The 273,746-nt window shown below is 33.4% G+C and overlaps 28 protein-coding genes, 6 non-coding genes and 2 pseudogenes across 38 annotated transcripts; 16 read left to right on the top strand and 20 right to left on the bottom strand.

Moving 5' to 3' along the window:
• Window positions 1–10,070: 10,070 nt before the first annotated feature.
• On the bottom strand, window positions 10,071–12,641 carry LOC114715164 (uncharacterized; annotated as a pseudogene).
• Window positions 12,642–18,506: 5,865 nt separating this feature from the next.
• On the bottom strand, window positions 18,507–19,931 carry LOC114715214 (F-box/kelch-repeat protein At3g17530-like). Its single transcript, XM_028900008.1, has 2 exons — window positions 19,873–19,931; window positions 18,507–19,767 (listed from the first exon to the last, which is right to left on the bottom strand). Exons 1-2 carry the CDS (start codon window positions 19,929–19,931, stop codon window positions 18,507–18,509), a joined length of 1,320 nt encoding a protein of 439 aa, XP_028755841.1.
• Window positions 19,932–22,337: 2,406 nt separating this feature from the next.
• On the bottom strand, window positions 22,338–23,549 carry LOC114715213 (putative F-box protein At1g33530). The gene has a single exon (XM_028900007.1). It carries the CDS (start codon window positions 23,547–23,549, stop codon window positions 22,338–22,340), a length of 1,212 nt encoding a protein of 403 aa, XP_028755840.1.
• An 8,280-nt stretch (window positions 23,550–31,829) lies between these two features.
• Window positions 31,830–33,269, bottom strand: LOC114715228 (F-box/kelch-repeat protein At3g06240-like). The gene is made up of 2 exons (XM_028900030.1): window positions 33,050–33,269; window positions 31,830–32,948 (listed from the first exon to the last, which is right to left on the bottom strand). Exon 2 carries the CDS (start codon window positions 32,901–32,903, stop codon window positions 31,992–31,994), a length of 912 nt encoding a protein of 303 aa, XP_028755863.1. The 5' UTR covers window positions 32,904–32,948; window positions 33,050–33,269; the 3' UTR covers window positions 31,830–31,991.
• A 2,502-nt stretch (window positions 33,270–35,771) lies between these two features.
• Window positions 35,772–37,397, bottom strand: LOC114715218 (F-box/kelch-repeat protein At3g06240-like). Its single transcript, XM_028900018.1, has one exon. The coding sequence runs from the start codon at window positions 37,366–37,368 to the stop codon at window positions 36,169–36,171; it is 1,200 nt and encodes a 399-aa protein (XP_028755851.1). The 5' UTR covers window positions 37,369–37,397; the 3' UTR covers window positions 35,772–36,168.
• A 4,526-nt stretch (window positions 37,398–41,923) lies between these two features.
• On the bottom strand, window positions 41,924–43,249 carry LOC114715230 (F-box/kelch-repeat protein At3g06240-like). The gene has a single exon (XM_028900032.1). It carries the CDS (start codon window positions 43,189–43,191, stop codon window positions 42,073–42,075), a length of 1,119 nt encoding a protein of 372 aa, XP_028755865.1. The 5' UTR covers window positions 43,192–43,249; the 3' UTR covers window positions 41,924–42,072.
• A 4,606-nt stretch (window positions 43,250–47,855) lies between these two features.
• On the bottom strand, window positions 47,856–49,034 carry LOC114715212 (F-box/kelch-repeat protein At3g06240-like). The gene has a single exon (XM_028900006.1). The coding sequence runs from the start codon at window positions 49,032–49,034 to the stop codon at window positions 47,856–47,858; it is 1,179 nt and encodes a 392-aa protein (XP_028755839.1).
• A 5,592-nt stretch (window positions 49,035–54,626) lies between these two features.
• LOC114715211 (F-box/LRR-repeat/kelch-repeat protein At2g27520-like) lies at window positions 54,627–55,817 on the bottom strand. The gene has a single exon (XM_028900005.1). It carries the CDS (start codon window positions 55,815–55,817, stop codon window positions 54,627–54,629), a length of 1,191 nt encoding a protein of 396 aa, XP_028755838.1.
• Window positions 55,818–57,791: 1,974 nt separating this feature from the next.
• LOC114715210 (F-box/kelch-repeat protein At3g23880-like) lies at window positions 57,792–59,156 on the bottom strand. The gene has a single exon (XM_028900003.1). The coding sequence runs from the start codon at window positions 59,154–59,156 to the stop codon at window positions 57,993–57,995; it is 1,164 nt and encodes a 387-aa protein (XP_028755836.1). The 3' UTR covers window positions 57,792–57,992.
• A 3,054-nt stretch (window positions 59,157–62,210) lies between these two features.
• Window positions 62,211–63,620, bottom strand: LOC114715166 (F-box/kelch-repeat protein At3g23880-like). Its single transcript, XM_028899957.1, has one exon. It carries the CDS (start codon window positions 63,550–63,552, stop codon window positions 62,356–62,358), a length of 1,197 nt encoding a protein of 398 aa, XP_028755790.1. The 5' UTR covers window positions 63,553–63,620; the 3' UTR covers window positions 62,211–62,355.
• Window positions 63,621–69,352: 5,732 nt separating this feature from the next.
• Window positions 69,353–70,737, bottom strand: LOC114715173 (putative F-box protein At3g16210). Its single transcript, XM_028899970.1, has 2 exons — window positions 69,555–70,737; window positions 69,353–69,476 (listed from the first exon to the last, which is right to left on the bottom strand). Exon 1 carries the CDS (start codon window positions 70,732–70,734, stop codon window positions 69,604–69,606), a length of 1,131 nt encoding a protein of 376 aa, XP_028755803.1. The 5' UTR covers window positions 70,735–70,737; the 3' UTR covers window positions 69,353–69,476; window positions 69,555–69,603.
• Window positions 70,738–78,575: 7,838 nt separating this feature from the next.
• On the bottom strand, window positions 78,576–79,894 carry LOC114715174 (F-box/kelch-repeat protein At3g23880-like). The gene is made up of 2 exons (XM_028899971.1): window positions 78,705–79,894; window positions 78,576–78,678 (listed from the first exon to the last, which is right to left on the bottom strand). Exon 1 carries the CDS (start codon window positions 79,869–79,871, stop codon window positions 78,753–78,755), a length of 1,119 nt encoding a protein of 372 aa, XP_028755804.1. The 5' UTR covers window positions 79,872–79,894; the 3' UTR covers window positions 78,576–78,678; window positions 78,705–78,752.
• A 6,946-nt stretch (window positions 79,895–86,840) lies between these two features.
• LOC114715172 (putative F-box protein At1g32420) lies at window positions 86,841–88,244 on the bottom strand. The gene has a single exon (XM_028899968.1). The coding sequence runs from the start codon at window positions 88,161–88,163 to the stop codon at window positions 86,994–86,996; it is 1,170 nt and encodes a 389-aa protein (XP_028755801.1). The 5' UTR covers window positions 88,164–88,244; the 3' UTR covers window positions 86,841–86,993.
• A 12,400-nt stretch (window positions 88,245–100,644) lies between these two features.
• Window positions 100,645–102,216, top strand: LOC114715171 (probable receptor-like protein kinase At5g20050). Of its 2 annotated transcripts, XM_028899967.1 has the most exons (2): window positions 100,645–100,743; window positions 100,924–102,216. In XM_028899967.1, exons 1-2 carry the CDS (start codon window positions 100,685–100,687, stop codon window positions 102,050–102,052), a joined length of 1,188 nt encoding a protein of 395 aa, XP_028755800.1. In that variant the 5' UTR covers window positions 100,645–100,684; the 3' UTR covers window positions 102,053–102,216. The 2 variants fall into 2 exon arrangements, with proteins under 2 accessions (XP_028755800.1, XP_028755799.1); XM_028899966.1 differs by having other exon boundaries at window positions 100,645–102,216.
• Window positions 102,217–103,920: 1,704 nt separating this feature from the next.
• On the bottom strand, window positions 103,921–113,705 carry LOC114715169 (GBF-interacting protein 1-like). 3 transcript variants are annotated; one of them, XM_028899963.1, is made up of 11 exons: window positions 113,295–113,705; window positions 112,418–112,461; window positions 111,855–111,978; window positions 111,581–111,704; window positions 110,057–110,646; window positions 109,309–109,591; window positions 108,953–109,235; window positions 108,233–108,391; window positions 105,165–105,626; window positions 104,321–104,677; window positions 103,921–104,178 (listed from the first exon to the last, which is right to left on the bottom strand). In XM_028899963.1, the coding sequence occupies exons 1-10, from the start codon at window positions 113,488–113,490 to the stop codon at window positions 104,357–104,359; spliced, it is 2,586 nt and encodes an 861-aa protein (XP_028755796.1). In that variant the 5' UTR covers window positions 113,491–113,705; the 3' UTR covers window positions 103,921–104,178; window positions 104,321–104,356. The 3 variants fall into 3 exon arrangements, with proteins under 3 accessions (XP_028755796.1, XP_028755795.1, XP_028755797.1); XM_028899962.1 differs by having other exon boundaries at window positions 103,921–104,677; XM_028899964.1 differs by having other exon boundaries at window positions 103,921–104,677; window positions 109,309–109,588.
• A 4,318-nt stretch (window positions 113,706–118,023) lies between these two features.
• LOC114715209 (putative pentatricopeptide repeat-containing protein At1g19290) lies at window positions 118,024–123,628 on the bottom strand. The gene is given in 3 exon segments (XM_028900002.1): window positions 118,024–118,824; window positions 120,985–121,057; window positions 121,060–123,628. Coding segments are annotated over 3 exon segments (2,676 nt in total). The 3' UTR covers window positions 118,024–118,790.
• Window positions 123,629–127,210: 3,582 nt separating this feature from the next.
• Window positions 127,211–130,144, top strand: LOC114715229 (integumentary mucin A.1-like). The gene is made up of 4 exons (XM_028900031.1): window positions 127,211–127,298; window positions 128,196–128,834; window positions 129,248–129,287; window positions 129,385–130,144. The coding sequence occupies exons 1-4, from the start codon at window positions 127,220–127,222 to the stop codon at window positions 129,599–129,601; spliced, it is 975 nt and encodes a 324-aa protein (XP_028755864.1). The 5' UTR covers window positions 127,211–127,219; the 3' UTR covers window positions 129,602–130,144.
• Window positions 130,145–131,332: 1,188 nt separating this feature from the next.
• Window positions 131,333–136,749, bottom strand: LOC114715227 (phytochrome E). The gene is made up of 4 exons (XM_028900029.1): window positions 134,321–136,749; window positions 132,854–133,661; window positions 132,340–132,633; window positions 131,333–131,579 (listed from the first exon to the last, which is right to left on the bottom strand). Exons 1-4 carry the CDS (start codon window positions 136,374–136,376, stop codon window positions 131,333–131,335), a joined length of 3,405 nt encoding a protein of 1,134 aa, XP_028755862.1. The 5' UTR covers window positions 136,377–136,749.
• A 6,959-nt stretch (window positions 136,750–143,708) lies between these two features.
• On the top strand, window positions 143,709–146,711 carry LOC114715208 (uncharacterized). The gene is made up of 3 exons (XM_028900001.1): window positions 143,709–143,727; window positions 145,748–146,569; window positions 146,677–146,711. The coding sequence occupies exons 1-3, from the start codon at window positions 143,709–143,711 to the stop codon at window positions 146,709–146,711; spliced, it is 876 nt and encodes a 291-aa protein (XP_028755834.1).
• A 4,472-nt stretch (window positions 146,712–151,183) lies between these two features.
• Window positions 151,184–163,278, bottom strand: LOC114715205 (uncharacterized; annotated as a pseudogene).
• An 839-nt stretch (window positions 163,279–164,117) lies between these two features.
• LOC114715170 (uncharacterized) lies at window positions 164,118–169,735 on the top strand. Its single transcript, XM_028899965.1, has 10 exons — window positions 164,118–164,399; window positions 165,391–165,527; window positions 165,628–165,762; window positions 165,976–166,086; window positions 166,232–166,516; window positions 166,925–167,124; window positions 167,574–167,865; window positions 168,081–168,191; window positions 168,398–168,589; window positions 169,261–169,735. Exons 1-10 carry the CDS (start codon window positions 164,198–164,200, stop codon window positions 169,606–169,608), a joined length of 2,013 nt encoding a protein of 670 aa, XP_028755798.1. The 5' UTR covers window positions 164,118–164,197; the 3' UTR covers window positions 169,609–169,735.
• Window positions 169,736–171,107: 1,372 nt separating this feature from the next.
• Window positions 171,108–173,784, top strand: LOC114715232 (60S ribosomal protein L32-1). The gene is made up of 4 exons (XM_028900034.1): window positions 171,108–171,220; window positions 171,371–171,476; window positions 172,930–173,111; window positions 173,195–173,784. The coding sequence occupies exons 2-4, from the start codon at window positions 171,387–171,389 to the stop codon at window positions 173,322–173,324; spliced, it is 402 nt and encodes a 133-aa protein (XP_028755867.1). The 5' UTR covers window positions 171,108–171,220; window positions 171,371–171,386; the 3' UTR covers window positions 173,325–173,784.
• Window positions 171,636–171,717, top strand: LOC114715235 (small nucleolar RNA U31b). The gene has a single exon (XR_003737535.1). It is a non-coding gene; the product is annotated as a small nucleolar RNA U31b (small nucleolar RNA).
• Window positions 171,909–171,984, top strand: LOC114715236 (small nucleolar RNA U31b). Its single transcript, XR_003737536.1, has one exon. It is a non-coding gene; the product is annotated as a small nucleolar RNA U31b (small nucleolar RNA).
• Window positions 172,137–172,212, top strand: LOC114715237 (small nucleolar RNA U31b). Its single transcript, XR_003737537.1, has one exon. It is a non-coding gene; the product is annotated as a small nucleolar RNA U31b (small nucleolar RNA).
• Window positions 172,333–172,410, top strand: LOC114715238 (small nucleolar RNA Z195/SNORD33/SNORD32 family). Its single transcript, XR_003737538.1, has one exon. It is a non-coding gene; the product is annotated as a small nucleolar RNA Z195/SNORD33/SNORD32 family (small nucleolar RNA).
• Window positions 172,509–172,596, top strand: LOC114715239 (small nucleolar RNA Z196/R39/R59 family). The gene has a single exon (XR_003737539.1). It is a non-coding gene; the product is annotated as a small nucleolar RNA Z196/R39/R59 family (small nucleolar RNA).
• Window positions 172,649–172,800, top strand: LOC114715234 (small nucleolar RNA F1/F2/snoR5a). The gene has a single exon (XR_003737534.1). It is a non-coding gene; the product is annotated as a small nucleolar RNA F1/F2/snoR5a (small nucleolar RNA).
• Window positions 173,785–175,301: 1,517 nt separating the features above from the next.
• LOC114715167 (nuclear FMR1 interacting protein 2-like) lies at window positions 175,302–180,227 on the bottom strand. Its single transcript, XM_028899958.1, has 4 exons — window positions 179,810–180,227; window positions 177,964–179,237; window positions 177,750–177,848; window positions 175,302–175,673 (listed from the first exon to the last, which is right to left on the bottom strand). Exons 1-3 carry the CDS (start codon window positions 179,895–179,897, stop codon window positions 177,756–177,758), a joined length of 1,455 nt encoding a protein of 484 aa, XP_028755791.1. The 5' UTR covers window positions 179,898–180,227; the 3' UTR covers window positions 175,302–175,673; window positions 177,750–177,755.
• A 6,282-nt stretch (window positions 180,228–186,509) lies between these two features.
• Window positions 186,510–193,311, top strand: LOC114715168 (SH3 domain-containing protein 3). Of its 2 annotated transcripts, XM_028899959.1 has the most exons (10): window positions 186,511–186,743; window positions 187,864–187,986; window positions 188,581–188,650; window positions 188,844–188,989; window positions 190,572–190,673; window positions 190,929–191,126; window positions 191,956–192,018; window positions 192,160–192,246; window positions 192,428–192,502; window positions 192,762–193,311. In XM_028899959.1, exons 1-10 carry the CDS (start codon window positions 186,684–186,686, stop codon window positions 192,879–192,881), a joined length of 1,044 nt encoding a protein of 347 aa, XP_028755792.1. In that variant the 5' UTR covers window positions 186,511–186,683; the 3' UTR covers window positions 192,882–193,311. The 2 variants fall into 2 exon arrangements, with proteins under 2 accessions (XP_028755794.1, XP_028755792.1); XM_028899961.1 differs by lacking the exon at window positions 188,581–188,650 and having other exon boundaries at window positions 186,510–186,743; window positions 188,840–188,989.
• A 918-nt stretch (window positions 193,312–194,229) lies between these two features.
• LOC114715163 (pentatricopeptide repeat-containing protein At4g37170) lies at window positions 194,230–197,407 on the top strand. Its single transcript, XM_028899956.1, has one exon. The coding sequence runs from the start codon at window positions 194,650–194,652 to the stop codon at window positions 196,693–196,695; it is 2,046 nt and encodes a 681-aa protein (XP_028755789.1). The 5' UTR covers window positions 194,230–194,649; the 3' UTR covers window positions 196,696–197,407.
• Window positions 197,408–207,411: 10,004 nt separating this feature from the next.
• Window positions 207,412–218,612, top strand: LOC114715204 (putative disease resistance RPP13-like protein 1). The gene is made up of 5 exons (XM_028900000.1): window positions 207,412–210,966; window positions 216,206–216,277; window positions 216,596–216,668; window positions 216,765–216,928; window positions 218,115–218,612. Exons 1-5 carry the CDS (start codon window positions 207,412–207,414, stop codon window positions 218,610–218,612), a joined length of 4,362 nt encoding a protein of 1,453 aa, XP_028755833.1.
• Window positions 218,613–222,367: 3,755 nt separating this feature from the next.
• LOC114715203 (uncharacterized) lies at window positions 222,368–225,043 on the top strand. Its single transcript, XM_028899999.1, has 3 exons — window positions 222,368–222,430; window positions 222,905–223,276; window positions 223,366–225,043. Exons 2-3 carry the CDS (start codon window positions 222,918–222,920, stop codon window positions 225,041–225,043), a joined length of 2,037 nt encoding a protein of 678 aa, XP_028755832.1. The 5' UTR covers window positions 222,368–222,430; window positions 222,905–222,917.
• Window positions 225,044–226,546: 1,503 nt separating this feature from the next.
• LOC114715202 (uncharacterized) lies at window positions 226,547–227,300 on the bottom strand. Its single transcript, XM_028899998.1, has 3 exons — window positions 227,040–227,300; window positions 226,850–226,953; window positions 226,547–226,763 (listed from the first exon to the last, which is right to left on the bottom strand). Exons 1-3 carry the CDS (start codon window positions 227,298–227,300, stop codon window positions 226,547–226,549), a joined length of 582 nt encoding a protein of 193 aa, XP_028755831.1.
• A 529-nt stretch (window positions 227,301–227,829) lies between these two features.
• LOC114715201 (uncharacterized) lies at window positions 227,830–229,916 on the bottom strand. The gene is made up of 4 exons (XM_028899997.1): window positions 229,140–229,916; window positions 228,848–229,051; window positions 228,273–228,684; window positions 227,830–228,137 (listed from the first exon to the last, which is right to left on the bottom strand). Exons 1-4 carry the CDS (start codon window positions 229,914–229,916, stop codon window positions 227,830–227,832), a joined length of 1,701 nt encoding a protein of 566 aa, XP_028755830.1.
• Window positions 229,917–249,806: 19,890 nt separating this feature from the next.
• LOC114715200 (putative disease resistance RPP13-like protein 1) lies at window positions 249,807–253,055 on the top strand. Its single transcript, XM_028899996.1, has 4 exons — window positions 249,807–250,121; window positions 251,203–251,308; window positions 251,561–251,915; window positions 252,929–253,055. The coding sequence occupies exons 1-4, from the start codon at window positions 249,807–249,809 to the stop codon at window positions 253,053–253,055; spliced, it is 903 nt and encodes a 300-aa protein (XP_028755829.1).
• Window positions 253,056–273,746: the final 20,691 nt, after the last annotated feature.

Below are 273,746 nucleotides of genomic sequence, written 5' to 3'. Positions count from 1 at the left end.
AAAAAAGACATTGGAATTGTGAAAACGCAGATATGAACCATTGATAACTTCATTGAGTTTTGACAATTTCATGACATATTATTATTGTCAAAAGCTATAGTGAAGTTGTCAATGGCCCTTATTTGCGTTTTTACAATTTCAAGATTTTTTTTTTTGGCAAGTTTTCCCTTTTTTAAATTACACTGTCAATAATTTGTAAAAATTGAAAATTCTGTGCGTCACATAGATCACCGTCATTAATAAGCACCATTTTTTTCAAAACCGTTTTCAAATGTCAACTCCGAGAACTTGTAGAGCATCGAAACAAAGTTGATAAAATTCCAATAATCGTGTCCACATCATCATTTTTTTCTTGAATAATTTAAAATTAAAAAGCAAGCAAGCAGGCTATTTTTCATATATATATATATATATATATATATATGTCATTTTATTTTGTAGGATATACGCATTTTGAACTATCTAATCTCTAATGATGATTAGAATCTTTAAAAATAATTTTTTAATCATAATTTATGATTTACAAGATAAATATATAAAAACATTTTATCTTAGTTTATACGAACGTGCTTAAACATGACATTTCATTTTGTAGGTTATATCAGTACAACACAATATAATGAATGAATATTTACCACATAAATATGATGAAGCTAATAAATCAAAAATATACCCTACAAAATCATGAGTCTAACTTTTGAACAATGTGTGTTAGTAGCATTTTCAAGGGATCTTCATTATGAATTCATGGTCTTAAAAAAAATATGGGAACTTTGAAATACTACATCCGATCTTTAATAAAAGAGTTCATTTAAATTTTATTTTAGTGTTAATATAAAATCTCAATTCACTTTGTTTCGTTTTCATATTAGAATCTATTTTTCTCAAGATAATCCTTATAATAATAGTATATGCCCAATATATTTGATAGTAAAGATGTTTTAAAAGATAATATCTATTCATTATAAATAACTAATTTAATAATTTTTTTTTAATCTATTCAAATTAGTTAATTAATTTTTATATTAACGACCAGTCAAGCTAGCTATATGACTCTCTGTTTTTAGTTGTTGACTGATGAGAAAAAGACATCTCGTAGCGGGGAAAATCGATGGCTTTTCAAGAGGCGGGGCGCGAGCCGAGTTCATTTTCCTTTGCGTGAACAGCTAAACGTTGTTTTTTTTTTTTTTTTTTATAAAAAAAACCATAATCATGTTTTTGGGGCCAATATCTTTTATCTTGAGTACGTGTCGATGAAGTTTTAAATATTCTTTATCTGGTTAGATAACTTGAATACATAATCTTTGTCATTATATTATAAAGATATTTAGATTCAACTTTTTATATTACGATTTCCATAAAAAATTTTATTATTATTATAATACAAGTTCACTATGATAAAATGATCACTTTGCAATCACGTGATCTTTAAATATTACATATCAGTGTTATCAAAAAAATACGGTAACTATAATATAAAGATATATCAATCATGATTTGCTATCAATATTCTCTTTAGCCAAATCAGATTTTAATTCTTATTTTATAATAGAGTTATGCAACTCTTTTATCTTTTACTACTATCTATATATATAAAGGAGATTACGGCTAAAATCTGAATTATGGATTTCATTCCTATCTGAGCCAAGGAAATTAAATTCTGTAATCAATTTTTAAAATAAAATATACTCTAATCACCTTTTTTTCTTAATTACATAAACTTTGCCTCTAGTTTGAAAACATACATTTTAATCCAAACTAGTAATACATTGTTAATTAAAGAATATTCTAAAAATATTCTTAAAGTATATTTCTTAATTAAAAATCATAATAGAATAAATACTGCTTACTAATTTATCTTTAACTTTATATAAGTTTTATTTTGATCGCTTACCTTTAAAAAGTAAACTTTTAGTCATCTAACCCTAGAGTCGTTAACAAAAAATGATGATATCAAACTTTTGAATATTAATAACATATACTAAATACTATAATATTAAGTTTAATTTTTAAAACAACTATGATTGTTTAAAAAAAATATCATTTCAAACTAATAATTTTAGGGTTAAAAGATTAAAAGTATACTTTTTAAGTTAAGTGATCAAACTGAAACTTTACATAAAGTTAAAGGACTAAATGTATAATTTATCCTGTATTAAAACTATTTACTTATACTGATATGACCGATTAAACGATTATTTTCAATGCACTTAAACAATTAGGATAGTTGGAAGAATTTTAAAATTTCAAACCACTCAATTATATTGTTTCTCTTAATAAGCATGCACAAGGTGAAAATAACTTATATTTAAAACGAAGAAAGCATTTGATTTTCCTTTGTCTTAGTAATTTAGAAAGTTTTGTTGTGTTGCGATTAATTAATGTCAAATGCTCTTCTTCCCGATTACGTTGTTAAGTTATGTTCTAATAAATTTCAAATTACAATTACAATTCTATCTATGTATGGCTGATGGAACTTAACCAATTAATACTTGTCGCAAATAGGCAAAAAAAGAAAAATCATCTGGGAAAAAGTAAAATAGAGTTTTGAATTTCAGATAATCAATAGGTCAAATATAGCCAGAAACATCTCGTATTAAAAATCTACCCTTCATCACATTCTATGTAATAAAATCTAAAATGACAAGGATTATTTTCCACCAAAATAGTCAAATAAAAGAAAATTTGCATTATAATAAAATTAACCTTTAGAATAAAGGTTCTTCAAGGTGAATGTTGCCAATTGGTACGAGACTTTCCACGTGATTGAAAACATCATCATAGAATCCAGGATCATAGAAATCCTACCCTCATTCTACTAATGATCTCAGTAAAAGATTGACAAACCCTTTGTTTATCATTCTCCATTTCGCTGGCCACTTCCATTCGTAGGTAGGGCTTTTCATCAGAAAAGAGACAAAGTTTATTCCTCCAATGGTCATAGGAATCATTGTCGTGCCTGAGCAAATATCGCTAGGAAATTTTCCAGTCCAACTCCATCTTCCTGTTGATGAACTTATACCGTCCTCTTCCTCTAATACCCACAATCGATCCAAGAATGTAAATGACCATTGTAGGGACACGAATTATAGCAAGTTTATTATTATGCACAGATAGATCGCAATAATGTCCACGACAAAATACTTGAGGAGGCCATGGTATCGCTGTAAACACTTCCGTCGCTATGTCAAATGAAAGAAATGAAATAACTTGTTCCTTGCCCCCCACTTTTCCTCCTCGTAGAGTTCGCCAAAACATACGTCCATTGACAGTGACCCAATCACCATTGGACGTACACACCCTTTAAGTTCTCAGTTCCTATTTCCTTCCACGAATCTGTGCTTAAGGAATAGACTTCATCGGGCTACCATAATGGATGGTAACATGTATTTGCACTATCTTATAATCATTAACAATTGGGCTAAACCCAAATCCAATGCAATCCCACTCAGTAGTTTCATAAGTTCTGGTTCTAGGGATTTGTTTAACCTCTCCAGTGGCAGGATTCCACAACAAAATGGATTTTGCGGAAATTGCGTGAGGCAGATCTATCGTAGTACTGATTGATTTCAGCACAAACCAAACCATTACAGGAACCGACGATCTTAACGTTCAACTTGGAATCGAGTAGTGAAGGTGGGATTTGAAGTTCACGAACATGCATCTCAGAATCCATCAAACGTAGCTGCAAAGGTCTTGAAGTTCCATTCTGTCTGCAAGGAAGAACTGAAGGAGGGTATGGATGAGGATATCTCCAAAGAAGAAGTGAAGGGTATTGATGAGTAGAGCGACGGAGGTGATCATCGACGAAAGATGGACGCTTGATGAGATTTTCCATTTTTTGGAGACGCATTGAAATCTGATTAGGGATTTCACCGGAAGTCGTATGAGAATTCCTCTGATGATTTCTTCGGGAAAATATGGCGTCTCGCCATCCATTAACCTCTGCTTCGTGGTGGTCGGAAATCTATCAAAAAAAAGTAAAAGGAATTAGAGGATGAAAATCAAAGCTATATAACTACGTATGTGTGTGCGTGTGTGCGCTTTCAGTTGTCGGCTGAGAAGAAGAAACCTCGCAGATGAAAGATCGATGGGGTCTTTGGGGCGAGCCAAGTTTATATGAATTTCCATTCCGTAAAAAGTGGAAACTGTTACGAAAATGAGAAATATGAGCAAGATTTGGAATGAAAGATATGAGTAAGATAAGAAGAAATTGAGATACAATATCATTCTCTTATTTTCTTGTCTACTTCTCTTCTCCAATCTACGTTAATTTTATAACAGAAACTAATTTTTAATGATAAATAAGTGTTTTTGGGGCCTATATCTTAATTTTAATGAAGTTTTAAATGCTCTCCCTCTAGATAAATATTTAATACATAGTGTTTGCCATTATCACTGAGATTTAATTTTTTAGTTAATTTGTACTATTGCAATCTATATTCTAATATTATTGGCCAAAAAATAATCTATCGTCTAATTATTTATAGGTTCAGTAATCAGTATCTCTTGATTTTTTTTTTCCTGCCATCGGAGTATCTCTTGAAATTGAAGTATTGTAATCATGTGATCTTTTAAATATTATATATCTTATCAAAAAAATTACATCTATAAAAAATTAATATATATTAACGATTTCCTATCGTTATTACCTTTAATGAAATTAGATTTTTATTCTAATTTTATAAGGTAGAAAGTAGAAACTATATAAAAGGGGGCAGATTACGGCTATAATTATATGCTTTTGAGTTTTGAGTTTCGAGTTTCATTCCTATGATTCTGAGTTTGGAAATTAATTTTATCAACTACTATTTATCAGCGGTAAAAAGCTCCAAGCTTTACCATTTTATATTGATTGACCATATTTAATTGATGTTATTTAACCAATCATACGTTAATGATATGATGATATTGATAATTTATGCTGGGGATTTTATAAGGTGACATGGCAACTAATTAATTAATTTTCAAACCTGCTTTTTATTTCATTTATCAATAATAATTATTATCTCAACTACAGCAGCTCATTATCCGTTGCGGGTCAAAAAAAAAAAAAAAAGCAGCTTGTTGTCCATTAACTTACCTAACAATCCAAAACAATTGTATAATTAATTTATCGTATTGAAAGTTCGAATATTTATGGATATGAAGAGTGTGTGAGTTTTATCTCTTAAGGGCTATATTTAGGTGAAGTTACTATATCAATTATATATGTTTAATTCTCTAATCACATATAGTTAGTCATGTATTTTATTTTTTTAATTATTAGCATTTAATATCATTTAATTATAAACCCCATATAGAAAGATATAAAATATATAATCATATGTGATTAGAGAACTTAACATAATAAATATACTTAAGGAAAAAATTGCAATAACACCCCATCTAAGAGAATTGAATACAAAAAAAGTCCTTTGAAATTTTAAAGTCACAAGAGACCTCATTGCAAGATATTTCATTTATTTAATTATCAAATTGCTCTTTTTTTTAAAGTATGTATTAACAACTGAAAGTATAGTAACTAACAAACTTAAGGTGTAATAATTAATAACTATCATAACAAATATTAACAACTTATGTATTACATTTTTGTGATGAGTTTGAGAAAATATGTTATAAATACCTGCTGCAATAGTTGTTAATCCTTATACAAGACTACTCTTTCAATTATCAATATATACTTAAAAAAGATAATTTGTTAATTAAATAAATAAAATTTATTACAATTAGGTCCCTTAGGATTTCATAATAATTTGATAATTTCAAAAAATCTTTTTGTATTTAATTCTTTTGGGTAAGACCTTATTGCAATATTTCCTATAATTAACTTCACCTAAATATTTTCCTTACCTATATTAATATGACCAATTTAAACAATTTGTATCGTTGGGAAAAATTTAAAATTTCCAACTACTCAATTGTTTCTCTTAATAAGCACGCATAAGGTAAAATAACTTATATTTAAAATGAAGAAAGCATTTGATTTTCCTTTATCTTAGTGTATTTTGAAAATTTTGATTGTCTTGTAGTTAATTAATGCCAGATATTCTTCTGTCTGGATTTCGTTGTTTTTTATGTTCTAATAAGCCACAGCTAATAAATCTAGTAGTGTAATTTTGATGGTTAAAAATATGGATCTCTAGAAGAAAGATAATAGAGTACAAATCTGGAATCACTCAACAACTTTTTAACAATAAGAGTTAATAAATTTCAAATTACAACTCTATCTACGTGTCGATGTCGAAGTAGTAAACCATTAATACTTGTCGAAAATAGCCAAAAAAAATCATGTGGAAAAAAAATTACATTTTTGAATTTGCAGAATGCAATCTGATATAATCAATAGGTCAAATATAGCCAGAAACAACTCGTACTAAAAATCTACCCTTCATATCATTCTATATAACACATCTAAATGGCATCAAAATTTATATCACTAATCCAAACTGGCAAGGATATGGATTATTTTCCACCAAAATGTTTAAATGAAAAGCAAATTTGCAATGTAATAAAATTCAGCTTTAAATCATCAAGGCTCTTCAAAGTGAATGTTGCCAACTGGTACAAGACTTTCTACATGATTGAGAGCCCAACTACCATAGCATTGAGGGATCTCAAATATCTTGCCCTCATTAGTAATGATGCTTAAGGAAAATCGATTCTCCATTTCGCCGCCGCTTTCATTTGTAAGGCTAGGCTCCCTAATACAAAAGAAGACAAATTTGTTCCCCCACATGGTCCGAGGAACGTCAACTTGGCTGGACATGGATTGCTAGTATATATTTTAGTCCAAATCCATCTTTCTGTCGATGAACTTGTGCCCTTCTCCTCTAACACCCACAAGTGGATCAAAGAATATAAATACTTTGGAGGGCGACCGACTCTAGGCACATAAATTATAGCAAGCTTGTTATCATCATAAGCAGACAAAGTGAATTCAAAGCCTCCTGAAACATCTAATTGAGGAGGTCCTGGTATCACTGTAAAAACTTCCAAAGCTATGTCAAATGAAAGTATCAAACAAGTACGATATACGCCATCCTCTTTATCCTCTGGAGTTGCAGCATCCCAAAAGATACGTCCATTGACAGTGACCCAATTACAAATAATATCAGAAGGACTTACACCCTTTAAGCTCTCAGATTCTATTTCCTTCCACGAACCTATGCTTAATGAATACACTTCAATCACCATATCCCCATCATACCCATCATATATTTGCACTATTTTATAATCGTTAACAATCGTACTGAACCCAAATCCGACGTAAACCGACTCATAAGGATGTTTAGAGAGCTTCTGGTTGTAGGGATTTTTCTAACATCCCCAGTAGCAGGATTCCACAACAAAAAGGATGCGGAGGAGGCAGATTTATCATCCCCATCGATTTCAGCACAACCACCAAGCCATTACAGGAACCAACGATACTAAATGTCAATAAGGAACGGAGTGGTAAAGGTGGGTTTTGAACTTCACGAACGTGCATCTCAGAATCCATCAACGTAACTGCAAAGGTTTAAAACGTCCATTACTTTTCCTAAGAAGAAGTGAAGGGTTTTGATGAGTCGAGTAATGGAGGTGTTCGTCGATGAAAGACGGCGACTTGATGAGATTTTTCCAGCGTTCGGAGACACATTGAAATCTGATTAGGGATTTCACCGGAAGTCGTTTCAGAATTTGTCTGATGATTTCTTCGTGAAGATATGGCGCCGCCGTGTCGCCACCCGCTATCCTCTGCTTCATGGTGTTCGACTTGGAAATCTACCAGAGGCTGAAAATCAGAAAGCTATATAACTATATATATGCTTTGAGTTGCCATCGGCTGAGAATGAAGAAGAAATCTCGCGGAGGAAAGATCGATGGGAAATGGAAACGTATTTTCAACGATAAATCACTGTTTTAATCTTTATCTTAATGAAGTTTTAAAACGTTCTGCATCTAGATGAATATTTAAATGCATAGTGTTTGCCATTATATATAAAGATAATAGGATTTAACTTTTTAGTTAATTTCTAATTGCTAATCTATATTCCATAACTGCTGGCCAAAAATCTATCTTGTATAATTCTATTATTATTATATAGATTCAGTATCTCTTGAAATTGAAGTATTGTGATCATGTGATCTTTTAAATATGATATATATTTTATCAAAAAGTTACATTACATCTATGCAAATTAATATAATATTATTAAACGGTTTCCTATCATTATTATCTCCAATCAAATTAGATTTTAATTCTAATTTTATAAGGTAGAAACTATATAAAAGGAAAGATTACGGCTCTAATTATATACTTTTGAGTTTTGAGTTTCATTCCTATGATTCTGAGTTTAAAAATTAATTTTATCAACTACTTTTTGTGAACGGTAAAATATTTTCAAGCTTTACCCTATATTGATTGGCCATATATCTATATAAATATATATAATATATATTAATTGATATTATTTTGCCAATCATATATTGATGACATTGATAATTTATACTGAGGATTTTAAAGTGGCATGGCAGTAGCTAATTAATTAATTTCCAAACCTGCCCTTTTTTAACTTTTATCAATAATAATTGTTATCTCAATTACGCTTGTTTGTTATCCCTTAATAACTTACATAACAATCCAAAACAATTGTATAAATCAATTCATCATGTTATGCTATTTTCGGGCGACTATTTTTGGTTTGGTGCAAGTTTATTGTCTTGAATGAAATAACGAAAAAAAAAACAATTTTTACACCCTCACCGTCCTTAAAGTCTTAAAAGCTCACTGTTTCACAAGGATTCAAGATAGAAATTATCAATAGACTTATATTCAGATATTCTTTCAGTCCTTAATATGAGACTTATTTAGCTAATTTGATTAAATTAAGAAAGTTAGGTAAATTAGTTAATTACAAAAAAATGACATGTTTTTCCTAAAATACCATAATCATCTTCCTTAATATCCTCTTTCATTTTTCTACTAGATTATATTTGAAGGAGTATCCCTAGGGATAATTTAGGAAAAATTGATAAATATGATAAATAAGTCTTATATATAGGACTAAAATTAACTCAACAATTAGGTCTATATTAAGGATCGGAGGTACTAACAATATGTTAAATTTATTTATTTCATTTGAGTTGAGATTGTAAAACATAAAATTTGCTATAAGAAAATTTGTTCTCCAACCTCTACGTATCTGTTCCATTTTCATTCATCCATCAACATAATTCCTAATGATGTCCGTGTAGTAAAAAAAAAAAAAAAGGGAAAAAGACAAAAACTTTTAGCTATGTTTGCCAAGCAGCTCGAATTAATTTAGTTATATGATTTATAGTTTCATTATATTAATACCTCTATTCTTTAGCATAAAAGCAAGTGAAATGATTTCTTTTTGTTTTGAAAAAGCTGAAGTTAATTCATACTAAAACACTACAATGGCTCCCATTTCATCCTTAAGAAAAGTCATAATAGCCTCATGTTCAGTTTTAAAGATATATAAAAAGTACAAGCTGAATCCTGACTAAATAAATTTGACTTGCACTAGACTTTCAAAGTTTTTGTAAGAATCAAGTAACTTTGCACCATTTGATACTTCTATGTGTCATGGACATCTTGTGCTTCATTACATTTGACACGTAATACACTCAAACTGAGCTGTCCAAAGCATTGCCCAAAAAATTAAGAATAAAAAACTACACTGTCCAAGCTATTATATAACCAACTATTGCTGACGTAGCCTCCAGTGCCTTATTTGTAGTCATATCAGTCATTCTCTACGAAATCAAACTTTTACTAATTGATGAAATGGATGTGCGACGATGGCAATTCCAACAATTTTCACCTCCATTCAAATAACACTCCTATCACCATTACCATTTCAACAACATATTTCAAACAACTAATGCCAATTTGCATTTACAGACAAATATGCTCTTTGATCCTATTTCCTCACATGTTTTTAAAGACAAATAGATCAATTATTATTCACAATGCATTCTTCTTACCTAGTCAACTAATCAGAAACATTAGTAAGTGTTAAAATGATCAAGCAGCAAGTAGCAAATCCTCCAGAAAGGTATCTCTAAACCAGCAAAAGTCAACATACCTGTCTTGATAACCTTCTGATTTCTTGATTAAGAATTACACTAAAGAGATTCAGGTCTTCATGGTTTCTCCTAGGAAAATAAAAAAGTGTCAATTTTAGTATAAAGCTCATTCAAAGTGACATAATGACTTAAATTCATGACCTAAAGTATATTTGGGAACCTGTTCACGAACTTCAATTCAATCTCATCTGCTGCACCAATATAGATTTACGGAATAGCCTGGATGACTAAAGAAAAAGTCAAACCAAGGTAACAAAACTTGAAAGTCTATAATGAAATTAATAGCAATCATACACCTGAACTACAACTCAAGCAATGGAAGCATGAGACCAATTTCACAAATCTGAATACTGCTTTTCTAAAGGGCAGCCTAAGATACAGTCCACCAACACAATCCATGCATCAGATGAAAGAAGTTGAATAAACTTCAAGTGCAGAGAAAAACATGGCTTGCTACAAACCTATCAACCATACTTTTTGGTAGCACTTATCTTTAAGACATCAAACACATATGAGGAAAGGTGAAGGATTTAAGTTCCAGAAACTAGTTCAAGCATTTTGTTCTCTGTCATAAGCTTGTAACTGTCTTCACATACAGACCAAATTTCCCCCTTGACATTTAGATTTATTCTGTACATGTTGAGACCATCTTACGTAACTCTCCCCCTATATTGCCCTTCTCTTTAGACAAAGAAAATTATTTTTCTTCTCCTTACATCTATGTTGAAATTTCATTCATTCATTGAGTTTATGTGTATGGGGGAAAACGTAGTTTTACGCTGGTTATCAAGAAAACAAAACCCACTCTCTCTCTCTCTACACCCACACACACACACGCACACGCACACATCAATGTGAAGAAATAAGAATAGCACTAATAAGGACGGTATGGTTGGTGAAGGGTCAACTTGTTTTCAAAGAGAAATTTCACTTAAGCACTCTATGTAACAAGTATACAACTGCTGAAGGAAAATAATGACGCTTAAAGAAACTAAAAGAAGTACATGTTTATATATATAAAAGAAATGTCCACACCTATCATCCCATCGAGAAAGGCGGCATGCAAGCTGTGCTATAACTTCATGGACTGTTCTGGGCACGTTGTACCCTCCTGCAGAAAGAAGCTCCTAATCAAAGCAAAGCATTGAAGCTATGAAATCAAAAATATTACTACCCATTAAAAGAATATGCCAAGCAAGAACAACCTGAACTTCTGTGATTCCCAGAACATTTACACTCGGAACTGATCCTTTTACATGCATTACGGTTACTAGGAAGTTTTGAGCTTGCCAAGACCTAAGTACAATGGGGATGTCATCTTCATCAACAAGAGGGTCACCAACCGATTGTCCCAAGAGCTCAAATAACAGCCCCCCAGCAACTCTGACAGGGACCTACTTAAATTAAAATTATATTAATATCAAGGGAAAAAGGTATAAAATTTATTGTAATGCCGTGTTACAAATATTATTACTAATATGAAATCCAAAAGGATCCCTTCTACTCCTCCGGTGTTAAATGTAAGACACACTACAAAATGGGTCTTATATTTAGAACCAGAGGAGTACCATCTATAATATCATAATTGATGAACACCCATAATCACCACTATAGATCATTTGTTGAGGTTTATTTAGGCATTAATTGTCATTGTAACATAAACTTTGATTAAAAATAAAACTATAGAAAATTTTCAATCCCTCACAAAGTCCCCAGACACAATTACTAACTTTGAACTGTGTTGCAGATGTTCTGTATCAGCTCATAATTACTTAGGCTATTACTAATGTGCATCTAAATGATCAGTGTAAACTAGATTAAGTGATAGAATAGATTGCAAGATGATTTACATGTAAGACTAGTAATCACGTATAGGATAAGTAATTAAAAGGCAATATACCTCATACAAGAGATGTTTCATCCGATCACTTATCAGCCGACTTTCATCTCTCAAAGCCAAACTAATGGCAGGATGTAACCATTGAGCATTGCTGAGCCAAGCTTCAATGTTTGGGTGACCTGCAGAAACATGGCACCACCATATAGGCCCAGCAGGACGCTCCCAATAGGGAGCTGCCAGATCAGCCACAGTGCGATCATCTTCCTCATCAGCAAACTCAAAGTGTTGAGAGGACCAGACTGTATCAACCTGAACTTTCTGGACGAGTTCGGAAATCCTTGCCCATCCAATTGGCACCCAATGACTACCATCATATTTTTCTGTGACATCGGATTGACTAAACTGAAGGACCTTGCTGTCCTTTTCATCATCTATGGCATGTAACCTACTGCCCCTCAAGTCATTTGCAGATGACAAATCTGATAACTTGTTTCCATATAACCTCGGGGAAGAGGAATCTATCAGATCATTTAAAGGATCAAGCATTTTTGAATATTCACCTTCCATTTGTAATCTATCTGAGGTCCTTGATGAGTGCTTTGACTTAATTGATCTTCGCCGACCTCGAACAAATTCAAATGCACAAATAAGACCATCAGTCCAAAGGTCATCTCCAGGATTGGGATCTCTACTGTGATTGGTTCTACAGTTTCCTGGATTCGTACGTTTCCCCTGGGAATTTGAGTCGTTCACTGTGTCACTCATTTTATCTTCACCTTTGGACATATAGAAAACCAACCACACTTATCAAGGCAGATTTTGGAGTACAATCTTCACAGGACCTGTCACTCTTTAATCAATGAATGGTTTCAATAGTGATAATCACAGTGATTAATATTTGACCGCCAACAGAAAGCTTTCCAGGATTATCAACAAATAATGCTGCAAGTCAAACAGAAACATGTGTTAATATTCTACTTCAGATAGCTCATATATTAAACAAATGAGAATCAGGAGAAAGGGTGAAAGAAAACTAAACTAAAATGACCAATGCTTCCCACACCTATGACAAGCACATAAAACTAATTCAATTAATTGCAGTAAGAGGTTTCACATAAAAGTTCTAAGAACGTGTCTTAACTTTTAACCACATGAACTTCTTTGTGATTACGTATCTGCGGAGACGAGAGACAAACAAGGGTATACATAATAAGCATATTTTTTAAAGACCTACTCTCTCGCGCGCGAGCATTCGGATCACCACTTTAACATGTTCTTACAATACTTGACAACCGTCCCGTGTCCAAATTAATGAGAAGAATAAAAACAGAATAGGGAAAATATAACTTCATGCGCCTCGATAATTCAATCAATAAGTAGTCGAGTAAATAACGAACACAGATACCATCCAGACACCATGAACTAAGGAAAATCAAGTAAATTCCATAAACATAGAAACATATCAGCATAATTGGCAGCGAGAATAAGATGCAAGAAGAGGACATAAACACAAGCATTCTCAGTCTTACAAGTCGAAACTATGGCTCCGATCTTGTGAGCGGAGGAATATCATGTTGATGATAATAATTACCAAGGAGACAGTCCAGAAAGGTGTATGAGAAAAGAAAAAGGAATTAACCCGAAGAATGTGAAGAGTAAAGATTAAAGAATGAGATACTTCAAAATGCTGAAAGGGGCTCTCCGGAAAAAGAAGAGAGAGAATAATATGCAGTGGGGGGTACACAGTGTCGGAGCAGACAGGGAAAAAAGGCTGGGGGCGATGTGGATTGCTTTATTCAGTTATTCGCGGCAAAAGAAACACTCTTGCGTATTTGTCATGCCAAATTTGGATTCTTTATTTCTCTTTTTCTCTCCTCTCCCTCCCCCCTGTCACTCTACCAACCCTTGTGAAAATGTAATCTCTCTGACTGCTCATCAATATTGTCAATGTTTACCGGCAAAAAAATATGTATTATAAATAATTTTAAACTAGAAAAATTGCAATAATGTCTCACTTAAAAAAATTAAATATAAAAAGATCTCCTAAATATCAAATTATTCTGAAGTCTTAAAGAACCTCATTACAAAGAATTTATTTATTTAATTATCAAATTACTTTTTTTTAATATATATTGATAACTGAAAAAACAATAGTTAACAACTTAATATGTAAGGATTAACAACTATCACGATAGATATTAACACCTCATGTTTTTTTTTGTAATGTATTGAGAAAATGTGTTGTTAATACCTGACGTGATAATTGTTAATTGTTACACTTTAAATTGTTAATAATTACACTTTCAGTTATCAATGTATGTGCTTGAAGAGAAATAAGGACAATTTAGTAATTAAACAAATAAATTCTCTTACAATAAGGTTTCTTAAAACTTCATAATAATTTGATGATTTTAAGATTTTTTTTATATTTAATTATCTTGGATAAGACTTTATTACAATTTTTTCTTTTAAATTTTGTATCATACTCAAAAAAAAATGTGGGCTTGAATTAGAAACACCATGAAGAAGTAGCAGCCCCAAAAAGGAGACAAAATTTGCCAGAAAAGGTAAGATACGATGCTAAAAAACGTATTTGGATTTTTTTTTTTAATTCACTTACTTCTTTCTTTCTTTTTTCAGAAAATTAATATACAAGTCCATGTAGTTTTACCTGACTTCTAATGAGGTATTTGGGTGTTCTCTTCTGCATCCTTCACCTGATTAAAATATGTGGAAATCAGTTGAAACTACAAGAATATAATAAAAAATTGTAGGAACTTTATTAAAACTCAGGTAAAACTACATGTAGACATGCTATAAAAAAAACTACATAAACCTCATTAAAAATCAAGTGAAGCTAGAGAGACTTGTTAATTTTTTTATTTTCTATTTTTGTTATTAATTGCGATGAAGAGATTGACTTTAACTGGAGTTACAGGAAAAGACTTTAAAGTGAAAAGGTTTCTACTTCTTGAATAGAAGTAAACAGAATATACACCCTACAATTTTGATAAGAGGTAAGTAATTTTGATTTCTTGTTCCCAAAGTTTCGAGCTTCACTTTCATCATAAGAAAACTTTTTCTCCGACCTTTACATAGATGTTCAATTTTCATTCATCCATCAACATAATTATTCCTGCTCCATTGCAGGATATGAGAATCCAAACCATTTATTTTTGTTATTATTGCGTTGTACTAATCCTAAAGATGTTTGCATGAGTTTCAATTATATATACTCCAATTCTTAATACTAACCCCGGTCCTTAATATAAGAACTCGTTTGATTTTTATTTTGATTCTAAATGTAAAACTCCAATTCACTTTGTCCCTCATATTTATCTATTTTTTTAAAGTAGTACTTGTAATAATGATAGTTCTAGTTAATACACATGATTAGCAAAAATATTTTACGAAAGACAATACCTATTTATTACAAATAACTAATTTAACTAGTTTTTTAAATCTATTTAAATTAGTTAACTAGTTCTTATATTAAGGATATGAGATAGTATAACAATTAGACATGAATGATTTCGTTTGGTTATATACTCATTTTTTTTTCCAACAAATACTCAATCCATTTTGGCGTTCAAAATATAAAATTTTTTCATAACTTTTCCTAAAAAATAAAAATTGCATGTATTAGAGGAATTTTTCATCAAGAAAGTAATTTTTATGAAAATAATTAAAAAGGTTTTTAAGAAAAATCAACACAAATCTTTAATGAATAACTAATTTAATTAATTTTTGTAGTCACTGCGAATCAATTATCCAACTTATACATTTAATATCGTAGTGCTTTACATCAAGTGAACTGTTTTCTTATAAATTGGGCGTTTTCTAAAAGAGAAATTGCAAAAAAAGACATTGGAATTGTGAAAACGCAGATATGAACCATTGATAACTTCATTGAGTTTTGATAATTTCATGACATATTATTATTATCAAAAGCTATAGTGAAGTTGTCAATGGCCCTTATTTGCGTTTTTACAATTTCAAGATTTTTTTTTTGCAAGTTTCCCTTTTTTAAATTACACTGTCAATAATTGTAAAAATTGAAAATTCTGTGCGTCACATAGATCACCGTCATTAATAAGCACCATTTTTTCAAAAACCGTTTTCAAATTGCAACTCCGAGAACTTGTAGAGCATCGAACAAAGTTGATAAAAATTCCATAATCGTGTCCACATCATCATTTTTTTCTTGAATAATTTAAAAATTAAAGCAAGCAAGCAGGCTATTTTTCATATATATTATATATATATATATATGTCATTTTATTTTGTAGGATATACGCATTTTGAACTATCTAATCTCTAATGATGATTAGAATCTTTAAAAATAATTTTTTAATCATAATTTATGATTTACAAGATAAATATATAAAAACATTTTATCTTAGTTTATACGAACGTGCTTATAACATGACATTTCATTTTGTAGGTTATATCAGTACACACAATATAATGAATGAATATTTACCACATAAATATGATGAAGCTAATAAATCAAAAATATACCCTACAAAATCATGAGTCTAACTTTTGAACAATGTGTGTTGGTAGCATTTTCAAGGGATCTTCATTATGAATTCATGGTCTTAAAAAAAAGATATGGGAACTTTGAAATACTACATCCGATCTTTAATAAAAGAGTTCATTTAAATTTTATTTTAGTTTTAAATATAAAATCTCAATTCACTTTGTTTCGTTTTCATATTTATCTATTTTTTCTCAAGATAATCCTTATAATAATAGTATATGCCAATATATTTGATTAGTAAAGATGTTTTAAAAGATAATATCTATTCATTATAAATAACTAATTTAATTAATTTTTTTAATCTATTCAAATTAGTTAATTAATTTTTATATTAACGACCAGTCAAGCTAGCTATATGACTCTCTGTTTTTAGTTGTTGACTGATGAGAAAAAGACATCTCGTAGCGGGGAAAATCGATGGGCTTTTCAAGAGGCGGGCGCGAGCCGAGTTCATATTTCCTTTGCGTGAACAGCTAAAACGTTGTTTTTTTTTTTTTTTTTTTTATAAAAAAAACCATAATCAGTGTTTTTGGGGCCAATATCTTTTATCTTGAGTACGTGTCGATGAAGTTTTAAATATTCTTTATCTGGTTAGATACTTGAATACATAATCTTTGTCATTAATATTATAAAGATATTTAGATTCAACTTTTTATATTACGATTTCCATAGTAAAATTATTATTATTATTATAATACAAGTTCACTATGATAAAATGATCACTTTGCAATCACGTGATCTTTTAAATATTACATATCAGTGTTATCAAAAAAATACGGTAACTATAAATATAAAGATATATCAATCATGATTTGCTATCAATATTCTCTTTAGCCAAATCAGATTTTAATTCTTATTTTATAATAGAGTTATGCAACTCTTTTATCTTTTACTACTATCTATATAAAAGGAGATTACGGCTAAAATTCTGAATTATGGATTTCATTCCTATTCTGAGCCAAGGAAATTAAATTCTGTAATCAATTTTAAAATAAAATATACTCTAATCACCTTTTTTTCTTAATTACATAAACTTTGCCTCTATTTTGAAAACATACATTTTAATCCAAACTAGTAATACATTGTTAATTAAAGAATATTCTAAAAATATTCTTAAAGTATATTTCTTAATTAAAAATCATAATAGAATAAATACTGCTTACTAATTTATCTTTAACTTTATATAAGGTTTTATTTTGATCGCTTACCTTTAAAAAGTAAACTTTTAGTCATCTAACCCTAGAGTCGTTAACAAAAAATGATGATATCAAACTTTTGAATATTAATAACATAATACTAAATACTATAATATTAAGTTTAATTTTTAAAACAACTATGATTGTTTAAAAAAAATTATCATTTAAAACTAATAATTTTAGGGTTAAAAGATTAAAAGTATACTTTTTAAGTTAAGTGATCAAACTGAAACTTTACATAAAGTTAAAGGACTAAATGTATAATTTATCCTGTATTAAAACTATTTACTTATACTGATATGACCGATTAAACGATTATTTTCAATGCACTTAAACAATTAGGATAGTTGGAAGAATTTTAAAATTTCAAACCACTCAATTATATTGTTTCTCTTAATAAGCATGCACAAGGTGAAAATAACTTATATTTAAAACGAAGAAAGCATTTGATTTTCCTTTGTCTTAGTAAGTTTAGAAAGTTTTGGTTGTGTTGCGATTAATTAATGTCAAATGCTCTTCTTTCCCGATTACGTTGTTAAGTTATGTTCTAATAAATTTCAAATTACAATTACAATTCTATCTATGTATGGCTGATGGAACTTAACCAATTAATACTTGTCGCAAATAGGCAAAAAAAGAAAAATCATCTGGGAAAAAGTAAAATAGAGTTTTGAATTTTCAGATAATCAATAGGTCAAATATAGCCAGAAACATCTCGTATTAAAAATCTACCCTTCATCACATTCTATGTAATAAATCTAAAATGACAAGGATTATTTTCCACCAAAATAGTCAAATAAAAAGAAAATTTGCATTATAATAAAATTAACCTTTAGAATAAAGGTTCTTCAAGGTGAATGTTGCCAATTGGTACGAGACTTTCCACGTGATTGAAAACATCATCATAGAATCCAGGGATCATAGAAATCCTACCCTCATTAATACTAATGATCTCAGTAAAAGATTGACAAACCCTTTGTTTATCATTCTCCATTTCGCTGCCACTTCCATTCGTAGGTATGGGCTTTTCATCAGAAAAGAAGACAAAGTTATTCCTCCAAATGGTCATAGGAATCATTGTCGTGCCTGAGCAAATATCGCTAGGAAATTTTCCAGTCCAACTCCATCTTCCTGTTGATGAACTTATACCGTCCTCTTCCTCTAATACCCACAAATCGATCCAAGAATGTAAATGACCAATTGTAGGGACACGAATTATAGCAAGTTTATTATTATGCACAGATAGATCGCAATAATGTCCACGACAAAATACTTGAGGAGGCCATGGTATCGCTGTAAACACTTCCGTCGCTATGTCAAATGAAAGAATGAAATAACCTTGTTCCTTGCCCCCCACTTTTCCTCGTAGAGTTCGCCAAAACATACGTCCATTGACAGTGACCCAATCACCATTGGGACGTACACCCTTTAAGTTCTCAGTTCCTATTTCCTTCCACGAATCTGTGCTTAAGGAATAGACTTCAATCGGGCTACCATAATGGATGGTAACATGTATTTGCACTATCTTATAATCATTAACAATTGGGCTAAACCCAAATCCAATGCAATCCCACTCAGTAGTTTCATAAGTTCTGGTTCTAGGGATTTGTTTAACCTCTCCAGTGGCAGGATTCCACAACAAAATGGATTTGCGGAAATTGCGTGAGGCAGATCTATCGTAGTACTGATTGATTTCAGCACAAACCAAACCATTACAGGAACCGACGATCTTAACGTTCAACTTGGAATCGAGTAGTGAAGGTGGGATTTGAAGTTCACGAACATGCATCTCAGAATCCATCAAACGTAGCTGCAAAGGTCTTGAAGTTCCATTCTGTCTGCAAGGAAGAACTGAAGGAGGGTATGGATGAGGATATCTCCAAAGAAGAAGTGAAGGGTATTGATGAGTAGAGCGACGGAGGTGATCATCGACGAAAGATGGACGCTTGATGAGATTTTTCCATTTTTTGGAGACGCATTGAAATCTGATTAGGGATTTCACCGGAAGTCGTATGAGAATTCCTCTGATGATTTCTTCGGGAAAATATGGCGTCTCGCCATCCATTAACCTCTGCTTCGTGGTGGTCGGAAATCTATCAAAAGAAAGTAAAAGGAATTAGAGGATGAAAATCAAAGCTATATAACTACGTATGTGTGTGCGTGTGTGCGCTTTCAGTTGTCGGCTGAGAAGAAGAAACCTCGCAGATGAAAGATCGATGGGGTCTTTGGGGCGAGCCAAGTTTATATGAATTTCCATTCCGTAAAAAGTGGAAACTGTTACGAAAATGAGAAATATGAGCAAGATTTGGAATGAAAGATATGAGTAAGATAAGAGAGAAATTGAGATACAATATCATTCTCTTATTTTCTTGTCTACTTCTCTTCTCCAATCTACGTTAATTTTATAACAGAAACTAATTTTTAATGATAAATAAGTGTTTTTGGGGCCTATATCTTAATTTTAATGAAGTTTTAAATGCTCTCCCTCTAGATAAATATTTAAATACATAGTGTTTGCCATTATCACTGAGATTTAATTTTTTAGTTAATTTGTACTAATTGCAAATCTATATTCTAATATTATTGGCCAAAAAATAATCTATCGTCTAATTATTATATAGGTTCAGTAATCAGTATCTCTTGATTTTTTTTTCCTGCCATCGGAGTATCTCTTGAAATTGAAGTATTGTAATCATGTGATCTTTTAAATATTATATATCTTATCAAAAAAATTACATCTATAAAAAATTAATATAATATTAACGATTTCCTATCGTTATTACCTTTAATGAAATTAGATTTTTATTCTAATTTTATAAGGTAGAAAGTAGAAACTATATAAAAGGGCAGATTACGGCTATAATTATATGCTTTTGAGTTTTGAGTTTCGAGTTTCATTCCTATGATTCTGAGTTTGGAAATTAATTTTATCAACTACTATTTATCAGCGGTAAAAAGCTCCAAGCTTTACCATTTTATATTGATTGACCATATATTAATTGATGTTATTTAACCAATCATACGTTAATGATATGATGATATTGATAATTTATGCTGGGGATTTTATAAGGTGACATGGCAACTAATTAATTAATTTTCAAACCTGCTTTTTATTTCATTTTATCAATAATAATTATTATCTCAACTACAGCAGCTCATTATCCGTTGCGGGTCAAAAAAAAAAAAAAAAGCAGCTTGTTGTCCATTAACTTACCTAACAATCCAAAACAATTGGATAAATTAATTTATCGTATTGAAAGTTCGAATATTTATGGATATGAAGAGTGTGTGAGTTTTATCTCTTAAGGGCTATATTTAGGTGAAGTTACTTATATCAATTATATATGTTTAATTCTCTAATCACATATAGTTAGTCATGTATTTTATTTTTTTAATTATTAGCATTTAATATCATTTAATTATAAACCCATATAGAAAGATATAAAATATATAATCATATGTGATTAGAGAACTTAACATAATAAATATACTTAAGGAAAAATTGCAATAACACCCCATCTAAGAGAATTGAATACAAAAAAAGTCCTTTGAAATTTTAAAGTCACAAGAGACCTCATTGCAAGATATTTCATTTATTTAATTATCAAATTGCTCTTTTTTTTTAAAGTATGTATTAACAACTGAAAGTATAGTAACTAACAACTTAAGGTGTAATAATTAATAACTATCATAACAAATATTAACAACTTATGTATTACATTTTTGTGATGAGTTGAGAAAATATGTTATTAATACCTGCTGCAATAGTTGTTAATCCTTATACAAGACTACTCTTTCAATTATCAATATATACTTAAAAAAGATAATTTGTTAATTAAATAAATAAAATTTATTACAATTAGGTCCCTTAGGATTTCATAATAATTTGATAATTTCAAAAAATCTTTTTGTATTTAATTCTTTTGGGTAAGACCTTATTGCAATATTTCCTATAATTAACTTCACCTAAATATTTTCCTTACCTATATTAATATGACCAATTTAAACAATTTGTATCGTTGGGAAAAATTTAAAATTTCCAACTACTCAATTGTTTCTCTTAATAAGCACGCATAAGGTAAAAATAACTTATATTTAAAATGAAGAAAGCATTTGATTTTCCTTTATCTTAGTGTATTTTGAAAATTTTGATTGTCTTGTAGTTAATTAATGCCAGATATTCTTCTGTCTGGATTTCGTTGTTTTTTATGTTCTAATAAGCCACAGCTAATAAATCTAGTAGTGTAATTTTGATGGTTAAAAATATGGATCTCTAGAAGAAAGATAATAGAGTACAAATCTTGGAATCACTCAACAACTTTTTAACAATAAGAGTTAATAAATTTCAAATTACAACTCTATCTACGTGTCGATAGAAGTAAACCAATTAATACTTGTCGAAAATAGCCAAAAAAAATCATGTGGAAAAAAAATTACATTTTTGAATTTGCAGAATGCAATCTGATATAATCAATAGGTCAAATATAGCCAGAAACAACTCGTACTAAAAAAATCTACCCTTCATATCATTCTATATAACACATCTAAATGGCATCAAAATTTATATCACTAATCCAAACTGGCAAGGATATGGATTATTTTCCACCAAAATGTTTAAATGAAAAGCAAATTTGCAATGTAATAAAATTCAGCTTTAAAATCATCAAGGCTCTTCAAAGTGAATGTTGCCAACTGGTACAAGACTTTCTACATGATTGAGAGCCCAACTACCATAGCATTGAGGGATCTCAAATATCTTGCCCTCATTAGTAATGATGCTTAAGGAAAATCGATTCTCCATTTCGCCGCCGCTTTCATTTGTAAGGCTAGGCTCCCTAATACAAAAGAAGACAAATTTGTTCCCCCACATGGTCCGAGGAACGTCAAACTTGGCTGGACATGGATTGCTAGTATATATTTTAGTCCAAATCCATCTTTCTGTCGATGAACTTGTGCCCTTCTCCTCTAACACCCACAAGTGGATCAAAGAATATAAATACTTTGGAGGGCGACCGACTCTAGGCACATAAATTATAGCAAGCTTGTTATCATCATAAGCAGACAAAGTGAATTCAAAGCCTCCTGAAACATCTAATTGAGGAGGTCCTGGTATCACTGTAAAAACTTCCAAAGCTATGTCAAATGAAAGTATCAAACAAGTACGATATACGCCATCCTCTTTATCCTCTGGAGTTGCAGCATCCCAAAAGATACGTCCATTGACAGTGACCCAATTACAAATAATATCAGAAGGACTTACACCCTTTAAGCTCTCAGATTCTATTTCCTTCCACGAACCTATGCTTAATGAATACACTTCAATCACCATATCCCCATCATACCCATCATATATTTGCACTATTTTATAATCGTTAACAATCGTACTGAACCCAAATCCGACGTAAACCGACTCATAAGGATGTTTAGAGCTTCTGGTTGTAGGGATTTTTCTAACATCCCCAGTAGCAGGATTCCACAACAAAAAGGATGCGGAGGAGGCAGATTTATCATACCCATCGATTTCAGCACAAACCAATCCATTACAGGAACCAACGATACTAAATGTCAATAAGGAACGGAGTGGTAAAGGTGGGTTTTGAACTTCACGAACGTGCATCTCAGAATCCATCAAACGTAACTGCAAAGGTTTAAAACGTCCATTACTTTTCCTAAGAAGAAGTGAAGGGTTTTGATGAGTCGAGTAATGGAGGTGTTCGTCGATGAAAGACGGCGACTTGATGAGATTTTTCCAGCGTTCGGAGACACATTGAAATCTGATTAGGGATTTCACCGGAAGTCGTTTCAGAATTTGTCTGATGATTTCTTCGTGAAGATATGGCGCCGCCGTGTCGCCACCCGCTATCCTCTGCTTCATGGTGTTCGACTTGGAAATCTACCAGAGGCTGAAAATCAGAAAGCTATATAACTATATATATGCTTTGAGTTGCCAATCGGCTGAGAATGAAGAAGAAATCTCGCGGAGGAAAGATCGATGGGAAATGGAAACGTATTTTCAACGATAAATCACTGTTTTAATCTTTATCTTAATGAGCATCTGCTGGGGAATATGGAAAGCTAGGTGCAAGTTCATGTTTGAACATGTGGATACTGATGCCTTTTTGTGTGTTGCAGGAGCTCTGAGGTTGGTTAGAGATCACTGGGAAGCGACAGAAAGGAAGAGAAATATTATAACAGTGAAACAGGATTTTGATCGTCAACTAATTTGGAAAAGACCAATGACAGGGACAGTAAAAGTGAACATAGATGCTGCTTATTGTGCAAAAACAAGGAAGGCTGCCATTGGTTTGATCAGTAGGGATTGGGCTGGTAGATTTTTGGGAGGAATTGGGAGAATGGTGGATGCTAACTCTGCATTTATGGCAGAAAGCCTGGGCTTGCTGGAGGCCCTAGATAATAGAGACCTGTGGTGGGGAGGTAATCTGATTATTGAGATGGATTGCCAGGATTTATACTATAGGGTACGAAGGAAAGAAGCCAAGGGTTGTGAATGGTCTTGTGAGGATATTGTGATGAAATGCATTGGCTTGCTGCAGACTTCACATTTTGAGAATGTGGAAGTGTCTCTGGTAGCAAGGAGTGGGAATTGTGCTGCTGATTGGCTGGCAGCTCAAATTATGAGGGGATTGGTACCGCAAGGATGGTTGTCAAAACCACCAACCTCTCTGACTGAGTTGCTGAGGAAGGATTTGGAACCTAGGGAGCCTGCAGTGGAGTTTAGGACTGGTATAGGCTAAGTTTCTAGTTCTATTTTCGTTCTTTGCTGTATTTGCTTTTCTGGTTAGCTTTCTGTGTGGTAGGTTGTATCTTAGGCTTTTTTGAGTGTTTTCTCTTGGCTTCGGCTATTGGTGTTTGTATCCTTTTTTGCTTATTAATAAAATTGACTGTTTTGACCAAAAAAAAAAAAATCTTTATCTTAATGAAGTTTTAAATGTTCTGCATCTAGATGAATATTTAAATGCATAGTGTTTGCCATTATATATAAAGATAATAGGATTTAACTTTTTAGTTAATTTCTAATTGCTAATCTATATTCCATAACTGCTGGCCAAAAATCTATCTTGTATAATTCTATTATTATTATATAGATTCAGTATCTCTTGAAATTGAAGTATTGTGATCATGTGATCTTTTAAATATGATATATATTTTATCAAAAAGTTACATTACATCTATGCAAATTAATATAATATTATTAACGATTTCCTATCATTATTTTCTCCAATCAAATTAGATTTTAATTCTAATTTTATAAGGTAGAAACTATATAAAAGGAAAGATTACGGCTCTAATTATATACTTTTGAGTTTTGAGTTTCATTCCTATGATTCTGAGTTTAAAAATTAATTTTATCAACTACTTTTTGTGAACGGTAAAATATTTTCAAGCTTTACCCTATATATTGATTGGCCATATATCTATATATATATATATATATATATATTAATTGATATTATTTTGCCAATCATATATTGATGACATTGATAATTTATACTGAGGATTTTAAAGTGGCATGGCAGTAGCTAATTAATTAATTTCCAAACCTGCCCTTTTTTAACTTTTATCAATAATAATTGTTATCTCAATTACACTTGTTTGTTATCCCTTAATAACTTACATAACAATCCAAAACAATTGTATAAATCAATTCATCATGTTATGCTATTTTCCGGGTGACTATTTTTGGTTTGGGTGCAAGTTTATTGTCTTGAATGAAATAACGAAAGAAAAAACAATTTTTACACCCTCACCGTCCTTAAAGTCTTAAAAGCTCACTGTTTCACAAGGATTCAAGATAGAAATTATCAATAGACTTATATTCAGATATTCTTTCAGTCCTTAATATGAGACTTATTTAGCTAATTTGATTAGATTAAGAAAGTTAGGTAAATTAGTTAATTACAAAAAAATGACATGTTTTTCCTAAAATACCATAATCATCTTCCTTAATATCCTCTTTCATTTTTCTACTAGATTATATTTGAAGGAGTATCCATAAGGATAATTTGGGAAAAATTGATAAATATGATAAATAGGTCTTATATATAGGACTAAAATTAACTCAACAATTAGGTCCTATATTAAGGATCGGAGGAGTACTACAATATGTTAAATTTATTTATTTCATTTGAGTTGAGATTGTAAAACATAAAATTTGCTATAAGAAAATTTGTTCTCCAACCTCTACGTATCTGTTCCATTTTCATTCATCCATCAACATAATTCCTAATGATGTCCGTGTAGTAAAAAAAAAAAAAAAAGGGAAAAAGACAAAAACTTTTAGCTATGTTTGCCAAGCAGCTCGAATTAATTTAGTTATATGATTTATAGTTTCAGTTTATATTAATTACCTCTATTCTTTAGTATAAAAGCAAGTGAAACGATTTTTTTGTTTTGAATATATTTAAAAACTCAATCCTCTTTCCTTTCAAATTAACAATTTTGTTCCTAAATTCTTCCTATCAATTGCATGCATTAAGAAATTTTTTCATTAAGAAAATAGTTTTTAATGAAAATAATTAAAATTGTTAGTTAACGGTTAGTTATCCTAGCGGTAACGCTATCACCTCCTTGACAATTTTATGTAGACAAGCTGTTGCAACTAAAATCAATAGTCGTTTTATCCCTTCTTTTTTGATTGCGGTATATGTTCCTTTGGTTCTCATTCACAACTAACAAGTATATTGTAATTTCGACTGTAAAAATATGGATATTTAGAAAAAAGCTAATAGAATACAAATCTAGAATCACTCATCAATATAATGTTCTAACAAGATTTATATTTATGATTGCTTGATATATAAGTAAATTTCAAATTGAACCTCTATCTATACATCCCTAATGGAAGTCAACCAATTAATACTTGTTGCAAATAGCAAAATCCTGGGGGAAATACTATTTTGAATGTTCAGAGTGGCAGAGACGAGCAACCTCATATTATGAATAGGTCAAATGTAGGCCCCAAAAAAGGCATCTGGTACTGAAAATCTACCCTTCATCATTCTATGTAACATAGAGAGAGAGCATCAAAACTTGTCATTAATCTAAACTGATAAGAATTAATTTCAACAAAAAAAAATGAACAAAAATAAATTTGCATTGTAACAAATATCCTTTATAGGATCATCAAGATTCTTCAAAGTAAATGTTGCCAATTGGAACAAGACTTTCAACATAATTGAAAACATTACCATGGCGAAATCCAGGGATAGCAAGCATCTTAGTCTCATTAGTGATATTGATCAAATGTAACTGACCAAAGTTTTCTTGGTCTGTCTTCATTATACCACTTTTATTCACAAGTCTATATTTTTCAAAACAACCAATGAAAATTTCATTCTTCCAAATGATTTCAGGAAATTTTAGAGCTTGTTTGGTTTCTTGTTTTGAAAACAATTTTTTGTTTTTAAAAACAGAAAAAAAAAAAAAAACTTGTTTGGTAACTTATTTTTAGTTGATTGTTTTAAAAAACAAAAAAATAGTAACATGTTTTTAAAAACTTAAAAACCAAAACAACTTTTACATGCTTTCTTGTTTTTGTTTTTGTGTTTTTTTATTTTTTGATTTGAAAAATTTTTAAAAATTTTCTTTTCTTCTTACTTACTATCTACTCCTCCGGTCCTAATTATAAGACCCAATTGACTTATTTGAGGAGATTAAGGAAGTAAGTTAAGTTGGTTATTTATAATAAATAAGTGTTGTCATTCCTAAAATATTCTTGCTAATTAAGTATATTGGCTAAAACTATCATTATTAGAAGGATTATCTTGGAAAAAATGTATAAATATAAGAGAGAAAATGGATTGGGTCTTATAATTAGGACCAAATAAAAAGTCAAATTGGGTCTTATAATAAGGACCGGAGGAGTACTATTTATCAATACCAATGGCAACTATCACTTACCAAATGTGATTTTTTATCGCTTTTTCTTGTAAACATGATTTTTTAAAATTATTATTCAAACAAATGCTTTTGTTTTTTGTTTTCAAAAATAGTTTTAAAAAACAATTTTACAAAATTGTTTTGAGAACAAGAAAACAAAAAACAAAAACAAACAGCCCTTAATGTGCATGGGAAGGGCTTGCAACTAGATTTTTTAGTCCAACTCCATCTCTCCGCACTTGAACTTACGCTCTCCTCTAACACTCACAAATCAATCAAACAGCTAGAGAGAGAAAGTATAGCAACTTTGTCGTCATGCACAGTCAATTTAACATCACTTGAAATTTACGCAGATATAGGAGGCCATTGTATCAATGTAAAAACTCCCATATATAGCCAAACGTGGAGCGAACCCACTTAGGAAGTTTACGAGTTTTGGTTATAGGGATCTGTCTGATCTCTCCAGTAGCAGGATTCATTACAACACAGAGCAGGCCATTGCAGGAACCGATGATTGTAGCGCCGAGCGAGGAACCGATCAAAGGTGAAATTTAATTTTATTTTGGCCCACCTAAAGGTTTTTAGTTTCTAGAATGTTTTTGGTCCATGAAACAATGACCAAAATGAAAATGAGGTTAAATTTTAAAAACTAAGTCAAAGCGAGATCAAATTTATTGCAATTATAATTAACCTATAATCATTATTATAGAAGAAAACAGAAGAAAGTTGCTTAGTTGTTATTGATATTTTATACTACCTCCGATCCTAATTATAAGAGTCAGTTGACTAATTTGAGGAAATTAAGGAAGTAAGTTGAGTTAGCTATTTATCCTAAATAGGTGTTGTCTTTTCTAAAATATCCTTGTTAATCAAGCGTATTGACTAGAATTATAATTATTATTATGACTATCTTGGAAAAAAATTGAGTAAATATGAGAGACAAAATAGATTGGGGTCTTATATTTAGAACCAAAATAAAAGTCAAATAGGGTCTTATATTAAGGACCGGAGGTAGTAGTAATTATTTTTTAGACCTTATTACAATTCTTCCGAAAAAAATTGATCTCTGAGAAGAAAGCAAAGAAATTAAAGGCCTGAGAATCAAAAGGACATGCATGAGTTTTTAGTCGTCGGCCGACCGGGAGGAAGCAATCTCACAAGGCAAAGCCGTCGCATTCAATCGGGACCACAAGGGATTACGGAAAAAATAAAAAATGGGACGACGATGGTCACGAGTCGCAACCCAACTTGATAATCTCGTTCATTATTATTGTTGTTGTTGTTATAGGTTAATACTATAAGACTCTTATATTAATATTTATAAGAGTCTTATATTTATGATATAATTTTTGCTTCTTCAAATTTACTCTTATTTTCATTTTGGTCCATCAAATTTTTACGGTGTTGATCCCTTAAGTTTCTTTTCATTTAAAATTAAAACATTGATTTATGCTACCTCCGGTTCTAAATATAAGAACTAGTTGACTAATTTGAGTAGATTAAAAAAATAAATTATGTTATTTATTTGTTATAAATAGGTATTGTATTTTCTAAAATATTCTTACTAATTAAATGTATTGGCTAAAACTACTATTATTAGAAGGACAACTTTGAAAAAAATAAAGAAATATGAAAGACAAAGTGAATGGAGATCTTATATCTAGGACTAAAATAAAAGTCAAACAAAATCTTATATTGAGGATAGGAGGAAGTATAATTCAATAGAAACCTGAGCCATTTTATCCCTTAATTAAGTGATAAAAACCTATAATTTGAAATTTAAAGGACCAAAACTAAAATGAAGGGAAAAGTAAAAAATGAAATATTTACTATTATTATTTACTTGAATTGATAGATGTACTTTTGTTGAAAACTTATCCTCATGAATATATCAGTTTTTTCACGTGATCAGGAAAAGTCTATAAATAGTTAAATATTAAAAGTTTTACATTTTAAATATTTATACTGATTAAATTTTGAATATTTAATCAGGTCTCAAAGGCACAGGCACCCAACCCTCATTAGTTGATTTTTTTTAAAGTCCTATTTTTACTTCTTGTTGACTTTTTGCTTAATCTTAATAGAGTTCTTAAAATCTTTCTTCTTGTTAGTACTTTTTTTCAATCTTCAACTAATTTTGAGGTCATGTGGCAACTAACTGAGCCCTTCACAGCTTTTCCTTTTTCTTGGCAATAATGATTTCTCTTATGAAATTTTGTTATCCATTTAACTTCACAATTTAAAATATCCGAAGATTCCATGTTCATAAACTTTGATTGGACTGTAATTAAAATCCAAAAAATAAAATCACGTTAATCTATATATATATATATATATTTCAATACCCCGAATTTATACTCTCTATAGTTGAAAGCATCAAGCATAAGTATTCCCCCAACTTACATTTGATCGATGTTGCCCTTCTCTTCTAGCAAAGATAAAAAAATTTTATCTTTACATGTCTGCTGAATTATCATTCATCCATTTGTCTAATGTTTGTGCGGGTGTGTGAGAGAGAGTGTGTTAATGAATTCTGCAAACTTAGAACTGGAAATGACTTTGTTAAGCCCATAAATTAGTCCTGTGCATGAACATGAGCCACTTATCCAAGTTAATATGCTTTGTCCTAGAATGAAGAATTGGATTTGATGTTAACGACACAATACTAAGATTGTCACATAAAAGCAGTGGAGGATAAGATTGTTCTGATATTTAGCTTCAGTAACAGCATTTGTGATGCTTCTGAATTCTGGTTCCTTTCATGATCTAGTCACAGTTGGTTGCTTCTTTGAGGACCAAGATCACATCATAAGATTTGGTCCTAGGACAATGCAGTAACCTAAGATGCTGCTTCTGTTAAATCTAAAATCTTTGCTCTTCCAATGAGCAGATCATGATCTATAGTTCCCTTTGGATACCTAACCAATTTTTTGGATAATTTTCCAATGAGAATTACATGGTTTCTGCGAAAACTTCTTGACCATATAGGAAACCTCTGGCCATTAATCTAATCATGTCATCTGTAAAATCATCATCACCAAATCTCTTGTGAGATTTGCCCAACGCACAAGCTCTGTAACAAGAAAAAGAAAGTAAAGGAAATTTTATTACTTCAATGGAACATTACAATCTTTGAGAGTAAATTCCTCAATTCAATCATAGATGGATGACCTAGCCTATTTTGACAGTTATAAACACCATCATCCTGGCTCTATGACAGGCTATTAGAATTCAAACCATTTATAATTTATGCTTTGTGCCTCATTGTGTTTTGTGATCTGGTGCTTTCTTTATATCATTTCTCCTTGTTGCATCGTAATGATCTTAAAGATGCTCAAATATGTGAGACGAATTTTTCCAGCAAAATTGCACTTTACATTACCTCAACTATTTTTCTGAAAAATTGGGTGTCCTAATTTGTGAAAATTCTGCGCATCATACGCATCACGGATAATGGGTTACATCACATACAGATATTGCGAATCAATGTTTTCTGCAGACAGCTTTTCATTGTCATCCATGAAATGTGCAATTAGAACTCCTTAAATCGTTGCTTACAAAGTTACAACATGTGATGAAGCTAATAAATAAATGTAAGAAAATACTTTGCAAAATCATGAGAAATATAGCAAGCAAGTATTCTTTGAGACGATTGTTTTAAAAGCCAGACTTTTCAAAATTACATGTTACTCTGCAAATGAATTCATGGTCACGAGAACCACTAAGATAAAAGAACATCGCTATAACAAAGATAAGCTTGACATATGACTGTCATTAAACTTATACCTAATCATGCTTCAAGATCTACTGTATCTGTAACTAGAAAATTTTAATTCTGCAGCCTACGCCTATTATCTACCTGTCTGAGGCTGGTTTTTCTTAATATTGATTACATCAATGAAACAAAACGTTAAAATATTGATCTCAAGCAGAAAGCTAATGAAGTACAAATCCTAGAATGATCCAGTGTTGTTCTAACAACAACTATCATTATGATTGATCGTCTTATGTTATAGAAGTAAAACTCTTTATATGCATCACTAACGGAAGTCAAGCAATTAAAATTTGCTGAAAATCAGTGGTGAAGGTGAGCTGTGATGAAAGATTGATAGGAAATCTTTGCACAAAGATTGAAATCTTAGAAGATGTCCAATAAAAATATTCCCAAACGATGAATATACCAGCATTTAAATAACATTATACAACTGTCTTTTTTTTTTTGGGGGGGGGGGGGAGAACGACATGATATTATAGATAGATCAAATAAAGTAGGGAATATATCAAATGTCTACATCCATCGATCTAAATAGCTTCTCTAGAAGGCATCAAAGCTTAAAGGTACAGAATGATCTAAACTAACATAGATTCCGCCGGAAATATTTGAATAAAAGTAAATTTGCATTATGATGATCGACCTTCAGGATGAAGGTTCTTCGATATCTATGTTTCCTATCACTACAAGACTTTCCACATAGTTGAAAACATCACACATAGGGTTATGTCTAGGGATGGCAAACATCTTAAACTCATTCGTAGTGGCATTAAACAGATAGAGACCAAGTTTTAGTCCATTATTCTCCACTCCATGTTCACTTTCACCGACAATTCCAGACATGACAACTTCATTCCTCCAAATGGTCCCAGGATGTAAATGGTGTAAACAAGGGATGCTAGTATATTTCTTACTCCAACTCCATCTCTCCCCAGATGAACCTATATCTTCCTCCATCACCCACAGATCAAACAAATAGTATTGATAGTATGGACAGTCTCCAATCCCATAGGAAGAAAGTGCAGCAAGTTTCCCCTCATACATAGTAAGGTTATAACTTGGACTAGGCCCTGGTATCACTGTAAACACTTCCATCGCTATATCAAATGAAACCAACACCTCAATATCATCTTCACCATCCTCTTCCACACCTAGCCTTAGGCCATACCAAAAGATGGCTCCATTAGCAGCAAAGGCATCACCAAAAAGTTGTACACCCTCTAAGTTCCCTAACTCTATTTCCTTCCATGAACCTGTGCTTAATGAATACACTTCTACCAAGGAAATTTCATAATCAATCTCAGCAAAAGTTTTCACTATCTTGTAATCATTAACGATTGGATTGTGCCCAAATCCTACAGTGCTATCATAATCAAAATAATTAGTAGTTATGGTTCTAGGCACCGGTCTGATCTCTCTGGTTGCAGGATTCCACAATAAAAGTAAAGGAGGAGACTGCTCGATTTCAACACAAAGCAAGCCATTGCTAGAACCGATGACTTTAACGCACCGCAAGGAACCAATCAAAGGTGGGTTCTGAACTTCACGGACTTGCATCTCGCAATCGAGCACTTGTAGGCGCAAAGGGTCACATCCATCATTCTGTCGGAAAAGAAGACAAGGGTTATGATGGGCAGAGTGGTTGAGGTGGTCAGCAATGAAAGATGGGAAATTGAAGAGATTTTTCCAATCTTTGCACACACATTGGAATCGGACTAGGGATTTCACAGGGAGCCGTTTGAGAATGTTTATAATAATTTCTGAAGGAAGAAATGGCGCGTCTCCATCCACCACTGTCTGCTTCATAGTGCGAGACTGGCAAAACAGACCTCTCAAAGGAAAGCAGAACGAATGAGATCAGAGGCTGATGATAGTCAAAGCGAAAAACTTGTCTTTTTAACTGTCGACTGAGAAGAAGGAATCTCAGAGGAAAGCCGCCGCAATCAATGAGGGATCTTACCGGAGGAGACTGAAGAGGGCGGGGTTACTAGAGAAAAGCCGGCGGGGTGGGCCCGAGTGCATATTCCCATTTTGCTTTTGCTGAAAATGAAAGCACATTTTTACCAGTAAATCAGTTTTTTCTGATCCAATTACATTTTTAAATAGGGATCCTGTTGCTGTTGCCAAGATAAATTTTTACTAGTAGATCAGTTTTTTTTTCCTTTTTGCCAATATATATAAATTGTTAGGTATTAAAGAAAGTACATCCTATGTTTAAAGTAAAAACCAAATAACTAACTTATTAATATTAAAAAAATTAATTAAATTAGTTATTTGTAATGAATGTTATTATCTTTTTTAAAATATTTCTGTTAATTATGTGTATTGCAATTTTAGCCAAAAAAATATTTGCATTCAAAGTGCCTCTTCATGAAAATTTCTTACCACATGTAAAAGATCACTTTGAAGTAAAAAGGATAAATATTAAAAAAAAAAATTCAAGTCTTATATTCAAAATCAAATTAAATTTCTAACTAGCTTTTATATTAAGTGGAGTGGGTAATGCTAAATATTTTTTATTCAATCAAGTTAATTTTTTTGGTCGAACAATTAAATTAATTTTTTAATTAGCCAAAAAAGTGTTTTTCTTTTTTAAACATGAATCGTGCCACAGTTACTCATCATTAATATTTATTTTTTACGTTATTGGAAAATTACTAATTTAAAATTATTTATGAGATTTTAATGTCAAATGTATTAGAAGACAAATGATCATGTGTGAAAAATGCGTTTTAAATAAAACTTATTTCATACTACCTTCAGTCCTTAATATAAGACCCCGTTTGACTTTTAGTTTGGTCCTAATTATAAGACCCTAATCTATTTTGTCTCTCATATTTATACATTTTTTTCCAAGATAATCCTTCTAATAATGATAGTTTTAACCAACACACTTAATTAGCAAGGATATTTTAGGAATGACAACACTTATTTGTTACAAATAACTAACTTAACTTACTTCCTTAATCTCCTCAAATTAGTCAATTGGGTCTTATAATTAGGACCGGAGGTAATATTATAGAAAATTGACTTAATGAATAGTCTCACCGACAGCCAATCAACGAGAATTCATAATTTGAGCTTTTAGCTAATTGTTAGTGGAGTTGTCATCATCATTTGCGAATGATTAATAAAATTTACGGAACTTGAGTTGTTATTCGAAATAACTATTAAAGTTGTCAATTTGTTATATTCAAGTTGTAACTTCTGTTTGCCAACATTTAACTTGAGCATCCCAACAACGGCTTGCTCTGTCTTGCAAGTAAAGAATAAATTTCGTTCCTGCCTTTCATATCGTGGAATCCTACAGTTAGGGGGGAGGTTAAAAAGGTGCCTAGAACCAGAAATGTTAGGTGGTATTGCAGTGTGGGATTTGGGTACAGTCCGATTATAAAATATTGAGAACTTGTTGTGAGCCTCATAAAATCCCAAAATAACAATCAGTTACTTTGAACATCCTCATTATTTAAGTTATTAATGTTGTTGCGTCTAAATTATCAGCATAAAATCAGATCAAGTTAATGATTGGCAGATAATTACATGAAAGACAAGCATGAGCCAGTAAGACCAGTACTAAATAAAAGCAATATACCTCATAGAAGAGGTGTTTCATCCAGTCACTTATCAGCCAACTTCTACCTCTCAAAGCTGAGCTAACGGCAGGATGTAACCGTTGAGCATTGCTGTGCCAAACCTGAACGCCAGAATGACCTTGCAGAAAAAAAGCACCGAAATATAGGCCCAGCTGGACACTCCCAAAAAGAAGCTGCCACATCAGCCACAGTCAGATCATCTTCATCGTCTGCAAACTAACTGCTGAGTAGTCCAGACTGTATCCTCCTGAACTTGTTCAGGACAAATATGAACTTGTTCCACATTATCTTGGGGAAGCAGGATCTGTTAGATCAATTGAAGGGGCAAGCTTTTCTGGACATTCATCAATCATTTCGAGTCTGAGTTTTTTGATGCAGGATTGGAATTTCTAATGTGATAAGTTTTTATCACATCGCTTTCCAGATTCTTATGTTTCCAATCTTACCTATCATGGAAGATTTATAAGTAAAATCTTCATTGGACATGTAACTCTCCAATCAATGAATGGCTTCTATACAATAATCACAGTACTTGATATTTACAAGCTGTGCTTGTATGATTGTCAGAACATGTACACTTGTGAGCTGACCCTGCTCCTTTTATATGAATTGCAGCAGCTAGGAAGCTTTGCACTTGCCAAGACGCAGTGACAATGGGGATGTCATCTTCATCAACTAATTCCCAAGAGCTGAAATAACAGACCCCCAGCAACTCTGACGGGGACGCACTTAAAAGCATTATACACCTTTGTTAAAAATGACGATTATCTGTTGTTCCTTATTTTTGGCAGCATTTCTACAAATATTTTACCGTGCTAATATGATTTTTTTAAGGAATTGTTTTATAAGCCTAAGGGAAAAATCTCATAATCATCCCATGATCTTCTGACAAGAGTTATATTTTTCATTGTTTGATATAAGAGTAAATTGCAAATCACAACTGCAAATATGGATCACCTATGGAAGTCAGGCAATCAATACTTGTTGCAAAAGCATGGGAAAAAAAGGTGGATTATGGTAGGGCAGTGGTGAACGACATAATATTATACATAGGTCAAATAGAACAAGAGGCATCTGGTATTGAATATCTACAGTCATCCTTCTAAATAGCATCTCTAAAGAGCATCAAACCTTATAGGTACATAACGATCTAAACAAATATGGATCCCTTTTCCAACAAAAATAACTAAACAAAAGTAAATCTGCATTCTGGTGATTAACCTTTAGAATCACGGTTCTTCAATGTGGTTGTTGCCAAGTGGTACAAGGCTTTCGACATAATTGAAAACATCACGACCAGAGCCACACCCAGGGATAGCAATCATCTTAAATTCATTAGTAGTGATGCTAAACAAATATAGACCAATTTTTGGTTCATCATTCTCAATTTCATCTCTAGTTTCACTAACAAGCCTAGGCTTTCCAAAAGCAACACAGGCAATTTCATTCCTCCAGATGACTCCAAGATTTAACGCGGATGGGAGGGGACCACAAGTACATTTCTTAGTCCAACTCCATCTCTTAGTAGATGAACCTATACCCTCCTCAAGCACCCACAAATCGATAAAAGAGCATAGATAGTTTGGAAAGTCTCCAATCCTAGAGTGAGAAAGTACAGCAAGTTTGTCATCATATACTCCAAGTTTAGAAAATGAATTAGGCATCGGTATCAATGTAAACACTTCCATTGCTATGTCAAATGAGACTATCAAATCAGTATCATCTTCACCACCCTCTTCCACACCTAGCTTTATCCCATTCCAAAAGATAGCCCCATTGGCGGAAACTGTTTGAAGATAAAGATTCACATTCTCTAAGTTCCCAAGTTCTATTTCTTTCCATGAACCCGTGCTTAATGAATACACTTCCACTCCAGAAATAACATAACCAGACTCAGCATAAGTTCTCACTATCTTATAATCATTAATAATTGGACTAAACCCAAATCCTACCGTGCAATCCCAATCGAAACGATCGATAGTTCTGGTTCTAGGCACCTGTCTGATCTCCCCAGTAGCAGGATTCCACAATAAAATGGAAGCAGGATATACGTCAGCCTCATTGATTGCAACACAGAGCAAGCCATTGCTGGAACCAATGATCTTAACCCATGACGACGAATCAATCAAAGGAGTGTTCCGAACTTCACGGACTTGCATTTCACAATCGAGCAAGCGTAACTGCAACGGATGTCTGTCATTCTCTTGGAACAGAAGAGAAGGGCTTTGATGAGTGGAGTGATGGAGGTGGTCAGCGATGAAAGATGGTGTCTTGATAACATCTTTCCAATGTTTGCACACGCAGTGAAATCGGATTAGGGATTTTACAGGGAGGCGTTTGAGAATGCTTCTAATAATTTCTTCCGGAAGAAATGGCGTCTTGCGATCCACTGCCATTTGCTTCATAGTGCACGACTGGAAAGAACACATCTCCGAAAGGAAAGCTGAAGAAATCAGGGGCTGAGGATTCAATGCAATATCCTGTTGACTGAGAGAAGAAGGAAATCTCGACGACGGAAGACGTCGAAGACGATTTTAGGGATTTTAGGGAAAATTGGTAGAAAATCTCAACTTCAAAATTTAATTGGAAACTAAATTTGAACGCGTACAAATATGATATGTGAGTACAGGATATTTTTTGTTATACATGATATATTTTTAGTTGTGTGCAAATAACTTCTATATTGATAATTATTACACATTATTAATAATATGTTGTACTCAGTCACTCACAAACGATAGTTACACTTGCTTAAATTCCTAGATTTTATAGTGTTAAGGTGTGCTCAACACCCTGAACTATTTTCTCAGGTATACCCAGTGTCCTAAAGTAATTTTCAGTGCATCTAGTGTCCCAAACTAATTAAAACGGAGCATCCATATCCCGAGCTAATAGAAAAGTTAAGTTTGGTCATTACTTTGCTGACTCAGCCGAAAGTTGACTAAAAAATCCTACGTGATAGACACGTACGCGTCTAACGTGTATTATTTTGACAGGTTAAGGTGCGCCTAGCACCCCGAACTATTTTCCCAGGTACGCCCAGTGTCCTAAAGTAATTTTTGGTGCATCCAATGTCATAAACTAATTAAAACAATGCATCCATATCCGAAGCTAACAGAAAAGTCTCATTTGACCCTTACCTTGCTGACTCAGCTGAAGGTTGATGGAAAAATCCTATATGGCGGACACTCAGGCGCCTGATATGTATTATTTTGACTAAAAATTCAATTTATTTCTTCATCTTCTAACATTTATCTTTTGTCAGTTTTTAAACTTAAGAAAAAGAAAGATTGCCGATCCATCCTTTTAAATCTTGGTACATGTACCACCCATTTAATCTCATTCTCATCTTTAACATTTTATACCATTTCTTCCACCACTCCGATTTGAAACCACAACCGCCGTCACAGCACACTTCCATCTCTGTCTCTGTCAACTCCTCATCCGACTCGTATTTGCTTTCCTCCTTGTAAAACACAATAAACTTCCCCTTGGTTGCTTTGTCGACATCGTCGTCATCGCTCAAGAAAACACATGTTGCCACCGGGCTCATCTCGAGAGCTTTAGTCAAAATAATACACATCAGACACTTGAGTGTTTGCCATATAGGATTTTTCGGTCAACCTTCAGCTGAGTCAGCAAGGTAACGGTCAAACGAGACTTTTTTGTTAGCTTGGGATATAGATGCACCGTTTTAATTAGTATGGGACATTGGATGCACCAAAAATTACTTTGGGACACTAGGCGTACTTGGAAAAATAGTTCGGGGTGTTGGGCGTACTTTAACCCGTCAAAATAATACACATCAGATACTTAAGTGTCCGCCATGTAGGATTTTTCAGTCAACCTTCCGTTGAGTCAGTAAGACAACGGTCAAACTTAACTTTTCTGTTAGCTTGGGATATGGATGCACCGTTTTAATTAGTTTGGAACGCTGGATGCACCGAAAATTACTTTAAGACACTGGACGTACCTGAGAAAATAGTTCTGGATGCTGGGCGCACCTTAATTTTTTTTTTTTACTTTAGCAGCCAGGGTTATTATTTTTTAGGATTCCACGAGACTCGAGGAAGAAGTGGCCAAGTTTATATTTGCATCTGCCGGATGTAAAAGCATAATTTCATCAATAAATATACTTTGAATATTCCGTGTCTGATTAAATATTTGACCAAATAATGTTGCCATTTCAAACCTCATTAACATTTTTTTCGCCGAAAACTTCCCTCATTAACATTGCAGTATAATTCCACTTATCTTTTTTTTTTTTTTGATACAAAGGAAAAGAAAACTAACATCTAGGGGCGAGTCCCCATTGTCCATTTGAATGAGGCGCTCTACTGTGTCCCCACTCGACACTTGCAAACCAAGGTTGGACGACAGAGCAGCACGAGCGAGAAGGTCCGCCCTCACATTTTTCTCACGTGGAAGGTTTGGAGTGACACCGACCAGCTCCATTGCACCACGCTTTTAGCTTCTACTATTAAGGATCGTTCCGCATGTAAATCGGAAACCTCCCCATGCAACAACCTCATGTAATTCCACTTATCTTTGAGCAAACAATAATCTCTTAATCCTTAGCTATCATTAAGTGCAACATTGCATTGATTTTTTTCTCTTTAAAACAAAAAACTTTCTATATAAATCGCACTATCTTCATTTTTACAATTTCCTAAATAAAAATAATTTTTCCCCAAAAGAAATTTCTCACTTCGTGTGCCATATTTACAATAAATAAAAAAAAATCAAATAATCAAATCTCTCTCTCCAATTTTTTGGTTTTTAAGGGAGATTTTGAAGTACAATTCTTTACTGGACGAACAGTTCTTCAACCAATGAAGCTTGAAAAATGAATCGTATTATTCACTCTCCCAAAATAATATAATTTGTTACAAGTTTCATATTTCATATTCATATTAATACTTACTGATGATTTCGACTAATTTATGCTTGACTTATTTTCCCAATATTCGTGAACTCAATCAAAATGGATAAAGAATATGGAAGGAAATCTAAGAAGAGGCCGATGCAGAGTGACATCAGATTTTGTATTCATCTCCTCTGATGCAAGAAAAGCAACTAATACTTAAACTAGCACTTTAGTTCAACGAAGGGGAGGGGATGGGAGGTTAATTAAGGGGAGAAGAGTGGAGGTGAGAAAAGGTTATGAGTGCTGTTTGGTTTGAGGGAAAAGGGAAGGAAGGAATGTTTTATCTCTGGTTTAGGAGGAAAGGAAAGGAGAACTAATTAGAAGTTAACGAATATGTCCTTATTTCTTTGGTTAGATTTTTTTATTATTTTACTACAATATTTATATCAGAATTATTATTTTCTAATTTATGAATATTAAAAAAAACAAGTTATCCCACATATATATATAAAATGTTTACATATTTATAAAATATATACATATCATACATAATATTTTTTTTATTATTATCAAATATACATATCATAAAGAATATATACTTGTCATATTATCTCAAGAAAAATAGTATAATCATGAAAAAAAAATCATATCATTATTATCAAATATCATTATACAATTTTGTGATATAGATATGAATTCTTTAAAAAATATTATTTCATTTAAAAATAAAATATCTCAATCCATATCGTCTAATTAGATGATTTTGAAATTATTAAAGTCTTACCATTATCAAAAGATTGTAACACATTGATTTATTAAAGTCTTACGAAAATAAAATACATATGAATATCATGTGTTCCATTGAACTGAAAAATAAGTTGTATTATTAAGATGAGAAAGCTTAAGAAATAGAAGTAAAAAAGGGGTTTTTAATAAAAAGGGCAAACTTGGTATATATAAAAAGTAATATGTAACCCTTTATATATATATATATATATATATGCATTCTTTAGTGGTAACATGCAGGATTGGCTGAGGAGGAACGATAGATTTGAAATGGGAAACGCAAAGTTTGCACGGTGGCCCTGGAGGAAGATGTTTGGAATTGCACGCTGGCTCATATGGAAAAACCGATGTAAACAAGCTTTTGAAGGAGCTGCTGAACACCCGAAGGTTATTGCCCAAAGATGCGCACTCCTCTTGCTAGAGGGAGTGGAGAACGGATGGTACTTACACCAAGTGCTGCAAATCTCTGATAGAGCGATCTGTCACTTGGAACTGCCACCTACAGGCTACGTAAGAGTTGATGTAGACGGTTCAGTTAAAGAGCAAAACCAGGCAGCATGTGGGGGTGTCCTAAGAGATGACAAAGGGAAATGGATAGTGGGTTTTCAGAAGAACTTGGGATATGCCTCGACGATTGCAACAGAAGTCATAGGAATATACAAGGGACTGCAACTCTGCAAGAGCCTCAAATATGGAAAAGTGACATTATTCACCGACTCGATTGAAGCTTTTCAATTGGTACTATATGGCTGTGAAGGGACACATCTGCTGAGAATGGAGATCATGGATATTAGATCCCTTATTTCAGATGTTTGGGACATAGAAATTACGCATGTTTATCATGAAGCTTTGACGTGCACAGATCATCTGGCTACGGAAGCTCATGGGAACTCTACTGATATAAGACTGTTAACAAGTCCTCCTGACTTTTGTCTGACCCAACTCCATCTTGATTTGGAGAGTGCTATTCGGGAGGCTAACTCCATTAGGTAGATAGTTACTTTTGTAACCCGCTTCAAGCTTAAGCTTGCCTTGCTATTAAAAAAAAAAAAATAATATGAGTAATTCAGTCAGATATAATATTTTTCTCCTTTCTAAAAAACTCTAAATTTGGAGGGAAGTAGAAGGAGGGGAGGAAAGCACTAAATGACAATTCTTCTATTTTTCTAAACCAAATACAACTGTTCATCTCCTCCCTTCTCCTTTTAAAAACCTCCGAACCAAAGAATGCATTCAATAATGCTTTTATGATATACCCATATAAAAATTTGGAAAACAGAGACTTAAGAGAACACCTTGATTTATAAATAGGTCAAATAAAATGAGAAACATAAAGTATTCAAAATTTCAATTCATCGTTCTGGATAACATCGCTAAATGGCATCAAGCGTTGCCAGTACAAAATGAACTAAAATGACATGGATCCATTTCTACCAAAAATTATTTAAATAAAGCAAATCTGCAGAATAATAATAAACCTTTAAAACCAAGGTTCTTCAATGTTGAGGATGTTGCCAACAGGTACAAGACTTTCCACATAATTAAGAAAACGACAAGAGCCGTGATTGGGGACAACCACCATCTCAAATTCATTAGTAGTGAGCTTGAACAAACAGAGACCACTTTCTGGTTCTTTATTCCCTATTTTATCTTGAGTCTCGGTTCCAAACATGACAATTTCATTCCTCCAAATCGTGCCCCCAAAATATAACGTCCAAGGACAAGGGCCACCGGTGAATTTCTTAGTCCAACTCCATCTCTCCCCAGATGAACCAATGTCTTCCTCCATCACCCACAAATCAATGTTTGGAGAGGCCCCAACTCCACAATAAAGCATAGCAAGTTTGTCCTTGTACACGGTTAAGTAAAGATATGAATCCTCCTGAAGTGTAGGCCGTGGTATTAGAGTAAACACTTCCTTCACTATGTCAAATGAAATTATAGCTCCCTCCTCCCTCTCCTCACATCGTTTTGATCCATTCCAAAAGATAGCTCCATTAGAGGAGACCCTAGTGTCACGATAAATAGTTACAAAATCTAAAATGTTGCCATATTCTATTTCTTTCCAAGAATCTCTCCTTAATGAATACACTCCCGCTCTACCAATCTTACGATAAATTGCCACTATCTTGTAATCATTAACAAATGAACTGAACCCAAATCCTAACCGATAACAATCGATAGTGCTGGATCGAGGCACCTCTCTGACATCTCTGGTCGCCGGATTCCACAATAAAAAGGGAAAATCATTCTCATGAATTGCAACACAAAGCAAGCCATTGCTGGAACCAATTATGCTAAGGTGTCTGAACCCCAAGGAATCGAAAGGAAGAGCATCACGGACTTGCATCTCGCAATCAAGCAAACGTATCTGCGAAGGATCCAATCCAAAAGTCCGGAAAAACAGAACAGAAGGGTTATGATGACTGGAATTGCGGAGGTGATCGGCGATAAAAGATGGGGTCTTGAAGAGATTCTTCCAACGCTTGCAGACACATCGAAACCGCATTAGGGATTTCACCGGGAGCCACTTGAGAATGTTGATTATGATTTCTTCGGGAAGGAATGGTGCCGCGCCATTCATCACCATCCGCCTCATGGTGATCGACCCAAAAGAAGCAAAGCCGCCGCTATCAAATGAGAACAATTTAGGTTTCACTGGATAACCAGATCGTCTCTTTTTCCCCAGGATTGAAGAAAGTGTTTATGGTTAAAGAATGAAAACATCGAGGGCCTGTATGGTTAAAGAATGAAAACCTTGATGGCCTGTTTCGTTTGAGAGGTGGAAGGGAAGGGGGGACAGGGGGGAGGTTTCATGTCCTGTTTGATTTGATTAAAAAAAAAAAAGAGGGGAGGATATTTAATGATCTCTTGTTTGATTCAAAGAGGAGAGGAGAGGGATAGTAATAATCAATTTACTATTTTACCCTTACATATTAATTTATATTTTTTATTGATATATTATATAAATTAATTTATATCTTAATTTAAATCATATAATTTAATAAAAATTCAGTCTTATCATGTTAACATGTGTATTAAAAAATTAGTACAATAATTTTTTATTCTAATTAATATAATAATATATTTAAAATAATTAAATTAACAAATTTTATATACTCTAAGAAAAATGAAATTTTATTCTCTTTAGGCTATCTTTTTTTCCAGTTTTAAAATATATTTAATAAATAATATATTTATAAAAAACAATTAATTTTATAATATTATAATTTTTTTATTTAAATAATTTTTAATTTTTAAATAATTTTATATAATATATTTTTAATTATAGTAATGTGTATATTTTTTATTTTTTTTACTTAGGATAATATATTTTTTATTTGAAATAAATATTATAATAATATATTTTATGGGTAGAAGTAGAATATTAAAAAAACTATAAAAACATAATTGTCCAAAAATTTGATTTCCCTTCAAAAATCCCCAATTTGAAAGGGAGCCAAAATGGAGAAAGAGAAGGGAGGGGAATGGATATTTTAGCTTTCCTTCCCTTCAAAATTTTTAACCAAACTAGGGGAGGGGCTCATTTGCCCTCCCCTCCCCTCCAACCAAACAAACCCTGAAGGAGAGCAAGAGTCATCATTATCAATATCATTAGGTTTTTGGTGAAAAAGGAAATATTAATCAAGAGAGTATAAAAGACCAATACGATTATCAGTTATTTGATCATCAAATCAAGCCACCGTTGGTACAAATTTGCTGAATCAATGGAAAATCTCAACTAAATCTGATTATAATATTCAAATTCATATCGAATCATGCTGCTTACACTATTAACAAATTCCAAATTAGATTTAGGGGACTAATTAGGAATTTTTTAAAATTCATATTGGATTAATACAAGGTTTAGAGAAATATATATTGGTGATTGGTTGATGATTGAATATATAAATTATTGCTATTATAAAAATCATTTTAATTTTCAGTCACGGATTTAAAATATGTTGGAAAAAATTCAATTTAAAAAAAAACAAAGATTATCGCAATCATGCCACATTGCCACAAGAATCACCAAGGAAATCAACTTCAAAATTTCACAAGGCGTTGGCCCCACAGGGGGAAGAGGGAGTTGGACTAAACAAGTGTTTGGATAGCTCAAAAAATACTCTTAAAAAATATTTTTTTATAAATTGAAGTAAATTTCTTTGTATATTTATTTTTTACACTGTAAAAATACTTTTAAAACTGTAACAACACTTGTAAAACTACTACTTTCGGTCCTAATTATAAGAGTCAGTTGACTAATTTGAGGAGATTAAAGAAGTAAGTTAAGTTAGTTATTTCTCCTAAATAGGTGTCGTTTTTCCTAAAATATCCTTACTAATCAAGTGTATTGACTAAAACTATCATTGTTAGAAGGGCTATTTTGAAAAAAAAATATAAATATGAGAAAAAAAGTGGATTGGAGTTTTATATTTAAGACCAAAATAAAAATAAAACAGAATATTATATTAAGGAGAGGAGGTAGTATAATTTTGTTTTACTTAAACAGTCCCTGGAAAGTTCGCCGGCGGCCCTTTAACATGGACGTTATATGTTGGGTGGATCATTTGGAGGAATGAAATTGTCACGTCTGGAACTGAAACTCATAATAAAATACTGAACAGCAAACCATAAAGTGGTCTATGTCTGTTCAATCTCACAAATGAATTTAAGATGCATGTTATCTCCGGACATGACTCTCCGTGGGTTTTCTAGTTATGTGGAAAGCCTTGTACCAATTGCCAACCTTAATTCTAAAGGTTCGTCTCCTGGTGGAAGTGGGGGTTCTCATGCCTAAGGCGGTAAATAGTGCAGGGGGAGGATATTCCAATAAGTGACGTACTATCTCTTATTTCTAATTTCTAATATAAGAGTTAATTGACTGGTTTGAATATATTAAAAAATTAGTTAAGTTAGTTATTTATAATAAATAGATGTTGTCTTTTTTAAAAATTTCTTGCTAATCATGCATATTAGCAAGGATATTTTAACATGTATAACCACTACAAAAGTACCTTAAAAAAATAAATAAATATTAGAGACAAAGTGAATTGAGATTTTATATTTAGAACTAAGTTGAATGTCAAACTAGTTCTAATATTAAGAACCGGAGATAGTATTAATAAAATGCTGACCTAACGAGCTAAACAAGTTATTCTATATTTTTTATTAGAAAAATACTTAGATCAAGTCCCTATTATTTATTTATTATGTTCGGTTTTTCAATCACATATGGACATGGCTTTTACTTTTTTATATGAGTTTTTAATTAAATGATAGTCCTCTGGTCCTTATAAAACTTAATTATTGAGTTAATTTTGGTCTTAAATATAAGACCTATTTCTTATGTTTATCGATTTTTCCTAAATTACCCATATGGATTTCTCTCAACCATAATCAAGTAAGAGAGGAAGATATGATATTAAGGAAGATGACTATGGTACTTTAAAAAAAACATGTCATTTATAACTAACTAATTTATCTAACTTCCTTGATCTAATCAAATTAGCTAGATAGATCTTATATTAAAGACTGAAAGAGTATTACTACCTCCGGTCCTAATTATAAGAGCTAGTTGACTAATTTGAGAAAATTAAAGAAAGAAGTTAAGTTAGTTATCTGTAATAAATATGTGTTTTATTTCTTAAAATATCTTTGTTAATTAAGTGTGTTGGTTAGAATTATCATTATTAGAAGGGCTACCTTGAAAAAAAATATATAAATATGATAGACAAAATAGATTGGGATTTTATATTTAGGATCAGAATAAAACTCAAGCAAGGTCTTATATTAAATATCAGAGGTAGTATTTTTTAAATATGACACAAAATCAGGTGTGGTTAAAGCACTTAACATAATAACTATAAATAATTTGATATAAATATTATCTTTTTTTTAATCAATGTGAAAATTTACGTTTATATTATATCAAATATAAAAAAGATCATCATAATCATGCCATATTGCCATAAGTATCGCCAATGAAATCAATTTCAAAATTTGAATTTAATTACAAAATTGGAATACTTTCTTTGATTCGATAATAAGAATATAGAATACTTTTTTTGACTCATTAGGTCAAAGTTTTATTATCACATTACTTATTGGAATAGGTACATCGTGTATAATTGACAATATCTTTTATAACTTTCACTTGATGTAATATTATAATACTCCTCCGGTTAATGTAATTAACTAATTTAAATAAATTAAATATATTAATTAAATTAGTTAATATGATTTTTTTAAACACCCTAATTATTATTTTTTAATTTTCTCATTTCCTTCGACTTGATTATTATTAAGAAATATTAATAGGGTTAATTTTAAAAAAAACTGATAAACATATGAAATAGGTCTTATATATAGGAACAATATCAACTCTCTAATTAAATTTTACAAGGACCAGAGGAGTACATAGTTAAGAGTTAAGGAGTAAAAAAGTTATTATACCTTTAATACCTTGTACTATTAAAAAATATTTTAATTAATATAATATATTTAAGAGCTTCATATTTATTTTAAATCACCTTTTAACATGTTGCAACTGTTACTTGAGTTAGATTATCATGTTACAAATCCATTAGTACCTATGAACGCAGTATAAATTAGAAAAAAATAATAGAAAAATGTTTGTTGAATTTTAATAAAATAGATAGGTGATGCTAACTATTCTTATAATAGTTTTAAGAAGTTAAAATATGTCAAAATGACCCACTTGTCATTTTGAAATTTGATAGGTATTTTTTGTCATTTTTTCTACAAGTTATATTCCTGATATAATTACTTAAATTCAGTTTTATTTGATTCATCAATATAAGTTTTATTCAAGTGAGACTGGACAACCTGAATTCTCATTTATAAATGCATTAGAATTAATACAAACTTTGATTTTTCAAATTTACTCTCATTTTGATTTTGGTCCCTTAAGTTTCAAACCATATGTTTTGATTCATCAAATTTTTTTTCGTTTAAAATATTGGTCTGTATAATCCAATAAAAATATAAATTATTTTGCTTCTAAGAAATCAAAACTTATAGTTTAAAACTTAAGGACTAAAACTAAAATGATGAGAAATTTGAGAAATCAAAGATCATATTAATCCAGTGCGTTTTAAATTTATCTTCTAGATAAGAGGAACAAATGGCATCAGACCTTGCAATAAGTACAAAACGAACAGCTAAAATGCCATGGGATTCACTTCTACCAAAAATTATTCAAACATAGTAATTCTGCAGCATAATAATGCACCTTTAAAATCAAGTTCCTTCAATTTTCTTGATGTTAGCAACGGGTACAAGGCTTTCCACATAGTTAAGAAAATTACAATAATCAGGTTTGGGGATAGCCAACACCTTAAATTCATTCGTAATAAGACTAAAGAGAGATAGACCACTACTTTTCTGTACTTTACCTTGAGTTTCAGTTCCAGGAATAACAATTTCATCCCTCCAAATGGCCCCAAAATACAACGTCCAAGGACAAGAGATGCCAATAAATTTCTGTGTCCAACTCCATCTATTTTCAGATGAACCAATGTTTTCTTCCATGACCCACAAATCAATGGTTCGAGAGGCCCCAATTCCACTAACAAGTGCAGCAAGTTTGTCCTTGTACAAAACTAAGTTAAAAGATGAATATGAATCCCTGTGATCTGAAGGGCATGGTATCAAAGTAAGAATTTCCGTTGCTATGTCAAATGAAATTATAACTCCCTCCTTCCTGTTATCCTCGCCTGGTTTTAACCCAGGCCAAAAGATAGCTCCATTAGAAGAGACCACAGTTTCCCTATAAATAGTTACATGCTCTAAGATGTTCCCCAATTCTATTTCTTTCCATGAATCTCTACTTAATGAATACACTCCCGCTCTGCAAATTTTACGATCAATTGCCACTATCTTGTAATCATCAACAAATGAACTGAACCCAAATCCTAACACACATTTATACACTCTGTATCTAGGTACCTCTCTGATATCTCTAGTCGCCGGATTCCACAATAAAAGGGAAGGAGACAAGGAAAAGCCACACTCACGGGTTTGGACACAGAGCAAGCCATTGCTGGAACCAATGACGCTAACGCAGCAGGACTGGAAGGAACCAAGCGGAGGTGGCTTATGAACATCACGGACTTGCATCTCGCAATCCAGCAAATGTATCTGCAGAGGATCAGGTCGGAAAGTGTCGAAGAACAGAAGAGAAGGGTTGCGATGACGGGAATGGCGGAGGTGATCGGCAATGAAAGATGGCAACTGGAGGAGATTTTTCCAACGTTCACAGACACATTGAAATCGAATTAGGGATTTCACCGGAAGCCGCTTGAGAATGTTGATCATGATTTCTTCCGGAAGGAATGGTGCGGCGCCATTGATCACCGTCTGATTCATGATTGTCGCCGCGGAAGAAGAAAAGCCGTCGTCGCGATCAAATTGGAGCATTTGATAGGGTTTACCCCTTTTAAATTTTGTTACTTTTATCGGTTTAGCGCAAAAACTAAGCATTTAAATTTAAAAAAGAAAGAAGAGATCATACCATAATAATGTGATCTTAAACAATAATTTCAAATCTTAAATATATCCGCATAAATTTCAAAATAATAAAGCATTTGACCACTGACATATTTATATTTACATTTTAGTAATAAATAAATATAAAAGAAATAAATTCATAGAAAACCGGGATTTTTTCAACCAGTGATATTTTTCATTTATAATCAAGATGAAAAATTTCAAATTACTGTTAAAAAGTTTTTCTCATGAACTTATCTGAAAAAATAGTTATGTTTAGTTTCTTATATTTATTGTGTGAAGTTTTTCAAGCCATATATCCTATTGTTATTATCATTTATTTATACACTTTAATTAAGGATTATTATAATTAAAATATTTATGCTTCAAAATTATTTATATTTCAAAAGTTATACTGGTATATTATTTTACGCTTGCTATGTCATCTATATTTCCTCCCACATTTTTAAAAAATTAACTAAAAGTTAAACTATTTAAATGTATATCAAATTTTAACTTAATTATTGCAGCACCTGCACCTGCAAGACACATATTTTTCATTATTTAAGATCACACATGATAGATAGATTTTTGCTCAAAAATATTCAAGTTGATTATCCATATGATAAAACTGAAATCAAAGATTAAATTAATTTTTAAATAATATCTATTAATTTATTAATACCGAGGACATGAATCCTCAGGAAGTCAACCTTCCGAACATATTTGACTTTCAGTCAATTAAGCTTCTGGAGAGTCCAACGCAGAGTGACATCAGATCGCGTATTCATCTTCTCTAATGCAAGATAAGCTATTGATATACTCCATGCAAAAAAAGCATAGACAAACAATCTTGGTGTGCTGAGTTGTACCCATACACTAGCATTTAAATAATGCTCCTGTTATATATCCATCTATAAATAAATAGTTTTTTTAATTGTGATTTATACAATACAAAGTAATTATCGAAGAATAATTTTGTCTCGACTTATATGAATCGTATTTATAAATACTTCTGAGTGATATCAAACAAGCATTTATAAACGTGTCAAATAAAATAAAAGAAACGTAAAGTTTTCAAAACTTGAATTCATCGTCCTAGATAACATAGCTAAATTATTTAAACAAAGCAAAGCTGCAGCACGATAATGAACATTTCAAATCAAGGTTCTTGGATGTTGTGGATGCTTGACAACTGGTACAAGACTTTCCACGTAATCAAGGAAATTACATAATCATGTCTAGGGACAACCAAGATCTTAAATTCATTAGTGGTGACATTAAACAGCCACAGACCATTTTTTTTGGGTTTATATTCAGTATTTTACATTGAGTTTCAACTGCAGACATGATAATTTCATTCCGGCGGCCACTGAATTTCGTAGTTCAACTCCATCTCTTTTCACATGAACCAATGTCTTCCCCCATCACCCACAAATCAAAGTTTCGAAAGGCTCCAGTATGAATATCAAGTACAGCAAGTTTGTCCTTGTACACGGTTAAGTTAAGATATGAATATGAATTCCCACAATCTATAGGGCATGGCATGAAACCAAGTACTTCCTTTGCCATGTCAAATGAGACTGTGAATTCTTCCTCCCTCCAACCCTCTCGTTGCCCCGTTTTAACCCATTCCAAAACATAGCACCATCAGAGGAGACCACAGTTTCACCAAAAATAGTTACATTCTCTAATATGTTCCCAAATTCCGTTTCTTTCCATGAATCTCTCCTTAAAGAATAGACTTGCGCTCTACAACTTTTAGCATCAATTGTCACTATATTGTAATCGTCAACAAATGAACTGAACCCAAATCCTAGCACGCGTTTATCCACTCTAGATCTAGGCACCTCTCTAACATCTCTAGTCGCAGGAATCCAAAAAGAAAACCAGGCATGGGAAAGGTAGACTCACGGTTTGCAGCACAGAGCAAGTCATTGCCGGAACCAATGAGGCTAACGAAGCGGGCCCGCATGGAACTGAACGGAGGTAGCTTCTGAACATGACGGACTTGCATCTCGCAATCGAGCGAATGTATCTGCAAAGGATCAAGTCCGAAATTATAGAAGAACAGAAGGGTTGTGATGAGTGGAGTGACGGAGGTGATCGGCGATGAAAGATGGGGTCTTGATGAGATTTTTCCGATGTTTGCAGACACATTGAAATCCAATTAGGGATTTCACCGGAAGCTGCTTGAGGATGTTGGTGGTGATTTCTTCGGGAAGGAATGGTGCAGCATTCATGGTTGGCAACTCAGAAGAATTAAAGCTGTAGCGACTGAATCAGAGTATTTTACAAGTTTAAGTGGAGGCTGGCATGAAGAGATCGTCGCGCCCCAAGTTTTTATTTCCTTTTTTTTTTTTTACCATGAATGATTTTCCATTATATGATATATATATATATATATATAATAATAATTTTTAGGAGAATTACAATCAAATCCCATAAAAAAAAATTACAAAATAACTCTCAGAGGTTATCATGCTCTTCAGATTGCTATTGGAACTTTTCAATAATTATTTCTCTTCTATAAAATTTGATTGTAATTCTCTCTAATTTTTTACCCATTGCATCATGGACCAAAAATGTTTTATTAATACATTACTTAATGGAATCTGTCCATCACATATAATTTACTTTATTTTTCTATATATTTCGCTTGATCTAACATTATACCACATTCAATTTTTAATATAAAATCTAATTTATAATTCAAATTAAACTATAAACTAAAGGGAAAATTCTAATTAAATCTATTTGAAATAGCAAAATTCTAATTTAAGTCTACACTTTTAACAAATTTTTAATTAGTCCAAGAGGCCTAATTGGGAATTTTTAAATATTTCTAAAAGACCAAAATACCCTTCATAATTAAAAAGCCTAATTTTAGTTTTAATTCTTTTAATTGAATTTAACTAACATGTTTTTTCTTTAAACATTATTACATGAAAATTTGGCCAAAAACATTATCATATAAAAAAAAAGAAAAAGAAAAATCATGATTATGACCAATAAAAATTAATTGAAAACTCAAGATAAAACAATATATAATTTCTAGATATCTATAGAATTGCAAAAATATGGGAACTAATAAAAATTTTACGATTTCAAATGTAAAAGATTAACAAGATCAATTTTTTTTTTGTACGAGAAAAAATCAAATCAAAGATTCATGGAATTGTTGAATATCTATCAAAATTAATTTTACTATTTCACAACTTACATTGAGACTCATCAATTCATCTTCAATTTTTGGTCTCCAAAATTTATTCAATATCAAATTTTTATTATATTAAAAAAAACTAAAAGGCCATAAATTCTAGAGTTGACATAACATTCACAATTACAAAACACACATTTGACATAAAATCTAAGAAAGACCACGTCCTCATTAGTAAATATACTAGAATAATTAAAACTAAAATCATATTTACACCTACTTTCAATTTTCCTTTTTTATTACAAAGAGGCATTCCGGTCTTTCAGCAACATTTGAAAATCCCTAATTAGGCCTCTTAGCCTAATTAGGAATTCGTTAAAAGTATAAGCCTTAATTAGAATTTCATTATTTCAGATGGATTTAATTGGGATTTTCCCTAAACTAAATCTCATATTAAGGCTATAAACCAAATTTTATATTAAAAATTAGAGGTTGTAAACTTGTAAAACATAAAATTAAGAGTTAAGGATTAAAGTGTAATTCTACCCTTAATACAATGTGCTATTGGAAAATATTTTAACCATAAGTACCACTTTCACCTCAGCATTGCTGAAGCTTTAGAGGCGGATTTGGCTTCTCTCCATTTTTCCTTTCCTCCTTCCTATATTAAACATTAGATTAAAATTCGAATGGTCTATATTTCATATTTTATAAAATGGTTAAGTCACAAATTTGCTTTTAAAGTTTTCACTTAAGAATACTCAGTATTTGAAAGTTTTTTTTTTGGTGTGAAAATTTACTTCAAAAGTTTAAAATCATAGGAATTTTGTCCCTTTATTATTACAAATTTTAACAGTCAATATTATTATTTTAATAATTAACGTTAGTTTTTTTTAATAATATAGGGTAAAATTGTTATTATTTTAAACTTTCAAGATAAATTTATCCTTAAAAAAACTTCTAAGTACCTAATACTCCTGAACGAAATCTTCTATAACAAATTTACACCTTAACCCTATATAAAATAATTTTATAAAATATTTTTTATTACTTCTTTAAATTATCATGACTAATATTTAGTAGTTCAATTTTAGTTATTCATTTTTAATAATTTAAATTATTATTAATAATTTTATTGAAACATAAAATCTGAATCATCCAAATTTCAACCCAATGATTGGACAAACTCAAAAATCAACAAATAAACCCATTGACACAAATTTCGTTCACAGGAATAGCAGCATCTCTCTATTGTGTTCCCCTGGGAATTTGAGTGGTTTACTATGTTACTCAATCTATGCTTGGCCCATAAACATAAAAATCTGTTATGGGAGATTTTGAACGTTTTTACGCATAACTCTTCAATCAATAAAACTTGAAAAATGAAGGGAAATTACTACAAGATCTCAAGAAAAGAATATATTCACGAAAAAATACCATAACAATTGAGTAACAATGATTAGTTACATTGTGAAAAATGATAAAAAATTTTAACTGTTCACTTATCATTGAGATTATTTTAATAATTATTTTTTTTGTTTGGACCTCGTCATAATTCTCCCAAAAATGAATCATATCATTCACTGTATATCCATAATCCATAATAATATAATTTGTCATAAGTTTCATATTTCTTATTCATGTTAATATTAATGGACGATTTCAATTAATTTCTGCTTTGCTTATTTACCAACATTCAATTTCGCTAACCTTCATTATTTGGATGTATCCTGTGAAGTCAATCAAAATGTATAAAAAATATCGAAGGAAAAACAATTAATTTTTTGAAGAGTAAAATGTAAAGTTGTACCCATACATATCACTTAAATAATTCTCTTACATATCCACCTAAAAAAAGAAAAACAGAGTGACTGAACTGAACAAGCTGATTCATTTCCAGGCAAGAAACATACCTTATGTTTGATATAAAACATTGAAAATGAGGGATAGGAATTGGAATTGCAATTAAAAAAATTATTAAAATAGTATTTAGCATGAGTAATTGCTTGTTAAATGAGATTAGGCAAACCCATAGAAGTGGGATTGGGAAATATCACTTCCTACATGGTATTCTCTAATCCCATATATGTGGGTTTGACTAATCCTATATAATAAACAATCTCTTGTACTAAACACTCTTTTAATAAATATTCTCAATCCGAATCACAATTCGTGTTCCGACTTTTCAATGCTCCCTACCAAACACAACCATAAAGAATTCAACCTGAATTCATCCTCCTCGATAACATCAATAAATGGCATCAGACCTTGCAAATACAAAATGAACTGAAATGCCATTTATTCATTTCTACCAGAAGTATTTAAACAGAGCATACCTGCAGAATAATAATGAACCTGTAAAATCAAGGTTCTTCAATGCTGGGGAAGTTAACAACTGGCAGGAGGCTTTCCACATGATTAAGAAACTGATAAGAGCCATGTTTGGGGACAACGACCACCTTAAATTCATTAGTAGTGAGATTGAGCATACATAAACCACTTTCTGGTTTTTTCTTCCATAGTTTACCGCATGTTTCAGTTCCAGACATGACAATTTCATTCCTCCAAATGGTCCCTCCACCATTTAACGTCCAAGGACAAGGGCCGCTGGTGAATTTCTTAGTCCAACTCCATCTCTCCCTAGATGAACCAATGTCTTCCTCCCTCACCCACAAATTAATGTTTGAAGAGCCCCCAGCTCCACTACTAAGTATAGCAAGTTTGTCCTTGTACACTGTTAAGTTAATAAATGAATTGCTGTGAACTCGAGGCAATGGTATGAGAGAAAAAGCTTCCATTACTATGTCAAATGAAACTATAACTCCCACCTTTCTCTTGTTTCCTGGTTTTTGCCCATTCCAGAAGATAGCTCCATCAAAGGAGACGACAGTGTTAGGGGAAATAAATACATCATCTAACAAGTTCACATATTCTATTTCTTTCCATGAATCTGTTTTTAATGAATATACTTCCACTTCACAATCCATACCATCAATCACCACTATCTTGTAATCATTAAGCGATGAACTGAAACCAAATCCTAACACACAAGAATCGATAGTTCTAGAATTAGGCACCTCTCTGACATCTCTAGTCGACGGATTCCACAGTAAAAGGGAAGAAGGAGAGATGACAGACTCATTCTCATGGATTGTAACACACAGCAGGCCATTGCTGGAACCAATGATGCTAACGAGCTTGAACGGCAAGGAATCGAACGGAGGTGCCTTCGGAACATCACGGACTTGCATGTCGCAATCGAGCAAACGTAACTGCAATGAATTAGATCCATAATTCTGGAAGAACAGAAGAGAAGGGTTGTGAGGACGGGAGAGGCGGAGATGATCGGTGATGAAAGATGAGGTCTTGAAGAGATTTTTCCAATGTTTGCAGACACATTGAAATCGCACGAGGGATTTCGCCGGAAGCCGCTTGAGAATGTTGTTCATGATTTCTTCCGGAAGGAATGGCGCGGCGCCATCGGTCACCGTCTGATTCATGGTTGTCGACAAAGGAGAAGAAGAAAAGCCGTCGTCGCGATCAAACGAGAGCATTTTATAGGGGCGGTTCAATTCAATGCAAGGATTAAATTTTGTAACTTTGAATATTCTAATTATAACAACTTTTATTTGCAGCCTACAAACAGATTTTCATATTAGCAATGGAAGTCCTCTGTATAATAGATAGATTTTTGCTCAAAAAAAAAAAATAATAGAGAGATAATCTGAAAAATATCAAAAGCTTCTGTTCAAGTTGATTAATCCGTATGATAACACTGAAATCAAAGCTTAAATTAATTTTACTGGACGCTCCTAATAGCTAAAGTGATATCAAGATGGATCAATTTTGCTCAATATCAATCAATAAATCAATAAATTTTGTAATATTAAAAGAAATCTCTTAATTTCCTATCTCTGATTTTAATTAATTAACGAGATTTTAAAAATTTAAAATCCTATATTGTCATTTGTCAATGTGTTGAGTCTAGATATAACAAACAAAAGCAGTTCTAGGAAGTAAAAAGCAAACCAAAAAGACCCAATTTTTTTATTTTTTTTAAAAAAAAAAGTGTAACCCAAACTAGGGGGTATTTGGTATGAAGCAAAAACACTTAAAAAAATGCTTTTATGTAAATCAAAACAAATTTTCTTTCACATATTTTCTTTATATATTGTAAGATTAATTTTAAAACAATGATTTGATTTGTACCAAAACAATCCAAAAGTAAACAATAGATTAGTTCTTGTAAACACAAAGAACATAACCCTAACAAAAGATAGACATTGATATAGCTAATAACTTGAAATAACCCATTGTTAATTCAATCCTAAGGTAATTTAGTCTTAAGCATCTTAAGCAAACACTGATCAATAGAGATGGGGTATAAGTTAAACCCTTATAACACAATGAACCAAAGTTCAAATTCAAAAAAAGTGACCATTTTTAGTGTTCAATAGTACTTTAAACATGATTTGCCTCTATAGACTCATTTTAAAAAAACTAAGAAGATAAGGTTAAAAGCTTTTAATTAATTTTTATTACTCTTTTAATTTATATATTCTTTTTATTAAAAATCTTAAAATCCCACTTTTTTAATTTTTTAAATTGGGTTGGTTAAAATTTTTCCCCTTCTCCCCTCTCTTCTATTTTCCTCGTACCAAAATAAGATGAAAGCCCGTTGAAACCCAACAATTTTCCCATCTCATAAGCATCCAGAGTTACCATTTTCGTTGGTATGGAATTTTCAATTTTCAATTTGAATTATAATTTCTTGTTTACAATACCATCACGGAGCTGATTTATTTTTTAAAAAATTACCATTTTACCTCCCTCGCTTTCCAAGTAGGCAACCTCGCAAAGCAACTTCAACGAGTTATACAATCGAGAATTATTTGTTTCCCAACTTATAGATAGAATAATTCGTAGTATTTTATTTGTATTTAGCATGTTATATTAATCAATAATTGATGTGGATTGAACTCCGTCATGTTTAAGCAAGGAGATTTTATGTGTTACATTTTTTGGGGGTTTACGAAAATCACAACTAAATCTTATTAGTTCAAGATAATACAAAGTATTTCCAACCAAGCAAATGTGAGGCACAGTGAGAAAACATCAATGTGGGCTTGATATAAAACCAAAACACCACTCTATATATGTGCGCTCCAAAAATGCACTTTTCCATATACAAAGAAAAGACAAACCAATATCTATTGACTTTCTCTGTCAAAGAATAGACCTAGTATTTCTTGTGCCAACAGAGTACTCTTAAACAGCTTCTTCCTTGAGGTTCTAGAGAAATACGAACCCAAAATATCAAAATTCAGAGATCACATAACCTCTTGCTCTTGTAACAAAAACACATTTTTTCTTATGTCTTGCAGAAAATTTCATAACAGATATTGCATGACCTGTCGATTGGAGATCTTTGGATACTGCAGAGCATAGAGATTACAATGATACCACATATCATATAAAAAGTCCCAAATAATCCTACACCAGCAATGAAATAACGTTATACATCCATCTTTGAAAAACAAAAAGGATAGCATGAGATTATAAATGGGTAAAATCAAACAGAAAATATCTCCATTTATCATTCTGCATAACATCTCCAGAAGGCATCAAACCCTATATACAATGATCTTAAGTCTAAACTGATAGGAATACATTGCTCTCAAAAATACTTAAACAACGTACAGCTGCATGGTAATAATTAACCTTGAAGATTAAGGCTCTTCAATTTGAACGTTGCCAAGTGGTACAAGACTTTCCACGTAATTGGAAACAGTGAAACCATAGCCAGGTTTGCGTCGAGGGAATTCAATAATCTTAAGTTCACCAGTAGTGACATTGATCAGATATAGGGGTTCTACATTTCCCATTTCACGTTCCATAAATGCAGCCATTCTAAAATTACTCCACACAATCTGATTCCTCCAAATGGTTCCAGTATATACCTCGACATAAGGCTGGCACAATAGACAAAATGGGACATAAGAGTTGCAAGTATATTTCTTACTTGAACTCCATCTCCCCCCAGATGAGCCCATGCCCCCCTCCTCCATCACAGTCAACGAAAGACAAGAATCTCGAGAATTACTGGCTCTAGAATGAGAAAATATAGCCAGCTTGTTCTCATACACAGTAAACAAACATGATTCCCTAACAAAAGCAGGCCATGGCATCACTGTGAACACTTCGGTTGCTAAATCAAATGAAACTATCACATAACCAAGATCTGCCTTTGACCCATACCAAAACATAACTCCATTAGCAGTGACACCAGAACGTTCGATGTAAACATCTTTTATGTTGTCAAATTGTATGTTTCTCCAAGACCCAATGCCTAATGAATACGCTTCCACTCCACAAACAGCGTCAACCTGGGTCAATCTTACTATCTTATAATCATTAATAATAGGACTGAACCCGAACCCCAAAAACCAGTCCAAATCCGAAAAATCATCCAAAGTCATTATGGGCACTTGTCTCACCTTTCTAGTCGCCGGATTCCACAATAAAGGGGCAGGAGGATGTTTTTTCAAATCAGCGAAGCATAGCAAGCCATTGCAGGAACCGACGAGGAAAAAGCCCAACAAGGAACCGGCCAAAGGTGCGCTCTCAAACTCATGAAACTGCATCTTGCAATCGAGCAAATATAAGTAGAAAGGATAACTGGGATTAGACTGTCCCATGACAAGACAAGGGTTTTGAAAAGTGGAGTGGCAGAGATGTTCTTGGATGAACAATGGGGTCTTGAAGAGAATTTTCCAACGTTTGCAGACGCACTGAAACCGCATTAGGGATTTCACCGGAAGCCGCTTCAGAATCTTGGTTATGATTTCTTCGGGAAGGGATGGTGTGGCGCCATTCATCCCCGTCTGCTTCATGGTTGTCGACTCAGAAGAAGAAAAACCCCCGCCCCAAAATGAGAGCATTTTAGTGTTTCAGTGGAGACTCGGGCAAGTAGATTGTGGAGTCCCGGGTCTTCATTTCCGTTTGCGGAGTGAGTATTTTTTTTTTTTTTTTTTAACGATAAATCAGTTTTGGTTTTCTTCTCAGAAAAATTGCTCAAAGTCGCAGATAAGAGAATTAAATATAAAAAAATTCTTTAAAATCATCAAATAATTTTAAAGTCTCAAGTGACCTTATTATAAGAAAAATTATTTATTTAATTATCAAATTATCATTATTTTTTCTTTAAAATTTATATTGACAACTAAAAAAATAGTCGTTGACAACTTAGAATGTAAAGACTGACAATTATCACGACAAGTATTGACAACTTACACATTACATTTTGTGATATGCTGAGAAAAAGTCTTATCAACCCCTGTCGTGATAGTTGTCAGTCTTTTACAACTTAAATTGTCAACGACTGCTTTTTCAGTTATCAATATAAACTCTCAAAAAAAAAAGAGAGGACAAATTGGTAATTAAACAAATAAAATTCATTGCAATGAGTTCCTTTAAAACTTTAAAATAATTTGATGATTTCCAAGGATCTTCTTATATTTAATTTTCTTGAATAGGACCTTATTGTAATTTTTCCTTTCTTTTCTCTTTGGGCCCATAATTACATACTACCTCCGGTATTTAATATAAGACCTTATTTAACTTTTATTTTGATCCTAAATATAAGACCCTAATCTGTTTTGTCTCTCATATTTATATATTTTTTCCTAAGATAATCCTTCTAACAATGATAATTCTAGCCAACATACTTAATTAGCAATAATATTTTACGAAAAAACAACACCTATTTATTACAAATAAATAATTTAATTTATTTTCTTAATCTCTTCAAATTAGTCAATTAGCTCTTATAATTAGGACTGAAGGTAGTATTAAGTAAAATCAATTTATTGATATGATGTTCTTTAGTCTTCTTCTTTTTTCCCAGAAAAAGGATTTAGCTTTTTAGTGGATTTTTTTTATCACTAATCTTATAAACATTTTGTGAAGTATTAAGGAGTCTAATGAAATTAAAAAGAAAACATATAAGATAATGGAGATATCATCACATTAACAAAAAAAATCTTATATTTAAAACTGGAAGAGTACTACTTCCAAAACCCTTTATTGATAAGTAGACGAGAGAAAAAATTCATTAAAATTGTTAATCTACTTCCCCCATCTTATTTTAATTATATAAAAAGATGGGAATGCATTTCTTTTATTTTTCTTGTTAACTCTTAAAAATATTTTCTTGTGGTACTCAACAACCTACAATATAGTGGAAAGAATTGGCAATTCTTTTGAGTGAAGACTAGGCTGCAGCTATTGTTGAAACTTTTATCAGCTAGGACCTTAGCATCTGCCTCAACAATTACTTGTTTAAAGCCGAAGTCCCTCTGTAAATGGCCCATTCCTCTGCTTCTGGTACTATACAGTTGCCAAGAGATTGGGCGAAGCCAACAAACCAATTATCTTAGCAGGGGCATGGTTGTTACTGTGGAGTTTAGGAGCTTCTTTGAGATCAGCAAAAGATTTCCAACAGCAGCCGGATTCTTAGGCTTTTTGAAAATCATCATTGCACCAAAACTTATCCCTCCATAACCATGAAATCCAAATGATAACCAGGAAACCTTCAGATTCATTCCCATATTTCCACTTAGATTCATAGCTATTCAGTCCTTGAGATCAGCAGAAAAGAATCAGTTGACCACTTACTTCTCCACTCGTTAGTTGGAAGCTAACCAAAGAAAACTTAGCCTTTATGCATTTTTCCATTTTCAGATTACCTAACAATCGTGACTGTAAAAGTTTGGAGACGGTTTTTCAATTAAGTAGTAAGCACTTTTAACAGAAAAAATCAAAAAAATCAAAGTTAAATCCTAGTTCAAGATGATACAGAGTACTTCCAACCAAGCAAATGTGAGGCACACTAAGGAAACATCAATGTGGCCTTGATATAAAAACAAAACACCATTATTTTCCATATATGTGTATATATGTACATATATATGCTCCAAAAATGTACCTTTCTCCCAAAAAAAAAAAAAAAAAAAAAAGACAAACCAATATCTACTGACCTCTGTCAAAGAATGGACCTAGTATTTCTTATGCTAATAGAGTCCTCTGAAACAGCTTCTTCGTAACGGTTCCAGAAAAATACGAACTCAAAATATCAAATATTCAAAGATCACGTAACCTCTTGCTTTTATAACAAAACACCCTTTTCTTATGTATTACAGGAAATTTCATAACAGATATTGCCCATGACTTGTTCATTGGAAATCTTTGGATGCTATAGAGATTACAATGTGGTCAGACATCAATTAATGCAAGGTTTATCACCAATCAATTAATGCACCAATTCAGACAGAAAATGTGTTAATAGGCTACTTCAGATTATGCACATAACAGAAGAGTGAGAATCCATTAGAAAGAGTGAAAGGGAAATGAATTAAAATGACAGATAAATATCTGACAAGCATATTAAACTAATCCAATTAGTTGCAGCAGGAGGTTTTCTCAAGAAGGGTCTAAATAACTTCTAACCACATGAATGTCTGGAAACAAGTAGCACATCAGCTATTAACCTATATTATTTCTGTTGCATAGACATTTCAAAAGAAACTTCTTTGTCATTGTGTATAGAGACAGAAATTGAATGGGAAAAAGGGATGAATGAACCAATTTCTATTAATTTCTGCTTTGCTTATTTCCCAATATTCAATTTCGCTAACCTTGAATGTTATTTGGAAAAGCAGTGAAATTTGAAGAGTCCAATGCAGAGCAGCATCAGCTTGTGTATTCATCTCCTCTAATGCAAGACAAGCAATTGATACTTCATGCAAAAGCATAGAAAAACAGGTTTGGTGTGCTGAGTTGTACTCATACACTAGCACTTAAACAACTCTCGTCTTATATATCCATCTGAAAAGATAAGAAAGAAAAACACAGAGACTGCACAACCTTCAAATAAAACAAGAAACATAAAGCATTCAATACCTGAATTCATCATTGTAGATAACATCACTAAATAAACTTGCAAGTAGATAATGATCTAAAATGCCATAGATTCATTTCTACCAAAAATACTTATACAAGGCACATCTGCAATATAATAGTGAGCCTTTAAAATCAACGCTCTTCAATATTCTGGATGCTAGCAACTGGCACAATGCTTTCCACATAATTAAGAAAAACACAACAAGAGCAATGATTGGGGATAGGAAGCATCTTAAATTCATTGGTAGTGACATTGAACATACATAGACCACTTCTTGGTCCATCTTCCAGTGTTTCACGATCAATTTCAGTTCCAGACGTGACAATTTCATCCCTCCAAATGGTCCCAGGATGAAATGTCCAAGGACAAGGGCCGCTGGTGAATTTCCTAGTCCAATTCCATCCCTCCCCAGATGAATCAATGTCTTCCTCCACCACCCACAATTCAATGATTGAAGATTCAATGGTTGGGAAGTCTCCAATTCCAAGTTCAGTAATCATGGCAATGTTGTCCTCATACACAGTTAAGGTAAAACTTGGATTACCGGATAATGGAGGCCATGGTATCAAAGTAAACACCTCCATTGCTATATCAAATGAAACTATAACTCCATCAGCTTCTTCCTCCTCCTCCCCCTCCTCTTCCTCCTCCTCGCCTGGTGTTGACCCATACCAAAAAATAGCCCCATTAGAGGAGACACTATCACGATAAGGAGTTACATCCTCTAAGTTTTCAACTTCTATTTCCTTCCATGAATCTCTACTTAATGAATAGGCTTCCGCTCCACGAACCGTTATATCACTATAATCAACAGCGATTGCCACTATCTTGTAATCATTAACTAATGGACTGAACCCAAATCCTAACAGACAATTACACCCACCATAATCGATAGCTCTGGAGCTAGGCACCTCTCTGACATCTCTAGTCGCAGGATTCCAAAGTAAAAGGGACTTAGGAGTTATGCCACGCCGCAAGACTTCAACACAGAGCAAACCGTTGCAGGAACCAATGATGTTAACGGACATGCTCGGCGAGGAATCGAACTGAGGTGCCTTCTGAACATCACGGACTTGCATCTCGCAATCGAGCAAACGTAACTGCAAAGGATTAGCTCCATAACTCTGGAAAAACAGAACAGAAGGGTTTTGATGACTGACGTGGCAGAGGTGGTCAGAGATAAAAGACGGGGTCTTGAAGAGATCTTTCCAATGCTTGCAGACACATCGGAATCGCATAAGGGATTTCACCGGAAGGCGCTTGAGAATATTGGTCATTATTTCTTTGGGAAGGAAGGGCGCGGCGTCACTCATCACCGTCTGCTTCATGGTTGTCGACCCGAAGGACACTCACAGGCACAGACGAAAGCCGTCGCTATCAAATGAGAGCATTCTAGGTTTTACGGGAGAGATTCGGCATGGGCAGAAAGCCGCGTCCAAGTATTTATGCGTAAATCGTTTTCTTTTTCTTTTTATCTTTTTTTCTTCCTTTTGTTTTTGGGAAAATTTCACTGTAGGACCACAAAAGACAATTAATTTCAAAGAGCCTCCAAAACTTTCTGAAACTTCACTGCAAGACCAAGGGGCAAACTGATATTAATTCCACAAAGAAAATGACGCTATTGCCCCTCATAATACTTATTGCAGGGTGACATATAAATGGACTAATTTCAGTTGTAAATAAAGGTATGTATGTTGCAAATTAACTAGTCCCACTTGCAAATGGGTTCTCTCACACTTATTCACTCACAGGCACCTTTTTCACGTGAATGAGGTGATATGTAAATGGACTAATTCTAATTGTAAATAAATGTATGTATGTTGCAAATTGACTAATTCCACTTGCAAATGGACGCTCCCACACTTGTTTACTCACGGAGACCTTTTTCAGATGAACGAAGTGACATGTAAATGAACTAATTCCAGTTGTAAATAAATCTATGTATGTTGCAAATTGTCTAGTCTCACCTGCAAATGGGCTGTCCACACTTGTTCACTCAGACACATTCTTCAGGTGAAGAAGGTAATATGTAAATGGACTAATTTTAATTGTAAATATATTTATGCATGCTGTAAATTATCTAACCTCACTTGCAAATGGGTTCTCCCATACTTGTTCACATGAGGGGCAATAGGGTCATTTTCTTTGTGGAATTAATATCAGTTTGCCCCTTGGTCTTGCAGTGAAATTTCAAAAAGTTTTGGGGGCTCTTTGAAATTAATTGTCTTCTGCGGTCCTACAGTGAAATTTGCCCTTTGTTTTTTTTCCCCCCTCCGATAAAATGTTCTTGTCCTTTTCTTTCCCTTATGACGCAGTGAAGGCACGTGATGAATCCATGAGTAATATTAAAAGGAAATGTAGCTAATTTCCAATCTATGATTTTAATTAATTAATGAGATTTTAAAGTCATATTGTCATTTGTAGATGTGTTAGGCTGAAAAAAAATTTCCAGAAAAAAAGAAGACTAAAACCTGAGTCTAAGTCCTCCTACTAAGGGTCTGTTTGGGAGGATTTAAAAAATCTCTTATAAGTACGTTTCATATAAATTGAGACAAAACTCTTATCACATACTTGTCTTGTATTTTATAAATTATTATTGAAAAGCTACTTATAAACTACTTATAAGTTTATATGGTAAACAGGCCCTAATACGGTAAATAAAAACAGCTGTAGAAAGTAAAGAAAAACCAAAAAGGGCCCAAGTTTTTTTTTTGGGGGGGGGGGTGCAACCCAAACTAACAAAGTAAACAATAGACTTGTTCCTGCAAATGCAGAGAGCATAGCCCCAACAAAATATGGATATCGAAATGGCTAATGGGTTGAAATAACCCACTGTTAATTCAATAGTGAGGTAATTAAGGCTCAAATATCTAAAGCAAACGCTAATCAATAGGGTGGGGTATAATGGAATCAGTTGGTCTGTTAATGAACTAAAGTTTAAATCCCCGTTAGAAAAAGTGTGTACATTTAATGCTTGATAATTCTTTAAACATGATTAAGTTCATAGGTTTGTTTTGAAAATTGAAATACAATTAAAAGCATTTAATTAAAAATTTTTTTAATCTTATGTCTTCTTGTTATTAAAATTTTAAAACCCCACCTCATCAATTTGTTAAATTGAAGTCACTGAAACCCAACAATTTTCCAGTCTCGGAAGCATCCGCTGCGTTACCATTTCCATTGCTATGGCATTTTCAATTTTCAGTTTGAATTATAATTTCTTATTTATAATATGATGGAGCTAATACATTTTAAAAAACCTTATATATGCTCTGTCAAGTCGTGAAAAGTAAAGTAAACAACTGTTTTTAAGATAATTTTTAAAAGTTCGAACTCTGCAAAAATGACCTTCTTACCTCCCTCGCATTCCAACTAGGCAAAACCGAAAAGCAACTTCATTGATTTATATAATTCAGGAATTGTTTGTTTCTGAACTTATAAATAGAATAATACGTAGTATTTTATTTGTATTTTGTATGTTACATTAATCTATAATTGATTTAGATCGAACCCCTCCATCTTTAAGCAAGGAGAATTTTTCCCCCCCTCATATTTTTTGGGGGCTTACCAAAATCACAGTTAAATCTTAGTTCAAGATCATGAAAAGTATTTCCAACCAAGCAAATCTGAGGCACAGTAAGGAAACATCAAAACACCATTCCTTTCCATATATATGTATATGCATAGATATGCTCCAAAATGTACAATTCTACAAAGAAAAGACAAACCAATATCTATTGACTATCGCTGTCAAAGAATGGACCTAGTATTTCTTATGCTTATATAGTATTACCTCCAGTCCTAATTATAAGAACCAGTTGACTAATTTGAGGAGATTAAAGAAGTAAATTGAGTTAGTTATTTGTCCTAAATAGGTATTGTCTTTCCTAAAATATCCTTGCTAATCAAGTGTATTGGCTAGAATTCTTATTATTAGAAGGGCTACTTTAGAAAAAAAATTGTATAAATATGAGAGACAAAGTGGATTGGAATCTTATATTTAGGACCAAAATAAAAATTAAACAGGGTCTTATATTAAGAACCGGAGGTAGTACTCTTAAACAGCTTCTTCATAACGGTTCCAATACTCAGAGATCACATACCCTCTTGCTAACACTTTTTTCCTATGTATTACAGAAAATTCCATAAGAGATATTGCCCATGACTTGTTGATTGGAAATCTCCAGATTCTACAGAGATCACAATGTGATCAGATATCATATAAAAAGTCCCACATAATCATACACCAGCATGATATTACAGATAGATCAAATAAAACAGGAAATATCTGCATTTATCATTCTGCATAACATCTCTAGAAAGCATCAAACCTTATATAGAATGATCTGAAGCCAGACTGACAGGAATACATTCCTATCAAAAATATTTAAACAACGTAAAATATAAATCCGCAATGTAATAATTAACTTTGAGGATTAAGGCTCTTTAATTTGAACGTTGCCGACTGGTACAAGACTTTCTACGTAATTGAAAATCCTAAAACTATAACCAGGTTTGGGTCTAGGGAAAGCAATAATCTCAAGTTCATTAGTACAGATATAGGCGTTCAACATTCTCCATTCCACGTTCAGTAAATGTAAGCATTCCAAAATTAATCCAGACAAATTGATTCCTCCAAATGGTCCCAGCATATACCTTGAGATAAGTGTCGCGAATGTATTTCTTCCTTGAACTCCATCTCCCCCCAGATGAACCCACGTCCCCCTCCTCTATCACACACAAAGAAAGACAAGAATCTTGAGAATTTCTGGTCCTAAAATGAGAAAGTATAGCAAACTTGTTCTTATTACAACAATAGGTTTAATGGCTCGCAACAATCTAGCCGCTCTACCCATTTATTCTCAGTGGACGTACTTCTATGGCACTTCATTTCGAGTTCTAACATTAACATATCTTCTTACCTACATTGTGTAATACTATATTTGGTTTTTTGGCACCAAGGAAAATGTTATATGCTTTCAAAAAGTCTTTTCTTTAGTTTCTTCAGTTTTTGCCCAATTAATAAAATCATCTACATAATATGCCTTATCTCTTATTGTGGCATGTGTTCCAAGGAAGTGGATTGCCATAGGTTTCACCATACACTCCTTGCTAGATTGGAATGATTCTGAATGGGACATGACTAGGTGAGCAGGTGGTCAACATGACTTCTTTATTTAAGGTCTATTCACCAACTCAACCTGGAAACTTTGCACGGGGTACTCAAATAAAGAAGTCATGTTTAGTTAGTAGATGAAACCTGTGAATATCACTTTGAAAACTTTGAAGTAGTTGACAATGAAACCAATCGCCATTCTCTAGAAGAAAATTAGCCCATAATCGTTACTTGCAGTTTTTCTTTCTTTTAATTCTCTGCTTATCGAATGAAAATATGGCTTGTTTTCTTGGGGGGTTAATATGCTTTGCTTTTTCAGGTATGTCGATGTAGTGTGATATGATTCTGCAGTTTTTTTCCCCAAAATCTTTATATATGTTTTTATACAATTTATTATGATTATACGATATATTCTAATTTAAGTGAATCTAATTGCCTAAACAGTCTATTACAATTATAATTTTAACCAAATGTATCACTTTGTGCATCCCACAGGGAAGAAGTTTCAAGATGTTGTAGATTAAATTATTAGAAAACATTCCATTAAATTATTGTTCTCGTGCGAGAAGATATTAAATTATTATTTGATTATTAATTTGTGGCAAAAAAAATTATTTGATTGTTAATTGCCAATTTGTTGGGAAACTAGTTGATTATGATGATAATTCCAAATCCCTCAAATTTGGAAAAGAAAAAAAAATCATATTAAAAATTTCCATCCACTTCTCTCTATTTTATGCTAAACCAAAAAAAGGAACGGAGAGGGGAATGCTTTTTCTTTTTTTAAAACCAAATAAGGGTAGGCAGCAATTTGATCCTCTACTTTATTGCCATATGAAGGAATAGCCATTGTCTTGTTACACCCCTTCTTAACCTAAACGTAGGAGCAACCTAGCGATGGTTATTTTAATTTTGAGTATGACATCTTAATTTGTTTTATCTCCAATTTATATACTTTTTTTTTTTCCTAAGCTTTCCTATTAGCTAATTCAACCATGCAATTATACTTTATTTTTTTAACGAAAGAGCAAAATGATACTTCTCCAATTCTTAATATAATACATATTTAACTAATTTGATTAGACTAAAGAAGTTAGATAATTTAGTTAATTATAAAAAATAGGATATTTTTCCTAAAACACTATAATTATCTTCTTTAATATCCTCTCTCCCCCTTTTATTTGATTATAGTTGAGAAAGTATTCATAAAAGTAATTTAGAAAAAATTAATAAATATAAAAAATAAATCTCATATTTATAACTAAAATCAACTTAATAATTAAGTCTTATATTAAGAACCAAAATAGTAATATATTAAAAATGAAAGAGTTACAAACCAGAACTGACTAAAGGACCATCGTACTACTCCTCCGGTCCTAAATATGAGACCGTAAGAGTACTTTGTTTGAGGATATTACAATCTTATCATCTTCCTTCGCAAATGTTTCTGCTAAGCTAGGCTCTTGTCAATCTTTTCCGAGTTATGCTTCTAATTTTTTCTGTTCTTCATTGTACTGTTATTTGTAGAACTTTATCTTTTTCAGCTTTCATATCATTTTGCCTTTCATTCCCCCCCCCCCCCCAAAAAAAGAAGAAGAAGCAATAGTACTAAAACAGAACCCGCTTTTTTACCTGTGTCTTGTCCACAAGCGTGTCCTCAACCATGTTTACATGCAGTTCTTTATGGCCTTTAAATAAAAAAGATAGAAGATATACAACAGAATAGAATCATAAACTGAGGGAAGCATATTTTCAAAAAAAAAAAAAAACCCCCATGTTTTATATGTCCATAAATTAGAATGACAGGTATTGAACTTTTGTAAATAGAATATATACAATTTGTCAATCTGAGATTCTTCTTAGAATTGTTATGGCAAGATAAGAAAATAGCATCTTTGAGTTATATATTTATGATTGATATTATGTTATTAAACTGCACATGAGGTGCAACTAAAATATTTTCATGTCATGTGACAGTGACACTTGGGAACATCATCAAGGTCCTGTAGGGATACATTTATCATTATGTAGAGAATTGCTGAGGTAAAAAGGTGCTAGTAGGACTGAAGGCATATATCAATCTATATAACATCTCTAAAAAGCAAAAGGGACACATTTCTACCAAAAATAAAACAAAATATCTGCATTTGTCATTCTATATAACATCTCTAAAAGGCATAAAACCGTATATAGAATTATTTGAAATCTAAACTGATAGGGATACATTTCTACCAAAAATACATAACCGTGTAAATCTGAATAATTAACCTTGAGAATTAAGCTCTTCAATTTGAATGTTCCCAAGTGGTACAAGACTTTCCACATAATGAAAAACACTAACAGCATGTAGAGGTTGTAGTCTAGGGGTAGCAAGCAACTTAAGTTCATTAGTATTGACATTGAACAGATATAGGCCTTCAACATCCTCCATTCCAGGGTCAGTAAATGTAGGCATTCCCAAATAAATGAAGACAATTTCATTCCTCCAAATTGTCCCAGCACATAAATGAAGATCAGAGTTGCAAATGTTGTAAATATGTTTCTTACACGAAACCCATCTCTCCCCAGATGAACCCATGCCCCTGTCCACCATCACACCCAAAGAAAGACAAGAATATTGAGAATTTCTGGTCCTAGAATGATAAAGTATAGCAAGTTTGTTCTTAAACACAGCAAGTTCCCTTGAATAACTTGCAAAAGCAGGCCATGGCGTCACTGTAAACACTTCCGTTGCCAAGTCAAATGAAACTATCCCAGCTGCCGTTGGCGCATGCCAAAACATAACTCCATTAACAGTGATACCATCACTAAGAACAAAAAGACCTTTAATATTGTCAAATTGTATGTTTCTCCAAGACCCTGTGCTTAATGAATACACTTCCACTCCACAAACATAGGGATTCAAGGAAAATCTGACAATCTTGTAATCATTAATAACAGGACTGAACCCAAATCCAAAATTCCAACCAAACGCAGTATCATTAAAAGTTATGGGAATTTGTCTGACCTCTCTAGTAGCCGGATTCCACAATAAAGGGGTAGCAGGACGGATGGTGTAATCGGCGAGGCAAAGCAAACCATTGCAGGAACCGACGATGTAAGTGTCCACCAAGGAACCGAGGAAAGGTGTCTTCTCAAACTCACAAAATTGCATCTCGCAGTCGAGCAAATATAAGCGGCAAGGTTCACCTCTATTAGAATGCCCAATAACAAGAGAAGGGTTTTGATGAGTGGAGTGGCGGAGATGGTCTTGGATGAAAGAAGGGGTTTTGAACAGATTCTTCCAATGTTTGCAGACACATCGAAATCGCATTAGGGATTTCACTGGAAGCCACGTGAGAATGTAGGTGATGATTTCGTCGGGAAGGAACGGCGCGGCGCCGCTCATCACCATCTGCTTCATGCCGCGGCGACCAAAAGGAAATGACTAATGAAAGCATTTTTGAGACCGCATTATGTGATGCTCATCAACCAAACGCACCGTTCTACTAATGAGAAGAATCCTAACCGTTGGTCTTAACATGATCTCACCCGTTGGTTCACCATGGGCCTCTTTTTTTTTTTTTTTGGCGCGAACTTCTCGGAATGTATAGTGGCGTATTTAGGCGTCGAAATCCTCCAGAAAAAAGGCCTTTAGGTCTATTGTGGTTTTGAAAGTATGGTTTATTTATTCTCAGAATTAATACAAAAAGTTGAAATGAGAAAATATGTGTCATAGAAAAATGATATTTGGGTTACCAGATGGAAGTTCTTATATCACATTTATATATATATAACAGTAATTAATAACAAGGTAAAATTGGAAAGTAGCGATTAGTAAATTAGTTAATGACTTATATTTATGACTAAAAACTACTTTTAGAAGATACCTTATTATAATAAGAACTGGGGGGAATATATGAAAGATTGCTTAATGTTTTGGCCCACAAAGCAATGCTTCTAAAGAACATATTTTTATGGAAAAATATTATATAAATATTAAATGTTCCTCATGAGATTTTATTATTTTAATAGCAACAGCTGTAGTAAGGTTACTAAATTTATTTTGAGGTTAATTTCAAATTTTTCTCATATGAAATCATGAAATCAATTTGAAATTTTATATTTTTTGCCATTAATGTGTAATTTTATATTGATATCATATCAAGTCAATGGAAAATAATCCCTATCATGCCAGAAGTATCACCGATATGGCAATAAACAAATCAATTTCCAAATTTGAATTTAAGCTTAACAAAAAGTGAAATCAAACACTCTTAAATACTTAGTAAAATTGAGATATTAATAATTTGATTCGTTGACAAGAATATAACACAACTTCCCAGATATGTACATCATATACATTTTACATTATTTTTCTATTGATATAAAATAAGAAAATATAGAGAAAAATAGGAAAATGAAATGATACATATTTTTGGGTACAAAAGAGGGCTTAACCCAAAATAAAAGCTAAACTAGACTGGGAAGAAGACAGATTAAATAATAAAAATGATAAAGCCCACTTCCTAAAAATGAGGCACTACTAAGGAAATTCCATTGTGTTCATGAAAAAAACCAAAACATCATTCTTTTCCATAAATAGACATATATACTACCTCTGGTCTTTAATATAAGATTTTATTTAACTTTTATTTTAATCCTAGATATAAGACCTTAATTCACTTTATCTTTCATATTTATGTAATTTTTTTCAAGATAGTTTTTCTAATAATTGTAGCTTTAATCAACACACTTGATTAGTAAGGATATTTTAGAAAAAACAACACTTATTTATTACAAATAATTAACTTAACTCATTTCTTTAATCTCCTCAAATTAATCAACTAGCCCTTATAATTAGAACCGAAGGTAGTATATAATAATGCTTCAAATTATCTTTCTATGAAGGGCAAAAAACAAAAAAAAAATCTACTGATGATATTTTCTGTCAAATAATGGACCTTGTATTTCTTGTGCCAATAGAGTGCTCTAAAACAGCTTCTTGATTAGCGTTACAGGAAAATATGAACTCAAATATTCAAAGATCATCTTTTATAACAAAAAGCTTTCTTCTTATGCATTACACAAAATTTCACAAGTAAGAAATATTGCCCATGACTTGTTGATAGAAAAACCTTGTATAAACATTGCAATCTAATCAGATATGATATAAAAAGGCCCAATAATCCATACAGTAACAATTAAATAGCAGTATATATTTACCTCTGGAAAGCAAAAGGGATGACCGGATATCATAGACAGATAACATAAAGCAAGAAACAGCCAGTCTGCATTTATTATGCTACACTAAAGGGCATCAAACCTTATATACAGTGATCTGAAGTCTGCATTGATAAAGATACATTTCCAACAAAAATGTAATAATCAACCTTGAGAATTAAGGCTCTTCAATTTGAATGTTGTCGATGGGCATAAGGCTTCCCACATAATTGAAAACACTGAAACCAAAACCAGGCCTTGCAATTTGAAAGTTGGCAATTGTGACAGGCCTTTCCATGAATTTGAAATCACTAACATCATGGCCAGATTTGAGTGTGGGGAGAGTAAGCAGCTTACGTTCATTAGTAGTGAGATGGATCAAATATAGGTGTTCAGCATTCTCCATTCTAAGCTTATCAGATCTGTGCATTCCAAAATCAATGCAGACAATTTGATTCCTCCAAACGCTCCCAACATATAACTCATGTAAATTGAATGTATAGCTAAGAATGTAGTCCCTAGAACTCCATATGTCCTCAGATAACCCTATAACCTCTTCCAACTCCCCAAAATAAATAGAAGAATCCGGAGAATCTGTAATCCAATTGGGAGAAATTATAGCAAGTTTATCGTCATTCACAGCAAGTTTACAGCGTGAAGTGGGCGATAGTTTCGCTGTAAACACTTCCGATGCTATGTCAAACGAAACTATCACAATAGTATCTACATCAGTATCATCAGTATCATCATCCATTACCCCTTCGTATAGCTCGATCCCATCCCAAAACAAAACTCCATTGACATTAACACCATGATTATTGATACAAATATCTTTTAAGTCGTCAAATGGTATGTTTCTCCAAGACCCTTTGCTTAATGAATACACTTCTACATCACAAACACAAGGATTTAAGGAAATTCTTACAATCTTGTAATCATTAATGATGGGACTGAAGCCAAATCCGAATTCCCAACAAATCCGAGAATCGTTAAAAGTTATGGGAATTTGTCTGGTCTCTCTAGTCGCCGGATTCCACAACAAAGGGGCAGGAGGACCGATGTTATAATCGGCGAGGCAAAGCAAGCCATTGCAAGAACCGACGAGGCAAACGCCCACCAAGGGACCGACGAAAGGCGCCTTATCAAACTCACGAAGTTGCATCTTGCAGTTGAGCAAATATAAGCGGAAAGGATCATCTCCATTGGACTGCCCGATAAAAAGAGAAGGGTTTTGTAGAGATGAGTGGCGGAAATGGTCTTGGATGAAAGATGGAGTCTTGATGAGATCTCTCCAATACTTGCAGACACATTGAAATCGTATTATGGATTTCATCGGCAGCCGCTTGAGAATGTTGGCGATGACTTCTTCGGGAAGGTACGGTGCGGCGCCGTCCATCGTCGTCTGCTTCAGGGTGCTCTGCCGTGAAGAAAAGATCCCTCAGACTCAGAGGAAAGCAGGAGAAATCAGAAACTAAGAATCAAAACAATATACCTGTGTTTGCTAGTTGGAATCTTGCAGAAGAAAACCGTCGGAATCAAATGGGGACGATAAAGGGATTACAGATCACTTGGCGAAAACGAACTCCCCTTCGTTCTTTTCGGCCTATCTTGCCAGAAGCCCCAAAACGCACATTACAATACAGTTATTAACAGACATTAGAACAAACTGCAGATTGAATGTCCTGAATTTCATATATGGATTTTAAAAAAACCATGTAATTTAATATTTAACTTTTAGTTAATTTTCAATCACCAATTTAAAATCATATAAGAGATTTTTATTATTTTTAACATCACTAGATTTTATTATTTTAATGAAAACGGTTTCAGTAATGTTATTAAATTTATTTTGAAGTTAATTTAATTTCAAAATTATCGTACATGAATTTAAAATCAATTTGAAATTTTATTTTTTTCAATTAGTGTGAAATTTTACATTTATATCATGTCAAACTCGATGAAAAATGATCACAATCCTGCCATAAGTATTATACCATCACCCATGAAATCAATTTCAAATTTGAATTTAAGCTCAGTTAAAAAAAAAAAAATGAAACCAATGCACTTGAACTTAGTGTCCACTTGGATTAGCAGTGAACAGCCATGACTTTATGTCATCATAATTTTTGTAATTGACACCCGTTAAAAATAATATTGGTTAATCATAATTTGTGTTTAAATATTTTTTTCTCATCAGTAACATTGAGAATGTGAATTATATTTGGATTTTATTTATTAAAATCACTTATAAATATATAATTACCAAAAAGCAATAAGGGTATATAAGAGGAATATAATTTAATATAATTATTATATTTAATTATTGCTATTTAAATATAGTTTTATTTTAATAATTGTTATTAATAAGGGTGGATTGGAGAATTCACATAAAGCTGATATAATTAAAAGATGGAGATTTTCAAGTTAAAAATATTTCTTAAGAAATAATTAGTAAAGTAATTTAATGGAGTGGAAATCAAATAAGTTTGGAAGCTTGGTTCCCTGGGTGTCCATGTTTTTAATTAGCGAAGCAAGAACAAACGAAGAATGTAATTGGGTCTACCCAAAAAGGAGTTGAGCGATCGCCCAGTTCTGTTGAGTACGGATTTTTTTTTAATGCAAATCTGTTATGAAGGAGTGTCAAAGGGCACTTGGTATTCTAAATCCAACTGATCTTGGGAAGTATAGTTTAACATTTTGTCAGTTCAGTTAATTTATATCTAAGCCAGTGTTGTACTTTCACTTTTCTTTCTTTTTGAGGCACAAGAGATGCATTGAAGGCAACGGATCGATAAGCAAAATCTGAGACTTGATCGAAGAAAATTGATCCTTCAGACCTTTCAAAGAATCGGATGATTCGATCTTCCTCACGATGGGTAAGCGCATTCTTAGTAGATCCACATGTGCAATCCTTAACATTGTGTTTGGCTCTCAAAAAAAAAAAAAATTTAATAGAAAAAAGGGGAGGGCAGAAAAAGGAGGAGAGATAGAGGGAGGGAGGAAAGAGATGGGAGCGATTTAAATGATCTTTTGTTTAAATTGATTACAAGGGAGAGAAGTAGAGACATTTTAACAATATATTGTTTGGCATATAAGCATAAGAAGGGAAGGGAAGGGAAGGGAGGGGAGCTATTCAAAAGACGAACCATTTAACCTTTATAAAATTTAAATAATTTTTTTCTATTTTCTATCTTATCAATATGTAAATATGTGTGAGATAATTTCTCAATTTTAACAAACAAGCAAAACTCGATTGTGCTTTTACCACAAGCACAACTCATTGAGAAAAACCCCAAAAAAAAAAATCCCTTGTTTTTCATAATATTGTTTACTGGTTCTGCTCGATTCAAAATAAAAGCTACACTTTTATTTTTTTTATCTTTTATTTCCTTATTTTTATTTTTAATTAATTAAAAGATTAAAATATGCTTATTAATGTTTCTATCTAGCTTAAGCTAATATTACTCTATATTGACTTTTCTCAAAAACATTATAATATTTCCTAGTGTTTTTCTTGTCCCAATGACTTTTATCATTTCATATTTTTTAGAAATTTTTTAGTAGTTTAATTTTTCTAATTAACTTGTTACGCATAGGAAGAGAATGAAGTTAAGTTGATGAGAGTTATTAAAATTACAAGATTGAGAGAGAAATGTAGAGCCAGAGAGCCAAAGAGATGATAAAAGGAGAATTATGTTATTTTACTTAAATATTTTCATTCTCATCTCCCCTGCAAAAAATCTCAAAAAAGACCGGGAAGGAGAAAGGAAGCCAAATGAGGGGAGGAAAGCAACTCTCCTTCCACTTTTAAAAAAAATGTCCCAACCAAACAAGAGGGGAAGAGCCACTTCCCTCTCCTTTCCTCTAAAAGCCCGTACTAAACACAACGTAAGAGGTTGAACCTGAACATTGTCTAGCTCATCCCATAGGATCTTCAATTGAGTGTAGTATTCATTAACACTCAAACTCCCTTGCTTTAAGCTATAAATTTCCTTTTGTCACCCAGTAACTTAGAAGAGATCATATTGTGAGTATCGAGCTCGAAGATTACTCCAGATGTCAAAAGCTTTACAAACCACAAAATACTTCACATGATCATTGGAGACAGAGATTTAAGAAGCTAGTCTTGGACTAAATGATTACAGTGTTCACAATCAAAATAAGTCAAATCGGTAAAAGCCGATGAAGAAATTGATCCATCGATAAACTTCAACTTGTTCTTGGAGAGAAGAGCCATATGCATGGATCGAGCCCATCTATGGTAGTAGTAGGAGCTATTCAAAGGTGGAGAACACAAGAACTAATGCTGGATTTTTGTTGGGATAGATGTAAAATGGACTCGATTGATCAGTGGTGGAATCAGAAGAAGCCATGAATCGAGTAGAGAAAATAATGAAAAAAGAAAAAGGGATCTGAGAAGATGAATTTGAAGGGGTAAGCAAAAAAAAGACGGAAGATAAAGCAATGGCAATGAAAGAAAATTCCATCCGTTATAGAAGACCAAACCTCATGTTTGGAAGAAGTTTTAAAAAGAGGGTTTAATGAAAACTACATGTTGTTTTTTTGCCAGGATCAAACCTGATTTAATAGCTCGATAGCTAATTAGACAACACCTTGGTATAGTTAAAGTAGGTGTTACAAAAACAACAAGATGGAAAGAGCGTGTGTTGATTATGATGAGAGAAAAATGAATAGACTTGAAAGTGAGATTAGATGGAGAGAAAATGTAGTAGTGGTGCAACCCAAAAAAATAAAGTTAACAAACGTTAATGGGAGTTAATGAATTTTGATATTTTTTCCTCTTTTAGAAAATGCATATATACTTTTACATTCAAATAAACTTTATGGTGTCCAGTGCCAATAGTATAGACTTCGTCATTAAAAATGCACCTTCAAACTAATTTCGTGGGGCCTACTAATGAGAAAATAAACTTTATTATTAAAATTACATCTCATCCCTCTATATATATATATATGAGAAAAATAAAAGAACTGTGAAAGTAGTAGGAATGGTCATTGCCTTGTTATGATAGGTAAACACCAATTATTACCATTATAGATGATTTATTGAGGTGAGTAAGTAATTTTATTTTAGTTAAGTGTTTTTAATTATACAAAAACAGAAATTTATTTTTTGAAATTAAAAAATAAAACAATTTTTAGTAATTTTTGGTCTTTGTATTTCTTGTCTTTTATTTGAAAAAATTGGGAAACTCTTTCTTTTTTATTAAATAGCTTTTTCTCTATTTGAGAATTCGATTTCTCATGAAAGCTTCACTGTCTAATCTCTTTATGTTTATTTTCAAACACAATTTTTTCAAAACAGTTAACCAAACCATTTTGTTTGTGTTTTATTTCCAAAACTTGTTTAAAATTTTTTTTATCAAAACATACAGGTCTTAAATAACTTCTAATCAAATTGCAAAATACTTATTTATAAGCACTTTATAAATTTAAATAGATATTCTAATCTTATCTAAATATTTTCCAGACATCCTAATCTATTCAAAGACTATTAATATAATTAAATATTGCTTAAATCCCACTAATATTATTTAAATTCTATTTATATCATATTTAAATATTTTTTTTATTTATAATTATGATTACATAATAGTTTGACTCTCAATCGCGAAGAAGGAGAGCTCACGCAGGGGAGAGAAAAACTGGCCAGATTTCTAAATGAGTTATATAATATATAATTTAGAATTATTTGTTTCATAACTTATAAATAGCATAGTTTATTGTTTATTGTATTTTATATTTTATATGTCTCACTTCACATCTTCAGAGTGATTCTTTTTTAGGAGGAGAAGGAAGCGCATATGGGAACAAGCTCATGTTCATGTTCTGGGTTCAGCTTGCGCCAAAAAGTCCAAAATAATCCATACACCAGCCATTAAATAACATTATATATCTACCTTTGGAAAGCAAAAGGGATAACTGGGTGTTACAGATAGATAGGCAGCATTAAGCAAGTCCAACAAAAAAAAGAAGGTAACATTAAGCAAGAAACATCTAGTCTGCATTTATTATTCTACGCCATGTCCCTATCTCCAAAGGGCATCAAACCTCATTTACAATAATCTGAAGTCTAAATTGATAAGGATACATTCCAACCAAGATACATACATACATACATACATACATACATACATACATACATACATATATATAAATGTTTAAAACTGCACTAACTAACTTTGAGAATTAAGACTCTTCAATTTGAATGTTGTCAACCGGCACAAGGCTTTCCACGTAATTGAAAATACCAAAACCAGGCCTTTTCACGTATCTGAAATCACTAACACCATAGCCAGGTTCGAGTCTGGGGAAAGAAAGCAGCTTACGTTCATCAGTAGTGAGATTGATCAGATATAGGTGTTCAGCATCCTCCATTCTGAGTTTCTTAGATCTGGGCAATGCAAAATCAATCCAGACAATTTGATCCCTCAAAATGGCCCCAGCACGTAAATCATGCAACTTGAAAGGATAGTTAAGAATATATTCCCTAGAACTCCATTTCTCTCCAGATGACCCTATAGCCCCCTCCCCCAACACCCTAAAATAAATACAAGAATCTTGAGAGTCTTTAATCTCAGAGGGAGAAATTATAGCAAGTTTGTCCTCAGTCACAGCAAGTTTATAACATGAAGTTGGCGATGGTACCACTGTAAAAGTTTCTGATACCATATCAAATGAAACTATCACATAAGGATCCTCAATATCCTCACTTTCAGCTTCATCACTATCCATTTCCTCTACATGCTTCCTCCCTTCCCAAAACATAACTCCATTAACATTAACACCATGACCAAGAAGACAAACATCTTTTATGTTGTCAAATTGTATGCTTTTCCAAGCCCCTGTGCTTAATGAATAAACTTCCACTTCACAAACCACAAAATCCAGGCGATGTGAGGAAAATCTTACAATCTTGTAATCATTAATGACAGGACTGAACCCAAATCCGAAATTCCAAACCATCCGAGAATCGTTGAAAGTTATGGGGATTTGTCTGATATCTCTAGTTGCCGGATTCCACAATAAAGGGGCAGGAGGACGGATGTTGTAATCGGCGAGGCAAAGCAAGCCATTGCAGGAACCGACGAGGCAAACGCCCACCAAGGGACCGACGAAAGGTGCCTTATCAAACTCGCGAAATTGCATCTTGCAATTGAGCAAATATAATCGGAAAGGATCATCTCCACCAGACTCCCCGATGAAAATAGAAGGGTTTTGATGAGAAGAGTGGCGGAGATGGTCTTGGATGAAAGATGGATCGTTGATGAGATTTTTCCAGTGCTTGCAGACACACTGAAATCGCATTAGGGATTTCACCGGAAGCCGCTTGAGAACGTTGGTGACGATTTCTCCGGGAAGGAACGGTGCGGCGCCATCCATCACCATCTGCTTCATAGTGCTCTGCCGGAAAGAAATCAGAAACTGATAATCAAAACAACATACCTGCGTTTGCTTGTTGGCCCCTGAGAAGAAGGAATCTCGCAAAAGAAAACCATCGGAATCAGATGGGGGTCATAAAGGGATTACAGATCATTTGGTGGAAACGAGCTGCTCTTCGTTCTTTTCGGCCCATCTTGCCCATCCACATGTTATATTATAGTTATTATTAAATATTAAAACAAATTCCATATTAAACGTTCAGAATTTGATACTCCTCCAGTAGTTAATATAGAATTTATTTAAATAATTTGATTATATTAAGAAATTTAATTAAGTTAATTAATTATAAAATAATTCCTATATCAAAGATCAGAGGAGTATAAAATTTCAAACTGCATTTACAAAATCCATGTAATTTAATATTTAAATAATTTTTTAGTTAATTTTCAATCACCAATTTAAAATCATATATGAGTTTCTTTTATTGTTTTTTGACCCCTTTAGATTTTATTATTTTAGTGAAAACGGTTTTAGTAACGTTGTTAAATTTATTTTGAAGTTAATTTAATTTCAAAATTTACGCGTATGAAATTTTATATCACACCAAATTCATTGAAAAACGATCACAATCGGGCCTTATGTTCAGTATCAAGAATGAAATCGATTTCAAATTTTGAATTAAGCTTTCACGAACAGAAAAAGAACAAAGAAAGAAGAAACCCACGCACCTGAATACTTGGTAAAATGGAGATACTCCTTCAATCCTTAATATAGGTTCCAATTATTGAGTTTATTTTGGTTCTAAATATAAGACCCATTTATCATATTTGTCAGTTTTCTCTAAATTACCTCTATAGATACTCTCAACCATAATCAAGTAGAAAAAAAAGAGAGGATATTAAAAAAGATGATTATGATATTTTAAGAAAAACATATTACATTTCTTATAATTAATTAACTTACCTAACTTTCTTAATCTAATCAAATTAGTTAAATAAGTCTTATATTAAGGACCGAAGGAGTATTAAATATAAAAAAAATGGAATGATGCATTTTGTTCAATGGAGCCTTAAAAAAAAGGGGCAAATTACATGAAAAATTCAATGCTGGAGATATGAACACTCAAGGGGAATCAAGCTTTGAAACTTGTTTGATTGCCGGTCCATTAAATTACTTATAATTATTCCTTAAGTAATACTCCTCCGGTCCTTAATGTAAGGCCCATTTAACTAATTTGATTAGATTAAGGAAGTTAGGTAAGTTAGTTAATTATAAGAAAAGTGACACATTTTTCCTAAAACACCATAATCATCTTTTTTAATACCCAATTTCTCTCTTCTACTTAATTATGGTTGAGAGAGTATTCATAGGGGTAATTTAGAGAAAATTGATAAATATGAGAAATGGGTCTTATATTTAGGACCAAAATCAACTCAAGAATTGGGTCCTATATTAAGGACCGGAGGAGTAATTTTTAACTTGAAATCCTTCATCATTCAATGAATCAAGCAAACAGAAGATATCAACTTTCTGTGAAGTTTATCTTCCCAGTTCCCACACTCGCTTTCCTCATCTTTTAATGAATCTCCATTTTGCATAGGGGTGTTCACGGGATGGATCGGGACCGGGACAGGCCCGTCCCGGTTCCGTCCCGGTGAACAGTAACGGGACAGAAAATCTGTCCCGTGTCCCGGCCCGTCCCGGGGTTGTCCCGGTCCTGGTCGGGACGGGACGGATCCGGGACGGGACCGGGACGTCCCGAAATTATTATTTTTTAATTTTTTAATTTTTTTTAAAAAATATGATTTTTTTTAATTATTATTTTTTTGAGCTTAAATCTTATAAAAACATCTTTTTTATTTGTTTGGGCACTCTTAAACAAAAGTTCAAAATATTACATATAATAGTTATTAAAAACTCTAAACAAAAGCTTTTAACACAATAAAAACTTGCTAAAGATTCTAATCATCAATAATCTCAAATCATTAACAAATATAAAAACTCTAAATAAATATATCCATAGTTCCATACAATAGTCTCAAATCTTAAAAAAAAATATGAAAAAAATGATATTATATAAAAAATTAAAAAAATTAATTTTTTTTTTTAAAAGGAACCGGGACGGGACCGGGACGGGACAACCCCGTCTCGTGTCCCGTCCCGTCCTGGTCCCTTTTTTGTCCCGTCCCGGTTTGTCCCGTCCCAAAAAATTTCAGGACGGATCCGTCCCGTCCCAATAAGACCGAGACCAAAACGGGCCGACCGGGACGGACCGGCCTTGAACACCCCTAATTTTGCATTTTCTTGCAACTAAGCAACTTAATTGCGCCAAATCATATGAACATTGTGGTTCACCCTTTGTGAATAACTTTAATTAATGTGAGTCCAAAAAAAAAAAAACTTTAATTAATGGATACTGATATATATTAATTTCTAATCCATTTATTTTTTCCAAACAATCATTTCTGTTAAACTTCAAAGTTACCTGGATAAAATTACAGCGGAATCAATCAAAACATGTTGGTCTATAGGATTGAAGTGCCCTATAGGCCATAGGATTGTCCATTCAACCCCCATGTTTAAGCAATAAGGAAATGTTCTGTTATACTCCCTCCGTTCCTTATTATAAGAGACATTTGATGCTTATGACATATTCCTATATATAAGAGACACTTAAAAGTTGTTTCTACTTTTTAATATTGATTTCTTATTTTACCCATATTTATTGTCTCCAACTCACACTCTCTCTCCCTCCTACTTCTCTTTCTTTCAATAATTTAATTGTTCTCTCTCATGCTCTCTCTCCTTATTAATGAGGGTATTTTTGGAAAGAAATTATATTTTTTACACATTAATTGTTCTTAACTAATTTTAACTACTTTTTTGATCAACGTAATTCGGTTATTTGTCTCTTATAATAAGGAACAGAGGGAGTATTTCAAAGGAGGCGTATCAAAATCATAATTTTTCTTCTTTTTTTTTGGGCTAGACACAGGTATACTCTTATAGGAGACAATTCTTATAAGAGGCAATTTTGTTCGAAACACTGTCGAGCACTAAATGTGAGTACCTCGTCCAGCAAAGATTCAAACTTTGGTTCATCACATTATAGGAGACTAACCCATTTCGTTAGATCTAGCTCCTGTTAGTATATCAAAATCATAATTTAGTGTTGGCTCAAAGAGAATAACACAGTGCATACTATTTTCCACACAGAAAATGCCAGTCATACCAACAAAAATCATTCAGCTCTTCATAGAATAGAAACCAAAACATCATTCATTCTTTTTTGTAATTATGCTCCAAACACGTAAACTTTCTCAATAGAAAGGCATGAACCAATATCTAATGACTTTGTCTTCGTGTGCTTGTGTCAAATAAAGAACCTTGCTGTTACTGCCATATATGATGCTGGTTATTGGATACTTAATGCTGTGATTGAGTGATCTCATGGAGCCTTTTCACACTGGTAAACTCAAAATATTTAGGATTCTCATGTATTGCACAAAGTTTCACAACTGTGATGTATTTATGGATTACTTTTCCCTCAGTATGTAGAGCTGTAGTGGTGAATTGTGATGAAAGATTACAAATTCATAGGAAATCTTAAAGCAAAGATTAAAATCTGATAAGATATCTCATAAATAACATTAAATATATCCATCTTTGAAAGGCAAGACAGACAATCTGATATTATAGATAGACAAAATAAAGCAAGAAACATCTGGTCCGCATTTATCATTCTAACATCTGCATCAAACTATAGAATGATCTAAACTGATACAAACAGATTTCCACCAAAAACATTTAAACAAAGTAATTCATACAAACATATTCTTGCTAACCTTAAAGGCAATGTAATACTTCACATTGGGGATTGACGCTCTTCATTGTTGAATTTTGCCAATTCTCACAAGGCTTTCTGCATAATTGTAAACACTTGCCCGAAAGCTATGTCCATTTGTAGGGACAGCAACCCACTTAAGTTCATCAGTAGCGACATTAATCATATCTAGGCCATGTTCTGGTTCAGCATTCTCCATTTCTACTTCAGTTTCACTAATAAGTCTTGGCATTCCATAATCAATATAGACAACTTGATTCCTTCAAATGGTCCCAGCACATGACTTGAATGGATTAGAACTGCGAATATAATTTGTACTCAAATTCCATCTCCTCGCAGATGAATCTGTAGCCCCTTCTTCCATCACCCCAAAATAAATACAAGAAATTTGAGAGCTTACAGTGCAAGGATGAGAAATTATTGCAAGTTTGCCCTCATACACAGCACGTTTAACACCTGAATGGCTTATCGATGCAGGCGATGGTGTCACCGTAAATACTTCAGTAGCTAAGTCAAATGAAATTATCACATCAGTATCATTTGCACCCGTTATGTCCACACCTGGCCTTGACCCGTACCAAAACATGCTTCCATTAATAGTGACACCATCACCAGAAATGCGAACATCTTTAATGCTGTCGAAGTGTATGTTTCTCCAATACCCTGTGCTCAGCTAATACACTTCTACTTCACAAATCACGTTAGTCTCAGAAAATCTCACTATCTTGTAATCATTAAGAATAGGACTGAACCCAAATCAGAAATGCCAACCAACCGGAACATCATTAAAAACTATGGGCGTTTGCCTGACCTCTCCAGTCGCGGGATTCCACAATAAAGAGGCGGGAGGACGGATATTATAATGCACGAGGCAGAGCAAGCCATTGCATGAACCAACGAGGTGAACGCCCGCCAAGGAATCGATCAGAGGTGTGTTCTCAAACTCACGAAACTGCAACTCGTAGTCCAGCAAACATAAGTAGAAAGGATCATCTCTATGAGTCTGTTCGACAAGAAGAGAAGGGTTTTGATGGGGGGAAGGTGGTGGAGATGGTCTTGGATAAAAGATGGGGTTTTGATGAGATTTTTCCAGTGTTTGCACACACATTGAAATCTAATTGGAGATTTCACCGGAAGCCGCTTAAGAATGTTGGTGATGATTTCTTCGGAAAGGAATGGCGCCGAGCCATTCATCACCGGCTGCTTCATGGAGGCAAACTGGGAAGAACAGATGTCTCGAAGGAAAGCAGAAGAAATTAGAGTTTAAGAATCAAAGCAATATACCTACCTTGTTTTTTGTCGACTGCGAAGAAGAAAAGAGAGGAGAGGAGTCGGGTCGGAAATTTACATTATTGGCCAACTTCAATCACTAATTTTTTTCCCCCTCCTCAACCACTAACTATTTCAAAATGGTATATAGATTTTGTTTAGAATAATATTAAAAAATATTTATAAACACGTTATATATTATAAACACATTAAATCAAAATAAAATTTATATATTATAAATCATAATTAAAAAATTATTTATAAATTATTTTAAACAGGTCTATAGTTAACATTCGGACTCTGATTTGTCATAAATTTCCAAATTTAGGCATATGAAATTATCTTGTATTTTATGCTTATATAATGTCAAAATGAATGAAAAATATTACAATCATGCCAGCTTGCCAAGTCATTAAACACAGCAGACCACCGTCAGATCTTTCACTCTACGAAGCAATCTCTGCGGATCAGCAGTGCCTCCGCTTCCAAAGATCTGCCGCTAGCCCGCTAGGGACTTGGGGCTTCATGTGAGGGCGGGGCAGGCACCCTCCCAAACACTTCTTCGATTTTAAAATCTCCCTCCAAAATGACTTTCCTATTTGCCATTTTTATCTTGGAAAAACACTTTTTAAGTACTTTTAAAGAGTTATTAAACACACAAACAAACAGTGATTTTACACTTTACTAGAAAATTTTCTCACTTATTTACTTCACCAGCCCTATCCTAAGAATTTTTACTATCCGGTCACATACCTCAGCTGAGACCGTATCCCTAATATGACTGATCGATAAAAAATTTCACAATCTTCTTTTAGGCCCTTAGATTACCAGGATTGAGGTCCAAATATGATTCCTATATACTGTCTAAGGCGAAATATCACAGGGACCTACTTGAAAGCATAATCAGTATCCATGGAGATATGTACAACATCCATTAAAAAGTCATAACAGAAACTAATTTATTGAGGTTTACTTAGGAACTAATAGGCATTTTAGCATGTGAGTGTTGAATAACCGTAGCTTGTATTAAGAAGATTACAGTTCAAATCCATCAAGTACGAACACAGTAGAAATACAATGGAGGAATTGACCACGTTCTTGACAGAATTATTTGGATTCTATCTGTTTTTTTTTTGCTTTGTATAATAATTTAGATTACAGTATCATATTTGTTTTTTCTGTGACTGATGACTGATTATTGCTGCAACTTAGTACTAGTTTTATTTTGGTTTAGGATGAGTAACTTGTTACAAATTTTGGTTGATTGATGATATATAAGCCAAGATGCTTCCCTTGAAGCTGATCCTTCCATATAATAATGCTCAAGTCAAGCAGAACCTACTTTTAACTTGTCCACAAGCATGCCCTGAACTGAGTTTACTTGCAGTTATTTATGGTCTTTATGTAGAAAGGATACAGTTGAATATGAATCGACCCATGACCTGAGGGAAGCATCTACATTGATTCCGTGGTGGTTTTTGGGTAAGCAACTAAGCATGCATGATTCTTTGCCTACATTTTAGACGCACTAGAGGAGCCCGTTCATCATAAACTGAAAATATTTAATATTTAAAGACGCCATAGCCTCTTGTTTTTACTGCAAAATCGCTTTGTTCTGGTGTATCGTAATCTAACGATCACTTTCTCCTTAGTTCATAACCAATGTTTACACAAAAATTAAAATCTGATAAGATTGTCCAACATGTCCCGCATAATCTACACACCAACAATTAAAGGATATTAAATATCGACCTTTTGAATGGGACAAAAAAAACAGAACAACTTGAAAATATAGACGGGTCAAATAAAGCAAGAAATATCAGGAGTTAGATTTCAGCATTCATCATTCAGAATAACATCCCTCAACGGCATTAAGCCTTATAAGTACAGAATAATCTACAACAGATCTGGAAGGTATATCTTAAATACAATAATTAATGCTCTTCGATGTGGATGTTGCCAAGCGGTACAAGGCTTTCCACATAATTGAAAACATCTACATGAAAGCTAGGTCCGGGGATAGCAAACCTCTTACATTCATTAGTAGTGACATTGAAAAGGTATAAGCCAACTTTGGATTCATCATTTGCCATTTCACTTTCACTGCTAACTCCAGGAAGTCCAAAAACTACACACACAATTTGATCTCTCCAAATGGCCCCAAGATGTAACTTGAAAGGACAGGAACTGCGAATATATTTCTTACTTGAATTCCATCTCTCCCCAGATGAACCTGTACCCCCCTCCTCCATCACACCCAAATAAAGACAAGAATATTGAGAATTTCCAATCCTAGAATGAGAAAGTGTAGCAAGTTTGTTCTCATACGTAGCAAGCTTACCTGAATAACTTGCTGAAGCAGGCCATGGAATCACTCTAAACACTTCTGATGCTATGTCAAATGAAACTATCACATAAGTATTTCCTATACTCATTTCTAAGCTTAACCCATACCAGAACATAACTCCATTAACAGTGACAGCGTGACTGACAAGACTTACACCCCCTAGGTTCTCAAATTCTATGTCTTTCCATGATCCTGTGCTCAATGAATACACTTCCACTTGACAAATTACAATAAGCTCGTAAACTCTCACTATCTTGTAATCATTAATGATAGGACTGAAACCAAATCCTAATAGGCACTCACCTTCAAAATGATCAGTAGTTATGGGCAGCTGTCTCACCTCTCTAATAGCTGGATTCCATAACAAAGGGGAAGGTGGGCATCTCCTATAATCGGCGAGACAGAGCAAGCCATTACTGGAACCGATGATCCGAGCGCACACCAAGGAACTGATCAAAGGGGCCTTCTCAACTTCACGGAATTGCATGTGGCAATCGAGCAAATACAAGCACAAAGGATTCGTCCGAATCTGCTGGATAAGAAGAGAAGGGTTTTGATGAGTGGAGTGGTGGAGGTGGTCAGCGATGAAAGATTGGGTTTTGATGAGATTATTCCAATGTTTGCACACAATCTGAAATCGGATCAGGGATTTCACAGGGAGTCGTTTGAGAATGTTTGTGATGATTTCTTCGGGAAGAAATGGCGTGTCGCCAGCCACTAACATCTGCTTCATAGCGCTTGACTGGGAAGAACACATTTCTAAGAGGAAAGGAGAAGAAATCAGAGGCCAAGAATCAAACTAACATACCTATCATGTTCGTCGTCCACGCACTGAGGAAAGCCACCGCAGTCAATGGAACCAACCATTCTAGGGATTACGGGGAACCAAAGAAGACAGGCGGGTCCCAACTTTTTTTTTTTTTTTTTGGAATAAAAGGGTCCCAAGCCTTAATATTAGGGAATACTATTTAAAAAAATGAGTACAGAAAAGAGAAGAGAGACGGGAAAAAAAAAACATAAAAATTGAAAAAGTGAGTTTGGTTCGCTTGACATTGGACATCATATATTTATCAGATGATAAAGGAACTAAAAAAGACAACGACATTCTGGTGAGAAAAATAAAATAGAAAATGACATAGTATGTATTTTTTGGACATTGTAAGGCATATTAAGGATGGAGGTAGTACCATATGACAAAAATATTAGAGAGGTTATGAAATTTAAAACATTGCTAGAAGTAAATAACTCCAATAGTTAACGAGTTCGGGATCTCATTTGAATGGTCGGTAGTTCTGACAATTTCTTACCGGCAAGATTTAATCTTTTTAGTTGAATTTCAATCACTAATTTAGTTGATGAGATTTTAATGTTGAAAGTAGTAGTAATGTTAGTATTTAATTGAAGTTGAAATTAATTTCAAAACTTTCACATATGTATCAAATCTTGTGATCAAATGTAACATCTATCATATCATAATGGATCCACTTCAGATCATTTATTTAGGTTCATTTAGGAATTAATTGACATAACTTATGAATACCACTAGAAACTATTCAGAAATGGCAAGAATCAACAAACTTTCTTGATATAATTATTTGAATTATGTTATTGGTGCTTTGCAAAATTAACACCGATGATTATCATTATCGATGGATTACATAAAACCTTATTTACCGTTGGCCAAAAAAAAACATAAAACCTTATTTAGATCATTGCTTATGATTATTTGGAATTTTAGATTATGAAACTTTGATATTTATGCTCAAAGTATATTTTTTATGGATTTTATTTTCATGTTTATTTGGTATTATGATAAAAAGGACATAAGTCAAAACCCTTAAATATTACATTTACTATTGAAATTAGTTTGGGTACTCATCAAAATAATGAGTGTAACAACGGTTATCTCCAACCTGTTACTAACTTTTTAAACTCAAAATTTAATAATACTAACCATGGTAGAAAAAATCTTGGTATAATTTTCGAAAAAAGACTATCATGGTTATAAAAAGAAATTTGATTTGCCTAAAAAATGTTAACCATGATAAAAAAGATTTGAACCAAGTATTCAAAATGTTTATCATGATTATAAGAGTTTTACTAAACAAATTGTATAAAAATAGTAATTAATAATATTTCATAATAACTAGACCTTGGGTTTTACAAAGTCTAGAACATCACATTTAACTCTAAACCCAGAACATGATATTTCTGAATAAAATTCTTCCAAACTAACAGTAATAAACTATTTTCAAAAGTCATTGTAGGTCCACAACTTACAAACATGAGCAACCGAGTAACAAAAATAACTAAGATCATCTGTCCTAGATAAATCAGCGTGTGCAAAAAGAGCCATATGTGACAATATACAAATACTCATCACATGATAAAAAGGAAGTTATACAAGATAATTTTAATAGCTAAGCCTCCGCCGCCTTTCCTTACTGACAAGCCCTAGAGCTATTACCTAGAAGTGTTAAATCACGGAGTGAGATAAAAAGCCTCAGTAACCAACAATCCTACTTATCAGGCATACAAATAAGTGCTTGAGATGTGTCAAGTGGAATAGTTACAAAAATCATAACATTCACAATTATCACATGGTTATATATATATATATATATATATCAAAATATAATATCCCACTCTCAATTCCCCCTTATTTCTTCACACCTTATATCCTCTGACTGAACTCATGGGTTAGTACTAACTCGTGTGACTAGTAGCTCAATATAATAAACTCACTGATCAAGTGATGTGAACAGGACAAAATCCACAAAATACAAGATCAGACCATGGGTTCCCCCTCTAGTCTACTAGTGAGGTGTTATATACCCTACAACACATGAAAAGGGCTAAAGGATCAACTAGTGTACATCTGACGTTCTACCACCTTATTACTTCTATAATGTGTACAAAATTCACCCACTTATTCTCCCTATAATATGTCTCCCACCAATCAACGTTTACCATCCCTTCTCATATTTATACTCATGAGATTTATAAAATAATTATTTACTAATAACATAATAATTTTCACATTTACCAAAATCAATATTTCTAAATTTCAAAATTCAACAGCAATCCTCAAGACTATTTCTCAATAAATTCATATTCCACATGACAAATCTATAAATTCATAAATTCATAATTATTTTGTGATAACATGAAGTATCTCAAGGCAATTTCAAGAATAATATATTTCATTGCTCAAATCATAGCCTAATGACATTTCAAGAATCTTATGTAATTCGAAATCGCTCACAAATATCATACAAGCATACATGACAAGTAGAAAGTAGTTACCTTTCACCAAAGTTATAAAAAGAATTACCACAAAATCAATGCCGTGCTCAAATCAATAATCCAATAATTAATCTACACAATTAATATAATCACATAATATAAGCTAATTAATTAAACTTATATATATTAGTTAAATGTCTAATTTAATTTAATTTTTATTCTAAATTCTCACAACTTTCATAACCCAAAATTAAGTATTTTAGAACTAACTTATAAATTTTCTAATAGGCTAAAATATTCATTTACATCCTCTCGATTATTTACTTTAATAACAAGAATTTTTCTAAAATTTTCAAATATGAAATCATTATATTTTAAATTCTAAAAATCTCATTTCAAGTTTAAACCTCAAAACCAAACTATTAAAAATTCAATAGTACCTCAAATATTTATAAATAAATAATCCAATTAAAATTTTAATGGTATAACTATCAGAGTTTTTTTCCTTCACAAATGATAGAATTTTAGCTAAAACAATTATTTTAAAACCTTCAATCACGTAATAAATAAAACTGAACTGATTAAAAACTCAATAATATGTCAAACAACCCAAATAAATTACTTAACATAATTTTGATCGGTAGAAATATTACGTATCTCATAAATAACAGATTTTTTAACTAAATAAATTAATTTAAATACTAAAGATCAACAAATGGGCAAATCTAAACCAATAGAAATGATTAACTATAATAGATCTATAATACTGCGGTTAACACTCATCAAAACATAACACTGAGCCCATAACTAAATCTCAAAATTTTCTCTAATTACTATAATAATGCTACTATTATGAAGGTTAAAATATGTAGAAAATATTTATGAAGAAAATTTGATAAAAGGAGGTAATTTTGAGTATCTAAATTATTTTTAAAGCCTGCCTTCTCTTTTACAATGGCCGTCGCTCTGCTCTTGCTCTCCCTCTTTCTCTCTTTCTCTTAGACGCCCGAGGAAGGGAAAATTGAAAGTGTGGGGTAATGTTTTCATACCCCTCACACATTTATTAGGGGAGCTCCCTCTAATAAATCCTTCCTCCCAACTTCCTCCGAATTTTGGGTGGAATGTTTCTTTTTTATAAATAATCAAATAATATTATTTTATAATAATATAATATTATTTGTTTTATTTATTATTATTTAAATTAATTTTTTTTTAATTTTTTTTGCATAAATCCTAAAATAAAATTTAGGATATTACAACGAGCATCCTAAACTCATTAAAGTCATCAGATCTAAACCATCAAAATCTAATTTGAATAGTTTTTATTTAAAAGTTTAAATTATTTATTTTTACATAGAAAAAAATTAATTTTCAAAATAATATAGTTAGAAATTATCTTTAAGATGGCTCTGTTTGAAAATAACTTATTTAGCTCATAAATATGCTTAAGAAATTCTAACCTGTTTGGATGAGCTTATTCTCTATCTTACTTAATGGCTAAGAATTGGATTCATAAGCCCCATTAAGTCAAGCACCTCAGAGTTGCTTTTTGCTTTTTCATTATGCTCATAGATGGGTGGTAAGGTACTGTTAAAACAATAATTATTCTCAGAAAAAAATTTTCCCACTCTTCAGCCCCATTGTCCACTCACTCTGTTTGGCTCATTTTCTTGCTCCTTTATCTACTCCTTTCCTTCTCTCGTCCGACTTGTCCTTACCGTCGCCTAACCCTGTCGGTTGTCTGCAACTCTTAGTCGCCATCGCACCATCGAGAGCAAGGCAAGAGTTAACAGGTTCCGTTGCAGGTTGGGTGGCCCAAATTTTGAAGGAGACGAAGAAAAGGAAAATGATCGGTTGCCTGTGGGGATAAATGGGTTATTGAGATATTGAAAAGTTATAAATAAAAAATTTTTAATAAAAGAAGGGGTGAATACATGTCCACGTGTTTTAACATGGTTAACAGTAGTTTTTTGCTTAGAGTTATGTAGAGATTTTTCCTCCTTTTGGCATCTTATTTCTCTGATATATTAGAAAATTTTTATTTGAATTAAATCTAAATTTAGAAATTATTTCTGTATTAAAAAATATGTTCTGTAAATTTTCTAAGCTAAATATAATTATTTCATTATATTTAACTTCTTCCAATTAAAATAATTTAAAATTATGGTATTATGTAAATTGATAAAATTTTTTCATTTTACATTATCTAATGAAGTCATATCTTTTTTGGTAATTTTACAAACTAAACTTATTCAATCATCATCTAAACACTTCTATTTTTACCTAATCTAAATTTTTCAAAAGTCAATCCAAACATAAATCATATTATCCAATATAACTTTTACCTAATTTAACTTTTTAAAAAATCATATTAAAAATAAGTTACTTTTTTTATCGCTATTCCAATCAGGCACTATATTTACCATTAAAGCGAGGTCTCATGATGATGGGTATTGTGTTATGGTGCAGTATAGCTTGTAGGAGGGCAGGTGCCACGAGAAGAATGTTCCATCCCCGATTGCTGAGCCATCTGAAACCAAATGTGAGAATGGGGGGAGACTGAGCACAGATGATGGAGAGAGTGCAAGACGTTTTACAATGGAGTCATGATGCACAAGGTGATGTGTTATTATTAAGGAATACCCAATATCCAACTGTCAATTAGACTAAACGGAATTAGGATACATTAAGCTGGGATGAAATTGCTCCATTTTTATTACATTGGGGCAAAATCAAACCTCTAAATAACTTAGGATGCTAACTATAGTTTCAAAAATAAATTAAAGTGTTGTGTGTACTTTTACCAAAGATTGAAATCTGATAATTAAGATCAAATAAAACGTTCCAGATAATCAATATACCAGAAGTTAAAACAATATTATTTATCCATATTTAAAGGGGGCCAAAAAAAAAAAACCAACCTTATAGTGCAGATCGGTCAAGCAAGAAACATCTGGTATTACACATCAACAGATGTGGATACATTTCAAAGAAAAATGCTTCAACAAAGTAAATTTGTAATGTGATAACTAAGGATTAAGGCTTTTCAATGTGGAAGTTGCCAAACCGACACAAGGGTTTCCACATAATTGAAAACATCTGCACGATAGCCATGTTCAAGGATAGCAAACTTCTTACATCCATTAGCAGTGACATTGACCAGAAATAAGCCAACTTTTTGTGGATCATCCTTCATTTCATGCTCAATTCCATTACTTAGTCCTGGCAATCCATAAACAATGCAGACAATTTGATCATTCCAAATGGTGTCAGGATATAACCTGAATGGATTGGAGCTGCGAATATGTTTCTTACTCGAACTCCATCTCTCTCCAGATGAACCCTCCTCTTCCATCATCATCTCCAAAGAAATATACGAATTTCTAATCCATTTGTAATGAAGTATGGCAATTTTGTTCTCATACAAAGTAGGCTTACCTGAATAACTGATGAAATCAGGCAATTTTATCACTTTAATAATTTCTAATACCATATCAAATGAAATTATCACACTAATATCATCTTCACTCCTATCCTCAGCAACTGTTAATCCATACCAAAACATAACTAGTTGAAAAGTTCATTTTCATCGTACTCCATTAACTGTGATAGCATTAGCTCTACATTCTCAAACTCTACGTCTTTCCATGATCCTGTGCTTGAGGAAAACACTTCCACTCCACAAATTGCATCGGTGACGTAAATTTTCACTACCTTGTAATCATTAATAATAGTACTGTACCCAAATCCTAAATAACACTCACCTGGAAAATCATCAATAGTTATGGGTAATTGTCTAACCTCTCTAATAATTGGATTCCACAATAATGTCGAACTTCCATGATGATCGGCGAGACATAACAAGCCATTGCTGGAACCAATGATTCGAACCCAGTCCAAGGAATTGATCAAAGGTGGGATCTCAACTTCACGGAATTGCATCTTGCAAGTGAGCAAACACAAGTGAAAAGGATCATTCCATCTACGAACTTGTTGGAAAAGAAGAGAAGGGTTTTGATGAGTGGAGTGGTAGAGATGTTCAGTGATGAAAGATGGGCTCTTGATGAGATTTTTCCAACGCTTGCACACACATTGATGTCGGATTATGGATTTTATAGGAAGTCTTTTGAGAATGTTTGTCATGATTTCTTGAGGAAGAAATATGGTGTAGGGATCGATAACCATGTGCTTCATAGTGCTCAGACTGGGAAGAATGGATCAATAATCAGAAGAAAGGAGAAGAATAAATCAGAGAAGGCTGAGAATCAAAGAAGCAAACCTGTCTTTTATATTGATCAACCGAGGATTGCAGAAGAAGTTTACTCGAATTCCAACTTCAGCAAACGTATTTTAGAAATCTGAGGAAAGTTGTCGCAGTCATTTAGGGTATGTTCGGATTAGTATTGGGCAAAACTGACTCATAACCAAACTGACTTTTGTAACTGAAATTAGAGTAAAAGTCAATTAGAATGTGTTTAGATAGGTGTTTTTAAAAAGTCAGTTGAAAAAATTAAAAGTTTTTTGAATGATTAATAAAAAAATTAGTTTAGTTTTAAAATGACTGAAAAGGACATAAATTTTATTAAATAGTATTGTTTGAAATTTTATGTTTTTAATATGATAATATTTTAAAAATACATCAAATTATTATGATAAAATATAAATAGTTTATTTGTGAAATTATAAAATAAAAATATTTTTTACGAAGAAAAATTTGAAAACACATTGTAGATAATTAATTAAATATATATATTGGATAAACATGAATATAAATTAAAATTTATTTGGTTTGAATAAAAGCTCATTATGCTATAGAAGAAGATGAGGCAGAGGGGAAATGTGAGGGTAAATCTGGGATGCTTATTTTAATAATTACCGTTTAAAATTGCAATTTGAAAAGTCAGATTTTTCTCTGTTGAATCTAACTGAGGTTGAAAGCCAGAAGTTGATTGGAAAAGTTAGCCCAACCAAACAACAATTTTTGTCCAACTCAGTTTGCAACTTTAGTTTCACTATTTTCAATGAGCTTTTGGCGTTTGTAACTGTGATCTAAACATGCCTTTAGAAACTAGAGACTTGCAGAAGAAGAAAACTTTGATATTAGAATTTAGAGGAAGTCAAATGTTTCTGACTTTTTCCTCTTCGCAAGCTATTATATATCACTATCCTCTTAGTATCCAGGACCAAGACATTGTGAATGGATTACCGTAGTGCTAATATTTGGATCGCTGACAATGAATGTGTGTTTGGGAATTCTGTAGAGAAATTATTGAGTCAAAACCAAGGTTTTCCCTCACTCAATTTAAAATTGATTATTGGGTTTTGATAAATGCCACAACTTCTAATGTAAGAGTTGCTTAATTAATTTCAGTATATTAAGTAAGCTACTAAATTACTTAATTTTAATAAATATGACATAACCTCCTTGAAACACCCCTATTTATGTAATACTATATCATATATTAGTTTATAAGTTAAACAAATTAGTTCAGAAAAGAATTATAGGTCCAAAAAATGAAATAAATCAAGTCTTATATTTATAATCAAAATAAATTTACCAATTATCGTTTATATTTAGGATGCAAAGAATAATGAAAACCATTATTGTTCAAAATCTAATCTATATTTTATTTTATGGTGCTTAGGTAGCTGCTCTACAATATTTAAAATAAGCAGTTCATTGCCCCGTTTGGGACAAAAATAAAAAAAATTCCATTTTATGGAGCATTTCTAGTTTAAAATATTAATGTATCGGACGTGCATGAAATTGTGTTAGTTGGCGCACAAGGGACTTTGGGTTATTTTCCTGGCTCTCTTTGTGCCTTTTGCTTTACGTTTTTTTTTGAACTTGTATTGTTTTTTTTGTTATTGGGCTTCTTTTTTTGACCTGATTTGTTATCGGGCTTCACAGCTACTTACCTTTGTGCGTTTCTTGTTGACGCTTTTTTAATGAGTAATTTGATTTTGCATTGTTTATTATTAAAAAAATACTTTTCCGCTTTTTAATATAGAATCTAATTATGAAGTTAATTTTAATCCTAAATATAAGATATATTTCTTATATTTATTATTTTTTTCTAAATCACCTTTATAGATACTTCTTTAAGTATAATCAAGTAAATAAAGGAAAGAGGATATTAAAAAAATGATTATGGTATTTTAGGAAAAACATATTATATTTTTTTATAATTAACTAACTTATTTAAATTTTTTAATCTAACTAAATTAATTAAATAAACCTTATATTAAAAATAAGAGGAGTAATAAAAATACATGCATCACTTACACGCACAAATGAAGTCAGCGTGTATGTGGGAGACCAGTAAGAATAATTTGGATAGCTAGATGCTCTGCGGCTGTGTGCCAACTGTGTTTATCAACGGAGGGCCCACTGGCCTTGACTAGATGAATAATAACGTACACGCCTTTTCTTTTTTAACCTATGATTGGGCACTAAATTATAGACATTTATTTTATATATTTAAATAGAAATTTGATGTTTGGTTCATCATAAGTAGTCCATTTTGCTAGACCAATTTACATTGGTGACTCAACCCTATTTTCAATAAAATGTCTGAAAGTTTTATTGGTATAATAGCATCAGCCAGCAGAAGTAAATTAATAGCGTTCTGTAGTAAGAGGAGTAGTTATGAACCCTGTAGACCATCCCCATGGGGGTGGTGAAGGGAGGGCCCCAATTAGTAGAAAAAACCCCTGCACTTGGAAGAAGAAGTAGAAAAAGGAAAAGAAATCACTCATTTCAAAATTTATTACTCAAAGACACCTAAAAATTTATACTATCTCCGGTCCTTAATATAAGATCTTATTTAACTTTTATTTTGATCCTAAATATAAGATCTCAATCCACTTTGTTTCTCATATTTATGTATTTTTTTCAAGATAGTCTTTCTAACAATGGTAGTTATAGCCAATATATTTAATTAGCAAAAATATTTTAGGAAAAACAACACATATTTATTATAAATACCTAACTGAACTTCTTTTCTTGATCTTTTTAAATTAATCAACTAACTCTTATAATTAAGATAAGAGGTAGTACATTTTAGTGGGTGTAACTTATTTTTAGTTGGTGCAACACTTCTTTCAGTTGCAGATAAGTTACACGTAAACGAAAGAGTTGCAGCGACTTAAGGTTTTTTTTTTTTTTATAATCATGGAGTTAATGAAGACTTTTCCCCTTTTCCACACAAAGCAAATATTTTAAATTTAGCTGCAATTTTAAAAAAATAAGAATCTGAAATCAAATAAAAATGTATGAGTTAAAAATCATTCAATTATTTATGTAATTACTTATTTATTTATATTAAAGTATGGTTCAAGAGATATCAGTTACTCCTTTTGTCCTAAAAGCAAAATCGATTTTGTAGTATAACTTATACTATAAAATAAATTTTATATTTAAAATTGAAAGAGCATATTTCTTCGTTATAATAGAGATTTCACTATAATAGAGATTTAGAGTGCTCAAAAGTTAACAAAAACCATCCTTACATTTATCTGGCATATTAGGTTTTTTGTTTGCAAAAATAATATTATTTTTTAAACAATTTTTATGAAGGTATAAATTTATTATAAAATTTCATCCATCAGATACTCGCTTTCCTTTTGACCCTTAATATAAGTACTAGCCAAATTTTAAATTATCACAAATGTAAGAATTTAATCAATTTTGTCTTATATTTATTAGTTTTTCTAAACTAATTTGCTTATCTGATCTTTAATATATTTAAATTAGTTAAATATTTTTTATATTAAAAAGTAGATATACAAATAGCTCTTATAGTAATATATGGGAGAGTAATTTTTTTTTAAAAAAAAACTTTTTAAGATAAAATAATATTCAGAAAAAAAGTCTTTTCAAATATTGGCTCGACAGCGGGAAAACTATGATCGCCACGCGTATTTCCCTGACAAATTGCTACGTGTCTCACTGGTTCCCATCTCTGAAACAGCCAAAAGACTTGTGGTGGAAAAAAAACAACAAAAAGACAACACCGTTTGTTGGTGCAAACACGCCCTATCCAGACCTTTTGATGAGCATCCTGATTCTAGTCTATGAGTACTTGACACTTTAGATACGTAATACTTTCTAATTTTTATTTTGATATTAAATATAAAATTTTAATTCGTTTTGTTTTTTGTATTTATCTATTTTTTTAAATATTTTTTATAATAATAACAATTATAACTAATACACTTGATTAATCATTATATTTTTAAGAAAATAACACCTATATATTATAAATAACTAACTTAATTAGTTTTCTTAACCTATTCAAATTAATTAATTGGTTCTTCTATTAAAAACCAGAGATAGTACTATATGTTTTTTTTTTCTGTGGTAATTATGGGGTTAAGGAAGACTTTTCCCTTTCAACCCAAAACAAATATATTTATTTTAGCTGCAATTAAAAAAGAAGACCATAAAATTAAAGGAAAACATATGAGTTACCCACGGGATGAAGTAACAAAAATTATTCAATTATCTATTTATCTATTTATTTATTTATATTATCTTTGATCTTTAATATAATAGTTAGTTTAATTTTTAATTTAATTTTAAATATAAAATTTCAATATACTTATTAAAGTATAATCTAAGAGATAATACCTCCAGTTCTTAATATAAAAGCTTGTTAACTAATTTGAGTAGATTAAGAAAATAAATTATATTAGTTATTGGTAATAAATAGATATTATCTTTCCTAAAATATCCTTACTAATCAAGTGTATTGGTTAGAACTATCATTATTACAAAGGCTATATTTAAAAAAATAAATAAATATGAGATATAAAGTGGATTGGGTTTTATATTTAAGATCAAAATAAAAGTCAAATAAATTCTTATATTAAAAATAGAAATTAGCATTAATTATTTCTTCGTTGTAATATAGATTGAGGGTGCTCAAAAGTCAAAAAATAAAATCCTCAGATTGAGCGGGCAGATTAGTTTTTTTTGTGCAAAGAATATTAATTTTTTAAATAATTGTTTTGAAGATATAAATTTATTATTGAATTTTACAAGTCATATGCCCCTCTTTTTCTTGTCTTTAATACACGAGCTAACTAAATATTAAATGATTATAAATATAAGATTTTAATTTATTTTGTATTTTATATTTATTATTTTTTAAACTAATTTACTTAATTTATAAATTAAAATATAATTAATGTTATGTAATAATATTTTAGAGATATTATATCACATTTTTTTACAAGTAACTACTTTATTTAAATTCTTTAATTTACCTAAATTAATTAAATAGTTCTTATGTCAAAATTAAATAAATAAAAAAATGATTAAAAAAACTGTAAAAATTGCAAAATCACAAATTGAGACCTGTTGTAACATTTTTACAATAATAATTAGATTGCAAATGACAGCACATTTTAAAAAAAAAAAACACTTATTTGTAATTTTACAATATTCACTTTTTTTTTGGGTGATTTTTCAATGCATGGGAATAAGTAGTTGTTATATTATACTCCTCCGGTCCTTATTATAAGACCCAATTTGACTTTTTATTTGGTCCTAATTATAAGACCCAATCCATTTTGTCTCTTATATTTATGCATTTTTTTCCAAGATAATCTTTCTAATAATGATAGTTTTAGCCAATATACTTAATTAGTAAGGATATTTTAGGAATGACAACACTTATTTATTATAAATAACCAACTTAACTTACTTCCTTAATCTCCTCAAATAAGTCAATTTGGTCTTATAATTAAGACCGGAGGAGTATTAACGTACGCAAGGGAGTGCCTTTTTTCAATTTTTTGGGGAAAAAAAAGCTTTTTAAATTTATCCGGTTTCATGGTTGCTACAAAGCCTTAAAATATTCAAGAAAAAAAAGTCAACTTGGCTGGTTGGGACTGGGTTTAGTCAAACTTTCTCAGATGAAATAACTACAGCAACTTGCCCAACTGCTTCTTAAAGACGGTTTCTTCTTTTGCATCCTCCTCCTCCCTCTTCTTCAATCATGAGGCAGGGGGCATAATGAAGCTTTAATGGAGGACAGAGTAGTGAACACAATCGCTGTAATATCAGTGATTTTTCTGATCACTTTTGTCGTCATCGCTCGCGTCTTCTTAAACCGTTCAAGAGCCTTCTTCCTCATCTTGGGGGCCGATGTTGCCGTGATCATCGCAATCTTCGCCTTCGTTCTCATCCGAAGGCGATTCAACCGTAGAAGAAGATTGATCGAGTCCCGATTAAAATCTGAAGGTAGCGAGCTCCGAATAGAATACAGCTTCTTACGAAAAGTCGCCGGCGTTCCGACCAAATTTCGATTCCAGGAGCTCGAAGATGCCACCGGTGGATTCCAGTGTCTACTCGGCCAAGGCGCCTCTGCTTCGGTCTTCAAAGGCATTTTAAACGACGGCACGTTGGTCGCGGTGAAGCGAATCAACGGCGAAGAACGAGGCAAGAAGGAGTTCAAATCGGAAGTCGCCGCCATAGCCAGTGTCCAGCACGTCAACCTCGTGCGCCTGATCGGGTATTGTAACTCCGCCGTAGCCCCTAGGTACTTAATTTACGAGTTCATCCCAAATGGCTCTTTAGATTCTTGGATATTTCCCAGTAAAACCGAAAATCGAAGATCGCGCCGTGGGTTTCTATCATGGAGCTTGAGATACAGAATAGCCATTGACGTAGCCAAAGCTCTTTCTTACCTTCACCATGATTGCAGATCAAGAATCCTCCACCTGGATATAAAACCAGAAAACATTCTGCTGGACGAGAATTTCAAAGCAATCGTCGCAGACTTAGGTCTGTCAAAGCTAATGGGGAAAGATGAAAGCCAAGTGATGACCACAGTGAGAGGAACAAGAGGGTATTTAGCTCCAGAATGGCTCTTAGAACATGGAGTTTCAGAGAAAACAGACATATACAGTTACGGTATGGTCCTATTAGAGATCGTAGGAGGAAGAAGAAACGTGTGTTTGATCCAAGATCCGAGGGACAAGGAGAAGAAGAAGTGGGAATACTTTCCCAGGATTGTGAACGAGAAAGTGAGAGAGAACAAGTTAATGGAAATTGTGGATGAGAGATTGATGGAAGGTGGGGGAGTGGAAGAGAGGGAAGTGAAGAGGATGGTGTATGTGGCATTGTGGTGCATCCAAGAGAGGCCAAGGGTGAGGCCAAATATGAAACAAGTGGTGGAGATGCTTGAAGGTAGAGTAATGGTGGATCAGCCGCCTGATACGAGAATGGTTATGGGAAATTTCTTTTCAATGGAAGGAGGAGAAGAAGATGAAGCAGAAAGTTCCCAGACCGTCACAAGTTTGGCTGCTTATTTGGCCAGCCAAAGGGCAACAGGAAATTTGGACTATGTATCCACTTACTCCATGGCCACCACGGTTCTATCTGGTAGATAGTGGAATAGATTGGAGTTAGAGTTGAAGTAATTCTTCTAAAGGCATGATCTGTATTCATACCAACTCCAATTCCAATCTTGGCGTTTCACTGGTCAAAATTTCTCTTGCAAGAAATTTGGCCTATGCATGCAGCTGCTCCATGGCCACCACGGTTCATTCCCCCTAATGCCCACAGATATGCATATGCATATTTCTTCTTCTTTTTTTTTTATGGTTTTTCAACCTGGTCAAATTGAGCATTATCAGCTCTAAGTCAAAGTAACTCCCAAAAGTATTTTCTCCTGGTAAAAAAAAGTTTGAGTTGGGTCTCAGGCTCCAGGTTTAAAGAGTACTTATAGGGATACTTACACATTGTCCACCAACAAGATCCGCACATCAGTAACGGGATTCTAACTCACAATCTTATGGGTTATGAGCCGACTCCTTACTAACTGAACCAACTTTTATTAATGTATTTTTTGTATTTATACAGATTTGAGTATGTTTTATATTTAAATGGTGAATGCCCCTTTTTTTGGGCCTTTCAGGATGGACCTGGTTCAGCTTTGGTTCTAATTATTTTGCTATTTGAATGGCATACAACATTTGAACATAAATAGAATAAGGAGTTCATTAATTTTCATCATTAGTTTTCTGGCCATCCATATATTATTGTTGCTTAAACATTTTTAAAAAAACAAAATTATAATTCTTATTTATGATGATAATTAAATCAGTTTAATGTTTTTTTATACTACTTCCGGTCCTAAGTATAAGAGCTAGTTGATTAATTTGAGTATATTAAAAAAATAAATTAATTTAATTATTTGTAACAAATAAATGTTGTTTTTCTTAAAATATCCTTCCTAATCAAGTATATTAGCTAAAACTATAATTATTAGAAGGATTACCTTGAAAAAAAAAAGTATAAATATGAAAAACAAAATGAATTGGGGTTTCATATTTAGGATCAAAATAAAAGTTAAAAAAGGTATTAGATTAAAGACTGAAAGTAGTACAACAGAAGAGATATTCAGCTTAATGTTAGTTTAATCTTACACTATCAAACTAAAATAGATAATTAAATGGACGGATGAAATTGCGTGTGAAAAAAAAAAAAAAGGTATTGAGAGAAAGATCCAAATCCCCCGATTTAAGTAAGGCTTTTGGAATGTTTCTCCCACTCCTTTCAAGTATTGGCGTCTCGCTGGCCAACCCAGGTATGAGGAACCGAGGGAAAAATGCAGGAAAAATCATAAGAAAAATGTTAAAATTGCAAAATTACAAATCAAATATTTTTTTCAAAAAATTATTGTCTTCTGCTTGTCAAAACTCAAAACCTATATAAATCTTATAATGGGTCCTGATTCGTAATTTTCATAGCTTTTTTTTTTTGTGCGATTGTCCCAGAAATATGACACCTGGAAACGGATCCTTTTGTCGTCATTATTCTTTTTTATATTCTGTCAAAAAATTTATGTCACTGTTGTTGTGAGCTGTGCCGACTCCACGCTTATGTCGATTTTTTTTTCCCCGCCTCATGGGTTGAATTAGTCCTACGAATTTAAGATGATTTCAGCAACGATTTTTTACTTTTTTAATCGGTCTTCTTGGTTTTATAACGGTCAACCAATGGGTTGATTAGGATTAGGAAGCTTACAACTAATTATTTAACTGATAGACAAATTAATTTTTTTGTTTACTATTTACTATTTTGAACTCAATTTTTGTCAACAAAATTTTTAATGTTAAATTCAACACCCTCTTTTGAAACGAGGAATTTAACAAGTCAAAAATGCAGTTACCAATAGCGTACAGGACAAGTTAAAACTGCCATCACACATCTTTTAGAATATCTGAAATGTTGACAAAAACGGTTAAAGCTTATATTTTTTTTAAAAACCCTAGCATACATTCGATTGTTTATTCAATCCACCACATTTAAACAAGATGTGTTATATTTTAAGGTGGACGGATCAAAATTACAAGTCTTTGTTCAAGAGAATACAAAGTATACTATTTTCCACACGCGCATCAAAAAACAAAAGGGGCAAAACCTGAGATTTCCAAACAAGGGAGGGAACAACTAAAGGATGGGGGGACAAAAAAAGAATGTACTGAGGAAACCAAATTAGCACACGTTGTAACTACGTTAAACATCACAACCATAATTATGGGGGGACCTCGTGGTACAGGGCAGCAGCCAGTCAAAGGTCTGTTGAGACCAAATAATGATACATTTTTCACCTTAATTCGTAGAACTGCCTCGGATTGGCTACTTTCAAACTCACGTCAAGACCCTGAAAAACCAGGAGGTAACTGTGATTAGTAGCTGTTATGCCATAGTTGCTGAGATTGCTTGGAAGGTTGAGGGACTTGAGAAACGCCAGCAAGTGATGCTTCCCTTGCATTTTGCTGTTGGTGCTGGTGGTGGTGGTGCTCCAGAGAAATGCCTGTCTGAGAATAGAAATTCGGGTACCCAGGAGGTCCGAAATGCTGTGATGGCGGCTGCTGTTGCTGCTGCTGACTTTGCCGGAATCCACTCGTTTGCTGATTTTGTCCCTGGAAGCTGTAATATGTGCTGCCTGGAACTGCAGACATAGTCCGGGAGGCAGGACCGTGAACCCACATAGGAGAATTCTCATTCTAGCATAACAAACAAGAAAACCCCGTTATGATTCATATCCAGGCAAGATCAACCGCCACAATTCCAAGTCTTTTTTTTTTTTTTCTCTGCTGATAGTTAAATTGCCCGAACCAAAATTTTGGTTGTCAAGTGATGTGCCTTTTCAATAATTTAAGGCTTGAAACTCTCATTTCAATCCTCTAAAAACACTGTCAGCCCAGCAGTCACTGAAAAACATGACATGTACCAGTCATCGCTTGTCATGGCATCCTTTGACTTTGGTGCTCCATCATGACAAGTTCTCAGTGATAACTGGGCACTTGATAGCCATATTAGCTGTGTTAGCTTGTCACTGTCTCTACTAATAAGCTTCACGTAAAGATGCTATTTACTACAAAATACTTTATGAAGGAATAAAGAGAGACATTCAAACTCGAGAAATTGCTATATCAAAAATGGAAAACAATTAATATCAATCAATAGCTATTGAGTCACGTTAGCTCTTGCCTGCTGTAGGGAGATCATATGATTGCTGTCCTTAAACTGAGAGTTTATAACATCTTCATAACCAGTGGTTGTGCCAGCAGGGGCAGCAGGTGGATTCAGAGGAAAGTTTCCTCCGGGAATGCTGTTTGAACTGCCAAAGCCATATCCAGAAGCAACTGCAGCAGATTGAGGCAAGCTGCTAACAGAAACACTGTTTTTATATTGGGGAAGAGCGGCTGCCAGTGACTGGTGGTATGTACTATTTCCGGGAAAAGCCTGCTGAAAAGCTGATGGCATATAGGTGTAGCTTTGAGGCAAGAACGGATAGCTAATCATATTAGCAAAATGCCCCAAAGGAAGAGTTGGTTGAGAGTATGGATGCACAGCCATGTGTTGAGGAAGTGAAGGACCAGTTGCAACGCTGGCACCAGGCAGAGTTTGTGGATTTGGTTGAGGCGTAGAAATACTGCTTGCTCTTAAAGCCTGCACACAGAAAATTATCAAATTGCTGCATTACGATGATTTCCCTCAATCAAAAGGATAATTCATTATACACGTGTAATGAGCAGCATTGTCCATCAGTATTGGCGTATATCAAAATTTCAGTACGTATCTCTGTGTAATCATCATACATATAGAACCATATTATACCTCAACACAGCCACATCACAATCATAAAATGGCATAAAAGCAAGATAGCAGAAACTATATTACACCAGTGTATTAAAAAAACTATATTACACCAAACACAGATAAAGTAACTTCAGAGTCTGATATTCCATTTACCCTCCAGTTTCTTAACCCATTGAATGAGTAGAAACTCCAATATTATATATGCATAGAAATATAAAATACAAACTTCAGTATTATTTTTATACAGAAAATACAATTTTACAAAAGACCCACAGAGCTTACATTCATGTACAAATGACCAGTAACATTAATCATTCAGTCCAAAGTAAGAAATGTCGTCTTATATTCTTTTTCTAGTTTTAACTACCTATCACGAACACCAGTAAGCAGAAATTGCACCAGCACATCATCTCATAGCGTTGGCTGACCACCGTTGAAAACACCATGGGTCTGGCCCATAACCACGTTCTTTCCCTTTCAACTACTAGCAGATATTAGTAGTTTAATTATCCCTTTGATTTTGCGATTCTGATTAAGATTTGATTGTCTTTTGAATTCTTATAATTTTGCAATTTGGCCAATCCTAAGGAAAGATTATAACCTGGGATGTGTGCCTTTAAATACCATTGTTAGCCTCTGAATAAAGTCAGGTTTTCTGGGTAATATCTCCTACAACCACTGATGTGGGCAACATAAGTCATAGATATTGGGGGCTAACTAAAAGTAAACAGGGCTTATTTCTTTTCTTATGGCCTTCACACATCATCCAATTCCCAATTCTTCCTCTTCGCACCATGCTTCCATCCAGAACCACCTTCTTGTCAGGACCCTATTGTCTGTTGTCAGGATTTTTACTCCCCTACTGCTTAAACTAGATTCTGACCATACATCTTTCCTTTGATGCAGATTCGAGAACTTGGTCTCTGGTAGAATCCAGCTTAATAATAGCAGCCAAATGCAGAAACAAAGGACAGCAGAAACAATAAACGAGGCAAATCCTTAGCTTTTGATATCAATACTTCATAATGCCAAATCAGTGTTACAATGAAGTCCACTGATTTTCCTGTTGCACCCAGAAATCTCTAACACAAGCAAATACCAAAACCCAGAACACTCAAAGATCAGAACATAACCACTGGCAATAAGAGGCTAGTCTCTCCTCACCAAACTCAAAAATACAAAATATGGCCCTCTTCTCTTGGAGACTCCCATGACTGCTATATGCCAAAAAGTAACTCTCACAGTCCCCAATACTTCCCTCTCCTAGACCAGGCCTAGAGCAATCCCATAGCAACTCTAATTCATCATTTCTTTCTCCTTAACATTAGGGGCCCCAAGGCCAATGCTCTGGCATCAGAAAGCTGCTTTCCCTTTTCTTGCATCTACCTAAATTTCCTTTAAAGATCTCTGCAACACAAGTTACTCTATCAGTCTCTTGGTCAAGCCTTCTCATTCTTTTCCTTGTCTTCCTTTAATTATTAGTCTTCTAAGGTCAATTTGTTTGGACCACAGTTACGCTACAGGGTTAACGTTATGACAGGCAGCAAGTTTAGAAGACAAAGTACAGCTTCATCCCTTGATGTGTCAAATGCATACAGAATTCTTAATCTTCATAATTTAATTGTCCGGTAGAGGGCACTTAATAAGGAAGACGCAGTTCAGTATCCTTGGCAAGTAATAGGCTTTAATGACTTGGCCTTGGGGCATTCACTCTAGCCAAAGCACACAGGTTTAAGCAAGGAGAAATGATAGAATCTATGATTAATAGGTTAAGCGAAAAGAAGGAAAAGAATCTTTAATAGACAATATGATCAAGGATCTTAACTCCTAAAAAAAAAAAAAAATTAAAGCCAAGAATAGCACTAGACCTGTAGGTGCAAGGATCATAAAAACATAACACCCTAATAATCCAAAAAAGAGACTCTCCAAAGCAAGCAAAAATCAAAGGCGATCATCTATGCTCCTAAAACTACTATTTATGCAACAAGGATCTAACAATTAAAATTAATCAAACAATATATCATGCAAAGTAGTGAATCATGGATCTTATTTTCTGCCATTATCACCTGTTCTCTAGGTGGTGAGTTAATTACTGCTTCCTCACTATCTCCACTTTTTACTCCGGTCCAGGAACTACCCAGCTCCACTAACCATTCCCCGTATACCTCTAGTCAGCCCTTCCCCTTCCCCACACGTCTTTCTCTTAGTGTGAGTTTTGGTATCTAATCAAGGGCATATTGGCACTGCACACTCAAGTGTCATTTTAATTTACATTGTATTTGATTTGATTATAAATGATGATTGGCATCTTTCTAATAAAGCTTCTTTTCCATGCAGATAAAAACAGAAGTCATATAGATTTGGTGAAATTAAGAATCCCTTGTTAGACGTGGTTACAATGTTACATTGACAATCAAATTTACTAAAATATCAATTCTGCAGGGGTAGAAGGGCACCTCAGACATGGATATGGTGGGACCACCAACTGAAGAAGCAATGTTGCTATATTTTGCAGGCATTGATTGTGTCACAGGGAAAGGTGAGTAAGGGACATCCTCCCTTGCCGTCTGAACAGTTGAAGCCAACAAAGCACTGGGCAAAGAACTTGTATAACCCTGTCACATGATGAAAACTAAACATTAGATGAAAGTGCCAGCATTGTGAGATCCTGACAGAGAATAAAAAATTAAAAAAAAAACTACGTGAATTAACTAGTATTATTATGAGCTGCGCACGAAAATAGGCAAAACATCAGTTCATCACATCATAGTCTAATGGGAGGAAACAAGTATAAAAACAATTATAGCAAACGTAAGGTCCAATGCATACAAGTTTATAAAGAAAAGCAACTTAAAAAACAAATTTATATGCGCATAAATAGGGGTGTATCAAGTCAGAGGAGTAAATTATCACCATTAGGTCACAAAAAATAGGTCAAGGTTAATACCAAATTATAAATGTGAAATTCAATGAAAATATTCAGTAAACATTTATGAAGATTCTTGCGCTATCTTGAAAGAATGTCTAATGGTAGTTAGTTACTCCTCTGAACTCTCACCTAAAATCACTCCCCCATCATTACGGAACCAAATCTCGTTCACTGAAAACCAGAATCAAGAACCAGCGATTGAACATGCTCATCATTACATATTTACAAATCTACAGGTCTGTATTACCATTACACTTGAGAAGTGAGCAAGGTTCTGCATCGGTGTGTTTGTTTGTGAATGAGAATACGGGACATCTGGTTGTTGACTATTATCATAAGTAAACCCATGTGAAGATGAGGGGAATGAATATTGATTCCCCTGAACAGCCTCAGGAGGAGACTCTGCTTTTAACACCTCTGGTTGTGAAATGGAAGGAGACCCATAAGACCCAGCAGTCACATCAGTCCTTTGAACCAAGTTTCCATCAGAGGTACTAGTGAGATGTTCATCCTCATAATAGTCAGAATTCCTGGGAGAAAAATACGAAGCAATTATGAATGACCATAAAATTGAACACCATATATAACCATATACAAACATACCTAGAATCTGATGGACCAATTGTTGCAGCATCGGTAGCTCCAGAAGTCTCCTCTGAGTTACTTTTCACAGGCCCACACGCATATGGCCCAGAAGAAGGAAAGGCAGCATTTGTTCCCGATCCAAAACTCCCAAAGCTCAAATTCAAGCATTCTGGATTATGGAGTTGCAGGTGATCTGGAATCACAACAGAATCAGTTTCCTCCTCTGGTTCTTCCACCTGATCATCTTTCTGTAAATTCAGCTGCTCCAAGTGTGCAGACATTGAGGAAACACCATCTTCTGCTGAAAAAAAATTAAAAGTAAAGTTGAGGGGCCATAAACGGGCATGGAAAAATGGCATTGAATAGTGAACCAGTAATGCAAAAATACCCTTTAACCCGTTGACACAAGAGGAAGAGAACACACACACAAAAAAAAAGAAGAGCAAATCTAGAGAAAAGTAATCGTTTCAATACTCTCATCAAAGCAATAGCCAATATTACAAAATCTCCTTGTGCTTTATGTTTCTAGAAAATCCTGGGCGTATTTTTTTCTCACATGCGCTACGGAGAAAGGATACTCACAGAAAATGAAATTCAAAGACTTACTGCACATCCAACAGGTGGTACGAACGCTCAAACATCAGAATATTTCAACACTCCGTTCAATATATATGCACTCTAAGGCACCACAAAAACATTTAATGGCAAAAATATATTTCAAGACAAATTTGCACAACAGTAGATAAGTTTGAAGCATCCTGGCAACCTTCATTATTATTAAAAGAATGTCGGTGATGTTGGTAAGGACTTTTATCCTCGTACAAGTTATCATCAAAAACAGATGCACCTCCACCATTATCCTCAGATGTAGCAGAAATAGAAGCAGGTTCAACATTGTCTGTAGTCTCAAGAGGAACATCGTCAGCTAAATGTTCTTCTACATGGGACTTTTGCTGCCGATTAGCTTCATCCAAGTTAGTTGGGATTCCGTAGTACTCTGAATTCAGAAGCGCACCAGTGATAGAGGAAGCATTAGCACTTGATTGGTGCTCAATAGAAGGCCATTCATCATTCTGACGATCATGGCTAACAGAAAAGCCTTGATCAGCATTTGCCTCTGACACATGCAATGAGTGCAAGCTCTGATGTGATGCAGATGGAGGTACCAAAACATTATGATGGTTACTGTTAATGGAAGAACTAGGAACAGAAGCCTTGGCCTGTGGCCTACCCATCTTGACAATATCGGCCATTGATACTTGACCTGGGACCCCCATCCATGCGGATTGCAATCCCCCATGTTGTGATGATGAAGATAGTCCATCACCCCCACATAATTCACTCGCCACAGAATCACTGCAACAATTTTATCATACATGAATCATGTGACATCTAGCTTGACGACATACTAATACCAAAGTGTTGCGTCTAAGCACTTGTAGGCACAACCAAAGTAGGAAGATAAACAATCATGACATGCAGGTAGCTAAACAAAACATAGCAATAACCAGCCTAATAATTCAGGACTTTTGATTCTTTATTTATATGATTTTGCGTCTATTAAAGAGGGACTACAATGTTACATTGAAAGAAAGAAAATATCAAAATCCTGACCCATCCATTTTGACCAATCTTTTCCACCGTAGTCATTTTCCACAAACACAGGATAATCCAGGAAGTACATTACTGTATCAGAATTGAGAATAGAATCCAAAAGCAATCCAGCGAATAAATTGTAGAAAACGCACCAGGAGTTTGAAAATGAGAACAGAATATAATTCAATGCAAAGAATTAAACATACTTTGTAACTAATAAAAGTTGGAAGATTTAACAACTCGTTTCTAAGAAGAATCGGACAAACCAGTTTAAATATAGGTAAACAGGAAATAAGTATTATTAAAATTTCAAAAACATTATATTGGGAAAAAAAACAAAACAAGTAATCATTCCTGTCGGCAAGACAGCTGAGACGGGGAAAAAAAGAACTACTTTAAGAATTAATTAAATAATTATATGTATCCATAATGTATTGAAATTCTGGCCACTCCATTTTTACCACGATTCAGGTGGAAAACCCGACCAGGAAGCCACAAGTAATTCATGTGAGATAAGTTTCCCTGGCTAGCTTAGGTCTTCATTAGATTCCTTGCAAGATATTAAATATTCTTAAAAGTTGACAAGTTCATACATGCTGAAAATAGAACCATCAAGAAATAGACAGAATGGACGGACAATAATATGATAAACTAGGGGAGAAGAGAATATTAGTTAAACGACTGAAGAGAAAACCTGTGAGACGGCAATTGCCAGTTCACATTATTCCCCAAGATGCCAGAAGAAGATGTAGGAGCTCCAGGAGCATTCGTCCCATTTTCTTTCTTGTACCCAGGTCTTCCCTGCAGGAGACCAGAATCTGATCTCCAAAAGAGGAGAAAACTTTTTAAAAAGAAAAATTTTCAGACTAAATGCTTTTTTCCAAATTTAACAGAAATATCAGACTAAGACCATATGAGACGGTTTTATTGTTTGGGTTCAGGGGGTTGGAGGGGCTACACACGCATACCAGTAGCACTGCTATTGAATTGATTTGTGCCAGCACGTCCAGCATAACGATCTGTGCCAGCCCTACCACCGCGACTGGATGAGTAATTTGTTGCACGAGACCTGGAATCAGGTATGTCCTTATTCTGATGCAACAACAGAAACGGGTAACAATAATCACATCATATGGAAAAATAAAACTGGAAAATAAAAGCATTAAGCAAATGGATAGATTAAGAAATTTTTTATGTCCAATTATCCAAAAAACGCATATTATCAATGCTATCATCCATGCTATACATGAAACTAAACAATATGAATGTATGCATAGTGAGGTTTATTTTGAAGTACACTATTCAAGTTCCTTTTTTTTTTTTTTAATCGCAATAAATTGACCAAGGAACATGGACATGTTTGTGACTATTAAAATATACAGAAGATGCGTACCGTCCAATACATACACCCCTCAAATCAAGTCATAGAACAAATTCAATATATATGAAAATTACTTGTTCATCAAATATAAACCCCACCCTGAAGAGTAGTAGATTACAAAAAGCATGCATATTTCGCAAATAGACACACCTCTTTTTTCTTTTCCCGTTTGCTTTTCACCTCATGAAAAGGATCTGCACAATTAATAAGCTGTGAATTAGAAATAAATTTCAACATCTAACTACTTTACGCATGTAATATCTCACCATACTTCTGACCCCCACATCTCTAATGTATTATGTACAAAATCGACATCAGTAAGTCTTAAAAATGAAAAAGGAAACACATGTTGCATCTACCGTAAAGAGATTAACTAAGAGCCCTAAAACAATATATGTGCCAAGTGAATTTGTTCCTCGGAGTGATTCAGGTCCTACTTAATAAGACCGAAAGTAATGAAAACCTCGCTGAAAAATAATACTGGTAGACGGTTCGCTTACTCCAAGTGAGAAAGGAACACAAGCCTATGCCAGAAAAATTAAAGCAACACGAAACGCATAGGAAATCTGGAACCGACCAAGGCAATTAGAAATCAATTGAAGGAGGAAAGCAAAATCTATAAGGTCAATCTGCAAAGATACAGTCAGTGTGTTAAACGGCGAAAAAAGAGACTTGAAGCAAAGATTTATCCAAACCACTATACGTGCTACTAAAATCAAAAGCCTACGTTATGGAAACTCAAACTTCCGAAAGCAAACTTCTTTTTTATTTTTCAAACAAAAAACCCACACCTAACACAAACTAGTTGAAGATAAAGTTATACAAGAGACTGACACAACATTAGCAGTCAGTGTTACCCAGGAGATGAGACACCACAGGAACTATTAAGACTAGTTTCCTTCAGGTCCATATGAAAACAAAACAATTATGCAGCGAAAGAGAAATTTACTACTTTTCATAAAAACACATTTTCTCAACACACTAAGAAGACTGGGGGCCAAAAATTGAACAGCTGACACGAAAGAACCTTGGGAGAGGAGGCGACTGACAGCTTCATTGGGGTCCATATTACACTCTCTAAGCATAGCATAGATCTCATGCTCAGGAAAATTACTGACAATCTCCTTCAAGCTCTGTACCACCTTCCTCGACGCCGAAGGAACCCCGGCTAATCCATTACTTTTCTTTCCGTTGCCGCCGCCTCCACCGCCTTTGCCACTCATCCTCCACTCCTCCCCCCTCTCCCTTACCCTCTTCTCTGATTCTGTGACCAACCCCAGATCTGCGAACGCCCCAGAGGGCTCGCTTACTACGGGACTTTCTAGGGTTGCGCCGCACGACGGAGAAGATGATGATGATGATGAAACCGAAGCTCTCTCTCTCGCTTTGAACCGAAAAAAAGGCGAAAACGAAAACCCCTTCTCACTCACTCCCACCTTCTTTTCTCCTCTCAGTGCTTGTAAATTTTTTAATGTTTAAGTTTTCTGGGAGTGGCCATAATTTGTGTTACAAACTAATGCTAACTTCTTTTGGCGCATATCCCAGATTTGATTTGATGGGGGCACAAGTTTTTGTTTATAAAAATTGAATCTTTATATCCAAGTTTGAAACTTTTCCTTTTCGCAGATCATTTTTATTGTGATTAAAACTCAAATGGTATGATAAATTGAATTATACATCATTCAAACTAAATTTTTATCTGTAAAAATTGATTATATTAGATTGACACTATCATATTAGACTTTAGATTTTTAATATTTTGATCAAACGAAAATATTGCTTTTTATAAAAATTATAGTGAACAAATTTGGTCGCATATATGTAATGTGCATTTTTTCGTGAGACGGGTAACATGTAACTTTGATGGATTTTAGATTGGCAAAAAAAAAAATGACGGATTTTAGAACCCAAAAAAAGGCCAAAAATAAAGTAGAAATATATAAGCAAAAAAATACTCCTCCGGTCCTTAATATAGGACCCAATTGTTAAGTTGGTTTTGATCATAAATATAAATTCCATTTCTCATATTTCTTAATTTTTTCTAAATTACCTCTATGAATACTTCCTCAACTATAATCAAGTAGTAGAAGAAGAAAGTGTATTAAGAAAGATGATTATGGTATTTTAGAAAAAATATGTCATTTTTCTTATAATTAACTAACTTACCTAACTTCCTTAATCTAATCAAATTAGTTAAATGGGTCTTATATTAAAAACCGGAGAAATAACAAATTAAGTTTAGATGCCTGATTTTTTTAATACGCATCTATTGCATTAGTATATAATCTATATTGCCCTTTTTTTCCCCTACTCTATATTATCCTTACATACCAAGGTTTTAAATAAATCACTGAATAGTAGGAAAATATATAGATGGAAAAGAGTTACATTGACAAATCCGTTTTATTTTTTACATAATAATTTAATTTGATATTTATATATAAACCCTTGAAATTAATTACAGAAACGTTTATAATACTATAATTAGACAATTAAAGATATCGAATTTGTAAATTAGTCGGGTTCTTAATTTTAAATTGTTGATGACAATATGACATATTGATATAGGGATGGGTCAAAATCCCTAGAGAAGGAATTAGGTGCGAAAATACAACTCAACTTCCTAAAATCAATTTTCCCTAGGTTCAAGATCAGATACATACAAATATACTCTAGGGTACAGACACAGATCACACTAAGCATTATTATTTAATTTTAATGATAATAATTTAGAGAGAAGGAGGAGAGTGGTGGCAATAAAAATATTAAAATAGTGAGGGAGGGGAAGAGAGAAGAAAATAAGTCAGGAGATATCAAGAAAATTTAATTTATTAAGTCTTCTAAAATATGGTTGTTGAACCAATGAAAATTTAACAAGGGCTCTTTTTTTTCTTTGTTTTTTTGGTAATAAAAAGTTTAGGTGAGTTGGGTTCTGGAGGCTCACTAGGCCAGAACATACCTCCAGGCTTAAAAAGCGCTTACAGAAATACTTACATATCACCTATCAACAAGATATTTACAGAGAACAAGGGCTCATTTTGTATCATGAAATTGAGGAATATGGAATTGCAATTGGAAGTAACTCCCATCAAAATGTTTCTTTGGGTAGTTTTACCAAAATTAGTGAAATTGACTATTATGCCCACTTCCTAAAAATTCACACTCTTTCTTTCATGCTTTATTTTAATCCCTTCCCTCTTCCATGCTTTCATGATACTCATGTAAATTATAAGTATCACTCTGCTTATTATTGTTATGAGATTCACACTGCTCAAATACAATTTAAACAAACCAGATTTAAAATGTTCATATAATATTTTTAAGTAAAAGAATTCATTTTTTTAAAAAAGATTGACAATTAAAAGATTATATTTATTTCAGATTCCGTTAAAATAATTTTTTTAAAAAATATTGAAACTCAAAAATTAATCTAAATCATTTTTCTTATTAGAAGGCAGTTTTATCAAAAAGATATAGATAAACAGAAAAATTATTTAAGTAAAACTCAAAACAATTAGTAAACAGAGGTCAACCCAACGTAAAATAAAAGATAACAAAACAGGAAAGAAAGTGAACACAGAATAACCCTTAGATCTCAACTAAGCTTCAATATAAACCATTTAAATTAGTTCTGGAAGGGCACAATAGTGATAAGCTCTTAGTGTTCAATACTTCGATTAACACCCTGCCAGAACCACCACCAGCCAAGTGAATGAAGTGATGAACTTCTCACCCCACCACCACCCTCCCTCTTCTATGACCATGACCCCCACCAAAGGCATCACCATTAAAGCTCACAATTTCTGCAACCATCTTACAAGGGTAGGGTTTGTGTAATTGTGTTGAAGCAACCATCGATACCAACCATTGAAGCCCGTGGATGATTTTTGTCTTTGCTGCAAACTCCATCAGGCAAGATCTAAGTTTTTCGGGTCTCTCTAAATTTGATGCTTATGATTTCTATGTTTAATGATTCTTCTTATTCTTTTTTCATGGAAACTGCTTCTTGGTGGATGCTTTGGGTTTTATGTCGTGGCCAAGTGATCTCAGAGGTCTTCGATGATGCATGGTGATAGTTTTGGACGATTGAAGTTTTGAAGAGATCCTTTTTTTTTTTAATACTCCTCCGGTCCTTAATATAGGACCCAATTGGTGAGTTAGTTTTGGTCCTAAATATAAGACCCATTTCTCATATTTATCAATTATTTCTAAATTACCCCTATGGATACCCTTTCAACCATAATCAAGTAAAAGAGAAAGATGAGGTATTAAGAAATATGATTATGGTATTTTAGGAAAAACGTGTCATATTTCTTATAATTAACTAACTTACCTAACTTCCTTAATCTAATCAAATTAGGTAAATGGGTCTTATATTAAGAACCGGAGGAGTAAAATCATAAGGATATTTGAGTCTTTTCATAATATAAATACACATTATAATCAAATATTAATATGATCTCTTGCCCTTAATATATTATCCAAAGGCTAATTTTTAAAGATTAAAAAAGATAAATAAATTAGTTAATTATAGAATGTGCAATATTGCAAGAGGTTTCTATAATCATACTTGACAAATTTCAGAAGCCAATTGTTATTTAGATTTTTACTTTTAATTTCGTTTCCATAAAAAAAAAAGAGAAAAACACTTCTAATATTATCAAACGGCTCATTTTTATTTCCAAACGGCCACCTAAGTGAATACTTTTATCTGTCAACTTTTAATCATTAATCACTGATGTGATCCCATAATATGTTAATTAAGGAGTCCATATGCCGACCTATACATTAATTGAAATGGCTTTGTGGATTTATCCATTGCTCAAGTTTCCCACACACACGAGTATTTTAATCTAAATATCTCTGCCAAGTGTCCTAAACAAGATTTGGGTCTTCCAAATCATTGGAGCCATTCAAACACCTTTTGTTTGAATCAATATTCTCTGACACATATGAATGAACACGTGTCCCCCGGTCTTATTTAGTGTTGTCCAAAGTTTGCAATCTATATAACCTGATAAATATAGCCGACTCTATGATAAGACTTTTTTCCCCCCTAAAGTATAGGCATCGTTGTATCAGAGACAATTTTATTCGAAGTACTGTGATACCTCTTCTAATAGAGATTTGAATTTTAGTTCGCCACGTTGTAAGAGACTAACATCTTCTGTTAAACTTAACCCTCGTTGGTATAAGATTTATTATTATGATTATTATTGTTATTGTTTTAAATTCGCGATTTGTAAACAAGTCTTCGTCAATATTTGTATGTTGGATATATCGACTTGGTTAATAAACTTCACTTACCAGTCATCATCCATCCATGGCCCACAACATGAGATTAAATTAAAAATCAGCAAGACTTCAATGATTTAATGCTTATCCTTACCTAATTATTCTTGTCTGTTCCCACAAGGCAGACGAACTAATTCTATACTCTATCAAAAGTTTTTTTTGTGTGTCCATTATCGCTTTTTCTAAATATTATAATTAGTGGTGGATGTATTTAAACTTTGGCACCAAATTCCTTCCTCTTCAGTGTATTCTATCATGGAAACAAAATGAAGTTAGTAATCACAAATTATAAATTCATCACAAATCGGTAAAAAATACCTAAATAAACAATCATATTCAATTCAAGTTGACACCTTTATAATTGAAGGTTGTGCTTGATTGTTCTCCAAGGTTGGCTTCTAACTCAGGCCCTTGTTTTTTTCTTCCTGACCTCACGCTCTTTTTCATGATCTACAACAGTATGAGTAAAAAGATTTTCTTGAATTCCTTTTTTTCAAAAAAAAAAAAAAGACTTTCTTGAAAATACAAGGAAGCCAAGGAGGACGACAAAGTAGTTGAATCAGTAATCTGTTTCTCTTTATTATTTTGTCCCCAAAGACACAAGAATGATATTCATACTCCATCTATTTTCTATTTTCCTTCCATTCGTACCTAATGTACCAAACATAACATATTCTCTCAATTCCTCGGCCTGAAACAATAACTACCCTTTGCCTTTTTAGCAACCAACTGGTCTACATCGTAGAATTTAAGTTGTTTATCTGCAGCAACAGAAGTCCAAGACAAAAAACTACCCCAATAACTGTCCCTCCTCAAAAGTGACACATCTGGGATCGAAGATCTGAACGTTATTCTCATCGTGATTGGTAGCTTTCTTGTTAAGTTCATTGCAATAGCTGCAATGGAGGATCATTTTGTAATCCATGTAACATACAGCATCGGATTTTCAGAACACAGCCTGCGATTTTAAAGAGAAAGACACATACGTCATTGACTTTTCCTCCATTTAAAGGGAAACCGCAGATATTTCCTCCTGTCTTAAATATTATGTGCTGCATATAGTTGTCGCGTGCTGTGTTACAAGGTCAATCGTCAAATGCTGCCAGCCATATATTCTCTTTACCAATGCTTCTACGTTGAAGCTTTAAAGAAGATTTCCAGTAGTCCTGCCACGTTCTCAAGAGTTGCAACCCTCTGATGGTACTTCTCTTACTCTAGCAAAGACTTGCTACTTCGGTGGAGTGAATGTGATCATACCTTTCCTTCAAGATAGTAAGCAGTAAGAGGAGGCAGCATATGGGGAAAATTTATAAACAGAATACATTCCAACTACTTTGCATGGGTGCAAGGGATTTAGATAGAATGATATAAAAAGTAAAATCCATACATAGTAAAAGAAGCTCGTTTTACCATCCCAATATCCAATTAAACCGTGATGAAGTATCAGGAAAAGCAAGATTTTTTTTGGTTTTGGGGGGGGGGGGTTTATACATGTATTCCCATATCACTGGAAAGAAATTTGAAATGGGTCAGAGAGCAAAAGAATTGATATTAAAGGAAGAAAGCTAAGAGTTAACCAAAGAAGAATTTACATTGGATCTTTACTGAATCCAAGAGCTTGACCAACATGCAGAACCAAATTATAGCCAAAGCTCACTGAAATTGAGGAAGAGACTTTGCACATAGATGCGGCAATATCAACTAAGGTGCTCGTAATCTACGAACATCTCTGTAATAGACATAGTTGATATAGTTTTTACATTATAGGCTTTCATGCAGCTAATAATGCACAGTATTTGAAAACTGAAAAGTCCAATCTGTTATCTAGCCAACTTAAGAGAATAGACTGGACTCATCTTTGATGGCGACGAGAAATACATCAATGATGCTGCCATGAGAACAAAAACCAGAACAACATTATGTCCACCAATAACATTAATGGCCCTGGTAGCTTGGTACTGAAAGTTGTGAGAGCAAGTAGACATAGTTGCCCTTTTAATCTTAAATGTTCCTTGACGTGGAATTAAACCTTCTCCGGGCAAATCGTCAAAGTTTGTTCTTTGCCACCCTCCTTATTTAAAATTAAGCTTCAGTAAAGTATGGTGAGCCAGTGCATTGTCCACATTTCAAGCTCAAAGTGGCTTCTGCTTGAAGGAGCACCCTAGAGAGTAGAGATATTAATGAAAACCATATGTGACCTTCACTAATTAGCTTAAGCTTCTGAGTAAAAATGTTCTTTTACAAATCTTGCAAAACAGCAGCACCCACATCCCCAATCTTCATAAATCTCGCTCTTGAACACATTGTTTTTGGACATTTATTACAGGAATGATATGAACCATTCAAATGTGACATCTGCTCTTGACCAAAAATCAAAGATCCATGATTGCCAAGAAAACCATGATTCTCATAAATTTGAGTTGGAATAGATGACACTGAGGTACCATTATTTAAGCCGTTGCAGCAACAGATTATGTCCTAACCATTGTTAATCTTTTATCTGCTGTTCCCTGAAAAGCGAGTGGCCCTTTTGAACTCTGGATAGTCTTCATCAGGCACTTTGACATTTTCCTCCAGATAGACATAATGATTGTGACTCCTCTGCCATTAGCGCATTGAAGGATAAATAAAAGAACCAAATGATATAACCTAAAAACCAACACACACACACACAAAAAAAAAAATCCAATTCCCGAGTGCATCTCCATTCCAGATGATCAACATACCTCATCATAACTCCTAACCTCCTATTGTTAGTTACCAACTGGTACTTACATATTTTTTGTTTCTTATTAATTTCAAGTAAGCATTGCGACCAAAGATGGAAGATGAGCCTCAAGGCTATCCCACCTTGACATGATAGTCTCTCAAGATAGGGTCCCATTTCGTCAGATTCATAATAGAAGTAATGTTAGTTGCACAGCCTTTTCTTATCACAATTCTCACAACTAGCATGTGACTAGATAACCTCACTTAGAAAGTGTCAAGTATGATCATTTGTACTCAAATTTAGTCTCTTGTTAAATTTGCACAAGTATTACTCAAGAAAGACAAACAAGTCATTTGCAAATGGATCAATATAATAACTAGTGCAGAACCATTCCTTTATGAAAACCTTAATAGACATCTTTGACCCTAGAAATGACATTCTAGAGAGACCTAATTGAACTTGATATGAATAAACCTTAGGAAACCTCAGGCCAACCCAGTCAAAGTAAATATAGATATCATGAGAAGGATAACCATTGAACAATCAAGATAATACAAACCACAATAGTGACGGTCAGAAAGATAAGACCTGTAATTAAATAGTTAGTGAATTGAAAATTGGCTTCAGGTAACAAAAATCGATTGCAAATGCATTATTTTTGCTTTCCATTTAGAAGAATTGTGTATCAGTATTAGACAAGGTTCATTCAAACCTGATAGGATGCTCTGATCCAAAACTTGAGATTATGCCCAAAAGCCCCGTCAAGGCAAAGTATGTGATCAGCAAATCCCTTCTTCAACCATCCTTTCTCTTAATTTAGAGGCTTCAGTAAAATCACCAGTTCTGCAGTATCCATTCATCATTATTTTATAAGTAACAACATTAGGAACCAACCCTTTTTGAGGAAGCTTCTGGAAAAGCCTCTGTGCTCTATCCATATTCCCTGACGTGCACAGCCCATTTATTAACGCATTATATGTAGTAATATTGGGAACAAGATCTTTCTCCTGCATCTCGTCTCTCAAGTTGAAAGCTTCATTCACATTGCCATCAACTGAGTGGGCATGAATTAAGGGACCATATGTGAAATTGTCTGGAAGAAAATCTCTCAGTAACCAAGCTGATAAAACATTTCTTGCTTCCTTAACTTTCCCAGATTTACAAAGTCCTGCTATAGTTATGTTGTGCAAGACATTACTGGGTTTGGGAAGATGATAGCTTATAAAACTTCTATCAAGAGAATCAGCAATTTTCTCAGTTTCTATGCTAATGATATCAGTTTTGAGAAATTTCGGGGAGCAATTATGAACTGTAAGAAGGTCAAAATCTACCATCTTGTCTAGGAGGACGGTTGCTTCATTGATTCTACCAAACTTATAAAGGCTACTGACAATTTTGCTGCAGACTACCAAATTGGGAGAGAACCCCCTATTAATCATCTCAAAATATACACTAAAGGCTTTATCGAATATACCTTCATTGCACCAACCAGCAATAAGGGTTCCATAGGTGATAATATTAGGAGATAATCCTCTGCTCTGCATCTCAGCAAGGAGATCACTGACTTTGGTTGGCTTCCTAGACTTGAAAAGTCCATTAATAAGAGAATTATACATTTCAATGGAAGGAGAAAGTTCTTGTCTCTCCATCACGTCCTTAATTTTAAAAGCTTCTATGACACTACCAATTTTACAATACCCATCACTCAGAGTCCTGTACGTCATTTCATCTGGTGAACATCCAAGCTCCTTCATTCTGCTGAAAACTGCCTCTGCTTCCACTACCTTACCCATCTTACATAAACCACTGATCACTGTATTGAAACCAACTTTGCTCTTGGTAAATCCCCTCCCTAACATGTCTTTCCATAGCATCATAGCGCTATCTGAGTCTCCCATTTCAAAGAAGCAATGAAGCAGAGTACAGTAACTGACTTCATTTGGAGTCACACCCCTTTGTAGCATTGAATGCCAAAGGCACAAAGCATCATCATAACAACCAGCACGAATTAACCCCTTAAGAATAATATTGTAAGTGACAGGTAATTGATTAATTCCATCTCGCCACATCTCCTCACAAAGCATAAAAGCCTTGCTTATATGTCCTTCCCTGCAATAACCGTCTAATAATGTATTATAACTATAAGAATCTGGCCTTAGCTTCCAATCCCGGATCTGCCAAAAGACTTCTTCTGCTTTGCATACTTGGCCATGCTTGCAGTACCCTTTGATCAAGGAGTTGCAGATAAATATATTCATTTTCAAGCCTCTTTTTAACATCTTATCTCGGGTCCTAATGGCATCATCCATTTTGCCTATTTGACAATACCCATCCAGCAGTACGCCATACACACGTTCATCCACTACCAGCAAGTCATCCTCCCCTAGGCCTTCAAGCACCTTCTCTGCTTCATCCATCCTAGATCGCTTACAGTAACCTTTTATCAACAAGGTGAAAGTAAGTACATTTCTTGAAACACCTCTTTTAGACATCAAACTCAATACTTTTTCTGCCCCTTCTATATCTCCCTGGTTTACATACCCATGAAGCAAAGCGTTGTAAGTAACAACATTTGGTTCAAATCCCATCTTCCTCTCCATCTCTTCCATAAAAAAAAAAGCCCCCGCCACTCTTCCTTCCTGACAATAAGCATTCACCATAATTGTACACATAAAAACATCAGGCACAGTATCTAACCTCATCATCTGATCGAAAACGAGTAACGCCGTGCTACACTCACCATTCTTAACCAATTTACTCAACAAGCAATTGCAGGACCTCAAACTGGGGATACGACCCCACTTGCCCATATTATCTAAAACATGTAAGGCATACTTTGTCATACCCTTCTCCGAATATACCTTCAAGATCATATCAAAGACAGTTGGAGAAAACGAGAACTCCCTATAAACTGCAACAATCTCATCCCAAACAATAACTGCCCAGTAATTATTCTTACAGTAATTCACCACCAATTCGTTCAACAAGACCCTTGTCTCGTCGTACATTCGCGCTCTGGCCAGTATGTGAGCAATCTTGCAGTAAGACTTGACATCGGGCCTGTAACTCTGCTGCTTGCAAGCGAACTTAAAGAATCTCAAACACGCAGTAGGGTTAAGTTTGAGCCTGCGGAGAACAGAGTCCATGAGCTGGTCGGAGAAGTGGAAGGACAGTTGCTGTAGAGCCTGGAAACGATGGAGAACGAGGAGGCGACAGATTCGGTCGACCAATTCGGTCGGAGGAAGCTTGTACTCGTCCCGAAGCTTCCATTGGAGAGAACGAGAGAGGTGAAGGGATTTCTGCGAGCGGAAACGAGGAAGAAGGCGACCCACATTGTCGCGGAGGGTCCGAAACATGGAACAGCGTTACAGAAGGAAATGGCATATTGGCATGTTTTCTGACTCTCTTCATGTTTCAACCAAGAATTATGGATAGTGATTTTTTTTTTGACCTTATTGATAGTCATATTATAAACTAGTAAATTTTTAATATTGATATTATAAATTATTAAACATGTAAAGTAATATTTGATCAAACAATTTTTTTAAAAATTAATTAATTTCTTAACGATATCACTACTTATATATATATATATATATATATATATATCTTTCTAAAAGTCACGTAAGGATTTTCATGCCACTACTATGACATCTGCCGATTGACCATTCTATTTAGATGTTATATATTGGGAGAATTAGGAAAAAAAATTACAAAATAAGTTCCGAAAGTTGTCATCCTTCTGTTATTATTTGAGATTTTTTAATAATTATTTTTTTCCTTAGTTGTAATTCTTCTTATATTTTTTGCCAATTAAAATATATATTCTTGAAAATACAAGAATGTCATTTGCAGTCAATTTAGGGGGTGTTTAGTAACTTTCAAAATCACTTTTGAAAAGTATTTTTTCACAAAACGAGACAAACTCATCCACATATTTATTTCGTAAACTGTAAAAGTATTTTTAAAACTATGGTTTGATTTCCATCCAAACACCTCTTTAGTTTAACTGATAAAATTGCCCATCATAGCTCCCAAATTGTGGATTTAAAGTTTGCTATAAGCCCTCAGGGCGCATCAAAGTAGATCAGCTTTTTTCCTTCGTAGATGTTGGGCTAAACTGTTAGAGAATTTTGGGCGTGGCTCTGGCCCACATGATGATTTTTTTTTAACTTGTTGAAATGTATTGGGCCTTCTTTTAATGATGGGCTGGGTTGTGTTTGAGTAGTTCGCTTAAACTTATAAATAATTATGACTGATTTGATGATTAATTCTAATCCGAGCTAAAATAATTAATTATAACTCTTCGGCCAAGAGTTTTGTGGTCTAACGTCGTGAAACTCGCCAAATGTACTATGAGAAGCTGACAAGCCTAATGGCATGAAAACTTTTTTATAAGTAAAAAGTGTAAACTCTATCGCACTCACAACTTTAGCCTGTAAATGTTTATGTCTTAATGATGAAAAAAAAAAAAAAATCCTATGAGAGGATTCAAATTAAATTTGACGATTTTTTTAAAATATAAATTGATTTATATTATTAAAATTTAATCTAAACACTCTAGAAAGATAATAAAGATATAGTCAAGAGCAACAACGTGTTGGAGAAAAAATTTAACCTGAGATAAACTTCCCCTTTTGCGTGTGTATATGCTGTTGTGTAATTTGCTTGTGATTATTGAAATATCAACATGTAGGAGACAATTACTTTACTTTATCGGAATTCTCTGTGTTTTTTTAAGTAAGCCAAAATGATATTAAGAATAACGCACAGTTATATAATACTAGCAACGTGTTTTTTTAGTCTTAAATACTAACTAATTAGTGATTAAGAATTAATAATTATAATCACATTGATATACTCTTTTGGTCTTAAATAGAAAATCTATTTTACAATGTAATTTATGCTATTAAATTGTAAATATAATATTTATTTTATATTTAAAATCAGAGTAGTACATAAGACACAAACAATGTGGCAGGAGAAGCTTGAGAGAGACAAAATAGAACTTTCTTCTTAATGAAGAAGGTAGTAATCACAGAACTAGAGATTTCCTATGCGAAGAATCGCATCTCTTTGCTTCTTTGTTTTAGTTACTCTTCAGAATTATTTTCTTAATAAAAATTATGTTAAAATTATTTTTATAAGAATGCATTTTTTTTTCTGAGTTTCAAATTATAATATTACAGAAAAGCTTTTCCAACTTTATTTATTTGTTTACAATATTTGAATACCAAATCTTACTCAAAGAATACTAATAATGAGTCCTTAGAAAATTTGGTTAAAAGACTTTGTTTAAAAACTTTATTAGCTAAAATGACCTAAATTTGAGTAAGTGCAATTATGATATGTGAGTATAACTTTTTTTCCACTATGTGTAACATATTACCAATGATGCATAACAATTATCAATACAAAAGTTGTTTGTATACAAAAAAAAAAAGTTGTATGTGCTCAAATTTTAGTCCTTTTATCTAATTAAATTTTTAAAGAGGGATTTTTTAACCAAATTTCTCTAAATCCTTTATACTCAACCTCTAACATTAGTAGATGATTTTTTTTATATTTTAAAATAATAAAAAATTTATTTAAATTTGCACACTTTCACATCATAATTTTCCTAACTAAAAACATTTCATTATTTGTTTCAGCTGATATATAAAGACGCCCAACATATAAGCTTACGCATACATGAAAGTTTCTAGAATTTGTTTCCCTAATATATAAGCTTTTTATTTTTGGTGATATATTAAGAGATTTATTTTTAGGATTAAAAACTGTGTGTGTATATAGAAGGATTATATATACACCCAAATAAAGTACTATTCTGGTTTTAAATGTAAAACCTATTTTGTAGTATAAATTACACTATAAAATATGTTTTATATTTAGAATCGGAATAGTATAATGTTCCATTTATTAAATTTAAAAACAAAGTATGTCATTAAAAGAAATAATATCTTCAATCCTAAATGTAATATTTGGTTAGGAGTTTTTTTCTTGTTGTAGTATTTTGTCTTCTGCAACTGTTCCTACTTATTATTCCATTGTATATATTAAAAGGACTTTGTAATCTCAATGCAAATTAAAAGAAGTATTTTAGAAAAAACTAACACACATATTTTACAAGTAATTAGATTAACTAATTTTTTAATCCATATAAATTAATTATGTAGCTTCTACAAACAGAGGTTAGGTCTAATAGAAAGGGTTAGTCCTTTACAATATGGTAAATTAAGATTTGAATTCCTACCGGACGAAGTGCTTATATTTAGTACCTGACAACGTCTTGAACATGATTGCCCTTTGATAGAATGATACCTATGCCTAAAAAAAATACTCTTACAAATGATACATAAAAAAATTTATAATGATTCTTCCTTCAAAGGGAAAGAAAATGGTTGTGCCTTAGGTGCAGAAGAATAGAAAGGGGACAAGACTCATCGTTACAAATCCAGAAAGCCAACGAAAGCACAAAACCACCACCCTGCATCAGCTTTAGCTTTTGTTTCAGTCCCATGAAACAGTATAAAATATTATCTCTAACCAGAAAGCACTTCTGATATAAGTAGACTATATATATATATATAGTCACACACACAGACGCAGAGCAAGCATCATCTTTGAGTCCAAACAGTTACTTTTTTTGGGCTGCTTTTTGCACCGTCACTTGCTTGCCGATTTCAACAATCGTAAGTCTCCTTTCTCAAGTTTTCTTATATTCTTCCTTCTGGGGTTTGATCCAAGAAAGCTATGATTCTTGAAGCTTTAGTTGGTTAGTTTATTTATATAAGAATATCTGTGCAAGATGCAAAAACAAAAAAGGTGAAATTCTTCAGAATAGGAACTCCATTGATGCTTCCCTTGAGTTGTAATAAATCTTGGCTTCTCTAACATTGTTTCTTCAAGCAACAACAAAGAACCCAAATCCATATTCTGCAGAAATAATGAGTGAAACAGCTCGCCCTCGCTGGTTTTTTGCCTTCTTCTACCTGACTGTTCCCTTCTTCTTCTTCTTCAGTTCAGGTATTTTTTTTGTTGGTTTTTGATTCTGAATTTCTGGTCTCTGTGGTAGCATTTTGTTTGATTTTACGTCTGTAGTTTCAAGCATTGATTCATTGCTTGACTAGTGAAGCAAATTTTGGTCATTAATTAAAGAAGAGCAACAAATTATATTTACTTTTTTGTTTTAAAAAAATAATGAAATTGTTTTGTGAGTAAATAAATTGTTGTTTATTGAAAATGTTGTTACTTCAGAAATATTAATTGAGAGTGCTGGCAGTAATATCTTATATTTAAAGGTGTTTATAGGATCAATCTGAACTGATTGAACTTTTTTCAGGTTTTGATCATTTTATGTATGATTTACATATTATTAAGTGATTTATTTCTTAAAATAATATAAATCCATTTCAAGAACATACTTTTTTTTTTCCAAAAAAGAAAAGTCTGATGAATACATTCATCACCCAAAACATCATCTCCTTGCTCATTCGATTCAATTTGGTGTTAATTGAGTCAACTAAATTGGATTTGACACATGAAAATTCAATTTTACCTTAAATTTAAAATTTTATTCTATTTAAATAATTGCTTATTTGATTCAGTTGTGAACACTTATATTTACTTATGCGAGGGAGGGAAAAAGACTAGTGCTTCTTACTTCATCACCAAATCAATTATTCATGCTACATTTAAGCCTCAAATTAACAGAAAAATATCTATACCTTAAGCCATGAATAGCTCTATATAGTTGTGATCTTTTGAGCAAAACTTAATCCATCAAGTCTAATCTAGTAGTATACTAATCCCATTGGGTTTCAGGTTAAGATAGAACTCAAATCCAGATTCAATCTTTTTTAGACAGTAACCTCTTTAGACTTAAAAAAGCAAGTCTTTGAAATCTTTGGTTTCTGTTTGCAGGTGTAGTAGTGACAGCAAAATTATTAACAGATGAAGAAAACCAAGAAATTTTCTCAAGATCTGACTTTACTCAATTAGATGATGTTCCAGTAGTGAACCCTACAACCCCAGGGACAGATAATCCATACCCCACAGTGAACCCAACAAATCCTCAAACACCAGACACAACAGGGCAAACCCCAACAATTCCTCAAACACCAGACACAACAGGGCAAACCCCAACAATTCCTCAAACACCAGACACAACAGGGCAAACCCCAACAATTCCTCAAACACCAGACACAACAGGGCAAACTCCAACAATTCCTCAAACACCAGACACAACTGGGCAGACCCCTCCAACAGTCCCAAACACAAACACAAACCCTAACCCTAATCCTCCTGCAACATCATCAGGAGGGGGTCAATGGTGTGTTGCAAGCCAGGGAGCTTCAGACACAGCTCTGCAGGTGGCTCTTGATTATGCTTGTGGCTATGGAGGAGCAGATTGTTCAGCAATCCAACCAGGAGCAAGCTGTTATAACCCTAACACTGTCAGGGACCATGCTTCTTATGCTTTCAATGATTACTACCAGAAGAATCCTGCTCCTACAAGTTGTGCGTTTGGAGGAACTGCAACACTCACTAGCACTGACCCAAGTAAGCATGCCACCACTCATAGATCTTTCTATGTTGTCATTTTCGGGGGAAAATTATATTTAAGTACTTAGTGTATATTTGGATAGTTTATATTTGAAGGCTAAACTATTTTCAAGTAGTCTTACCTTTAGAGAATCTATGAAGTAGGATTAGAATGTGAATAGAATCCTACTAAAAGTGGTTGGATTGAGTAGAAGAGACTTGGTATCCCTTAATCAAGTTCAAGAATTTGAACCTCGTGAATTGAAGAAAAATACATTAGAGAGCTACTTTCTATTTGGACCCAACAAAACAAATCTAAATTAGTCAATGATACTGAATGCCAGATAGTTGTAAGAGGAAAAAGAAAGACTGTGAATAGAATCCTAGTAACAAGACCATAACATTTTAATTATTACCTTACACTGTTGCAGGTAATGGGAACTGCCGCTATGCAACTCCCAAAACACAAAGGTGAGAATCAATAGAACTTCATCTGGCAAGGAACAGAATTTGAAAAATGTGATTAACACTATACCTTATAATCCTTTCTTTCCCTCTCTGATTGCAGCATTAGTCCACCAACCTATGTAACTCCACCAAGTCCACCAAGTCCTATTATGACTCCAACTACTCCAACTACAACAATGGCTGGTGGTGGATCAACAGACTTTGGTTTGGAGCCAACAGAAAGCCCTAACTCAGCCACATCTCTTTCTTCTTCCTTGCTTTTGTTGTCCATCACATGTACCATCTGGGTCTTCCTTCTGGTGCCAAAGCACTACTAGATTGGAAAAAAGATTCAATTTTTCTTCGGGGCTCTGCCGCTCGCTTATCCACTCATTTTTCTTTATGGGAAGCAGAGAATCACATCAACAGTGCATATTTGTTATGGAAGAATTCTCAGTCAGGCTCAATCTATCGAAGATGAATAGATTAAATCAGTTATGAATAGAGAGATATGTATGCACGTCAACATTGGTTCAGACTGAAAAGTTTTGTCTGACATGCGTATTTCTCTTTTTGTTTAATTGGTCTATGTGTCTTTTGGTATGTTAGGTCTAGTTAAGAATCTTCCTTTGTTATTTGAAGTTATGCTGTCAAAATTTATGCTATTTTTCATCGTTCAGTACCCTTTAGTTGATCATTAAGCAACAGAAGTTGTAGGATCAATCACCAGGCTGTTGAAGGCAATTTTCTGCAGTATTAGCGTAAAAATTATTGGATAATAGTTTTTCATTTAGAATTTTTGTAAGCCTCTGAAACCCATGTCATGTATCCCTCAGTTTAATAAATGAAGTACGTTAGTTACATTCAACAACTTACTAAAATCAAGTTGCAAAAATATCCTTACATGTCGAAAGTCTTAAACACTTCATTTATCTCTTTAACTTTTCTTTTTTCACTTAACTTCTGTAGATTCTCGTCTAATCTTTTTTTTTTTTTTGGTACCTAATTTTTCATTTTTCACTTACCCCTCAACTTTTCTTCCAAAATAATGAATAATGATCATGAATTATGTTGTTCCTCAACGTTAAGTCATGAAGTCAAGAAAAATTGAGTTGAAAAACTGGATTTCACAAGTCTGACTATCGATTTTCTTTCTCCTTTGTCAATGGTTGTTTGGCCATTCAACAATCATCTGATCTCTCTGCCCTGGGTAAGCTCTCAACGTACTAATCATTCAATGGTGTAAAAAGCCACACATCCTCGGAAGCCCAACTTCAAAATTTGGAGTTACTTTCTGTATTAATATGATAAAAAGCAACCAACAAAAATTGGTTTAGTTAGTAAAGAGTCAGCTTATAATCTACAAAGTCGTGAGTTTGGATCCTGTTGCCGATATGAGGATCTTGTTAGTAGGTGATTAAAAAAAAAAGATAAAAAGCAAGCAAAGCCTCCTGATGCCAAAGGAAAAGGAAAAAAAATTAAAAAAAAAGCCTTAAGTTCATTCAGAAGTTAAATTATTTCATGGAAATATATGTTGTCATTTATGCAGATAGTTGAAGTGAGCAAATATAGGCAGCAGATAAAACTACTCATACAAAGAATAACATGACAACAATTATAAGAAATCTTTGTAGCCTAGGTTGGGTAGTGGTAGGTTAGCAACTCCTCTATTATTCTGTAAATGCTACAGCATCAGCCATATACACGTTTATGTATGCTTTTGTATCACTTTCTCATGGAAAACATGAATGCATGAATGTAGAAGGTCTAACTGGAAAACATCGCCCCCAAGCAGGGGCAAATTCTCCATGATCTCTAACACGAACTGATCACAGAAAAAAACTTTGATATTTACAGATTTCAAATTAGGATATGACACTTTCTCCAAGTATAATCTAAAGTGTTGCCCCATGGCTCAGACAAGAGTCGAATGCATATTGAACACTATACAACTTTATTGTTTAGATACTGATGCTTCATAGTTGAACCCAGAATTAAAAGTCGGCGCTTATCAGAAATCTGCCAGTTCCCCAAGCTGGGTTAGAGACTTATTTGCTGATGACTGTAATCTAAGATGACATGCTTGTCTCTGCCGCCTGAGAAATCCTCTGGCTTTCTTTTCTTGTTCTAAGCTGAATATCAATGAGGAAGTAACACTTGTTCTGTTCTCTTACATAGTGGACATGGCCATTCATCCTAATGAGGATTTTTCTTGACATGTATAGCCCTAGACCTTCCTGTGTAGTCCATTTATTCCCACCTTCAAACATTTCCTGAAGAATTTCAGAAGGAAGACCTTGACCGGCATGGGTCATTCTGCATGGACAGGATAACAAAATGAGACCTTATTCTCTGTAAACACAAATATATATGTTTCTTAACTGTCACTTTAGAAAAATGATGGCTTTAATCAAAAAATTAATAATAATGATAAGATTTAGATTATTGACACCAACTTTGAACTGTCTCAATTAGATCTAGACAATGTAGATGAGAAGTGCATATTCTACACATTTTTAAAGATTTGTAGAGTATCTGCACTTGCATCGAACAAAGAAATTTCCCCCACTTTTACAACCCAGTATCATTCGGAAATTTTTATTATTTCAAAAATATTTCTTCTTTGTAAAATTAAATGTTTGTTCATTTGTTTCCAAGTCAAAAGTATATAAATGGGGGCACAGATGTTATTTGATATAGAGTTTGATAACACGAAATTGTCAAATCATTTATTTTCTTGAATATTTATTTTAGATTCTCCTGTGAAATTACAAAATTTTCCCCGGTGATTTTGTGAAACTGCTAAGAAACATCTTTTAGACATTTGATTTTTTCAGCCTATCTTAGAAAAATGTTTCCACGGGATATTTTCCCTTCAACCTCACCAAAAGCATTTTCACTTACATTTTCAATGAAAATGAAAACAGAAAGTATCAAACCATATAGACTCGATATATCTTGAACTCAGAACTTTTGTTATATAATATGATAGCAAATCTCTTAAGCGGAGAAGCATTAGCAACCAATTAACCACCTGTGCTGATCATCATATCAAAACGAGGGTCAGTTTGTGTACCTGAACTGCAGATGAATAAACTCACTTCCATCCTGTATTATCTTCAGCCCAGGTGAAATCTTTATTTCTACCCAGCCATTGGGAGATGGTGTGTGGCAAACCAAATTGATCAAAAAGTTAGACAAGACCGCTTGAAGCCTTATTTGGTCACCAAATAGAGTAAGCGTTTTAATTTCATCAGGAATTTCATGAAAGAGCTGCAAGTTTCTTTCTCTTATCAAGATCATGACTTGGCTGACAATGGCATCTAGGATATTTCCCAGAAAAAACTCTTCTATTTTTAGCTGCAAAGTTCTGCAATATTAGCATTACATGTGAGAAACTTTGGAATACTGTTTGTCTTTTATACAAGTATTTACATAAATAAAAATATTGCAGTGCTAAGTAGATAATGATGCCTTAAACATCAGTGATAAGTAGTGATGAAAGGAAAGCACAATCTTATACAGAGAGTCCATGTAGGGTAGAGAGCAACAAGAGACATGTAGGGTAGAGAGCAACAAGAGACACTCACCCTTCATCAATACTTCCAAAATCCGCATCCTCAATAATTGTCATAATTTGTCTCTCACAAGCATCACTAGTATCAAGAAATTGTTTCTGATTTTCTGAGACAGCTGTATTTTGCAGTAATTTTTGTGCAAAACGCAAACCATTTAAAGGATTCTTTATCTCTTGTAATATATAGCCCAATTCCCTAAACTCAGAAGGCCTTCCTCTGCATTGTGGCTTTTGTTCTTCTGAGGGCTGGTGCGGGTCTGGCGGTACAATCTGCAAGAAACAGAAACAGCCAATTATTTTACCACCTGCATCAATCCTCTTGTTCGCTGTCAAGCAAACCTCCACAAGTTCCTCCTTTCTGTTGAAAAATCTTATTGGCAACTTCTCAGAATCTTGGCCACTGATTCCTTGATATAATAAAATCATGAAACTAGTAAGTGAATCTTGACTTCTTAATCGACACAAACCTCCAAAGATCTCCCCGGGAAGCATTTTCCCAATAACTTCATCTCTTTTCCAACCAGTTAGCCTTTCCATGGCTGCATTCCATTCAGTGCAACAGGCATTCTCATCTGAAGCAAATATGGGTGGGATTAGTGGATTGGGACTCTGTATGATTGCTTTGTAATCACCTTCCAACTTGATAAATTTGTCCAGAACAGATTTCTCATGAGTGATGTCTTGACCCACAAAGCAGACCCCAACAACAGCATTTTTGTAATCCCTACTTGTGCAAGCATTTGCCTTAATATACACAACTGATTTTTGCTGATGCGGACCAAAGTGTTTCAACTTCAACTCAACATTTTTGTCCTCCTGACCTGGAGAATACATGACTGAATTATTAACCATAGCATTGTACAAACGAAACTTGCGTAGGAATCAGCTATATTTTTCTTCAATAAAGGTAGAAAGATAGTTCTGAAAAAATAGAAAGTAAAATAAACATGCAAATCATAGTTAACACTAGTGACTTGTTCCAACATTCATTCACAGCAGTCAGTGGAAAATATCTGAAAAGTTCCTATTTTCCCAGAGTCCCCGAAGTGCAAGCATTCACTCATGGGATAATGAGCTGGAAAGTCTCGGCAAAAGTATCATGATTTTGCACTTGCATAGCCAGCAGAAATGCTGCTAAATGAGGGCTAATGATGAGAATAAATGCCGTGAAGAACAGAAAGAACAAGTCAACTGGTCAAGGAAGAGTGGGCCACCTGTATCTTGTCACAAGATATGCATCTATTCATACTAAATTAATTCAATAGCTTTTGGAAACCAAGTGAGGTGGTCAGGCTCCTTATGGTTTTAACTAAGTTTCATGAATTGATTACTTCATATGACCATAAACGAATTAGATTCTAAAGATGACCCCAGTGGTGATGCAAGGCAATTAATCAGATATCCCATGGCATTCGGCTTTGATACTAATGTGAAAACTTGAGGTTTTTAAGATTTAACAGTTTTAGAAGAAAAGATTTACCTTCCAGGGCTCTTTTTAGAATATTATCAACGGTTTCCCGTGAGTCCTCAACCACAACTTCATTTACAAGAGATTTTCCCATAGCTTCGCTGGTTTGCAGACCTGTTAGTTCGGCAATTTTTGCATTCCACCCATTGGTTATACCAGCTGAATCAACACCAAAAATTGGAACTGTTGCTGTTTCAATCAATCTGACCATTTCAAATGCCGCTGAACTGAGTTCTTCTATCCCATTCCCGCCCATATCAGTGTCCTCTTGCTTCACATGAGTTAGAGCCTTAGGACCACAGTTCTCTGCATCTTGGAATGAATCTCTCATTATAAGCTGTAAAGAGTGAATAGCATTGATTTCTGACGCTTCCCATGGCACACTTTTGCTTTTTAATACTTCAAGAAATGCTTTAAATGAAAGTCTAGGGTTCATCTTTCCTCCATCATCTTTATCCTCTGGGTGGTGCTTGGCTCCTCCCCATTTGATTTCCTTAGCAGCATGCGACCTGAACCAGAACAAAAAATCCCTTGAATTGATCCTCGCTGTTGCCATGCCACAAACTGCATCCCCCAGTGAAGCAGCATCCGGGTAACCAGCATCAGCCAAACTATCTGTGCTCAAACCAGTTGAGTCCCCATGACTACTAAGTAGCCATTCTGCAATGTCTTTTACCTGTGACTCAGTTGGGGTTGTGCCTAATAACCAACAGCTTCCACCAAAAAGCAGTGCAGCACCGTCACACTTCACAAGATCCATTATACTAGGAGATTGGGTGACAATACTAGAAGGAGCATCACGAAGGAGCATGTCACATAGTAAGGTTTGGGTTTTAAGAGTTCTCTTCTCTGCCATCTGCGATGCCAATTGCATCTCCATGTGGAGCTGCAATCCAAAAGCCTGCATTAAGAACTCACAAGCATAGCGAAGTGGGAAAGGGACATGACGCGGTGAGGTGTGGTGACAAACGAGCAATCCCCATAGCTTTGTGGTATCGTTTCCATTGACAATAACAGCCATAACCAGAGAAGCAATTGAGCCCATATTTTCCATGTACTGTGCGTGACATTGATGTGGTGACCTAAGGGTAGAATTGACCAAGCAGAGAGGCTGCCTTAACTCTTCACTTTGAATCACCTTAACTGGTTTTGCATGGCAATCACAAATCATCCTGACTCGGTTTTGCTTGAATAAGAAGCGAGCAGCTTGAGGGATATCCGTGGCAGGGTAATGCAAACCCAAAAAGGGCTCTAAATCCGACCTTCTGATTTCAGACACAACCTCCCCATGATCATCCTTATGGAACTTATAAACCATAACCCTGTCATATCCAGTGAGCTTTTGAACTTCTTCAACAACAGCATCACACAAAGCTCCAATATCTCCCCCAGGAAGAGATTGCAGCCTTGAAATTGCCCGTACAGCTAGTTTCTGAGACTGTACGGCGCCTGCAAGTGACAATGCATGATCACTAGACCTTGCAGGCTCCAAATCAACTACAATTCCCACATCAATCCGATGCATTATAGCATAAAAATGCCTCTGTGTTGTTCTGGAACAGACCCAAATGGGGTTCAGAAGCGAAATTTCCCTCGACGCTGCAGCTTTTGCAAGGGAAGCCCCAGAAGAAGGCGTGAAGAGAGTAGTAGCATCAACTCCAATCAGACTAACAAATCGTTTTGAATGAGATTTTCCGTTTAAACCCAACATTTCAAGACAATTCTCACTGTACCCAATTATCCGAAAAGTGGGTTCTTCAATCGCAAGCATACAACCAAATGGCTGAACAAGACCACCTCTTTGGATTCTTGACAAGTAAGCCGTCATTTTCTCGTCCGACACGGATTTCGGAGCATCAAGAATCGACCTTGAGTAATCGAACGACTTGCCCGACACACCAGATTGCTCATACTCTGCCAAAATCCCTGCGTCCGCGCTGTACTGAGCAATTGCTTTGTCTTTATCGGAAATTCTAGCACCGGTCTTCATGTTGCTCGCAGGTGACGTTGAGAAAGAGGAAGACGACGAGGTCGCGTCCTTCTCTATCTCTCTGCTTCCCTTGCTCATTCTTATAAGGCCTCTGGTTCTCACAAGGGTTTCTGATTCTTCTTCAGTCAGAAACTCATGAGGGTATTGAATCTAAAAGGCTCCTTGTAAGTATAACCCACATGGTTCAGAGGTTTCTGTGGTGTGGGTGGATTCCACACTGAGGATTGCTTGCACACGTCCTTATCATCATATCACAGCTTGTGGGTTACGTGCTGCTTAAAATCGTTTAAGCACTCGTATATGAGTATGCAATACCAAAAGCAAAAGCTTCGTAATCTGATATGACATGATAGTCTCTCTCTGGCCGGCTCTGTACGAGATATTGAAATTTGAAGAGGGAGAGCTTGACTCCCGCAAGCAAACGCAGCCTGTTCAGATCATGCAAAATTGGATCGTCCTGTGTTTCGCATGTTCACAGTCGTTGGCATGTTATGCGGAGTGTAAACTATTTTAACATTATTTTAATAGACTCAACAAACTGTACGGATATATAAAAGAAAATTAATATTCTTTCCCGACTTAGCTGCGAAACTTTGGTGATCCTATTTAAGTTACTTTTAACATGTTTTATATAAATTAAAAAAAAATTTAAATTTCATTAACTCTCATTTAAATTTCAATAACTTTTTAACTTTATCCCTATTTAATATACAATATACCTCATATAAATAAAGTCAACATAATAATAAATGAAAGATAAAATTATATATCCATATAAAAAATTGGGAAAATTGCAAAAAAAGACATTGGAATTGCAAAAACACAGATAGGGACCCTTGACAACTTCACTTTGGCTGAAGTTGTCAAAACCCAAAGTGAAGTTGTCAAGAATCCCTATCTGCGTTTTTGCAATTCCAAGGTCATTTTTTGCAATTTTTTCTAAAAAATTTCTTTTAATAACTTATAAATAAGACCAAAAAATATTTTCTCTCTCTGCCTTATAAATAGAACCAGAAGAGTATTTTGAAATCAGGAATATTAAGAATATAATTAAAGTTTATTAACACCTTTTTGTCTTTTAACAACCGAGGTATCTATTAAACAAAAAAAAAAACAAGTGAGGTATGTTTAAAGTATTTTTTGATCCCGAATTGATTATATGTATCTTTTTCCCATATATTTCACATTTTTTCCACTTATTTCGTCTCTCATTTACGCTTTTAGAAATAGGAGTATATTTTAAAAAATAAATTTTACATATTTATTATTTTTAACTAATTTTAATTGATTTAATTTGATGATTTATTAATTTATATGACCTGTGAAAAATTACATGGTACTTCGCTATCAAAAAATTATTTAAATGGTACAGGCAACTTTTTTGCCCAATATGGAACAGACAGATCTTGTTTGATGATTTTAATTTTTCTTCATCACATTGGTGGAATACATTGGCCCATGTCTCTGTCTTTATTCCTCTCTGTTACTGATATTCTGCAACATTAAAAAAAAAAAATCAAATGCATTGTTAAAATGAAAAGGATGTATAAATAGTTGATGACATAAATTATCAATAAAAAATTGAATAAATATTACAATATATTCAAACTTTTGTAAAAAATAATTTTTTAAGAAAACAAAACTCTTCCTTATATTCCATCAAAAACACATAATTTGGTGATGCAAAAGATTCGGATGAGTGGATATAGAAAAGTGTCTGGTCAAAAACAAAAAAAGGATATAGAAAAGGGACAATATGTAAAATCATAAAGCAGTGATGATCGGCAATATATCTGTGAACCTTATTCTTTCTAGATTTCAATATTACTGATATTTATAATAACGATTAGAGTATATATTTGGTCCTTTAATTTTATACAAGATTTTAATTTGATCCTTTAATTTTAAAAAGTATATTTTTAATCCTTTAACTTTAAAATTTTTTAAAAAAATGATGACATTAACATCTTAAAATGTTAATAAAATATCTCAAATGCTAACATATTACATTTTATTTTCAAAATATCCATGATTGTTACAAAAAATCATCATTAAGATCTAATTAGGGTTAAATGACCAAATGTATACTTTTTAAAGTTAAAGGAGCAAATATATATTTTAGCCTTATAATAACTAGTTGATTAATTTAGAAAGATTAAGAAAGTTAAATAAATTATTTAATTATAACATATATTATATGATTTTTTAAAAAAATACTTATGTGTATTCATATCAATTTATAAGTCAAACAAATTAGTTTGAAAAAAGATAATAAATAAAAATACTTTAAAATAATTTTTTAAATTTTTTAATTTTTTTAAATTAGTTAATTAGGTCTTCATATATTAAGGACCAAAAATAGTATATATGTGAGTGTAAATTTTTTTTTTTTAACGTTCATACATGTGAGTATAAAATTAAAGTAGTACATTTGCACCTAATTTCAAGTTAACTTTCACTTTAGTTTCTTTAATCTAAAAAATTTTGTTTTAATTTTAACGAAATATGTGAACTTAACAAATTTAAATATTGACTCGATGATGAAAGATAATTAAATGTTGAGAAACCATGCTTTAAATTTTAACTTTCTTAGGGTCAACATAATTTTTATCCTTAAATTTGTTTCTATTTTGATTTTGATCTTTCAAGTTTAAAATTATAAGTTTTGGTCTGTCAAGTTTTTATCTATTTAAAATAATGGTCCATATAATTTAATAAAAATCTGGACCATTTTGCTCATTGAGGGACCAAAACCTATGATTTAAAATTTAAGAGACGAAAACTAAAATTCATGCAAATTTAAGGGACTAAAAATTATATTAATCTATTTTTTAATATAATCATTTTTATGCTCATTATAAATACTTAAAATTTTAATATTTTTAATATTTCATTAGACATTTTAATTCTTTAAAATTAAAACATACTTTGTCAACATTTACTTATTATCATTTAAATTCACTGAATTATTATTTTTCACTAAATGAGACTAATAATATTAAAATTAAGGAACTGAAATACACACAGCAGTGTTTGGTTTCCCAGCTTTCACACACGTCCGGACGAAGCTTTTCCCGCATAACTATAAGTATGAACATCACTCTGAACATTATGAAATTGTTTTTCATAATTGGTGATCCATTTAAGAAGTATCAACTTAAAATTAATGTGTTTGGACAAGTAAAAGCTGTCATTTTCAAAGCGACAGTTCTCCCTATTCCCGCTTTCTTTTCCCCTATTGACCATGTCCATTGTCCAGCCAGCACTCCCTCGTGAAGGAACCAAACATATCTGATATATCTTCCTGATTTGAGTCATGATTCTATAAATTGTATTATTTGGATTGGTAAAACAAAAAAGCTTGAAACTTTGAGTGAAAGATGGCCCAAAAAAAACAAAGAAACTTTGAGTGAAAATAAGGGATTTAAGCTTGATATGGATATGGAGCTTCTTTGCAATGATGTGCGTTATTTGTTTTCCAAATGTTATGAGTATTGTCAGATAGTAGCCAAAATTAATCTCTTTTAATATATGGAAAACAGATTATAAGGATTTTCTTAACTAAATTTGCTCTATATAAAAATGTTAAATTGGAAACCAAACCTTCAATCAAAGAGCCAAAGAACCCTGTATGATTCTCAATGCTCAATAAAGAATACGATTGTTGAATATTCATTTTTCATTTTACATTACATTGTGATTATGATGTCAATGGAAAGTTGTTCAATCATGACGCAGTTTATTACACTTAGATAAGGTTACCAATACCCAAAGATACTCCTCCGTTCCTTAATATAGGACTCAATTGTTGAGTTGATTTTGGTCCTAAATAAAATACCTATTTTTTATATTTATCGATTTTCTCTAAATTACCCATATGGATACTCTCTCAACCATAATCAAGTAGAAGAGGAAGAGGGGTATTAAGAAAAATAATTATGGTATTTTAGAAAAAACGTGTCACATTTCTTATAATTAATTAACTTACCTGACTTCCTTAATCTAATCAAATTAGTTAAATGGGTATTATATTAAGGATCGAATGAGTACTTGGATGGACTAGTTAGATCACAAAATGAGCAAGATGAGTTTGAATCCCATCTTACTGAAATTTTTTTTGAAAAGAGACATCATTATAAAGTTTTGATCCAAATTAGTCGATTGATCATATACTTGATTATAGGATCTTAATTTAAATTTGATGTTAACATGACATAAGTAATTAAATTAATTGTATTAAAAAAGATTGTGATTATGAAACTCAAACTCATGATTTACAAATTGCACTTTTTATTACAAGAAAATTTGACAAGTAACAGTTTCATTATTTAACACCAAGACCACTAGTTTACAACTTTCATACTTCCAAGATTTACAAGTTACTATGAGTATTTATCATTTGAAGAAGACTGACAATTTCATACTGTAAATTTATTGTTTTTGCAAAGAAAGATCATAAGCCTTTATAATAACTTTATAAATTCAGGATTCGCACAGATAAAATATTTGTAAATTGATTTTCCTGATAAAAGTGTGCTTGGATAAATTTAAAAAAAGGATATATGGGTAATAAAAACATAACAAAATTATCAATTTATTCAATTTAAATAATAATTTTTGGTGGGTCACATCACCAAAACGGCAAATTGCACAGTAAAAAGGACCATTAAACATTAATGGAAGTAAGAAGACAAGGCATGAAGAGATTGGTAGGTGGGGGCCTCTGCTTCAATACTGGCCACTAAAGTGCTCCGAACCATGCAACCCTCTTTAATATCTACGCAGCTCATCTCTGTACATATATTTATAATCACACCCACACACACACACACAGCTTTTTGCTTTTCCTTCAACAGAAGCAAAGATATTATGGAAGATCCAGGAGATCTATAACCAGACATTTTCACAGATGATCCTTTCAAGGTAGTGCAGGCCAAATTGTCTCAAGAAGTGGGTAATTGTCATATTTGTCAAGAGTAGCTTTTGGACTATTAAATAAACGGCATCATATTTACCACAAATCGCGCATAAGCCTACTTCTTTCCTGCTTCCTACATGCTGCGAAGTATCTTCCATTTATTATGAAGCAGAGCTTTCTGTGCTGGAACCCACTTGTCCTGTATGTAGCTCATCATGGACTTTAGGCCACAAAAAATTCTCAATACTTCAAAATAATCTCATTCCATGCGAGATGTGAACTTTTATCTATCTTATGTGAATAAAGTATAGGTTTTCTAAAGATATTACGTGGCTTCTGTTTTGGTCAATAAAGTTGTTAGGTGACTCGTCACTTCATAAATTGGTCATTTTAATTTTATCACCTGTAGCATTGACTATCACGTGGAACTGAAATTTTTTACTGTGTAAAGATTATACATATTAGGGAAATTTTCATTTAAGGACTGCAGTACAGAATTAATTTGAAAGAGCCTCCAAAATTTTCTGAAACTTCACTGCAGGACAAGAGGGCAAACTGATATTAATTCCACAAAAAAATAACGCTATTACCCCTCATAATACTTATTGCAGAGTGACATGTAAATGGATTAATTTCAGTTGTAAATAAAGGTATGTATGTTGCAAATTGACTAGTTCCACTTGCAAATAGGCTCTCTCACACTTATTCACTCACAGACACCTTCTTCAGGTGAAAGAAGTGACATGTAAAAGGATTAATTCCAATTGTAAATAAATGTATGTATGTTGCAAATTGACTAGTCTCACTTGCAAATGGACTCTCCCACACTTATTCACTTATGGAGACCTTCTTCAGGTGAAGGGAGTGACATGTAAATGGACTAATTCCAGTTATAAATAAATGTATGTATGTTGCAAATTGTTTATTCTCCCTTGTAAATGGGCTGTCCCACATTTGTTCACTCAGACATATTCTTCAAGTGAAGGAGGTAACATATAAATGGACTAATTTTAGTTATAAATATATCTATGCATGTTGCAAATTATCTAGTCTCACTTGCAAATGGGCTCTTTCACACTTGTTCACATGAGGGACAATAGGGTCATTTTCTTTATGGAATTAATATCAGTTTGCCCCTTGGTTCTGCAGTGAAATTTCAAAAAGTTTTGAGGGCTTTTTGAAATTAATTCTGTACTGCGGTCCTCAAACAAAATGTTCCCTAAATATTTGTTAGATATTTTATTATAATTATTTAGATATATATTAGGAAATTAATAAAATACTCTGAGTGTGGCCCCTTCAGTCAAACAAAGCCCAAGCCCAGTAGGGTTAAGCTTTTCAGTCTATATATGTGTTGTTAACTCTCTGATGGTGGGACATACAACAATTGAGTTGACGGCTGAATATTCTGTGAGCGAGTGAAATACCTATCTGCTCTTTTGAGGTTCCCTGACTGGTGACGGCTAATCCAGTTGCCATCACTGTGCCCTATTCCAGTCAGAAGAGACCTGAACAACTCTTTTCTTATAACTGTTGTTCTCTTTTGCAGCTCTATTCCTCTATCTCAGATCCCGAGATAATTCAAGATAAGACATATGGCAAGAGGTACACAAAGATTCTTCCGCTGTATTATTTTATGAAAAGATTCATATCTCTTTATTGTTTTATTTGTTTGTATTGTGAATTTGTCTTACACGTGGTATCAGAGCCTGGTTTGATTATTCTCTGCCTCTTTATTTTCTTTATCTGGGATGATCTGAGCATAAAATGGAATACAATGATTTACTATTGTGACTCACATCGGTTCCATTAGCAAGATCAGAGATAATTATTTTATACTGCAATTTATTTTATTGAAAATTAAATTCAGTTCTATATGTTTTATATTTTTCATGTTTTCGGATTAAAGGGATGTGAGGAGATTAATTTTGATCTCCCATGAATCATCATCCTCTTTAGTTATATTGGAGGATCCGAATAAATCTTGTTCCTTTTTTAAAATCAATTATAACTAACCCCGTCTCGTCCAGAGTGAGCATATCTTGGATGTTTTCAAGCCCAAATAAGACCGGCGTTCATGTCCGGATATTCACCTATATGCTTGCTTCCATAGAGAAATCATTTTTTTATTTTGTTCTGCGTGCTGCTTGATCTGAATAATGGGTCTGTTTCGGAATATTGGGACGAAAGGAGAACGATTTTGTTCTCCGATGACTACTCGTCGCCTCCTTCATCGGAAAAATTGAAGGCCGAAGCACATGTTCGAAACTCTCTTCTGATTTCAATTTTTTGTCCCTTTTATTTGTTAATTAGAAAACCGTGTTGGGATTTCTTAAAACATCAAAGATTTTGCCTTTAAAACTGAAGTGCAGTGATGATAAAATCACTGCAACTGACCGAGGACCGCCGGAAAAAAATGGCGTGAAGGTTGCTCTGGCCGACGGCTGGGAAGGGGAAGAAGACGGGTCGCGTGTCGGGTTATAGGGATCCGAATGGTTGGAAAGAAACCCGGTACGACGTCGTTTTGCGTCACTTCCCCTGCCCCCATGAAACGCACCGTTTCACTTAAGTCCTTCTGGGCCAAACGCGTTGTGGGCCATGCTTTTGGGTTCTAATTCAAAAAAAAAAACTTGTTTGATTCTGTTTTGGGCCGAATGTTTTTCTGGGCTCTCATATATATATTTTTGAATTTAGAACTAGGCCAACGAATTTTGGGTTCTGCAAGTTTTATTTATTTATTTGTTTTTTTTTCTTTCTTCTTCTTCTTTTATCGGTCTGGGCTTTTTTTTGCATGGGCCACTCAATTTTTTTTTTAAAAAAAAAGGGTTCGCACAGTGACATTACAGAAAACAGTTTGGGCCTCGAATTGGCTTTTTGTACAGAATTAATTTTTTTCTCCCTGTTTCCTTCTGGGCTGCACTGTGCGTCTTGGGCTTGCTGTTTTTGCACAGAAATCAGTTTTTGGTCACTATTTGGTTACTGGGCTTCTGTTTGGGCCTGAACAACTATTTTGTTATTTTAGAATGTTCTTTTGAGGCCTATTTTGTTTAGATTCTGTTTAGCCCATTTATTTTTATTTTCCAGAATAAGTTCATGTTAAATAAATAATTAATTGCAAGTTATTTATTTATTTGAAAATAGTTTTCACATGTAATTTATTTTATGCAAATATTTGAATTGTTTAAAGGGATAATTAATCTGCAAGTCCTTATAGTTTCAACCAATTTTGAATCAGGTCCCTATAATTTTTTTTCTTTTTATCATATCCTTATACTTTCACCTGTTTTTAATTAGGTCCTTGCATTTATTTTTCTTTTATCAAGTCCTTATAAGATCACCTTATTTTTAAGTAAGTCCCTGAATTTTTTATTCTTTATTTTATAAATTCTAATAGTACTATTTTATAAACATAAAATAGTATATATTATGTAATATTAGTTTATAAACAATAATATTCTAAAAATAATGAATTATTATAATAATTTTATTTTTTAGCAAAAAAAATTAATTGTTTTAAAAAAATTTCCTTAATTAATTAATTATATTACTTATCTTTTATTATATAATTATTAATATTTTATATTTCAGTACTAATTTATTTAATTAAGTTCATATTTAATTAATAAATAAAAATTAAAACTAGATGGACCTAATTAAAATTCTAGTGAAATTATAAAGACTTAATAAAAAGAAAAATAAATGCGAGGACCTAATTAAAAATAGATGAAAGTATAAGGACCTGATAAAAAGAAAAAAAACTATAAGGACCTAATTCAAAATTGGTTAAAACTATAAGGACTTCCAGATTAATTAACCCTTGTTTAAATAAAGATAAAAGTTAATCTTAGCTATTTCACATTTTGTGTAAATTTGCAAAATTGTTTGTTGTAAAATTGCTTGTTTGCCTAAATGTTTGGATACTAAATTTTGGGCAATTTGGTTATTTAATTGAATTTTGCAATGTTTATTTTGAGATGAAATATGCTGAGGTTAATGTTTAAACAATTATTTGGATGTATAAAAATAGTGGGAGAATTTAGTTCAGTTATTTACTTGTTAATTAAATTAATTGCTTAAATTCTCCATTGAGATGTGTATATACTAGACTTAAATGCACTTGTATGATATTTGTGATTAGCATGTTTCTTTAAGGAATAGCCACAGCATCCTTTATCTATTGCATGCGATATAAATCACATAATGGACTTATAAAATATCAATTGTAATTAAATATGCATTCATAATTTATCTTTGCCCACAGGTAGATAATTATCAATGTATATTTAATTAGGGTGGGATAAAATTGCCTTGTATTTTCTAAGTAGCCCACAAGTATTAGGAAATATAAATGCGTTCTAGTTCCATCAATACGAGATAAATACATGCTATGCTAATTTCTTTGCCCACAGGGAGAACTTAGTGATACGTATTTATAATTGTATGCTTTATTAATGTTTTAAGCATACATGGCGCAGTTATTGTGAATTGTCTCAATTTATTTGGAAGTTTGACTGATTCTCTAATATTGCAGCTGCATTTACTGTCCCTAACATTGTTGCTGATGCTAGTAACAAAATTATACTTGATGGTACTAACTACCCTGATTGGAGGGAAGACATTGCTTTACATCTCGGTTGTCTGAACATGGACTATGTCCTGGAAACTGAAAGGCCTCCCAAACCAGCTGATGGCTCAACTGACAAAGAGGCCAAAGAGTATTATGAATCCTGGGAGAAAAACAATCGCCTTACTCTCCTGCTGATCAAAACAAGGATTGCTAGGAGCATTCGAGGAGCAATCCCTAAATGCGAAACTGCTAAAGAATACCTGGAAGCTGTGGACAAACAGTTCAAACCGACAGACAAGCAGATGGGGGGCACCATTATGTCGGAATTATGTGCCATGAGGCTTACAGGTATAGGCGGTACTAGGCAGCATATAATGAAGATGAGAGATCTATCCTCTCAGTTGAAATCCTTCGATATGGAGCCTACTGAGCAATTCTTGGTGCAGTTAATCCTGAACTCCCTTCCTCCTCAGTTTGATGCCTTTAAAGTATCTTACAACACACATAGGGAGAAATGGTCAGTTGATGAATTGCTGTCCATGTGTGTGCAAGAAGAAACTAGGCTGTTGATGAGTGGAAAGGGTGCACCTAAGGAAGCTCATCTGGGAGAAAGCTCCAATAGGGGTGGCAGTAAGAAGGGAAATAAGGATGACAAGAAGAAAAGAAAGAGAAGAATCCCTCCTGCCACTGCCTTAAATAAGAAGGATGCCAAATGCTTCTTCTGCAAGAAGAAGGGGCACATGAAGAATGAGTGCTCCAAGAGGAAGGCATGGCTTGAACGTAAAGGTATGTTTACTTCTCATGTTACCTTAGAATCTCATGCTATTAATGTTAATGATGACACTTGGTGGATTGATACTGGTTCAATGATCCACATTTCCACAACCATGCAGGGCTTCTTAACAAGCAGGCCACCACGTCCGAGTGAGGAATGGGTTCTATCAGGCAGCAGGAACCCAGACCGTGTGGAGTTGGTTGGGACTTATCATATTTTTTTGAATAATACTCATGTAGACCTTTTTGAGACTTTTTATATTCCGACATACATGAGGAACTTAATTTCCATTTCAAAATTAATTCCGTTGGACTATGGTTTATGTCTTGAGAAGGGCTCTATGTATTTGAGCAGACATCATGTTAAGATTGCAGACATTGCAATGATTGATAATTTATTTAAAATTATTCGTGATCCTGTTCAATCTTTTAATATTTCACGTGGTATTAAACGAAGTGTCATCAATGAGAATTCTATTAGCTTGTGGCATAAGAGATTGGGACATATCTCCATTGATAGAATCAAAAGGTTAACTAAGGAGGAAATTCTTCCACCCTTAGACCATTCGGAATTTGATTCTTGTGTGGACTGCATAAGGGGAAAGCAGACCAGCAAGTCACAAAAGGGAGCTAAAAGAAGTTCTGAATTGCTTGAGATTATACATACCAATATTTGCTGCCCTGATTTAACCGCACACGGTCAAAAGTATTTTATCACCTTTATCGATGATTACTCGCGCTACACGTATATCTATTTGCTTTATAATAAAAGCGAGGCACTAGATGCCTTTAAGGAATATAAAGCAGAGGTAGAAAAACAAATTGGGAAACCAATTAAGATTGTAAGATCTGATAGAGGTGGTGAATACTATGGTAAGTTCACCAATGAAGGACAAGCACCTGGTCCTTTTGCAGAATTTCTTCGAGAGCAAGGTATAGTTGCTCAATATACCATGCCTGGCTCACCAGACATGAATGGTGTAGCTGAAAGAAGAAATAGGACCTTGCTGGACATGGTTAGGAGCATGATGAGTAGCTCCAAACTTCCAATTTCTCTATGGAAAGAAGCACTCAAGACAGCTGTATACATTCTAAACAGGGTTCCAACAAAGGCAGTGCCTAAAACACCCTTTGAAATCTGGAAAGGTTAGAAACCCAGTTTGAATCATTTAAGGGTATGGGGCTGTCCTGCAGAAGTAAGAGTGTACAACCCACAGGAAAAGAAATTGGACCCTAAGACTATTAGGGCCTACTTTGTAGGCTATGCAGAAAAGTCTAAGGGTTATAAGTTTTACTGTCCGCCTCCTTCAAAACGATTTGTGGAATCTAGGAATGCTAAGTTTCTTGAGAATGATGTGATTAGTGGGAGTGATCAGATAGGAATTGATCACATAGAAGAGACCACTAGCACAAATGGTGAGGGAACATCAATTGTCAATGACTCTTCTTTAGTTAGAGCTATCATACAACATGATGTGGATCCCATAACTCAAGTTGATGATGCTGGACATCAGGAACATATGCAAGCTGACCAACCTGTCACAGAAGTAGAACCACCACAGAATGTGACAGAGGATGTTCCTGATGAGCAACCTCAGCCGACTCAAGAAGTTGAACTGAGGAGGTCAACTAGAGAGAGAAAGCCGGCATTGCCTAGTGACTACGTTGTGTACTTCACTGAAATTGACTGTGATGATAGTATTGAAAATGATCCTTTGACCTTTACTCAAGCCATGAAGAATGAGAATTGCAAGTTGTGGCATGATGCCATGGTCGAGGAAATGAACTCTATGGCAAACAATCATGTATGGGAGCTTGTAGAGTTACCTAGTGGGTCTAAAGCCATTGGCTGTAAGTGGGTTTACAAAACCAAAAGAGACTCACAAGGTAACATTGATCGTTACAAAGCAAGGTTGGTTGCCAAGGGTTTTACGCAAGTGAAAGGAATCGACTACAGAGAAACATTTTCTCCTGTATCAAAGAAGGATTCATTCCGCATTATCATGGCATTAGTTGCACATTTTGATATGGAATTGCATCAAATGGATGTTAAAACTGCATTTCTCAATGGTGATCTTGACGAAGAGGTCTATATGAAGCAGCCTGAGGGATTCATTGTGAAAGGCAAAGAAAACTTGGTATGCAAGCTAAAGAAATCAATATATGGTTTAAAGCAAGCCTCATGACAGTAGTACTTGAAGTTCCATGAGGTGATCACATCATTTGGTTTCGATGAGAACATCATGGATGAATGCATATACCACAAGGTTAGTGGGAGCAATATCGTATTTTTGATTTTATATGTCGATGACATATTACTTGCAACCAATGATCTAGGACTATTGCACGAGGTGAAACAGTTCCTGTTTAAGAACTTTGATATGAAAGATATGGGTGAGGCATCTTATGTCATTGGCATTAAGATCCATAGGGATAGGACTCAAGGTCTTTTAGGCCTGTCTCAAGAAACCTATATAAACAAAGTTCTTGAACGATTCCGGATGAAGAACTGTTCAACCAACGTGACTCCTTTAGAGAAAGGAGACAAATTCAGTCTAGATCAGTGTCCTAAAACCGAGCTCAAGAAAAAGCAAATGGAAAGGATCCCATATGCCTCAGCAGTAGAAAGTTTAATGTATGCACAGGTTTGCACTAGACCTGATATAGCTTTTGCTGTGGGCATACTGGGAAGGTACCAAAGTAATCCTGGTGAGGCGCATTGGACAGCTGCAAAGAAAGTGTTTAGATACCTACAAGGGACTAAACACTACATGCTTACATATAAGAGGACAGAGAATCTAGAAGTGACTGGTTACTCAGACTCTGATTTGGGAGGATGTTTGGACACAAATAAGTCTACCACTGGTTATATCTTCCTACTAGCAGAAGGAGCCATATCATGGAAGAGTACGAAACAAACTCTAACAGCTCCTTCTACTGGTGATGCTGAGTACATTGCGTGTTTTGAGGCAAGTTCACAAGCGATCTAGATAAAGAATTTCATTGCTGGGCTTAAGATTGTTGATTCGATCTCTAGGCCGATCAGAATGTACTGTGATAACACCGCTGCAGTGGCCATAGCCAACAACAAGAGGAATAAGAGTCGAAGTAAGTTCGTCGAACTGAAATTCCTATGCTTGAAAGAAAGGGTTATGGATGGCCAAATTTCGGTTGAATACATCGGTACAAAGGAAATGCTAGCTGATCCTTTGACTAAAGGGTTGAAACCGAATGACTTTGTTTCACACGTACCTCACATGGGACTTCGTCCTCCAATTGATTAGTTGAGGTATGAGCAATGAAATTTATGGTTTGTCATCTCTTGTTATGATTGTATATACATTTGTGTTTTTTGAGGTTGATAAACATAAAGTAGGAACCAAACAAAATTGAGTTTGTTCATAAAGGTATACCTATTAAGTAAGGATGCTGCCTGTGATGCATGGAAGATAATACCCGACTTAAGGGGACTTGTCGCCATGATTCTTGCAGTATAGCCTTAGCTTACTGAGGCACGGCAATTGACATACGTATAAGGGCCAAGTGGGAGAATGTTAGATATTTTATTATAATTATTTAGATGTATATTAGGAAATTAATAAAATACTCTGAGTGTGGCCCCTTCAGTCAAACAAAGCCCAAGCCCAGTAGGGTTAAGCTTTTCAGTCTATATATGTGTTGTTAACTCTCTGATGGTGGGACATACAACAATTGAGTTGACGGCTGAATATTCTGTGAGCGAGTGAAATACCTATCTGCTCTTTTGAGGTTCCTTGACTGGTGACGGCTAATCCAGTTGCCATCACTGTGCCTTATTCCAGTCAGAAGAGACCTGAACAACTCTTTTCTTATAACTGTTGTTCTCTTTTGCAGCTCTATTTCTATCTCAGATCCCGAGATAATTCAAGATAAGACATATGGCAAGAGGTACACAAAGATTCTTCCGCTGTATTATTTTATGAGAAGATTCACATCTCTTTATTGTTTTATTTGTTTGTATTGTGAATCTGTCTTACAATATTATCCTATTTGAGGTAATTCGATTTATAACACAATAAGACATTAAATGTGAACATTTTACAAAAAGAATTCAAACTCGCTTTGATGTCTCGTGGAGCTAATTTGACATTAGAACTGCCTATTAGTGAATACTTAAAAAACAAATTAAAAAAGTGAAAACTAAGAGAGCTTACAAGTTAAAAATCAAACTCTTTGTACGTAATTAATAAAATTCAGTCGTTCCTATTTTAAATTCTTTCTTCGTTAAATCTTAAATGAATTTTAGTGTTCGTTTGAACAATTAGTGAGATTATACTTACAGTATATATTTGGAAGCATGAATATCCTATTCCTATCTGGCCCAAAAAAAAAATCCTATTCCTATCCAAGTAACCTAAAGACACTGGGCTTATTCACCCCAAAAAACAAAGGCACTGGGTTTAGCAAAAGAGGTTTTGTTCCCCTTAGGTGCAATGAGTTGGATTAAATTGTATTAAAAAAAAAAAAGAAGGTTGTCAACAAGACTTCTGCTGGGCCCAAGCCGGCTTCATCCAGCTAAGCCCAACGCTCCTAACATCCCCGTGTTTTGATATTTTCACTGAACATTGCAAGAAAGACATAAATGAATTCAGCGTGTAAATAGTCCCTACAAAAAATAATAGTACACATCATGTGTTACTTCAACTAGTTCATTAAAAATACGAGAGCTTATAATTAACAAAATCTATGTCCTTCCCTCCAATTTTTTCTTTTTTTGGGGTGGGGTTGTGAGGGAGGGGTGGGAACCCTCACTGTCTTCTAAAATAAAAAAGGAAATAAAATGCGCAAACAATTTTATGAAACTTCACTAAAAATAAATGCATAACAACTACAATATTCTTTTCATTTTACCCACCAAGTACTACAAATCTAACGTCTAAATCAAGTATCTATGATCTATGTGCCACCACCAGAATAAAATCTAACGTATACAGCTGAAGCACTTGGGGAAACCAATGAGGAAATTCATCACTCTCCTTGGGAAGATTTCTCAGATGGAACCGGAGAAGAAACCAATTTTGCTCCTTGCCCCTACATGACCCAAAATTAAATAAAATTACATGCACATGATTATGGATAAATAATTTCATTTTATATCATAAGTTTATGATCCAACCATGAAGTCACAATTCAGATTTATATCGAACAAGTTCATTTTGTTCACAAACCCGCTGAAGCTGTCTATAATCTGATGACTGACTATGTAGAGAAGGTGTTGATTGATCTTGTTGTATTTGCTCTGGGTCCTTTTGCTGTACCTGTGAAGCCGGCAATAACTGCTGGGCGTATATAGGATGCTCATGTTGCAGAGGTTGCTGCTGCTGAAACTGGTATTGCTGTAGAGGCTGTGGCTGGTCCTGCAGAAGAACCTGTTGCTGTGATTGAAGATATTCGGGCTGACCTTGTTGCTGAAATTGTTGAGACTGTTCTTGCTGAAACGACTGTTGTTGATATTGAATGTACTGTTGTTGCAGCTGCAATTGCTGCTGGTACTGTTGCTGAAGCATCATCACCTGTGGTGGCTGCATTTGTTGCTGTTGCTGCTGAACTAACTGCTGTTGCTGGTAGTAATAATATTGCCACATCTGATCAAATGCTTGAGCATTCTGCATATTTCCATATTGCCCATGCCCTTGCATGGCATTTGGTGGGGCATGCATAACAGGTGGTTGAGTATGAGATGCAGGGTTTTGTAGTGGCACACTTTGCATTGGCCAGCCTTGAGGTGCCGCAAAATCTGGAGTGGCAGAGGATTGAAACTGATTTTGTCCTTGGCTGCCTTGCTGAGTCTGCAATGCAGGTTGGGAGGGATAGCTTGTAGACATTTGAAAACTCCCCTCAGGTGGATGGGATTTTTTGGGAGACTGCTGGTGCCGCTGATGATCTTTCCTATATCCATGTCCACGACGCCCATGTTTAGGACCTCTGTGAAATTTACCAGCATTCCTCGCCTGATGCCAATTTCCACCATTTCTGTGGGACCGAGGCTGCAGAAATGGTCTTCTCGCTGCTTGATCATGATGTCTTCCTGAAGATGAAGGATTATTTATTTCAACCGGAGCTTGGGCCGACTCAGAATCTTGAGCACTTGCAGAGTTGCATTGATTTGCATTATAGCCCCCTGCTCTCAGCCCATCATTTGACTTGTAGATTTCTGGCATAGATTCACACTCACGTGATGTCACGGGGACTGAATCAAAACATGTACTTTTCTGGGGCTTCAATGAACCGCTCTCCAGAGACACTGATTCCTCTTCTTTCAACTCAACCTCATACATTCCCTGGGCATGAGCCTTATTTTCTTTTGAGTGCGATTGGGAAGTTTGTAGCATTTCCTTTCACTAGCTATTTGGTTTTCTAAATTTTCTGAAAGGACTTCAGGTTCAGAAAATTCTTTTTTAAAGTTCTTAGAAGCTTCTGGAGACACCTCTTTCCCTTCCATTAAAGCCGCAGATGGCACCTTCTCTTCAGCATCGTTGCGACTTGGTTCCTCCAGAACTCTGAGAGGTAGTTCTCTTCCTTTCTCTTGTACACTGTTATCCACTTCCATATATTGAATCTTGTGCTTGGCAGCGTCGTCAGGCTCAGTACTGGGAATTTCCAGCAAAGCAACTCCAGCATTTGGGGCATCTGAAATGGCAACTGAAGTCTCTTCTCCCTTATCATTAACTGAATTCACCAATTGTCGACATTTGGCTGATTGCTGACGAGTATCTGTCCTAACAAAGCCTGGAAATAACCTTACATGTCTATTCCAAGCCTTTGATACGTCATGTACAGTTCCGCAGTAGTCTACAAACTGGAATTGTAATATAAATGTCAGTATGAGAGTTTCTAAATGACAGTGTTTCTATTTGATCAAAATGAATGTTAATGAAGCCGTTTTTTGTATATAAAATAAGAAATTTTTATTAAAAAGGAACAAGTAATGGGTCTGTTTGGCAACATTCCGTCTCCACGCATCACAGTAAAACCATAATAAACTTAAAAAGGAGGCAAAAAGGCTAAAAAATGCAACACAACCATTTCATCTCTATGCATCTCAGAAAACCCAAAAAAATGTAACCAACGTCCGGAAATAAAAGGCCAAGTGAAGAGATACACGATCAATCAAATTTGGGATTTTTGCTTTATTAGAATGAGATCTTAGATCTGGATTACGATTTGGTTTATATAAATGTAATGTTTTGGATTACTAGATTATCTTTTAAATTATCCTAGAATATTTGCATTTAACTCTGGAGATCTAGGGTTAGAGTCAAGGCCTCATAAATAGGTTGGGCCAAAAAAAAAAAAAACCTTATAAATAGGCTTTAACAAACTTATTTGGTATCCCTTAAATTACTTTACACATGAATCATACAGAAAGAAGTAGAATTGAGTTAAGACAGATCTAACCTCTAGGTATGAGTTTGATATATCCTCTGCATCTTTTGTACTCAGACCTTGGGATCCATCTGGCCTCGGAGATATTGCACCAGCAACAACTGAATCTATTACAGCTATGACCTCTGGGCCTCCATGCGCCATTGAGAACTTAATCAACTCCTGCAATAATACAGGACAATTGTAAGAAACTTCTATTGTAGATTGAATTCAAATATGATGCTCACCAGAAATAAAATCATTCCCTGCACCTGCCAACTCAAGCTTTTACTACAGTTAATTCCTAACATTGCATTGAGATTCTGACCAACTGGTCAAGAGTTACATTCTCGCTGCCATATTCTTTAAGAATTTCAGTAAAATAATGGCTCTAAAATTTCTTATTTTATTCCTGGTAGGGAGACAAAATTATATAAGAAAGCAAATGGAAACAAATCTGCCTTTCAGCCCTAGAAACAAAGCTTGGCAAGGCAGAAAAATCCTAGGATTTATAACGGAATAGGTGACGGTCCACATTGAATGACCAGATCAGACAACAAATAAAATACAATAAAAAGAGAAACAAATTCATAATAAATTGACCCAATTAACGTCAGATTATAATCAAATAACGTGAAATAAGAAAGGGAAACGCACAAGCTGAGTCTGATGCTAAAGTCCCATTTAATAAACAAGGCAAGTAAAAAAAATGAGTAAGCCAATAATCTTGAGATTTCAATAATTCTCTTCATTAAAATAAATTTAAGCATGTGGTAGTGACAAGCCAGTATCATGTTCATGCTTCAACTCAAGGGGTTACCAGCTGTCTCAGAAATGACAGTTGTTCCAGAGGCCAATCTGACAAGTTAAGTACTTTTAAATCAAGTTGTTCTTGATAACGCTGATATAAGGAAAGGATTTGATTTTTTTCAAGTCTCGTCTCTTCTATTGTTTAGTTGGTAATTCCAGGTCCCGACTCATGAGTAGTAACATAAGTCAATAGCAAACTAGAAACTAGTAACCTTATCAACCATACAGAAAAGCTTCAACTGGCATTGCGAGTTCACCACTCTTAGTCTTGGGAACAATCAGGTTAGCCATCAGAAAGTCGATAATGAAGCCCAAATAGGTTATATGCAATTATGTATTGGTAAATCATCTCTGCAGTTCCAGCATAGGTCTGTTTTCAGTTAGGATATAATAAAAATTAGATTGAAATAGACTTACTTCCACAAGTAATTTGCTCTCAGGCAAATTTTGATACCTTCAATTAAGACATCTCGTGCAGCATCAACGCTGTTTGTACTCTAACAACCAAAAAGTAACGACAAAAATTAATTAGTTGTTACATCTGATATCAGCATGCGTTTTAAAAGAGAAGACTTCTTTTTTCCATCTTAGGGAGATCATTTTGACGTACTTTCCAGTATTCTTGGTTCAACCCTTTGTTAGGCCCTTGATGGAGTAAAATCAATTTTTTTTCATGAAAAAATAAAAAAACAGAACTAAGTGTAATGAATAATGATAGCCTAGTAATAAACAGAATAATCCTCAAAGGAAAAGTCTCCCCTACAAGCCCCACCAATATGCCAAATTCCTTACTGATATGAAAAGGAACACGAGCAAAGAAAAATGAAATTCTGAATATGTAAACGAACTGGTGGCAAGAAAATGATAAAAGTATAAACAGAAAAAAGTTGAAAATAATTATTGAATAAAGTTGACGAACTCAAAGAATACTCCCTCTTTTTTTGGCCATTCTAATAGTTCCATTGGCATCTAACTATTTTTATTTTCTTTTTTAGTTAACAGAGAAAACGAGAATAATTACAAATTGGGGGGGGGGGGGACCATCAATATAAAAGGGCAAAAGGAAGAAAAGATTGCACAGCAACGTTCCCTTGATTATTTAATTTCGTTATACTCGGAAATTCTAATTGGATCAAATTTCATATGAATTTGCAGTCTTACATACAAAGAAGAAAGTTGCATCCTGATAAAATTTTAGAAGATCCAGGAAAAATATCATATCCTTGATAACTGTAAGAACAATTTATTCTATTAAATATATAATGGCAACAGTTCAAAATGTTTACGCAAAAGCAGAGAGTATAAAACCTACCAGATATTTTAGACGAGAGTAATGTACATACAAAATGGGTAAAGCACGCAACTTCTCCTCCGCTGCAGCTATTTCTAGTGCTTCTTTGTATAGATTGAAAGCTGCCTCCATATTTCCCTGAGAATAATGATAAAAGTAGCACAGTCACTTCTTTATATCTGGGCATTGCACAGAGCCAAATTTCTATAGTGGTAGTAAGAGCTAATCACATACCAGACGTTTTTCCATGTTAGCTTTTGATATGACAGTCTCCACGAAGTTAGAATCTGATTCTGCACCACCATGAATATATGCGGCACGTGCAGCTGAAACATCTCCTATTTGTTCCTTAAACCTGGCATTGAAGAGATGAATTACTCGAACTCTCTGCATCAAACATATGATAGGGGAAATAAACACTGCCAAGTCACGCATAAAGCTATTAAGCCAAAGTATTCTTGAAAGAAAAGAACTCAGCTACTTCAGCAAGACAAAACCTTGTCAACAAGTCAAAAGGAAAAAATCGACAAGGAGGGATTAAAATTGACTCATGAAGAAGAAAAATTGATTTGTATTTCCTAGCTTATGATTAGTAAAATTTTCATTGTATATTGAGCAATACAGTACAATCTCTCAAATTACAGCATAAGTAAAAGTACACCTGATTGACCAGAACTACAGTATTTATTTAGCTTCACTCAGGGAAGAGAGGGACGACAAAACTACTACAATCTTGTCTTATCATCTTGCATGGTTTTCTAGTTTTAGTTTAGAAATCACTAAAATTTCTTACCAGGTGAGAGTGTTTGATAAGGTATTTACCACTACCAGCCTAAATCAGTGAGATCAAATATAAGAGAAAGGGTCTTTTTCTTAATGAGAATTGAACAGTTTCTAAAGAAAAATAAAATTACAAAAAATCTGGGGCTTTCAATGCCATTCATTTTGTAATGTCGTGAGTAAACACTTTCTTTGAGATTCTATATCACTTTCTGTTGTTTGTCAAACCCATGTTAGGAAAACTGAATTAAACAATAATCAGATGCAAAGGTCGATCAACATGAAACTTAATCAACAAAATAACAGTCCATTTGGAATAGCTTATAACTAGCTTTTCAACCGTGATTTATGGAATATGAAGTAAGTATGTAAAAAAAGTTTTGTCTCAGCTTACATTTTTTTTTTTTTGACCAAGGTTGTCTCAGCTTACATACAAGTGCTTTCGAATGCTATCCCAAACAGGCCATAAGCATAACAGAAGATACCTTCAAAAATATTTCTGTTGCTCTTTCTAATGAATACTTTGCAATTTCTCTTCCTCCCTTGGTTTCCATGAAATCCACATAACGCATCCAGTATTCAGGGTAGTTGGCACAAACAATTAAGCATCTCTCATAAAGTTTTACAGCCTGTGGTCAATCAGAGAAATAGAAAATCAAGAAAAGCTGACTATTTTTTTTTTTTTTGGGGGGGGGGGGGGAATGGTTAAGTTATTGGGAATTTTGCATAGAACAATACCCAGTCAAAATCCCCTTGCAGTTCAACAAAATCCAGATAACGGTGCCAATTCTGCAATTGACTGGCATCAAGTGGCTTGACATGAAAGTAAGACCTTCGCATATTAGCCTCAAAAGAACTAATTTTCAAACCCAACTCGCAAGCATCTTGATACAGCCGCTCTCCCAAATTCTTGAACTTTTTCAAGGCTGTCAACCTTTTTAAGCCGATAGATGAATCCATCATATTTTCAATAATGCAATAAATCTCATCATCCTTGCATGACATGGAGATGTCGCCATCAAGCAATGATTCAGACTCTGATTCCTTTGTAGTGTCACCCTGGCTTGTCATGTCCTCTTCCAAGAGGGTTACCAACTTTTTAAAACTGAATACATATAAAACTAATATCTGATAAGTGTGCTATTCAACAGAATAAATAATACCAGTACAAGCATTAATATCACCAAGTTGGACTCACTTGAAATAAAATATCAACTTGAGGCTCAAGAAATGCAAGGCATATCAAATGGAGATTAAAAATAGATTACGAAAGACAATGTTAATGATCTTCAAATTACTACCTTCATTGCTAAATATAAGAGTTAGCAGAGGGATTGAATTTGGTCCTAAACATAAGACCTCAATCTACTTTGTCTCCCAAATTTATAATTATTTTCCTAAACTCTCCTCACACCTATTACGATATTCATCAAGAGGTAGTTTCCAATGCAAATAACTGTAGGGGTATTTTAAGGAAATCAACACATTTGTTACAAATAACTAAATTAAATAATTCTCTTAATCTTTACAAATTAGCTAACTAGCACTTACATTTAGGACTGGAGGTAGTATAAACTATAGATAAATATGAAAATGATTTTGAATAAGCTTAGAAAAAGTTTCACTAAGAATAAATTAGGATTAAAATTTAATATTTTAATGTATTTATTTCATTATTTTCTTGGGATTTCTATCTTGTATTTTAAATGTTATATTTTAGGTTTCATATAAAGCAGTTAATAATTATAGATAAAGCAGCCTATTCGACTAATGATTAATAAAGCTTTATTGGTTTATTAGCAGCCAGCCTCTCTCCCTCCCTTCTTCTATATATCCTTCCACTTCTCTCCTCCCTTTTATTTCTCCTCCTTCCCCCCTCTTTTGCAAAAAGCCAAAAGTAAGCCATGCAAATTATCCTTTCCTATTGCACTTCTTGAGACAGGATGGACCCTTAACTAGAATGCCCTATTTCAATGTGGGTTTTGCATTGTAAGTTCTACCTTGTGGAAAATTAGGAATCTTGATGAACATTGAGTTCTACTTTGGTTTTCAGGAGATTCCTTTTGTTGACATTTTTCTTTCAGTTAGGTAATTTTCTTTCAGTTCACATTTTTCACCTCATCTCATTGAAATTATTCACTGCAAATTTCACATAATACCACTCTGGGTTACAACAAATTCCACAACAATTCAGAACCTACACAATTAATTTTTTCAAGTAAAAGACCCTACAAAATTTTTATTGCACAGTCACACGGAAACTCTGGCAACCTTCTCAACCTCATTCTTGTGTTCTAGACGCCAGATTTCAAATTAAGCGTCGTTCTTTATCACTAATGATAGAAGCCCTTCAAAGTCCACAAAAACTCCAAAAATAAATCATTTCTTCCTGTGCCCTTCAAGCATTAGGAAGGAAATTGTAAAGCATGACCCTCTTCTCATTCTTTAATAGGAGTCCATTTCTATGATCTATTTGCTGTCCTCTTATTTGTTTTTCAAAAAAATTCTCTCTTAACAAAAAAATGCTTTCTAACAAAAATAAAACCACCAAAAAAAATACAGAGCTTATCCTCAAATCCCATAAACCCCAAAATCAGTAGAGTATAAGATCACATGACACATATTTCATTGTACAACATGACGAAACTTCCATGGCATCCCTTGGCTTATGGAATGACCCAGCAATAGAGAGGGAGGGGGGAGAGGGAGTACAAGTTTCAGAAAGCAAGACATACCTATCATAATACTGATGTAACTTTTTGGTTGGAAATCTCAGAGCTTGGACATATATGTGAGCAAGATAAATCCACTGTTGCTGGGAAAACTCAAAATGAATATACTTATCCCACAAGGTATGACATAAGTAGTCCTTCCCAACAAATGAAATGGCTCTCTTAAATAATCTGCCGAAAATCACAGAGCAAACCTATCTAATTACCCTTGAGTCTCAAAATGGAAGAGCAACCATGCGGAGATACTTGAGTATGAAAAGAGACTAGTAAAATCAAATCAGTTCAGTATCACATTATTACAAGGAACATGATAAATATTGGCAGATACGTGCATGGTGATGCATGCACTCACGTACTTATACAAGAAAGAGTAGGTACCAAAGTCCGTTAACATTGACGGAAGACTTAACACAGTTACAACATATAGTAACTATACATCAAATATGATTTTCGTCAATCCCAAGATTGCATCATGACATGCATTCATGTTGATCATGTATATTAGTTGTTCATGAAGAATTTCAGAAAATAATGACTTTTGAAATTTCTTATTTTATTTCAAACACATGGCAAATTATAGGAGAATGCAGGCCGCTGAAGGTTTATCCAATCACCCTCCAAAGGGAAAAATTGAACAAAGTTAAAGTTCGCTCTATTTTCACCTTTTATTTTATTTTATTTTATTTATTCACTTTTTTGGAATCTGGCAATCTGACATGAGATAGAGAAGATATTAACAGGAAAAAGGACGAAGTAGCTGATGTGCTGATGAAATTGGAGAGAAGGAACTAGGCATACTCAACAGGATTTATAATAATCATTGAAAAGACAATTCCAAATTGGGCCATTTCTCTCAGCATTTGTTTAATGAGCGGTGCTAGTTCAGAAATAATTGGAGACTAGTTCTCACGTTGTAGTATGGCTACTTCTCTTTAAATAAGTTGTTTAGTACATGGCTAAAGTTGGATTGCGCATAAACTTTAGACCATTTTTTATTGGTCCAGTATAAACCTGGGACACAACACAAAAGGCAATTTTCACAACGTGTGACTTTTGCTAAAATTTGGTGTATTTGGTGGGAAAGGAATGCTAGGAGCTTTAAAGGTGTTTCAGCAACTATAATTTATGAATGATTAAAAAGAATCTTGCGTCCCTATGGTGCTCTGTTCATGATTTTTTGTGACATCGTCATTTGCTTAAATTCTAGCGTTCTTATCCCTTTTATTTTTCCCTTTAAGAGAATGTCCAAGCCTCCTATCATGTAATCTCTTTCTTTCAAATAAAATTTCCATTTCTATTTTTAAAAAATAAAAATAAGAGATTTAGAGGAAAATTGTGAAATTTTAGAAATTGTTTGGGTTTTTACATACTTTTTCACCAACAAATTTATCATCATTTTCATCTCACTGTTAGAAGCAGATAGCTCACTGTAATTCAATTGCTGTGGGTAGCAAAACTTCCACTTAAAACACACACAAAATTCAATGGGTTAGAACACTTGTAACATAACAGGCATAGAGAGATGTCAAGAAACCATGACATCAATTTATTAATTCAATTAAAGAAGACCAAAAAATAAATATTTAAATTTTCCTTCTTACTATAATGCAATGCTTTTATAATATTCATAGGTAGAGATGGAAATAATAAACTTGATCCACTATGTCACCTTCGAATATCAGATGGATCCTCGAAAGCTGACATACAAAAGCTACAATAGTCAACCCACACTTCTACTGAATACATTGCTGATTGCACAGCTCGTTCGAAGACTTCAACAACTTTATCTATCGTACATAGGTGAATCATGTGGGCCGCATATTTCCACCAATACCCATAGCATAAAGGGAACTGAGACAAGAAATGGTCGTAAACTAGGCATATTTTCTCCATGTCATCCTGCAGAAATCATAACAAGTCAATCTTTTATTTTTCATTTTCCTTTTTCTCCAATGTCAATATAATAATGTCTAAAAAGGCATTCCCCACTGTCAAAGCCACTCACTAATTCTTCCTCAAGAGAATGTAAATCACATATTATCCCTCATACCATCTGTTTCAGCCATTAAAATTCACTTTAGTATCGTCATGCCTTGGAACTCCTAGCATCTTCTCGAATAAATAAACCACCTCACCTTTGACTAAAGTCTTCCCTGCTCTCAGTTTAAGCTTATATTTATCTAAGCTGAAGGCTTTTCTTTGCCTTTTCCAGGCTCCATAGTCTCCTATAAGGACTAAAAGCTTGCTCAAGGTGCTCAGCTATTTCCCTAACCCACCTTTTAAGGCTAATATCTTGATGATCTATGCTACACTGATCTACATCCATCCCAAAGAAGCCTACCAAAGACATTTGTGCCCAGCAACACAGGAAACTTATTGGTGGATGCAATATCATCAAAATAGAGGACAGAATATGGAAGTTATCAATATGTTCATTTTTCATAAAACTATTCAGAGAAATGCTGCAAAAGTCAGATAAAACAGATGGAAACCACAACAGAAACTAGGATTTTATACTAATATTAAAAGCAAGATTACCAAACAGAAAACCAGCAGTAAAGCAAATCCCCCTAGTTATTTGGAACTATAGGTATCCCCCATGCATCCACCCTGGAATTTTCCTCCTCTCTTCTTTCCCTCCACTCTTTCAAACCTCAGACAATTACCGCCAAAATTGGCAGCCAAAATTACCCAAAAACTGAACCCAATAGTGCCTACAACTACTTAAAACGGTTGGTACTTAACTGTCAATCCCCCTTATAATAAAGATGATTATGTTATATTGACATCAGATATGTTCACAATAAAAAGAAACTCAATTACTATTCTCAAGAGTTCTCATAAACATACAGGATAAATAGTCTCAATCTTTGAAATTAGTGCAGTCCATCCATCAAAATCTAATGAGTCCTCGGAAATAACTTCTTTAAGATTGAGATCGTCAAAGCCAGCTGCAAGAATAAGTCAGAAGTTTCTTAAATTAATTGGATAAGCAAATGAAAGTTATAAACATATTAGTAATTGGCATAAACTTATACCAATGCATGAGGGGGAAAATATAAATAACGGCTAATCTCTGAAAACCTTAGAAGAAGAAAAATCCAAAAACAAGCACCAAAAGTAAATGCTGCAGAGCGAGATGAGTCAGTAGTTCTCCAAAAGAAGTGTCTAGAACTACAAAAGCATGCCATATAGAAGCAAATAGATAGACAAAACATTGCCATCAAGCTATCAAGCATATTTGTATACTTTCCCATATGATATATAAATTTCTGCAGGATGTGAAAAAATACTTTTCTTCATAAAAAAGAAAAGACTTCCTATCTTTGGGACCTGATATTAAACTGCTCAGAAACTTGGGATATCCCCATCATCACATAGCTGGATTCCTGAATTTTCAATCTTAAGTATGCAGTTCTTATTACATTAGCACAAAACCGTTGTTAGAAACAATCCTAATTTTCATACGAGCAAAGTTCCGCTAATACTGAGAGACATCCATCCACTTCCAGAGAGTGGAGAAAGACTCCTAACTATCCCAGAAAGAAGAGAGCAACAGAAGCACATTAATGAATTTCCCAAAATGAAGCAAAAGTGAAAATTACGGGTTGATTGTAGAGAGCAGAGCTCCGCCATTAGAGGCCACTTCTAGGATATATGAACGAAAAGAGAGATGGGCGAAGCGTTTTCCCTTCGATCGGAGTGAAGAGACTGTTTCTGTGTGTTACCCAAGTTCGGTCGAGCCAGCGGCAGGAATGGCAAAATAAACTGCGACTAATATCAAAATTATTTGGCTCGAAATAATTAATATTAGGATTGATTATTATGTAAAAAAATTTATTTTTTCCATTCTGGCAAAAAAAAATTTTTTTCCTTACTTATAGAACTTTCTAAAAAGTTATACTGAAAAAAATATATTGCTCAAATTTTAAATATCTCTGGTGACAAAAGAAAATTGCTGATATATGATATTCTGTGTATTTTCCAAGATAAATATATCAAATAGGGAGAATGACAAAAAAAAAACAGAAAATTGCATAATTTTAAATTAATAACTCTTAAAAAAATGTGTTGTTATTTCTAAATTAAGTTTAATCTTAAAAAATAAATTTATGATTTAGTAATTTTAAGTTCTTTTTTATCATTTTCTCTATCGAATATCAAGTCTGCGTAATACTTAAATCTAAATGCGGCATTATTGAATCAGTACAAAATAAGAGTGATTTTTGTAATGTTAATGGTGTTTAATTTTTAAGTTTTATGATAATTTTAATATAATTCCTACAGGTTGGCAAAAAAATATAATTCTTTTTTTTGGCCAAAAGCAAAAAATAATAATTATATACAAAATTATAATTCTACGAGATAAAAAAAATAATTCTACGAGATAAAATAATCATACACTTTATTTTCCTATAAATGCAAATTTATATAACAAAATTGAATGCTTTGGGATTTTTTTTTTTCCCCCCATTTTCCCTATGAAATCAAATATCGACCCCAAGTTCCTTTTGAAAAATAGTTTTTCGGAAATGAGTCTGATTTTTGTCGTTCTAATTGTCCTTCGTCTTTGGATAATTGGATTTGGGATGGCCAGCTGACGGTGACAATACCGAGCAAAGGATGATGCAGAGAACTTCGCTCCTCTGTTCTTCCAGTGCGTTCTCTTCCTTGGCCAGCCCTCCTTCAACTTCTCATCGACAAGTTCTTCCATTTCAGCTACCTCCTTCCTGTGTTCTTGGCGTCTCCAAATGCATCCAATTCCCTTTCAATCCGCCTGCAACTTCAACAAGACTACTTACTTTCCCAGCTTTGCACACCACTGGTAAAAGTCACTTGATTTTTTTTTTTTGCCTAAAGTTTTCTCTCTCTGGTTTTTATATAATTGGAAACTGTTTATGTAATTTTGTTGCTCTACTCTATCCTTTTTGCAGTAGGTTGTAATGAGTTTTCTCTTGAGAAAGAAGCTATATAATATCATTTTTGTACTTGAAAATCCTGAAAAAAAAAAAGGAGACTTTCCCCTGATTAAATGACTAAAAAAAAAACCTTTTTGATGGGGCTAATTGATACTGGAGGGCCAAAGTAACGTTTTGCTCATTCTTCTAATAGATTGCTTGAGTGGTAATTGTTGTAGTTTATTTTGTCCCTCTGACCTTCGCTGCCTTTTGTCCTGGAATTCTTTGTTCTGTCATGCTTGTATTTGTTCTGATTACTCTACACTCCACTCAAAACCGTTTTTACTCGTGGTGGATTGGTAATTTATTATTCCAATGCCGTATTGTGGTTGATTGGATTATTTATCTGCCCAGTTTTAATGAAAGCTTTACTTAGATGAATGATAAAAGCTCAGACTGGTTGAAAGATGGACATGTGATCCATAAACTGATTACAGTGGAATAAGAATATATATATATATATACACATATTGTTTTTCTTTAACGGTAAATCAATGTTTTTCCTGGCTTCTACCTTCTGAGCCATCTCAAAAGTATTTTATGTGCTTGGTAAATGCATTATTAATAATGAGCACTATGAAATATTTACTCTGAATAAATCGGTGTATGTATATATGTGAATATATTCATGTGTATGCCTAATTAAATTTACGAATAGTGATATTGATAGATATCAATTAATTATTGCTGGTCGAAAAAAAAATATATCAATTAATTATTGATGGATATGGAGCTGCAGGGCTCTCTCTCTCTCTCTCTCTCTGTGGTGTGCGTGCGTGTGTACTTGGTTATTTTCTTTTGAAATTCATTTATAAACGTTTCATATTAGATTGACATTTTTTTTTATTCAACTTACAGCTATTGACGAGATTGTTGAAACGAGCGATACTAGATCAGGATTTGTAGACATTGGATACATCTCCAGTGTTCATGGTCTTCAAGGGGAAATTCGTGTGAAACCGAACACTGATTTTCCTGAACTACGGTTTTCAAAAGTAAAACTTTCATTAATTTTTGTCTAGCAATATAATATGTTTGTAATTTTCAAAGTATGTACTGGACATGACAAAAGCTAAGGGTAAATTATTATTGCAGCCTGGGAGAAGATGGTTGAAGCAAAACGTTTCAGGTGGAGAAATGATTCAAGAAGTTGAACTGGAGGAAGGAAGAGAGCACCCTGGACAGAAGAGTTGGATACTTAAATTCAGAGGAATTGACACTGTGGAGCAGGTGCTTGCTGACAGTGTGTTGTTTCAAATCTTCTTGTTTTATATTGTTCAATAGCTCATGCACTGCCCATATAAATACCCTTTGGAGGGATTGCTATGCCCTCCATCGGGCAGGTCTCTTCCTTTATATGCTTTCAGCTGGAAGTTTCAAATTTTTTATTTTGTCATGGCTTGTGTAGTCATATTATATTCATTTTTGTTCAATACATTGCAGGCTAAGATGCTCATTGGCTCTACCTTGCTTGTCACAAAAGATGACAGGCCAGAGTTAGAGGAAGGTGAATTCTACACGAATGATCTTGTTGGCATGAAAGTTTTCATGAAGGTTTGGGCTTGTCATGAATCTTACGTTTGGTGTATTCAAAGATATGTGATTGCATTACTTCTTATCATATACCTACTTTGCCAAATAATCTTTTCTTTGGCCTTGAAATGCATCACTCAACACTGACCATACTTCATCCCATCAGGAGAGTGGTGAACCCTTGGGAACTGTCGTTAATGTTTTCAATAGTGGAGCCAATGATCTTCTGCAAGTTTTGCTTGATCCGTCTTTTGATATCCTTGACAAAACCGGTAAGCCCAGGTCGGCAGAAGCAGAAGCCTCCAATCAGCTTGTTTGGGTACCTTTTGTAGAAGCAATCGTACCAGATGTTGATATGAAAAGAGGAGAAATGCATGTTACGCCACCAAAGGGACTCCTAGAACTAAACTTACGATCTGATGAGAGATCCAAAAAAGAAAGACGCCAACTTGTGAGGCATACTCTTCTGACTCTATCTTTGATTTGCTAATTTTAGGGACCCTGCGCTTTTGGGCATGATTATTGCCCATGTTGTCCTACCTTTCTTAATCTCTTTAACCGTTAGGGGGAATCCTTATGTTAAAGTACTATGATCTATCATTTGGCTTTGGTTTGACACTTTGTTTCACTTTGTGCAATGCCTACTGGTTGATTTACATGATTCCTAACCCAAGGAGACTTAGACTGCCATAATGTAGCATTCAGCTGAACCTATCATCTATACTGCTGGATTACTTTTGTTGATCAGTTTTTTCTGTTTGACTGAGTTAATCATATCTGACTAGATGATTGTGTCATGGATCAATGATACCAATTCTTCGTTACTTATAGATCATTCATTTTCTTGGGTATATTTCAGGAATGGAAAGAAAGGAAGAAGTTTCAAAAGCGTCTCATTGCTGCAAAAAAGAAACTGTGTGAAATGGAGCAACAACATGTATTCCATGGATTTAGATATGGAGAGAAAGAACAAGGGAGATTGCTTGCTGATCAGATTGTTTCTGTAAACTCTATATTGCTTCAGAATGCTTTACAGCATATTGAGAAACCACCCAAGAGGTAAGTTAGCTGAACTGATCATATGATGTCCCAACTCCCCTGTCCTACTGCTATAAAAAGGGAAGAGAAATTGTTTTATTATGAGAATAATCTATTGTTATCTAAATTATTTTATTATTTGATACATACAAGACTTAGAAAAATAATGTGAGAGTTCACCATGATATATAGAAACTCTTCTTTTTTTTTTTCGGTTAAACCCTAAACCATGACACATAGAAACTTTTTTAGCAAACGATCATTCTGAAGGTCTGTTGAACACCAAGGTTTGAATACAACTTTCTATCCTCTAACATACATAATAGGACATTACTCGTTGGTTAATTTGTCACAATGTTTGTTGTTTTGTGGCTCTTCTAATGCGATGTCTGGTGTTCTCTCTTTTTTTCACTTATCCCTCATGTAATTTATTGGCATATAGTTACTGAAATTTTACCTTTACTAACCAGATGGGAAGTAGCTGAGTTGGTTGGTAGTTTGGATGTAAAGCTTGTAAGCACTAAACAAATACCAAAGGAATCTCTCTCCAGTGAAAGTAGAGAAAAATTGGGCGAGAATATCACCATGCATGAGAAGGGACTTCATCTCATATCTGGGGGCAAAATGGCTATTGTCCTGCTTTTAAATGAAAAGGAGAACTGGGGTGGCATTTGTGACCCTGATACTACTTCAAATGAAGCAACTGAGATTTCATCAGCTCCCCTCCTTCAGAAATTACTCTCTGATGAAAATTTTGTAAAGGTTTTGAACTCTGATGAAAATTCTTTTGGTCATATGGTTAAAATTGATATCAGTAAAGCTGATTTCTGAGAAATTGTTTAGCTGTGACTTTCTGAAGTGGCACTAAAATATTATAAATAAGAGTAATGATGTTTGTTGCTGTCTCTTGGTCTTTAATATAGCACCTCTGTCTATTGTCTAATAAATTTGTTCTCATAAAGTTGTGTTTTTTTCAGGTGGAAGATCGTGCTTCTGTGCCTTTAATTTTGGTTTGCTCCACCCAAGAAATTGTGTCTTTAAGAAAGCTGTTTTCAAGAAACAATTACTTTGCATTTGACTCTAAAAAGGTTCTCATTGTGCTTAGGGTCTTCTTTATACCATGTATTGCCTTACTAACAGTTGACTAAATTTTGACTCAAATACTTCCTCCTTCCTATCAATTTAGTCATATAGATCTTCATATTGCCTCTCAAATCATATAATATCAATCGTGTGCTTGTCTAACGAGCTTCATGGGGGATATCTGACTACTTATCTTATGCAACTGCTGTAGGTTTGGTTTTTGGAGGAAGAGAAGCTGCCAGTTGTTAGCAGTTTGCTGGAAGGACAGAGCAAGCATAAAATTTTAATGAAGTCACCATGGGAAATACTCCAATCTTCTGTTGGATCCGGAGGAGTTATCAGCTTGTTTTCATCGCATGGCATAGTAGATGATCTTAGTAACATGGGTGTTGAATACATTGAGGTTAGATTCTTATTTACTCATTAATTTGACTTCTCATGTTTTGACGCATAACCCTTTTAGCTAGACTCGGCAAATGAAGTCTCATCAAGGTTCCCAGGTTTTGAACTGCTGCAACTGCTAGCACTGGCTGTCATGTTATTGAATGCTAAAGCCTTTTGGGCTTAATGCCCAGAACTTGAGTAGGTTAATCAAGGTTGGATGTTTATACATAGGATGGTCCTAGTAATTTTTTGACCTTTCCTTCTTTTTTATCTTGGTCAGGCTTGGATTTACGGATGTTACGGTTGGATGTCAACTTTGCTTTTCATTAATTTTCTCTGTGCTCATACGCATACAGTAAATTTATGTAGGATTTCTAAGTCTCTTTTTTTCGGTTGCTGTTCTAGATATCTCAATAAAGCTACTAAACAGAACTTTTTTTTTTTAACAATATATCTAAAGATTTGATTGTTGATAAAATACAATAGTGTTATACAACTCATGTAGCCGACCTTACCTAATAAAATAAAATTTGTCGTTGCTATTGCTACTGTTCTGGATGTGCTATAATTGCTTTGTTTATTTGATGTTTTGACTGAGTTTAGTGAAATGTGCAGCAAGAATTTTATCTTGCACATGATGCCATATATACTTGTTTTAAACTGATTCATTTGTGCTGTACATTGCTGCAGATATGCTGCCCTAGTGAAAGAAATGTCGGTGGCAACTCGCTTCTTCTTGGGTTCGTGAATTCACGAGAAGCAAATATTGGGATCCAAATTTCTCCAACGGGGGGCGATTCAGATGAAAATATAGACATCATACTCTCAATGGAATTTATGAAGGAGCTGATGAAGCAGATCAACAATCTCCAATTCAATGCAATCCCAAAGGCAAATTCCTTTGTTGAGAAGGTTGACAAAGATTGGGTTACTGTCACATCCTCCACACCCAATTCATATGAGTTTTGTTGTAGTATTTATAGTTCCTTGGACGTATGCTCATTAGATAAGGTTTGTGTAATGGAGGTTACAGAATAGTTGATAAATAGTTTTGGTCTATGAATAGACTGTAAAGTCACTGATGTAAAATGTAACAGGTCGGATCTATCAGCCACAAGGGGAAAAAAAAAAAGTTCATTTTATTGGTCAAATTCAAATATGCTAATGCTAAGATTTCAGGTCCAAATGAAAAAAGGAATAATAAGTGCTTGTTTGGTCACCATTGGATAAAAACGCTTATGCAAGGTGTTGAAAACCAAATTTTTCTTATATACTTATCTTATATTCTGTAAATTATGATTGGAAAGTTATTTTTGAAGAATTTACTCATTCTAAATGAGAACTAAAATTGACTTACTATGGGATCCAAACTTCAACATTATTTAGTGCCGAGAGCATGCTAAGCCAAGCCTCCAAAACACATATTGTACCAGCATTTGGTAGTGGTGTAGCCTCGGATTCTAAATACATCAGTAAAGTGGCTTACTGTGCTTCTAAATACATCAATCTTCTTTGTCTTTATAATTTATACTTTTTTTTTTTTTGGCAAATATGTCTATTGATGGTACGTATAAAAAAAGTTTCAATTAAGCGATAATGTTAATGTAGTAAATAATTAAAAAATTTCTTTTAAGGGAACAACCTCAAAAATAAAATAATACATAAATTTAATTTAATCTAAAATAATATTTCATTCTCTCGAAAAAATTAGATATATTTCTTGAAATTTTGCAAATAATTATTATGTATTAATTATAAAATAATCATTTATTTATCATATCTTAATCCAAAATTTATTTTATTATGGACTTATGGATTAGGATCTAGTTAATAGGAAATAAACTATTCATATTTTCATGCCAAGTCATTCATAATTTTGAACAATTCTTTTGGACTTCAATTACAAAAACATAATTTGGCCAAACAGAACGGATCAATCGCCACATTGCATAAAACCAAAATGATTGATTATCTCATAATTTAGAACCACTACTTCTCCCAAAATGCCGAAACGATTTTTTTTTTTTTAATTTCTTTTTACATCTCTAATGTGTATTACTCGGGTTTTTGACCTGCTTAGGAAAATTCTTAAACCCACTTGTTTCCTTTTTTGTCATTTCTTTGTAAACAGTACTCTTCCTATTCAAAATATAAGATAAACTTTGTTAAAGGGGTTTGATTTTTTAACAAGATCACATTCATTTTTGTTTAAGCATTTAATAAGTTTTTTTTTTCAATTTTACCCCCTAACATGTATTCTCTTTATTTTTTGATTCATTTACTGTATTTTTTTACTTATTATCTTTATTAATAAAGACATATTTAAAAAAAATACATACCTTTCATATTTATTATTTTAAATTGATTTTAAATAATTTTTTAATAAACGTAAGTAAATAAAATTTATCTTATATTTTGAATGGGAAAGAGTAGATATAGTTTTCGTCAAAAAAATAAAAGAAAAGAAAATTTTTAAAACTGGAGTAGCGGCAGTTCCAAACAGACCCTTAATGGAAAATTTTGACAATTTTCTGAACCCGGGTTAGATGAGAAAACCCTAGCCGCAATTCATGGCTCCACACGCCTATATAAACTGGTCCAAGCTTCTCACGAATTTGAAGCTCCGGGGTGAAGCAAACCCTAATACGAAGTGAGTCTCTGCCTCTCTGCCGTTTTCCTGCCCCACATATCTCCTTTATATCATATTCAACTTGTTCTCCATAGAAATGGAGTTGAGTATGGATTTGTCCCGTCTACATTTTGTTGTCTTAACCTTAATTTTTGTTGTACCCTTTTGAAGAACCAGGTAAGCGAAAATGGCCGTGCCGCTTCTTTCGAAGAAGGTCGTAAAGAAGAGGGTCAAGAAGTTCAAGAGGCCTCAGAGTGATCGCAAGATCTCTGTTAAGGTATCGGAATGTCTTCTCTTGCTTATGGGTGCGGTATCTGTTGGAGATTAGATACTTTGTCCGAGTGACTTGTCGAGATTCTGAGATGGAGCATTGCTCTGCAGCATTCTCTTTTAACTTGTATCGTTTGAATTTGATTTCTTGAAAGTGGATGGGTAAGGACATGATGATAGTTTTGTCGCCCCAGTCTTAATTTGCACCAATGGGTGTAAGATGGTGATTGACATTTTTTATCTGATCCTACCGTTTTGTCCCAACGTTTTTCTAGCCACCGTATTGCCTACGATGTTTCTAAGTTTGTTAGTATCATCCCACCATCCAAAGAAAAGAACCCAAAAAGACCCATCTTTTTGTCAATTTGACTTGAAAGTCCTTTTTTTTCATGCATTCTTTCCTTACCCACTCTCAAATGCTTCGTTAGGTTTTGGGATGGGATGTGAGGATAAGTTTTTGACACCCAGTCTTACCTGCTATTTTGATGCATGGTGAATGATCGACTATCTGATCCCATCAACCGACTATAAAGCACAATTTTTGCTTGTTTAAATGGAGTTACTAAGGTTTGGCTTTTATTAATTATTAATTAAAAATTGATTTATTGGCTGATAAATCATTCATTCATTGAGTCATTTTTTCCTTCATTCATTTTTTTAGTGTAGGGGATTTGATGATAATTTTTGACACCCAGTCTTACGTGCTCTTTTGGTGCACTCTGGTGATATTAATTGTCTGATCCCCGACCATTAGTAAAATGATGCTCTTAACATGTATTCATATGTATTATTGCGTTTTGTATCCTCTTTTTGTTTTTATTTTGCAATTTTTAAATTTGAAACCTCTTCATTGTAATAACGCGAAGAGACATGATGATGTATACCCATCAATTCTGTAGCAGAATGATGAATATCTTACATGCACTACCATCTGATCTCTTGCTAATTCTTTCGTAGTTAGAATATATCTAACAAATTTTCCTAAAATGTTATCCTTCAAGCTTTTCCTCTAAATTATTTGTTTTATATCATTGTCTCATGCAACTGATGATGCAAATTTTGTCCAAAATTATGACTGATTTGTGATTATTACACACAAAAATCACCATCTTTCGGCTGAAGTTGCACAACAATTGATTCTGGTTTTTTGTTTTGATTTCATGTTTCAATATCACTTGTGTTTGCCCATGGTATCTGATGTCCAGACTTTTGGATATCCCTGTATCTGGACATTTCGTTTAGAGGGCATATAGAGATTTTTTACAGGCCTTGCGACACAGTTTGCTTGCTTATAATCTCAGCTTACTGTTACTATATACCTGTGAACATATTTGTAAAAAGTAATGTGAAAAGTTAATCAATATGCCACCTTTGGTTAGCTTCAGTCATGATTGTGCGTTTTGGAGTCTGCCTCTTGAGCTGTTATCTAAACTCTCTTCTGTGAAATCCTTTTGCAACAGGAAAACTGGCGCAGGCCGAAGGGTATTGACTCACGTGTCAGGAGGAAGTTCAAAGGATGCACGTTGATGCCAAACATTGGTTATGGTTCAGACAAGAAGACTCGGCACTATCTCCCAAACGGTTTCAAGAAATTTGTTGTGAACAACATCAAAGAGTTGGAACTACTCATGATGCACAACAGGTGATGGCAGTTCATTGCACCGTTATTTTTGTAATGTTTGGCAATGCAGTAGATACTGATTCGATTCAATTTCTCTTATTCAGGACTTACTGTGCTGAGATTGCTCACAACGTGTCCACACGGAAGAGAAAGGAAATAGTTGAGAGAGCTGCCCAACTTGATGTTGTTGTGACCAACAGAACAGCCAGACTACGCAGCCAGGAGGATGAATAGACTATTTTGCATCTTGTATTGACGCTTTGAAACCTACCTGAATTGTGGATTTTCATCAATTTCGTTTCCGGCGATTGTAGCATGCAAAGTATACGTTATGATAATTATTTGAATTACTCTATGGTCGACTTGATGTCCAAATTTTCTCATGGAACACCGAATTATGTATAACCGCAAGATAGAACTCTGCAGAGAGTTGCCAATTAAGGCAGCCGTTGAAGAAGAGGCTGCGAACTAAATTTCTTTTAGTGCTGCGAAGATGGCCTGATTTGGCAACTGGTTGGCTTGACTTCCAATCCGCAGCACCCTGACGGCCTCACCTAAGTTGCTGGGGAAAGTATAAATATATGACAGCGAGTTTCAATACCCCGTGATAATATACTTTTTATGATTATGTTGTCTTTTTTGTAATTATATAGTCAATAATGATTAATCAACTGAAGTTTGTCGGTGACCAAAAGATGAGTTTGATTTTGATCCTTGTCATTTTTTCTTGACCCTCCTTGGTATTGCTTTTGATATAACAAAGCAAGGGCAAGGTGAATCTTGAGTCAAAACCAAACAAGGAAAATCCTAACTGATGCTGCGTAACTCTTTCAAAACAGACTCTAATGCATAGCGAACGAACATCAGGGCCGAAGACTGTCTTAAGTCATAACTAAGGAAATGTGAGTTGAGAAAACCCTTTTTCACATCTCTTTATGCAGAAACCTCCTACAGTAGGGAGTTAAAAAAACTGAAAAGGTGTTGTCCACGATATGATACAGAAGAAAAAGCGTCTCTTGCAATTCAGAAAATAAAACACACTCAGATTTGGTGATAAGATATTAAGATTATAATAAAGTGAGTAGATATTTAAAGTTGAAGTTTTCTCATGACCTTGTACATTCTTTTCTTTTCTTTTTTGGGGTTCAACCTTACATCAAAATTTAATGCTTCATCCGGGAAGATTTTTTCCCCCTTGCATTTGAGAAAAAGGCTGTAAAATGGCCCTTCCCTCTTTAGATGGTTGGACTGTTTGAACTTTGAACCAGGTGACGGTGGATAATTTTCTGATGCATATACATTTCAGTTATATAGCATGTCAATTTTTACTTTATAACTTTTTCATCCTAAAAAGCGAAATGGATGTACGTGAAAAATTGTTTTAATTATGTAAGTATATGTTTTTACTTTTATTTTATAAATGATTTTATGCTTAACAATACGATAAAATACACTATAGTAAAATTTGTTTAATAAATTGGCCTATTAGCTCAGCTGGCTAGAGCATCCTGCTAATAACGAGAAGGTCGCACCTGCATGGGCCATCATGTAATCTTATAATTCGTAAGATTTTAATCATTATAAAAATGAATTGATAATCTCCTTGCCTACTATAGACAAAACTAATATTTCTCCTAAATTAAAAAAGCAACCTAAAGAACGAGGTCCAATCTAGAAATAAAGCATTGGGATGCCTAAAAAACGAAACAAACGACCTTAAAATGCTAAGAATAAGAGTACAAGACAGAGATGATCCTTCCTCCTGCCTTGAATGTGAAGAATGAATCATCCTTCATTCTTTTTCCCGTCCTTCGTCCATGTTCTGATTGTTCTCGTATACAAGAAGCCGTTATAGAGTACAGAAATTCATGCATCCCGACACCGACATTTCCTTCACTATATTCAAGGCTTCTTAAACATATCCGGAGTAATTCACAAGACTAAGCATGTTTGCAGAACTAAAATCTTTTGAAACAAGTGCTTTTTAGAGTTGGTGCAGATTTAGAATTATTAGCCCTTTAAGCCTTGTTTATATGATATGAGCCAAATTTATGAAAAATCCATATGATTTAGAGTTCATACAATTTTGTTAGAACTAAATTCTAGTAACAGCCTAGGGCAAAATCAGATTATTGGACTAATAAAAATATATCAAATCAAATCACAGCATCCATAATTATTGTCAACTGTGGATCTCTGGGACAAAGTAACTAGTTATGCATGAGACTGCACGTAACACAATAATCAATCAATAAATATCAAAATATCCATATGTAAGCGTCTAGGTCGCTGTTGGCCTATTGCTCAACATTATTCAAAAGAGGAACCCAGAAATACAGCCAAAAACCAGGAAATAACGCTACATGCACAAACAAACGCACATGTGGTCCCAAAGACTCGACTTTATTATCACTTACTACAGACTTCACCGTATATAAAAATAAACCTCGTATAGATCTATCTAGGCAGGCCTCTTGCCCTTTACATGTAGATCAAAATATCACAAAATTCTTTGAACACGATCCTCCCAAGTCTGCCCGAGCATTACTCTTGAGATCAGATTCCCTTCTCTAGTCACTGTTTCTGCACAAGAAACCAGACAGAAATCGTCAACTAAAACTAAATTTATCAGGACAAAATGTATATGACATTATTTGAACAGTATCCAATATCAGCATCCACAGAAGGACTCAGAAAATTTATGAATTGATTTATAGACCTCCAGATAATTAGTTTTAAATATCCTATACACAAAACTTCAATGCAGACCACTGTTCCGTCAATCCAGGGCACTCTTGCCTGCAATATAGAATCTAGCTGACAACATCCAACATGACATGCAGGAAAAACATACCGATTATCCACGAGGAAAACCCCAACCGGAAGGGGGGTGAGAACAGGGTGAATTGGTACATTGAACTGTTGTAGGAATTTGAATGACATGAGGATGGGAATATTCGCTCTCCCACAGATGCATTTCCTTCTGTCATTATTTGGTAAATTGTATGCTAAACTATATATTCCTGGGCCTCACATTGCTAGTTTCATCTATTGGATGGCATTTTGTTCATTATAGATATAATCCAGCGTGAGCTATCTCTTCACACTTTCCAAAGTACTGTATATATATGAGAAATAAGGACGCAACACTTAAAGGCCTCACTTGAAAACAACCATCACGAACGATCAAATCATATTTAACCTTCCAAACGCCTAAGCTTCAAATCTCAAATTTACTAAAAGGAATAAAAATGCAAATTCCATTTTTCTACTTATAGAGTACATCTAGTTCTTGTTTCTTCTCTAAAGTCGTATGTCTTGCTGTCACTATTGATTACACTACAAATCTAAACAAAACTAAAGCCAAGCTTGAAGTCAAAAAGCATGAAACAGACAAACAAGGCACGTTGGGCCTTAATCTTTCAGAAATAAAATACATGGTTCCAAGACAAATGAAAAAGAGAAGCTCCACAGAAAACTGATCGTGGTTGGTCTCAGAAACAATATTACAAGTGTACTAAGAAAAATCAATGTACATTTACCAACAACCGTAGACAACATGTACAAAACTAAACAACATTCTGGGTCACTAATCTAAATCAAAAGACAGTGGGTTTTCTGCCTTGTTATTTTGTCAGCCCTTTTAGTGTGAGTGCATTTAGAAACTCACCAAACCAACATTTACTACTTATTACTAGACTAACTAAACATTTAAACAGAACAGGTGAAAAGACAATGTTAATTCCTAATTAATAATACCCATCCAGAATGATTGCACATTCGCTTAGCAGCCATAAAAGAAAACGTTCCTGCATAGCACACTGATGTGAAGTTCAGAGAAAAGTTCTATTAACCTTCCTCTATTGTCACTTTCCTCCAATAAAACAGGATGGTTAAGTTAAAAATAAAAAGGTAACACCCAGTGAAAGCCAGTGAGAGAGCCCGAGTGATGAATGCATATACAACATTGCTCTTTCCCAGAAATTTGAAAAAGAAAAGGACATAAATTCCCCATACGAAACTAAAAATTAACTAAGAATAAAAAATAGCCTTTCGACATATTTAACTTAAAATCATGCCTTCCCAGTGCTACATGCTATTTCTTTATGCGCTTGATCATAATAAGGCATTCAAGAGAATGCCTAATAGGGATTTTCATCTAGAGCTATATCTATTCTTAACATTCAAGAACAATCACAATAGATTAGGTGATGCCAAGATAGATTTCATATCATTAAACACTTCAACAAATGGCAGATAAGAACTTTAAGGTGACATGGCCTAAACTGAAAAAGTTTTAGCCATAGTAGAGTCAGTTCCACCACCATAAGATTCATTAATCCTGCCTAACAGTAACAAGCTACATGAAGAACATAGATGAAAATTAAAACAAAAGATGCCACCTCATAGGAGCATAAAATTCAGATAAGCAATAAATAATGAATTAAAAAACAGTCAAACCTCTGTTTTATAACCTTGATCCATTATACAAAACAAAGACCCCAACCAAACCAATTGAAAACAGTGCAACAAAAGAAGCTAATAAAAAACAAATAAACTGGCAGGAAACATTGATTATTGTGATATCTTTGCAAGTAAAACTTTTGAAGACAGGTAGTTCGAAAAAAATTGAATTTCAGTAGCAAAATAACTCCCAACCTGGACTTATCTGTTGGAGCCTGACAGTATTTCAAACAATCCACAACAATTCAACCAAGAGGTCTTTTGCGCCACACGTGGAGCTGATACCAGTTGAGGCTGCATACCAGTACAGAAAATTTAAAAAAAAAAAAAAAGTTCAGCTTAACTCCAATAATTTTTTTAAATATATAAATTATAAAGCGCCTGATAAAACTTACAACCATATTGATACCTGATTTCCAGAGCATCGTAGAGTCTCAGAACCTTTAGTATGGTCAGAATCTTTAGTAGATTCAGTGACAGGAGTAGGATTTTCAGATACTGAAGCTGATACTTTACTACTGTGTTCTGTTGGCGGAGATTCCACCAAATCTGGCGTTGCAACATGCTGATCAGGCATAGGAAAAACTTTATCCTCATGTTTCTTCATGGCAAGATCCACTGCTGCCACTTGAGAGACTGTTGACTCCTCCAGTGAAGCAGTTACATTATCACTGCTTTTCACCTCACTCGGAGGGGGCACTTCCTTTACTGAATTAACACAAGGTTCCAGAACCAAATTACTAGTCTCCTTGACTGCAGTATTTTTAGAAATTGCGGGAATTTTGGTGGGTAGAGAATCAACAGGAAATGCTAAATCTTCAGATGTGATTGCCATTTGTTTTGAATTATGGGGCTCACCCTTTGAGTTGTTCCCATCGAGGGACTCAACATTTGAAGTACCACTAGGATTTCCACTCCCATAACGTGATTCCTTGGCAGATTCAACATGATCAACCCTTTCATTTATTTTATCAGAACTCTCCTCATATTCTAAATCACTCACCATCTTAACAGCACTAACTTCCTGCTCTCCTACTAATTCTGAAGTATAATTGACATGTGCAACACTATCATTTATTCTATCAGAACTCTTCTCAGGTTCCAAAGCACTGTCAATCTTAACTATAGCTTCATGGCCTCCAGCTGCTTCTGCGCTAGAATCAACAGGATAAGTTAAATCTTCAGATGTAACTGCCTTTTGTTTTGAATTGTAGAGCTCATCCTTTGAGTTTGTTTCATTGAGGAATTCATCACTCACAGTACCATAAGAGTTTCCATGCCCATCAAGTGATTCCTTAAGAGACTTGTCATTCTTAGCCCTGTCATCTACTCGATCAGAGCTCTTCTCAAATTTCAAATCATTTTCTATCTTAACAATACCAACCTCCTGTCCTCCAACTACTTCTGCATTAGTAATATCACCAGGGACTTCTTCCATGGGCTTAATGTCACAAGCAGATGGATGAGGAACTGGTCGATCTCCTTCCTCCACTTCTTCACTCCCTTCATTAAATGGGTGATGATGATGATCGCCGTGATGATGATGGTCCCCATGATGATGATGGTCCCTGTGATGATGATGGCCGTCATGATGATGATGGTCGCTGTGATGATGATATGCAGGAGAACTACCCTCCCCACCATCACTTCCTTTCTCATCTTGTGACTTCAAGTCATCACTTCCTGATATTTGTTATTAGATCAATCAGACCAATATCAAGCAAAAACAACTGAATTAACTAATAACCAGTAAATCAACTAGCCCAAACACAATAATCAATCGTTAAATTCGATGATACATATAGCCCACCTAGTGCAAGGGAAAAGACAGGCAAGATGCATATTCTGAGGAATCCCAAACAAGTTGATACAAAACAAGAAGAACAACTACCCGTCTATGATCCATCCCATTCACTAAAAGATCAAGAAGTATTAAAAAATAGATATAATCAATAGTTGAAAACGCACATACAGCATAATCGAATTTGAGTGAAAAGACAGTAAAGCCGCATATTCCAGGGAATCCCAATTAAGCATATATAAAAGCAAGAAGAATCAAAAGATACCCATCTAAAAGCAAGAAGAATCAAAAGATACCCATCTATCCAAATTGACCCAAAACGACTTGAGCCCCCCAAAAAAAAAAAAAACAATAACAGATATAATCAGCAATTGAAAAGGATGCTTGGCTGACTAATTGCTAGTAGTTTATGCATTAATAATGTTTGGTACCGGACTCCATCAAGCAAAATTACCTTGGGGATTATTAGACGATGGGTTTATGTCGGCCTCCTTTTCCTTCTTTTTCTTGGCAGCTTTTCTCTTCTTAGAACCTGAAGGCATGATTGGCCCCCTCTGTCCCGGCACACACAACGAATCTAAACCCCTATCTCTCTCTTACTTTCCGCGTGGAAAGGATTAAGATAGATTCGTACGGCTAAAAACACAAGAGAAATTTCCACCCAAAAGAAAACACGAGAGAAATAGAATCTACAGCGATCTTCCCTACGAATCGTCGGAACCCCAGATGAAGTAGTAACAGGATGAGAAGGAGAGTGAAGTCGTCCTCTTCTCCTTCCCTAGCGACGCTTCGCCTCTGCTAACTACGCTATCAAGTACCCATCAAATACAGAAATGCAGTGGGACTCCGTGAGGGCTTTTTTATTTTTTCGTTTTTTTTTTTTCCTTTTTGGGTTTTTATCACCCAGACAGCTAACTATATACTCCTCCGTTCCTTATTATAAGAGACATTTGATGCTTATGTCATGTTTCTATATATAAGAGACACTTAAAAGTTGTCTCTACTTTTTTGTGTTGATTTCCTATTTTACCCATATTTATTATCTCTAACTCACACTCTCTCTCTCCTTCCTACTTCTCTTTCTTTTAATAATTTACCATTGTTCTCTCTCCTTATTAATGAGGGTATTTTTGGAAAAAAAATTATGCTTTTTACACATTGATTGTTCTTAACTAATTTTAACTATTTTTTTTATCAACGTAATTCGGTTATTCGTCTCTTATAATAAGGAACGGAGGGAGTATTAGATAATGATTATTACCCGGAAGCAGCGTCTGAAGGCAGGTGTCATGAGTCTAGGATCGTGTCTAAAAATTTCAATCTTGGATTCCATGGGTAGGCCAGGCAATGACTTTTAACAATTTTTTTCTTACAACTACCCTATAGTAGTTCTCAACTTTGTCCTCCATTACATGTTTTTTAAATAGTTTTAATATTGTCAGTTGAAAAAACACAGTTCTAATTTAAATTTAGAAAAATTACTCACAGATCTTAAGCAAAAGGAAAAAAAAAAAAAAAAGTAAGTCCCTCAATTCTGATTTAATATTTAGAAGTCAAAATTTTTTATTTACAAATCGAAAAATTAATATAAAATAAAATTAGGGAAACTTAAATATATATATATATCTAATTTTCTCTCCAGGACCTATGAGTAATTTTCCATTATTTTTTATTATGAAATCACTATTTGTTAAAATTAATCAGAAAAACAATTTATATTTTTATACATGATTTGATATTTAGTATTTGGTAGTTAGTATTATTGCATCAAACTCAGGTATTGTTAGTCTAAATAAGAGCAGCTCTCTCATCAACATCTTTTGAGTTTTACGTAAATACAAATTCTAGATCTTATATTTAAGTTATTATAATTCCTTCCATATATACTTGTTGGTTATTTATAATTTTCAATCTTAAAAAAATATGATCTGTTGATTTCGTTTCTTGTAATGTGTAATTTATTATTCTAATATGGGATTTAAGTATATTATGAAGCTTGAGATCTATATTGTGAATAATACAATTTTATATGTTAATTTATTAATATTAATATTATTTCACCATCTCCTATTTATTATTAATTTACACTTATCATCAGAATAATTTAGAACATCTAAATGTATTCAATATAAATTTTAATTTTTCAATAAAAATATAAATTTAATTTTTAATAAAAAATTAATCACTTAAATTGATTAAATATTTTTATCTCAAGGGGAGATAACATATGTTATTTTTTAAAAATTAGTTGTTTGCATCCAAATTTTTTTGTAAATATAAATAATTAAATCAATAAAAATATCAATTCTAGATTACTATATTATTGAGTGGAGCAGGATAGGAAATGGCTTATTTTCAATTTTTTTAAATAATCATAATAATAATTATTCTGTTGAATCCTTTTGGGTTTGGAAATTATTGGGGAAATTAATAAGTGGCTATAACGGTAGATTCTGGTGGCAGGAAGGAGAGAGGTCAGGAATCTGCCAACTCAGCCTGTCTCCGTGGAGGTGCATTCATGTGATGTTATTGATTCCTTGTTGTGATGTCTCAAAGCCGCAAAGGAACTTGCCGACAAGCAAAATTTATAAAATATGCAGGAAAAAAAATCATTTTGTGGTTGTTTACATTTTTTCTCAACTTTTAATTTAGTACTTATATTTTTCTCTTTATTTCTTAAATTATTTTATTTAATTTTATTAGCGTCGTTAGACTTGCAACTTCACATTAAAAAGTGCCACAAAGGATTTAACAAAAAAGAAATATATAAATACCAAGTTATAATAAAAATATATAAATTCGTACAAAATGGTTTTTTCCTTTCCTGATTAACAAGCGAGTGTGAATTCTATATATTTTTAGTAGTTTGTTATTATTTCTCTATGCGTATGTGTATAGACAGTGATTGACAATTGCACAGTTTTCAAATTAAATTAATTCTTTTGATATAACTTGTTTCACAATTAAAGATTGATTCTTGTAAATTAATTTTTAAGTAATTTACCTGTTAATAGTTGTATTTTTTTGGCAAAAATTATGCAAATTCATTATAATAATGTGGGACCACATTATTCTTTTATTTTTTTTGGAAAAAAACAAGGCCACACCCAAGGTTGTTAAAGAACCATGCATGAAGAAATTAAACTAGTAAAGATCAGACAGTGAAATGTATTTACAAGGTTGTTAAAGAATTAGAATCTAGCATCAAAACTACGTTGAAAACGATTGAATCTCTTTTGGTGAAGTTTCCTTGATGTTGTTGAGGGAGTGAATCAAGGAGTATTCAATTTGAATCATATGCGTTGCATCAATTGAATCATACTAGGTGTCAATTTGATTGTACTGTTTCGATACTTAATATAAAACTTATTTAACTAATTTGATTTATTAAAAAAATTAGGTAAGTTACTTAATCATGAGAAATATGATATAGTTTTCCTGAAAATATTATAATAATCTTTGTCAATACTTACCTCTCTTTTCTACTTGATTATGGTTGAGAAAGTATCAACAAGGATAACTGAGAAAAAATTGATAAATATGGTAACTAAGTTTTATATCTAAGATCAAAATCAACTGAATAATTAAGTCTTGTATTAATGATTGGATGAGTATCTTTCTTCCTAGCAAAAATTTAAGCTAAGATCTTTATGTGACTATACATCCATCTTATCCATGTTTGAAGGGGATTTGACAATTTACTTATTTTTAAGTAATTTTACGATTTACGAGATAAATATATGAGAGAAATTTTATCTCATGAAATGCAAAAAAAAAAAAAAAGAAGCCTTTTTTAAATGATTATAAGCATTTGTCAGCCACGCAAATAGGCAGTGATCAAGAATCACTTTTTTTTTTTTTTAATGTTAGGCACATGTATTTTTTTTTATTGGAGTTAATCCTTATAACATCCCAACTTAACAACATACAGACTTAGTATTCCAAAGAAAAAAAAAATCTAAGCTTCATTAAGGCTTAGGGCTAAGTACTAGGGCTTGGCGATCAAGAATTTGACCTTTTTTCTCGTTATGTTTAGATTTTTTTTTTAATACTAAGCCTACACGTTGTCAAATTGAGGTGTTATGACCTTATTTAAGGCATTATTAGATATTAAATGTAAATATTTTTTAATAAGAATTCAAAGTGTAATTTATTATATTTTTTTCTCAAGAAATCGGCCTCTTCTATCATAGAATTTGGCTTATTAACGCCATTACTATTAGAGTTGGTAATATAGGTTGAACTCACGGGTTCAACTAGCCAAAAATAGCCGGTTGGGGTCGGCCAAAAGCCAACCTGCTTGTAAACAAGTCTTTTGAATCCGTATCGCCAATAGAGCCGGGAATCAGGGCCGGCCCTTCAGGACTTAAATTTTAAAAATATCCCAATTTGCTAGGCCCGGCCCTTAAGCTACAGGGCCAGGGCCGGCCCGCGGGCTTTTGGCCCGTTTAAGAAAAAATACTATTTTTTATATTTATCATATTTTTTTTATAAAAATATAAAAATAAACCAATGAAATTATTAATAAAAGACATAAATATGAATAAAATTAAGTCACAAATATAAAATATTATCATATATAAATATTCATCAACATCTAAGAACATCTAAAACATTCATTAACAATATAACAATATCTAAAAGTTTTATCTATAATGCAATTGTGCAATAAATAAACACTATCATTAATCTTTTGAAACTTCATCATCACTATAATTAATTATATTTCTTCATAAGTATGCTTTTCTTTCATAACAAAAATATCAAGTTTTTCTTCTTTATAATAATTTTATTTTTAAATTTTGCAATCTAACTATTATTTTACTTTAATGTGAGAAATATTGTTGTTGAAACTCATGAATTTCTAATTCAAATTATAGAATCACAAGTTATATAAGTATAAAAATATTCTATTATCAAATATATATATAGTTTAAAAATATCAACGCATATAATATAAATCAAATCATTATTAAAGTCCAAATTAACCCATTTTTTAAAAATTTAATTGGATAAATTATTGTCTAAAACTAAATTTAATTTTAAAATGATAATAATAACTAAATATTTGAAATATTATTAACAATGTAAAAAATTAGTAACATTAATATTATATAAAAAAATTTAAAAAATAAAAAAATTATAAAAGGGCTTAAAAGGGCCGGCCCTTTTAAGCCCTCGGCCCTCCAGGGCTTATTTCTCATTTTAAGAGAAAAATATCAAGCTTGGCCCGTTTTCCCAGCTCTAATCGCCAAGCCCGCAACTTACTGCGGGTTAGCCCGCCAACCTATTGGCTAACCTGCATATATTTTTTTTAATTTTTTAATTGTTATAGTTATATTACTATATATTATATCCTATCTAAACAATTAAGAAAATACCTATATAATTTATTTGGTATTTTCAATTAAATATTTTAAAGAAAAACCAAAAACTTATTATTATTTTTGGATATGGTATAAGAAAAAAAAATTAAAAAGTAAGAAAAATTTCAAAAATAAATAAATAAATAAATAAGCGTTGGCAGGCTAACCTATCAACTCACATTAGTGGCTATTTTCAAACAAACCTTTTCAACCTGACTCATATAGGTTCAACCTATCACAGGCCAACCCGTAACCCGCATTTGTCTGAATAAGACCACATCTACCCAATAAAAAAGGTGCGAAATCTAATAATAGGTGTTGGGCTGGGCAAGATGAATCTTACCATGCTGAGGTTTCGTATGGGTCGAAGTCAGACAAATCATGATCATGGGCTCGATCCTTGCGAGATCACACGTTGCAATAAAGCATGTGTTGGGACAATTGGTGAGTGGGCTTGCACCAAGGCCTAACAGGATCCTAAGTGAGGTTGCAAAAGACTGGTTTTTTTATAACATAACGAATCAATAATCAAATTTTTAATAACAGAGGTGTTTGCATATAAAACAATACCCTAAACAGAATTGATCTCCTTACCATCAATATAAATATTTTGAAGGAAATTTGGAGCTAGTATATACTCTGAATATTTGTGAGCTCATTGGTGTTCAAATGCAAGTGTTAGGAGTGACTGATGGGAAGGCCAACATCTTATCTTGAGGGTTGTTTGGATAGAATCAAAATCATAATTTTAAAAGTAATTTTATGATATACGAAATAAATAAATATGTGAAAGAGTTCATTTTAATTTGCGAAAAAGTATTTTTAAAAAGTAATTTTCTTATCTCCAAATACCCTTTTAATAAAGCCGTTCATACTTGAATGTTTTAGAGTAAGCATGATTCGAGCAAAGGTACTTCACAATCAGATCATTTCAAAACAAAAGCATTTTCACTCGCTTGTGTTGAGGGGATTAATCATTTAGACGGTTTTCCATTGTAAAGAAAAATTTCATAAATTCAATATTTTTCAGAAAATTTTTACTCATCAACCTTCTTATAATAGTAACTGGCAAAAAAAAAAAAAGCTTCTTATAATAATATTGTATTACTCCTCCAATCCTAATATAAGACCCATTTAACTAATTTGATTATATTAGGAAAGTTAGGTAAGTTAGTTAATTATAAAAATATAACATATTTTTCCTAAAACACCATAATAATCTTTCTTAATACTCCTCTTTCTTCTACTTGATTATGATTGAGGGAGTATCCATAGAAGTAATTTAGAAAAAATTGATAAATATGATAAATAGATCTTATATTTAAGACTAAAACGCTCGACAATTGGGTCTTATATTAAGGACCATAAGAGTATAAATTAATCTTTATTAAGATATTGATATTTTTTATTACCGTCTTTTTTTTCCCACATCAATTATTTTTTACACAACAATATTTCAATAATTTTTTAGAAATTAAAATTTAGCTGAAAAAACATAAATTATATTATGGCTTCTTACATTAAAATTCAGATAAAATAAATAAATTGGAATTCAAAATTTTTTCTTTTATTTTAAATTTAATAACTATTTCATTATATATGGCAACTTGATGAAAATGTAGAATAACATTTTTTTAAAATTGCGTAAAATAACATTTCACCTTCCTGAGAATTTAATTTTCAAATTGATATTCATTTTTGGCGATATGAAATTAATTTTAATAATTTATTATTCATATGTGAAGGAGAGCTGGAAAAAGGGAGAAGAAGAGATACTATGCGCTAGGCATGTAAGTGTATGTATACATGGAAAAGTTTGACATTTCTGTCGCAGTGGATCTGAGATAGCTCCACTTTCTAATCTAAATCCAAGTTCATATTGCCGTAGTTTGACCTGCCAAAATCTGTAACTCGCTTCCTTTTCTCTGTAATTGCCGTGGGAAGAGAGCATAGGCGGTAGCCATGGACGCTTTGAGGAGACAAGCCAGCAAGTTCAAAGAGCAAGTAGCCAAACAACAGCAGGTAGTATTTAGTGCCCTGATTCCTTTATGCTCCGTCTTGCTAGCATTCTGATGATGAAGCATATATTATGCATTTTGAGAAGGAGAGAAAAAATTGATTTTTTCAACTTTTTGGCGTTCTGCCATATGTTTCTTCCGAATCTTGGGTTCAGATTTTTTACTCTGACAAGCCTGAATTTGCATCGAGCTGTGTAATGGTTTGATAAAATTTGATGAATTTGAGCATTTAAATTCTTTACTTATTTTAAATGTTTTGGAAAAGCATTTGAAGATGGGTTACAGATATTCTATGGAAGGAAAGAAATTGGGAGTTTGAATTGGGTGTGTTCTTGCCATCTTTTTCTTCCCACCTAGTGGTTCCGGAACAATAAGGGACGCAAGATTTGCCTTTATCTTGCAATTTATGAGAAGTTGACGAGTTTCAGCATTTAAATTCCTGTTTTTTATTCTAAAGATCTTCAAGAATGCAATGAAGATGGGTTTGTTTGATGCTACTTTAGCGAATTCAACTATAGTTAAGATGCTAAAATTCTGTTTGATCTAAAATTGACTAAGAATGTTTGAAAGAAAGATTTGTTTGATGCTGCCATGGTCAAATAAACTTCAGTGAATGTGCAGAAATTTTTTTGCACATTCTGACCATTATTAAATCACGTTATTGGCAGTGTTTATTAATAGTCCTTTGTGTGGTTATATATCATCTGGTGTGGCCCAATGTTTTTCCCCCTCCTGAAATACTCTGTCATCATGTAAGTTTCTGCTCTCAACACATAATTAAATATTACCTCCAATCCTTAATATTAGAGCTAGATATCTAATTTGGGGATATTAAGGAGATTAGTTAAGTTGGTTATTTGTCACAAATATGTGTTGATCTCCCTAAACTATTCTCTTCAATCATGTGCATTGGATGATAAGAATTATGCCTTGGTGGGAACCCATTGCAATCAATAGGGATATTTTGGGGCAAGAGAAGAAATAAAGTAGATTGAGGTCTAATATTTAGGACCAAAACCAATCCTTAGCTAGCTCTTATATTAAGGACCCAAAGTAGTACTTTTTGGCATGGCCATCTGTACCTTATTTGCTGTGGGATTTAATTTAATTTGTTTCTCTCTCAGGCTGTGATAAAGCAGTTCAGCACCAGCGGTTATGAGAGTTCAGATGTCATGGTCATTGATGAGGTCGAAATGCAGAGACATCAACAACTAGAGAAATTGTACAGGTCCACCCGTGCAGGAAAGGTATAGTGTTTTCTGTTTGCTGTTTTCCATGGTTAGATTGATCATCAACTAGATTTACTTTGGTTCCTGAAGTAAGAAAATAGTTTATTACTTTAGGAATTAAAATAGCATGTAATGTTCATGTTAAGAACTTCTATCCATGGTGTTTTATGAGTTGAGGGTCACATGAGTGAGCAACAAATGGCCAGCTTAATTAATCCATGTTAGTATGTCTAGCTTGGCTCTGGTGCGCTATTGAGGAATTTCAAAGAATGCCTTTCAATAATCATTTTTGAAATTTAAACAGAAATGCTTTTCCCTGTTCATTCAACGAAAAGCATGTTACAGGGATAAAAAGAGAGAATTGGTGACTTCAAGATCAGCCACTTTACCTCGATGATAAAGGAGAATACAGAAAATAATTAACCAAAATCAGAAAAATAATATCTGAAACATATTTCCTACAATAAGGGTTAAGGTAGAGAAGTCAAAGCTGTAGAAGAGACAATGAGATGGACCTGATATTGGGGGCGTGTGTATATTTGTTGGTATTCTATGATGCTATTTTCTGATCCAGGATTTTCTTGATTTGTTTGATGCTATTTTCTGATCCAGGATTTTCAAAGGGAAATTGTCAAAGCAGCAGAGACATTTACGGCAATGGGTTATAAGTATATTGAAGCAGGTGATTTGTTTTTCTCATGTGAATGCAGTTCACACTTAACACTGATGATAATACATACATATATACATATATATTGTGTGTGTGTGTGCGTGCGCGTGCACTTGTGTGTGTTGCAATAAGAAGCCTCTTGCAAATTTGTATAAAGACTAGTGATCTTTCAGCAATTATTATAAACAATCTCCATGGTAGACAGGAACAAAGCTTTCTGAGGATTGCTGTAGATATGGAGCAGAAAACAACAGCGACAACATATTGGCTAAGGCTGCATCAGTATATGGCGATGCTCGCAAACATGTTGAAAAGGAGCAAGAAGAATATAATCGGCTTTTGTCTTCACAGGTTGACGTTTCTCATGTTTTCCATTTGTGCAGTTATTAATCATTAATGAAATTTAAACATGAGTAATTATCAGTTTTTTGTGCGGCTGCATTTAAATATTAAATATTCTTAGCTGTTGATTAGAATCAAATTTTGATTTCTATACTCCCTCTCCCTTTAATTTATGTTGTTTTGTACTAGTGCTCAACTAAGAGATATCACACTTTCAGAATTGTTATATGGTATATTAATTGTCCAGGACTTCAATTCTACAGCACTATCATCTTGACCATGCTGGATTATAGACTAATATATTAATTTGAAGTTTTTACTGGAAAGCAAAGCAAGTTGGGGTTACCAAATTTTGTGTTTCCAGCGCCAAGTGTTGAGCTTGAGCAATTGACTTAGTGTTAGTGATTGGTCCACAGAGTGATAAGGCATTGATACTTGATTTGGATACTATGAAAGGTAGATCTTCAATATGGTAGTGGGGAACATTAAAATTTCCATGTTGCTACTTTAGCTACCTGGCATAGTTTGTTGGATATTGCTGTTGCTCTCTAGTCTTTGCATATGTGAAATCTTCCCCATTCCATCATCACTATGCTTCTGCTTTACCATATTATTTTTAAATTTAGTTCATTTGAGTTGAATCAGACAATGTTTCACATTATTCTGTTGTTAGACAGATCAGGATATATACTAACTAGTTTTGAAGACTAAATTGCCAATTGGCTTCTATAACAATATTAATAGACCTCCTCTCTACTTCCAAAACTGGCATATGCCCTCTCCACTTACCACTTCCCCAGAACTTTTGCAAATTTTCATCACACTCATTCCCACTCATGCCCTCCAACAAGGGTGGAAATCAAAATGGAAAATGATTAAGGCATTTGTAGGCCTTGAAACTAGAGGGAATTTCTGTTTAATTTCTCATATAGGTCCCGTTTGGTAAGGATTGGGATTGGAATTGAAAAAAATATGTCAAGAGAGTGATTAATATGAATGATTACTTGTTACATAGGATTAGACAATCCTATGTAGGTTGGATTGAGGAATACCACCTCTCTCCATAATATTCCCCAATCCCACATATATGGATTTGCCCAATCCCAAATAACAAGTAATTACTCATACTAAACACTCCTTTAACATATTTTTTTAATCTCAATCCCAATCTTTACCCCTCATTTTCAATGCTTTATACCAAACAGGACCATAGATTTTGACTAGAAAACCCCTTATTTTGGTGCTCGAGAGACAGCTTCTTAGCAATTTGATTCTTCAGAATGTTTGTATCACTTTGGTTCAAGAAACTAGGAGAAGTCCTTTGGTAGAAGAAAAATAGAGTATGAATTTCTTCTGGTTCCACCCTTTGGGGTTACTAAAATGATAATGACACAATCTTTAAAGGATAAAAAATTATGTGCAGTCGGAGCGAAATTATGCTCAGGAGCTAAAGCAAGTAGAAAACAACTAGGTTAATGACATTGATAATGACTTCATTTTTTGGACCAATGACTGAAAGAGGATTTCTGCCTCATATCTTTTTCAAATCTATCAGGACAACAGGATGAATCCTATGTTTTTTACTTTCCAGGTCTTGGACCCCTTAAGATCAATGATCCATGGTGCACCTTTGGAGGATGCTCGCCATCTTGGTCAGCGATATAGTCGCATGAGACAAGAAGCAGAGGCACAGGTAAGTCCAAATTTGGAATGATTCCTAGATCTCTACGCTTAATTAGTAGCTTATCTGTGGCATGGGGTGTGCAGTAATTCTTTTTTCTTTTTGGGGCATTCTAGTAACCAGAGATAAAATTTTTATCCCAGAATCTGTTTTTTTTTTTTTTTCTTTGGCCAATACATCAGGCTATGTCAGGCCATCATTTAGACATTGATATTCTTACTTTAAGTTGAGCATTATAACTTGATTTGGTTTTAAAAATTTAATCAGAGGGAGGAGACATCAAGAAGACAGGCACGAGTAAGAGAGGCTCCAACTGCTGAAAATGTTGCAAAACTGCATGCTTCAGAAGCAAAGATGCAGGAGCTAAAAGCAAACATGGCTGTTCTGGGTAAAGAAGCTACTGCTGCCTTAGCTGCTGTGGAGGCACAACAGCAAAGACTGACGTTCCAGAGGCTTGTTGCTATGGTATGCTTACACATGCAACATGATTGATAATATAAATTTGGGCAAATCACCCTCCCCTTCAGTGTTCCTCGGCTTTTTGATGATTACTATCCCCTTCCTCAAACTGAAAAAAGCAAGCTACAAAAAATGCAATTTGGCCACGTACCCTCAGCAAAAGAATTGATGTATTATAACTGAAAATGTAACTTATGAAACACGTATTTCTTAATAATTTTTATGCCAATAGTTATTTTTATTAATTACAATGAACTAAATATATCTATTTTTCGTTACTATATTTATAATAGTGCTCATCTTGATTGACTATTTGTACAGTAAACAAGTTATTAATATGAATTAAATGTTATCTTTTATGAAATAATTCTACCCTTTCTAGATCTAAAGAAGTGGTTAGGCTATGTTTAGAGAAGAACTTGTATAGTTATGTTGAGTTTTGATCATCTAAGTGTCTTTTGGCCAAAATGGGTAAAAATTGTAGCTTATCTTCCGCTTTTTTGGGCTCTCAATCCAACTATCTGCTATATGGTATTATTGGATCAAATTTGAATATTATTAGGTCGAATTGAAAGTAGCTCTTCTAACGTAATTTTTTCTATCCACAAGCTTGCACTCTCAACCTTGTTTTAGGAGAATTGAATCTTTTCCACTTAACGTGAGCACTGTTAGTGTAACTTCTGGTCTTAACAACACCCTCGCCCCCCAAAAGGGGGGTGGTAAAATAGAGTCTAGGGCTGTGTGATTAAGCTGATTGTCATGGAAGGAAGAATAATTTACCCTTACGCTATTATTTTGGATTTTGATTATGTACATTATGTTTATGTATTTGTAGGTTGAAGGGGAAAAAACTTATCATGCAAGAGTTGCAGCCATACTTGGTGAAATTGAAGCCGAGGTGTGAACCGGATTAATCAATCATTTTTTTCTGGGAATATTTATATGATTGTATTACGTCCTTCTTTCTTTTCCTGTTCTTTGAACTGTGTTCATGATCATAATAGCAATAAAATTTCTTCTTGCTGGAACCTTTTTCCAGATGGTTTCAGAGAGACAGAGGAAAGAATCTGCCCCTCCAGTTGTTTCTGAGAATGGCTCCACAAAAACTATGTATTTCTTGGCCGAAGTATGCTGCGTATACCAAATCTTTTCTTTCTCTCTTTGTTTCATCGTTTTGGAAGACGGGGTTGGGGGTACAATACATCCCACATGAGCTTCTTTTAGAGATGGAAGATTGTTCAATTCTAACTCTAGAACAATTATGGGAGAGGAAAAGATAATATGAACCATGCATCATTTGGTTGCAGGTAATGCATCCCTTTAATGCTTCAGCGGAGAAGGAGCTGAGCTTGGCAAAGGGTGACTTTGTTGTTGTGCGAAAGGTAGGTTTTCTTGTCAATGCATATTTAAATGGCCTTGAGGACAAATATTTACTATGATGAGTGATCTCATGGAAAGTTCTCAAGTTGCGCTGGCTTTTCAAAAATGACCAAAAGCAGAGAAAGGAAGTATCAGTATTCTTTCAGGAACCTTATAAATTCATCTAAAAACATTTGCGTTGCCAAGCCTTGTAGTTGAACCACTGAGATACTAACGTGCGTATATCCTGAAAGCGCATTAATAATTCCAAAAATTTAACAGGTGACGGCAACAGGGTGGTCAGAAGGAGAATGCAATGGCAGGGCAGGGTGGTTCCCTTCAGCATATGTTGAGAAACGGCAGAGAATTCCCTCCAACAACTTGCCTGGTGAAGTTTATTAGGTCCTCTGTTGTGTCCTCATGTCTTCTATTACTCATCCCTTTGAGACTTGTATTATTGATTAAAGACGAACAAATAGGGTGGGGATCGTAGAGGAAACTGGAGCTTAGATTCAAGTGTTATTCTTTCTTTCAGTGTCAGTAGTTTGTATGAGGTCTCAAGCTCAGACTTTCACTGTGTCTTGTGTTAAAGCTTGCGTTTTGTAAACATCCCTCTGGGCATTAGAGCCGGCTTCTTCTTAATTGGTTTTTTTTTTTTTTAGGTAATTGATTTCAATACATGTGTATTTATTGATGCTCGTCTCAAACAGCAAACTGAGTTTTTAGGTTTTTGATATCAGGATTATTACTTGAGTGGAGAGAATCTAGTTACTATATGCAGAAAGATGTAGAGATTTGTTATAGATTTATTTAATGAGGAGGTCTATCAAAACTTTTTGCATTTTATTTTACAGCCAATTATTTCAAATTCCCTTGAGGTTTTCAACCTTGAAACATGAGAAAATCAAAATACAAGAAAAAATAGAAGGAAAAAAAAATTCAAATTGATTTTTTCGGATTTCATAGCACGAAATAAGTTATAAATTTTCAGCATTATATTTTCAAAGGGAAAACATATTTCATTTTTGATTAAAAGCTTGATTACCTGATTTTCTAAGATAATAAAAAGTGTACATATAGCCGGCAAAAAAAGAAGAAGAAAGAAGTGTACATGTATTTATTACGCCATGTTTATCATTGAAGACACCTGAAAAAAAGGAAATAGCATTTTTGCAATTAATCTTAATTAATACTACCTCAGGTTTTTAATATAAAATCTCGTTTGATTTTTATTTTGGTTTTAAATATAAGACTTTAATCTACTTTGTTTGATTGTTTCTAATATTTATGTACTCCTCCGGTCCTTATTATAAGACCCAATTTGACTTTTTATTTGGTCCTAATTATAAGACCCTAATCCATTTTGTCTCTTATATTTATGCATTTTTTTCCAAGATAATTCTTCTAATAATGATAGTTTTAGCCAATATACTTAATTAGCAAGGATATTTTAGGAATGACAACACTTATTTATTATAAATAACCAACTTAACTTACTTCCTTAATCTCCCCAAATAAGTCAATTGGGTCTTATAATTAGGACCGGAGGAGTATTAGTTAGTAAGGATATTTTAGGAAAAATAACACATATTTGTGACAAATAACTAACTTAACTTTTTTTTATTAATTTTTTCAGATTAGTTAACTAACTCTTATAATTAAGACCGGAGGTAGTACTTAATATTTTTTGTATATTAACATAAATTTTTATATAATAAAATATTTTATGCATTTTATCAAGGCATAAGTAGCGAAAATTACAGTCAACCGGCATTGTGATTTTGGTCCGTCTGAGAAAACGTCTTTAGGAGAGGTTACAGGCTTGGAACGCGAAGGTTGAAGGTTATGCGTACGGTGGCCTTACCAGAGCCGACTAATGTGTTGAACAATGACTTCCCAGTTCCTCTACAGAATTCCGCAGACGGCCAGCGTCGTCTTGCTAACTCCATTAGAAGCTGTCTGAGCTTGATTCATCATCTTGACCAAAGCCAAGGAATCACTCTCAAGTCTCGGCCACAAATTTTCTGAATCCCGTATTCTACGCTAAAGTCAGACCTCGTAGTGCGCTTTATACTACTGTCAAGTTATTTAAATTTTGAACTTAAGGTGCAGAATGTCATTTCCGCTTTAGCCCCGTTGCGGTCACTAGCGAGGCTCAACCTTTGCGGCCATGTGTTTGCTAAGTTTCCGAAGAACTGTATCGCTTTCCTGCCGATATCTGTCTGAAAAATCAAGTTTACGCAAAGTCTTCGTAAAATCGAGCAATCCCAATGATTCTATCATAAGCCGGCTTTGCCAAGAGAAGAAATTTAAGGAAGCCATTGATATCTTAAGTGAACAAAAGCGAGTCAAGGAAGCGGTTCGGTTGCTAGATCACATTGACCGACCCTCTTCTTTAGTATACTCAACGCTTATTCAAGCTTGTCTTCAGCATCGAGCTCTTGATGAGGGTAGGAGGGTCCATGCACACACCAAAGCTTCTAACTTTGTTCCTGGGAAAGTCATTTCCAATCGTTTAATCGATATGTATTCAAAATGTGGAAGCCTTGTTGATGCTCAGAAGGTGTTTGATGAAATGGCCGATCGAGATTTGTGTTCTTGGAATATTATGATAGCTGGTTATGCCAAGGCTGGACAGCTTCAACAAGCTAGGAAGCTGTTTAATGAAATGTCTCGAAGAGATAATTTTTCTTGGACTGCTTTGATATCTGGTTATGTCCGCCATGGCCAGCCAAAAGAAGCTGTGGAGTTGTTTAGAATGATGCAAAGGCATGGCGATTCAAAATTAAATCAATTTACTCTGTCCAGTGTATTGACTGCGTCTGCTGCAATTCAAAGTTTACATTTTGGGAAGGAAATTCATGGCCACTTAGTGCGAAGGGGTTCAAACTTGGATGAGGTGGTTTTGAGTGCTCTTCTAGATATGTATGGCAAGTGTGGGAGTTTAAGAGAAGCTAGGGGCATTTTTGATCAGATGGTGAGCAGAGATATTGTTTCATGGACATCCATGATTGATAGATACTTTGAAGATGGACAGAGAGAAGAGGGATTTGCACTATTTGGAGACTTGATACGATCAGGTGTCCAGCCAAATGAATATACATTTGCCAGCGTTTTAAATGCTTGTGCTGATGATGCTGTGGAGGACCTGGGTAAGGAGCTTCATGGTTACATGACTAGAGTGGGTTATGACCCCTACTCATTTGCTGTAAGTGCTCTTATTCATTTATACTCAAAGTGTGGGAACACAGAAAATGCAAGAAAGGTTTTCAATCAGATGCCTTGTCCAGATTTGGCATCTTGGACTTCATTAATTATTGGTTATGCTCAGAATGGCCAACCTGAAAAGGCTCTTCATTTCTTTGATTTACTGCTCAAATCCGGTCTTGAGCCTGATCAAGTTACTTTCGTTGGGGTTCTTTCAGCTTGTGCTCATGCTGGATTAGTAGATAAAGGGCTAGAATATTTCCATTCCATAGAAGAGAAGCATGGACTGATGCACACTGCAGATCATTATGCATGCGTTGTTGATTTGTTGGCAAGATCTGGCCGATTCAAAGAAGCAGAGAATCTCATAGATAAATTGCCCATAAAGCCAAGTAAATTCCTTTGGGCATCCTTACTTGGAGGATGTAGAATACATGGGAACCTTGAATTGGCTGAACGGGCAGCAAAAGCATTGTTTGAAATAGAACCAGAGAATCCGGCTACCTATATCACTCTAGCCAACATTTATGCTACGGCTGGTATGTGGGGTGAGGTAGCCAAGGTTAGAAAGGCTATGGATGTTAGTGGGATAGTGAAGCAGCCAGGTAAGAGCTGGATTGAGATCAAAAGGCAGGTGCATGTGTTCCTAGTTGGTGACACATCTCACCCAAGATCACATGATATACATGAGTTCTTGGGAGAACTCTTTAAGAAAATGAAAGAGGAGGGATACGTCCCGGACACAAACTTTGTGCTACATGATGTGGAGGAGGAGCAGAAAGAGCAAAACCTTTCCTACCACAGTGAGAAGCTCGCTGTTGCTTTTGGAGTTATTTCAACTCCTCCAGGAACACCAATCAAGGTTTTTAAAAACTTGAGAACTTGTGTAGACTGTCACACTGCTATCAAATACATCTCCAAGATTGTTCAAAGACAGATAATTGTAAGGGATTCAAATCGGTTTCATTGTTTTGAAGATGGGAACTGCTCATGTAAAGACTATTGGTAATACTTCAATTATACAGACTTATCAAGTGTTTTGACCTGAGGGTGAATTGACATCCTCCTTGTCAGAATCTCTGCCTGCGATGGCTGCATTAATAACCTTTGTTCCTAGTCATTTAAGAGGGGTAGCTGTCAAGCAAAGGAGGTAGATGCCACACTCATCTACAGTTGTCATATGGTGTTCTATAATGATCAAGATGCATGCCGTATAGTGTTGGGACACTGAGTGGTCGTCCAAAGGTATGTTATCTTTAGAGAAGTTTATACTAGAAGTCTTCTTATAATAATGGATCAAAGACAATCAATGTTAAGCCTTCTGTATTGAGTTGTCGTAGAGAAATTGAGGCAGGAAATTGTGGCTACTGAACAGTTCCTTCTGTTAAGGTGAAGATGATGAGGGTGGTGATGACCAAGCTGCTGTGGTTTTTGATGGTTTTGATGATCTCAGGCTACAGTTCAAAGTGACTACTCTCTAGTTCCCATTTCCTTCCGTGTCAGTTTGTTCTGTTTCATCTTGAGATCAGGGGCCTGGATGTCAGTCTAATACTTCCAGCAGAAACTGCTCTGAACAGAAAGCAGTTCTCTGTGGGGCCACCACCTTATGAGCTTTGGTGTAAACAGGAATTGGTCTTTGCCTGAATTTTAAAATGGCTAGGTTGGCTCTGGTGTAAGCAACTCTATTGTAACTCATTGTTTAAGCAGAGATTTTTTTTTTGGGGGGGGCCAAATTCTTTAAACAAAGATGATCCTAGTGTTGTAGATTATCTTATACACTTTATAATTTCTTGTTTACCTCGTATTTTTATAGAAATAGATTTGAGACTTGTTTCTGTTCATCACCTTTTCTTGCCAATTAAATTTTCATTAAATAATTGCAACAAGAAGCTTTATCCCACTTAGTGGAATCAATTATATGGATCGCACAACAATATTGTGTCGTATCTATCAAACAATTGTATTGCTCACAAATTATCCTAAGCAAGCCTTTTGGTCTTCTCTAATGCCATCAGACAATGATAAATTGATAATCTAGCAGACAAAGTTTTGGAAGGTAGTAGGCATGTATCAACAGTGGTAAATGCCAAAAGGGGCGTTTTACAATCGTCCTTTGTAAGCAAGCAATGCTACCTCCGCAAAGGGCCGTAAAGTGGAAGTTTTCCATGTGAATGTGTTCTTTTTTATTTCTTTGGCCAAGAAACTAGCAGCCATGTGGTTTGATGTCTTCGCCTTCAGTAGACGTCTATACGGAATCAGGTTATGATGTTTGAAAGGATATGATATTCCATTGGAGGGCGAAAAAAAAAGCATGATATTCAGCGTCTGTTAGCAGTGAAGATATAGCTAGAAAGGTGAGGCTGAGAGAAGCAGAGGGTACTCAAGTTGGTTATAGTGGTGATACTGGGAATTTCTTGAGATGATCAGAATAGTAATATCATTATCACAACAAAAAAAAAAAAACAGAGAGATAGTAATATCATTTTTTCCGGAATTTGTTTACCACTTATTACGCAGAAAGATCAATTGTGATATATATGGGATTTCCCCTTTTAATAATAATAATAATAATAATTTTTAATTATCTGACGGCTGACAATAATTAAAATTCTTAAAAGGTGTTTAGATTATTTTATTTGAAGTGATTTATATGAAGTAAATATTTGAAAAGAGTTTAATGACATTAATTTTTATATTCTTGAAATTAATTGTGACTAAAGCAGATGGAAACAGATTTATTAATTTCAACTTGAAGGAGTGGAATCACTAATCAGCACTAAATGCACTTACATTTTCATGAGAATGATCAGTTGCATGTTACATTTTTCTTTGGGAGAATCCTAATTAAATCCGGTCAAAATAGCAAAATTCAAATTAAGGCATACATTTTAAACAAATCCTTAATTAGGCCAAGAGGTATTATTAGAGATTTTTTAATGTTGTTAAAAGACTAAAATACCCTTTAATTTAGCAAATTAGTAATTACTCCAATCAATTTATAATCCAACTTTTTTTTTCTTGAGATGCCACTATATGGTCAATCGACTTCACCCGTTCTTGCTTCATATGTTGTTACAAGATTAAAATGTGTGATTTTTTTTTGTATGAATGTATATTAAGCAGTTCATATTACTTTATCAATCCCATCAAATGTTGAAAAATTATTTAGATTTCTAATACAAGCTCATATTAATTATTAGTATGAATTTTAGTAATGAGATTATAAGTTATAACATAATGAGAACATCTACATGGCAGATATAACAAAGCACTTAAGAAAGAAATGACAAATTTAATGCTGAAAAAATATACTAATACATTAAGATTCTAATTTTTTAACTATAAGAAAAAAAAGTTTCTATCAAAAAACTATTAGTTCAATAGTGTTAGAATCACGTAATTAAAAGTTCCCTGTTCTCATTACCCAACAAAAAAAAAGTCCATGTTCCCGTAAATTTCTAATCAATATAGTAGAGTTAATATATATATTTATATATATAATATTATACTATTATACTATGCAATATCAATTTTTTTATCTTAGTATTTCCAAATTTTCTTACGTAAAACATTTTTTATAAATAAATACTACTACCTCCGGTCCTTAATATAAGACCTCATTTATATTTTATTTTGATATTAAATATAAGACCAAAATTCACATTATTTCTTATATTTATGTATTTTTTCCTAAGATAGTTTTTCTAATAATAGTAGTTCTAGCCAATACACTTGATTAGCAAGGATATTTCAGGAAAGACAACATCTATTTATTATAAATAACTAATTTAAATTATTTTCTTAATCTACTCAAATTAGTCAACTAACTGTTATATTTAAGATCGGAGGTAGTATATAATGTCAAGTTTTTAGAGTTTAATTTTTTGTTCTCAAAATAATATTATTTTAAATTATAAAAAGGCATTTTAGTCTTTTAATAATATTAAAAAATTCCTAATAAGGCTTCTTGATCTAATTAGTAATTTGTTAAAAATGCAGGTGTTAATTTAAATTTTGATATTTCAAATGAATTTAATTAGGATTCTCCTTTTTATTTTGTCCTTTTTGTAGAATAGACGGAATATTGTATCAATAATAATAATAATAATAATAATAAAAGAGACTAGACGGAATCATTCTTTTCCTTGGGCCGGTTCACATGGCCATGCTCATGGCTAACCTCTTCCTTTTTAATTAATAATTAAACAATAATTGTTTTGCAATATTTGTAGACTTATAGTGCGACGAATCTTTTGATAGTAGTGACCAAATAGTAAAATAAAATTGCCCAAGTTTGTTCCCCCCAAGGTCGTTTCAAAAAATGCCGAAAGAACCGAAGATTAATAAACAAAGAGTAGGCATGTTAAATTTTTTGAATGATTCTTTTGTCATATCGTCATATCTACGGAGCCCTAATTTTTTCACTGGAGTGCATTCAAATGTGTATGTTTAGAGACATTTAAGGCTGTACACGGTACAGGATGGGATTAAGATAGGTTAGTATCAGTAAATAGGGAAGAGATGAAATTTTCGTTTTGCGTCTCATCTCATCCCAAGATCGGACAGACTGAGAGGGAACACTCCTGTCCCGTTTCTTTTTTTTTTTTTTTGACAAACCACTATAATTCTAGGCTTAGATCTTGTTTTTCTTGTTGTAATGTTTGTTTTTCGTTAGGTTTCTAAAGATAAAATACTAAAAAATATAATTATGTAGAAAGTCCAATCTATATATCCTATAAATCTTATAGTAGTTTTGTGATTAATCCATACAGTGATCTTGGGTGGTGGTTTTTTTTGCATCTCATTAGCTGTTAGGTGATGACGTGAGTCTCTTGTTGTATAATATAAAAAAAAGTGTAAAAACAATACTGTAAAAAACAACTACCATAAAAAAAATTATATAATAACTTTATGAATTATTTATTGAGGATTGAGATTTTTATTGAGATAATAATGTAACTTAAAGAGTTGAAAATTATTACAAAATAATTATTCTTAAAAAATAAATTAAATAATATAATAATAATTATTAGTAAGTAATTTTTTTAAAAAAAACTCGGGACGGGGGCTCATCTAGCCCCAGTATTATTTTGTTCCATTTTGTAGTCGTCCCGTCCCAAAATATTTTTTGTCCCATCACATTCCGAATTGATCTTTATCAAGACTAGGACAAGACGATCAAAACGGGACAAGTCGATCGAAACGGGACAAGTTAAACATCCCTAGAGACATTGTGTCACAAGAGGCATGCACCATCTTGACCAAAAAATAAAGCAATTCCCTCAAATGTAATTTATAATTAAATTTTATGTTTTTATTGCAGGGACAAATTAAATTTGGAAGAATTGCAATTAGATTTCAAGGAAGGGATTTAATTATTTTAAACCATTGACAAATTAAGAGCATGTTCTAGACTTCCAGTATAGAAAATGACAACTGGTTTATACTACTCACTTATTATTGGAACTTTTAGGCAATTAAATTTTTTTTCGTGGGAAAGGTAATTCTCCTATTAAATTTTATATTCAACAGATTAGCTGTGATTTATGGAAGAAAGTGACCGCATAATTTTTAGGTTCAATTTGGAGGTACTTTCTTTGTGAATGATTAATGCTACTACTTTACTGCCTCAAAGGGACAAGGAGTTGGGAGCCGTGTTTAAATGGAATCCATTTTCAATCTCAATCGAATTCTCCTCTTTTAAAATTCAGCCCAGCTTTAGTGTTTGGGTCAAAATTTTGGCGAATAAGGAAGAAAAAAAATCAGCAAACCATGATTTTGGATCAAAATCATGGTTTTAGATTCAAAAATTTCAGAAGAAATGAATCCATTTTGTTTCTGACTCAAATTGGAAAGTATGATTGTGTCTGTTAGAATAAATCTCAACGGTAATATGACTTTAACATCCCTCGATTATTTTTCTATAAACATATTTAATCTTATATTTTATAAATATATATACACATATTAATTATTTATTAATTACATTATATTATTAATTATGTTGGTAAAAAATATATTATTAGCAATTTTATTCCTTTAAATCAAAATATATTATAAAATCTATCTTTTATGTAATTATCATATTAACTTATGTCTTTTTTAGTAATTTGTACATACCAAAAGTACTTCTGATAATAACTATCCAAACACTCTCACTTTATCGGAATCACTTTTTCACAAAATCTATTCTCTAAAAGCTATTCTTCAAATCATGGTTTGGTTTCATTCAAACACCCTCTTATTCTCTTATAGTTTTTTGGCCAAGAAACATTCCATGTTATTTGATGATTTTTCCTTTGTTTTATCAATAACAACAATAATTATTATTATAATAGTAATAATAATTTTTTATTATTATTTCATTTAGAGGAATAAAGAGCGCACAGTGAAACTATGGTTAATTTAGATTGAGCTTGATGACTTGTACGGAGGCATTCTAATGATCACCTTTTCCCTGTGAACTAAGATATGTGTGTATCTGGCATGAAAATAATTAAAATTCTTAATCTCTTATTTTAAGGGAACATCACAAAAAAAGACTGTGAAATTTGAAAATTTGCAAATAAAGACCCACTCATAAAATTGTTGTCAAAACTTATGTTATTATAGTCAAAAACCCATAACAATATTGGTAATTTTTCAATCTTCACAGTTTTTTTTGTGATTTTTTATATTTTAATGACACTTATTTTTATCTATTTCTTCCCATTAGTTTTGATTTATCATTTATGGAAGCAAATGGAAACATTTTTTTTTTCCAAATTTCAACTCAGGGGAGGATATTCTGGTGCCCCAAATAATGGGGTTTCTATTCGGTGCTCATTAGGTGATAAGCACTAGGTGTTTACTCAGTGCTCATCTAATGCTCATCACCTGATGAGCAATCTGAACTGTCTAGATTTAATATTATTAAATAATTATTTAAAATAAAAAAAATTATATTTTAAAAAAATGATAGTTAAAAGATTATCTTTATTTTTTATCCTATACCTATTACAATAATTATTTTTAAAAAATAAAAAAAATAAATCTGGACTGTCCAGATCAGATCTAAACGGTCCAGATCTGATGAGCATTGGGTGCTAATCAAAACTGATAAGCAGCCCATGTAAATCTCAGATAATACAGTCACATTCACATTTTTCTTTTGTCAAATTTATAGAATAGAAGCTATAATTATTTTAACTTGGTCGGTCCACATGCCAGTCACTAATCTGTTATTTTTTTAATACTCCAATATAAATATAAAATTTATTTTATGATAACTTATTTTATAATACAATTTATATTATAAAATAAATTTTATATTTAAAATTGCAGGCGTATTTATATAATGCATCTTTTATCCTTTTTTTTTGACGTGACATCTTTTGTCATATTTGAGACTTATGGGATAACGAATCTTTTGATAGCGGTGACCCATTATTAAAATATAACCAGTCTAGTTTGTCTCCTAGCAATAATTTAAGGACATTTGAAAAAAAAAAAGAAAAAGAAATGCTGAACGACCCAAGATTAGTAAACAAAAACTTATCATGTTAATTTTTTTAATGATTCTTTCGTCCTTCAAGAGATGATTTTCTACTTTCAGTGCGTTCACAAGCACAAATACAACAGCTCATTTGGTGTGGGGAAAATGAAAAGAAAAAAAATAAAAAAATTTAATAAACTCGGTTTAAAAATGAGTTGAGTGATGGGTTTTCCAGGACCTGACATGTTTTTAGATTTAAAAAACATTTATAAAAATATTTACAGTTCACTTGTTAACATTATAAATTATAAATTTACTTCTTGACAATTATTGGTGTCCTTTTATTTTGCTGAGAAATTGCCCAAAGCCAACGGCCAACTCCGCGTGCGCGTAGGCCCTACACCACTGGATTATTGTCCTCCTCCTTTTCCTTAATATTATCTTCAATCATTCATGAAAATATACTACATTCATTCAGTACTTGTTATAAAATTTTACTTATAAATTATAAATAAAGTCTTTATAATTAAGATAGAAGTTAGTATCATACTCTTTATATTTAGAGAAAATTGTAATAAGATTCCTTCCAAAAAATTAAATATAAAAAGATCTTTTAAAATCATCAAATTAATTTGAAATTCCAAAAGACTTCATTACAAAAGATTTTATTTTTTTAATTACTAAATTTTTTTCCCTTTTTTTAAGTATGCATTGACAACTGAGAGAGCCATCGCTAACAACTTAAGGTGTAATAATTAATAATGACAGGTATTAACAACTCATGCACTATATTTTTGTGATGTGTTGAGAAAATGTGTTGTTAATATCTGCCATGATAGTTGTTAATCATTAAGTTTAAAGTTGTTAATGATTATTTTATCAGTCGTCAATGTATATTAAAAAAAAAGAATAATTTAATAATTAAACAAATAAAATTTCTTGGAGTGAGGTTATTGAAAACTTTAGATTAATGTGATGATTTCAAGGACTTTTCATGTTTAATTTCAATTTGGAGGGACCATCCTGTCGCCCTTTTTGTTTGTCAATGATTATTTGACACGTAATTTTCTTATTTATCGCATTCAGATGCCCTTGCTCATGACTAACGAAGACTTGTATACCAAACAGGTGGCTACACAATAATAAAATACATTAAGTTTAGGAAAATGACAATTTTTTTGTCTGATGAAAATAACATTTGGGGTGCGTTTAGTTTATCATGAGAGAAAATAAAAGGAGGGGAGGGAAATTTTTTAAAAAAAACTCGATTTAAAAAATTAAAAAATAGGATTAAAAGTTTTTAATTAATTTTATTACTTTTTTATTAAAATTTTAAAACCTCATTTTTTTTCAATTTTTTAAATAAAACTCATCAAAAATCTTCTCTCCTCCCCACTATATCCCTTATACCAAACAGTCTTTTAGAGTCACTGATGACTATGTAAAGTCAAGATTGAAAAGTTTGAAAATTTAATGGCGACTATTCTTTTTTTTTTTTGGGGCCAGAATCAATAAAGATGTGTGTGTTGTTTAGTATACTAGAGATTTTTAATGCTTATTCATCGCGGATTGCTCATTTAGAACAGCTTATAAGTCACTTTTCAATAGTGATTTACTAAATACGAAATAAGCATATAAGAGTTTTATCTCGGATTGCGTGAAATTAGTTTATAGAGAATTTCCAGCACTCTGCCAAATAGGGCCCAAGTTTTTGTTTACTTGCAAGAGCTTACTGTTTGATTTGTATTCCCTGGCTTCCTTTTGTGAGGCATGTGGATGAAGGGTTAATTGATCATTTTATTAATTATTTATCCACCTTTTCCTTTTTCTCCCTGCTTAATATTGAGGCGGCAAAGCATAAAATTTTTTAAGGATACATTTAATAAGGACAAAATAAAAAACTTCTCCCTGCTGCTGCTATAGAAAAGTAGAAAACTTTTAAAGATATGCTTATTCCAAATCTTTTTACAGGTTACAATTTTTTAAAAGTTTAAGATGTATTTTTACATCAGAAATATTTTTTCAGGTACATCTAATATCTTAAAATATTTTTTCAAATGTATTCAGTATCTCAAAATATATTCTAGATATGTTTAATATCTTAAAATATTTTTTATGTACGTTTAGCACTCTGAAATATTTTTTTACTTTAATACTAAATATATTTTAAAAAATATTTTGAGATACTACATCACGTTAACTTTTTCTTAAATAGATCGGGTTACTTTTACCATTTACAAGGATGTCTAAATGCCAAACTTAGTGGGGTCGTTCTTCGAAAACAAGCAATTCTACCTCCATTGTGAAGGGCCATAAGGTTGAAGTTTTCCTTATGTTTGTTCTTTTTTATTTCTTTGGACAAGAAATTTTTCGTGTTGTTTGATAATTTTTCCTTGTTTTATCAATAACAACAATAATAATTATTATTTATAATAGTCATAATAATTTTTCATTAGTATTTCATTTAGAGGAATAAAGAGTGCAAAGTGAAATTATGGTTAATTTAGAGTTGTATAGAACTCTATACAATTCTAAAATGATCAGCTGTTCCGTCTAAACTAAGATATATATATATATATATATCTCTGTTTGACGCATGAAAATAATTAAAATTCTTAATCTCTTATTTTAATGACACTTATTTTTATATCAAATGGAAACTTTTTTTTTATTTCAACTTAGAGAAGGATATTCTGGAGCACCAGATATGCATTCACATTAACATTTTTCTTTTGTCATATTTAAGAGGTGTTTGGATTAGGAGAAAAATGATTTTTAAAAGCACTTTTCTATAAATCGAAACAAATTCTTCGACATATTTACTTCATATACTGTAAAAATATTTTTAAAACCATGATGTTGTTTCTATCGAAATACTTTTTATAGAATACTTGCTACAATTATTTGGATTTGGTCGGTCCACATACTAGTCACTAATCTATTATTTTTTATATTTAAATAATAAATCTTTTGCTATATTTGTAGACCTATAGGATGACGAATCTTTGCCAGTATTGACCAAATATTAAAATATAATCCGCCTATCTGGTTTGTTTCCTAGCGATCATCTAAGGAAGTTTCAAAGAAGAAAAGCTGAAACGACCGAGGGTAAGTAAACAAAGACTAATCATGTTAATTTTTTTAATGATTCTTTTGTCATAGTTAGATTTTTTTTTTTGCCGTGTCATAGTTAGATTATTATCATATACATTATTGTTTTCTTAAAAAGTATATATTCTTTCCGGCCTTAATATAAGATTTAATTAAATAATTTGAATAAATTAATAATATTTGTTAAATTAGTTAATCTAATATATTTTTTCTAAAACATCATAAGTGTCTTTTTTAATTCCCTCATTTTTCTTACTATTTGATTATTATTGAGAGAATATTAATAAGATTAATTTGAGAAAAATTAATAAATATATAAAATAGGTCTTATATATAATATCAATATTAACTCTTTAATTAGGTTTTAAATCAAAGATCATGGGGATATTAAATATAGAAACAAAATCACAAAATTGTCAAATTTTAATATACCAGATTTAAATTTTTTTTTTTTTTTACTCGGATGAACATATCACAGGTGACTTGGGAAAAAAAAAAAAAGAACGAGAAATACTCCTTTAGTCCTATTCAATAAATGAATGGGAAAACTGACTTGGATACTTCCTGTAAAAATAACAATAGAAAATAGTCGCATGGTACAGCTGGAAAAGTGCAGCCGCGTGAAGACCAGTAAACAAAAAGTGAGTCTTCATTACGAAGGGTTACTTTTACACGTTACAGAGATGTCCAAGAGTCAAACTTCGTGGGGTCGTCTTTGAAAACAAGCAATTCTGCCTCCATTATGAAGGGCCATAAGGTTGAAGTTTTCCATACGTTTGTTTTTTTTTTTTAATTTCTCTGGCCAAGAAATTTTCCATGTTGTTTGATGATTTTTCCTTTGTTTTATCAATACCGATAATAATAATTATTTTTTCATTTAGAGGAATAAAGAGTGCCAAGTGAAATTATGGTTAATTTAGATTGAGTTTGATGAGTTGTATAGAGGCACTCTAAAATGATCACTTGTTCCATCTGAACTAAGATATATATATATATATATATATATCTATTTAACGCATGAAAATAATTAAAATTCTTCAATTTCAACTTTAGTCGAGGCCGCCCTTCTTATTTCATCTCACTTGCTGTGCACGAGCATTTTCACTGTTTTCAGAAATATCACTCATTCCCGAAGCGATCATGGCCGAAGCTCTTCTCTCAGCTGTCTTCAATGTGCTTTTGGAGAGATTAACGCCTGAGCTCGCAGATTTGATCAACAAAATCGCAGGAAAGAAGCTGGACGACAAGTTACTTAATCATTTGAGGCCATCCTTGATTGCTGCAAGAGCTGTGCTCAATAACGCTGAACTCAGACAATTCAATAAGGATCAAGCTGTGAAAGATTGGCTGAATTTACTCAAAGATGCTGTCTATGACCTGGAAGACTTGATGGATGAAATTTCCACCCGAGCTGCCACTCAGAAAAAGGTGAGCTATTTCTCCCTTGCTTCTCTTACTTTGCGTGATACAAGGATGGCAAGGGAGTTAGAAGCCATAAGTGATAAAATTGAACGTATTGTGGGAAACAAAGATGTCCTTGACCTGAAGCAGAGCACTGAAACGTATCCGGAAACTTTGTCCTGGAGGCCTCCAGTTACATCTCATGTGGAAGTCTCTCAAGTGTATGGAAGGAATAAAGCAAAAGAAGATATAATTAAGCTTATGTTTGATGGTGAGGGTGGTCCGTTGTCCGTAATCCCCATCGTGGGCATGGGCGGGGTGGGCAAAACCACCTTAGTTAATTTAGTTTATAAAGACGTGAAACAAAAATTTGATCTCACTGCATGGGTTTGTGTTTCTGAAACGTTTGATCTTTTGAAAATAGTACAGACTATAATAAAATCTATTGATAAAGATTTTGTCTGTGATAACATGGATTTGAATCTTCTTGGCGATCATCTAGCGAAGAAGATAGAAGGGAAAAAGTTTTTAATTGTTCTAGATGATTACTGGAATGAAAAATTCACTGATTGGGATGCTTTGAAAAAGTTGCTTCATAACGGAGTGGAGGGATGTAAAATTCTTGTCACAACTCGCATAGAGCATGTTGCTTCGATGGTTAAAACAATCTCATCATCTTATCCCCTAGAAGGCTTGTCTGAAAAAGATTGTTTGTCAATTTTTGCTGCACATGCTTTCCATTCTAGAGATTCAACCGCGAATTCATGTTTAGAAAAAATTGGAAGAGATGTTGTTAGCAAGTGCAAAGGATTACCTTTAGCTGCAAAAGTAATTGGGGGACTTTTTCGATCAAAGCCTAGATTTGAAGATTGGAATGATATATTAAAAGACACCTTGTGGGATTCATCAGACAATGAGATCATCCCCCCTTTAAGAGTCAGTTATTATTATCTCCCTCCCTATTTAAAACAATGCTTTGCTTACTGTTCTTTATTTCCCGAGGATTATATATTTGATAGGGATGAATTAATCATGATGTGGATGGCAGAAGGTTTTTTGGGGCGGTCAAAAGGGAACATGACTTTAGAAGAAGTTGGTTATGGGTATATTGATGATTTAACTTCAAGATCATTCTTTCAACCTTTACCTCCTGTAAAACATCCATACAATGAAGGGTATGATATAAGTGATAGGCGTTTTGTCATGCATGATCTCATTCATGAGTTAGCAACTCATGTTGCCGAAGACTTCTACTTTAGATTAAGGGAGAATAGAAACGAAATTGGCACCATGACTCGCCATTTGTCATGCAACTTTCAAAATCGTCCAAGCTTAGATCATGAGGTTTTCCAAAAATTAAAAGGCTTACGAACATTTATAGGATTGAATTTTTCCTATATTCCTGGGCCTTCTGAAAATGCTTCTCATATTTTATCATCAGACCTGAAGTACATGCGGACGCTGTCACTTAGCCAACTACGTACTTTAAAGATAGTTCCTGAGTCAATTGGAGAATTTGTCCATTTGCGCTATTTGGATCTATCTGGCACAGGCATTGCAAGTTTGCCTGATTCAATCTGTAAATTGTATAATTTACAGACATTGAAGCTGCGTGAATGTAATTCTCTCCTAATTCTACCAGGTGATATGCAAGAACTTAAAAATTTACGACATCTCGACGTTAGAGGCACTAATTTGAAAGAAATACCAAGGGGGCTGGGTAAATTAAAAGATTTGCAATTTTTAAGTGGCTTCATTGTTGGCAAAGAGCAGGAGACTGGGATTACGGAGTTGGGAGGAATTTCAAATTTGAAGGGTGAGATTGTAGTTAGTAAGTTAGAGAATGTCAAGAATGAAGATGAAGCAGATGGTGCGAGAATGATGGAGAAGAAGCGAATTGAAACTTTAACATTATCATGGTCAGATTTTGGTGATGCAGAAGATTCAAGCAGTGAGAGAAATATTTTGGCTAAACTTCAACCTCATTGGGATTTAAAACAATTGACAGTTAAACGTTATAGGGGCACAATATTTCCAGATTGGTTGGGAAATCCTTCCTACCATAACATGACCTTCTTGCGACTGGAGGGTTGTGAAAATTGTTGCATGCTTCCCCCTTTGGGACAGCTCCCCGCTCTGAAGACATTACATATTTATGGATTAAAGCGTGTAAAAAGCATTGGTGATGAGTTTTTGAAGGCTGATGATTGTTCTTCCATGAAACCATTTCCATCCCTTGAATATCTTTACTTCCATAGCATGGCATCCTGGGAACAATGGCTTTCCACTGACATGGAAGCTTTCCCTAAGCTTCAACGTCTCACAATAAGTTCCTGCAACAAGTTAGTTGGAAGTCTACCTTCCGAGTTGCTTTCTTTAGAAACTTTGGTTATTTCTTATTGTTCATTGCTTTCTTCTCATATTCTAAGGTGTCCCAAACTTCGGTATTTGCACATATATAAAAGTGAAAATGTGGCATGGCAAGAGCCAGAGTTACCACAGGCCCTTCGCGCTTTAGAAATTTCAGGATGCCGGGTGTTGGAATCAGTGTTGGAGGCACTCGCTAAACATTCCCATCTGCAAGAATTAACTATCCGTGATTGTTCCAATATATCAACTTTAATGATTCATTTGCCCCAATCATTACAAGAATTAAGTGTATACAGCTGCAAAAATGTTGATTTTGTGATGAGTTCAACCGCTCCTCTTCAAAGTCTCCGGTCTATTAAAATTCACAGTTGTAGTTTTGTGAAGTTTATGTCAGATGAAATGGAAGGTGTCCTCCCAAATTTAAGAAGGCTATGGATATTTGATGTTAAAGGGATGGAAGGATTTCCAGAAGGGGCTTTTGTGCCGAGTTTGAGAGAAATTTATATTCATTCGTGTAACATGGAGCTCATAATGTCCGATCAAGCAGTGCGGCACCTCCTAAGAAATATCGCTGACCTTCGTATTGCGAGTCCACGTGATGAAAGTTATGTCGTCAAGTGTTTTCCAGAGGTGTGTTTTCTTCCTACCACTCTCACCACTTTGGGATTCTTTGCCTTTAGGAACTTGGAGACATTGAATTGCTCGGGACTTCAGCACCTAACCTCTCTCCAAAAACTAAACATCCAATCTTGTCCAAAGCTGGAGAAAATGTCAGGGGAAAAGCTGCCTGCTTCTTTAACAGAGCTTCGCATTTGGGATTGTCCATTGCTTAAAGAAAAATACCACAATAAGGATGAACAATTTTTGCGCCAGATATCCCACATCCCACTCATCCACATAGATTGGGATAAAATCATCCACAAGGTATTTATATGTCCACAATCTTGTTCCCAAGTATTATGTTCTGCTTGTTCATATAAATGCATCCAGAGACCATTATGCCTCCATATAAATGTTTCTCAATATTAATTTTCTTACATTTCTGGAACCGCTTCTTACCTTTGGTTAACCTTTTGGCAATTTTATATGATATTAACAAAATTATTCGTTTTGTTGTGCTTCGGATTCCAGCACGCTCTCTTCCCCTCTCTGTTTTTTGGAACCTGCTTTGGCTATTTTTCTTTGCCTTGTTTTTTGGTTTCTTTTTCATCGTGTCTATATATTAATATAAATATATTGAGAAAAACAGTATGATTACCATCTTTAGATATATTTAAAAATTGTTGTTTTAGAAATTATTGCGCACCAATTATGTGCGATTTTTTTAAAACCTGAACCGAAAATGCTCCTTGCTGATTTGCATCTTGACAAAATCATTTTTTATGAGCTCGAATGATGAAAATGAACAACAATTACAATTGGTATTACTGTGTTTTTGTGATATAATATGTTGTATATATAGTTAATTAGCAATTTTATATTCTGTTGTGTTAGTTTCCTAATGAAATTCAGATGACTATAATTTGCAACTTCATGAATTAAATTGAGGTAGCAATCTCGTGTGTTTATATTAAATTAAATTATTATGAATATTTGATGACAGGATATAATGATGCAATTCTAGAAAACATTTGATGTGCTTCAAAGCATTAATTCATTTTCATAGCCACTTTAATTACATATCCTGCACTGAAACGTTAACGATCTCAACGCTGTCCATTATATTTAAAATTTCATTCCTTCAAATTTATGCAGGGCTGAGGTCTCAAATTTAGTATGAGGTGTTTTGCCGCTCCACATTATTCAATCATGAAGGTATACTTCTTGACAAATTCCCATCTATATAACAGATACCATTTCTTTCTCTGTTTTTTTTTTTTGGATAATTAATCTTAGTTTGATTGAGTTTTTCTTCTTATGGGATTGTTGCAGGTAGAGTCCAAAATGGTCTGTTAGTTCTAATTGATAAAGGAAACACAGGGTGCTTCTTCTTCTTCTCAAAGTGTAGTGCTCTAATTAAGATTCTTCATGTATTCATTCTTGCTCTGAAGAGGTTTAAACTGAACCAGAGCCTTTGATTTCTTCTTTCTCTGGTAATCTGCTTATTCAATTATTCTGTCCTATATTTGCTTTGGTTTTGATTAACTTATTAGCAAGTTACTTGAGGATAATGGATTGCCATTTCCATTTTTTTTTTTTTTTATATCTCTTGTGTTGTCTCTGAACTTCCCTTTCATACGCTTAAATCGTAGCATCAGCAAGAGGGACAGAGAGGGATTTGCAGACTCGAACATGCACTCAGAAGAAATCCATCATCTTGGCTTCTTGACAAAAATTCTCTGATTTGCTAGGACTGTCCTTTGTGTGAGTCGTCTGCATCAATTTTTTTTTTTTTTTCACTTTTGAAGATGCTTGTTGGTGACTGTGTGCTATGCATCTGTACATTGTTTTCCTTTTTTTTTTTTTTCCTTTTTAGGTTTGGTGTGTACATGATAGGAGGATGAGCTATGTATAATGTATTGTGAATATTCATTACTTACGAAAATTCTCAAGTTTCATGCTTGGGGAGAGGATGTAGGATTCAATTTTTTGAATCTGAACCTCTATATATCGTGGTGTCATTTTATTTTATTTTCTTTTTATAATTCCAAATCCTCAAAAGGATTATATGTTGAAAAGTAAGTAATTAGGTATATCACTTTTTTCAATCAAGTGGACAAGCTTGTTATGTTGAAATATATACAACAGGAGTGAAGATGGAGCAGCCATGCCGAAGTTTTAAAGAAAGCCTTCAACGCCAAAAGGGTGTAATGCAATCCTCTAGATTAGTCAAAAGCTTATTGGATTCAAAATAGTTTTATGCACTGCATCTTTAGGATATACTACTCATTAACATAGCTATTAGATAACTAATTCGAAGATATTAATTAAAAAAATTAGTTAAGTTAAATAATCGTCAGTGTTAATTTTTTTAAACTATTATCTTTAATCATATGTATTAGGTCGATTATAATTATCCTTTAGTGATAATTTCTCACAATCAATAAGGATTTTTTAAAAAAAATAAAAGATAAAATAAATTAAGGTATTCTAATTTCTGATTAACTCTGATATTAAGTATAGGAGACAGAAATATAAACAAACACAAATATATAACACAGCACATCAAAGGTTCCAGTAATATTGTTGCATGTATTCCAAGACGAAAGGCTCATATCACAAAAATTGAGAGGCTTACGAGTAATTTCACCATTAGATTTAGATCTTTGTCATGCAATCGAGACACTAATCCTTTTCTCAAAAGGCAATGTGGCTCTCATAGAAATCAATTATTGCCTACTCTTACCCTATATAAGTGTCTGCACCAAAATATCTCTTCACTTTTGCTACAATTGATTCCCCCATCAATTTAACTTTAATTAACTCGTCGTCACATTCCTTTGAAGAAATATCACTAAAAAAAACAAATTTAAATACAATCTCGCTCTTTTGCATAAAATTACAGTTTCGCGCCAATTTCTACTTAAAATTAGAATAGTAAAGAAGCTTCTTTTTATGCTTAATGCATTTAATAACTAGCTTTTCTAAGTTTTTAGGGTGAAAATGTCATTTCTTTTGCAAAAAACAGAAAAGGGAAAAAAAAAAAACCAAAAATACATACACTGATATAGAGGGGCATAGATAAATAGGATGAAAAGTTCTTGGTTACCGATTCCAAAACCTCAGTAATGGCAAAACATATAATATTGGATTATTATTGCACTTGACACTTTTGAAGGATTACTAAATTACCTGCAGGTGACCCTTTTTCTCCCATGATCAATGCAGCCATTTCTAAATGTTACCTCCTCCGCACTGTTAGTTAACAAATCTAATGACCAAGCCATAAAATAATTGCATATTCACTGCAAAATCATAGTGTACAGAGAGATGTTCCATTGATTGACTTTCATGTTTACACTTGTTGCATGTGTTCTTGCATCCTCCTGCATAGCCAGATAGCTAGAAGAAAAGAGAAGCTCCAATGGACATTAGAATTAGAATAAGAATACGCAGGCTTTTCCGCTTAAACTGATAGCTATTGCTGTTTAAGCTTGAGAAGAGATAGACTTTAGCCTTGTTCACTCAGAGTTAGATTCTTGTATCCACCTGCATGTTATGATCCTTCAAACACTTTTTCTAAGAGCAACCTCATTTTTTGAGAACTTCCAAAATAAATATCTAAATCCTACATAGAACATTGCTTTTCCAAATCATTTCTGGCGTTATATATGTGACGCACAAGTAATATGCCCTTGCTGTTGCTTCTCCGAGGTCACTGGTTGCAGTAGAAGATCACCCATTGTGGACAAACACACTGGACGTTTTGGCTGCAGAGGAGACCACGGCAATTAAACAAAGAGAAACCCCTTCCCATTAATTACTATCTTCAAATCAAGACCATATGTCATATTAATTCATCAGACCAAGTAAAAACTTTAAAACTCATTGTTAAATTGGCAAAATTTTTCAAATTTACTCTTATTAAAGTTTTCTTTTCTTTTTGTTTTTACAAATCAATCATTCATTGATTCTGATCTCTCTCCCTTCTTTTTTCCTTTCCAATGACTATGAGAGTTAAGTAAGGATAAACTTCAAAAAAACAGTGATCATATGCCTTACAAGTTACTTATATTTAGGACAAAAATTTTCTCCACAAGTAACTTATTATAATAAGGACTAGAGTGGTGTTCATGATGCTTTCAATTTGATGTAAATTCTAATTGATAAGAACGGCAAGGTGCATTATTATTCCGATCAAGAAGGTTTAATTTTTCCTTCTTGACTTTGAGATCCTGCAGACTTGATTATGGCCCATCACACGGGAAAGATGGAAGTGTTTGAATTGGTTATATTAATTGGTTGAGATGGGCACAAATTTTTTAGTGTGTTGGACTGACCCATTTTTGTCGAATTTCCTTGGGTTGTTTGTTTAAATTTGACTAAATGTTATTGAGTAATTTATTGTTGGCTAAGTGTTCATTTTATTTTATTTTTTTTGGTGGGCTTTAGAGATAGAAGAAACAAACGATAGGAAAAGGGCTAAAAAAAAAAAAACAGAGTAGTTGGTTTGTTATGAGTTGTCATTTTGTCCAACAGAAATTGTGTTTAACAAAATAAGCTGGTTTCTCACATGATAAATCACAGTTTGAACTCTCACTAAGACAAGTGTTTGTGTTTAGAGCTCGACAGTATCTTGGATACGATTACTTTCAATAAGATGATACATGTAACTGGAAAAATAAATTGTCATTTAAGCTCAAAAATACACTTTTTTTTTTGTTGATTTGGAGTAGAGGTCTGTGTTTTGCTGTTTGGTTTTGAAATTTTTTTTTTCAGGAGATAATATTTCTAGATAAAGAAATTTAGAAGCCAAAGCATGACAATATCTCCACAACGAATGCAAAAAACCAGGTAACTTTGGTTCAATCCAAACAGCAAAATTAAGGATGACGAATTAATTTACATGTTCAATTGGGAACTATGAAAATGGATAAAGAACATCAGTTAAAATAGGGTATAGAAACCAACAAGCTATTAGTTGAAATGTTAAGCGGTCATACCCTTTTTAGGACGAGGATACAAGTTCAAATTGTAAAAAATACACTTGTTGAAAAGATTTTAACCTTAACATTTTCGGCTTGACAGAAATTAATTTCAAGTCCAAAATCATGAAAGGAAATCTTGAGTTACACAATTTTTAAAAAAAAAAGGGTATAGAAAATATATAGGGAAAAAAACTCAGAACCATTATAAGTCAGAAAATAGACATAGTTAACTAAGAAATTGGAGGGGAGAAGAGACACTCTCTTTTGGCTCTCCCTTGGAGGATCACGACTACCGTAAGCGTATCATGCGTTATAAGATGATTTTCAGGTCTCAAGACCCTTTTAACTCCAAATTCAATTGGATCACATGAAGTAAACACCACAAAATAATTAAAAAAAATTAAAGAGAAATGCAAGAGGATATAAATAAATAGGTGTTTGGCTCCATTAATCTCCTTTCATCATTACTATCACCAAATTAGGGCCGATTTAGGATCACGTTTGGGCCGCCAAACATGCATCCCCATCTGGCTTCTTATGTGTCTATGTTTTTAACATGTTTGGATCCACAGTAGGCTAATCTGACTTCTGAGGCGCAGATGGACTTCTGGGAGAAGCTGATTTCGGGTGCTTTTTTTTGGATGCTGGTGCGTTGAGAAAACCGTTGGAATGTTTTATTAGGGTGTTAAATTTTTTTACCTACCTGACCCTCTTGCATGATTTTTCTCTCACTTAGCTAAAAGAAAAAAAACGACACATGCACTCTCATTTTGAAACGCGATCTAAAGCTAAAGGGAGCCTTGCGACGTCTTCTACCATATCCCTGCCATGCGCCCACCGTCTCCTATCGTGTCTTCGCCATCTCATCAGTTTCGGTTCTTGTGTGGGAGTGGGTGGAGTGTGGTCGTTCATTCAGTTCTTCCGATTAGTTCAGTTGTTCTTCCTCTTCCTCTGTTCGGTTGAAGCCAGCGTCGCCGTCCATTGTCGCCGCCGTCTCCTACCGTGTCTCCACCGTGTTCCATCGTCTCATCAGTTCTGGTTCTTGTGTGGGAGTGGGTTGACTGTGGCCGTTCATTTAGATCCTCCAAATATGTTCGGTTGTTCTTCTTCTCCCTCTGTTCAGTTGCAATCTAGGGTCGCCGTCCGTTGTCGCTGTCATCTCCTGCCGTGTCTCCGCCGTGTTCCACCGTCTCATTAGTTCTGGTTCTTTTGTGGGAGTGGGTGGACTGTGGCTGTTCGTTCAGATCCTCCAAATACCACTGGGTTGTTTGTCTTCTTCCTCTGTTTTGTTGCAAGCCGTCTGTCTGTTTTCACCGCCGCTAGATCGCATCTGCTCCTAATCCATATTGGTTAGAGTCTCGTTTGTTCATCTGGTAAGAGATATGTGTTTTTGGTCCTAGATCTGCTGGTCTTCGATTCATGTTCTTGGCTGCCATTACTAGATAATTCGGACCCATAGCGTTATTGATTTTAGAAGTGTTGATATGATATTCTTGCTCTTGATCTGATGTTCTTTCGATTAATGTGGCCTGGCTGTCGAACTTAGTAGTAGCATAGTAGGAAGAACTGATTTGGTAGTATGACTTGGTAGTATCGTAGGAGGAAGAACTGCTGGTCTTTGATTCTTCTATTGATGATTTGTGGTTTGACTACCCCTTTCCTGTTAATTATTTGTGACAAGCTCTGAAAAGTTGGCGTTTTTTAGTTTGAAAATCTGAAGATCAGTGTTTCTATTTATCGGTGTTTCTAAAAAGTGGCGTATATATTCATCAATGATGCTTATTGTTGATGAGTATGTTTTACAAACCTAAATATATATGATTCTGAGGTTATAATTCATAAATATTATATATATATATATTAGATATTTCCTCTCATATTTATTTACAAGAGAAACGTAAAAGGAATTTTGAAACTTGACCAAAGATGACATCTTTTTAGGTGTCCCCCTCTCGGGAAGTTTTTTGTAAAGTGCTTCTTATTTAAGATTGTTGAATTTGTATAATATTTCTGCGTTGTTGGAAAAAAAGTGCTCTGGTTTACTATAACTCCCTTTTGCATTCTTGATTAACATTTTTCAATAGAATTATGAACAAAGATAAAGGTAAGGCAACATGGGATAGATGCACCACAGAGGTGTTACTTAAAGAATGCATGGAGCAAATCTACCGGAAAAATCATCAAGGAACATCATTTTCAAAGCCTGGGTGGAATAATATTCACTATGCATTCAATGCAAAAACATGAAAATCATATGAGAGGAAGCAATTGAAAAATAGGCTCAATAGCTTGAGGAAGGATTGGAGGACATGGGTTGATTTAACCAAAGAGACCGATATAGGTTGGGACCCTATAAACAATACAGTGGTGGCAACAAATGAATGGTGGGAGAAGAAAAAATTGGTATATAATTGTTAATCTTAAGTTATGAATTGTGTTATTACTTGTTATAGGCTTTCATTTTTCTAGATTGTATTCTTGCAGGAGAATCCCCAGTATGAAAAGTTTAGATATCAGGGGTTAAAGTTTGCTCATGAATTAAACACGATATTCAAGGGTGTGATAGCATCTGGAGAGGATATGTTGGCACCATCTTTAACCCAACCTCAGACACAAGAGGATGACAAAGAGAACGTGTATAGAGTTGATACAGATCTACTTGAAGGATCGGGGGATAGCGAAGAAGATCTTGGAGGTGGTAGTTTAGGAGTTACAGATGAGATGGCAGGCGTAAACCTAACAGCAAATACTGCACCTAGTGGTTCAGGAAGCCATGGGAAGAGGAAGAGAGGTGAAGTGTCTAGTAGGCAGAAAAAGCAAAAAATTCCAGTCTCAAGACAAATCACAGATTCAGTTAGTGAAATAGCTACCGCATCTAAGGATAGAACGGTAGTTCTAAACAAAATAAAGGAGGTATCAATTTCTGAGGTTACAGCTGAAGTGCTCTGCCTTGAAGAAATTACAAGTAACTTTGATTTTTGAAACCGGTGCTTAAGACTTCTGCTGCACAAGAGTGTTCGGGAAATGGTTGTTTCACTAAAAGGACAGCCAGAATACTTGGTTGTATGGCTATAGGATATGGCATACAATCCATCAGCATGGCTAAAACCCCCTGCTTGAACTATATTTTAGGATGCATGTTATGACTTTATTTTGTCTAACTCGGACCAGAGTTGTTATTATATGTTTTTAAGTTAATGTTTGTGGAACTATGAAATTATGTAACTTGTTGATTGATTATGAATGTTTTTGAATGTTTCTAAGTTACATGTGTTGTTTATAGTGATAATTGCAACTTATGAATGTTTTTAGACTAATTTTTATGTGTTTGCATGTTTAACAGCGAAAAAATATTTATTTGTCACATACCTAAAAATATTTATTTGTCGCTTAAAAAAATTCTTACAGTTGAATTTAACCACACTCACAGGTGACATTATCTATGGCAAATTGGAACAATCAATTTACGTTTGAGTGGATGGAGGAAGATGAATAGTCTCAAGAGGAGTCGGAGGAAGATGAACAATCTCAATTGATTTCCTTTTTAGATGAAGACATAACACAGTATGAAGAGGTAGCTGTATTGGTGAGTCAATATGTGATGCCTTATGTGTGCAAAGAGCCACGAAGAACTAGTCAGCAAACAGGTAATTTATGGGTGCAAGAAATTTTGTGAGATCATGAAGTTCGGTGTTATGACATGTTTCGAATGGAAAAAGAAATGTTCATGCGATTATGCTCTAAACTGGTCAAACATGGTTTACAAAATTCTAAGTATCTGGGAGTGGAAGAAATTGTTGGTATGTTTTTGAACATGGTTGGTCATGGACAATGTAATAGGATGATTCAAGAAAGGTTTTAACATTCAGGAGAAACTCCAAGCAGGCATTTTCATAGAGTATTACAGGCTTGCCTTAGTCTATCTAGGGAATATATCAAACCACTCGATCCTGCGTTTTCTGTAACTCACCCAAAAATAAAAAACGATAAACGATATTCGCCATATTTCAATGATGCAATAGGAGCAATTGATGGCACTCATGTACGATGTGTGGTGAGTCTTTCGAAGCAAGACAAATATATCAAGAGAAAGGGATATCCGACACAGAATGTCATGGCTGTATGTGACAGGGACATGTGCTTCACTTTTGTGTTGGCGGGATGGGAAGGTACTGCACATGATGCTCGTGTGTTTAACACTGTTGTCTCAACTCCAGCCTTGGATTTCCCTCATCCACCTCCAGGTATATTTTTATTAGCTTCAATTTTAATTATATCGAATTCATTTTATATTTTCATTAATTTCACAATGTCAACATAATTTCATGATTTATTAGGGAAGTATTATTTGGTCGACGCTGGCTATCCAACTCTACCAGGATATCTTGGTCCGTACAGATGTGAGCGCTATCACCTTCCAGACTTCAGGCGACAACCGGGATTTGAAAATTATAACGAAGTCTTCAATTATTACCATTCAAGTTTGAGGTGCACTATTGAAAGGACTTTTGGGGTGTGGAAGAATAAGTTTCGCATCTTAGAGAAGATGCCAAGTTACAAGTATAAAACTCAAGTCCAAGTAGTTTGTGCTACAAAGCTATACATAATTTCTTTCGAAGAAATTCTGAAACTGATAGAGATTTCATACAAGCTTAATCTGAAAGTACAATTGACGAAAACAATGATGATGAAGCTGGTCAGACATCCTCTTCAAATTTACCTAGATCAAGACAAATGAATCATGTGCGTGACACAATCAGAGACCAAATTGTATTAAGCATGGCATCCAATTAGTTATTTGATGTATTTAGTTAAAAATGCTACGTTTGTATGACCTCTAATTTATATATTTATCCATTACATATATTTAATTAAGTATTTTATTATTTTTCAATTTCCTTCTAATAATAACTTAAATTTTTTTATTTTTAATAATTTTATTTTCAATACTTCTTTTAAAATGGTCACATTATATATATAATTTCTTTATAACAATAAATTAAATTTCCTTATTTTAATAATTTTATTTTCATTACTTTATTTAAAATAGTCACATTATATATATAATTTCTTTCTAATAATAAATTAAATTGCTTTACTTTTAATAATTTTTATTTTCCTTACTTCTTAAAAAATAGTCACATTATATATATATATATTTAATATTAGATATGTACTATTTAATAGAATTCATGTCCTTTTAAGTCATTTTACATCCAAACTTACTTTTACATTTATCATCTAAACAAGTTTCAACTTCTCAAACTGGTTTTTTTCTAAAACCCAATCCAAACATGAATCACATTACCCTATCTAAGTTTTACTCAATCTGACTTCTGTAAAAGTCATATTGAAAAAAAAAATTACTTCTCCACCGCTAACCCAAACACACTCTTAGTCCTATTTTATTGAGTAGGCAAACGTAGAGACGTTTGTAAGCACGGTTCCAATCCGCGATGTTTGTATCATAAGGACGCCTCTCATGCCCGCTGGAGCCGCCACTGCTCGCTCGGTGCTCGGCCACTAAAATACTCCCATGCGAGGGGAAGTGAATGTTTGATAGATAATTTCATTAAATTTTTAATACGAATATATTACTTTACTTTTTATCTATGATATTAATAAAATAATTTAAATGGATTAAGGATATTGGTTAAATTAGTTAATCTGATATATTTTTTCTCAAACATCATAAGTATCTTTTTTAATTCTCTCATTTCTTTCACTATTTGATTATTATTGAGCGAATATTAATAAGATTAATTTAGAAAAAATTAATGAATATATGAAATGAGTTTTATATATAATATCAATATCAATTCTTTAATTAGGTCTTAAATCAAAGATTAAATAGAAACAAAATCACAAAATTGTTAAATTTTAATATATCAGATTTAAAACTTTTTTTGATTCGGACGAAACATAATACAACTCATTTTTTAGGCCTAGGGAAAAATGAGTTGGATGCTTCTTCGAAAAATAACAATAGAAAATAGTGAGTGCCTATTACCAATAAAGATATAGCTAGAAAAGTAACTCCGCGTGAAGACTAGCAAACTAAAAGCGAGTCTTCAAATGCGCTTTGTCCTACTTTTTATTTGTTAATGATTCTTTCACACGAAATTTTCTTGTTTATTGCAGTCGCATGGCCCTGTCTATGGCTAACAAAGACTTGTATACCAAGGAAGTGGCCAAACAGTAATAAAATAAAATTAATCAAATCTGCTTGGTTTAGACGTCTCGATATTGCAGAAACGGCACATAGGACATAGCAAGCAAATTGAATCGAAAAAATATATTAAGTTTAGGAAAATGACAATTTTTTTGTTTGATGAAAATAACATTCAGGGTGGGTTTAATTTAGTATGAGAGAAAATGAGAAGAGGGGAGGGAAAAGAAAATTTCAAAAAGCTCGATTTAAAAAATTAAAAAAGTAGGATTAAAAATTTTAATTAATTTTTGTTACCTTTTTTATTATTTTTATTAAAATTTTAGAACACCACTTCTCTAATTTTTTAAATAAAACTTATTAAAATTTGGGAAAATGACAGATAAAGAAGGCTGAAATAATAAAATGCCAGAATGGGAAGCTAAGCAAATGTATTACCAGATAGGGAAGTGTTGCCTGATTTGGGATTATGCAAATGTTGCACAATTACAAAACAGCCCCTCATATGCAAACCGAAAAAGTGACCGGTGGAAGTGTGGAAGTTGTGGCGGGAGCTGGAGGAAAAAGTTGGGAGGGACCACGAACGTGGGAGCATGAACGCGCGAAGCAACAACTGAACGACGGAAGCGAGGTTAGTATCCAGTGACTATATTGTTCGCCTGTGTCTTTTGTCCCTCTCCTTTATGCGCCGGTTGATTTTCCTCTTCCCGTTGGATGGCAATGTCGTCGATGTGGGGATGGTTTTGAGGTGGAGAGGGTGGCGAAGCATGGAGACGGCGTGGGTATATAGAAAGTGTGGGGGGAAGGACGGTGATCAGAGGGTGAATGCACGGGGAAGGAAAAACACTGAGGGAGAGGGGTTTGATGGCGTCACAAGTGGGTTAGAGTGATTAGTGTCAGATAAATGGACAATGTTGGAGGGAGATTCGAATAATGGAGTGGATTGATTCTGAGAAAACGAAGCATTAGTGTGGACAGGAAAGAAATGATTGTTTTGTTGCAAATTATAAGCATGAATGTGTCAAACCCTAAGTTGGTCGTGTAAGTTGATGATGATGGTATTAAGTCATATAATCATTCGACTTCTGTTATGTTATCAGTGCAGGTAATGAAGATAAATGAATTTCGAAGCTGGGTCATCTTGTGGGAAGGAGCTGTTCTGTTATTTTCATGTGGGGGGGAAATTTGTGACAAATGGTGAAGGTGAAGTGAGATATAATGGAGGTGGCGTGAGGTTAAGAAGCATTAAGGATGGGCTGACACTTGATGAATTGAGGCTAATGATATCTGAGTGGATTGGTGGCGATGGAAGAAATTATGACATTAAGTACACAGTGGCCTTTGATGAGAAGACATTGATTGACCTTCATGACAATGCTGAAATGTATAACCTCTTTCAATACAATGGGAACAGCGGTCATGTGTATGTGGCCGAAAAAAGACAAGTGGGTCCCCAACCAAGGGACAATGTAGAAATGTAAGTGGAAGTTTGTCCTAACTATTTGTTGTCATTTATGAATTTCTTCTTGTCATTTGTGTTAACGAGTCTTGTCATTATGAATGCAGAACAGAGAGATTCATGGGCATGTCACAGCAAACTGAACTGGATGCGTCTCCCATTAGTTTGTGTTGTGATTATGGCTGGCTCAGTGAAGAAAATGCTCGTGAATGTGACAATGATGAAATAAGTGGGCCCCCTAATGTGGATAAATCTATCGGAGCTGAAGATACGGATGGTAGTGAGATGGTTCATGCGGAATGGAGGGGACTTTTAACAGGAGTGGGCCAACGTTTTCCTAGTGCAGATGTATTTCGGGTGTCTGTATACAAGTTTGCACTTGCAAACAAGTTTGTGGCCAAGTATATGAGGAATAGCAAGGAATTCATGTCGATAAGGTGTAAAGTTGAGGGTTGTCCATGGAAGCTATGTGCAAATCATGTGGGGAAGAGTTGTGATGTGCTACGAGTGACGACATTTATAAACCGGCATGTTCATTCTGCCCAAGATAGCTTGGACGTGATGCATAGTGGAAGAGCTAGTTTGAACTCATCAATAATAATTGATGAGATGAGGGATCATGCAGACAAGCGCACTTCTGAGATAAGGAAGAGGTTGAAACGAGAGTATGGGATTGATCTAACATATAAACAGGCTTATAGAGCAAGAGAGAAGTCACTGGAAGACATATATGGCAGGCCTGAACAATCATACATGCTCATACCATGGCTATGCGAAAGGATAAAGGAAACAGATGAAAAATCAGTGGCTGAATGGACTGCTATTGGGAACCGGTTTGAGCGTGTTTTCATTGCTTACGGGGCATGCATTGAGGGTTTCTTGGGTGGCGCGAGGCATATTATGTATGTTGATGGAACTCACTTAAGCGGACCATACAAGGGGACAATGTTGTCAGCTTCAGCTTATGATGCAGATAACGAGCTGCTGCCATTTGCAATTGCAATTGTGAAGGGAGAAACACTAGATGACTGGACGTGGTTTTTCTATATGATAAAAAAAATCCTGGGTTCTGTGGAAGTAACGATTGTATCAGATCGACACAATGCTATCATCGGAGGAGTGGCATCAATCTTTGGGGGTCAAAGGCATGCCTTTTGTTATAGACACATCAAGGAGAATTTTAGTTCAGAAGTTATGAAAATGAATAAGGGGCAAACAAGGACAAATGGCCGATCAAAGGAGGATGCACTATATTTATTGGATAAAATTGCATACGCAAGGACGGATGAGAAATTTGAGGCAGCAATGGATGACATGAGATCCTTTTCTCCAAGGCTATTTGATTGGCTTATTCATCATGGGGATGTAGATAGGTGGGCTAAAAGTAGGTTCCCATATAAAAGATGGGACAATATTACAACCAATATAGCAGAATCATTCAATGCATGGATGGTGAATGAGAGAAAGCATACTGTACCCCAATTGATCTATGAGCACCGAGATAAAGTTGCAAGAAAGCTGCATGCCTCCTATGTGGGTATGACCAAATGGAAGAATTGCGTTGGTCCAAATATAGAGAGTAAGGTGCTGGATATGGTGGCTGGGTCTGACCATATGTATGCTGAAAATTATGGTGGGGGAAGAGTGAAGGTGACAACATCACGTGGAGACCATCGGGTTGATCTTGGACTACACCAATGCAGTTGCAGATCTTGGCAAATGACGGGGATCCCTTGTTCCCATGCTTGTGCTGCCATCAAGATTGTGCACGGACAATGTTTATGATTATATTGATAATTGCTATAAAAAGTCATCACAAGAAAAGATCTATGCTCGCAGTATGATTCCTGTGGTAACAACAGACATGCCTCACCCAAATGACTACTATAGAATAGAAAATGTCAGTGAGCAAGTTTTCTTGCTACCTCCCATGACATCCCGACCACCAGGAAGGCCAAAAGTAAACAGGGATGAATCACAGTTCCAGAACAAACGGATATACCACTGTGGAAGATGCCACCAGCCTGGACACACAAGGAGGAATTGCAGAAATCCTAACCCATCATGAAGTTTCGAGTACAGTGGGGATGGGTCATTTTTTGGTGTACATAGTTGTATGCTCCGCCCTTGTCAACTTTTTTGGGACTGGGGTTGTAGTTAGGAGCTAGGTGGAGACATTTTTTTGTAAGTAAGCTGATAGTTATTTCAGTGATAACGGAGCATTAAGTGTGGCTAGTATCTTAATGTCCACTTGTTGAATACATGAAAGGAAGTTACTGTTATGGGGATGTTAGCTTTTGTTAATGGCGCATTACTTGTTGTCATTTTTAAATTTGTTCTGGTCATTGGCAGTGATGCTATCAGCATAAGCTGACAGCCGTGTTGAACTGATGTTGTAAAATCAGACCAGGTGATCCTTGTCATTATCGCTGTCATATTCGCTTCACTTCGTGTCATTTTTAAATTTGTTCTGGTCATTGGCAGTGATGCTATCAGCATAAGCTGACAGCCGTGTTGAACTGATGTTGTAAAATCAGACCAGGTGATCCTTGTCATTATCGCTGTCATATTCGCTTCACTTCGTGTCATTTTTAAATTTGTTCTGGTCATTGGCAGTGATGCTATCAGCATAAGCTGACAGCCGTGTTGAACTGATGTTGTAAAATCAGACCAGGTGATCCTTGTCATTATCGCTGTCATATTCGCTTCACTTCGTGTCATTTTTAAATTTGTTCTGGTCATTGGCAGTGATGCTATCAGCATAAGCTGACAGCCGTGTTGAACTGATGTTGTAAAATCAGACCAGGTGATCCTTGTCATTATCGCTGTCATATTCGCTTCACTTCGTGTCATTTTTAAATTTGTTCTGGTCATTGGCAGTGATGCTATCAGCATAAGCTGACAGCCGTGTTGAACTGATGTTGTAAAATCAGACCAGGTGATCCTTGTCATTATCGCTGTCATATTCGCTTCACTTCGTGTCATTTTCTGTTGGATACCAACAGGATATATTGAAGTAAAATTTAGTGACCTGAACAAAAAATGAAAACCAATAGCACATGTCCAATGGGGTTGTTGTCATCATCTGTTTTTGTGTGGTTAAAACCAGATTCATTCATGTCACTGGGGAATAAATTGGCATCATGGTTCTCAACTATCATACATTTATGGACACCAATCTCTGTTAACCATAACAATACACAGTAAATTTTTGGTCAGCCTACAATGCACATTACATACAGCAATCTAACAGAGGACAAGTGAATTATGACCCTAACATCGAGACACCTAAGACCGACGCCTTTTCTTGGACTTTGTGCTCTTGGTTGGTTGTGGTTGTCGAATAAGGGCCAATGCCTCGTCACGTTTTTCATTCTGTTCATGATTGACCAACCACCATGTCAGGTCACGACGAAAGCCAGCAACTTCTTCCTCTGTGTAGGTAAGGGTCACACCAGGTTCCCATCTTCTCAGCCACATCATGCAGTGCACCCCACAATCCCTCCTGTGGACGCAACAATATCAGCACAGTTAGTTAACACATCTGACATGTGCATTTACCCCACAGAAATCGAATTTGACAAAACTGACAGGTTATTCTGCTGGGGAACTGCTGCAAATATCATAGGAGACATTGGCTTTTTCCCAACCAATCCTGGCTTGACCAAGTCCAGTATAATATTGAGCCTCTTCCTCTGCAACAACATTCAGGACCAACATAGAAAGTTTAATGATTTTCCAAGTTCAAAAACTAGGGTAAAGATAATGAGTTTTTTCTTACACAATCATCCACAGCCATTTCCACTGGGTCTTTGATGACAACCTTCTTCTTCTGCTTTCTGTCCTTGGTTCCGAAATGGTTCCTCATGGAGTCTATTACGTGGAAATCCAATGTGCTAGGCTGAATGGCAACGCAAAACCAGTGTTGGCCAACAAGAGCAGGACCAATTATGAAATCACATTCAGCTAAGTTGTAGCCAAGGAACTCAGGAAGAAAGAGCTTCTTATATTTTTGGGCTTTCCAGGTTGGATCATGTGCCATCATGTTCTGCATGACATGAAATTGTTAATCCATTAACAGAGAACAAGTCATTTCCAATTCAATTGCTGTCATTGGTATTTGCATTTGGAATTATGCAACCTCACCATGAAATCAACATCGAAAATGTGCCTCTTCCCTGGCCCCAACTCTGCCTTCATGTCCTCCATCACTGCCTTGCACACCAAATTAAGCACCTACAGAACACAAGTGAAAACGTCATTCTGGTACAATAATCTCACCAAACATTATCAAACATAATCGTGGGTGCAGGGACAGAGCATTCTAAAATACCCTGTTATTTACTCTGTTCACTCCACCCAGGGAAAACAGCTGTTGTCGGTCTATATCTTCATCAAACATTTTGATGACAGTCCTGCAAACATTGTCAGATGTCAGTGACAGAAAGTATGGTGTTGGGGACATCAATACTTGTCATTCCCATGTATGTTATTGTCATTTTCAATCCTATTGCTGTCATTTTCAGGGCACACTGTGTCATTTAAAAACAAAACACTAGCTACGGATATACTTACATATTCCCCTCTTCCTCTCCCTTGGGTCTACGGGATATTAAAGTGAAAAAGATGTCACTTTCCTCCTTTGGCCTCTTCGTCCTCGGAGCTGCCTTGAATTCTATCCACGGAGATTTAATTGTGGAACTCTTTGCCCTTGTTGACCTCCTAAGGTCAATCGATTTTTCAGGCCCTCCTTCCTCCCCACTGTCACTGCTCACCCATTCTCGATCCAACAGCAAAGGAACATTGGTAGGGGTCATTGTCAGTACATGTGTAGCTTCCTCACCCTCATCATCTGAATCCCGAACCTCCTTATCATCATCTTCGGCCTCCTCAACCACATAATCATGACTGACTTCCATGTCATCATGGTCATCTTCCTCCTCATCAACCACATGACCTCCTTCCCTGTCATCATGGTCATCTTCCTCCTCATCCTCATCGTCGTCGTCATCACCTCCATGACCATCACGGTCACCCTCTTCTTCCACCTCCTCAACCATGTAATCATCACTGACTTCCCTGTCATGAAGGTCATGTTGTTCTTCATCCTCATCCTCATCCTTCTCATCATCTCCTTTGCTGGTTTCATCCTCATCAAGTTCCTCATCTGCACTTCCCGCTGCAACCTCTCTTGCAATCTCCTCCACCACTCGGTCAACATCATCAACTTCTTCAGCATCGTTACCAGCTGCATCACCAACTGTTTCAACCCCTTCTTTAGCAGTGGCATTCTCATTCCCCATCCCCTTAACTTTGGCGTTCAATCCAATCTGCAGTTTGAGTAGCTCATCATCAAGAGCCTTCATTAACGTCCTCTGGCTTTCTTCAAGCTTCTTCACAAAACGAGCCCTCAACTCCTTCAATGCCTGCATACACAGTAAATGAAGATATCAAAAAAATTGTTCACTGTTATCAAATGCCAGTATCTCACTGGTCATTTCTAAATAAAGTCTTGTCATCTCAAGTATCAACCTTGCTAATAGACTGACTTAAACTCAGGTCACGTATATTTTCTAAGTTCCCACATACCGGATCTAAAGACTGCAAAATTGGACTGTCCTCATGTCCTGCTGAGTATACCTCGCTGCCACTGCTTCCATGCAATATTCCCATGCTGCTGCCTCTCTCTTTCTCCACCCTCTCCTTTATCTTCTCCTCGGTCCAATATTCAATGGCGCTTGTTGAACCCCGGTCAACAGACAATCCCAGCGGGAAACGCTCAACAAAATACAGCTGCAAAACCAAATAAAGATAGGTCACACTTCTGCAACAATAACAAAAGACAAAAATATAGTGAACCATAAGAAAAATATTGACTTACCAGCAGCAAATAAAGACACCCTCCAACATTGCAGGTTCCTTTCTTCTTCTTCTTTGTCATCTTCACAAAGTCTCCCATTTCCTTCCACAGGTTCTTGATTATGTACGTTGACCAATCATATTTCCAAAACCCATTCATCGTGTGACGCATCACTTTCAACAAACGTATATGTACAGTTGTGCTTGACCCAGGACATAGAAAAGCTCCAACTGTATAAAGCATAAATAGGAACTCAAAATTGTCGCTTTCTTCCCCAGATAATATCCTCTTCAGTATCTGGGTAAATGGAACCTTCCAATAAGTGTCCTTCAACCTCTTGTATTCCGGGTCATCCTCACTAACATCAGATTTCACTTCCTCCCCACTGTCAGGTACACCTAGAAACTCATGCGCATCTTTTGCCTCAATTGCCTGCCCTTGCCCTCTAATGGTCAAAAAATGCGTTGGTGGGTCATAGCATCTCAACAATGACACAAGTAGATCACGTGGAAGTTGCTTCACATTCACATTAAGCAAGTTCCCAAATCCCATCCTTTGAACTTTCTGCCTCAACCGCCTGTTCTTCTTCACATATTCAGCCAATGATAGAAATCCGGGCAATGAGCACCGGGTGTACAAGGGAACATCATACTTCTTCTTCTCACCTTTCTGTGGCTTCGTTTTCCTTGCCCTCTCATTATACCTATCTTTCTCTTCTTCACTCAGGGCCCTCCATGCCTTCCCCACTTCAATTTTTTCTTCTCTTGCATTTTTACACTTCTCACCTCGTTTAGCCATATACTCCCTTCTGAACAACACAAGCCCACTGTGGACTCCTTTACTTGTGGACCCTTCCCCTTCTTCCAACACCATCTCGTATAGTTCTGCAAAGTCATCAAGGTACCATCATTAAATCATAATTTTAATACATTTACTACACATCTAGTTCTTTCCAGATTCGTTATGGTCATTTCCAATTAATTCATTGTCATTTACAATATGGCCATTACAGAGTGACAGTAAGGATGCCGGTATGAATATGGTCATTTCCAGTTAATTTATTGTCATTACCAATATGCCCATTACAGACTAACAGTTAGGTCAGTACTATGAATATGGTCATTTCCAATTAATTCATTGTCATTTACAATATGGCCATTACAGAGTGACAGTAAGGATGCTGGTATGAATATGGTCGTTTCCAGTTAACTTATTGTCATTACCAATATGCCCATTACAGACTAACAGTTAGGTCATTACTATGAATATGGTCATTCCCACTTAATTCATTGTCATTACCAACATGGCCATTACAGTCTGACAGTAAGGTCATTACTATGAATATGGTCATTTCAAGTTCCTTCATAGTCATTTACCAGTTTGGTATTGTCATTTCCAGTTTATTCATATAATCTTTCCACTCATTCAGACAGTAAGGTCATTACTATGAATATGGTCATTTTAGGTTCGATCATAGTCATTTACCAGTATGTTATTGTCATTTCCAGTTGTTCATATAATTTTTCCAGTCAATCAGACAATTTTCCTACTGATTTCAAAACCCATTTTTCCAGTTCTCAACTACGTTATTAAAAACAGAATAGCTTGCCACAGCGACTCAGCATAAACCCTTAATCGCCATTCCTGTCATTCACAAACTTCATCGCGTCATATCTAAATATTGCCCAATCATTGATTCCCAGACTCACCCAGAAACGTCGACCACAGCACGAAACTTAAATGCCTGAACTTACCTCACTGAAATGCTGTTGATGCTTGTTAACTGCAATGGTGAATCACCGTGCGCCAACCTTCGTCTTTCCACACAATCAGTCAGACGCGACCACGTTCGCCCTTTGAACAGCACGCCCTTCCACTTCCAACTCCTCTGCTCTCTTACGCACACACTATTTCGGGGTCCTCAACTGTCCAGCTTGCCGGCGTTTTTAGGGCAACAATGGGGATGGTGGAAGCGAGAAACCGGGAAGCACGACGGTCAGTGCAGGAGTGTTCGCGTGCGCCTTCTCTCTCTCCGCTTTCAAACGCTGACTGACAGGGGCTGTTTTGTAATTGTGCAACATTTGCATAATCCCAAATCAGGCAACACTTCCCTATCTGGTAATACATTTGCTTAGCTTCCCATTCTGGCATTTTATTATTTCAACCTTCTTTATCTGTCATTTTCCCTTAAAATTTTCCTTCTCCTCCCCTTTCTTCTATTTCCCTCGTGCGAAACAGTACCTTAACATCACTAACTATGTAAAATCAAGATTGAAAAGTTTGAAAATTTAATGGCAACTTTTTTCTTTTTTTGCCAGAATCCATAAAGATGTGTGTGTATAATTGTTTAGTATGCTAGAGATTTTTAATGTTTACATCGCTTATTAAGTTTTTGTTTACTTCGAAGAGCTTACTATTTGATTTGTATTCTCTGGCTTCCTTTTGTGAGGCATTTGGAGGAATGGTTAATTGATCATTTTATTAATTATCTATTCACTCTTTCCTTTTTCTCCCTGTTTAATTTTAAGGCAGCAAGATATACTTATTCCAAATCTTTTTACAGGTTACAATTGTTTTAAAAGATTAAGGTGTATTTAGTACCCGGAGTATTTTTTTAAATACATCTAACATCTCAAAATGTTTTTTCAGATGTATCTAGTATCTTAAAATATATTTAGATATATTCAGTATTTTAAACTATTTTTTTAGATACGTCCACTACTTTGAAATAACTTTTATTTTATTTTTTGATACGGTTATTTTATTTTATTTTAATACTGAATACACTTGAAAAAAAAATGTCGGCATACCAGATCGCACTTACTTTTTCTTAAAGTGGGTCGGGTTACTTTTACGAGCTATACGGATGTCTAGATGTCAAACTTCGTGGGGTCGTTCTTTGAAAACAAGCAATTCTACCTCCATTTTGAAGGGCCATAAGGTTGAGGTTTTCCATATATTTCTTCTTTTTTATTTCTTTGTCCAAGAAATTTTCCATGTTGTTTGATATTTTTCCTTTGTTTTATCAATAACAACAATAATAATAGTTATAATAGTCATAATAATTTATTATTATTATTTCATTTAGAGGAATATAAAGTGCATAGTAAAATTATGGTTAATTTAGACTGAGCTTGATGAGTTGTATAGAGGCACTCTAAAATGATCCCTTGTTCCCTCTGAACTAAGAGATATATATATATATATATATGTTTGACGCGTAAAAATAATTAAAATTCTTAATCTGTTATTTTAATGACACCTATTTTTATATATTTCTTTAAAATTAGTTGCGATTTATCATTAATGAAAGCAAATGGAAGTTTCTGGAGCACTAGATAATGTATTCACATTAACATTTTTCTTTTGTCATATTTATAGAATAGCCGGTATAATTATTTTGATTTGGTCGGTCCACATGCGAGGCACTGATATGTTATTTTTGATATTTAAATAATAAATCTTTTGTCATATTTGTAGACTTACAGGATAGCGAATCCTTGCCAATATTGGCCCAATATTAAAAATATAATCAGCCTAGCTGGTTTGTTTCTTAGCAATAATGTAAGGAAGTTTAAAAAAAGAGAAGCTGAAACGACCTAACGTAAGTAAACAAAGACTAATCATGTTAATTTTTTTAATGATTCTTTTGTCATAGTTGGATTATTATCATATAGATCATTGTTTCCTTGAAAAATATATACTCTTTCGGGTCTTAATATAAGATTTAATTAAATAATTTGAGTGGATTAAGGATATTAATTAAATTTGTTAACCTGATATACTTTTTTTAAAACACCAAAAGTGTCCTTTTTAATTCTCTCATTTCCTTCACTATTTAATTATTATTAAGAGAATATCAATTAGGTTAATTTGAAAAGATTAATAAACAAGTAAAATAAGTTTTATATATAGGATCAATATTGACTCTCTAATTATATCTTAAATAAAAAATCAGAGGGAGATATTAAATATAGAAACAAAATCACAAAATTGTTAAATGTTAATATATCGGATTTAAAATTTTTTTTTTTATTCGGATGAAACATATGACAAGTGACCTGAAAAAAAAAAGAGAAATACTCCTTTAGTCTTATTCCACAAATGAATGGGAAAGATAACAATAGTTGCATTCATGTTTAAAAAAAAACAAAAAACAAAAGCAATGATATAAAGAGCCTATTAGCAATAAAGACACAACTAGAAAAGTAAGGGTGTGTTACCATGGTTTGGAGATTAAGTAACCCAAACACCCACCCAAAAACCAAAACCAAGGTTTTGGGTCAAAACCATGGTTTTGGCTCCAAAACCATGGTCTTGGAAAAAGTAAAAATTTTTTGCTTTTGGAGAAAAAAAGGAGAGTGTGAGAGCCTATAAGATATGTATCTTGTTATTTTTTTTATAAACATATTTTTTATAAACATATTTAATATTATATTTTATAAATATATATACATATTAATTATTTATTAATTATATTATCTTATGTATTATTAATTATGTTGGTAAAAAATATATTATTAACAATTTTATTCCTTCAAATTAAAATATATCATAAAATCTATTTTTTCTGTAATTATCATGTTAACTTATATCTTTTTTTTAGTAATTTGTATATATAAAAAGTGCTTCTGATAACAACTATCCAAACACTCTCACTTCTCAGAATCATTTTTTTACAAAATCTATTCTTCACATAATTTATTCTCCCCAAAATCTATTTTCTAGAATCACTTTTTCAAACCACGGTTTGATTTCATCCAAACACACCCTAAAACCGTGTGAAGACTGGTAAACAAAAAGTGAGTCTTCTAAGGCGCGTCAATTTCAATATGACTAACGAGGACTTGCACACTAAAGAAGTGGCCAAACAATAATAAAATAAAATTAATCAAATCCGCGCTTGGAGGGACGATCTTGTCTTGCTCTTTTGTTTGTAATGTAGGTCTTATAAGATTATTATTTTCTGTGTCTGCGAAGCTGTGATTTTTTGAAGAAGGCGATGCGCAATTTCTGAGTTCAATTTGGAGGGACCTTCTTTAGCTGTTAGTAATACTTTACCGCCTAAAAAGAAGAGTTTGGTATTGATGGAACAGGAAGATTCTAAAAAAAATAATTTCAAATTTAAAAATGACTAAATTCTAAATAATAGTATTTTAAATATGGTAAATAATTAATAAAAAAGTAGTGAATAACTAATTAAGTATTGTAAATATTGTGAAACATTCAAATATGAGATGAGGTGAATTATTTTGTCATTTGCTTATTAAGCAGTGTGGCAAGTAATAATCAGCAAGTGAAATGTGAAATGAAACTATGATTCTTTTTATCTCTTAAACATAATACTTATGTTTTAAATAATTAATAGTATGAGGCGATGAGAGGAAAATTATAGAAGAAGAGACCAGAGAAAGTTGAATGAAGAGAATGAGCATTTTTTTTTAAAAAAACAGGCTTTCTGATATATGGCCGTATCCAATACAACATAGATGTTCATTATCTATAAGTGTAGGGATTTGCATTGAGTGCACATCAGTGCTCATCAGATCTGGACGATCTAAATTTAATTTTAATTTTTTAAAAATAATTATCTTAATAGGCATCAGATAAAAAAATGAAGATAATATCTTAACTATCATGCTTTAAAAAATAATTTTTTCTATTTTAAAATAATTATTTAGAAACATTAAATTTGGATCGTCCAAATTAGATCTGGACAGTCCAGATTGCTCATCAAGTGATGAGCACCAAATACTGACCCTACTTAAAAAAAAAAATACTCATCCAATTGTTAATATAAACCTCACTTTAACAAAAAAAAAGTATTGCGTCATAAGAGGCATGCACCATCTTGACCCAAAAAAAAGCAATTCCCTCAAAAGTAATTTATAATTAAATTTTATGTTTTTATTGCCAGGACAAATTAAATTTGGGGAAAGGAAAAATGACAGATAAAGAAGTTTGAAAATGTAAAATGCCAATTTGGGAAGCTAAGGAAATGTAATTACAGATAGAGAAGTCCTTCCCAAATTGGAATTTTGAAATTCAGTGAAATGACAACAATGCCCTTTGTCTTTTTTTTTTTAAAAAAATCCCAGCCCCTCACCAGTGGCCGGCGACTGGTAGCCACCGCCAGCAACTGGCCTCCGGCGATCACTGACCGCCTCTGGCCATCGGCCACTGGTGTGGTGGCTGTCGGTGAAGGATTTTTGTAACAACATTTTTTTTTTAGAATGGGATAATATGGTTCAAAGTGGCAGGGGTAGGATTTGATCCCACAACCCCTTGGCCACTTGGGCCAACAAAAGGGTAGATAGCCATTAGGCCATCAAAGATTTCTTAACATTATAATGCAAACAAAAATATAAGTTAACTCTTTTACTGTGACTCCCGCGAGTGATAACAATTTATTTAAGGATGACAAGTCTTAATTGAGAAATAACAAGTCTAAATTTGATATTAACAAAGCAACTTTTTCTTATACATAACAGGTAGCAGTATGTACATTAACTAAAAATGACCATAATTGATTTAAAAACGACACGTCTTTACTGAAAAATGACAAGTCTAAACTTGATACTAACAAGGCAACTTTTTCTTATACAAAACAAAAAATAGCATGTACGTTAATTAAAAATGACCATAATTTATTTGAAAATAACACGTCTTTACTGGAAAATAACAAGTCTAAACTTGATATTAACAAGGCAACTTTTTCTTATACATAACAAGAAATACAAGGCAATTTTTTCTTATACATAACAAGAAATACCAAAGATATTAACGAGGCAACTTTTTCTTATACATAACAAGAAATACCGAATAAATTGTTGTCATTTTCCAGTAAAGACGTGTTATTTTCAAATAAATTATGGTCATTTTTAATTAACGTACATGCTATTTCTTGTTATGTATAAGAAAAAGTTGCCTTGTTAGTATCAAGTTTATACTTGTCTTTTTTCAGTAAAGACGTGTCGTTTTTAAATCAATTATGGTTATTTTTAGTTAATGTACATGCTGCTACCTGTTATGTATAAGAAAAAGTAGCTTTGTTAATATCAAATTTAGACTTGTTATTTCTCAATTAAGACTTGTCATCCTCAAATAAATTGTTGTCACTCGCTGGAGTCACAGTAAAAGAGTTAACTTATATTTTTGTTTGCATTATAAGATTAAAAAATCTTTCATGGCCCAATGACCATCTTCCCTTTTGTTGGCCCAAGTGGCCAAGGGGTTATGGGTAGAGCTGGTAAAACGGGCTGGGCCCGCGGGCCCAGCCCGCCAACCTGCCTAAAAGAGCGGGTTTGGGTTGGGGAAATGCCAGCCCGCCAAAATCTAAACTTATGCAGCCCGCACCGTTTTCAGCCCGGTTCGCGGCGGGCTAGCCCCCCCCTTTTTTTTTTTTACATTTTGGTCTTCAGCGGTTCAACCTGCCAGCTCCCTCCCACTTCCCCATGGACTCATCTGGTCCATAATCCATATGATAGTATTAGTCCATACCAAGTTACCAAGTACCAACCCAACTTCACTCGCCGGTTCTCCCCTGTCTTCAGACTTCAATGTCTTGAATTGAAACTAAATCGTGATCGTGCTCGTGCTCCTGCCCTAGTCCGCTTGCTTGGCTCTCTCTCTGCTGGCACTGAGTCGCTGACTGCCGGCCTGACGCCCTGACCGCTCTTGGCCCTCTGCCCTCCCTTGGACCCCTGCGAATCTTCGGCTCTCCCCTGCGGCCTTGCCTCCCTGGTCCACTTGGCTCTCCACTGGCGCTAAGTCGCTGACTGCTCTCGGCTCTCCCCTGGACCCCTGCGAGTCTCCGGCTATCCCGTGCGGCCTTGCCTCCTTGGATTCACAAATCACCGAATCAGTAAATCCAACACACACAGGCCGCAACAACTCTCTGCCTCTCAGCTTGCAAAGATACCTCGAGACCTCGCAACCACGCAGCTTCCGTCTTCACTCTTCACTTGTCGTCGCAAGCCGCAGCACGCAGCAAGTCGGCACTCTTCATCTTTGCAAGCCGCAACACACAGGCTGCAGCAACTCTCCGTCGCTTAAGCTGTCTTGAGTCACCGGAGCTCAACTCGTCCTCACAGGCAAATCTTCTTTACCTTCAATTTTTGCTCTCTTCTTCTTTGATTGTTGTGTGGCTACTGGATTTGTTCTTCAATTTGTGCTCGTCTGCCCGTTCTGGTTGATTTTGCTGGATTATTGGGATTAGCCGATTAGTGTTGTTGATATTTGCATGTTAATTTTAAAGAAAAATGGCTACCGATGGTAGTGGAACTAGAAGAAAGCAAGTTGAGATTACTGCTACTACTGATGAAACAAATATACCAAACCAATCTGGACAAGGTAATATAATCATATCTGGTTATTTGTTTTATGTATATATTAACATTTCAATTAAGTGCAATTGAGCAATGCAAATCTAATACTATTCTTTTATTATGTGTGGCAGAAGATGATCCCGAAGAAGAAATAGTTTCTATCAATTCTTTTATTTATTTGTTTTTTAATGTTGTAATTTTAATAAAGAGTGTATATTTCTAGATTTTTCAGACCAAAATGTGCAAGCTTGGTTGTATGGAACTATGGATTTTGAATGTACAAGTTGAACTTGTCATGGATGCAAGCTTGGGCGTGTGGAATGGATTTCTTCATGGATTGTTATTTTTTAAAAAAAAAAAAATACTAGGCGGGCGCGGGCCTGCATTATGCTAGCCCGCCAAGGTGCGGGCTACTTCAGCCCGCACCGCTTTCAGCCCGCTCCGCTGCGGGCTGGCCCGTATCAGCACCGCCAGCCCGCATTACCAGCTCTAGTTGTGGGATCAAATCCCACCCCCGTCATTTTGAACCATATTATCCCATTCCAAAAAAAATATTGTTACAAAAATCCTTCACCGGCAGCCACCACACCAGTGGCCGGTGCCTGTGGCCAGAGGCAGTCGGCGGCTGCCGGAGGCTAGTTGCCGGCCACCGGTGAGGGGCTGGGACTTTTAAAAAAAAAGACAAAGGGCATTTTTATCATTTTACTGAATTTCAAAATTTCAATTTGGAAGGACTTCCCTATTTGTAATTACATTTCCTTAGCTTCCAAATTGGCATTTCACATTTTCAAACTTCTTTATCTGTCATTTTCCCTTGGGGAAATTGCAATTAGATATTAAGGAAGGAATTTAATTACTTTAAATGGTTGACAAATTAAGAGCATGTTCCACTATAAGAAATGACAACTGGTTTATATTGCCTACTTATCGTTGGGATTTTTTGGCAATTAATTTTTTTTTGGGGGGAAAAGTAATTCTCCTATTAAATTTTATATTCAACAGATTAGCTGTGATTTATGGAAGAAAGTGACCGCATAATTTTTAAGTTCAATTTGGAGGTACTTTCTTTGTGAATGATTAATACTACTACTTTACTACCTCAAAGGGGCTAGGAATTGGAAGCCGCATGGAATTTATTTTCAATCTCAATAGCATTATCTTCTTTTAAAATTCAGCCCAGCATTAGTGACTACAATTAAAATATAATTAGCGTGGTTTATTTCCTCAAAGAACGTTTCAGAAAAATGCGCTAAGGACAGAAGATTAGTATACAAAGACTAGGTATGATAATTTTTTTAGGTGTTATGTTCTCTCCCCTTCCCTCCCATTTCCTCTTTTAAAAACTCTCCTCTCCCTCCTTTTCCTGCCACATAGATGCTAAGTCTTGTTTGAGTACAGAAGAGGAGTGCACTATCTTGGGGGGGGGGGGGAACATCTAGAGGCCCGAAATGTAATTTAAATTCATATCAATTTGTTTTGATGCATTACAAATCTAAGTAAAATTTATGCTTTTATTGCTGGGCAAATTAAATTTTATATTCAGTAGATAGCTGTGATTTGTGGAAGAATGTGACCACATAATGTTGAGTTCAATTAGGAGGGACGTTCATTGGCATAACTTTATTACCTCAAAGGACCTAAAGTGTTGGGACCCGTGTGCACATGGGATGAAACTCATGGCACCATTATTTTCTTAGAAATGACATGTGCTTGATCTAGTTAGATATTCAATTTAACAATAAATATAAAACTTTAATCTGTTTTGTTTTTAATATTTATTCATTTTATCCCCAACTAATTTGTATGTTGATTGTATATGTTAAGGATTTTTCATCAAAAAGTAATTTCAATGTATATGATTAATAAGAATATATTAGAAAAGATAACATTCATCTATTACAAATAATTAATTTAAATATTTTTCTTAATATTCATAAATTAATTATTTAACTCTCATATTAAATACTAAAGGTAGTATGATTTTTTTTTATAACTCAGAGTATTCACAAATTATTTTGAACTATATATATGTATTTATATTATATATAAATCAATTTATTTAGATGTATGAAAAGATAGGAAAAATATTTGACATATTTTTATTAATTAAAATACAAATGAGATGATAGAAAGAGCATTTCATAGATTTTTGTTCCGAAAGCTGTTACTCCCTCTCCGTCTTTAAATATAACATATATGCTATAAATAATGGAAAGTATGAAATATAATTAACCTCAGTCAAAAAAAATGTAATTTCCTCTAAGGACATTTCACAAAATGCTGAAAAGTGTGTACTTAAATTCAATTTGGAGGGACCATCCTGTGTTACGTTTTGTTTGTTAATGATTCTTTAATCACGTAATTTTCTAATTTATTGCATTGACATGGCCCTCATTATGACTAAGAAAGACTTGTAGTGTAAAGAAATAAAATAACTCTAATCAGCTTGCTTTAATTTGTTTCCCCTAAGGACGCCTCTCAGATGTTGCAGAAACTGCATAATAACCAAATTGAATCAAGGAAAAAAAAAAGTTTAGGAAAATTGATAGTTTGGTACCTCAAAGGAACCAGGAGTTGAACCCCTACACACATGGAATTTAAAATAACTCACACTCTTATTCATGAAATCAAATAAAACGAGCCCACCTGTATTACTTCATCTCCCCTGCTGTGCAAGTTTGTGAGTATTTTCACTGTTTTCGGCAAAATCAGTGAGTACCAAAGAGATCATGGCTGCATCACTTGTAGGTGGAGCTCTTCTCTCTGCTGTCTTCAATGTGTTTTTGGAGAGGTTAACGCCAGAACTGGCTAACATGATCAACTTCATTTGTGGAAAGAAGCTGGATGACAAGTTACTTCATCATTTGAAGCCATCCTTGATTGCTGCAAGAGCTGTGCTCAGTGATGCAGAACTCAAACAATTCAAGGATCCTGCTGTGAAAGATTGGCTAGATGAACTCAAAGACGCTGTTTATGACTTGGAAGACTTGATGGATGAAATTTCCACTCGAGCTGCCACTCAGAAAAAGGTGCGATTTTTCTCCTTTGCTTCTCTTAATTTGCGAGATACAAGCATGGCAAATAAGTTAGAAGCTATGATTGATAGAATTGAAAGAATTGTGGGACAAGAGAATGCCCTCAATTTGGAGAAGAAACTGGAACGGAAACTTTGCTATGGAGACTTGCAGTTACATCTCATGTGGACGTCTCTGAAGTGTGCGGAAGGAAGAAAGAAAAAGAAGATATAATTAAGCTGACGTTTAATGCTGAGGGTGGTCCGTTGTCTGTAATCCCCATCATGGGCATGGGCGGGGTTGGGAAGACCACCTTAGTTAATTTGGTCTATAATGATGAAGATGTGAGGCAAAAATTTGATCTTACTGTATGGGTTTGTGTTTCTGAAGCATTTGATCTTTTGAAAATAGCACAAACTATGATAAAATCTATTAGTCTAGATTTTGCATGTGATAATATGGATTTGAATCTTCTTCGGCTTCATTTGGCTGAGAAGTTAGAAAGGAAAAAATTTTAGTTGTTCTTGATGATGTCTGGAATGATAAATACACTGGTTGTGATACTTTGAAGAATTTGCTTCTCAATGGAGTGGGAGGATGTAAAATTCTTGTTACAACTCGCCTAGAGCGTGTTGATTTAATGGTCAAAACCATCTCATCATTTTATCACTTAAATGTCTTGTCTGATGAAGATTGTTTATCGATTTTCACTGCACATGCTTTCCAATTCAGAGATTCAACCATGAATTCATGCTTAGAAAAAGTTGGAAGAGATGTTGCTAGCAAGTGCAAGGGATTGCCCTTAGCTGCAAAAGTATTTGGGGGACTTTTTCAATCAAAATCTAACTTTGAAGATTGGAATACTATTTTAAAAGACTCATTGTGGGATTCACTGGATAATGAGATCATTCTAGCTTTAAAAGTCAGTTATTATTATCTCCCTCCCCATTTAAAACAATGCTTTGCTTATTGTTCTTTAGTTCCAAAGGATTATCAATTTAATAAGGGGGAATTAATCTTGATGTGGATGGCAGAAGGTTTTCTACAACCATCAAAGGGCAACATGACTTTAGAAGATGTTGGTCATGAGTACTTTGATGATTTAACTTCAAGATCATTCTTTCAACCCTTACTTGTAAATAAGGTGCACTTTTTTGTTAGTTCTGAAAATAGAGATGTGTCCTTTGTGATGCATGATCTCATTCATGAGTTAGCAACCCATGTCGCTGGAGACTTTTACCTTAGATTGGGGAAGAATGGAGACAAAATTGGTCATAAGACACGCCATTTATCTTGCAACTTTCAAAATTATCCATACTTGGAGCATGACGTTTTTCAAAAGACAAAAGGCTTACGAACATTTATAGGATTGAATTTTTCCTATATTCCTAGATCCATTGGAAATGCTTCTCATATTTTATCATCAAATCTGAAGTACTTGCGAATGTTGTCACTTCGGGATTTGTTTGCCTTAAAAATAGTTCCCGAGTCAATTGGAGAGTTCATTCATTTGTGTTATTTGGATTTGTCAGATACATGTATTGAAAGTTTGCCAGATTCGATCGGTAAGTTGAATAATTTACAGACGTTGAAATTGTGTCATTGTGATTCTCTCATAATTCTACCAAATGACATACAAGATCTGATAAATCTTCGCTATTTGGATCTGTCTTCGGCATACAAGATTGTAAGCTTACCTGACACATTGTGTAAAGTATACAATCTGCAAACATTAAGGCTGCAAAATTGTATCTCTCTAACGAAGCTGCCAAGAAATATTCAAGATCTTGTAAACTTGCGACATCTTGATGTTACAGGTACTCCTCTCAAAGCAATGCTGAGGGGATTGGGTAATATAAAAGATTTGCAGTTTTTGAGTGGCTTCATTGTTGGTAGGGACCAAGGGCCTAGGATTGGAGAATTGGGAGAAATTTCAGATTTGAAGGGTATAATTAAAATTAGTAAATTAGAGAATGTCAAGAATGGAAATGAAGCCTGTGACGCGAGAATGATGGAGAAGAAGCACATTAAAGGTTTAACATTATCATGGTCTAGGGATGGTGATGTGGAAGATACACGAACTGAGAGAGATATTTTGGGAAATCTTCAACCTTATTGGGGTTTAGAAGATTTGGAAATAGAAATTATAGGGGCACAATATTTCCGGATTGGTTAGGAAGCCATTGCTACCGGAACATGACTATGTTGCATTTGACAAGGTGCGAAAACTGTTGCATGCTTCCCCATCTTAGGCAGCTCCCCGCTTTAAAGGAATTAAGCATTAATGGATTAAATGGGGTAAAAAGAATTGGTGATGAGTTGTTGAAGGGAGATGATTGTGCTTCCATAATACCATTTCCATCCCTTGAAGTTCTCGATTTTTCTTTGATGACTTCATGGGAACAATGGCATTCCATTAGCATGGAAGCTTTCCCTAAGCTCCAACAACTACAAATATATGATTGCCCCAAGTTAATTGGAAATTTACCTTGCCGACTGCTTTCTTTAGAAACTCTAGAGATTGAAGGTTGTTCGGTTTTTGTTCTAGTATTCCGAGGTGTCCTAAACTTCAGAAACTAGCGACAGAGGGAAGTGAAAATGTGGGATGGCAAGAGCAAGAGTTACCTTCATGCCTTTGGGAGCTAGAGATTGCTGGATGTCGGATGTTGGAATCAATGCTAGAGGCACTCTCCAAAGATTCACATTTACGACAATTAACTATCACTGGTTGCTCTAATATATCACCTCCAATTATTCATTTGCCCCAGTCATTGCGATATTTACGGGCAAATTTTTGTGAAAACATTGATTTTGCGATGAGTTCAACTGCTCCTCTTCAAAATCTCCAGTCTATCAGTATTGCATCGTGTAATTTTGTGAAATTTATGTCGAATGACATGGAAGGCCTTCTCCCGAATTTAAGAAAGCTAAGCATTAACTATTGTCAAGAGATGGAAGCATTTCCAGAAGGGATCCTTGTGCCAAGTTTGAGGGAACTTATCATTCAAAACAGTAGTAGTCAGCTATTATCCCATCAAGCAGAGTGGCACCTCCTAAGTAATATCACTTACCTTCGTATTGATGGTGATTATGACATCAGGTGTTTTCTAGAGGGGTGTTCTCTTTCGACCACACTTACCACTTTGGAACTCAATTTCTTTGTTGAATTGGAGACATTGAATTGCATAGGACTTCAGCACCTCACCTCTCTCCAACATCTAAAGATCGAGTGGTGTCCCAAGCTCGAGAGAATGTCAGGAGAAAAGCTGCCCGCTTCTTTAAGAAAGCTTCACATTTGGGAATGTCCGTTGCTTGAAGAAAAATACCACACCAAGGATGAACTATTTTTCTGCCAGATATCTCACATCCCAAACATCAACCTATTCGGGAAATGAGATACAATTAATTATGGATGAGGTATTTATCGTCCACACTCATGTTCCCAACTATTACATTTTATTTTCTACTACTTCATACATGCATTCACGCACCATTATGCTTCCATTTAATTAAATGTTCCTCAATGGTGTTAATTTACTTGCATTGTTGGAATCAATACTTGCATAGGTTAATCTTTTGATCATTTATATGATACTAACAAAATTATTTGTTTCCCTGTGTTCTTTGGATTCCAGCTCGCTCTCTGTTTCTATAAACCTACTTTAGCTATTTTTCTTTACCTTCTTTTTTCATCTCTCTCTCTCCCCCCTCCCTCTTGCACAAGCTCATCGGGTCTATATATTGATATAAATAACCATTTAACTGACTATTTATACATTGAGATAAAAAGCATGATTATTATCTTTAGAGATAAGAAAACAATTATTTTTTCAGAACAATCACGTGATTTTAACTAACTAATTAAACTTGTTGTAAGCATTTTTCTTTTTGGAACTGAAAGTGCTCATTGATAAAAATGAATGACAATTCTATTTGTTCGCTGTATTACTCGTGTTTAGTTTAGTTTTTCTTCCTATAATTTAATATGTTGTGTATATTCAACGACTTTATACTTTGTTTTTGATATTTTCCTTTCCAAATTTATTTGACTATAAGGGTGACTCTTAGAATTAACTTAAAGTATTATAATTTGGAAAACTTCATGAGCTAAATAGTGGCGGCAATCTCATATGTCTGTATTAAATTATTGTAGATATATTTGATGACAGAATGATGAATTTTCATAAACAATTGACGTGGCTTAAATTATTATTCATTACTTTAGTTACTCTTATTACGTATCCTGCACTGAAGCATAAACCATTTAACACGTTTAACATAGTCCATCATACGCACATTTCCATTACTTCACAGATTACAGAAGCAATCCACTTGGTGTCAAAATTATGCAGAAGTGCAGATTCCTCTAAGCTTATACCAATCATGTAATGAGGAATTATTGGCAAAAAATAATCATGAAGGTACACTTCTAGACAAGTTCATGTCTACATAACAAATATCATATCTTGTTTCTTTTTTTAAATCATCTCTGATTGAGTTTTTCTTTTTATGGGGTTGTTGCAGATAGAGTCCAACATAGTTAGTTCTAACTGATAAAAGCAAACTCAATGCTTCTTCTTTGCGAGGGGTAATGCTGCAATTAAGATCCCCTTCATATATTCCTATTCTAAAGAGGTTTGAACTAAACCAAAACCTTTGATTTTCTTCTTTCTATCATAATCTGCTTGTTTAATTAACTTTTCTACCCTATATTTTCCTTTGATTCTTATTCGCTAGACGATCTCCATTTCCATTGCTCTTTTTTTTTCCCTCCCTTTTCCCTCACTTCCATGGGCTGTCTCTAGACTCATCATACGCTTAAAATGCAGCATCAGCAAGAATGACAGCAAGGGATTTGCAGACCTGAAGTCTTGAACCTGTGCTGATGAAATCCATCCTCTTTCTTTTACAGAATATTCTCCTATTTTTTTGTGGCTTGGGTGCTTTTTTTTTTTTTTCCAAAGAAGCTTTTTGTGATAGTGTGCGTGATGAATCTGTAATTCTGTATATAACGGCCTTTTTTCTGCTTGCTTAAATGTTGGGATGAAGATGTGTATAATGTAATGTGAATACTCATCACTTACAAAATTCTCAGGTTTAATGCTTGGGGAGAGGATGTAGGATTCAATTTTTTTTTTTTTGGATCCGAACCTCTATATATCGTGGTGTCATCATATCATATTTAAATCATCGAAGGAAAATGATATTTTCAAGAAATCATGCATGCTTGAAATCAACGTTACTACATTTAATTTTAACAGACAAAGCACAAGCATGTTTAGAAAGCTTTTGGCTAATATCCAGACATTTTCAATACAATTTATATATGCATGTGGAATTATCTATATGTATTTGTGTTAGAAAATAACTAGTTAAGTTTATATATAGAATTTTCACAATATAAGATATCACAAACAAAGCTCATATATATAAGAAAGAATAATCAAAATTTTCTCTTTTTTTTCCCCCTATGTCTCACACACAATCACCGCAGGGAAATATCCCCAACAAAACAATACTTAATGAGAATATATACTAAATAACAATATCTGCAATCAATATTAACATTTGTATCCTAAAAGTGAATTCTACAAAAACACATATTCAAATGAATCCCATACATGTCTTCATAAAATTAACAAAAATTTCTTTAAGAATAAAGAAGATACAAATTCCACATGGACATATATTTATTTATTTTTGTTAGGCATACATATATGTCCTTTTATTAGAAATAAATAGTAAAGTAATATCCTAATTTAGATTAACCCAAAAAGATATTGGTCTGAAATTGAAACTAGCCTAGTCTGAGATAGGATTAGGACAGGCTCATCTCAGTGATAGGGACAGCACGGAATTTTCATCTCGTGTCTCGTCTCATCCCAAGGCTAACAGGACTGAGAGGGGACATGGGACGGGACAAGATGTCTGGTTTTTTTTTTTTTGACAAACCACTGTGATTCTAGGCCTAGATCTTGTTTTTTATGTTATAATGTTTTTTTATTCAGTTTTTAAAGATAAAACACTAAAAAAATAATTACGTAGAAAGCCCAATCTATATATTCTATAAACCTTATAGTGGTTTTGTGATTGGTCCACATGACGATCCTAGGTGGTAGTTTCTTTTGCATCTTATTGGCTGTTGGGTGATGATGTGAGCCTCTTGTTATATAATGTAAAAAAAGTGTAAAAACAATATTGTCAAAAAAAACTGTCATAAAAGAAATATTATATAATGGCTTTATGAATTATTTTATTAAGGAATGAGATTTTTATTGAAATAATAATGCAACTTAAGAGTGGGAAATCATTATAAAAAATAATTATTTTTAAAAAATAAATTGAATAATCTAATAATAATTATTAGTAAGTAATTTTTTTATAAAAAAAACCCGCGATTGGGCCTCCTCTCGTCCTAGTCATTGTTTTGTCCCATTCCGTAGTTGTCCCATCCCAAAATATTTTTTATCCTATCTTATTCTGAATTGAGCTTGCCTGAGACCAGAACAAAACGATCAGGATGGGACAAGTTAAAACCCCCTAGAGACATTGTGTCACTAGAGGCATGCACTATCTTGACCAAAAAAAAAGGAAGCAATTCCCTCAAATGTAATTTATAACTAAATTTATGTTTTTATTGCCAGGACAAATTAAATTTGGGGGAATTGCAATTAGATTTTAAGAAAGGGATTTAATTACTTTAAACCGTTGACAACTTAATAGCATGCCATGCTAAGTTCTAATATAAAAAATGACAACTGGTTTATGCTCCTCACTTATTATTATTAAGACTTTTTGGTAATTAAATTTTTTTTCTCAGGAACTCATAGGAGTTCTCCTATTAAATTTTATATTCAAGAGATTAGCTGTGATTTATGGAAGAAAGTGACCACATAATTTTTAAGTTCAATTTGGAGGTACTTTCTTTGTGAATGATTAATATTACTACTTTCAACCTCAAAGGGGCTAGGAGTTGGGAACCGTGTTTAGATGGAATTTAATTTCAATCTCCATCGCAGTCTCTTCTTTCAAAATTCAACCCAGCATTAGTGACCACATATTAAAATATAATTAGCCTGGTTTGTTTCCTCAAAGAACGTTTCAGAAAAATGCGCTAAGGGCAGAGGATTAGTATACAAAGACTAGGCTTGATAATTTTTTTTTTTTTAATGATTCTTTTGTTGTACTCCCTCCTGTGATGTAAGAAGTCTTGTAAAGGAAAATTTTGGTCTAGAATATAAGAGATTGACAGAGTAGTTAATGATATTTTATTTTTATTTTTATCCCTTGTTATAAGGAGAAAAGAAAGTTCTAAATACAAAAGAGATGAAAGAATTTTCCTCTCACATCTTTAATAAGAGTAAAACAGGTAACTGTCACCAATTTGAAACACATTTAATGGCTAGTATTTATTGATATATGAGAAAGCCGAACTAACGTTTTATATTATAGAGTAGAATGAGTATTTAGAGACATTATTCCCTGCTTTAGTGCACTCACATCCGCATGTCTTAGGTGTTGTGTTCTCTCCCCTTCCCTCCCATTTCCTCTTTTAAAATCTCTCTTCTGCCTCCTTTTCCTGCCAAACAGTTGCTAGGTTTTGTTTGGGTACAGAAGAGGCGTGCGCTATGGTTGGAAAAAAAAAAAAGCATCTATAGGCCTGAAATGTAATTTAAATTCATATCAATTTGCATTGATGGATCACAAATCTAAGTAAAATTTACGCTCTTATTGCTGGGCAAATTAAATGTTATATTCATTAGATAGCTGTGATTTGTGGAAGAATGCGACCACATAACGTTGAGTTCAATTTGGAGGGATGTTCATTGGCATAACTATATTACCTCAAAGGAGCTAAGGTATTGGGACCCGTGTTCACATGGAATGAAACTCATGACACAATTATTTTCTTAGAAATGACGTGTGTTTGAGCTGATTAATTAGATTATCAATTTCATTATAAATACAAAACTTTAATCTACTTTGTCTTTAATATTTATTCATTTTATTCCCAACTAATTTGTATGTTGATTGCATATGTTAAGGATTTTTTATCAAAGGGTGATTTTAATGTACATGAATAATAAGGATATATTAAGAAAGACAATATTTATTTATTACAAATAATTAATTTAATTACTTTTTTTAATATTTGCAAATTAATTATTTAACTTTTACATTGAATACTGAAAGTAGTTTTTTTTTTGGTATAACTCAAAGTATCTGCAAATTACTTCAAACTATATATATATGCATATATATTATATATAAATCAATTTATTTAGATGTATGAAAACATAGGAAAAATATTTTATATTATTTTTATTAATTAAAATAGAAATGAGATGATAGAAAGAGCATTTCATAGATTTTTGTTCCGAAAGCTGTTACTCCCTCTGCGTCTTTAAATATAACATACACGAGTATGTTATAAATAATCGAAACTATGGAATATAATTAGCCCCATGGTCAAAAAATGTAATTTCCTCTAAGGACGTTTCACAAAATGCTGAAAGGACACAGAAGACCGGTAAACAGAGTGACTCTTGAAAAATGTGTACTTAAATTCAATTTGGAGGGACCATCCTGTGTTCCGTTTTGTTTGCTAATGATTCTTTAATCACGTAATTTTCTAATTCATTGCATTCACATGGCCCTCATTACGATCATGGAAGACTTGTAGGGTAACGAAGTGGCAAAACATAAAATAATTTTCTAATCAGCTTGCTTTAATTTGGTTCCTCCAAGGACGTCTCTCGATGTTGCAGAAATTGCATAATGATCAAATTGAATCGGGGGGGGGGGGGGGGGGGAATAAAAGCTTAGGAATATTGATAATTTAGTACCTCGACGGAACTGGGAGTTGAAGCCGTGCTCACATGGAATTTAAATTCATGAAATCAAATAAAATGAGCCCACCTGTATTACTTCATCTCCCCTGCTGTGCAAGTTTGTGAGCATTTTCACTGTTTCCGGCAAAATCAGTGAGTACCAAAGAGATCATGGCTGCATCACTTGTAGGTGGAGCTCTTCTCTCTGCTGTCTTCAATGTGTTTTTGGAGAGGTTAACGCCAGAACTGGCTGACATGATCAACTTCATTTGTGGAAAGAAGCTGGATGACAAGTTATTTCATCATTTGAAGCCATCCTTGATTGCTGCAAGAGCTGTGCTCAGTGATGCAGAACTCAAACAATTCAAGGATCCTGCTGTGAAAGATTGGCTAGATGAACTCAAAGATGCTGCTTATGACTTGGAAGACTTGATGGATGAAATTTCCACCCGAGCTACCACTCAGAAAAAGGTGTGATTTTTCTCCTTTGCTTCTCTTAATTTGCGAGATACAAGAATGGCAAATAAGTTAGAAGCTATGATTGATAGAATTGAAAGAATTGTGGGACAAAAGAATGCCCTCAATTTGGAGAAGAGCACTGGAACGGAAACTTTGCTGTGGAGACCTGCAGTTACATCTCATGTGGACGTCTCTGAAGTGTGCGGAAGGAAGAAAGAAAAAGAAGATATAATTAAGCTGATGTTTAATGTTGAGGGTGGTCCGTTGTCTGTAATCCCCATTGTGGGTATGGGCAGGGTTGGGAAGACCACCTTAGTTAATTTGGTCTATAATGATGAAGATGTGAGGCAAAAATTTGATCTTACTGTATGGGTTTGTGTTTTTGAAGCATTTGATCTTTTGAAAATAGCACAAACTATAATAAAATCTATTAGTCCAAATTTTGCATGTGATAATATGGATTTGAATCTTCTCCGGCTTCATTTGGCTAATAAGTTAGAAAGGAAAAAAAATTTTAGTTGTTCTTGACGATGTCTAGAATGACAAATACACTGGTTGGGATACTTTGAAGAATTTGCTTTATAATAGAGTGGGAGGATGTAAAATTCTTGTTACGACTTGTCTAGTGCATGTTGCTTTGATGGTCAAAACCATCTCATCATTTTATCACTTAAATGTCTTGTCCGATGAAGATTGTTTGTCAATTTTCGCTGCACATGCTTTTCAATTCAATGATTCAACCATGAACTCATGCTTAGAAAAAGTTGGAAGAGACGTTGCTAGCAAGTGCAAGGGATTGCCCTTAGCTGCAAAAGTACTTGGGGGACTTTGTCGATCAAAGTCTAACTTTGAAGATTGGAATGCTATTTTAAAAAACTTTTTGTGGGATTTATTGGACAACGAGATTATTCCAGTTTTAAGAGTCAGTTATTATTATCTCCCTCCCCATTTAAAACAATGCTTTGCTTATTGTTCTTTATTTTCAGAGGATTATCAATTTAATAAGGAGGAATTAATCTTGATGTGAATGGCAGAAGGTTTTCTACAGCCGGGGGACATGACTTTAGAAGATGCTGGTCATGAGTACTTTAATGATTTAACTTTAAGATCATTCTTTCAACCCTTACCTATAAGTGATTTGCACTTTCTTCTTAGTTACAAAACTAGAGATGGGCCCTTTGTGATGCATGATCTCATTCATGAGTTAACAACTCATGTTGCTAGAGACTTTTACCTTAGATTAGGGGAGAAGGGAAACAAAATTAGTCATAAGACACGCCATTTATCTTGCAACTTTCAAAATTATCCATACTTAGACCATGATGTTTTGCGAAAGTCAAAAGGCTTGCGAATGTTTATAGGATTGAATTTTTCCTACATTCCCAGATCTATTGGAAATTCTTCTCACATTTTATTATCAAATCTGAAGTACTTGCGAATGTTGTCACTTCAGGACTTGTCTGCCTTAAAAATAGTTCCTGAGTCAATTGGGAAATTCATCCATTTGTGCTATTTGGATTTGTCAGAGACATGTATTGAAAGTTTGCCTGATTCGATTGGTAAGTTGTATAATTTACAGACGTTGAAATTGTGTCATTGTGCTTCTCTCATAATTCCGCCAAGGGACATCCAAGATGTTGTAAATCTTCGCTATTGGGATCTATCTCGGGCATACAAGATTGTATGCTTGCCTGGCTTATTGTGCAAATTATACAATCTACAAACATTGAGGTTGCGACATTGTACCTCTCTAGAGATGCTGCCAAGTGATATTTAAGATCTTGTAAACTTGCGACATCTTGATGTCACAGACACTCCTCTGAAAGCAATGCCAAGGGGATTGGGTAATATAAAAGATTTGCAGTTTTTGAGTGACTTCGTTGTTGGCAGAGAGCAAGAGGCTAGCATTGGAGAATTGGGAGAAATTTCAAATTTGAAGGGTATAATTAAAATTAGTAAATTAGAGAATGTCAAGAATGGAAATGAAGCCTGTGACGCGAGAATGATAGAGAAGAAGCACATTAAAAGTTTAACATCATCATGGGTGTGGTATGATGATGTGGAAGATACCAGGACTGAGAGAGATATTTTGGGCAATCTTCAACCTTATTGGGATTTAGAAGAATTGGAAATTCATCATTATAGGGGCACAATATTTCCAGATTGGTTAGGAAGTCCTTTCTACCACAGCATGACTTGGTTGTGACTGTGTAATTGCAAAAACTGTTGCGTGCTGTCCCCTCTTGGGTAGCTTCCTGCCCTGAAGAAATTATATATTGATCGTTTAGAAAGTGTAGAAAGCATTGGAGATGAGTTGTTGAAGGGTAGTGATTGTGCTTCCATAATACCATTTCCATCCCTTGAATATCTCCAGTTTTTGTTGATGACTTCATTGGAACAATGGCATTCCATTGACATGGAAGCTTTCCCTAAGCTCCGACAACTCTGTATATCATCTTGCTACAAATTAGTTGGAAATTTATCGTGCCAACTGCTTGTTCTAGATAATCTAGAGATTTTAGAATGTCCAATGCTTTCTTCCTGTATTCCGAGGTGTCCCAAACTTCAGAATCTTAACACTTGTGGAAGTGGAAATATGGTATGGCAAGAACAAGAGCTACCTCCTTCCCTTTGCAAGCTACTAATAACAGAATCTCAAATGTTGGAATCAATGCTGGAGGCACTCTCTAAACACTCGCATTTGCAACAATTAGTCATCGATTGTTGCTCCAATACATCACCTCCAATGATTCATTTGCCCCAGTTATTACGACATTTAGAGGTACGCTGGTGTGAAAATGTCAATTTTGTGATGGGTTCTAATGCTCCTCTTCAAAATCTCCAGTCTATTGCCATTGAAGGCTGTAATTTTGTGAAGTTTATGTCAGATGAGATGGAAGGCCTTCTCCCAAATTTAAGAAAGCTACGCATGCGGGGTTATCAACATATGAAGGCATTTCCAGAAGAAATCCTCGTGCCAAGTTTGAGGACATTTTATATTGAAAGATGTAATAAGATATCCCATCAAGCAAAGTGGCACCTCCTAAGTAATATCACTTACCTTCGTATCTATCAGTGTAGTGAAGTTACGTGTTTCCTAGAGGGGTGTTTTCTTCCTACCACTCTTACCACCCTAGAACTCAATGGCTTTCATTGCTTGGAGACATTGAATTGCACAGGACTGCAGCACCTAACCTCTCTCCAACATCTAAAGATCTTGCATGGTCCCAAGCTGGAGAAAATGTCAGGAGAAAAGCCGTCTGCTTCTTTAAGAAAGCTTCACATTTGGGACTGTCCGTTGCTTGAAGAAAAATACCACAACAAAGATGAACAAATTTTGGGCAGAATATCCCACATCTCAGTCATCAATCTGTTTAAGCATTAAGGTACAATTATTCACAACGTACGTATTGTCACTCACTTGGTCCAATTACATATTTAGATTCAAGTTCTATATTTGCTACTTAACATGGTTACAATTATACATGTAAGTATTTCACAATTTTAAATTTATTATAATGATACCAGCATTTCTTACATCAGTTTTCCTTCGGGTAACTTACGGGATGTTAAGAAATAGAGCATCAGATTTCAGTTTTCCCAATTATTTTCTTTTTTCTTGTTTAACTTTTTTACTTATTTTTTCTTTACCTTACTTTCACTTTTCTTTTCTTTTGTTTTTTTCAATAAATTCACCGGGCCGGTCTACATATTCATGTAATTTACAATCCAATTGACTACTTATACATTGAGGAAAGCAGTATGACTTTTATCTTCAGAGATATTCAAACAATTGCTTTTTTCACAGAAATTATTGTGCACCAAATCCTCTGATTTAATCATCCAATGAGGAATTGATTATTCACAAAAAGTCATAGTGAAGGTACACAGCTAGACAACTTTCTGTTTACATAACAAGTACCATTTCTTTTTGTGTTTTTTTGTTTTTGTAAGTTTTATCTTCTCTGTTTTGAGTTTTTTCTTGTTATGGGAAAGTTGCAGATGAAGTCCAACATGGTGTTCGTTCTAACTGATAAAAGCAACACAGTGCTTCTTCTTCAGAAGGTGTAATGTTCTAATTAAGATCCGATGGATTCTAATTAAACAGGTTTGGACTGAACCAAAGCCTTTCATTCTCTCGCAGTGTTTGTTTAATTATTCTATCCTATAAATTAATGCTTTGATTGTGATTAACTAGCATCATAGTAACAAGCTAGTTGGGGGTAATGGATTGCCATTTCTTTTTATTTTTCCTTTCTCTTCCATCTGTTTGCCATCTCTGAACTTACTTTCCTTTCATATGTTCAAAATGCAGCGCCAGCAAGAAGGACAGAGAGGGATTTGCAGACTTGAACCTGCACTAAATAAGATGAAAAGCCCATTGAAACCTGATGAAGTCCAACCTCTTCTTGATAAAAGATTCTGATTTTCTGCAAGTGTTCTTTGTGTGACTCCTGTGCGTTAAATTTTATTTTATTTTTTCCTTCTAATGATACTTTGGTCAAAATCTGTGTGATATACACACATATATGATGGTTTTCTTTGTTGGGTGTATAAATGTTATTAGGATGAATTATGTATGTTGTCTTGTGAATATTTATTACTTATAAAATTCTCAACCTTCACGGTTGGGGAGAGGATGTAAGATTCAATTTTTGAATCTGAACCTCTATATATCATGGTGTCATCTTAATTATTTCATTTTATTTTTTTAAGTTTCAAAGCATCAAAAGAATTATATGTTGCAAAGTAATTTGGTATATCACCTTTTTTTCAATCAAGCGGAAAAGCTCGTTTTCATAATAAATATGGATTCTTTTGTAATAAAAATTTCAATTTCCCTCTTTCTTTTCCTCCTTGCTTTTGAGTATTCCGTACTACTACCCTTGGTCATTGCAGTAGTTTGATATTCATTTTGGTTCTGATATAAGATTTTAATCTATTTTGTCTATCATATTTATTTATTTTTTCTAAGCTAATTCTTGTAATAGTTGTACATGTTAAAGGTTTCATCAAATAGTAGTTCTAGCTAATACATATGATTAGTAAGAATATTTTAGGAAAAACAACAGTTATGTATTATAAATAACTTAATTAATTCTTTTAATCTACTCAAATTAGTCCACTAGCTTTTATATTAAGGAATGGAGTTGATATTTTGTATATGCTTATTCTATTGTGGTCCAAGGATTGCAGAATATTCAGTCATGGGTAAATTGTTAATATATTAGGATAAAATTAGAGTGTTGCGCCAATTTTTGCTTAAAATTAAAATAGTAAAGAAGCTTCTTTTTATGAACAATGCATTTAACAACTAGCTTTTCTAATTTTTTAGGGTGAAAATTCATTTCCTTTACAAAAAAACAGAAGGAAAAAAAACTAACCAACAATACACACACACATATATAGGGGAACAGATAAATAGGATGAAAGGTTCTTGATTACCTACTCCAAAACCTCAGTAATGGCAAAACATGCAACATTGGATTATTATTGCCCTTGACACTTTGGAAGCATTACCAAATTAGCTGCAGATGACCCTTTTTCTCTCATGATCAATGCAGTTATTTCTAAATGTTACCTCCTCCGCACTGTTAGTTGACAAATCTAATGACCAAGCTATAAAATAACGGCATATTCACTGCAAAATCATAGTGCACGGGGAGATGTTCCATTATATTGATCGACTTTCATGTGTACAATTGTTGCATATGATCTTGTATCCAACTGCATAGCCACATAGCGGGAAGAAAACAGAAGCTCCAATGGACATTAGAATAAGAATACGCAGGCTTTCCTGTCTGAACTGATAGCTATTGCTTTTCAAGCTTGAGAAAAGATAGGCTTTAGCCTTATCCACTCAGAGTTAGATTCTTGTAGCCACCTGCATGTGATGATCCTTCAAACACTTTCTAAGAGCAACCTAGTTTTTTGAAAACTTCCCAAATAAATATCTAAATCCTACATAGAACATTGCTTTTCCAGACTATTTCTGGTATTATGTGACGCACAAGCAATATGTCCTTGCTGTTGCTTTTCCGAGGTCACTGGTTGCGGTATAAGATCACCCACTGTGGACAAACACATTGGACGTTCTGGCTGCAGAGGAGACCAAGGCAACTAAACAAAGGGAAATCCCTTCCCATTGATTACTATCTTCAAATCAAGACCATATGTCATACTAATTCCTCAAACCAAGTAAAAAATTTAAAACTTGGTGTTATGTACTACTCTAAGGAATGCGTTGAATTGATCAAAATTTTCAAATTTACTCTTATTAAGGTTTTCTTTTCTTTTTATTTTTACAAATCATTCATTCCTTCTAATCCCACTCTCTTCTTTTTTCCTTTCCAATGACTGTGAGAGTTAAGTAAGGATAAAATTCAAAAAAAACAGTCATCATATACCTTAAAAGTTACTTATATTTAAGGACAAAAATTTTCCTCTACAAGTAACCAATTATAATAAGGACTAGAGTGGTATTCATGATGCTTTCAATTTGATGTAAATTCTAATCGATAAGAACGGCAATGTGCATTATTATTCCAATCAAGAAAGTTTAACTTTACCTTCTAGGCCTTGAGATCCTTCAGACTAGATTATGGCCCATCTCACGGGAAAGATGGAAGCGTTTGAATTGCTTATATTAATTGTTTGAGATGGGCAAATATTTTTGCGTTTGTTGGACTGACGCATTTTTGTTGAATATCCTTGGGCTGTTTGTTTAATTTTGACTGAGGACTTTATTGGCGGCTAAGTGTTCATTTTGATTTTTTTTTTGTGGGCTTTAGGGGTAGAAGAAACAGGCGACAAGAAAAGGGATAAAAAAAACAAAGTAGATGGTTTGTTATGAGTTGTCATTTTATCCAACAGAAATTGTGTTTAATAGAATATGCTCAGTTTGAATCCTCATCAAGAGAAGTGCTTATATTTAGAGCCTGATAATATTGTGAATAAGATTACGTTCAATAAGATGATACATGTAACTAGAAAAATAAATTATCATTTAAGCTCAAAATATACACTTTTTTTTGGGTTGATTTGAAGCAGATGTCTGTGTGTTTGCTGTTTGGTTTTGAAATTCTATTTTTTTTCCAGGAGATAATATTGCTAGATAAAGAAATTTAGAAGCCAAACATGACATTATCTCCGCAATGAATGCAAAAAACCAGGTAATTTTGAGTTCAATCCAAACAGCAAGATTAAGGATGACAAATCAATTTACATGTTGAATTGGGAACTACAAAAATGTGTAAAGAACATTAGTTAAAATAGGATATAGAAATCAATAAACTTATAGTTGAGATAGTAAGCGATCACATGACTACTATAAACATATCATGCGTTATAAGATGATTTTCAGATCTCAAGATGGTTTTAACTCCAAGTTCATTTGGATCACGGGAAGTGAACACAACAAAATAACAAAAAAAAATTAAAGAGAAATGCAAGACGATATAAACAAATAAGTGTTTGGCGGCATTAATTTCATTTCATCATTACTATCACCAACTTAGTCCTACTTTTATCGAGTAGGCAAACGCAGAGACGTTTGCAAGCACAGTTCCAGTCCGCGATGTCTGTATCACAAGGAAGCCTTATGCCCACTTGAGCCGCTGCTGCTCGCTCGCTGCTCGGCTACTAAAGTACTCCGTAGTGAGGGGAAGTGAATGTTTGATAGATAATTTTATTAAATTTTTAACACGAATATATTATTTTACTTTTTTATTTATTATCATATAAATTTTTGTTTTTTTAAAAAATATATATTCTTTAAGATTTAATTAAATAATTTAAGTGGATTAAGGATATTAGTTAAATTAGTTAGTCTGATGTATTTTTTTTTTAATTCGGACGAAGCATATCACAAGTGATTTGAAAAAAAAAAAAGAGAAATATTCTTTTAGTCCTATTCAGTAAATGAATGGGAAAACCGGAAAAGTGAGTTGGATGCTTCTTGGGAAAAATAACAACAGAAAATAGTGAGTGCTTATCAGTAATAAAAATACAGCTGGAAAAGTGAAACCGTGTGAAGACTAGCGAACAAAAAGTAAGTCTTCCAATGATTCTTTGACATGTGATTTTCTTATTTATCGCATTCACATGGCCATGCTCATGATTAACGAAGACTTGTACACCAAACAAGTGGCTAATCCTAGGACCCCAATCAAGAAGACCATGACCCAGAGCTCGAAGAATACTATTACTCAAAGAGACACTATGACTCAGATGACCCTGACCCAGAAGGCATCATGAATCTATTCCCTAGTCATGAGCCTATCTATAAAGACTAGGGGACATCATCATCAGGAAATCTCCTTTTTAGATACTCTGAAGATAAGATGGGACCTGTCAGATTCCCACTTTATGTCGTCATCTACTTTTACTTTATTAAATGACAATTTTTTTGTCGGATGAAAATAACATTTGGAATGCGTTTAGTTTATTATGAGAGAGAAAAAAAAGAGGGGAGGGAAAAAAATTTTAAAAACTCGATTTAAAAAAATTAAAAAATAGGATTAAAAGTTTTTAATTAATTTTATTACTTTTTTATTAAAATTCTAAAACCTCATTTTTTTCAATTTTTTTAAATAAAACTCATCAAAAAAATTTTCTCCTCCCCTCTATATCCCTTGTACCAAACAGTCCTTTAGGTGCTTGTTTGGCATCACTTATAAGCAGCTTATTTTCACTATAAGCCCGATTGGAAGGTGGTCACCCGTTTGGTTGAGCTTAACTTCAAAAGGAGCTTATCTGTTTTAAGCTATTAAACCAGCGTTGGGGGAGAAGCTGCATTTTGTAGCTTATTTTGGAGCTTATTCTGCTTTTTCACTGTTGCACGTGTCAGAGCTTCCCCCCACCCTCTTACTTCAGCTATATTAACACATTTCCTGAGTTTTTTTTTTCACCTCAGATTCTCAGACCTCTCCCATATCCTCTATTGTTTTTTTTTCACTTTTATTTATTTTTTCATGTTTTACTTTATATTTAGATTACTCATCCGGTCCTAAATATAAGACTCTTTTTATAGTGTAAATCCTGTCCTAAATATAAGACCTTTTTTTAAGGTCTTATATTTAGGACCAGAGGAATATTTTTTATAATTTCTTTAAAGTTTTAAAATTTAATTTACTTATTAAATTTGACTTCTTCATAATAAATTATTTAAATTTTATTGTATTATGTTAAATCATTTTTTTATCATGTTTCATTATTTATTAAAATTTATATCCATTTTGATCATTTTACAACTAAACTTACTTTTACTCAACTATAATCCAAACAAGCTTTTACCAATCTTACTTTTGCAAACTAGCTTTTCTGAACTTCAATCCAAACACAATTCAGCTTATCCAATTTAGCTTTTACCAACTTCACTTCTCCATAAGCTACTTTTTCAATAAGCTACTATTCCAATCGCTGATCCAAACGGACCCTAGGTCATTGACTATGTAAAGTCAAGATTGAAAAGGTTGAAAATTTAATGGCGACTATTCTTTTTTTTTTTTTTGGGCCAGAATCAGTAAAGATGTGTGTGTATAATTGTTTAGTATGCTAGAGATTTTTAATGCTTATTCCTCGCTAATTGCTCATTTGGAACAATTTATAAGTAGTTTATAAGTTGCTTTTTAACAGTGATTTACAAAATATGAAATAAGCATATGAGAAGAATTTTATCTCGGATTACGTGAAATTAGCTTATAAAGAATTTCTAACACTCTGCCAGATGGGGCCTAAGTTTTTGTTTACTTTGAAGAGCTTACTATTTGATTTGTATTCCCTGGCTTCCTCTCGTGAGGCATGTGGAGGAAGGGTTAATTGATCATTTTATTAATTATTTATCCACCTTTTCCTTTTTCTCCCCGTTTAATATTGAGGCGGCAAAGCATAAAATTTTTTAAGGATGCATTTAATAAGGACAAAATAAAAAACTTCTCCCTGCTGCAACTATGGAAAAGTAGAAAACTTTTAAAGATATGCTTATTCCAAATCTGTTTGCAGGTTACAATTTTTTAAAGGTTAAGATGTATTTTTACATCGGAAATATTTTTTTCAGGTATATCTAATATCTTAAAATATTTTTGTAAATGTATTCAGTATCTCAAAATATATTCTAAATAAGTTCAATATCTTAAAATATTTTTCATGTACGTTTAGCATTTTGAAATATTCTTTTTACTTTAATACTAAATATATTTTTAAAAAATATTTTGACCGAGAAATTTTTCGCGCTGTTTGATGATTTTTCCTTTGTTTTATCAATAACAACAATAATTATTATTATTTATAATAGTCATAATAATTTTTCATTAGTATTTCATTTAGAGGAATAAAGAGTGCAAAGTGAAATTATGGTTAATTTAGAGTTGTATAGAACTCTAAAATGATCAGCTGTTCCATCTGAACTAACATATATATATATATATATCTCTGTTTGACGCATGAAAATAATTAAAATTCTTAATCTCTTATTTTAATGACACTTATTTTTATATCAAAAGGACACTTTTTTTTTTTAATAAATTTCAACTTAGAGGAGGATATTCTGGAACACTAGATATGCATTCACATTAACATTTTTCTTTTGTCATATATAAGGGGTGTTTGGATTTGGGGAAAAGTGATTTTCAAAAACACTTTTTTATAAATCGAAACAAACTCCTCCATATATTTAATTCCTATACTGTAAAAATACTTTTAAAATCATGATGTCGTTTCTATCCAAATATCCCTTTTAGAATACCTGCTATAATTATTTTGATTTGGTCGGTCCACATGCTAGTCACTAATCTATTACTCCTCCGGTTCTTAATATAAGACCCATTTAACTAATTTGATTAGATTAAGGAAATTAGGTAAGTTAGTTAATTATAAGAAAAGTGACACATTTTTCCTAAAATACTATAATCATATTTTTTAATACCCCCTCTCCTTTTTCTATTTGATTATGGTTGAGGGAGTATCTATAGGGGTAATTTAGAGAAAATTGATAAATATGAGAAATGGGTCTTATATTTAGAACCAAAACCAACTCAAAAATTGGGTTCTATATTAAGGACCGGAGGAGTATTTTTTATATTTAAATAATAAATCTTTTGTCATATTTGCAGACTTATAGGATAACGAATCTTTGCCAGTATTGACCAAATATTAAAATATAATCAGCCAAGCTGGTTTGTTTACTAGCGATAATTTAAGGAAGTTTCAAAGAAGAAAAGCTGAAATGACCGAAGGTAAGTAAACAAAGACTAATCATGTTAATTTTTTTCATAGTTAGATTATTATCATATAGACGATTGTTCCCTTAGAAGGTATATATTTTTTCTGACCTTAATATAAGATTTAATTAAATAACTTGAGTGCATTAAGGATATTAGTTAAATTAGTTAACCTGACATACTTTTTTTAAAACACTATAAGTATCTTTTTTAATTCCCTTATTTCATTTATTATTTGATTATTGTTGAGAAAATATCAATAAGTTTAATTTAAAAAAATTAATAAATATGTAAAATACGTCTTATATATAAAATCAAAATTAACTCTCTAATTAGGTCTTAAGTCAAACATCGGAGGGGGATATTAAATATAGAAAAAAAATCACAAAATTGTTAAATTTTAATATGCCCGGTTTAAATTTTCTTTTGATTTGGATGAAACGTATCACAAGTGACTTGAAAAAAAAAAAGTAAAAAATATGAGAGAAATACTCCTTTACTCCTATTCAATAAATGAATGGGAAAAGTCACTTGGATACTTTCTGGAAAAATAACAATAGAAAATAGTCACATTCATATTAAAAAAAAGTAATGATATATAGAGCCTATAAGCAATAAAGATGCAGCTAGAAAAGTGAAGCCGTGTGAAGACTAGTAAACAAAAAGTGATTCTTCCAATGCGCGTTTAATTTCAATTTGGAGGGAACATCTTGTCTTAGGCACCGTTTGGATGCACTTACAAACCATGGTTTGGAAGCCCAAACCATAGTTTGCACAAATGCTATCCAAAACACCCTTTCAAAAATCAAAACCATGGTTTTGGGCTAAACCATGGTTTTGGAAAAAGTAAAAAAATCTTGCTTTTGGAGAAAAAAGGGAGAGTGTGAGAGCCTATAAGATATGTATCTTGTTATTTTTTTTATAAACATATTTTTTTATAAACATATTTAATCTTATATTTTATAAATATATATACATATTAATTATTTATTAATTATATTATCTTATGTATTATTAATTATGTTAATAAAAAATATATTATTAACAATTTTATTCCTTTAAATTAAATATATCATAAAATCTTTTTTTCTGTAATTATCATATTAACTTATTTCTTTTTTTAGTAATTTATATATATAAAAAGTGCTTCTGATAACAACTATCCAAACACTCTCACTTCTCAAAATCACTTTTTTCATAAAATCTATTCTTCTCAGAATCTATTCTTCCCAGAATTTATTCTCCAGAATCACTTTTCCAAACCACGGTTTGGTTTCTTCCAAATACACCCTTAGTCTATAAATAATATTATTTTTTGTGTTTGTGAAGCTGTGATTTTTCGAAGAAGGTGATACACAATTTCTGAGTTCAATTTGGGGGGACCTTCTTTAGCTGTAAATAATACTTCACCGCCTAAAAGGAAGAGTTAGGTATTGATGGTGGGAAAAATTCTAAAAAAATAATTTCAAATTTAAAAATGACAAATTAGTTATTCAAATTTCAATAATTCTAAATAATAGAATTTTTTTAAATGTTTATTTTTTTTCACATACAATGTAATCCTTTTATTTGAAAAATCACCTGACCTTTTTCGTCAAAATACCTTCTCATTACCTTCGCCGGCCGCTGATATTAATGATTTACTTGACAATATTTACCTCAAGTTTTGTTATATCCGTTATGTTATGTGTCAATATGTCAAGTCTTCTAATAACATACGACGATATATATTATTTTTAAAATATTTTTTTTATTAGAAATTCATATAAAAAAGACACACATGACATATATGATTAAAAAACTTGACCTAAGTATTTTTTCTACTCCTTCAGTCCTTAATGTAGAACCTAATTTAAGAGTTGATATTAGTCCTACATGCAAAACGTATTTCACATATTTATTAATTTTTTTCAAATTAACTCTATTGATATTCTCTCAACAATAATTAGGTAAAAAAGGAAAGGAGGAAATTTAAAAAAAAATAGGATGTTTTAAAAAAGTATATTATGATAACTAATTTACTTGATATTTTTAATCTATTTAAATTAATTAATTAGATTTTATATTAAATTTTTCTTCTTCCAGTTTTAAAAGGAAAAAAAACTTTTGAGTTTTCAAATTCTTAAATGATTTTTCCCCTTTATTTACTTCTCCGCGACTCACACGTTGCGTCCTTTGGCTTTATATTTATCGCTTTCAAAGTCAAATATATGGAGCCCACCTGCATTTCCATCGTATCACTACCACCTTCACCACTAAAATAAACGTCACTTTAGAATAATTTACTTTAAAAAGATATTACTGACCTTTTTGTTCTGGCAGTTTTCAATAAATTCTTAAATTAATTTCAATGTTTCTTCTTCAATCACTTTTCCACGTGTCTTTGATCTTTTCCGTTGTCCCCACACGGATCAATTATTGTCCTCCCCCTCCAGTAGTCCTCAAGCGTCTTCATCAAAATATCTCCTCTCCTTTACAATTTGTTTCCCAACAATTAAGTTTTAATTAACTCTTGAACACTACTCGTACTTCTTTTAATCTTATTTATAAATTACTTTTAATATATTTTATATTAATTTTTCTTTAAAATTTAATAACTTTTTAATTTTATTTCTATATAATACACATTATATTTCATGAGAACTAAGTCAACACAACAATAAATGAAAGGTAAAATTGTACATTCATATCAAGAGTTTCTCTCTCGACTCTATAAATAGGAATAAAAAATTTTCCTCTCCCTGTCTTACAAACAAGATGAGAGGAATACATTTAAAAAAATGTCTCAACAAAATACTGTCTATGGATAGAGAAATTTTTTTGAAAAAATCACAAATAAAGATTCCCGAATTACCAAAATTATGCAGAGGTTACCTGAATAAGCAAAATTACTATGAGGGACCCAATTCCATATTGCAAATATGAAATCTTGGTGAAATGTCTAAAATGCTCCTCAGTCAAATGACAAATTGATAATAGAAAATGACAAGTTCACTTTATCGAATGACAATTTTAGTAGATCAAATCACAAATTAGTTAAAGATATGCCAAATAACAAGTTTACTTTAGCGAATGACAACTTCAGTAAACCAAATCACAACTTGACTGAGAGGCATTTCAGATATTTCGCTAAGATTTCATATTTATAATATAGGATTGGGTCCTTCATGATAATTTTGTTTATTTAGGTAACTCTGTTTAATTTTGATAATTCGGAAGTCTTTATTTGTCATTTTTCTAATTTTTTTAATAAATACGAAATAAATAAGAAACCAAATATGTCCTTATAATAAATAAAAAATGATAAAAGATAATGTGTAAAAAAATGTAACAAGAGAGATGTGTGGCAAGGGAGACATAATCATAATCAAAACCAAAATTAAAAAAATTTATTAAATATTGAGACAAATATAAATTAAAACTATCACACTCCTTAAATTGAAAATTTATAAATATGATTGGAGGGAGTAGTAGGATAAAACTCATAACTTTTATTAGAACTGAACAATATGATATTTTCTTTCTTGTTTAGCCTCCTAGGATTCTCTTCACATGCAATTAGGTTGTCCTTCCTTCTTGGTGTCATTTTACTAGGAAAATTCAAAGGTCATTTAATTCCAAAAACCCAGCAGCTCCATGCGGATCAATTATTGTCCTCCTCCCCCTCCTCTCCCTAATAATGTAAAATAACATTTTTTTATTTATTTTGGAAGGTCAAGTTATGACTTGACCAGAGTGATAAACTTGTAAAAAGTATTTGATGGCATTGGTTTTTTAAACAAAAATAAAAAGCTTCCCCCCCCCCCGGCGGGTCTTTTGTTTATTTCTTGGGGAAATGTTATTTTAGGACTATTATAGCCAATTAATATCAGTTAATATTTAAAATATTTTAAAATTTTAGTAAACTCCCTTGAACCAAATAAAATTAAAATTTTAACGTAAAATTACAATAATACTGCTTATTTTTATTTTTGCAAAACCTAAATATTAATGGCCGGTTTTGAGATCTCCGGTGGCAAGAGGATTTTTTTAAAAATAAAATAGTCAAGGAAGAATTTGAACCCATGACCCTTCGGTAGATCAAAAGTGACGTGACCACCAAATCAACCAAGCCTTTTAATCATGTGATGCAAAAAAAAAAAATGCATAACAAAATAATTGTAAATATCCAAGTGTAAATGAACAAGTGAAACAATTTACAAGTGAAATTTAATAATGTATAATAAAAATTCGGTAATTTACAAGTAATATAATAGAATTCATAACTCTAAATGCAAGTATCTAGGTATGAATGAGTAAGTAAAATTCAAAAATTTACAACAAAAATTCATGGATTTACAATTCAAATTTGACAATTAATAAGAAACATAAGAGAGTTCATAACCGTAAATGTAAGGGTTTAAGTGTGAATGAACAAGTAAAATTCAGTATTTATATCTATATTATAATAATAAATTCATATTTATTTTATAATTATAAAATCCGAATTAAAAGAATAAAATTTCCTAGAAACGTAATATAATTCAAATGAATTTATAGTTAATTATTTGAATTAAATATTAACTTTTAATTATTTAATTTTTAATTATATAAAAAATTAATCTAAATTTACTATTAAGATTTTATATTTCAATATTATTTATGTAATTAATTTAAGTTAAATTATAAATTAAAGGAAAAATTAATCTTTGGGTCTATGTAGTTTTCACTAATTTGTAACTCAATCCTTATACTTTGATTCGGTGTAACTGAATTCCTATGGTTTTGACTTGATTATAACTCAGTCGCTGAAATTTGACTCACTGCAAGTCAGTCCCTATACTTTTATCCATTTTATAATTTAGTCTTTGTATTTTTAAAAATAAAATTATATATCTAATAAAAAGATGGACTAAATTATAAAATTGTTAAAAATATATGGACTGAGCTGCAACAAGTCAAATTTTAAGGACTAAGTTACAACCGAGTCAAAATTATAATGACTGAGTTACATCAAATCAAAGTTTAGAGATTGGGTTACAAACATGTCAAAACTATAAATATCAAAAGATTAATTTTTCCTAAGTTAAATTAGAAAATACAAAGGCGTGATTAAAAATAAGGTAAAACTATAAGAATCTAATTTTAAAAAAAAAAGCTTACAATGATCTAAATAAAAACAAGTAATAGTATAAGAACTTGATAAAAAAGCTAGAAGGACTTGATTACAAGTTATTTAAACCTATAAGAATTAGCAAATTAATTATCCCTATTTTAGTAGTATCTCATAGTGATAAAATGATGAAATCTTAAATTTCTTGCGTTAAAAGAAAAAGATTCCAACATTATTCATCTTTTATTTTCTTAAAAAATCATTTTATTACATTATATAGCACTCAATTTTTTTTTAATACAATTAGAATCTTCTTTCTCTATTTATTCTGTATTTGCTTTTCCATACGTTGTTTTCACATATAGCATGCGCGGTTCCTTTGGTATGATTGAGAGAAGGAGAGAGGAAGAAGAATTTTAATAAACTTGATTTGAAAAATCAGAGAAGTGGAGCTAAAAATTTTAAATTAATTTTGTTTACTCTTTTTTTTTTGTCAAAATCTTATAATTCCACTTCAAATTAATTTTGTTTACTCTTTTATCTTATATTTTTTTCTTTGTCAAAATCTTATATAATCTCATTTTTCTAATTTTTTAAATAGAACTCATTAAAATTGGTCTTCCTATTTCTTCCAATACCCTTGTATCAAATACTACCACCGATCATTAATATAAGATCTTATTTGATTTTTATTTTGATCCTAAATATAATGTCCCAATCCACTCTGTCTCTCATATTTATGTATTTTTTTAAAAATAGTCTTTCTAACAATAATAGTTCTACCCAATACGCTTGATTAGTAAGAATATTTTAGAAAAGACCACATTTATTTATTACAAATAACTAACTTAACTTCTTTTTTTAAGACCGGAGGTCGGAGAAGATAAGGGCCAGGGAGGTGCATCATTATATTTGCATGAACTATTTCCTCTTTTTTTTAAAAATAAAAATAAAGTTCACGCATAAAAAATCCACCGAAATCTTCTCAGTCCCTTCGTGATTTATATTATCGGAGGAAAAACCACAACTCTTGTCGGTTGCGCGGCCCTCCGCTTCTTCTACTGTTAGTTTTTTGACCATTTTTCTGGTACCATTATTGAATAATGAATCCTTGCATAATTGCTAAATGACGAAAGGTACACAGCAACATCTTTCCCTGGCTCTTGAAAAGTAATTTTTCTTATCCTTAATTAAAAATATTTTTGTGGTATACAAAATAAATATATAAAAAAATTTATTTCGTTTTATAAAAAAATACTTTTTAAAAGTATTTTTATATCTTCCCCAACACTTTCATTTAGTAACAAAGAAAACTACTGGATGTATTAATCTTTTGTAGATCTCTGTTTAATGAATGAATTTAAGTTTTCACTCGGAAAAGAAAATTCTTTAAACGTGCAATTACTTCTTGCCTACATAATATAAGTCATTTTAAATAATTTATTAAAACTAATAAATGATAATTAACTCATTGAGTCTGTTTTAAATTTAATTTTTTTTCAACGAGATTGTAAAGAAAAGAGAAAAATACAATTATTTATATTTTAAGCATTAATTATAGGAATAAAATTGATCAATAAGCATTAATTATTTTTTAAGTATAAGAATGATTTATATTTTAAATCAAATTATTTTGATATAAACGACTTGTGGCATATTGTAGACGGGAGCACTTCTTTGTTGGTGCCCCTTTGCTGAGAAAACCGGGAGGTCATTGAATAGCCTGCGGCAAACTTGGGCGGGTTAATTATTGTCCTTCCCTTCCTCTGCGCGCCAATGTCTTCATCAAAATATCTCTTCACTTTTACTGATTTTTTCACAACAATTAAATTTTAATTAATTCGAGTTAAAAAATAAGGGATCAGACTGAAAGTTTATATAAAATTAAAAGATGAGTATATTTTGTCAGCTCATAAAAATATTTTATGGTATAGGTTTTATCGCCCGTTACATCTCATGTAGAAGTCACTGTCTCCCTGAAGTGCATGGAAGGACAAAAGAGAATTAAGATGATGTTTAATGACAAGGGGTGGTCCGTTGTCTGTAATTCCTAGTACGGACATAGGTGGTACTAGGACCAACCAGTTCGTTTAAGTCCTTGAGGGCCTGTTTGATTTGAGGGGAGAGGAGGGAAGGTTTTATCCTCTCCTTATTTGATTTGATTAAAAAGGAGGGGAGGGGAGAGCATTTAATGATCCTTTGTTTGGTTTAAGGAGGGAGGGGAGGGATAGTAATAATCAATTTACCATTTTACCCTTACATATTAGTTTATGTTTTTTATTGATATATTATATAAATTAATTTACATCTTAATTTAAATTATATAATTTAATAAAAATTCAGTCTTATCATTTTAATATGTGTATTAAAAAATTGGTATAGTAATTTTTTATTCTAATTAATATAATAATATATTTAAAATAATCAAATTAACAAATTTTATATGCTATAAGAAAAATGAAATTTTATTTTCTTTAGGCTATCTTTTTTTCCAGCTTTAAAATATATTTAATAAATAATATATTTATAAAAAACAATTAATTTTATAATATTATAATTTTTTATTTAAATATTTTTTATTTTTAAATAATTTTTATAATATATTTTAAATTATAATAATGTATATATTTTTTATTTTTTTTACTTAGGATAATATATTTTTTATTTGAAATAAATATTATAATATTATATTTTATGGGTAGAAGTAAAATATTAAAAAAACCATAAGGACATAATGGTCCAAAATTTTGGCTCCCCTCCAAAAAACCCCAATTTGGAGGGGAGCCAAAATGGGGGGAGGGAGGGGACATTTTAGCTCCCCTCCCCTCCAAAATTTTTAACCAAATGAGGGGAGGGGTTCATTTTCCTTTCCCTTCCCTCCCCTCCCCTCCCACCAAACACACCCTAACTCTATAAGGCCAGTTTTTTAAACTTGTTTTTCATTTAAAAGAAAAAAAATTTCAAATCCAGTCCTTACACTTTTTATGTTTAAATAGGCTGACCTGACAAACTTGATCAGTTTTTTTAGCTCTAGACATAGGCGGGGCAGCAAATACCGCCTTAATTAATTTAGTTTACAATGATGTCAAGCAAAAGCCTGATTTTACTGGTTTGTGTTTTTAAAGTATTTGATCATTTCAAAATAACACAGACTATAATAAAATTTATGGGTCCTAATTTTATTTGTGATAATATGGATTTGAATCTTTAGCGGAGGGGTCAGAAAGGAAAAAAGTTCATTGTTCTTGAGGATTTCTGGAATGAAAACTATGCTGATTGGAATATTTTGAAGAATTTGCCCTACATTGAAGGGAAAAGATGCAAAATGCTCCTCTAGAGCGTGTTGCTTTGATAGTTAAATTTGTAGCAATGTTATGCCGGAAGGTATCTATTTTGCGTCGTGTGTTCCGGCAACTCGCCTGGAGATTATTTTGTAATTGATTAATTAATACTCTACTCCCTCCGTTTCTTATTATAAGAGACAAATAACCGAAATACGTTGATAAAAAAAAACAGTTAAAATTAGTTGAGAACAATTAATGTGTAAAAAGTATAATTTGTTTTCCAAAAATGCCCTCATTAATAAGGAAAGAGAGCATGAGAGAGAACAATTAAAATATTAAAAGAAAGAGAAGTGGGAGGGAGAGAGAGTGTGAGTTGGAGAGAATAAATATGGGTAAAATAGGAAATCAACACAAAAAAATAAAAACAACTTTTAAGTGTCTCTTATATATAGGAACATACCATAAGCATCAAATGTCTCTTATAATAAGAAACGGAAGGAATATAGTCTATACCGATGCATATATGATAATGATGCTATGGACACTCTAGAACTCCTCCCACTTCGCCTCCACTTTCACGATGTTTTACGTCAATTTAACTCTATAACATAGTATTTTCGATTTTAATTATAAAATTTTATTTATAAATTATAAACGAAATTTTATAATTAGGACATGAGATAATATTTTTTTTAAAATTCTAAATATGGAAAACCATACTCTAAATTCAATCTCACTCTTTTATTTTGACTTTCATTTTTTATAAAAAGATATATGATTAATTTTAAAATGTCATTGTATTATGAAGAAGATCATGTTATAACTTCAGAGTGATTAACTTTTAAAAAATATTTATGATTTTTTTGACAATATTTACCTCAAGTTCGTTATATTTATTATGTCAATATGTTAAGTTCTCTAATCACACATATATTATTTTTAAAATATTATTTTTATTAGAATTTCATATGAAAAAAACACATGATCATGTGATTAGATAACTTGATGTAAGTATTTTCTTCTCTTCGAGTCTTTAATATAAAATCTAATTTGAAAGTTGATATTGGTTCTATATGCAAGATATGTTTTACATGTTTATCAGTTTTTTTCAAATTAATCCTATTGATATTCTCTCAACAATAATCAAATAGAAAAAAAATGAGGAAATTAACAAAATAATTAAGATATTTTAAAAATATATTATATTAACTAATTTAATTAATATTTTTAATTTATTTAAGCTAATTAATTAGATTTTATATTAAGCACATAAGAGTATTTTCTTCTTCCAGTTTGGAAGGGAAAAAAAAACTTTTTGAGTTTCCAAATTCTTAAATTATTTTTCCCCTTTATTTACTTCTCCAGGAGTCACATGTTGCATCCTTCAGCTTTACATTTATCGCTTTCAAAGTCGCATAAATGAAGCCCACCTGCATTTCCTTCGTATTCCCAACGCCATCACCACGAAACTACACATTTTCGTCACGTCAGCAGTCAATTTAACTCTACAAAGTTAATTGTTGGCAAAAAAAAACCCTGCAAAGTTAATTATTCTGAACATGGAAATCCATGCTCTAAATTCAATCTCACTCTTTTATTTTCACTTTCATTTTTCAATCGAATATATGAGATTAAATTTAAAATATCACTTTAGTACTCTTAGGAAGAAGATTAAGCTCACACGTTAGAGTAATTTACTTTAAAAAGATATTACTGATTTTTTTTTCCTGGAAGTTTTCAATAAATTCTTAAATTAATTTCAATGTTTCCTCTTCGTTCACTTTTCCACGCGTCTTTGATCTTTTCCATTGTCCCCACACGGAACAATTATTGTCCTCCCCGTCCTTTGGTCCTCAATTGTCTTCGTCAAAATATCTGCTCTTTTTTCCCGAGAATCAAATTTTAATTGACTCTTGATCCCTACTGGTTTAATCCTATTTATAAATTATTTTTAATATATTCTATATTGATTCTTATTTAAAATTTAATAATCTTTTAATTTTATTTCTATATAATATACATTATATCTCATAAAAATCAAGTCAACACAATAATAAATAAAAAGTAAAATTCTACATTTATGTCAAAAGTTTTTCTTTACTTTATAAATAGAACTAAAAAATTTCTTCTCTTTTTGTCCTATAATCAGGATCATAAGAGTACATTTGAAAAAATGTCTCACCAAAATACTATCTATGGACATGGACAATTTTTTGTTAATAAATAAGTGAAGATAACAAAAAGAGGGACATTTAAAATTTTGATGTTAGTATTCACTATTAATCTTAAATGTATTAGGGTTGAAATATTAAAAAAAATATTTGATAAATTTATGGAATAAAGATAAGATCTTGTGTGAAGCTATATATAATTAAAGTATTTCTCTAATTTTATTTATAAGATATTTTCAACATATTTTATTAAAACCGAACAAATCTTCAATCTCATTAATTCTCTTGCTGGTAAAAAAAAAATCATTAATTATGTTTTAAATTAAAAAAAATTTCATCTTTACCCCTAGTTAATATATATATATATATTATGTTACCTATTTAACATGTACTCTCTTCTGTTTTTTTTTTTTTGCCGGAATATATACTCTCTCCTATAATTCCCATGAATAATAAATGAAAGGCACAAGTACATATTTATGTCAAAAATTTAATTATGGGGCATATAAGCAAAAAAAAAAATCTTTGCCTAATAAATAAATAAGATCCTTTTGTTAAAATAAATAAATAAATAAGATTCGAGAAGCATAGTTTTTTCCCAAAATAATACTCTATCAAGTTCTTTTTATGAGCTTTAAATAACTGAATTGTCGGTACAAAAAAATTAATTAAAATTAGTTAAAAATACTAAATATATAAGAAACTAAATATATCCTTATAATAAATGAAAAATGATAAAAAATAATGTGTGAAGAAATGTAATGAGAGAGATATGTAGCAAAAGAAACATAATATTCCTCCGGTCCTTAATATAGGACTTAATTCTTGAGTTGGTTTTGGTCCTAAATATAAGACCTATTTCTCATATTTATCAATTTTTTCTAAATTATCCTTATGGATATTCCCTCAACCATAATCAAGTAGAAGAGAGAGAAGGAGTATTAAGAAAGATGATTATGGTATTTTAGGAAAAATATGTCATTTTTTATAATTAACTAACTTATCTAATTTTCTTAATCTAATCGAATTAGTTAAATACGTGTTATATTAAAGACCGGAGGAGTAACAATTAAAATCAAAATTGAAAAAATGTATTAAATATTAAGACAAATCTAAATTAAAACTCACACTCTTTTTTAAATTTAAAACTTATAAATATGACCGGAGAGAGAGTAATAGGATAAAACTCATAACTCTGATTAGAACTGAATAATCTGATATTTTGTTTCTTATTTAACCTCCTAGGATTCTCTTCACATGCAATTGGGTTGTCCTTCCTTGTCGGTGTCACTTTGCTCAGAAAATTCGGAAGTTCATTTAATTCCAAAAACCCAACAGCTCCACACGGGTCAATTATTGTCCTTTCCCTCCTCCTCTCAGTAAGCGTCTTCCTCAAAATATCTCTGCCCTTTGACACAAATAAATATATATTAATAATGTAAAATAACTTCTTTTTTTTTTTTTTAAATTTCGGAAGGTCAAGTTATGACTTGACCAGAGTGATAAACTTATAAAAAATATTTGATGGCATTGGTTTTTAAAAAAAGATTAAAAAAAATTCCCCCCCGGTCTTTTGTTTATTTCTTGGAAAAATTTTATTTTAACACTACTGTAACTAATTAATACTAGTCAATCTTTGAAATATTTCAAAATTTTAATCAAGCCCTTTAGACCAAATGAAATTAAAATTTTAAAATAAAATTACAATAATACTACTGATTTTTATTTTTATAAAAAATAAATATTAATAGCTGGTTTCGAGAGTTTTGGTGGCTAAAGGATTTTTTTTTTTAAAAAATAAGATACTCAAGGGAGAATTTGAACTCATGATCCCTTGGCACATCAAAAGTGATATGACTACCAAGCCAACCAAGCCTTTTAATTATATGATGCAAAAAAAAAAACATAACAAAATAAATACAAGCATTCAAATGTAAATGAACAAGTGAAATTCGACAATTTACAAGTAAAATTTAGTAATTTATAACAAAAATTTGATAATTTACAAGTAACATAATAAAATTTATAACCTCAGATGTAAGTGTTGAGGTCATGTGAATGAGCAAGTGAAATTCGAAGATTTACAATAAAAATTCATGGATTTCCAACTCAAATTCGGTAATTAATAAGAAACATAAGAGAGTTCACAACCGTAAATATAAACGTTTAAGTGTGAATAAACAAGTAAAATTCAACATTTATAACAAACATTCAGTAATTTAGAACCCAAT

This window comes from Neltuma alba, unplaced genomic scaffold, assembly GCF_004799145.2.
Source record: "Neltuma alba isolate B1F8T4 unplaced genomic scaffold, ASM479914v2 tig00011578_pilon, whole genome shotgun sequence".
Classification (NCBI taxonomy): domain Eukaryota; kingdom Viridiplantae; phylum Streptophyta; class Magnoliopsida; order Fabales; family Fabaceae; genus Neltuma; species Neltuma alba.
The sequence above is the reverse complement of the archived record's forward strand: the minus strand, read 5'-3'. Positions and strand labels throughout refer to the sequence as shown.

Coding starts and splice junctions, on each gene's coding strand:
- LOC114715214 (XM_028900008.1), bottom strand. CDS start 19,931: ATGGAAATTCATATAAACTTGGCTCGCCCCAAAGACCCCATCGATCTT. Junction 19,768..19,872: donor ATCGATCTTTCATCTGCGAG/GTTTCTTCTTCT, acceptor TTCTTTTGATAG/ATTTCCGACCACCACGAAGC.
- LOC114715213 (XM_028900007.1), bottom strand. CDS start 23,549: ATGAAGCAGAGGATAGCGGGTGGCGACACGGCGGCGCCATATCTTCAC.
- LOC114715228 (XM_028900030.1), bottom strand. CDS start 32,903: ATGCAAGTCCGTGAAGTTCAGAACCCACCTTTGATTGGTTCCTTGCGG.
- LOC114715218 (XM_028900018.1), bottom strand. CDS start 37,368: ATGTGTTCTTTCCAGTCGTGCACTATGAAGCAAATGGCAGTGGATCGC.
- LOC114715230 (XM_028900032.1), bottom strand. CDS start 43,191: ATGAGGCGGATGGTGATGAATGGCGCGGCACCATTCCTTCCCGAAGAA.
- LOC114715212 (XM_028900006.1), bottom strand. CDS start 49,034: ATGCTCCAATTTGATCGCGACGACGGCTTTTCTTCTTCCGCGGCGACA.
- LOC114715211 (XM_028900005.1), bottom strand. CDS start 55,817: ATGCTCTCGTTTGATCGCGACGACGGCTTTTCTTCTTCTCCTTTGTCG.
- LOC114715210 (XM_028900003.1), bottom strand. CDS start 59,156: ATGAAGCAGACGGGGATGAATGGCGCCACACCATCCCTTCCCGAAGAA.
- LOC114715166 (XM_028899957.1), bottom strand. CDS start 63,552: ATGAAGCAGACGGTGATGAGTGACGCCGCGCCCTTCCTTCCCAAAGAA.
- LOC114715173 (XM_028899970.1), bottom strand. CDS start 70,734: ATGGTGATGAGCGGCGCCGCGCCGTTCCTTCCCGACGAAATCATCACC.
- LOC114715174 (XM_028899971.1), bottom strand. CDS start 79,871: ATGCGATTTCAGTGTGTCTGCAAGCACTGGAAAAATCTCATCAACGAT.
- LOC114715172 (XM_028899968.1), bottom strand. CDS start 88,163: ATGTGTTCTTCCCAGTCAAGCGCTATGAAGCAGATGTTAGTGGCTGGC.
- LOC114715171 (XM_028899966.1), top strand. CDS start 100,685: ATGGAGGACAGAGTAGTGAACACAATCGCTGTAATATCAGTGATTTTT.
- LOC114715169 (XM_028899962.1), bottom strand. CDS start 113,490: ATGAGTGGCAAAGGCGGTGGAGGCGGCGGCAACGGAAAGAAAAGTAAT. Junction 109,592..110,056: donor TTCTTTTAATAATAATGAAG/GTTGCCAGGATG, acceptor ATTTTTTTTCAG/CAGAAGATGGTGTTTCCTCA. Junction 109,236..109,308: donor ATTGGTCCATCAGATTCTAG/GTATGTTTGTAT, acceptor TTTTTCTCCCAG/GAATTCTGACTATTATGAGG.
- LOC114715229 (XM_028900031.1), top strand. CDS start 127,220: ATGAGTGAAACAGCTCGCCCTCGCTGGTTTTTTGCCTTCTTCTACCTG. Junction 127,299..128,195: donor CTTCTTCTTCTTCAGTTCAG/GTATTTTTTTTG, acceptor TTCTGTTTGCAG/GTGTAGTAGTGACAGCAAAA. Junction 129,288..129,384: donor GCAACTCCCAAAACACAAAG/GTGAGAATCAAT, acceptor CTCTGATTGCAG/CATTAGTCCACCAACCTATG.
- LOC114715227 (XM_028900029.1), bottom strand. CDS start 136,376: ATGAGCAAGGGAAGCAGAGAGATAGAGAAGGACGCGACCTCGTCGTCT. Junction 133,662..134,320: donor TCTAAAAAGAGCCCTGGAAG/GTAAATCTTTTC, acceptor TGTATTCTCCAG/GTCAGGAGGACAAAAATGTT. Junction 132,634..132,853: donor TTTGGAAGTATTGATGAAGG/GTGAGTGTCTCT, acceptor CTAATATTGCAG/AACTTTGCAGCTAAAAATAG.
- LOC114715208 (XM_028900001.1), top strand. Junction 146,570..146,676: donor GGCATGGCTTGAACGTAAAG/GTATGTTTACTT, acceptor ACAACCATGCAG/GGCTTCTTAACAAGCAGGCC.
- LOC114715170 (XM_028899965.1), top strand. CDS start 164,198: ATGATGCAGAGAACTTCGCTCCTCTGTTCTTCCAGTGCGTTCTCTTCC. Junction 164,400..165,390: donor CCCAGCTTTGCACACCACTG/GTAAAAGTCACT, acceptor TTCAACTTACAG/CTATTGACGAGATTGTTGAA. Junction 166,517..166,924: donor AAAAAGAAAGACGCCAACTT/GTGAGGCATACT, acceptor GGTATATTTCAG/GAATGGAAAGAAAGGAAGAA.
- LOC114715232 (XM_028900034.1), top strand. CDS start 171,387: ATGGCCGTGCCGCTTCTTTCGAAGAAGGTCGTAAAGAAGAGGGTCAAG. Junction 171,477..172,929: donor ATCGCAAGATCTCTGTTAAG/GTATCGGAATGT, acceptor CTTTTGCAACAG/GAAAACTGGCGCAGGCCGAA. Junction 173,112..173,194: donor CTACTCATGATGCACAACAG/GTGATGGCAGTT, acceptor TCTCTTATTCAG/GACTTACTGTGCTGAGATTG.
- LOC114715167 (XM_028899958.1), bottom strand. CDS start 179,897: ATGCCTTCAGGTTCTAAGAAGAGAAAAGCTGCCAAGAAAAAGAAGGAA. Junction 179,238..179,809: donor ATCGTCTAATAATCCCCAAG/GTAATTTTGCTT, acceptor AACAAATATCAG/GAAGTGATGACTTGAAGTCA. Junction 177,849..177,963: donor TACGATGCTCTGGAAATCAG/GTATCAATATGG, acceptor ACTGGTATGCAG/CCTCAACTGGTATCAGCTCC.
- LOC114715168 (XM_028899959.1), top strand. CDS start 186,684: ATGGACGCTTTGAGGAGACAAGCCAGCAAGTTCAAAGAGCAAGTAGCC. Junction 187,987..188,580: donor GGTCCACCCGTGCAGGAAAG/GTATAGTGTTTT, acceptor TTTCTGATCCAG/GATTTTCAAAGGGAAATTGT. Junction 192,019..192,159: donor TTGGTGAAATTGAAGCCGAG/GTGTGAACCGGA, acceptor ACCTTTTTCCAG/ATGGTTTCAGAGAGACAGAG.
- LOC114715163 (XM_028899956.1), top strand. CDS start 194,650: ATGTGTTTGCTAAGTTTCCGAAGAACTGTATCGCTTTCCTGCCGATAT.
- LOC114715204 (XM_028900000.1), top strand. CDS start 207,412: ATGGCCGAAGCTCTTCTCTCAGCTGTCTTCAATGTGCTTTTGGAGAGA. Junction 210,967..216,205: donor GGGATAAAATCATCCACAAG/GTATTTATATGT, acceptor GATCCACAGTAG/GCTAATCTGACTTCTGAGGC. Junction 216,669..216,764: donor CCATCGTCTCATCAGTTCTG/GTTCTTGTGTGG, acceptor GTTGCAATCTAG/GGTCGCCGTCCGTTGTCGCT.
- LOC114715203 (XM_028899999.1), top strand. CDS start 222,918: ATGAATTTCGAAGCTGGGTCATCTTGTGGGAAGGAGCTGTTCTGTTAT. Junction 223,277..223,365: donor CCAAGGGACAATGTAGAAAT/GTAAGTGGAAGT, acceptor TTATGAATGCAG/AACAGAGAGATTCATGGGCA.
- LOC114715202 (XM_028899998.1), bottom strand. CDS start 227,300: ATGGCACATGATCCAACCTGGAAAGCCCAAAAATATAAGAAGCTCTTT. Junction 226,954..227,039: donor AAATGGCTGTGGATGATTGT/GTAAGAAAAAAC, acceptor ATGTTGTTGCAG/AGGAAGAGGCTCAATATTAT. Junction 226,764..226,849: donor GTTCCCCAGCAGAATAACCT/GTCAGTTTTGTC, acceptor TTGCGTCCACAG/GAGGGATTGTGGGGTGCACT.
- LOC114715201 (XM_028899997.1), bottom strand. CDS start 229,916: ATGGCTAAACGAGGTGAGAAGTGTAAAAATGCAAGAGAAGAAAAAATT. Junction 228,685..228,847: donor TTTTGCAGTCTTTAGATCCG/GTATGTGGGAAC, acceptor CTGTGTATGCAG/GCATTGAAGGAGTTGAGGGC. Junction 228,138..228,272: donor TGACCGTGATGGTCATGGAG/GTGATGACGACG, acceptor AGGAGGCCGAAG/ATGATGATAAGGAGGTTCGG.
- LOC114715200 (XM_028899996.1), top strand. CDS start 249,807: ATGGCAAATAAGTTAGAAGCTATGATTGATAGAATTGAAAGAATTGTG. Junction 250,122..251,202: donor AATTTGATCTTACTGTATGG/GTTTGTGTTTTT, acceptor TTGTCACTTCAG/GACTTGTCTGCCTTAAAAAT. Junction 251,309..251,560: donor AAGTTTGCCTGATTCGATTG/GTAAGTTGTATA, acceptor TTGATGTCACAG/ACACTCCTCTGAAAGCAATG.